The following is a 285,309-nucleotide window of genomic DNA, read 5'->3' as shown; positions in this document are numbered from 1 at the left end:
GGCTTGTTTGGAAAGTTTTGTAGAAAAAAAGCTGCCTCTGTCTAAAAATAAAATGTATTGCAAGCTGTAGGGTGCAAAGCCAATGGAACAGACCCACAAGACTTGTGGAATAATGTCCTTTGGACAGATGACAGATGTCCATAATGCACACTGCTATGTTTGGTGAAAACCAAACACAACATATCAGCACAAACACCTCCTACCTGTGGTGGAAGGGTGATGATTTATGCTCGTTTACAGGAACTGTGCACCTCACAGCCACTGAGTCACCCATAAAGTCTTCTTACCAAATTATTCTAGAGACAAATATGCAGTCATCTGCTTGACAGTTAAAGCTTGGCCTAAACTGGGTCATGCAGCAGGCCAGTGATCCCAAGTACAGCAGCAAATCTATAACAGAATGGCTGAAAAAGAAAAGAATCAAGGTGTTGCAATATCCAAGCCAAAGTCCAGACTTCAACCTGATTGAAATGCTGTGGTCAGACCTTAAAACAGCTGTGCATAAATGAATGGCTGCAAACCGCAGCGAAAACAAGCTAAAGTTTCTCCACAATAAGACTGATAATTATACAGAAAAGGATTATTTCAAGATCTTATCAATAAAGGTGGTTCTACAAGACTGAATCATAGGGGTTAGTTAGTTTTTCTCAAACTGCATATGGGTTATGTTTAATTCTTGGCTCCTGTGAGTCAGTCATTTCTCAACCTTTGAGAAAGTATTTAAACAGACAATTATTCTCATGCCAGGCCGTAAGGCTATGTTTTTGCACTGGCTGCAGCTATGGAGGTCACTGAGAGGTAACAGCTCCCTGTTTAGAGGACAACCGTCTGTGCTAGGAGTTTGGGGGAGTGGTGGCTAAATAAGTCAGAGGTTCATCACGCCATTGAGCTGTGTTTTGCATTTGGATTTGCTTTATCATTACTTAGGATTTCACTTGTTCATGAGGTTTAAGAAGAGGTTGTGATTTAGGGTTTTAAAAAAAACACCCTCAAAAATAAGGTGAGTCCCAGGTCTGTCTCAGGTCAGAACACAATATGTTAAGAGCTCAAGTGAGCCACACCAGCAGCCTTGACACAGCACCACTAACTGAAGTCCTTGGAATGACAATGGGATTTTTTTTCCCCGCTCAAAGTGAATTTTGGCTAAACTTTCCAGGTGGCTACCTGCTGAAAAAAAGGTTTAGCAGAAGAACAGTCTCGTGTGTACTTGCAGGTGAAATATGAGACAAATAGATTTTGACTGTCAAACCTGCATGTATAATTGATTTGGTTGCACTTTAAAAAAAAAAAAAAAAATTTGTAATTTTACACTGTGTGTGTGAGTGAGTGAGCGAGTATGGATCTCAGCACAACAACTACAAGATTAGCATCGGTTGCATTGCGTGCAGCTGCTTGTGCCAACACAAGGACCATCATCTACCCACTGCACCCGTGGTGTCACAGCTTTACAGTGAATCTGTGTTACCTTGTTTGAACAAGGTATTCAGCTCTGGTTAAAACCTCTTTGGGGCCCACCAACAGTTTCTCTACACAGTAAAAACCCCAATACCACTTATTATACTGTACTATTTCTTTGTAAAGGAAGTTTATTTAGGTCACAGGTGCTACAGAGCACCTGATATTGTTTGGTTGATGGGGACAACAGACAGGTTTTTATGTTCTCAAAGATTTAATGAGCAACTTAGAAAAATATTAAATTTTTAAACCTTTAAACTTTTATCAGTGAATCTTCCATCAAATAAAAAAGGATCAGAATGGAATATTTGAAAGTTTAATTTAAAAAAAGTGTCTGTAAATATATAGCTATTCTATCACAGATATTGGAACATATATTAGATATATATTAGACTTTTGCACTAAAATGAAAGGTCATTTTAAAATAAAATGTGATTCAGGACAATGATTGGAGGTAATGTCATCTATATTGGTGTGTGTCAAAAAATAAATTTTTTGTTCTGTATTTCTGTCTCTGTCACATGCAAATATCTGGCTATGACTGGTGTGAAAAAATAGTTGTAGATGATTGGCTCCAGCCTGATAACAACCTCTTACATGAGCAGTCAAGACGTCAGTCTTACTGGGGAAGCAGTAAGACACATTTGTTGTCAAATTAATAAATAATAATAAATACATTATCTTTTTAAAGAAGTGGTTCATGTGGCTGCTTGGGACTCGTAGATATGTTTTTCATGTGCTGTCTTAGCCATCCTTAGCAACCTGTTAACTGTTTGCCAAAGATGTAAGACACAGATGTTAAACATGACATGGGGCCAAAACTGGATGCCAAAAAGCTTCAGCATTAATAAATACATGTATTTCCAGGTCTTGAGAAGTTGTTTTAATCATAAATAATGCAAAGCAAAAATATTCATTTCTCTATGTGACAGTTTTATCTTTGTAGAGCTAGTATAAATTGTAATGCACATGTAAAACAGATACTGTTGCTATGTTTTGTTTTGTTTTAAACTCTGACGCAGTGCGTAAAAACAAACTAAAATAAGTTTGACACGTCAGAGCTAAGATATTTGGCAGCCAGCAGCCCTCAAAAACAACCACCGTTTAATGGTAAGTTCTAAACAAGCAAATTGGGTAAGACATGGGGTTTTGTGGTATTCTGACCTACAAAATTATCCGTGTTATTTAGGCTGACTTGCATATAAACATGCATCACGAGCAATAAATAGTGACACTTTTGACAGGTATGTATGATCACTTACAAGGAAACAAGCAAAACCCATAAAACTAACCCCCAACTCAAACTCATATTCTCAAAAATCAGAGAAAAAATACAGCTAAATACAGTAAAACAAACCCAATAACTGACCCATATCCATAGCTAAACTACTAGCATCAAAATGTCTTTCTTTGCTCTTATGATTAGTTTTTCTTTCAGTAATCAGTGACTTACTGAAAAATGTGATAAACACTTTTAATTGGTTCTTACACACAAACAACAACTCTTCTATTTTCTTATTCTGAATAAATTGATTAGTATGAGTTCTTCTATTTTCTTCTCTTCTTTATGTAATCACGTGGGAATTTCTTTTTCAGGAGCATCCCTAATGTGATTGGTTTTCCAGCAGAGGGCGACCTGACCCCAGTCCAAATATTGCTTGTATCCCATGTAGAATAGTGTCATCCTCCCTGAGCAGACAGAGCCCCTTCATGTTGCCAAGTAAACAACAACCCAATCTTTTTGCAAGGTCAGCGTAAATCTTAACCCTGTCCCTCCCAAATGTTGTGTTACTCATGCATATTCAGATTATTTGTCAATATATTCAAACCAAGATTGGTATCAGGGATCTCAAATCCATAATTGTTAAAGCAGCAGTACGCTGGTATGTTTGAAGGAGTATTGTATATAGCAGGAAAAAAATCATTTTACATTTTGAGAATATTGAGTTTAACAAAATATCCGAATGTTTTTTTTCCTTTGTCATTTTCATTTTATTTTAAATATTTTTTAAAATTGAGGAACCTGGAATGTTAGGCGTCGGTATTAAAAATTTCAGGCTCGGGCAGCAGTTTGAAGGAGGACCCAAGTTGCAGACAGCGGCGGTAATGCGAGTGAAATTTCTTTACAGTGTGGCAAGTGGCAAACAGGAAATGAGGAACAAGCTAGACATAAACTAAACTGGGAAAGCTAGTAACAAACAAAACCCAAAACCATAACTCACAGAATAAAACGCTGGGAAAAACATATGGAGGTAACACAGGGGATGAGGAGTAGAGACTGAAGACCAGAGAGACGGACTGTCACCAAGTTACACAGAATAACACAGAGGAACCGACGAGGAACACAGGCAGGCACACACTATAAATACACACAAGGTAATGAGGGAATCACACACCAGAGGGGAACACAGCTGAACCCAATTAAACACGACGAGACACAGACCTTCAAAGTAAAACAGGAAACTCACAAACAGTTTTACAAACAAACTCAGAGACACGAACAAAGCACAGAAGGGAGAACACTAAAACTCTAAGAACTAATACAAAATAAGAATCGGCATAAAACAGAAGATGTTACTAAAATGAAACACAAAACGCTGGGTCACCGGCCCAGTACCATGACAAAGTGATAAAGTCTAAAGTGGAAATTTTGAAGAAAAATTAAAATACTTTTCTTTGAGGGTAAAGCCAAAATTTTGGGAATAAAGTTTAAAATTGGAAAGTAAAGCTATAAGTTTGAAAGTCATGTCAAACTTGGGGCTTGACTGGTGATGCATTGGTGGAATCCTAAGTTTGTTTTAATGTGAAGGATATTTTCCTGTTTTTGCAGGTAAACAGTGTGATAATAAATATTAGTACTATCACTTTTCTCAACATGTTAACATTATGTCACGGTTCCCAGATTTAATCCTTGTTTTGTATTTCCTTCTTTGTGTTGTTTATGATTTGGATTTTTGGTTTTCATTCATTCCTGAGCATTATGAGGCTTTAGTACTTGTCATGTTTTACATTTGTGGCGTTATTAGTCTGTCTTTTCCCCTTCTGTTCAGTTCATCTATGCGTCGTGAATACTTGTTTCAGTGTGGTTGTTCTTCATTTCCTGCTTTATTTTAATAGTTGTCTTTTGTGCCTTGCATTTAGTTTTGCTTCCTTGTCTTGTCCTAATTAGTTTCAGCTGTGTCTTGTTTCCCTGGTGTTTTCTATCACTTCATGTGTATTTAAAGCTTTAGTGTTCCTTCAGTTTTTGTCAGTGTCTGTCTGTTCCTTGTCTGTTTAGAAACATATTCTAAAGTTTGGATGTTGTTTCACTTGGACTACTACACTTAATTAAAGGTTTGTTTTCGATTATTTGTTTGGCTGTCAGTCCTACATCTGGGCCATCCGTAGCACCTTAATGGAAAAAAAGAGCCTCTGACATTCTTTCTTAGGTAGTCTATATTTAACACTGAGTGCTAAAATAATTCAGCCATCAGTTGAGTAAATGTCTGTAACAGTGGAAAAGATGGTAAAGTTTCAAATTAAGTGGAAAAACTGAGATGGCTATTTTTGTTAACACCTCCACCTCTGGTCTCTGTCATTCTGATGTAACGCTACACGACCGAGCAGTTTTCATGTTGTCCCTCACCGAAACAAACACATTAAAAAAAAAAAAAAGCCCACAATGTGCACACTTTAATGAACAGAATTCACAATGAGGAGAACATCAAAACTACAGTATGCAGGGAGTAGCTCATCATTAAAACAAAACTCCTGAGATACAACAGGAAAACACATGTAAACAATAACCCAGTTATTAAACCTCAGTACATTAACAGATCTACAACCAAGTAACAACACAGCATATCAGATGGACTATATAATTTATTTACATAAGAAAAAAAAAGACAATAAAATAAAAAATAAAAAGGAACAGGACAAGAAAACTAAGTTTCCATTTGGTTAAAGCGACTTTCTCAGTTTACTTTACTTGAAGACGTTAACTTCATTAAACTATTCTGAGGCACCATAAAATCACTACAAGCACATTTTCTATTTAAACACACAGCCCATTAAGTAGGAGGCCTGTACTACCGAATAACTTCAGCTTACCGTATCTGTCTTCATTTACAATAACACTGCAATCGAAGGTAATTATAAACTGGATAAGCCCACTCAGGGTTTCCCAAGGTAGCTATTAGCATCTTCACAGGACAGCATATGACCAATGACACATGTGGACAGATCTACCACTTTGAAAAAGTTGAAAAGATCATTATACCAGCAGCAAAACTCCATTTATTTATTTTTTTACTCTTCCATTTATTAAGGAAGAATAAAATATACTGTTAGAAAAGTCTGGAGAGTTAAAGGCTCTACTTATTACTATTTACCCTGTTTCCGTTACCAACAATAGATGTATTAAAATGTTCCAATGTAATTAATTATGAAATAATTTGTGTGCAAAAAGATGTTAATCTTGCTGCTCTAGGTCTGTTGGCAAAACATCACCGTGCAGTAATTAAAAGTTGAAAATTACAATAAAATTAAGCCTATAATGTTTTTGTTTTGTTTTTTTAAACAAAACATATTTCCATACAACTTTCATCCTTACCATTTCAGGTTGGGGAAAAAAAAAACAAATATGAAAAATTGTAGGAGAAGATGATTCACGGTAGGACACATTTTTTAGATTTAAAAAAATCTCAATGGCACATAAATATCCGGCTGGACTTTGCAATCACTTGAAGGTTAATAAACCCAGTTTACTGGCCAACGGACTGAATTAATTAGGCCTCAGTCCGGCAGGCTTAGAGGTCAGTCAGCATCACCCACGGCAACCACAGGTCACTCGGTAAAAATGTATTCCCTGACCAGTTGGCGATGGTTTGCTGGAAGTTGCTGGCTGGTGAAAGTGGTTGCAATGAGGTACAGGGTGTTGCACTAAAAACCTTGTAATTACTGTTGCCAGTTAGCATAAAGGACACCAACTTGCCTACAAACTCTCTGAAAAGGGTGATATAAACAGTTCTGCTTCAAAGTAAAAGTTACACGTTTAAGGTGCAATGTCACTCATTGAGCATTTGGAGACAAGTTAGCATCTTCAGTGCAAACTACGGATGAACAAAGAACGAGAGGGAGATTTCTGATCCAACACCTTTGCAACCAAATTCACAAAGCAGCCCCTCCCCAGTTGGTTGGAGATTACATATTTTTCCCTCAGCGAGCTTTAGCTGCCGTTAAGTACAGGGATTTAGTGCGCTATTGCTTGCAGAAAAAAGCAGGAATGAAATTGTTCCTCAAGATCTGGTTTTCTTATTGATGCTCGTCGTGGAAAGACAAGAAATATGAGTAAAAATAATTAGTACGAGGGCTCTTCCAGAAATAGTGGTGCTTTTTTTCAGGAAGTGATGAGTCCCAAATGTAACATGCTCCGGAGCAGGTTAGGTTTGTACCATCTGGCTTTGGTAAGATGAGAACTGGCTTCCTGACTCCATATAAACTAGACTTAAGCCTGAAGTTACCTCGCTAAGTCCCAAATCTAGCTTCACAGTACATGCCTCGAGACATGGAAGATGTACACTTTCTCTCTTTCTTTCTTTCTTTTTTTTTTTTTGGAATATTTGCACATATTTGCACAAGTGTGCAATGTGTGAATAGTTTTATGACAGAATAAAACCAAACCAACTACATGCTGTTAGAATAACACTGTAAGAAAATGTATGCCTTTAGTCAACTAAACTCTAAAGTATCAAAGTTGACTACAGGTACATTTTAAAGGTATTTGTTTGAAAGTTAAAGATCCGGTCACAGTTTGGTTGTATCGGTTTATACCCCTTTAGTGGTTAGCATCATCATGTATGTGAGTTTTGCCACATTCGGGTTCTACAGTAGGTTCCAGTTACAGTCACTGCTGGTTGTGACTGAGCAGCCTGTTTGTAGATTGTAGCCATTTTTTGTCCGGTGGTCAGCGTGCTGCGATCCGAACCATGCCAGGATTAACGAAGGAGAAGTTTCTGAACATCGTCTGGTCTACGCTGTTGATAAGCGTGCGGTCGGCACACGATAGTCTGGGCTTCTCGTTGATAAACTCTTTGTCGAAATTACTGCAGTCGCTGGGTGAGGTCTGCGAGGATGAAGGGCAAATATTTAATTACATGCAATATTTCATACACCAGCGAGTAGATTAACAAGTAAATACTGCAGTACAGTATTTACTTGTTGTGCATTGTGTGCCGGGTGGCGGCCAGGAGCGGAGGCCCTGGAGGACTGACCCCCGGCTGCCAAGACTGGCAATAGGGACATGGAATGTCACCTCTCTGGTGGGGAAGGAGCCTGAGTTAGTGCGTGAGGTTGAGAGGTACCGGCTAGATATAGTCGGGCTCACCTCTACACATGGCTTGGGCTCTGGAACCAGTCTCCTGGAGAGGGGCTGGACTCTGTCTCAGTCTGGAGTTGCCTCTGGTGAGAGGCGGCGGGCTGGGGTGGGTATCCTAATATCCCCTCGGCTTGAAGGAATACTTCGAGGACCTCCTTAATCCCACTGACACGTCTTCCGAGGAGGAAGCAGAGTCTGGGGATGAGGGGAATGACCCGCCAATTTCCGGGGGCGAGGTCACTGAGGCAGTTAAACAACTCCTTGGTGGCAGAGCCCCTGGTGTTGATGAGGTCCGCCCCGAGTTCCTGAAGGCTCTGGACGTTGTAGGGCTGTCCTGGTTGACACGCCTCTGCAATGTTGCGTGGAGATCAGGGGCAGTACCTGTGGACTGGCAGACCGGGGTGGTGGTCCCCATCTTTAAGAAGGGGGACCGGAGGGTGTGTTCCAACTACAGGGGGATCACACTCCTCAGCCTCCCTGGGAAAGTCTATGCCAGGGTGCTGGAAAGGAGAGTTCGTCCGTTAGTCGAACCTTGGATACAGGAGGAACAATGCGGTTTTCGTCCTGGTCGCGGAACACTGGACCAGCTCTTTATCCTCTCCAGGATACTTGAGGGTTCATGGGAGTTTGCCCAACCAGTCTACATGTGTTTTGTGGACTTGGAGAAGGCATTCGACCGTGTCCCTCGGGGTGTCCTGTGGAAGGTGTTGCGGGAATATGGGGTGTCTGGCCCATTGCTACGGGCCATTCGATCCCTATACAACCGTTGCAAGAGCTTGGTTCGCATTGCCGGCAATAAGTCGGACTCGTTCCTGGTGGGTGATGGGCTCCGCCAGGGCTGCCCTTTGTCTCCGGTTCTGTTCATAATTTTTATGGACAGGATTTCTAGGCGCAGCCAAGTGGCGGAGGGCTTTCGCTTTGGTGGCCTCAGAATCTCATCTCTGATTTTTGCAGATGATGTGGTTCTGTTGGCTTCATCGGGTGAGAGCCTCCAGCTCGCACTGGAACGGTTCGCAGCCGAGTGTGAAGCAGCGGGAATGAGGATCAGCACCTCCAAATCTGAGGCCATGGTTCTCAGCCGGAAAAGGGTGGAGTGCCCACTCCGGGTCGGGGATGAGTTCCTGCCCCAAGTGGAGGAGTTCAAGTATCTCGGGGTCTTGTTTGCGAGTGATGGGAGAAGGGAGCCGGAGATCGACAGACGGATTGGGGCTGCAGCTGCAGTAATGCGGACGCTGCACCGGTCCATCGTGGCGAAGAGGGAGCTGAGTGTAAAAGCGAAGCTCTCAATTTACCGGTCGATCTACGTCCCTACCCTCACCTATGGCCACGAGCTGTGGGTAGTGACCGAAAGAACGAGATCGCGGATACAAGCGGCAGAAATGAGCTTCCTCCGAAGGGTGGCTGGCCTCTCCCTTAGAGATAGGGTGAGAAGTTCGGCCATCCGGGAGGGGCTCAGAGTAGAGCAGCTGCTGCTCCACATCGAAAGGAGCCAGCTGAGGTGGTTCGGGCATCTGACAAGGATGCCCCCTGGGCGCCTCCTGGGTGAGGTGTTCCAGGCATGTCCCACCGGGAGGAGGCCCCGGGGCAGACCCAGGACACGTTGGAGAGATTATATCTCTCGGCTGGCCTGGGAACGCCTTGGTATTCCCCCGGATAAGCTGGAGGAGGTGGCTGGGGAGAGGGAGGTCTGGGCCTCTTTGCTTAGGCTGCTGCCCCCGCGACCCGGCCCCGGACAAAGCGGATGAAGATGGATGGATGGATGGATGGATACTGCAGTACAGTGATTTTCAAAGGCTGGGCCGTGGTCCCCAAATGGGCTGCGAACAAACTTAAAGTAAGGACACTAAGGCTATCGATGCAGACTCCACTCTGCAAACACGCACAGCAGTCTGAAGTTTGAAAATAGCCACTATAGTCAATTACTGTGTAGACAACTTTCTAGATGATATTTACTTTCACCCGTCGGCCGTATCAGCCAAACAGCTTTTACTAGCTACCAGTTTTTAACTGAGAAAATTAGTGGATATGTTGAGTAAGTGGTTCCCTGTTGTACTTACTATAGTTGGTGTGAAGGGTGCCGGCACCTGCCGTTGCTCTAAGGCGTTCCAGTCTGTGCTGCTGAAGAAACTGTGATGTCTGATGTTGCCTTTGGTTCCCAGCCGCTCCTCAGGTTCCCTCACAAACAGCTGAGGCACAAACGCACAGAGGTTTAGCCATAGGGCCCTGAGAGCTATACGTATGCATTTAATGAACATACAGGAAACTACGGAGCCCTGCAGGTCTTAAAAAATTAAGACGGACTTTTGCGAGATCTCGCAAAACTATCTCGGGATCTCGCAAAAGTTTTGCGAGATCTCGCAAAACAAACTCGGGATCTCGCAAAACAAACTTGGGATCTCGCAAAACAAACTCGGGATCTCGCAAAACAAACTCGGGATCTCGCAAAACTTTTGCGCGATCTTGCAAATCAAACTCGGGATCTCGCAAAACTTTTGCGAGATCTCGCAAAAGTTTTAGCCGCATTCTCAACCTCCCGTTAGCTTCGAGCTAACGGGAGGTTGAGGCCCACTACAGCCGGGAGGAACACCGCTTTCCCGGCACATCGTGCCTCGAACTCCCGGTCGGCTTCAAGCCGGCATCCGAAGAATGCGGCTAAAAGTTTTGCGAGATCTCGCAAAACTTTTGTGAGATCCCGAGTTTGTTTTGTGAGATCTCGCAAAACTTTTGCGAGATCCCGAGTTAGTTTTGCGAGATCTCGCAAAAGTCCGTCTTAATTTTTTTTCTCCCATGTCCCCTGCGGGGCTCCGTAGGAAACAGTAAGAATCAGTTTCATCAATTTAAAGACCAGATCCTTGCTTGCTTTTCTTCCTGCTTGATCTTATTTAAACTGGCCACTGAAGCACTTGTCTGACCTTGATGAGTATGTCCTTTGCAGCTTTGCTGAGCCAGTTGGGATAAATGGGGGTGTCTGTCCGTATGGACTGAAACAGCTCCTCTTCATCGCGGCCGTGGAACGGAGACTGACCGATCAGCATCTCGTACAGCAGCACTCCGAATGACCACCAATCCACAGAGCTGTTGTACTTCTGACCCAGCAGGATCTGATACATAAAGATCACACAAACTGGTAAAATGAACAAGTTAAAGTGTGGGTTTTTCTTATTTTCTGTCATGCGCATACTGTTACAGTGGCAGATGTTCACATTTAAATGGCCAGAGTTTTAAAGAATGAGGTCAATAACGTTTGAAAATAAGTCCTTATCAGTCAGATCTTGGGTTTCAGATTGCTCTAGATGTCAAACTAATTTTACGTCCTTGGTCACAGACAGCCCACTGTGATCTTTAAGCGGGCTAGACCAAGGAAACTCCCCTTTTCTGTCTGTGTAAATAAGTCTAACCACACACTAATTGCCTTAGATATCTTTGTATATAAAAAAGAAGTGTAATTTTAGTATATCTCAGTTTTTTCTATATGACAGAGAAATGCTGCAGTATCTGTCAGCACGACTTTTTGGGACTGATTTGTAATTAAATAATGTGTAAAACTGCAGAAAAAGTAGCTCACTGCCCAGAATATCCTGTAATAATAATAATAATAATAATAAAAAAAATAATAATAAGATGATTGTGGTAAAAATGTTTTTTTTGTTGATCTATTGCTTTGTTACGCTGGAGTAGTGGGGGAGGTCTTTATCAGCAGGAAAATCTGTAAAACTTGCAAATACTGTTAAAAGTCCAAAATGCATGTGCTCATTCACATTTTCCGAAACTGTCTAGTGAGCTGGATTTAATCTTTTTGTGGCTGATTCTGGTCCCTGGGGCCATATGTTTGACACCTCTGTCCTAGATTATCAGCTTACAGTTTTTTTCTACTCTTTAATATTTTAAAATGTGGTTTAACTTGTTATTTTAAAGGGGCAGTTTAGAGGCTTATTTCACTCATTGGCTGCACAATAGCCTGTATAAGAAAAGCTACTCTAACAGAGTCCAAATATAAATGTACAGACCTAGCATCAAAAGCCCTCTTTGAGACGTCTCTAGAATTTAGACCTTTATGCGTATCACTTGGTGGCCAGCTGTTGTTGATTGATTCTTTTATTCAAAAGGATACCAGTTTATTACAACATTTACATTACTACAGCATGCAAAAGATGTCACCTCTGGGGCGATGTAGTCTGGGGTCCCGCAGAAGGTAGAGGTCCGTACGTCATCCTGCATGTTCTCCTTACACATGCCAAAGTCTGCTATCTTTATATGACCATCTAAGTCCAGCAGCACGTTGTCCAGTTTCAGATCTCTGCAGAGGTGGAAGAAAATGATTCCTCTTGGACTATATATTACATGTCATGAATTCCAGTCCTGTTTCTGGCTCTCACTGAGCGCCTACCTGTAAATAATTCCTTTAGAGTGCAGAAACTGGAGCCCACAGATGATCTCAGCTGCATAGAAGCTGTAAGGAGACACAGATGTATGTGAGAAGAGAGGATAAAATTCACAGGAGTGATCAGATTTAGGCCAAACTAGGTCAATCTAGTTGAAATTCTGAAATAGACAAACCAAAAAAATCAACAAACTTAAAAGACAATTATGTCACAGAAATAAGGATCACATGTCGACTGTATATAGAAATTAACATGAGCACCATAAAAATCCCCATAAGAGACTGTAAGTTTGAAGCCTGAGGGGGGCCTTAGCTTCTGGGGTAGTCATTTTTCCAGGACTGATAGCCATGCTTTACTAATGCAGATAGATTTAAAAAAAAAATAACCGGTGGCTTCCAGATTGTATATCTGTAAGCCCCTTTATTTGCTCTCTACACAGACTATTTACCCACGTGTAACTAAAGGATGCTAAAATGTAGAATTTGCACTAAAAATGAAAACCACTGGCAATCTATAGATAACTGCAGATAATATGTTTATAGAGATTAGATCTATTAAAACCTAATGTGACGAACAAGAAAACAAGACCAAGAAACCAAGGACAATGCACGGCCATTTGGTAGCGAATTCTCAATCCCAAGTGGTTACTTGTACTTCAGTGGTTAGACGCACTCTAACCACTGAAGTACACCAGATGTTTGTCTGACGCATGTCTCAGTCCTGCATCAAGTCACACCACAGGCATGTCAGAAGCAGAACATTTAGTCTGCATTGGGTATTTTATTTTGAAAATTGACCACATTCTCCATGCTGCTTTTATATCTGACTTCCTGCCCCCGTCGCCTACTCTGTGTAGCAGCTTCTGGGATGCTTACAAATGTGGCGTCGGGTGTATTCAGGGGTCAATCAACTCTTGCTTTGTTGTCTATTTTCCACTAAGTTGGACTGTAATTTCCTAAATGAGTGTCATTTTTCTATTAAATATGATGTGAAACTAGTGATGGAAACCAAAAACTCAATTAGAAAATAGTTTACTGAGGTATATGGATGTTTTTTTTGCCCCCATGCTGGTAATGATTAATCATGCAGGTTAAAGGCACATCTGCAGTGAAGGCACTTTTCAAACCTGGCGGTTACATCCAGACCCAAACAGTGCAAAACTACAGTTGTGTGTCACTGTGAGAGCTGCGTCTTTTGACTCACGTGGCTCTGTGCAAGTCAAACTTGTGGCAGTTTTGGATGTGGAACATAAGATCCCCTCCATTCAGATACTCCATGACGAAGAACAGGTTTTCCTGGATGCGAAAACACAGAGGTTAGGGCTATATTTGTTTCCAGAGAATTATTTTCAGTGGCTACCTACTTGCATGCAATGACTGTGCAAGTGTACATGGGTCATCACCTTAGTTTGGAAGGTGCAGTAAAGATGTGTAAGGAAGGGATTTTCCCAGGCTAGAGACAAAACCCTCCTCTCTACCATGGTGCACTCAACATCATCATCCATCAGCACCACGTCTTTCTTCAGAGCTTTTACTGCAAAAAATTCACCGCTCCTTTTCAGCTCTGCTAGAAACACCTGGAGAAGACGAAGGACAAATAAAAAGCTTTAAAAAACAGGTTTAGTTTGGACATATAGAGTTGTAGCCTGTTGCCCAGTCATTTACCATAGCTAGCTCTTTGTGTTGCAAGACTTTGAAGTAACAAGAAGTAGGTGGTTTTCAGTGGAAACTGGCTGCACAACACATTTGACCACAAGCCTCAGAGTGCTGTGTAAAGCCCTCCGTGCTGTGTGAAGCTGCTGGCAAGAATGACTAAAATATGATGCTTTGACACATTTGCAGAAAACGCCCCCCCCCCCACTGTGTTCTTATAGAAATTCCACTAAGAAAAGGGTAATAATTAGTTTTTGTTGCATGCAGTTTTTAAGGGAAGGGAGTGTGTAATCACTTCTGTTTGTTTGTCTCTTTGTTAGCAGTTAAGCATCCACAGTTTTCAAGATATCATGTTTAATTTTTTTGTGATGGTAGATACCAAAAACAGCTCGGGCACATTCAGTTTTGATGAAAAGGTCAAGATCACACCAAATGTGAATGTCAGTGAAAACTTTAAACCATGTCAAGTAATATATCATATGAAAGAACATGTGGAGAGCTGTAAAACAAATTTTACATTTTAATACGACGCCCTATGATGTCACAATAATGCCATAAAGTTCACAAATTCACACACTGCACCAAAATATCTTAAAACCTCACGCTTGTAGATGATTTCAGCAAATTCTGCTCCACTTATATGGGTAAAGATAATACACCATTTTAGTATGTAATACTCCAAGGTCATAGGTCAAAGATCAGACATCTGCATGTTGTAATAAAAGGTTTTTCTACAGCCATTGCCCTTCGGGGGAGTTGTGCAACTTTGAATGCTCTTGTTAATATGTTGATATATAAAGTAACATGACAAAGATGCCACATCTTCATGCATGCTCTGCTCCGTGCTTTACTTTTCCTCTTTTGAATCAGGTCGCCTCTGCTACCTTGCCAAAGCTGCCTTTCCCGAGCATCTTGTGCAGGGTGAAGTCGTCGATGGTAAATTTGGGTTGGTGATCTTTCCTCGGGACAGCGTACAGAGGCTCTTCTGGAAGCACCTCGCTGACCGACCTGCTGACATCTCCTGGTCCCTCCCATGAAACACCCTGATAATCTGCTACAAGAAGCAGGTTGAGAAACACAAATGACATAAAGTATGCAGTATGTATCCCTGCCTAACGGAAAGGAACATTTTAGAAGTTGCATACCTTTGCTTGCAGGTGTAGCTGTGGCTGGTAAACCCATAACTAGCCCGGATGGTGCTCGCACCACTCCCGGCTGGGCAACACTTACTGGACCTTCCCGACCAATAATGTCACTGTCTCTGGTACTTCTCGCCTTAAAGCAAAAGGTAGATCCAGTTTCAAAATGAAGTTTTCCACAGTAAAATATTCCTTAATTACTAGTATTAAAGGGGACAATTATGTTCTCTTATTTGCTTTACTTTTTCTTATGTTATCTAGTGTTACACAGTCTTATTTTAGATCTTCTCATTAAACAAAGTTTCATATAATGAAGTCTTCCTGTTAGAGGTGCATGATGTCACAGAGATGGAATATCTCGTGCTATTCAAGTCTTCTCTTTGCAAGGAGCAATCAGAAAGTTGGCTTAAAGGAGGAGAAGTTAAAACTTCTAATCAAGGATGAATTAAGGTGCATCACCAAAACTCAGTATCAGATCAATTGGGATTGGTAAAGGAGGAGCCAGGGATCGAACCATCGACCTTCCGATCAGTAGGGTAACCTGCTCTACCTCCTGAGCTACAGTCACCCCCAGATTATTTCATCAGATTATTTAATCATGCAAAGTTACTCAGCTGAAACTGAGGAGAACATGTCCCTTTTAAGAGGTGTTTAAGTCACTAAAAGCAGCATAAAAACGAGGAAACAATTGAACTGGTTGAAGGCATTTCTGAAAGACTGCACAGCTTCATGTACCGAAGGTTTGTTGGTCTCACCTGCTGCTTGCTCTCGATGACTGCCAGAGCTTCAGCCATCAGTTTCTGGTTGACCCCGCAGAGGTTAGCCACTTTCTTTTGGCATTTATGGTGGACGTTCATGCTGCATTCTGCACAACATCAAACACAATGTAAACTCAGTTGAACACATAAAGAACATTTAAAGCAGTGCAAGATGGCAATATTTACACTATTATTAGTTATGCAAAAGGTAATGTATCAGCTTTTACTTCAGAATGGGGCAATATTAAAATTTATAATGACAATGACAGAAAAAAGCACTTATATGTAAAAAATGTTGCTAAAGAGTCCAATTTCTTTTTCACTTGATACCTTTTTTTCATGTCACACGTTCTTTAATGTTTGCACATGTTCCTTATATAACTGTGCTGTTTCTTAGCAAACTCTCACACATCTACAATAATAATGTTTCCCATTCCTAACCCCTCAGTCAGCTGGCTTGTACTGGAAATATGATTAATTTCACAGGGAGAACTTTATACTTTGCACCTGCTGTGGCAGCTGCACTGTGTTTCTGTTCAACAGGCCAACACATGCAGCGCATATTTATGCTGGGAAAGGTTTGAACGCCCACTGTTGTCTCAGCTACTGGAAATATATTGAGTAATGCTGTGGATTAAATGATCATATCTATGTGGTGAAAACCATGTTTTATCAAATTTTGTCAAGTTGAATTTTTCAGATCAAGGTAAGGGAGCTCCATAGTTTGCTTGCTGCATGTGTTTCAGAGTGTGTTGATGGTGTTGTGAAGGAGTAATATAGCTGTGCCGAACCAAGAAACCCTTTCGTGGTAACCTGTGAAAGCCACTGCTGCAAAATTCTTTGACGAATGACTCTTTCTTCCTCGATGATTCGGGCCTTAAAAGTCCAAAATAAGGAAACATTTGCAATGCAGCGTAAGCCATTTAAAACCCACAGATATCTGCATAATGTTGTCTAGAACATTTAATCTTTTGGCAAAGGGGTTTCCCTGCTGCTCGGCGGTATCTGATCAACTGTGCTGAAAGGCAGCTCCCAGAAAAACGGGACTAATTTTAGAGTGAAGAATTAAAAGACTGAATACCACAGAGCTTGTAACTTCAGTCAAAACTGTGCCATTTTAATTTGCTTTTTGTCACTTAGTCTTCTGTCTGAAAACACAATTTTTGGTAAAGAAGTCAAAATACCTTCATCCAACTAATCCCACATAACCACTCCTCTGTCAAACACACTCAACTGTATAACGAAGCACAAGAAGTTTGGAGGAAATGACATCTGTAAGAATGCCATGACTGGGCCAACCTGACCGAGATCGTACCATTAGGATGCTGGAGCAGGGCGTTGCCGGAGCAATGAGTCCTCTAGACTCAGCTGAGCTATAGTGCTTTATTTTGAATGATCCATCCATGCAACCAAGTCCAGGCTGCCTTAAATTCTTCCAGGGGGAGACACTGACACATTCCCAAACCAGCCTGACCGTGTCCTGGACCGCTGCAGGGTCTCTTCCCAGTATAACATTCCTGAAACGCCTCACGTAGGAGGGGAACAGGAGGCACCCTGGCCAGACGCTTGAACCACCTCAACTGGCTCCTTTTGATGTGGAGGAGTAGAGGCTCTACTCTTAAACGACCATCAGTCTTAGTCTTTAACGGTACGCCAGCATCAGTTTTCCTTAACTCTTAAACCAGGACCTTTCAGTTCCTAAACTGAGCTAGAAATAAATTTAATGGCGTAGTGTTGCGTTATGAAAAATTTCTGTTATGACACTGTATGTGTGGCTTTATGTCTGTGGTGTCACTGCTGTGTTTTGTCTTACCCTGCAGACATTAAAAAAAAAGTATAAAATCACACAAAACAAACAAACCAAAACAAAAAACTCCCGCCTCTCACCCTCACATTTGAGCCCCTGCTTGGCGAGCCCCCACAGCAGAGTCCCGCAGTGCTCGCAGAAGGTGGGACTTTTGTAGTTGTAGACTTTAAACCTGTGAGGCATGTCGATCTTGAAGCGCTCCTTGTGGATCTAAAAACACATCGCACACAGATTGACACGGAAGGCGTCAGTAACCAAACACCTCTCATATGTAAACGGCGAGATTTATTTATTGGCGTTAAATTCTCTCATGCTTTCGTACACATGAACTCTCGCTGACATGGAGCTGAGGAGAAGTGAAACGAGGGGGAGAAGATGACATGAGACCGGAGCGCCTGGTGTGGTGATACCTTGGCACAAAGCAACTCTTTCATTAGTAAGCATCAGAACCATCAGCTCACACACTTCGCTCTGTGTCACCACTTGTGGAATTTCTGTCGGACTGGAAGAGATGTGCAGCGTCATGAAGCAAATCATGTGAAGCAGACACTCACCATTGTTTCCTTGCTGTTTATGGCTGAACCAGTGCATTTGGCGATAACTTTGTCTATGCATTTTTTGTGGATTGCTGCATTGCACTCTAAAAGACAGAGAATAACCACGTGAGGAAGAGTTACGAAGGCTAATTGGTAGATTACAGGACAATGAACCGACACTCACGTCTGCACTGGTAACCCTGCTTGTTAAGACCCCTGCAGTGGAAAGAAAGAGAGATGAAATGACTGATACGATTGGGAAAAAAACAAGACTAATGTGAAGATTTGTGACTTCTTGGTCTTTTGCATACCAAACAAACTCTTTGCATACAGAGCAGAAGGTTGGCTGAGGAAAGAACGTCGCGCTGAACTCGTGACACTTGACCACGTGAACTTTGGCCTGCTTTATGGCGCCGCGTCGCTGGTGGAGGGTGAACAGACCCTCTCTCTCACGCTCGGACTCCGGGTCTCCGTCTGTGTGACCCACAGCATCTGAAACACGTATTACAACTTTAATTTCAAAGAAGAAAAATAAAACAATGGAAAAAGGTACAGTTTTATTCGGCTTCTGTGGACAGAGTGGTGAGACGCCGCTAAGAACACAGGATTTCACAGCAAAGTTTCAATTTCTCACCTCCTGAGATGTGTTTCTTACTAACAGCAGATTTTATGTTGAAAATAAATCTTTCCTTTTCAGCATTAAAAGCCTAGATTTCTTTCATTAAAGCTTCTTTCACTTACACTCATGTTACAAGGGGTCACCACAGCAGACAGCCTCACCTATCTGAGTTGACATTAGCTTTGGTTGAAAATTAATTTCATGTTGAATTTTTTAAAATTTCACCTCAGTTGACTGATTATACAATTTGTGTTTATGAACAGCTGAGTAGGAACAGCTGTTTTAGTAGCTTGTGAATGCAGATTGTGGACGTTATGTGTACGGTTTACACCGGTTGTTGTTTGCAAACTAACTTTTGGGTTTGGGTCAGGAAAAGACTTGGTTTGGTTAGCTAGCAGCCTTCTGTGGTCACCTGAAGTTTGCGTGCAAGATGCTGACTTGCCGGCATGCACCTGACCACTACTCCACTAAATGCTAGTCAAGGTGTGAAAAGTGCAATGCAAGCTGGACCTTTCACCTACATTTGCATTTTTTGAAGCATGCTGGTCGCTGTGAGCGAAACACGTTCTGTTTCTGATTTGTGTCTTGTTCAAGTTTCACTGCTGCTCGGTGCTCAGTTTGTGAGTGTTTGTTTATTGTCCAGTTAATCTTTACTTTAGTTTTTATTAACAACATCGGAGAAGCGGGCTGGACATTGTTTCCAGGGAATACATTTCATGTTTAAGAATTCTTTTAAATCTTTTTAGCGATTACAAAAAAAAAAAGTGTTACAGAAAACATTCGTCGAGGGAAGAGTTACAAACGTCCTCCTCTGAGATGCGTTTCTCAGAGTAAATGGCTTCAAACTGTTGCTTATATTTAAAAAACTGGTTCTGGTGATCAGTCTGTGCACATGGACAGGACACTGTATTAACAGTCAATGAGTGAGCAAATTAGTTGCAAATAAAATTGTTGTTGGATTAAAAAAACAAAAAATGTGCATTAATTTCTTTGTTATCAATAAATCTGTTTTTTTTTTTGCTTTGTAATCGCTGATCTGTTGGGACCTCTGTTGTCTTTTCCACTCAGCTTGTGTTGCAGTTTCTACTGTCATCACCCATCATAGTGTTTGGTATTAGATCAAGCACAGTCATCATGTATGACTAAAAACTGACTGACCAAAGCTCAGTATGACTTTCATGTGTTCTAAGAGAGCAAACATGCAGAAAATGATCCTAAAATGTTGAATTATTCCTTTAAAACTGCTTTAAACACTGCATGTGACTTTGAATCAGCTCAAAATGTTAAATTTCTATCATTATCCTTCAGTTAGAGACAGGAAGACACCAGTATGTGTTTGCTCGTTGGAGGAAGTGTACCCATCACTATGCCACCTGTTGTTCCCTGCAGTGATTTCCTGTTTGCTTGGTCTATATTTACAGACACACGAGACAGCTTCTTACTTCTGAGTCTCAGTGCTTGGCATGGTGTTAATGTCAGGAAGGCACCAGTGAAAGCACAAAGCGCCCGCACAACCAGCTTACAGCCAGCAGGGGGCAGACGGTCAAAACTCTTATTTTTAGCTTAAGAAAATCTAATTATGATGAGACACTTACGGGTGCGCCTTCGACAATGAACATTCACAGTCACTTTTCTGTATTTTTACACCTACTTGATTATTAATAATCCTCTAGGACACAGTAGCTGGCTGCCAGCTACTTGTCTGGCCGCACAAAAGTGATGAGCACGCCACTTTCGGCATTTATACAGGAATCTCATTAATACTGAGAATAGAAAGGGAAAAACAGGGTAAGACAGAAGTTAAAACAACAAAACATAAAACAACTGGTTTCTGTATTTTTAACACACCTGCCTATTTACTCATAAAAACCTTCAAATAAATACTAATTTAGTGCATATTAAAGTTTAGCGGACCTATGTGCATAATTCTAGAAGTGAAGCTGATCAACTCTGAGGAGCACATAAAGAGGGACCAGGTGAGAATTTCACAATAATGCAAGAAGGCTCTCTGTGAATTCAGTATATTTTAAAATGATCATTCTCATTGTTTCTAATTTTATATTATCACGTCACTCTTACATTCAGACAAGCAAAGACTAAAAAGGTGAGTTTTTTCTGATATCAGGCTCCTTTTAGGTCTTTCATGATCAAACTTACCTGTCACTTTTTTTATACAAAAGTTGGTGCTCTGACACACACAACAGCCGGTAAACGGTAACTGTCCCTTTTTAGAGACCTACACAGCTGACAGAGGCGTAATTTACAGGTTTAATAGCCAGGAGACTTTGTCTCGTGTCCCACAGGCACCCTTTGTTTTCCACTTTCCTTGCTTTTTGTTGTGGTTAATTACAGAATAATGCTGACATAAATGGAAAAAATATGCAATTAACTTTTGGTTTTCAAAATAATAGATATTTTTCAGGGTAACAAGTTAAAATGATTTGATTTTGTTGTTATTCTTCCTCGTGGATCATAGAAGGAACGGTGTGAACAGGTTTTAGACTGGGATTTGGCAGGTGGGGGTACATTAACAGTCTGTACAGACTGTGATCAGCTGTTCTGTGATGCTACACCCAAGCTCAATGCTCTTTGTGGATATAACCAACTGAATTCAACAAGATATAAGCAGATGTTACAGAAGCTATATGGCTGATTTCCAGCCCGTAGAGACGAGTGAGCTCGTGCAGCAGTCTGGAGCCATCTTTCATTTTGTATATTTTGCTATGAAAACGGGAAATAGGTGTAGAGATTTACTGAAATGTGTGTAAACCTACACGGCAACACAGTGTAATAGGAAAACAGTTTTTAAAATGTTAACAAGCGTTAACAAGTTTTTTTTAATGCAGGTGTGTTTTTACTGCATTGGCAGTGTGTTAGGGACTATTGTCAAGCTGAAAAATGAAGCTGTTGCCAATCAGACACTTTCCAGGTGGTACTGCATGGTCAAGTTACAAGGATTGGACTGAAAAAGAGTGAAAAAGTAGCTAAAGACCAACTTTGGAAGACCTTCAGAAATACTACAGATCAATCACTCAAAACAATATAAAAAAATCACAAAAAAGTTTGGCTTGTTGGAAAAGATCAAGAAATGAAGGGTGGCTCAAAATTTTGCACAAGACTGTATAAACTGTAGAGTTCAGAGACTGAATCTAATCAGCTTAAATACAGCTTGACGTCTGCTACCCTTAATGTAACCAGTCCAACATAGTGCATCACTGCAAGCTTTACCACAATACCACAAACTAACATGTGTAGCGTGCGCTAAACAGTTTCCATGCAACCACTGAATAACAAAAAAATAGTAGAACTTCTTCTGCAAGAAACTTCTATTTTTTTAATGAAAACAAAATTCAGCAGCACATGATTAATACATCCAGTATCTCAGTATTTAAATCTGGTACGGTCTCCATCAATCATGCAGGATTTACATTTCCCATTTATAAACTTTCACTTGCTGAGCAGTCCTCATTTCTGAAAATAATCTTGTATCTTACTCTTCCTTCCTCTCTTTCTTATATGCTTTTCCTTCCTTCAGTGTTGCACATTAATTTTTTCTCTCTCTCTAGGAAGTAAAGCATCGCTGTCTTTAGCTTACAGACACATTGCTGTGTGGAAAACTGCACAAAAACAGTTTATCGGCTGATATTTGTTGAGCTGTTTGAAAAGTCGCAAGCTCCATTAATGCTCACGGCTCTGCTTCTTCTGCCACTAGTGAGATTCTTTGATACTGCGACTACAATCTTGCCTCTCCACTATGAAGGCATCACAGGGATAACACAAACCATGACCTTTACGTGTAAGCGGTCCTGAGATGCCATTAATTTCATGCACTAGGTTGCTTATTAGCTATAATTAACCATGATTTGAAGGGATTCCCATTTTAAACCCTGCATAATACAGATGTGGGCATCTATAAGCACTGAGCCTGTTAAGTCATTAGTTGGCACGCAGTTTGAACACACTGTCTCTGTAACGACAGACGACTGACTATGTAAAACCTTTTTTGCTTCCACTCACCTGTTAGATTCAGAAACTAAAAACTAGAGTCAGGAAAAGGTCACAATTTAAAATTGGTCTCTTCACACCCCGCTTACTGACAAAAGATGAGCTAGTAGTGACCATACTCACCACAACTGATATAATCCAGCGTGTCGGGGCAGACGCTTAAGGACAGGTTGTGTAAACAAACCACACTAGCGGTTTTGACAAACGGGCACTAATTGCCCCAGGGGTGAGGATGAGATGTTTCGCATCACTTATAGATTAGTCAGATTTTGAAATCCCTGGACTTTAAGGGCTGAAATGGTTTTTCTTCCCGTGTTTAAATCTTTCTACACAGTCGAACCACGTCACATGTAAATCTGAGTTTAAGCATTAAACCCACAGGCGACAATACTAGGCAACACTTCTAAAGCTCGTCCTTTGTGCTTCTGGTTTCTCTGTCCTGTCTTGTTAGTGCACAACACCAGAGGAGTTGCTGTTAGGCTGCTTCCTGAGACTACAGCACTGTGTGTGTGCCAGAGACTATTATGTAAACCACATAAGAACAAGTGGCTCTCACTGTAATTTTATCAGATTTTGTGAGGCAGTTCTTCTTATTTGGCTGCGAATTCAGTAAATAACTACCGAGGGGCAGCAAGCTGAGGTTTGAAGGTCTGATTCACTCACCACTTTTCTCCAGATAATATCTAGCCTCCATGAGCATGCGTCCCTGCGGCTTCAGCTCCAACTGAGAGAAAAAGAAACGAAGAACAAAGGGAGACAGAAACACACAAAAAGAGATATTTTAGGAAAGAAATTCATGAGAAAATGACAAAATGAAAAGGGAAGGATGTGAATTCAGGAGGATGATGCATATACGTCATGCAGTGACACATGCAGACAGTCTGGCAACAACACACACGCATAAAGAACAGGCTGAAGGAGCGTATTTGATTAGTTTGGTTTAAGAGATCATGCCGTGAAATGTTGTGTAGTGCCACTCACAACCGAGTCTGTCCAGGAAGTGATCTCTTGCTCTCTCTAACAAAAAAAAACTCAGCAGATTTCACCGAATGACCTGCATCTAATTAAAAGAACAGCTTAGCCCAAATCCATGGCCCCAAAACAATCAGCAAATCTTATGTTGGACAGTTTCTTGGAGGAACTATTTTCTTTCTAGTTAACTACAGAAGTACAAGACGTAGGGGCGCATCTACCCGTGAAAAAAAGCATCATGCTTGTGACAGCTGTGACGAGATGAAGACATTAATGAAGTCCTGCCTCGGCTGAGCTGTAATGTTAGTTCTTCACGCTTCCTTTGGTTGGCAGATGTAGTACTCAGCTAAACAAAAGAGTCTATTTGGATACAAGCCTGCGGGAAAATCAAGCAGCAACCTTGGGGAAAAAAGACACATGTATGTAAAAAGAACAAAAACAAAAAAAACCACCTAAGCGGTCCCTCTAATGGCCACTTGAGGCTCACTCCAAAAGTGAGCCAGTCTCCATATCATCTATTGATGGTTTCTTTCTTTATAAAAACTGCACAGATGGTGACTTCTTTTTTATAACTCAGTCATTTGGATGCTGTTAAATCTTAAACTTTGGGGTGCAGCATCTTTGAATGACAGGTGCGTGTCAACAGCATGGTGTTGCGTCCCAGGCCACACCTCAGCGAATTCAGGTTGATGCAATTGGGGAAATGAAATAAAACTATCTCACAAATAACATGGCTCCAGCAAGGTTTTGTTTGGTGAAAAATTATAATTCATATTAATCCCACTTAAGCGTCAATTACATGACCTCTCAGCAACCAAGTAGTGAAAAATTCAACCAGTTGTTGTGAGAGTTTGGCTGCTGTTGCTAGGTAAAATTGGTCACAGCAAGGTACATTTTGTGTTTATATTGGCCACTAGTAGATTGCAGCAGTGCCCAAAGTTTGGTGGCTTCTCTGTAAACTGTTGCTAAACTTTGAAGAGTGTGATGCAAACCAGAAACTGAGACCATTCACGTTCAAAGTAAAGCCTGCACCCCTTTGAACCATGTTGGTTTTTGCAATATGAAACAACTTTTACTTTGAAGGTGAACAGTCTTCATTTGGGTTTTTTTCAGGTTTCTCTACTACTCAGTGATTAGTTAGCAAGTGTTTGCAGACAAGTTGGTGTCGTCCATGCAGATTATGGATGACTGTGCCAGTCTGCTAGCAACTGAAACCCAAGGAGACTCTTTTCAACTGATTTCACCAAAAACATCAACTTCCAACAACCACATGCAAACTGGTCAGGAAACACACATTTTTTCCTAACAACTGGAGGCTGCCCCTGAGTAGGTTACTGAATTGTCTCTAGGCCTGTGTGGCCAAGGGATGGGCAAGTTTATGGATACAGTTTGCTAACCAAGCTAGCTGTGTTAGTTGATAATATAGCACTTTCTCCTCTTGGTCAAGTATAGATGCTTCTGGCTTAACCCCCCCCCCAAAAAAAAAAAACAAAACAAAAAAAACAACAACAAAAAACAACTCACCTATGACCCAAACACAAAGCTAACAAAAAGCAGCATTCAGGAACCAACGGATAATGTGATGGTGGATTATATCAGTCATATATCTATATATAGTCTACAGTAGAAACCTGTAAACATTTCCCAAGAGATTAAACCTGTTAATGTTTTCCATAAAAGAAGCTGGATTTTGCTGCATGATAAGGGTTTATTTCTTATAATGATACCATTGTGATGTAGCCTTCTTTTCTCATATTGAGAGCAGTTATGATGCCAATAATTATGTCACAATCATAATATGATCCAGAAAGGTTAATAAAAATGTAATAATATCTGTGGTAATTAGTTAAAAACACTGAAGTTGTGCTGGGTGTTGATTGTAAGACGATCTGTGTTTCATATCATAAGAAAATAACGGTTGTAATAAAACAGAAATAAAAGGATTTTCTTGTTTGGCTTTCTGTTTAGACATGATATAAAATAATCTAAATGAGTTACCATGAAAATATGGGACAACTTTGTTCTCAGTACGTTGAAACGGTCACAGCAGGAGAAGCACAGATGTTGCTTGTTGATGGTGTTGTGTGCACTGGCTCATTGACTTTGCTTACTAGGACGTGGATTAGAGCCATCATTAAAGTAATTAATTTAACCGAGGCTTCTTTTGCTATGATCTAAAAGCCGTTAGTGTTTTGGTTTCAGTGCATATGATGATGCTTATTACAAAAAAACCTCTTATTTTTTTAATAATTTAAAGGAGGATTACCCCTTTAAACGCATCTGCACATCTGGATTTCTTTTTGCTTGCGTAACTAAACAGCTGGTCTGTCACTTCAAACAAGCGCACGCATCAATCCATCCTGATGCACTAACCCAAATCTCCAGCTTGCCGTTCTCCTTTTTGCACCGTGTTGCCAGCGAGTCCAGAGCTACCGTGGCCTCAGACTTGAGCTCGGCTGTCCGGTCTTTTACCATCACATGCATGATGCGCCCGCGGTGGACGTGGGCATCGAATGTGGTGCTCCAGGGGGGATACATGGTGGGCTTCTTCTGCTTGTACACTTGACCCTTCTCTGTAACGAAAAAAAAAGAAATAAAGTCCACTTCTTTATAGGTAGGACATGAGATAAAATTGACTCTTATTTCATTGCACAGAAGTCTTTTTGACAGCAGAAATCACTTCATAGTCCACACCACAGAGCTCCAGTGTTGTCAAGAAACTATTAAAGAAACAGATACATGAAGCACACTTCTACACACACTCCTAAGGATATTTCGACTCTATCCTCCACGCACTGTCCTGCTTCCAGAAATACTGACTACATTTACTCTTGTTTGAGCAGATAAAAAGCAAACAGCGCTCAGCTGTTGGTGTATTGCTCAGCTTCATTTTCAAAATGAAAAATTAGTTATTTGTAGATTTTGCAAACACCTACATTTTCAATTGGAATAAGTGGCTGCATGTTTCTGAGAATGAGAATAAGAAAGGTGGAAAGCATTAGGTAGATGTCTGCCAGGTGACAGACTGTATTTTTATCCATTTGCTCATGATGTGACATTTGATCAACATTTACTTTTAAAATATTGTGTGGCATACAGTTTTCCAAAGTCTGGCTTTTATCCAAAAGAGTACCACAAGCATAACTCCTAAACATCCAGAACTGAGTTAGCATTATTTGCTATGAATTACTTACAACATCACAATGAATTTTTTTAATTTATTTTTTTAGCTAGAAGACTGAAATACAGTCTCTGGTTATTACATGTTTTACATGATTTGTTCTGCAGCCTCTTATGAAGTACCCCACTCATTATCTTTGAAGCTAGTTGGTGAAGTCCCACAAAATGTGGTTGCTAACAAGTGGCTAAATGGTTCTGATGAAGTTGTTGGGAAAATTTACTGTTACGTAGGTGAACATGGGAACTTTGCAGGGGTGGTGTTTTTGTTTACAGCCCACTGTTAGTGTTTTGCTTCTTGCAATTGCATTCATGCTTCAAAAAACATAAAAGAGACACCTGTTCATCGAGGCTATCTTGCTCAAATCTCATTAGCTTTTAGCCAAGGAAGTGGGGTGATGCTAACTTCCAGTTTGACCTACAAAATAAAAGTCATGCCTGCAGCACTTTAGAACATCTGCTGGGAATGATGACATTGCGTGTCAGGGACAGGTTAACCTGTCTTTTGCTACCTACACTTCGACCACTAGAGAAAATGTCATCACAAAATCACAAGCTCTGGAGATTTTGTCCCATAACAAATTTGAAAATACCACAAAGAAAAGAAAACACTGCTGTTTTTGACTGTTTTAACCATTACAGACACTGAAAAAGGAAATTAATAAGTTAATCTTAAGTGGTCTGGACAATTAAAACTCTTGTATTTGTCAGTGTAGAGAGATTTAACTACATATTTTATTCCCGAGAAATTTAATTATAAGAAAAAGTGCAATTTAAACATTACATCTCAGTTTACAAAAAGAGGTGCTTTGAGCTTGAATTGGAAAAAAATAAATGTCTAACATTACAGAAAAAAACTCATCAAAAGCTCATTGCACATTCTGCCCTTTAATTATAAAATGTAAAATTCTAGTTAATTGACAGAAATTCTTTTTTCAAAAACTTTGGGCCCACTGCGAAAAATCACAAGTTTCTACAGTAGACAGTGAAAAAACAAAAAATGTTATTTATTTGTTTATGTATCAAGCTGCTCTTTAAAGCCAGATTCATGACCGTCTTTGATCCCATGTGCTTGTTAGTGCTGTTAGACATTGCACTATGTTTGAATATTTGACCACCCAGCAAGCAGATTATATCATCATTCAGAGGGCCCGGTGGCGCCAGTGTCCGGCAGCCTCGCCTCTGTCAGTGCGCCCCAGGGCGGCTGTGGCTACACTGTAGCTTGCCATCACCAGTGTGTGAATGTGTGTGTGAATGGGTGGATGACTGAATGTAGTGTGAAGCGCTTTGGGGTCCTTAGGACCAAGTAAAGCGCTATACAAATACAGACCATCTACCATTCACTCTGAATGTTGACAGATTTTCAATTGCATCATATGGCTGGGAGGGAAAGAAAGCCTTTGTAATTCACATCTGCTGATTTTTCTCTGCAATAACATCTCATACATCCACTTACATAAGAGCCACATGCTATCCTGCTGCTTCAACAATAAAGCCCTCTAAGCTTTTTACTCCCAAAGTGAGCCGCTGCCTTCTCCATCTCATCGGCTCATTGCCTTTCTGTCCATCGCCTTTGCCAGCTGCTGTCAGAGCTGATTAAAGCACAAAGAGAGGAAAATGTGTGTTTGTCTCCCCAGACGCACAGGATTTATCAGACGGTGTCTTTTTTATTTTAAAGGTTTCCTTGCAGCATTAAGCAAAGAGCATGGTGATGTTTTGGCTCCATGCAGTTGTCAGTCTGTGTTCTTTGAAAAAGCACAAAGTGCTATTTAGAGTTTGTGCTCTCATGTCTTCGCTCTTTTGAAGGGGCTTACATTTCCCTCTCTGTATATACTGTCGGTAAAAACGCACAGAAACACTGAATGGGACAATGAGAAAGAAATCCATCCAATAAAGCAAATCTGTCTGCTGTGTTTGAGCTTCAGATCCCTGGCTCATCAGGTTTGCCTCATTTGAATAAAATTCTAAAGTGGAATTCACTAAAAATGATTCGCTGTTTGAACGACCTGTTGAGTTTTCATGAATACATGTCTCGCTGTCAGCGTAGTTTGTGAAAAGCAAAACCAACAATGAGCTGATTTAACTAACCAGTACTGTCTGTGCTTCCAAGAACTGATATCTATGCCACAGAGTCCTATTGCTGTCCAGGCCTTTTGAAAACACATCAGTGACATGAGAAATTCTCCTTGATTACCATAATCACAGACTGTATATAAAAAATGGACGTAGCCACTGCATCTTGCTTCCAGTGATCTTAGGACCTACCCTTGTCGTACCCTTGTTGTGTTCAGCAAGACTTAAAAGCAGCGATTGAGACCATACATAGTTCATATAAGAATTAAATAAGGGCTTAAATCAAGAGAGCCAAAGGATTTTTCTGATAGTCTTGTCCTGGCAACCACCTAATGATTAAGTTTTTTTTTTTTTTTTTAAATTGATGTGACTTAGCACTAATTAGCATGTATGCACATCTCTGCAGTATACTGATACAACTGTACAGTCTATATATGTGCCTTGTTAATTAGACTGGAGAGCATGGGACACCATCCTCCAATCTGAAAAGTTTGGTGAACCATGCTGGTTTTGGAGCAGAAGTAAGCGCAGTTCAAATGCTCTGCCAACCATCTTTCATATACAGTCTATGGTATTTACCGTTCTGCTTTGGTGCGGAGTGCGGAGAGACACATGACTGGATTTCTCATATTGTTTTTACATGTACAGAACATGCTGGCCTTATTTTGAAAGTAAGGATTTTACTTAGTGCAGATACACATTTTATATCTGTGTCTGTATAAATATAAATGCTACTGATAATATATTTTAACTTTTCCAGACTAAATTACACAAGAAATCTACAAGTGGAATCATTGGAAGCCTTATAAACGTCATTATACAGGAACAGACACGAGTTATTTGGCACAGCCATGCATACCATCATGCCAACGCTACTTTTGAAAAAACAGCACTGTAAGAACAGAAAATCATGCGGCTTTAAAGTGTTGCACTTGTGGACGACTTGCTGTGCTTGGCAGAGTCGAAAACGGAGAAACCTAAAGAGAGCCTGAACACACTCGACTAAAGGCGACTTCAGTCACTGTTATTTGAAGATGAAATAAGTCACAGTGAGCCAAAAGGGGCCTGATGGGAGCTATCTACTGTTTTTTTATTTTTTCTAATCAGCTCTTCATTTCACGCTGCCAGCGAGCATATGCTCCTCATAAACACTGGAACACTGTTTAACGTAATAAACGGCTTTTCCCTTTTTAAGGGTACTCTTTGTGATGAAGTAGTGGATGTCTTCACTTCATGTGAGTATTTCAGTTTAAGCACATCATAAGATCAATGACGCGTCCACTCTTTGCTTCTTCACAATGTTATGACTCATGCATTAAAAATATATACTTTTAATCCAAAGTAAAGTGAAACGAAACTAAATTACATTTAGTTCCCCGGTGAAAGTGTAAGTGAAACACACACACAGAGTGCCGCTCTGCTACCCTGTAGGACGAGCGTTGCGGTTACATTGAAGAGGAAAAGAAACATAAGGACCCTCCTCTTTCCTCTCAGTCACACACTGTGTTTAACTTTATCCTGCACTCATACTCAGCAGTGGTTAAACTTAGCCAGATGCAGAACTAAGATTTCTGCTGTGAGGCTATATCACGCTGGGAAGTTTCCCACAGTTGTGACACTGGATGTGAATCAACAACCCAAAAGAGAGCTTAAAGGGCATACTGGGCTTACAGTATAAGCCCATTAACATTTCTATTATTTAAAAATGTTGTTGAGTCCTTGAACATTCCTGCTATATGAGCCATCCAATACCTCAGATTCTGCAGACGTAGCCGGAAAGACTTGCTGGAACTGTATGTCAGCGTCCTTCAAAGTGAAAGTAAACATAGCTGATTCACTATGAAAACAGTTACAGATAATCAGTGAAGCGTTCTACGCTGTAACCTACTACCACAGTCACAGTCGACATTTTCTGTTCCCAACACACACTGTTGTTGCTTCACTGAAAACTTCCTGAGCATCACTTCCTGTGCTGCATGGAAAACCTTTCTTTCTTTCTTTTTTCTGGTAAAAACCCAGTGAGCATAGTGTGGGTTTTTATGGCAACCCTGTCTACAGAAGGGCTGCGATCCTGTGAAATATTAAATAATATTTAATAATAAACTTAGTGAGAATGAGTGATCTACAAGATGTTTCAATTCTAAAGGGGTCAGTCCATCGCAAATCAACGTGGGCCTTCAACATGACCGTCTCAGATTTGCATTTAAAAAAGTCTGCAGATGTTTAATGACTGCAAATATGTTGCACAACATATATTAAAAAGAAAAAGGTTTGTCAACCCACTTTTACCCCTTTGATTAACATGTGCGAACATGAATTTAAAAACAAACAAACAAATATTTTCCCTGATTTTTGTTCCCATCCAAATGAACCAAGATCTGTAATTTGGGACAGATATATTCAAAAATGTCAGTCTATGCTAATGTGAGATGGAATGACCCATATGTGAGCTAGAATAATACAAAGACGACATATAAAAAGAAATGTCATCCTTACGATTTGAATGTGAGCAACATACAGACCAGAAAAGTCACGTAACGCTTGACTTTCCTCATCAGGTTAGGATTTAGTTGCATATAAGCAGGCAATGTATTTATATAGCGCTTTCAGAACAACTCCCAGATGAACACACAGTGTTGTACACTTGACATGCCAGAAATGATACACTGAATAAGTTAAAAAAAATAAAATAAAGATAAAAAATTTTAAAAAATAAGATGATAATTAAAATGACATTTAAAATAATAAAATCAGCACAAATAGCAAAAAATAAAATAGTATAAAATGATCATTAGAATTACATGTAAAACAATAAAATGAGCACATTAGATTTAAAACAATAAAATCAGGGTCATACTGTGTCATATGTCAAGGAGTAAAAATGGATTTTAAGACTTGTTTTAAAAGTGGACAGTGAAGGGGCCTCTCTAATGCGCAGGGGCAGATTGTTCCAGAGATTAGGAGCAGCAATAGAGAAGGCCCTGTCCCCTCTGAGCTTTCTCTTGGACCTGGGTACCTCCAGGAGCAGCTTGTCAGCTGACCTGAGAGACCTGGGGGGTGAGTAAAGATGCAGAAGCTCAGAGAGGTAAGTTGGGGCAAGACCGTTTAAACATTTAAAAACAAACATGAGAATTTTAAAATGAACTCTAAGATATACAGGCAGCCAATGGAGTGAAGCGAGGATGGGAGTTGTGTGTTCTCTTTTACGAAAAAAGATACCAGAGAGGTATTTAAGAGTCTTTAAGAAGGAAAAAAGTGAATGTTTAAAAAAACTGAGAATTTCATTATATATGGTAAATATATAAACAGCATGACCATGTAGTGGAAATGACTGCTTGGGCTCAGGAGCTCTTTATTTTTAACTCTGCCACACAAACAAATTAAACTACAACAAGATCCTGAAATTCCAGATCACTTTCTCTGGACACGAGCTCGTTAAGGATGGACTGAGGCGACTGGAAAAACCTTTCTTGTCATCAGACTGATTAGAAATTTGAATTCATGAAAATCACAGATATCTGTTTCTTCAGAGCTGAAGGCTTGTTCAGTTAAAAAGTCCGTGTCAGTGAGGATAAAGAGGAGTATAGTTGCTTGAGGCATGGGTAACATTTAGTTCTTAACATTTGTGAAGGCAGCGCTAATGATGAACCATCAACACACGCTGCCATCGTGACACCATTTGTTTCCCGAGGAGATTCAGTAAGATGGTGCCAAATCACATTTTGCATCAGTCTGCACAGCAGCATGTAAAAGAGTCCCGGTGTAAGCTGGTGGGCCCGCAGCTCACACCTCAAAAACATTTCACCAGTTTTTGAAACTAAAAAAATAGCCAAAGCGAGGCTGCTGATCATCTTAAAACCTACACCAAGCTTATAACACTGTCGGCACTGCAACGACTGCTCTCCCTAGGCCTCAAACACTTACACTCAGAGTGTTGCTGTTAAAAGTGGTGAGCAACATTGCACAATGGTAACCAAGCCCATGTTCCCACGGTAGCTGAAGCAAAATGAGGATAGCTTTTTAATAAAATTAACATTTCTAGCTTTTGACAAGCTGTCTTTATGGTATTTCTGCAAAATTCAAAGTTAAAATGAGTTGAAAATAATTAGATTCTGTTCCAAACTTGTTTTTGTGGAAACATGCACAGAGATTATTACTGAAGTTGATTCCTATATATAAATATCTAATATTTCAAAAAGTTAAAAAAGAAAGGATTAAGTCAACCACATGTAAAGATAATGTCTTCAAACTGTTTGTTTGTTAGAAATCTAAAGCGAACAGTTTTACAATCATACGTGTCAAAGAAAAGAAACAAAGTCACATTTGTGAACATAAAAGCAGTCAATATTTGGTGTTTTTCTGGATCAATAGCTAAATTACTGAATCAATTCTGAGCTTGTGTGGCTACGAAATCCCCCCCAAACAAACAAAGATGATGCAATCGCCAAAACATAATTACACATGCCAAAATGTTCCACCTCACTGTGTAATTTAACCCTCTGAAGTTTAAGCTGTCATCGATGAGGACTTTAATCCTAACCGTAACCCTAAATCCAACCCTGTGCTATCAGATTATGTCATTTTTGTCCTTTTTTAAAGTTGCTCTTCCAATTTTGGCCATCAAGGGGCAGAAAAAGGGTTTGGGGTGGTCACCAGCGACCACTTAGACCTCAGTGGGTTACAGTCAGGGTCTTGTGGATCCACAATTCCAGTGTCTGTAACCACTGTTCAATTAAATGCTCAACTTTCACTTGATTGAATGGACTCAAATTAAAATGATTATTATTTATAGTCACTAACCTGTGTCAACGGCCTCCTTCATATAAACAGCACAGTATGGGTTCAGCACCTCCTCATGATAAGCCAGACCCGGATCAATCTCAAAGTGGGAAAATCCGATCCGCAGGAAAGGCGACATGTCTGCAGACTTTTACCGTCTGACCGCTGCTCAAATATCCAAACAGCCTCCACAGATGCGCTCCGGATGAAGTCCTCTTAGTTTGAATAGATGAGAAATAGATGAGATTTGTGAGCTTTGAGAGCTCGTGCACTGGTGTGAACCACCTCTCCTCCACTGCAGCATGCACCGACTGCCCCTCTTCCTCCACAGGAAAGATGGGCTAGCAGAGGGGAGGAGGCAGGGAGTTTTTTCTTTCCACCCCTGACACTTTAAAGAACCTGTAAAAAGGAAGAGAGAGAGACACAGACATTTCATCACCCGTGACGCCGTAACCACAAGCTCTTTCCCTGCAAACATGTAACTTTTATCTGCTCCAGCTGGCTGTTACAGCAAGTTTTAAAATCAAATCAACAACAGAACTTCTTCTCGTACACTCTCCCCCTGATAAAATGTCTCAAACCACACATTTAATGAGAGGACAGGAACGCATCTGCCATGCTTTGCAGAGTTTCACACATAAAGCACTGCGAGCAATGAAAAAAAAGCAGCCTGCTGAACCTAACTGCACCTAAAAAAACCCCAACCTCTCATAACTTTAGGGCTTGTAAACAAATAATCTCTTTGCTTTGTGCGATCAGCCATGCTAATAATCACAGTAACACACCTATAAATCACTTCCTCTGCGACCGCTGCAGTGTCTTCGACTCGGTCAAGGCCGATGTGACATTTGAGGCCTGCTGAAGAGCTCTGTGTGTGTGTTTGTGTGTGTGTGTTTGTGTGTCAATATCAGTCCCAGTGGTGGAGAGAAGACAGGGACTATTAATAGAGCTGAAATACTAAACGCAGATGTGGAATATATGACAGCATGCGCCTGAGTCTGCAATATTCATCATCATTCTTTACTGTAAAGCTTACTGTGCTTAAGTAGCGTCATGTGAACTTGTGTACACTGCGTCAGCGTAGTTCAACATCTTAACAAAGAGAATTTTTTAACTTTTTAGCTCCCAAAGTAAAGCACGAGGTGTTTCATGCAGAATTAGAATTTGAGTTGAACAAATTGAACTAGCTAACGGAAGCTTAGCCCGGTGGGCCAAAATCAGCCCGGTGATGACATTGGACAGATTTAGAAATGTGAACCAGTATAAATTTTGAACTTTTAATTGACATTTTCATACTTCACCCGAAAAGTTAACTGAGACATAAAAAATTAAATACCAGCATTAAAATAACAAAAACATTGTATTTTATAACAGTCTGTGAACAGTCATAACTTTTTCTGTAATTTAACAGGTTTATCATGCAGTTTCACAGGTCCGGTCACTGAAGATCAGAATAAATTCCTGCTATGTATGATGTAGGACAGTAATGACAACATGGAAGAGATGGCACATCCATTCCTGTTGGGTCCTTTTAACTCAACAAATCAAAAAAATGTTTGATTTCTAATCAACCGTGTATCATATAATTATCATTCAGCTCGACAGTAAGGCATTTTTGCATCTTTCAGCTTATCGCATTGTTTTAAGAGGCAACTTTTGTCCAATGTTTTGTACTTTGGTCACATCTGCTGATCGCTTTCAGCACAGTCCTTAAATACCACACTGGACTACAAACTTAACACCTGACCGGCATCATCAGGTGGAGGATTCAAAAACTGTACATAAAACCAGCTGAAAGCGTGAGGGCTTTCTCTGTTTGGTTGCTGTGTTTGACCCGCCCCTCCCCCAGTGTCAGCGGATAGCTGTAATGAATGCAGTTTTAGTTTTAAACCAAGGTGGGCATCCTTCACGTCTCTAGTGCTAGGCTATAAATAAAATAGACGTGAAAGTCAACACAAAAGAATGAAAGCTTTTTAATAGTGCATGTTTGAGGTATGTTTGATACAATGCTACTCTATGCGAACACAGTTTAATGGCATGCAGCTACCTTGGCTCATACCACATGCTAATCCAAGCCATGTTAACTTGCCTTTTGAGTAAGTGGCTGTTGTCGCAAATACACTCTTCCAAACTCCAGGTACTCCCAGTGTGAAGCCCCCTCCGTCAGTGCCCCCCATTGTGCATTTTTGTAAAAATACTCCCATTGCAAAATATTAAAAAAGCAGCCAGTTTCTGGGAAAATCTACACCCCCAAAGTCTGTGCATTATAAAAGTATAATGCTGAAGCTAAAGATATATATTCCCCAGACAGTTCGAACTAAAAGGAGAATAAACATTAGGCTTATCATCATGGAGGGAAACAAAAATATAAATTTGTTATGCACAAAATGTCAAACTATTTGGCAGCTCAGAAGCCACAATTACAGTATTTCATGAGCCATTTCTTAAAAAAAAACAAAACAACAACAAAAAACAAAACTGATTTACCAGGTACTAAAATACTGCACACTTTTAGTAAACCAGGTATAACTTTACTCTCGGAAATGTTGTGGCCTCTTTGAACTTGCTTGGTTTGTTCACATTACGTTAGTTTGAGTGGCTGTATAGATTCCATTACCAATACCATTAAATTTCCATTTAAACCACTGAACTAGTCAGCGTGGTATCACACAGGGTGAAGAAACCCAGCAGTTATTCCACATGTTAATCCCTGACAGCTTTCTCTATCACACATACAGCAGTTTCTGAATCATAGACCATTGGGTAGAAATGATCTAACCACTTACTTTTTTGAGCTGTTACTACATAAATTTCGATTTCTTTCATCCTTTTTGAGAATAATCTTCATTTTACTTGAAGTTGCCATTTTTTCCCGAACTCTTACATACTGAGAACTATAATACTGATAATGCTAAGCATGTGAAACTAGGACACAGTTATACTTGTGTTTTTAATACATTTATGAAAACTTTATAGACTCTCAATTTGAATAAGCCTGAAAGATGTGAAGGTTAGACTTCACTTTTTACTTTAATGTAGCATGTTTTGATAAGTAGTTACGTCCCTATACACACAGTAACATTCGGCGCTTCGTCTGTATATCCTTGGCCCTGATGTTAGTATCACAAGTGCATGCCAGCACTTACGTTCACACACTCCCACACAAGACTAACATCACAGATTCAAACTTTTGAAATATGCAGAGCAGCAGCCCTCCCTCGCAGTTTTTCGTGTAGGTTGAACCTGTTGTAAAAGGCTGCGTTCAAGCAGGAGGAGTTACACTTCCGGTGCTCTGTTACATCAGTGCAACCACACTTCCTGTTTCTGAGCGGTTTAATTTTTTGTTTTTGAAGCCTGACAGGTGGGGCTGTAGCAAATTTGAGATTGAAAAACAAAATCAGACCCAAAACCCTGCTGCTCTAAATTTTTCAAAAAGGCGGGAGGAGGATAGAGAAAGCGACGCGAAGCTGAAAGTTTTCTTTGCGATGGGTTTGGAAGATTTAGGTTAGAAACTATATGTAGATTATCATATAAATGTGAAATGTAAAGCTTTAACCTGACTGCATCAAAGCAAGCTGTACACTGATCTTGGAACATCTGCATTAAACCTACAGTTGCGAGAAGTTTTCTATTAGACCACATAAAATAAAATGTGGTCTGAGTACTGATCGTTATTGGTGTTGCAGTAACAGTCAAACACACAAACACATAATAACTGAATAATATGTGAACATAATGTAATAACTTTAGCTGGAAAAAGTACGTGAACGTCTGAATTTAGTAATGTCTAGAACCTTTTTTTTTTTACCAGAAACACCTTTAATCAGACGTTTCCTGTAGCTGATTATGAGGCTTAGGCAACAATGATGACACATTTCTGGACCACTCCCTTTTATGTGACTGGTTTAGTTCAGCAACACTAAACCTCTCCTGCCTACGACATTTTTTTTTAAATTCATTGCTCTCCTAATGATTGAAACCCATCCAGGCCCTGAGGTAGGAAAGCAGCTGAAACCATGTTGCTCCCTCCGCCTTGCTTCACAGTTGAGCTGAGGTTATGTTATGTGCCTGCAGAGTCCCTTTTACTTTCAGTTTTTTTCCTCCAGGGATTTTCTGTCCACAGAAAAGTGTCCTAGAAGTGTTGTGAAATATCCAGGTGGTCTTTTAAAACTATAGGATGTTATCTAGCCACAGAAATGTCTCCAGGTGTTGTGGTGCTACTCTTGTCTTTGTGATCCTTCTCTTCTGAGGTCCAGTGAAAGTTGTTGTGACTGAGGACTGGTTCGAACTCCTTTAAAGTGCAGACAGTCAGTAAATTACAGGGAGGGGCACCTGTATAACCTCCACTTTTTACTCCCACTGTTGTTTTTGTCAAGGTAATTAGCAGCAGAGGTTCACTTGGTTTTTCCAGGCACGACTGTGAAAGATTGCTGGATGGGTTTATCACTACCACTCATGGAGGTACAAAGAAGGTCAAAACTGTTTTGTTTTTTTTTACTATTGGGGTGGTCAGATTGAGTTTGTATATAACTGTAACTTCAATGAACATCGGATAATATTCCAGTTCCAGTTCCAAAGGTTTTATGATGTTGTCTCAGAACTGTACAAATGAAAAGCCTTTGTTGTAATGAGCTGATACTGTATGGTGGTGTCATGGCAATGCATCATTTAGAAAGCAGCTGTCATACAACAAAAGCACTCCCTTAACTTTTGAGAAATTACAGCCATTCGTATACAAGGTCACTTATTTCCAGGTGCTTAAATGTAAGTGAACAGATTAAAAATAAATAAAATCGCAATTTTTAATATTTGCCAATAACACTCTGCAGGGAATGGTGGCCTTTAGTCTATCACCACAGAACGAGTTTCCTCCTTTGTGGTGCTTTCTGGGTCTTCCTGTCTAATGGCCCAATTATGCTCTCCCTTTCGTGGGTTTTGCGTGCCAATTTTGGCGTGACATCATCTGTTGAAGGACACGGTCTTTGTGGCGTTGGTCGTGCACCTCTCGATTGAAGATGTGAGTGTACGCTCATGATGGTTTTTACTGTCATTTTAATTACACTCAACAAAAATATAAACGCAACACCTTTGTTACTGCTCCCATTCCCCATGGGATGGACGTAGAGACCTAAAATTCATTCCAGATACACAATATAACCATCCCTCCCAAACAGTGGTCACAAATCAGTCCAAATGTGTGGTAGTGGGCACATCTGCTATATTGAGATAATCCATCCCACCTCACAGGTGTGCCACATCAGGATGCTGATCTGACATCATGAGTAGTGCACAGGTGTACCTCAGACTGCCCACAACAAAAGGCCACCCTGGAATGTGCAGTTTTTTGCGCTATTGGGGTCTGGGGACCCAGAACCGGTCAGTATCTGGTGTGACCACCATTTGCCTCATGCAGTGCAACACATCGTCGCATGGAGTCTATCAGATTGTCAATTGTGGCCTGTGGAATGTTGGTCCACTCCACTTCAATGGCTGTGCGAGGTTGTTGGATATTCGTGGGAACTGGCACACACTGTCGTATACGCCGGTCAAGCACATCCCGAACATGCTCAATGGGTGACATGTCCGGTGAGTATGCTGGCCATGCAAGAACTGGGACATTCTCAGCTGCCATCTGCCCTGAACAATGTGAACCATGATTCATCCGTGAAGCGCACACCTCTCCAACGTGCCAGACGCCATCGAATGTGAGCATTTGCCCACACAAGTCTGTTACGGCGACGAGCTGGAGTCAGGTCAAGACCCTGATGAGGACGACGGGCATGCAGTTGAGCGTCCCTGAGACAGTTTCTGACAATTTTTGCAGAAATTGTTTGGTTGTGCAAACCAATTGTTCCAGCAGCTGTCTGGGTGGCTGGTCTCAGACGATCTTGGAGGTGAACCTGCTGGATGTGGAGGTCCTGGGCTGGTGTGGTTACACGAGGTCTGCGGTTGTGAGGCCGGTTGGATGTGCTGCCATATTCTCTGAAACGCCCGTGGAGACGGCTTATGGTTGAGAAATGAACATTCAATGCACGGGCGACAGATCTGGTTGACATTCCTGCTGTCAGCATGCCAATTGCACGCTCCCTCATTGCTTGTGGCATCTGTGGCATTTTGCTGTGAGACAAAACTGCACATTCCAGGGTGGCCTTTTGTTGTGGGCAGTCTGAGGTACACCTGTGCACTACTCATGATGTCAGATCAGCATCCTGATGTGGCACACCTGTGAGGTGGGATGGATTATCTCAATATAGCAGATGTGCCCACTATCACACATTTGGACTGATTTGTGACCACTGTTTGGGAGGGATGGTTATATTGTGTATCTGGAATGAATTTTAGGTCTCTACGTCCATCCCATGGGGAATGGGAGCAAAAACAAAGGTGTTGCGTTTATATTTTTGTTGAGTGTATGTCCCAGTACAGAAGCTCAGAGACATACAGGTATACAGAGGGAGGTGTTGGAACAGTTTGCAAACTTTAGAGTTTGTCCAAAAAACAAACTCAAAGTCTTGGCTTCCGGTTTTCACTTCTTCTCCTCCTACATCAGTGCTGATTGGGGATATTGTCTGAGTGGCGACATCTATCGTTGAGGACAATACTGGGGCGGCTTCCTGCGTGTAACGGCGGGTATAAATACAACTGTGAAACGCGGTTACTGGCCTTTAGCCTTGTCTTCAGTGAAATGCAGCCCAGCTGGGTTGAGAACAAATGACTGATATTGGCCTGAATCACACAGGTCTAGAAACCGGTTGGCAACCACTGGTTGCTAGGTAAACATGGCTATTACCCGACCAGTTGGCGAGGTGATGGCAGTCAATTTGAAATTGACTGTTAAATCCACAGTCGAGTAGGTCTAGAGAGTTGTCAGTGACTCCCTGCCAACCACAGGTTATTTTCTGAGTGGCTGCTGCAGGCTGCCAGCAAACTGGCTAGCTGAAATCGGTTTTCGTGAAGTTTACACAGCTGTACCAAAAACCTCGGTGCAATTACAAGAATGTTTTTGGTGCAGCGCACTCTTTGTGACCAATTTCACCAGCAACCACAATGGCAAAGGCATTTTTACCCAGCGACCAGGTGATTGTCAGGGGGTCACTGAGCAGTCTCCAGGCCCGTGTGAGTGGACACTGCAGAAAAGCTCCTGGGTTGGTTCGACACTAATTCAGCAGGCTGCTCCTGTCTCCTGTCATCATCAATAACACTTGTGACCAATGCCTTTGGAAGGTATGCGTGTTCATGCCATCACGCTCTTTCCGCTGTGCTTTCCAGAGGATATCGTTTCAGATCATAAAGTGTTGCTTCCAGCTAAATAAGAATGCCGTTCGGATAAAGATCGGGCTTATTCCAGAGTAGTGGTCGGCTCTTGTTTTCTTCCCTGTGGAAACGATCCTGAGATCATCCACCCTTGCTGTCTCTGTGGTCTTCTAGTCTTTATTTGTGTTGCCAAGCACAAAATATTTTTAAAAAAATCCCAATAAAATGTATTTTTAATTTTATCAAAAAAAAATTTTTCTACTTGTAAAGTTGAAGCTCCACCTCTGATGGTGGAAGTAGGGATGGTTTTGCTTTTGCAGCCTGTTTCACTTGCATTACCGGCTCCATTGACCCCATGTTATGGTGTAAATACAGGTCATATTTTACTTGCTTAATTTATAGAACCGATGAAAGTCCACACAGGCTGCTTTTAAATCAGATTTTTCTTTTACACATAAAAATAGGGGACTAAGTATAAAAATAACTGTAATTCATCAACAAAATGTATTATTTTTGTTAAAAGCTAAAGCCTGCTTTTAATAACACCTACCGTAAATAAGGTTTTTGCTAAGTTTTGTACTTCTTAACTTTATCTCTTGCTGGTTTTGATAGCTGTGAAAGTTATTTGTGAGGTGTTACTTCAGATTTGAAATGAGAGCCAAGTTGACTTGATCGGATTAAATTTACATATGCCACATTTCCAATTACTGGCCTGGTGATATGAGTCAGTCACCTACCAGCAAAATCTTCCAGGCAGTGCTGTACTGAAAATGCAAATTCAGGGTCGTATTAGACTGAAAAGAAGCATGTTAATAGGAAATGTAATTCTGCAACGGAATCACCCAGTAATCTATCTGTTTCTGCAACTGCAGGTGCAGCGAGCCAGTTGTTGTTGTTTTACTGATAAAAGAAGAGTGAAGGAACCCCCACCTGTAGTTTTTCTTTTTAAAGCACACTGATCTGCATGACGAGCGATAACAAGCAGCCGGGGAGCTCATTACAAACTTAAACCCATTCTTCAAACCAGAAGAGCAAACCTTGAACTCCAGTGCTGTGAAATTTATGGACAATGATGCAGAAATCATCGAATGTATTTCCTTTTGAGAAGAAAATTGCAGGAAAAAGTGGCAGCATTGAAAGAGTTGGAACGAACTGATGCTGTCGGTCAGTCAGAAAAAGGCTGATTTTAACAACCTCAAGGCTTCAAGCTTGAAGATGTTTGTGTTTCCTACACCTCTGTGGTGTGATGCTCATGAAACACTCACGTTATGGCTAAACCTAAGTGGATTTAAACAGGACTAACACAGGGGTCATTGTTGAAATAAGCTGCCCCAATCCCTTCGATTACTGCTTAGAACTATTTTCCCTCACATATAAGAACACAAACACACTTTTGTGTTTGTCTTCGAACAGAAGCCGTCAGATCTCTGTGATGCACTCGTGCAGCTTATGTTTATCTACTTCCAAACAACCAAAATACAGAATAAATAGACTTGACTTTATTGTGTTTTCTCATAGCGCACACTGCAATGTGTGCTGGCATCTGAGGTGCCACCACCCGTTGTTGCTCAAATGCCACCCCCCCCCCCCCCCCCCCCCCCTTTAGCCCCTGCCCATCCTCAAACCCACTCATGGAGGTACAAAGAAGGTCAAGTGCGAGTGATCTGGTGCTGGAGACCTTTCAGAAAGCTTTCATGAGAGGGGACAAAGTCTAACGAGCCTCCCACCTGACCCTCTGTACCCAGCAACATCAAAGCACAGCGTGTGTTTGCTTTCTGAAGCAGCTAAAAGAGGAGGCTGGAGAGCTTTGTTGTTACTGACAGGTGTCCGTGTGTGGCAAAGGCCTTTCACCATACAGTAGCTGCTGCTTCGACACTCAAAGCATCCCTGAAGCGGTCACTCATTTAAAGGCACACACAAAGAGTTGACCCTCAGCAGCTAACGTCAGCTGCTTAGTTTGACACTGGGACTACAGTTCAAAACCTTTAAAGGTCAACCTACACTAATGCCTTCATTAGAGGCTAAACCAGCTAGCATGCAGACACAATATTGCACAGTGCTGGCCCACATTACAGACCAATACCAGCCTATTACAGACATAGTGGTGCAGGAGGAACTCTGGGAACTTTCTGCATAATATCATGGAAAAAATTGTGGCACTGTGAACTCAGCGCTGACAAAACTAAACTATAACACCATAATTGTTTAATTTCAATGTAACTCTATCAGACTGCATGAATATTTCTATTAAAAAATGGGCAGCTGAATAAGTATAAAATTTTTCCCCCAGCTTCTCAGTTTCAGACCCTAAAATCCAGCAGTATTGATCAGGTTCTTATGATTTACTGTGTAAATTGGCTCAAATGAATTCGCACTCAATCAGCTCCAGACAGTAAAATGCTGTGAGTGTATTTACCTTTACTTTATCACCTTTACTTGTGAGTTTGTTATTTATAGAATGATTTTGTTAGTTTTATGTCTTGAAAGATACCTATAAATAAATTATGCCTTATATTGTTGTACAGTATTATGGCCCAAACTACCTAAATGCAGAAGTAGGTAACCCCAGACCAGCTTCCTGTTTACACAGTAGTAATAATAATAATAATAATAATAATAATAATAATAATAATAATAATAACAATACAGTAGTTAATCCACAAGTAAATGCCTACATGTAAGTATTTTTAGTTTAGTATTTTTTTGTGTATTTTTAGTGTATTTGTGTTCATACAAACGTATAGTTACTAAAGGTGTTAAGTGTGACTCACCCCCCCCCCCCTCCCCCCCACGCACACCCACACACTTACACAACTTTATAATACTCTAAATACAGATGTTTTCGTGTCAGTGAATAAATGTAGATTATTTTCACCCGTTCTGTGTTTCTAAAAATGACATCACCACCTAATGGCAAACACGCGTTTCGCAAATTGCAAAGCAGCCGCTTAAAACCTAAAAAGTAGGGAGAAATGCTTTTCTCTAGTTATTGACTAAAGTTCAGAAACCTCGGGCTGGAAACCAAAGGAAAGTGTACTGACCTTAGAGACACAGCAATGCCCGCTGAAGTTTAGAGCTTGCAGCTGAAGCTGCTCTCCATCCGAGCGTTTGTAGACCGGAGGGAGCACAGTGGGCGCATTTAAGCGTGATATCACGTGGCGTTCACGGACTGTAAGAATATTCACACTTCATGAAAGCGGTCTGAAGTGATCAATCAAATTTGATACAACAGCACAGATGACGTTTCAGTTTTTCTGTTTTACTGCCCATTTGAACTAATAAATAAATAGTTTTAAAGAGGTGGTCAAAATTAAAATACTATAACCAATTAAATGAAATGCATCATAACAAATACCTATCTAAGCACAACTCTGTCCTTCACTAGTTTTAGTCTCAGCTGATTTTCCAATTCGCTTAGAAATATTTATTTGCAGAAGTTACATTTCCGAGCAGACGGTGAATGCAACTACCCCAGCGCGCAGTACGAAGTGAAACTTATTGGTGAAACTACATAAAGAAAAACAACCTGACTTCAAGGCCACATTCAGAGATTTTTGATGGCAAAGTTTTATTTCTAATGTTTCCGAGGCAGCACTCAAATTAGCATATTTAATATCAAACCCAAATATCAGGGCTATTCGCCTGCTTTCCCTGTAAGTCAACAGAGAGACTACTCTAATACACATGTAGCTCATATGTTGTGGGTTTGTACAGCTGACTGCCTAATATACTGTGAAACCTTTATGAGTAAAGCTGGGCTGCTCGGTGAGTTGATAAAGGAGCGAACATCCTACAAAAACAGAAATGCTGTTGTTAGTAGTATTAATACCCAGATCACGTGGTTACCTGGTGCTACCTGGTGGATAAACAGGAAAAAGACAAATAGATTTATTCTGTGAAATGTATCAATGACTGGAAAACAAATTCAAGTGTATTTATTTTTTAAGTTGTGCTGTAGTCATTTTTTCATGTCTGTTTTCACCATTTCTCACTTTAAATTGTGGTAACGGTAAACATATATTAAAGCAAACCTCAGACTTTTGAGTTCTTTTTTTTTTTTTTCTTTTTTTTTTTTTTTTTAAATGACATCAGAAACAGCAGTATGCGACATTACGTGATGGCAGAGCTTCAGTTCATCCTTTGTCATTTTTTTTTTTTTAATAAATAGGACAGGGGGAATGAATGAGAGAAAGAGGGGGAGAGAGAGAAAGAAAACCAAAGGGGAGAAGAGACGGTGAGAAGGGGGGGGAAGAGAGAGAGAAAAAAAAAAAGAACTCCTGGGTCACCTGTATGGAGAAAAAAAACAAACAAACAAAAAAAACAAACAGAGGAGACAGCAAACAACAAAGAGTAACATAATAATAGAGAAAACAAAGCACCATCACAATAAACTAGCTAGTCATAGATATCAATATTTACTAAATAATAAACGATATTGTGCAGCACGCAAGATAGACAGCGCACAGTGTGCTTTGAGGCAGCAGCCAAGAAAGCTTTAGTCCGCGTCTGTGAATACCCATGTGTGCATACCTGTGTGGATCAGCATGCTTGCATTCCAAAGGTTTCTCCATGTAATGATCTGCTAGGGAGTGTGGGGGGGCCACAGCCCCGTCCTCCAGGGTGTGAAGCGGGTATGGAGGAGATCAAAACTCCAGACATCCAGAGGCCCCCAGAACACAAGAGACCATGGAAGACCAACAGAGGGGCAGCCGCGCCACTGTTCCAGTAAGAGCTGAGGAGAGTCCCAGATGAGGGCTCGCCCAGCAGCCGCGGAGCAGAAGCCAGGGGGAGTTGCAGTGACGCGCCCGTGAGCTCCGCCGGCCCCCAGCTGTGCCTGAGTGACCGAGCCCCAGGCCGAGAGGCCGGGGGCACCCCACCTCCAAAGGGGCCCGAGCGAGCCCCAGGCCCCAGGCCCCGACAAGCGGCCGCCAAGGAGTGAGCCGGTGTGTACCCGGACGCCCACCCCCAGACACAAAGAACCACCAACACACCGACACCTGAGGGAGTCCGCCACCGGCAGGGGAAGTGGTGGTGGGTGGAGATAGGCCTCCAAACCTTGGAGGGCCTGAGGTGTCCCCAGAGAGGTGGCGTCTGATACCCAACCTGACATATAGACACAGACATACAGGCACACACAGACACAAACATCCATTCCCACCCTCATGCTCTCATATGCACTCACTCCACACTCAACCAACGTGGAGACAGACATAAAGAGACGCTGTACACACAATCACACTCCCCAAGCGTACTCTACAAACCGGGTCTAGGTACCCTTGCCCCTGGAGGGGGGAATTGCACCCAGACCCAGGTGGTGTTACCCTTTTCCCTGCGGTGGGGAGAGGCAGACCACCCCGACTCCGCAGCAGCAGGGAGGCCCCACACCCCAGACCGCAGTCGGACGGCCAACTCCTCCTACTAGCCCTCCCGCTCCAGCAGGCCGCAGAGAATGGGGGTGGGAGAAGACTCCAAACCTCCCTCCACCCGCTCATTGTAGTGTTGATGCATATGTGTTCTAAGGTGCAATTAAAACCCAGGAGGGCATGGAGCTACCTGCCAAGGAGCAGCAGGTAAGCGCATAGTCCCTCCTGCTAGCCCTCAATGACTAAGTGTATTTAAAATTGAGAGGTGGGCAACGACGTCAGGGGTGAGGTATACACTTTTGAGTTCTTACAAGCGTAAAAGCTTCTTTATTTATAGGAAATGTAGTAATTAAGTCAGAAAAAGGGATATATTTGGAGTTTAAGTAGCGTGAATTTTATGTCTTCATAATTTCCACCATGCCACCATGGTTCATTTCTGCATTGAGTGATTCAGTAAAAGGAAATGATACCATTTGAGACTTTCAAGAAGACTAAATTTAAAATCTGGTGACCGGGCTCATTACTAAAGTGCCCAAGACCACTGGGTCAGAAAGGACCAGTGAGTGAAACTAGATCAGTACTTTATTAACACACAACACTTCTGATTGCAATTTTTTAATGTACTTAAAAGTATTTCTATGTGCAGTTGCTGTCTGATTGTGTCATTATATTTAGGATGCAAACACTGATCATCAGTACTCAACAATATTACTTTACATTAGTGGTGCAAGTCATATGTGTGTGTGTGTGTGTGTGTGTGTGTGTGTGTGTGTGTGTGTGTGTGTGTGTGTGTGTGTGTGTGTGTGTGTGTGTGTGTGTGTGCACAGCAAAATCTCCAGTGTTAAATTAACACTAACACTATTTCTAACATTTTGAGTTATTTTCCAGTGTTAGAAAATCAGCACTGCTCAGTGTTAGTCATTGTTAATCTTTAAAACTGACTAGGTTACTTTTAAACATATAACACTGTCAAAAGTGTTAATTTAACACTCAACAGTGTTGTATTTAACACTCAGAGGTGTGGACCCATATAGACACTCTCCAGTGTTAATTTAACACTGGAGATTTTGCTGTGTGTGCGTGACTTATGGAAACTGGAGGACATCCATCCTTCCTCCCTCCTCCACTCCCTCCCTCTTACCATTTCAGGGCCATGTGGTGACCCTAATGCAGCTGATGTTGGGTGAGGGGCAGGATACATCCTGGACAGGCTTCATGTTCTCCCTGTGTGGGTCCTCTCTGGGTGCTCCGGTGTTCTGACAAACCATCCTACTTTGGCAAAACGTCCTACTGTAGGTAGTTTCTGCATATTTCTGCTGTCACAGAGTAATTCCAGCACAAATTAAAGTAGGTATGACGGTTTTCCACTTAGCGTTGCCCATCAGAGTATGCTTGTAGCTTATATTCTTAAAGCCAGGATGGTTTGCCACTTCATTTTACCCGTTAAATTATGCTTACATTCACAAAGGTAGGATTGTTTGGCCCTTAATTTTACCTGTCAAAGTATTTTTCTAGCTAATGTTCACAAAGGGTAGGATAGTTTGTCAGGTAGGATGGATTCCCAGAAAACCTGCTCTTCCCACAGTTCAAAGACATGCATGTTACAGTAGCTTAACTTGTTAAGCGTGAGTGTGAATGATTGTTTGTATGTCTGTTTTAGAGCCTCTTAAAAACATGAAGAATGCAATTTTTATTAAAACATTTTTTTTAATTTTACTTTAGCACGGCATAACACTGTGACAACTCAAATCTGAAACGTGGATGTAATACTTTAGAAAGCAAAAACATCAATGTTTTTTTGTCAGACATATTCAGCATGCGATGAAACGCAAAACGTGTTTGACTTGGATCATGAGTCTTAAAATATGAAATGCAGTTTGTTTCATGCATACAGTCGACCAAACACAACGCCATCACATTTATTTAACAACCCCCCCCCCCCCCCCCCCCGCACCCCCCAAAAAAACAAACAAACCAAAGAAACAAAAACAAAAACAAAACTTCTCCCAAATATAATGTCACCCAAATTAGATTAATTAAGTTAAGGGTACATTATATTAGGTTAAGGTTATGTTGATGTGCTTTCTTATTAAAAATAATAATAATAAATATAATAAAATATGTATTAATGTAAAGGAGGAACACAGAAAAGGACATCAAATCCAAGCCAATAAATTATCACATCAGATTTTCACCACATCACAGGGCTCATGAAATCTACAGAAATTTAAAAAAATAATATGTCAGATTTCTGTTTTTCTCTTTTTCTTTTTCTTTTTTTGCCAAATAAAAACTCAAAATGAGACAAAGGTCCTGTTTCTGTTTTCTATAATGATGTACAGTGAAAATAAAAACAGGCAAATTGCTTTATTAAAGTCTAAAACCAACCTATGGATGACATTACATTTAAACAAGAAGATTTCTGCAGCAATATAAAAACGTCACGATTTGTAATTTCTCCACCAGGAGGTGCCAATGTTCATGCAATGACCTTGGCTGTCTGTAGGCAAATACATGGAAATTTTGGATGTCGTTAGAGAAAGCACAAATGATCACTCACTAGTGAAAAAAAGAAACCATATTAGTTTCATGTTAGATGCCAATATGTATAAAACTGAAGGTAAAGCATGTTACTCTTATGTTTATAGGTGGTTCATCACATGTTTGTGATCATACACATGAGACTGATTCAAGTCCACTTATAGTTTTCTCAGTATTTGACCATCCTTCTATATATCCCCCCATCTATCAATTCATTCCATCCCATTCAGAGTCACGAAGAGCCTCCACAGCCAATCACTGATCAGATTACACAGCCTAAGTGCAGATAACACCGCAGCACTACCTGGCTGCCAAAAACACGGACCCACTCCCCTTTTATTTAATTATTTATTTCACAAATCACATCCATCAAGCTTGCTGAAGCTCAAGTCTTCATGTTTAATCTCAAAGCAGAGCAGAGTTGGTCATTGTGTGTGTGTGTTTGTGTGTGCTAATTGTGTTGATGAGGTCACACTTCCTTCCTGTAACTTCAGAGCGTTTAGCACCTTAAAGTGTTTTTTTTCCCTTTCTGGTGACTGTAATAATTGTTCAGACAATCCTACACATGCACTCAGAAGAAACAGTTGTAATTACAGCTCTCACAGATAAAAAGGGTGCCACACTCAAACCCCCAGATGGCCACTTTTGTCTTCACGTGAAGATATTTATTGTGCATCCTTATCCACACTGAGCTTTACAGTCCTTGATCAAATTGTAGTGTGTTTTGGAACATTTCCACTGTCTTTCATTGTCTTCTAAAGACATTTTCTTCCTTCTTCAGCAATGATTTTCTTAATGAACTTTTACTTTATTTTCCATATTTTACTTCTGTCTACAGATGCATGCTTTCTTTTGCATCATCCATACTGAACTGCTGTGCTTTTCCTGCACTTTTCCATGTCGCATCTCCTGCACCTCTAGCACTCCTTTTCTTACCTTTTGCTACATCGGTTTCTAGCCCTTGTGCAGCTCGAGGTGTTGCAAGGTGAATCAGAATGATTGTGAAATGATTGTGAAAAGAAAAGGAAGACATTTCTTTCATCTACGCTCTTTTTCTTCAGTCTTTTATTTTCTCTCCTGTGTGTTAAGAAGAGATTAAAGAGGCAGAAGAGTTTTTACCACTGCAGGCCTCTAAATTTAAACCTCAGATGACCCAGTCTGAGAATAGCAAATGAGAAACAGCCTTGCACTCACAAAATGAATAAAAATGGTAATACAGGCACTACATGGCGTACGGATTTATTCATTTTCAGTTCTGCTAAATCTTCTTTTTTCTTTTTTTTTTTTGGATCCGGAACCCATGTGACTAAACACCCCAACACGTCCTCCACCATCCTGAATGTGTTACACTTTCTTCTACTGCTTCTACTGCTCTGTACCATCACGTTCAGCTGTCTACTGCACTTTCAACCCCCCCCTCCTTTGGGCCACTTAATGGCCTCCACTGCCTTTTAATTTCCTATCTTGAACCGTCCTCCACTGTATCAGTGGAGTAGTGCTTCATAGGAGCCATTTTTGAGTACGTGGTACAGAACAGTAGTTCTTTAAACAGCCAAATATTGTTCTTGGCCTGCAGCCCATAGTGCAGTAGATTTGGAAACTAAGCTCTGCGCTGCTTTAAATTCCATAACCTCAACTATGAGCTGAGAGAACACTGTGGGATTTAGCTGTGATGCTGGGCAACGCAACAAAACCTTTGAATTTACCCTTGTTTGTGGTTTAAGCTGCATGCAGATGTCACAGGAGCATGCTGTATATCATAATAATAAAAATAAACACAGTATAAAGGTTCTACCTGAAAAAAATCTACTGTGAGTATGAAATTTTCCTTAAACTACATTTTGCTAAAGCACAATAGTTGGATGTGCATTGCTTGCCAAACTTAAAAGAATTAACTTCCCAAAAATCTTATTAGCAGTCTGTTTCATGTTAATGCAGTGACGTGGCATTTCTCAACAATACCCAAAGGCATTTCTCTTGAATTCACTGTGTCTGCCTTGCCTTCTTTTGTATCATTTCACAGTGGACGACCGTGTCTTAACACCAGCGTTTTCTCAGTCTTTTTATCTTTCTAAATTCAACAGAACCTCCAGATTTTTTTTTAAATAATCACCAGCTGCGGCGTTTAAGTCATGTACATAGAAATGAATCAACGATCCCGATCCACTGATATAATCTCTGCAATTCTGCACTGTCGTTGCTTTTACTTTAGATACTCCGAGTTCTCCGGCTCAGTCCAAAGATTGCTTTGCTAATTGATGAATCTATACTGGTCCCAATAAAGTAAATGAGGGAAAACATGTTTGTGTGGGACAAAGTGGGACGCATCAGCATGTCGAAATTAAATATAAAAATAGAATAAATCTATTGCTGACACCATATTGCCATTTAGCAACAAATACAATAGTTAAAATGTAGCTTATGTTTGTTCTTTTGGTCTCAAGCAATAGTTTTATGTGCTCCCATATTCTCTTTTATTTCATTCTTCAGAGTGGAATAGTCCTGATGCTTTTCTTTCCTAGCTCCTTAGACTACGATGACCTGGATGACTGAGGACATAGACTGACATAACTTTTTGAGACACATCTGCAAGTTTTAGCAATTTTTATCCAATAACAACACATAGACCGTCTCACATCACACTATATTTTCCCTCTGTGTGAAATTTAAAAATAACTCTATATTGCTGCTTCAGTTTCCATCCTATGCAACCGCATCTTAGCATTTCGTGACTTGTGTGGCATGAGATTATAAAAAATTGCCTTCATATCACTGAATGAAACTGAGAGTTATTCCAGCACAACGAGATAAAATGTGGGATTTTGTAAAGAATAAAAATGCTCTACAGTTACACCTTACTGTAGACATGAGTGTGAATGTTGTGTCAGGTGTAGCCAAAAACACAAGGCAAGGCAAGGCAAGTTTATTTGTATAGCACAATTCAACAACAAGGTGATTCAAAGTGCTTTACAGAGACATTAGAAACAAGAACAAATAAAAAGCATGATTTAAAATTGATTAAAACAAGCAAATAAACTAACTAACTAATTAACAAACAAACAAACAAACAACAGTATATAAAATCAAAACAGATAAAATCAGAACAGTAGATAAAATCAGTAGTTAAATGTAAGTTTTGAAATTTAAGCTTAAAGTGTGGATTTGGTGCTTTATTCAAATGCAGCTGGGAATAGGTGAGTCTTCAACCTGGATTTAAATAAACTGAGTGTTTCAGCTGATCTGAGGCTTTCTGGGAGTTTGTTCCAGATATAAGGAGCATAAAAGCTGAATGCAGCTTCTCCGTGTCTGGTTCTGACTCTGGGAACTGATAAAAGACCGGATCCAGATGACCTGAGGGATCTGGATGGTTCATACTGGGTCAGGAGGTCATTGATGTATTTTGGTCCTAAACCATTCAGAGCTTTATAGGCCAGCATCAGAACTTTAAAGTCTATCCTCTGACGGACAGGCAGCCAGTGTAAGGACCTCAGAGCTGGACTGATGTGGTCCACTTTTTTGGTCTTAGTGAGGACTCGAGCAGCAGAGTTCTGAATGAGCTGTAGTTGTCTGACTGATTTTTTAGGTAGACCTGTAAAGATGCTGTTACAGTAATCAAGCCTACTAAAGATGAATGCATGGACTAGTTTTTCCAGGTCCTGTTGAGACATCAGATCTTTTATCCTTGATATATTCTTGAGGTGATAGTAAGCTGACTTTGTTATTGTCTTAATGTGTTTTTCTAAGTTTAGGTCTCCATCCATCACTACACCCAAATTTCTCGCCTGGTTTGTGGTTTTTAGATGTATAGATTGAAGTTCTCTGGTGACCTGTAATCGTTTTTCTTTGGCGCCAAAGACTATTACCTCAGTTTTGTTTTTGTTTAGCTGGAGAAAATTGTGGCACAACCAGTCATTGATTTCCTCAATGCATTTACCAAGAGCCTGTACAGGGCCTCGGTCTCCTGGTGACATTGTGATATATATTTGTGTGTCATCTGCATAGCTGTGATAGTTTATTTTGTTGTTGTTTATAATCTGTGCCAGTGGGAGCATGTAGATGTTAAACAGAAGGGGTCCCAAGATGGAACCTTGGGGAACTCCACATGTGATACTTGTCTGCTCAGATGTGAAGTTACCTATTGATACAAAGTATTTCCTGTTTTCTACGTATGTTTTGAACCAGTTTAGTACAGTTCCTGAAAGACCTGTCCAGTTCTCCAGTCGTTTGAGTAATATGTTGTGGTCAACTGTATCAAATGCTGCACTGAGATCCAGTAAAACTAGGACTGACATTTTTCCACTGTCTGTATTCAGACATATGTCATTAAACACTTTGGTCAGAGCGGTTTCAGTGCTGTGGTTCTGTCTAAAACCTGACTGGAAGGCATCGTAGCAATTATTCTGTTTTAAGAAGTAACTGAGCTGTTGAGAAACTGCTTTTTCAATGATCTTACTTAAAAACGGGAGATTTGAGATCGGCCTGTAGTTGTTCATTTGTGTCTTGTCAAGATTGTCCTTTTTCAGTATAGGTTTGATTACAGCAGTTTTTAGTGATTCTGGAAACACACCTGATAATAAAGAAAAGTTGACGATCTGTAACAGGTCTGACTCTAACGTCTTTGAGACCTTTTTGAAAAAACTTGTTGGCAGGACATCTAAACAGCAGGAGGAGTTGTTCAGTTGACCTAAGATGTCCTCCAGGTCTTTGCTGTTAATAGGTTGAAACTGTTTCATGGTGTTTAAACAGTTTTTTGGTGGACACAGTACATATCCTGGATCTGCTGTTGATGTACCAACTGCTTGTCTAATTTTTTGGATTTTTTCAGTGAAGAATTTGGCAAAGTCATTGCAGGCCATGGTCGAATGAAGTTCAGCTGCCACTGACACAGGAGGGTTTGTTAGTCTGTCAACTGTAGAAAATAAGACCCGAGCATTATGGCTGTTTTTAGTGATGATGTCAGAGAAGTAGGACCTCCTTGCATTTCTCAGTTGTAAATTATAATTGTGAAGTTTCTCTTTATAAATGTCATAATGAACCTGGAGGTTTGTTTTTCTCCATCTGCGCTCAGCTTTCCTACACTCTCTTTTTTCATTTTTCACCAGTGTGGAGTTTCTCCATGGAGACTTTTTCCTTCCAGAGATAACCTTCACCTTAATGGGAGCAATAGTGTCCATTACATTTAACATGTTAGCATTGAAGCTATTGACGAGCTCATTGACTGACCCTCTGGACAGGTCAGGTGTTAATGGGAAGACCTGGTTAAAAATTGCACTACTGTGTTCAGTTATACACCGTTTTGTGATCACTGTTGTTGATATATTTGTGTGGGCTGAGATTTTACTTTCAAAGAAAACACAGTAATGATCAGACAGGCCCACATCAGACACAAGGACAAATTTTTTTAAACTGACATGCTTCTCAATCCAACCAGTGGATCCAACCAGTGGATTGAGAAGCATTTTTTTCCAGTTTGGCTACTTGCAAAATTTAATGTTAGCCTTGATATTTTTGACAATATTGCCCATGTTACTTTGAATTTTACCACCCATTCACTGTGTTACCTAATCAAATTTCAAATTTCAAATTCTATTTGATTTTATAGCACCAAATCACAACATACAGTTGCCTCAAGACGCTTTTGTGAGAAGGACCACAACTGTCCGTGTTTATTTTTCTTTACTGCAGTGACACACTTCTGATAGTTTCTTTTTCGTTTTTGGCTCGGCACCCATGCGTGCAGTTTTCCAGCTGCACTCTGACACACACTCTCCACTCTTGGCTCCGGCTTCACTAAATCACAAAGGGAGAGAGAGCTCAATAACTAAACAGCACACACCTGTCCCACCAACCTCCCTGGCACTGCACCTTGAGTTCACTACACCACCCCTCCGCTGCAGCTGCCAGTGACCACACCTCCGCCACAGCTTTATATATATTGTAAAGGCAAAGATTCCACAATCAAATGAGCCACTTTGAGAAAGCACTTGGCAACAGTGGGAAGGAAAAACTGACTTTGAAAGGGAAGAAAACTTTGCCAGAAGAAAACTTTTCTAAATTGGTGTTCAATTAAACATGAAAACAATCTCCTTCTTTTTTGAGTAAACAAATCATTCCTCTTTTTGGATGCAGAAACTTACGAATGCACATTAAATGGAAGCCAATAAACTGGGGGCTGTCACAATATCAAGGTTTTATATATTCTTTATATATTCTTTCCACACACAGAAACTAAATAACTTCTTTATTTTGAAAACAGTGAAGCTGCACTTCTCAGAAACACATCAAGACATTTTTTGATGAATCCCGCAGCATCTCTGCTTCTTCTCCTTTCTCGTCATTTCTCCCTGTAAGTCCTGAACCTCCAGCTTTTTTGTTCTATTCCATAGATCAGCACACACAATTATCAGATTTCCTGCCAAACCTGCTTCGGTACAAGAATTGTTCAAGGCTGACTAATCTTTACAACAGTCTCATCCAGTTTACTCTCTTAGCTCTAAATCTTTATTCTGTTTCATACCTTTGTCTGTTGCTACACGTCAACCCTTTGCAGACACATTTTATCCTAGAAAATGGTTCAAACCCAATGAATTCATAATTCATTTTTAACACAGGCATCCACTAATGCTTTTGATTCCTGATCTTTTTAGTCAACAGGCGTGTTTTTGATGAGGTCTTTTCACAATAAAATAATTATTTCCACATTATCTGACAGAATCACACATGGTCATGTGGAAAACCAACCTTTTCCAGCAAACACTTGATCCTCTTTGAAACTGTGCCAACAGATGAACGACATGAAAGACTGACCTTCTTTAGTCTTTGTCAGGGTCGTTTTCTGAGTGTTTCTCTGAGCTGATTTTTAGCAGACTGATAAAAACAAACATTTAATACTCAATAACTGAGACCGCAGTGACAACCAGAATCAGTTTCCCTTTGCATCGCTGACAGTGACAGTATCACACCACTTCTTGGTTTTAATTATTTAATAAGAAATGGCAAAAGTGGAGCAGTGTCCCAAAAGATGAACTATAGTTTTTACTGAAAGTGCTGTGAGTGCAGTGGGAAAAGGACTATATACTCTGATTTATATGCAGGACTTCGTGTGCTCTCAGTGCTGAACACAAAAATTTTAGCAGGTGCAACCACTTTTATGTAAAACTATGACATGAAGTACATCGTCTATTACGGTCTAGAAATTGTTTGAAATTGCTGTAGGATTCAACCAACTGCCAGTTTGTTGTTGTTTGCGCAATAAAAAAACAATCACTAAAAATGCAACTTATTGTTTCATAAGGTATTTCTACATATAACATTTTAACAGATACCCCCCCCCAAAAACAAACAAACAAACAAACTAACTAACTAACTAACTAACTAACTAACTAACTAACTAACTAATAATTTTATTCACACGCTGAATTGTTTATTTATTTATAATTTATGGAAGTACCAATGAATTTCTGTTTAAAAAAAAAAGTCACAAAGTGTATTGACAGGAAACGACCAGGACACTTTCTGGGTTTTTTTTTTTTTACTTTCTGGACTTTTCTTTTTTCCACAGTGTATCCCAGCAAATTCAGCCCTATTAGCAGTTAGCTGCACTGTTAATTTTTTTTTCCTGAAACCCCCAGATTTTGTCACAGGATCTGCAGGGAACTTTTCCGTGATGTAAAAGGGAGCGTGTGTTTACAATGATTGCACAAATTTGGCCCGTTTAGGAAGGATGCCTTTCACTCTAACAAAACCATATACTATGTTTATGTTCATTGTAAAAACCAAGCATTTTGTAATATAATGTGATCTGGACAGATGACTGAAACACAGAGCAACAGTGTTTGATACAGAAGATGTAAACCAGTGTAGCATGGAGATGGCAATGATGTAGTTTTGGCAACTTGAGGTCAACTCTTCTATGAATCCTGAAGTTATGTGAGGTCATCCGTCTAAGGTTTCAAGCTGAACCAGGATAATAATCCCGATCACACTCACAAACCCATCGGGGACTGGCTCAAAAAGCAGAAATGAAGGGTTTAAGATTCTTGTCAAAGCAATTTGAATCCCACTGAAATGTTGTGGGAGGATATGAAACTGGCAGCACATGCAAGATGAGACTCAAACAAGGAAGGAATGTTGCAAGATGAGCGGTCAACTTCAGCAAGCTGATGTCAGGCTTGTGGGCAATAATGCAAAACACCTGCCAGAAGTTATTTCTGCTTCCATATTAGTTTTTTATACTCTCTGTCCACTTTTTTCATCTTTCTATATCTATATAAATATAAATATTTAACTTTCAAGTATATTACCTTCATCTGTAGGATTGAATATTAACTAGTCCAGCTAATAGACTTTAAATAAAAGATGGAAGTGGCAACCAGTGGGTTTAGAAGTCCTGTTTTGAAGCCATCTTTGGCTTTAGAAACCAAAATTCACAAGCAGGGGGATCGAACTGAAATACCAAAGGGCATCTTTGTATAATATGTTAGGAACTTGTCAGCTGGAAGGCAAACTTCCTTTTTGACTCTAACAGCGACAAGAAAAACCTGATAATCTGCTAAATGAAGCCTGAAATGGGAGACTGGGACCTTAAGCTCATTGGAAAAGTGTTTCCTGAGAGCACAGATCAAGTGAACAGTACTGCCATTTTTCCATAGACTTCCATATGAACAGACTTCTTTCTCCAAGTAAAGGATCTGCCCCCTGTTGGCCACTGACTTCACTGCTCAGATCTGGACGTTACATCCACATTTAATCTGTAAGATCTGCCTAGTATTACAATATCTTGCTTTTTTTTTTTTTAATGTCTTTAATCTTGTAAAATTATCTGTTTTTAACTTTTATATGCATAAACCAGAATTTCATGTCTCTTGCCAAAGGCTGAATGAATAAATCTTATTTCCTCTTGAATTGCATATTTTTCTTCATGATTTCAGCTTTTCTTTTGCTGTTTTTTGAAGGTTTTTATTTTAATTTGTTCCTTTTAAACAATTTAAAAGCTTATCAGAATGAAATGTTTTGTTATACGTGCATTAAAAGGTCAGTGAGTCTGAGCAGTATAATCACCTGCGTCAGCACGAATCATCCGGCATTTGTGTTTGTACACAGAGATAATATTACATTGCTGCAGGTCTGACGGGGACTCGATATCGTTTTCTCGGAGAGTCCCTTTAGTGGGTGGTTTTTGCAAGCAGAACCACAAGAGATATTTAGTGGGTTTTCCCATGCATTGTGCTAAATTAATCCTCCTGCAAGAGCTGAATCTGCAGTAAATCCACCAAAGGCCTTTCACCCCCATCTAATGAATTCTGCAGAGAATATGCATTTGGCTGAGGAGATTAGTTTGGAAATACTTACTCTTAGACTGGCCATGACTGTCCACAAATTGGCTATTAATGAAACCCATAATTTAAATGTGAGGAGTTTTATTTAAAGATATAGTTCAGATAAACCAGTGAAGAGAAAGGCAGAGTGGAGGGCATGTCACTGTAAAACGCTATTCTTTTGTACAGAGCATCGATACGGGACTGAGGGACAGAGGCTGTACTCTTTTTACACACATTGCCATGGAAACCAGCCCCTCAGCCAACCAGCTGCTGCCCCCCTCCCTTCTCCCACCCGTCCTTACACCACCCTCCCTCCCTCCATCCCCACCTTCCTTGCACATTTCCATTGCATACCAGCACATGGATTATGATAAGCCGACCACTCGGTATTTTTACAGTTTAAAGGGGGGAAAAAAGGGACAAAACCAACAAACACACGTATATTCACCTCCTACCTGACCACAACACACACACACATACACACCTTTGCAAACAATGCAATGCAGCGAGCTGGTGCATGGCTACTTGCAGCAGCAGATGAAGACGCAGAATAAAGAGACAACAGGAAATGAGTCAGCCATTTAAGAGCAAAAGATAACCACAACATTTACATGTCGGTAAAAGTGCAGAAACGGATTGAAGTGATGTTTTCCACTTTTAACAAAATTAGCTGATACGCACGTCTTCAAAGCATGATGACTGCAAACAGCTGAGCATCTGAGTACCCACTCAGTGTACAGAAACATCAACTTTATCACGGTCTGCAGCTAAATTAGGCAGAAAACAGTGTGTTAATGACATCACAATAAAGATTTTTATTGATATTGATGCACAGAGTCATGAACAGTGTTTAACATTGTTTCTAGTTAAAATTTAGCTTTTTATTGGACTTTGTTCATATCAGAAATTACAGCTGCACAAAAAATGCCTCTAACTGTGGTCATATGTTTAATCTGCTACGTGTAGCACCCACAGCTGCTGAATAAGTGTAATAATGTTAAAAGGTTTGAAATCTTGTGAAGTAGCAATATAAAGCAACACAATAAGCAAATGCTCAGATAAAACACTTGATTACAGTGTTGTTACGTTACTGCTGTCTAAACAGATGTGCTGTTGTGGATGATTATTAATTATTTCCTCTTGTACCAAAAAAACAACACGAAACCGAATTCATTTTAGAGATTTTGTTTTTTTTTTTTAATATTTAGCCACTGCAAAATTAATACAATGTAACACAATCGGCCACAATGGAGTAAAGTCCAGCCAAAATATTGGCACACCACAATTTACAAAATATTGTGTAACACAATTTTTTTTTTTTTTTTTAAAAAGGACCGACGAATGCCTACAGTGTGAAATAAATGCAGCATATATATGAAAAAAATTAAATATTTTTTAGTTTTTCTTATAAATGGAGCAGTTCTAGTTGTTCTGAAGCAATTAGCTTGAAAATAAATGGTCTGTTCATTTTATTATCAATTAGTCATGTAGTGGGCTGCTTTTATGCACCACAGATCTTCCCATGGAATGATGTGCCTTTGCTTTATTTTATTAGAAATGGTCTTCAATATCTTTTGTGTTATCCTGAAGGACTCCAACAGTTTAATTAACCCATGCTCTATTCTTAGAACGCTTATGTTTTTATTTTTATGGCATTTTGTAGAGTAAATAATGACTAAAATAATAAAAAAGAATGGAAATAATCAGTACTCACAATGTTTTGTTTTTATTTTAAATAATTTACCTATACCTATATATTATTATTATTGTTATTATTACAGCGGAGACCCGGTGGTCTAATTTCTAATACTGTAAAGAGGTTGCTTTGTTGCAAATGTGACTCTAGTTGGTGAGAATTGAATTTCCCTGACACAGTGAGGAAAAGGAGAGCTGTAACACATCGACCTGTCAGAGCATCACCACAGGTTTGGTCTCGTGTTACTGCCAGTACCTCAGAGACAAGGTCACCGGCACAGGGCACCAAGGAGATTTGAGGCATGTGATAATTTTGTTCTTTACAAACCAGCGAGCTGGCCGATGGCGTCACCTCATAGTTTGTATTGTTCCGCTGCTTTGGTGTTAAATGATTAAAAGAGAAGAAGGGTGAGCAGCAGTCACTGGACTTAAACATTTTTTATTTGAGAATTCCCTTTTTTTTTTTTGCACAGGAGGAGTGTGAGATTCCTAAAATATGCCTACTGTCGGTAAAAATCTTGACTCTCCGGCTTTTCAACACACAGTAGAAAGTAGTAATGTTAAAATGCTAATTTAACCAATGAGCCATCATAACATTCAACAAGATGATATAACATTGCTAACAGAAGATTGGCTGGTAATAGTTTGTATGTTCTGAATGTAACGGAGGCCTTTTACATGGTCATTAAAGGATCGGAGTATTTCTTGTATTCCTGCAGTGAACTGTAATCCTTCCTAAAAGGACAAAATATCAACAAACTGGTGGTTTCTGGTTTATGAATTAATATTTGCAAGATGCATTTCAACATGTCCAGCTAACTCTTACTGTGCTCCCTCTTTTATTTACAATACCTCTGACTTAAATATTCTTACCCAGGGATGAACGCCTCTCTGCTGGTTTGCATTACCTCTCTGACCCCTTCGATGAATAATTTCAGCTCAGTGAAGGCGGTGGCCGTCCTGTATCTGGAATCAATCAAGTGTTTGATTAAAATTCTGATGTCTGTCAGTCAATATTATTTGACATGATGGCTATGAGGCAGATGATTGATTGCATACATGCAACATGTTTCTTACAGTCATCAATCTTATATTAAGCTAACTCTTATGGTCGAGGCTGTTTTTGTTAGAAACAGTTCATCACAGTATGCTGCAGAGCTTTGGTGAGAGTTTGGATAAAGCAAATATATGCTGGTGTTTTTAACTGCAGCTTTAATGGCTTTCTGCGGTCCCTCATAAATGAAAAAAATCAAAAGCAGCAGGCAGCAAATGCATAAAAATGTGTTCCAGTCATCGCCATTACAGCCAGAAGAGGGTTGTCAGTTCCACCTTCACTAATTTATCTTTTGGGGGTTGTGGCTCTGTTCTGGGACCTCCCTTCCTGTGCACACATGGAAAGCCTAAGGCAGAGAGAGCAGCAGCAAAGATCTCCCCCAGGATGGAGCCAGGAGGCAAAAATGACAGCAGAGATGGCACTGGTTACACTGAGAGTCAATGAAAAGGAGGCGCCAGCTTTGCAGATGCTCAGCGACTGTTAACACATTTATAAAGGCAGGTTTACCAGGTTGACACGTGTATAAAAAGTGCGCCCCAATGGAGATGAACCAGTCGGGTCAGTCTTCATCCCACATACGAGAGTCTTGTCTTTTGGCGTTGGTGTGGAAAGCCAACAGTCCTGTTTTGAAGACTTTACATAAAGAAGCTGGAGGAGTGACAGTGGTCAGTCTGATGGTTAATCAGCCAGAAAGTAATGGTATTACATTTGGTTTCGCTGTTTTTCTCCACCTAATGTTAACTTTTTATTCCTGGTTTGTCAGCTTAGGCACAAAAAAACTATTTGGTTAGAGCTGGTTTCAATTCACTCGTCACACCAGTAGCCCACCGCACAGAAACATGACATGTTGGAAGTGACAACCCCGACTGACTAATGCCAAAACCCGGCATGTCACACAGCCGCTAAAGTACAGTCTGTGTGTAACTGCAGTGGTGGCACCTTTGGGAAATCTGCCCTATTTTGCACCCCAGAAAAGAGACCATCATGAACCTGAAGTAACACCATGCTCAGTTTAATGGCTTTAAATCTAGAAAATTTGTTGGTGATTGTGGCTACAATCCAGCAAGAAGCCAGAATACAGTGGGGCAAAAAAGTATTTAGTCAGCCACCGATTGTGCAAGTTCCCCCACCTAAAATGATGACAGAGGTCAGTAATTTGCACCAGAGGTACACTTCAACGAGGCGACCGTGGCCCAGGGGGTTGGGAAGCGTATCTGTAACCGGAAGGTCGCCGGTTTGATCCCCGGGCTCTCTGTCCTGGTCGTTGTGTCCTTGGGCAAGACACTTTACCTTACTTGCCTACTGGTGTTGGCCAGAGGGGCCGATGGCGCGATATGGCAGCCTCGCTTCTGTCAGTCTGCCCCAGGGCAGCTGTGGCTACAACCGTAGCTGCCTCCACCAGTGTGTGAATGTGAGAGTGAATGAATAGTGGTATTGTAAAGCGCTTTGGGTGCCTTGAAAAGCGCTATATAAATCCAATCCATTATTATTCAACTGTGAGAGACAGAATGTGAAAAAAAAATCCATGAATCCACATGGTAGGATTTGTAAAGAATTTATTCGTAAATCAGGGTGGAAAATAAGTATTTGGTCACCTCAAACAAGGAAAATCTCTGGCTCTCACAGACCTGTAACGTCTTCTGTAAGAAGCTTTTCTGTCCCACAGTTGAAGTGTACCTCTGGTGCAAATTACTGACCTCTGTCATCATTTTAAGTGGGGGAACTTGCACAATCGGTGGCTGACTAAATACTTTTTTGCCCCACTGTAGTCCAGCAATAGTCCTTGGTTATTTAGTGAATATATTTCAGTTTGGGTGTTTTTTATTTTACTGTTTGAGGTTTGGAGGAGCATAGAGAGGAGCAGGTTTTTGCAGAAACTTGATATTTTTACTCATAATTCACTTTAAAAAAAATATCTTGGCCTTTGATTTGAGTTGAGTTTGAGATTCATCAGTTTTGTGTGTTTTTGTTTTTATCTTGTGGCGTCTTTTTGATTTAATGTGTTTTTGGTCAGATTTATTATATTTGTTTTTAATGTTACTGCATTTGTTTTATTGATCTATAATTTAGTCTTATTTTAAACTACCCTGTAAAGCACTTTGATAAACCTTGTTCCTTTTAAATGCGCTAAAGAAATAAAACTGATGTTGTTTCCTGTGTGGCTTTCTTTTGGGCTTCTGTTTGGTGATCATGTGTTTTGGTTCATGTTTTTATTGTTATCTTTCTTTAGCTTTACTTCTATTCTATTATCTGATTCATTGAGTTGTGCACTCTTACTTTGTTTTTATTGTATTGCCAGGATCTTGAGAATTACTTTTTGGTTTTCAAGTTCTAGGTAAATGTTTATGGACTTTGAACATCTGTTTGGTTTTTGAACTTCATCTGTTCTTTTTTCTGCATCTTCTCTGTGTCTCCTGATCGTCCCGTGTCCTTATGTGCACATTTAGTTATTTGTCTTTGAAGTTGTCTCCTGCTTTCTCCTTTCTCCTCCTGCTTTCACTCTGGTGTCTTGCTTTGGTTGTCCTGATTGTCTGCTCCCCTGCTTTGCCTGATCTGCAATCATCCTTTTTATACTCTAGTCCTTCCTGCGTTCATGGTCATGGAGTCTGCTGAGCTGTGTGTTTCCTCTTTGCTCTTTGAGTTTCGATCTTTAGGTTATTTAGGTCCTTTGCAGTGCAATCAAAAACATTGATGTGAAAAAATATTTGCCTCCTTCCCAATTTCTTCATTTGTTGTTGCATATTTGTCAGACTTACTGTCACGGTGGGGAACGCAGATGTGTTTATGAAACAGACCCAAAATGCAGACACGGGAGAAATGAACTGGTGTGTAAACAAAAAGCGATACGAAAAACAGAAAAACAAGTCGAGGCGAAAAAAGGCTGAAACTAAACTGAAACCTAAACTGAGAAAAACTATGACTAACTTTAAAAATGAAGATATAGGACACGAACATGGAACTGAACAGGAACATGCAAACATAACGAGAAAAAGTCTAAACATGAACCTGAGCAGTAGAAAAAAACTCCGTGACCTGACGAGACTTGATATGAAGACAACAGAAGACCCGACAAAGAACAGAAGGGGACTTAAATACACAGAAGGGTAATGAGATAAGTGGAAACACCTGGGCACACCAGCTGACACAAACATGACGCCACAGGGAAAGCAAAACTAAACACACTGAACACGGAAATACGAGACTCTTCAAAATAAAACAGGAAAATGGGGCGATGTAGACATGACACATGAGCTTGACAACGTGGGCACAACACATACAGGAAACACATGACAAACTGGACAGGAAACATGACACAGAACCAACGGACATAGATGAAACAAAAACCAGAATAAAACTCAACTAAATCCTAACTAATAATAACACAAGAACTTATTATCACCAACTTAACATGAGAAAATCAAAAATACAAAACAATCTCAAAACGCTGGGTCACAGACCCAGCCCCTGACACTTGCTTCAATAGTAAGAACGAGTCTGGCCAATGATCTGGCCACCTTGATGATCCTTTTGGGGAAAATATTGCGTGGACTGTTGAGACAAAAGTTGCATTTTTTGGAAGGCTTGAGTCCTGTTACATCTAAAATAAAACTAGCACAGCATTTTATAAAAAGAACAGTCAAACATGGTGGTGGCAGTGTGATGGTTGGGGCTACTTTGATGCTTCAGGACGACTTGCTGTAAATGATAAAACAATCAGTTCTGCTCTCTGTACTCTTTGCCCTGAAGCTCAAAGTAGAGTCAAGTTATGCAGTAGAATGATGATCTGAAACACGTCCACTTTTAAATGGCTCAGAAACAACAAAATTAAGGTTTTGGAGTCTGGACTAGAATCCTTTAAACACACTTTGGCATCACCTTAAAAGCACCATTTATGCTTGAAAGTTCTTCAGTGGGGCTTAATTAAAATTCTTTGAAGAAGCGTGGTAATTATTTGGGTTAGGTGGTGGTAGGTAGGTTTGGATAACTTTTTCCCTTAACAAATGAAATCATCACTAAAACAGCATTTTGTTTTTACTCGATGGCCTTGATGACGTGAACCATGTAAATATGCAAAAAACGAAGAAATCGGGAAGGAGACAAATTCTTTTTCCAGCACTGTAAATAATCTGCTCCTCAAGTTTCAGAAATTATGTGAAAGAGTTAAAATGCTGAACCACTGATAAATAACAGCTTTTCCTGGAAACAGACTGTCCTCAGACTTGAACTTATCTCACATCAGGACAGGAGAAATTGCAACAGCAACAATTGAGCCCATGTTGTTATAAGTTTTCTGCAGCATTGGTGTCAGGATGATAGAAGTTAAATGCAGCTCTGGCTTCATTTCCACCTTACACTTTCTGAAATGTTACACAGGGTTTAGCTCCGAGTCACAGCCCCGTTTTCGTATCCTGCTGACTAACAAACAGAAGTCATGGTACAAAGCTTGTTAATTTATCAAACTTTGCAGTAACACTGAACCCCAATTACTGGATTTCCATGAATACATTACATCTGCAGAAGGTCGCAGAGGTCTATTTTAGTTCGATTAAAGCCCCCAAATCCTGCTTCTGCATGCAAACTCCTATAAGAGAGTTCATGAGTGGTAAAACTAATGTTGAAATAGCAAAATGAAAAGACTTTACCAAGTCTTTTTTTTTTTAGAGTTTCCTCTTTCAAATTATTCAGTGTGATTTTCCATGCAGGCAGACTTTTCGGCCAGCTCCTAATTATACATCTATCTTTTTAAAATTCCCTCCCACCCACAGCACTCCGAGACACTTCTTTCTTCCCACACGGTCCCGTTGTGTCCCACTACTGTGCTGTGTCTGTTCAAAGTGGCAATTCATTTCCATTTTTATCATTTCATCAGTTCCCTCAATGATAACATCAATGAATGCATTACCTTTTGAAAGAGAGATGAAGGGAGCAAAGAGAGATGAATTTATACCCCCCCGCTTCTCCTTCTCTCTCACCCTCTCTCTCAACATATCAGATGTATGCCTTGCTTGGTCGAGCCAAGCATATGGAAATGGAGCCTCAGCAGATGGGAAAGAGCCACAGAGGCAGTCCAGATGACATATGAATAATGAACAATAGAGAGGAAACTGCTCTGTCGTATAAACAGAGGTGTGATGTTCAAGATAGGCCGCAGTTCAGTCCTCGCTAAACATTAATCAATATTGAATAGTGTCTCTCCGTCTGATTCGCGGGTGCACGGCATCAATTTGCTTCCACTCAGGCATCTATTAGCTTATCAAAAGCTCAGGGAGCGCATAATTTATGAGACATGCCTTGCTGGATTCAGATTGCGATCTGTGGATGTAGGGGAGACGTGCATCTCTCAGGGCAATTCATTAGAAGAAAAGACAGATTACTCTCGCAGGCAGGAGAGAGTTTGGATTCTGTCTGCACGGCTTCTGCTGATCAGCTACGAAATTCTCCTAAAGTGTTTGGGGGTTTTTTTTCCACGTTTTTTTGGATTCTGAGTCCTATGCGCCTGCTGCAAAGCATAAAACACTGCTGGACCTGCTGGGAAGCTTTGGCTGTCATGCAGATGTTACTTTGCACCCAGCTAATCTCTGCTGCAGATAAACCAAGGTAAAGTCACTCCCCAATAGCAGCAGCCTCTACCTACAGGACAAATGCCCCTTTCTCATTGCTAAAACTACTCAGACTCCCCAAATCCCAATCCAAGTGAGTTTACATGAAGGCTTCCGGAAACACCCGAGCAAAAACTGTTTTGTTCTCTTCAAAACATTGAAAACATTGATTTTTTTTTATACAGCAGATTTTGAAGAGAAAACAAATGTCTGTTTGTGAAAAAAGCCCAAACATATGAAACGGCACTAGCTGAATAATCTCTTAGTGGAAGACTTGAAGTGAGAGTTCACGTGATGGCAACTAAACCACCTCTGTTTGAGAAAAAAGATGAAATGCAGATTAAAATCTAAAAAATGGCAGGATTTCTAAATTGATTAAAATACACATTTAAGTGAACAAAATATAAAGAAAACAAATTGAATAAAAAAGAGAATTTTTATTTTTATTTATTTATTTATTTTTTTAGATATTTACTCATTTTGAACTTTGGTGCCTGCAACAGGCTTAAAAAGAAACAAGACAACTTGAACATGAACATGCAGAGAAAAAATTATACAAACAAGGTCTAAAAATGACACCATGTTCTTTGGGCTCATACCTGATGCACTGAGGACTGACTCATAATAATCTAAAGGGTGTTGGCTGTTTGTGGTTGGGCTGTGATCTGGTGAAGTCTATAACATCTAATTCATATCATTTTCATATTCATATTAATACTTGTATTGATTTGCAGTGACCATTTCCCTCTAAGGGAATGAGAGAGCCAGCTAAATTAAAAAAATAAAAGTCATTTGTGCAGGATAAAAGAGCAACCTAATCCCCTCACTCTAGGGGTCAACGTTCAATACTTATACAAGATTATTTCATCTCAATCCAATTTAAACTGCATCTGTGTGTGTGTGTGTGTATTTTTAAAAATTGCAAATCAAAAGCTGAATCATCAGCATAAAAAAATGACTATATTTGAGCCCCCGACCTTAAGACGCAACTGCCTTTTTCACAGCTGGAAAAACTTGCTTGCACCTCTAACCCACAGCTCACTGCAACAAGTTCACACATTTTCTGTCTGGTGTTACAAGGAATCGAGTCCCACCTGACACGAGGTAGGTTGAGACACTGGCTACAACAGAGAGGGGGAAAAAAAACCCAAAACACAGCAGCTCATCAGACAAAAGAGCCTCTGAGAGCCTGCGAGTGCTGATGAAATCGAACAGTGTTGTTAGCGAGGGGGGGGGTTGGTGAGCAGTCTGAAGTAGCTCAGTGGTGAGCTGACAGATCGAGCCTCATCTTCATCACATCTGATTGTTCTCTTTTTGCCGTGCCTTTAAAAATACTCTGTGCGTGTGTGTGTTAACATGACCTAGATTTCAAGTGTGCACTGCGATGCACAGTGATGGTTTGTGTGTGAAAGAGACAAAGAGCTCAGTCTATGGTTAACCATACACCTCTCCTTCCCCCACATCCATGCATACCCACACTCACACACACACGCATAATGAAATTACCTTCCGACAGCAGTGGTTTGTGACACTCTCTGGGTGGAATTTATGTTTTGACATGTCCTCAATAGTTGTTTTTTTTTCCAAAGGTTGAATACATGCTCTCTTTTTTTTTTTTGCCACAACCATGTCTGTGTGTGTGTGTGTGTGTGTGTGTGTGTGTGTGTGTGTGTGTGTGTGTGTGTGTGTTCTATTATTTATAATAAATGTGATGATGATTGACAACTGATGATTTGAGGATTGATGGCAATAAAAAAAACAGTAGGTGCAAAACATTTTCAATATTTGGTATAAAATTAAGGAAAAAAACATAAAAAGTCAAATTAAACCTGTTTGTTGAAATCTGGATGTCTGCTACCAGGATTGTTATTATTCAATAATAACCTATAATAACTAAAATGTTTTTGATTTTTGATTTTTTTTAATTAACAAAAATGAAAGAAACAAGTAACCACTGACGTCCACCCAGACCTCCTCCCTCAGTGGTGTTTGTGCCTCTGTGGCACGTACAGGGGAAGTTTGTCTTTAAGGCTTTGTTGAAAGAGTCTGTTTTGACCCAAACCTGGATCTTTTTCTAAACCTAACCAAGCTGAAAACAGTATAAAAATAAAATGAACCTTTCTGCCAGTAAGCCTTTGTGGCACAAAACCCTGAAGGCAAACTGCTCTCAGTTGCAATAATGACCTCTCTTGGTCCTGACATGATTACTGAGGTCACCAGTACATACACAGTTATATTGAAGTAAGCTGCTTTCACATGTGACCAATGTTTTATTATTATTGTTTTCAGCAAGACAACCTCCCGCCTACTGATTTCTGTTTTGTTATGATATATCATTCACAAACTTTGGTAGTTTATCTGTACGAAATATGTGATTATTCATTAACTTTTGTCAACACCTTATCCTTTAGATACTGGCTCTAACTTGCTGCTGTACTGTTGTGGATAAAGATCATAAGAGCGACCTGCTGCTGTCATATAACATGCCTCTGGTTTTTGTGATATATGCCACACATTGGAGTATACTGTGTATTTCTGCAAAATGTCAAACAAACCACACTTTATTTTTAGGTTTGTTTTTTATTTATTTAACATTGACACAAACTCCTACACAATGTGGTGTATTATCATGCAAATAACAATAATCCAAGTAAATAAGTGGGCTAATAAATACTCAAATGCTCATCTGTGCATAAAAAGAGATCAAATATTAAATGATTAAAATCCACAACAGTAAAAAATACCCCTTGTAAAGACTGTATATAAGAGATGTAAAAGAGTGAACAGCCATCTGGTGTGACAGACGATCCAGCTGTGCAGCATGTCCTGATGGATTTTTTCTCTTCCCTCTTCATTCATCCTCCTGAGGAAGAGATGCGAGCAAGAGAAGCTTCTCACTGCGTCCCAACACACATTTACAATCACGGGAAAAAGAGACAAATCCCACAAAGACAGAGAGGGAGCGATGAGAAGGAGAGCCACCCTCGTAGTGCCAGTGGATCGACCTGACCCCGAATTCTGATGTTCAGTTCAGGTCAGCAGCTGCCATGACAGTGTTTCCTTCACTTCGTGCCTTTTTTTGATGCATTGTTGCAGCTGCATCTGACAATATTTCTTTTCACTCATTAACTTGCCATCAGGTTTTCAGTTCACTGTGTTTTGTCTCCAGGCAGGCCTTAGATGCTGGATGCAAACACGGAAAGTCAGAAAACGATTATTACTGAATATTGTTTCCTGTTTTAAAGAAAGCGTTGAAGGACTTTAATAACCCTGAACTAAAATGGCATTTGTGGCGCAGTGGTGCAGTGGTTTGCACCCTAAGCTCAAAGTGAAAAAAGGTTCCTGGTTTGGATGCTCTGGTTCTTTTCTGTGTGGAGTTTGCTCTCCCCCCGCACCTGCAGGGATTAGGGATGCAGTCATCTTTCAGAGTGCTTCGGCTCAGTTATGTTAACTGCTGATTCTAAAATTAGCCGTGGGTTAGAGACAGATAAAGTGCTTAAAGCGTAAAGCGCTGCATAAGTGTGTGGTTAAATGTGGCCAGCAGTCTAAAGTGCTTTGAATGGTCAGTAGGACCAAAAGAAAGCATTATATTAAATGCCTGTTCATGAAACAAAATCACTTTCAACTAAATAAAAAGGAAAATTGCAATTACCGGGCGACTCAAGTAAAAGATGAAAAAAGGGAGGGTCTGAGAAAACTGTCAGCTAAAAATGAACGTGTTCACTAACAGTGAAGTAACATTAAAAAAACCCAGCACAAAACCCAAACTAACAACCCCAAATGTCTCAATGTGCAGCTTTCCAGCCCTCCTGTAGTCCACGGAGAGCTCTGATTGGCTGAAGTGTCACAAAAAGGCAAAAATCTTAGGTCAGTGTCTTCAACTCAGTTTTTTAAAAGTCAACATGCATAAAACTACAAATATTAAACTTACTCTAAATTTGCAGTGACTTACAGGAAAAACCAGTAAACCTTCAGATTTGAGAAGTTGGCATGTTAATGGATGCAAATCATAACAATAATAACAACAAAACCAAAAACTATAATGATGTATTTTGATGTGTGTCAGTCTTACTTTAAGACACAGAGTCCACTGATGTAAAGCTCACAGGGTTAATACTCAGCATGGACGAGGTCAGAAGAGAAGTTTTCTCCAGGGTTGATATTCTTCATATATATTTGCAATCATCTTACCTTTCTGTGTCACCAGATTACAAGCTGCTGCATGTTGCCTTTTTTCCTGTTTTCACTCTTGTTATAAGTAAAAGTCAGCACTACACTGCTTTTATCCTGCACTTATGGGATAAAAGTAGACCCGTATTCTTCAATTAACACAAGTGTGTCTCTGGGTGATAATACTGTGTGAATCACATATATCCTGTTGCTGCGGTTATCCTTAGTTTAATATGACGTGCAAAGAGAGCTGATGAGGATGTTTGACGGCTCCTTGTATACCTGTTTCTCTGACAGTTTTCTGTGGCCACAGTTTAATTGTTTTCAGTGCATTTAGTGGTCATCAGAGCAGATAAGTGGTGATTATTATGTGGGGCTCTTCATCTTTGTACTCAGTGGGACGACTTTAGCGCACTTGTGTCTTAATCTTGATTAATATGCACCATCCATAACAAATGAAACGAACGCAAATGTGCCTTTCAGTTTGTTAGTGAGCTTTATGTTTGTCATTTTTTCACATTAAATAAGTCTGTGGCACATTTTTCATCTTGACTCTGATCTATGCCTCTTTGTGCACTGATTATTGGATAAAGGATAGTTGCATGATGTACAGAGTGTTTGATAATACTATGGAAAATTTACAAGGACCAAAAATGATCCAGAAACTGAAAGCTCAGATATTGGCGGTTGTGGTCAGGATTTTTTGTCATGTGTCTCACTGACAATTTCACTTTGAATTTTCTACTATTTTAAAACTAACTACTTCCTCCTGCAGGTACAACATGATGCTTATACTGACACTTATGTAATATATGTAATAATATAGAGTAACCTCATTTTATTAAATTTTAACCACATGTGGCAGCTAATTTCTATATTTTTGTCATTATTTTATACTTTTTTAATACAATAACAGATATAATGTTTTTACGTTTAAATACTGTAGAGAGGGCTTCCTAATGTGACTGAAAACATTTGCACTTGACTGTTTTGTGCAAAGCAGATATGTTTTCCAGAGTCAGGTTTAATTTTTTACACAAAAGCTCAGTCTCACGTTCGGCATCTACCTTCTGATACCAGTTCAAACATTTTCTGTATCGCTCTCCTTTCCAACCACCAGGCCTCGGCTTGCTCGTTTCCCCTCCCCCTCACTCGTCCTCCGGTGCACTCCTCTCCTTGAACCTCAGTCTTGCACCTTTTTCCTCTCAGAATCATCCACAGCAGAGTCCTTGAAGCTCTTCACAGAGCTGCTTCGGGATAATGACCCGCTGGCAGCTCTGCTATGCAGAAAGAAGAATCGCTTTCACCGAGTGATTGTGACTTTAAAAAACAGAAGAGGATTCCTGCAGAGACGGGCAGGAAAACGGGGAAAAGAAATCATTTCATTTTAAAGAATGTTTTCAACATGGTAAACACTGTGGCTCGGTGTGCTGGTGGTTATCTGTTGAGCAGCTCCACAATCATTTAGATATGATCTGTGATTTCCTACGTTACCCACAGAGAGAGAGGGGGCACACGCTTGTTCCATTCAGCTGTGGGTTTAATACGTGGGAGGAGTGAACCAGAGAAATACTTTTCCAGTAAAGACCAAAAACATCACGCACTACAGAGCAGGCTCCACGCGACGCTGCCTCCTGGTCATTCGGGTCTGCAAAACACTGAACTAGTCAATGTTTGAAGAATGTGAGTGAGAGTGTGCTGGCTTTGGTTAAAGGTGATAAAATAGCAACAAACACACAAGAAGTATTCATGTATTCACCAGGTCAAGAAACTTTACTTTTCAACTTTACTTACAAGGAAGGACAAATGTACTGTTAAAGCCTTAAAATCCTTTTTAAATGCAAGTTTCAAAACACACCTTCCCCTCTTGCTGTCATTCGTCTTAGAAATCTTATTCATATTCCAGACATTATTGATCTCTTATGTGAGTATAAAGGAAATAAGAAATATCTTATTTTAAAAAATGACAATCTTTTAAAAAATTATTTATTAAGTAATTTACAAATACGATACTAGCATTTTACTCTGCTAAAAAGCAGATGCCTGGAGTTTCTTCGGGACTTTAATTTCAGCCATTAAAACTGGAGCACAGACTTTTGGATGGTTTCTTAGTTAATTAACTGCACTTCAAGCCAGACTGACTGAGGTTTTATATTAAAAATGTTTAATAAGGCATAAACACTAAAGAGCTCTGGATCAGTGACACAGATTATGAGGTAAAGACGAGTGGACGCCTAGTGGAAGGTTCATAACCAGTGTTTAGGTATTAGTGAGGTCCAAAATCTTTCTTATGATGTGTCATATTTGTGGAATAAAACAATAATTAATTACTTTAATTTTAATTTTAAAATGACACCCGTGAAGAGCCTTCAGAAAATATGTGAAAATGGTAAAAGACTTCCTTCTGCTTTTGCAGGAGCAACTTACAGTAACTGTAACAAAACAGAATACTTCCTTCACTTCACTAAAACAGCACAAAGGTCACCTACACGATGCCTCTGGCCCAGTTCTTCCTCGGGCCTAAACCAATTATCATTCCTCATGAGTCACGTTTGCCTCACCTAACCGAAACACAACCCAGCGAGAGGCTCTGTAGGACAGCCATAACCTTATAGAAGTCTTTTCAAATGAAAAGCAATTAAGCAGCAGTTTTACTGTCAGAGTAGAACAGCTGGTTACAGCCAGGCTGGTGGTGCCTGTGACAGCACCTGTCAGTAAACACAGAGGGTGCTTGCCAACATTAACTGACGACCTATTATGCCATCCAAATATGGTCACACCAGCTAAAAAATAAACAAAAAAACAAAAATAGATTAAAAAAACTAACTGGAAAAAATGTAAGTAACTTAAAAGCCAAAGTTCTTCTGGCTTTTTGAAGTTCTTCCAGTGTTTTTCTTTGTACCCTGCCCATTCTTAAGGAAGGGGAATGGGATTATAGGCAGAGGTATGCCAAATCATACAAGACCTAGACTGAAAATTAAGGTAGAAAGATGAATACAAATGTGAACTTTTTAGTTCAACAGAGGTACAACAGTGACACTCTGGTATCTGTGAAGCACAGCATGACAGAAGCTGTGTCATGTTATGGGCTTGCATTTTAGCCAGTGGTGCTTTTCAAAATTCATAAAATTATGAACAATTTGATGACTACTTAATTTTTTCATCCTAAAAATGATACCAAACACACTAGTTGTAACTACAGGGGTTCAACAAAGAATGGCCACGCATCATACTGATGTCTCTCTCTTTCTCTCTCTCTCTCTTATTGTCTTCAGACACCATGAAAACTGAAGAAACACAAAGTTTACAACATAAATGTCTTTGATCTTATCAAAGTCTCTCTCATGTTAGTGTCCGTAAACAGTCTTGAGCAAGCAGAACAGAAAAAAAGCATAATAATGGATATTACTAAAAATGTCCTCTTATTACCAATGTGGAACATGTGTGCGCCTCTTGGACCACATGCAGAATAACATTAATGTTGTGGCTGTAGCTGCATCTGTAGCTCTGTCTCCATGCTAGTTCTGACTCACAATCCCATGGCTGTGCTCCCAGCCAAACTCTGGTCATGTGACCATTACAAACTCTACCTAATACAAACTTACAGCACTTTACATCTTTAACAAACCACATATTTTCTGCCCACATATTTTAGACGTTTTTTAATCAATGCTACACTTTTATCATTTATCCAATAAATTTGTAATTCTTTCCAACAAATAAATGAACTAAATTAAACATGAATCTATCACAGAAACATATCAAATAAAGAACTTTATTTTAACTGTCTCAGGGACAGTTACACTAGTGTAGTGAAAGCATATAGAAAAACACACAATGGAAACTATCAGTCATGGATTGGCCTCCCCAGACCCGGACCTCAGCTAAATGTGCTTGAAGAAGCCTGGAGAACTATTCCTGAAGACTACTTAAAGACTTCAGAGCTTAGCCTGGTTGGAAAATAAAAGTCATTCTAAATAATATTGATTTTTCTGGCTCATTATAACTGTAGGAACTGTTTTTGTCTTATGTACTCGCCACTCTTATTTTCCATTTTCCTGCCAACATATAAAGAAATGATGGGTGGCTCGAGGATTTTGTGGGCCACAAAAGCAGCATACTCATTTTTATGGCCCACCTCAAGCTGCTGGTAGGAAAACTGCAGTTTTTGCACTTTTTTTTAGGCTTTTATGAACTTCAATTCACATATATGATGTCTACATGGCTAGAATTTAACATAACATATATAACCATGTCTTAAAGTGTGGCAGACCTGGAAAATTGTGTTGACATTTTGAGATTACTATCAGCTAGCACTAGCAATTTTGCCAAATATAAATACATTTTCAGATATTTGAAGCACTTGATATTAAGTTGTCTAACTGAGCAGTTTCCTGCGTGAACAAAAGAAAATATTTTGAATTGTGTTTCATTGATAAACTGTCTCGTATCAAAGACTAACACGAGCTTTGATGAGTTAGTCAGGCAGCGTGACTGACAATTATTTGATCTCCTGTCAGCCCTGTTAAACCGTTACATGTGTCACCACCTCTAACTGAAACTATTAAAACCACAGCAGCTGAATGTGAAACATAAACTCCGTGTCTGCTCTTACTCAGGGCCTCCCTTTAACTCAAATGTCTGTTTACTCCTCTGCTGTCATGACTTAGTTTGTATTCATACACAACGGGGTGGAAAACCATGCAAAGCGGACGTTTGATATGAGGTTGCCAGGCAACAGAATATAAGGTAGCAGCTTTTTCAGAGTGACTCAATACAAAGTGTCAGAGTTGGGTGAGCGCTGTGTGTACTTGTGTGTGTGTGTGTGTGTGTGTGTGTGTGTGTGTGTGTGTGTGTGTGTGTGTGTGTGTGTGTGTGTGTGTGAGAGAGAGAGAGAGAGAGGAGGAGGAGAGAGAGAAAGCTATTAAATTAATTCAGTTGCAGCCATAGAGAGAGGCAGCGAGGCACGACACATCAGAATACACTCTGAATGTGAATCACTGCTTTTATGAATTTCTCTGTTTGACAGAGAGCGGTGTAAACTAATCAGCCCATCAGGTCATGTGCTGCATGCATGACTAACACAGCGTTACCTCCACTGATGTTGCTACATGAAACAGCCATCATCATCGCCACGCACAGGGTAATTGCCTTTATTTCGCCACCATGAACTGTTCTACCAATAAAACGTCTCTCCGTCGTTTTACATAGTGACTCGTTTGATAAACTGAAGCTAGCAGGTCATTTTCTATTATCATTTCTTATTGCGTCCACAACACACACACACACACACACACACACACACACACACACACACACACACACACACACACACACACACACACACACACACACACACACAGACGAATCACATGGACACACATGGATGAAATGTGGTGAAGCATGGAAGTGTAAGGCTTCAGTAATGCAAGACCTGCAAGGATGATTATGAATGTAGTGAACTAACAACTCAGTGAGAGTGAGAGGAAGCGATGCCCAGCGAGAGAGACAGAGTGGCGACCAAGTTCAATCCATTCCATGTCACCTCTCCAAGTCTGTGCTAAGAGTAAAGGCAGGAGAGCGGCTGTACCCTGAATTTCAGTTAAACGTATCTTCACTTATTTAGCATAACATCACAAGGAATCTCAGAATTTACAAGTGTAAGCTTCAGGTGCACAAAGTGCACAAAACAGCAGTTTCTCTAATGGCCACTGAAGGCTGGCTCACGATAAACGTCCTGCTTTATAACATCTCAGAGTGGCGTGTAATCTTTTATAACTCATCAATCTGAACACAGTGTGTGGGCGCACTGATTGGCAGGCATCCTGAGACAGGCAGCTCCAGCTGATGGGTGTCTGCTAGTCCTTACCTTCGATGAACTGAACCCCCTTTTGATCAAATGAAATTAAATAACTCGTGTGGTGCAACTCATTCAGGTCAAATTGCGCTATTTTAATCCGGCTGTATCTGTTTATCAGTTAGTTTATAGATGTAACTTGCTTGCCAAGCTTGATAGCATGAGCTAATAACTCTAACTACATCCTTAACCACAAATATGGTCAGTTTTGGCTCTAAAAAACCACCATGGTGATGCCAAAACACTAATGCTGAAGCTTCCAAAAGAGTCATAGCGGCAACACCCGTCAATACTATTCTGGGACTGTATACTGTGCTGTGACAAAGCGTTTGCCCTTGTCCTGATTTCTTAGATTTTTGCATATTTGCAACAATTAAATGTTTCAGTAAATACAAATTGCAGTTTTTAAATTGCGATTTCATTTATTAAACGAAGAAAAGCATCTCAACCTACCTGGCCCTGTGCGAAAAAGTCAGTCCCCCCTAAACCTAAAAACTGGTTGTGCCACCCTTGGCACCAAGAGCTGCAATAAAGTGTTTGTGATGATTGACGACAGTCTTTCACGTCAGTGTCGAGAAATTTTGGCCCTTGTAATTCAGCTACATTGGAGGGTTTTCAGCATGAACGGCCAGTTTAAGGTCATGACACAGCATCTCAATCTGATTCAAGTCCAGGGTGGCACAACCAGTTGTTAAGTTTAGAGACTAAGTACTTTTTCAAGCAAGGCCAGGTAGTTTTACATCACTTTTTTCCATTAATAAATTAAATCGTCATTTAAAAACAATCCCACGACAGAAATAAATATCTTGACCAAAGCAGTAATTTTGCTAGACCACTTCTGAGTTGATGAAGTCCAGGTGATCAGAAATAAAAACACGTAAATTTATTTTAAAGTGATGAACAGGTACAGGTGCGTACAGGTGTCACATTTAAACAGATTACCAAACAAAAGACACAAAAACAGTGTGATGTCACACCTTATAGCACCATTGGTGAACTGCCACACCCACCACTTAATATGTCTCCCAGTGCTAAAACAAATCACAATCTTAATGCACTTTGTGCTTTAAGATAAAGACATGACCGTATAGACAGAAACTCAACAAGCCCCTGTGAGCAAGCACTTGGCAACAGAAGCATCATTCTTTTAACAGGGAGAGACCTCTGAGCCATCAGTTTAAATCCAGCCGTGGTTTTAACAACGAGGTGATAAAGAAAAGCTAATATGGGAGGAATCTTTATAATCACTGTTATGGAAGAACCAAGACCTTTTCCCTGAACATTTAGGACCTCGTGATAATAAAACACAGCATAGAACTGGACTAGCTGGATGTTCCTGACCAGTCGGCCTGCTGAACAGATTTGGAAGTGGGTTTTGAATGAAGGATTGTAATTGTGTGTAATGAAGTGATCGCTGTCTGAGAGCTTGCATGGATACACTTTGTATAAAAACACATTATGTTTTAAAGAAAAGGGATAAATTGCCCGTTTTTACTTCTTCTTCTTCTCCTTTTTTTATTTTATTTTACATTGTTCAGTTTTAAATAACTTAGTGGCATTTTCCTTTGTTCAATTTTGAAAATGTTTTTTTATTGCCTGAGTAATTCCTTTGTAACTGATTTGTGTTTTGTGAAGTACATTAGTGTCTGTCTCTGCTTTTTTCTCATTGTTTTTATTTTTATAATAACCAGATCCACAGCAACCTATTTGTCTGAATACTACTGCTTTATTTTTTTCTATGTACATTATTTTTCATTTTCTTTATCACTGATCCATTACTTTCAGTTGTTTTAACCATTTATCCACAGTTTTTTCCCTCCACAATCAGCCTGTTTATCCCTTATACTTGGCTAATATTTCCAACCTCATGTTAGTTTTTGTTTTATTCTTTTTTTTATCTCCTATTGGTACCATGTTTGCACAATGCATCTTTTACTTTTTGCTTTATTTCATGAACAACGCTCTAAATCTGACTAAATACAACCCCAACCTTTGACACACAAGTAGCTTAAAATTGCACAGAGGAGCTTTAGTCCCATGATCATGATATCACTGTCCACTGCTTTTAGCTCACACTTTAAACCACGTGCACACCACTTTTCAGTACATCCCACTGATTTAGTTGTTTATACACCTCACATTTAGCTAAAGTTTTATACTTCCCACTAATATTAGCTTACATTTTTACGTTTTTACCTTATGTTTTGCATTTTCAAACTTTTTCTATTGCTACTACTTTACTTTCCAGCTATTTATACATTACTTTGAGCTAATCTGTTGTTGTTTTTAAAAATATTGTTATTTCTACTTTAATAGTATTTTAATATATCTCTTTTTCTTCTTCTTTTTACTGTGTCAAGCAACTGCAAAAGGATCCTGGCGTGTCAATTAGTGATATACTCCACCATTAACCTCATTAATTACTCATTAATACAACCACTCTTAGGAAGCACTAGTTTCACATTTTCTTAACTGCTGTGGCGTTTAATTAAAATTTCTTCACTCATTCTTATCAGTGGAAACATGACAAATAATTCATTTGTAATTTTATATGAAAGTAAAACCAGCAGCAGAGCGTTAAATGTTTCCCCAAAGCAGCAACGACAGAGTGCGGTTCCTCTTTAAACTGTGACCTGGAGTAGTGCTGATGTGTGTTTTGTTAACCACAGAGACGTCTGGCTTCCTATGTCTCACCATGCATCAGGGCCTATATGCTAACCCTTCACCTTCTACAAAACAGCTACAGATAGCTTCATATATGAAAAGCTCTAACTTAAATGTATATTTAATGGCTATGAATGAGTATTAGTGAAAACTAACAATAAAAAAATGAAACCAAGAGCTCATGTGTTGCTAAACTTGGTTAAACTGCTCACCAATAGTTAGATAAAGTGAATGATGACTGATTACATTAAGGTTGGACTTTGAAATGTCTTGCTAACACGCTGTGAGCTGATAACTACAAATACAAATACTGCACACAAATGTATTGTAAATTCATGATAGTTTAAGTCATCTTTAAAGAGGCTTCTCATAAAACTAGCAAGTGACCTTGAGTTACAATCTGGAAATTGTTTCTAAGCAGCTGAGCCGAGTGTGGTTTGGATATAGGCGGTCTTCAACCTCCCAGCTGCCTAGTGCAAAATCTGTATAAAGTCCAACTGTGCCCATGTGGGAAGTGGATAACCAACCATGTGTCCTGCCTCCTGTACTCCACTCAGACAGCACCTTGTAGTAACAAACATTTTACATGTAAACTATCATGTGTGAAAACTACTTCTTCTTTTTTTTTGTGTGTTTTTTTAAAGAGGCTATTGTGTTTATTTCCATCTCCATAGTTTCTATTCTTGGACTCTACTAGAGTCACTTTTGCGTCGCTTTATTTATTCAAAATTCAAAATAGTCCTCATTTATATTATACAGGGCTTTGTTGTAGCACCTTACGTTATCCTCTGAGACAGGAGGCTTTTCTCATTTCTGTGATTTGTGCCTCCTCGTCTCATTTGTCCTTCGGTCTATAACATGGAAATCAATCTCAGTGCACCATGCTGGAGGACGTCTCAGTTTGTTGAGGACAGCACGGAGGAGCTATAACCAAGGATGCCCAGGTGTGTCCTTCAGAAAAAAGTTTTGCACTCAGTGTGTAAAACAACTGGTTGTTCATCATTGTTTGTGGGTGTGTGATAAAAATATTTATTGTGTCATGTTGCACCAGGCTTTAAAAATAGCCCTGAATATAAAAATGCCATGACAACCGTTTCACCTGAGATCATGAAACACAGCTATAAACAAAACTATGTATATGATGTAGTTGTACCACACATCAGTATAATATGAGACGAGGAGTCCAGGATGTGTGATTCCAGAAAAAGCAGAGGGAGGAGATGTATTTCATTTCTACTCTGCATCCATTAAACTGACTTTCTTCTCACTGGCTGCCCCTCATAATGCTACAGGTTAGAGGAGTCAGGGATTGAACCACTGACCTTTCAGTTGGTAGACTGCTCCGCAACAAGTGCCCCACACATGAATGTGCCACCCGAGTTTCTTGCTCCCAGGGGTTATATGAATATATGCTCACTGCACTATTTTAAACTTTGGCTTTCTATTTTTTTATTGTAACAGTTTATATACTAACCCTTCCAGTGAGCTGCAGTTCTCTGGGTAAAAATGCCTTGTTGATGTCAGACTGCAAATAACCACTTTTTTACAACCAAAGTATGCAGAAGAGTATCTCTAAATGCACAACACAATGAACGTTGCAGCAGAAGACACACCAAGTGCTGCTCAGCCTAAAATGTTCACACACACTCACAAAAACAAGACCATCCAATAGCGACTTCTGATTTCTGCTGCTACATTCAGGCAGGTTCAGAATTTGACTGTCTATTTGTTTATTACCACAGTGTACTCGTGCACCATGTCACAAAGCTCAAATCATCTTAAACTGTTCTCCTGAACATGACAGTGAGTCCACTGTACTCTAATGCAGCGGTACCCAACCCCCGGGCCACGGACCGGTATCGGTCCGTGAGTCGTTTGGTACTGGGCCACGAGAGCTGACGCTCAGGTGTGAAATTTATGGATTTAAGGGTTTTTATCGTTTTTTAGACGTATTTTTTTTAATCGTTTTTATTGTTAACTTTGTTTCCCTGGGTCTTTTCCCGTGTGTTATGAATAAATCTTCTTTTTTTAGGTACCGGCACTGGTTTTATTTTGCTGTATTTATCCGCGACACCTTAAAGGCCGGTCCAGGAAAATATTGTCGGACATAAACCGGTCCGTGGCGCAAAAAAGCTTTGAGACCTCTGCTCTAATGGCCTCCACAGTCATCAGATCTCGAATAGAGCTCCTTAGGGATTTGGTGGGTCAGGAGAGTCCCATCATGGATGTGCAGCAGCTGGGTGATGCTATCATATCAACATGGACCAAAATCTCTGAGGAAAATTTCCAGCACCTCTGTGAATTTGTTCCATAAAAAATACAATTAAGTTCTAAAAGCAAAAGTGGAGTGAAATACATTTATACCAGGTGAATATGCCATGCTGTCAGGAACCTTCAGTTTATGTTTATTAGTGTTTGAACTGAAAAGCGAAGCACAAGAAAAACAGATAAAAATCAATAGAAATTTATTTTCTTACTTATCAAAAATATCTGCAACAGAATTGCATAGATGGACACAAAATAGCTTCCATGATTGATTCATGTGACTGTAACAATGAGAAGAGAGTAAGACTATTCCAGTGTGTTCTTCTCTCAAACACATGGGATGCTTATTTGAACTGAATAAATTCATACCATAGTTTCCCGTTTTCAATAAAGATTAGCTAATACGTACATTGTGATATACATCTCCAATTTTTTTCCTTAAAAATCCAAATGGATAATCACTCCTTATAAATAAGGGTAACAATAAATATTCCAAATATATTAATTCTTGGTTTGTTAAATACTTTCCGATTATATTTTCTGAACCGATTATGCCACACAGAAAAAAAGGGAAAACTCTTCATGATTATAATTTTTAAAGCTTAATTGCTATGATGCTCCTCTATGACAAATCAAATGGAAATGAAAAGTAAGAGAAAAAAAAAACAAGTCCTCAGCTTCTTCACAGATCAGTAGAGCACACAGATCAGCTCAGTGTGTTCGGTTCTGCCGGAGTCGACAGTAAGGAAGTTTTTTTGTTTTTCGTGGGTACTGCATATCATTTTCACACAGATAGTATCCCAGAAATTAATCCTTCAGCTTCTCATCTGGAAACATCCTCCTGCTGTCCCTCGGTGTGTGCTTATCCAAAGTAACCGACTGCCAAAATAATTTGGAAATCCACGTAATCCAACATTTCCAGGCTTGCTCCTGTCGCTGCTCCTCCATCAGTTGGCGTACTGTTTGTAGAAGGCAACTTTGACACGCTCGATCTGGTGACACAGCTTGATGGCAGGCCCGAGCTTCAAGTCCATACACTCCTGGACTGTGGGCAGAGTCAGCAGCAGCAGGGCCTGACCATCGATGTCCTGCACACAAGTTAAACAGAAATATTCAGGGTTTGAAGCTTTCAGCTTAAACTCCTGTAATGTACTTCACCTCAAAAAAAGCTGCTTGCAGAGGGCGTTTTTATACAAAATTAGAGCTTCAGTTTAGTTTCAAACAGTCTAAGGATGAGTTTTTTTTATTTTTAGTGTATTTATATAAAGTATTTGTCAGATTCTAAGTTGAAAAGTTCAAAACAAAGCTCTAATAAAATATGATAATGAAAGCACTCGACACATTTAATAACATTGCCATTCTAATCTCAACACACTGAGCAAAGCCTTCATTGGCTGGTTTTCTTGACAAATGTGACCAAATCACCAGACTAAACAAAACTCATTCTGTTTGTAAGTACACAATCTCATTTCACTTTAGACTATTTAGGCTAGGTTTTATTTCCATTTGAGTTAACTAAAACATGTTTAAATTACTATAATAACCTTACAAAAAGTCTCTAAGTAACAAAACAAGAAATGTTACTAATGGTTTTTTAAAAGGCTTAAATCTTGATTTCACACATTTTTGTATTATTAATTCTCTTTTTATTCTTTATTTTCTAAACCAATTAAAATGTGCAGTAATATGAAGTAAACAATTTTTTTTTTCCAAAAAAGCAGAAAATAATCGACCGCTCGAAGAAGATGTCATTTGTAGCTGGATAAATATCTGCCTGAGAAAAGCTGGTACCCACTGCACCTCACAGAAACAAATAAGGGGTTAAAAATATAATATCCACACATGTTATTTATCACGTCTGTGTTCAGTGTAATATGTGAGAGTCTCTGCTGGCTTTTACTGTCTTGGTTACACTGAGGTGTTTCTCTGTGTGTGTTTATCTACTCTGTGTGTAAAGACAGCCCCTCCCCTCCTTCTACACACACAGTCCAAGGAGAGACACACAAGCTGAAGTCAGTCGAGTTAATCACTCTAAAATAAACTAATAAAAAAAACCACATTGTTGCCACCTAAACCAATCAGTGAGGCAAACACTGTATCTAACCAAACACTGGGCCATCAAGAAAAATATATTAAAACAATTTATAGAAGAGTTTGTACACAGACAGTTGAAAACAGGGGCTCTGTCTAAAAATATCTATGATTTCTCTAATGCTACATTTTTGCTCAACCCCTGAAATTTAGTTACTTTATTCTGCACCTTCAGCCCCTATTTATCAAACAAGCAACACTTTTATTGACATGTATACCTAACAGTAATTGTGTTTTTGTTTTTTGTTTACCTGCTCCTGGAAAATGCCAGCCAGAGATGCGCAGTCGGTAGAGTTAATGAACTGGACGACTTCATCTACGCTCCACTCCAGAGGGTTTCTGTCCAAAACCAGCTGACCGTCCTCCTCCTCCACCTGAAGTTGCACATAAAAGGCACACTGTGAACTAGAGGGTAGCACACACTGCTCTGGGTTCTGTTAATCACTCAACTATTTCAGTGTGGATAGGATAAATCATGATGCAAAATCCTGATGTGATAAATCCCCCCATCGTTGATTTTTTTCTGGTGTAGAAGTTCGTGATGGAGCTGTTTTACTCTCCTCTCGACACTATTACTTTTACATATAATTAAGTGTACCAAAAATATGATGCATTAATATCAGTAAACTTGCTTGTCATAAAGAGTATGGGGAACCTGTTTTGTAGCCTCTCTGCTTTACCTGCATGTCTTGTCCTTTGGCGGGCTGGTACTTGCTGTTCTGGTTGTACGCAGACAGCGAGCGAGTTGACCTCCTGCGACCTGCGGGAGCCTCCGGGCTGAGTGCCGGGCCGAGTGCCGGGTTTCCCGCGCTGACGGCTCTGCGCAGCGCCGTGGCCCGGCGAGGACGGCTGCTGGTCACCTCCACCGATGAGGTGTCTGTGTGGTCCTCGCGAGGTTCCGAGCTGGTGCCCTCGCTGCCCGACTGCAACGCCCTCTCTTCGTCCTCCTCTCCCTCATCACTGTCCTGGAGAGGGGAGAAAGAAGGGAGTTAGAGAGGCGCTCAGTTGTTCACAGTTGTCCCAGAAATCATGCATATCATGCAGAAATGTTTGTCTCAATGTTTATTCACCAAGTTTAGCAATTTATTCAATTTACCAGTCAAATGAGAGTTGTGGAATAATTAAAAGCAAAAGAATTGTAAAAAAGCTGTGGATAAACAGTAAATACAGAAATTTTTAATTTGAACATCAGCACAAAAGCTGCTTACAAAAGCCGAACTTGAATGTTTATGCCTCCTAAATGTTCTCACAGCATTTTGTTGGGATCATTTTGGTAAAATGTTGTTAGAAAAGGCTGAAACGCACTGGTGTAACAGTAGAGGAAACATTTGAGCTGGACTGAAATCTGAAGTTTCTTTTAATGACATTAGCCAAAAGTTTCTTGTTTACACAGACAAAGCAGAGGCTTTTATGTTAACCAGAAGCTGCTACGTCAATTTAAATGTAGACAGAAATATCTATTAAATATTACGACTGTAGCTGACTGAGATAAAAACAGCTTTTCATGCAAAAAATTAGTTAATAGTATAAATGATTTGATAGATCTGCTAATCTGGTGACATGTAATTGGTTACATGTCAGTCTGCAGTGATATAACACAGAGAAAAGAAGCCACTCCTCACAGATGCCAGAGCACAGAAACGATCATTAACATGAGCGGGTTATCTATTCAATCACTTTGTGTTTCTCTTTAGGACTGAAACAATCTTCCAACCAGTCCGACCAGTAAAACTCCACAATGTTGCTGAACCACCTCACGCATAAACTATACTTTCAGCCTAACGATTCCCTCCCTCCCAGCAACCGCCATCCTTGTTGAGGCCACATGAATGTGTGTGTGTTTTTTTAATGTAATGAGGAAGGTAACTTGGTAAATTTAGGGTTTGGGTTATCATGCTTTCCTATAGACACAAGTACATAAAACAGGTAAGACTAGATTAACCTCAGCCAGCCACTGCAATAAAATGTTGCCACGTGAATTCTTTATTATTAGTAAACCAGAAATTTTGAATATTATGCAGGTATATTTACACTACTTTTATGTTGTTTGTTGACAAGCAATGCAGTGTTCCAAACTTCTGGTATAAACACTTGGAGTATTGTAGGAGTGCTGGAGGATACGATTTTGGGGTTAAAAAAGCTAAAAATTTGACTTTTTACTTCATAACTTGTGAGCAATGAAGCTCATTCTTTTTTTTTGTTGTTTCAGTTTTTTCAGGGTTATGCTTGTTGCCTGGTAATACACTGGTAATATTTTCTGAGGTTAGGTGCTCCAAATCCTGTTTGGGCCACATTTGAACCTAAGTAATTACCACAGTAGGTTTCATGTAATGTTAGTTGGATATGTTGAATTTATTGACTTTATTGCTAGAATACTCCCACTTATTCTGGATTATCTGTCCATCTGGGCTTTCTCTGATTTAAAGCAGACCTTAACTCCCTGCTAAACTGGCTTGTTGAGTTTCACTGTGGACTTTGAGTGATTTTAAGGAGGAATCTGCAACATTTAAAAAGTCTTCTTGTAATAAAGAGTGCTGAGGTCAATTGATCATAATACAGTCACATAGAAGATGCTACCTGCTCATTCACTGGTGTTAAAAACATATTCCTGTGGTTTAAAAGTGACACAGACAGCAATCTGGGAGACGTATTTATGATGCAAGAAATGGAAACTTCTCCTGCTGTTAGCTGAAGAACAGAAGAAACAGATTTCATTTTAGTTGCCGGTTCAAAGGCACAGTGGGGTACGCTTGCCACAAAATTTTATTGTGCGAACACCACAGCTACACTAATGCAGCTTTTTATTATCCAACATGCCAGGTTGTACTGCCCTCCTGCTAACAACTCAGCAACACTGCCCAAGTGCAGAGGACCAAAATTTAAGAATGCGATAATTTCCTGTAATCACTGTTAGTACAGAAGTCTGTTGTTACGTGTCTTGAAATGTATTTATGTTGTTGCACAAGTCTAATATTTTTCCAGACGAATCTATCTTTCAGCCTGACTTTCAGGTCAGTATTTATTTTATATTTAATTTTGTATCGTCATCAGAACTGTTAATGTTAAATCTGTTGTTTTTGGTCATCTTTAACAGTCATAATAATTTATTTATTATAATCTTATCAACTATTCTCCCCTTATTTAACCGGAAGATGAATGGTCAGATTTTGTCTTTTTATCCCTGTCATATAGCGGTCTGCAGCATATTCACACGTAGTATATGAATATAAATTAAGACACAAACTAAAATCTCTCAGGGCCTTCTTTTAACTTTTATGTTGCTTTTTTACTTTCTATTCTACAGTATGTGTTAATATTTTTAAGTGATCACTTTTAAAAATCTAATTATCTAAAATCTATTTATTCGTAATACCACCTCTTTATTCACCTGTAAATAACTCAACCTGCACAAAAAGGTGTAACACAAACAAAATGTGACTAAAAGTTTTCTGAAATGTTTGTTTTTGTTTTTTTTAACCACAGCAGCAGTGACAAGGACATCTCACCCTCATGAATTTTTATTATTATGTTATCCCCACTCTGCTTCATGTTTTCTAGCCACAGAGTGACAGTTTGTTTTTCATAAACAGAGCGGGAGCGCAAGAAGAGAGACAAGTGCACACTGAAATTAACAGATCCTTTTAAAATAATTACAGTTTATTCAAATCCTGACTTGCTTTCTATGGTGTGAAAGGTTCTGCGTGTCTTCTATTGTTTCATTCATCCAGACTGCACAGTGGGCGTATTAAAAGGTGGATTAAGTGCTTATATACACTTTTAATAAAAGTAGATTTTCCCATTTCTCTAAATATCAGCTGGACTGGCCTCTAATATGAGTGATAAACACTGATCATTTAATCATAAAACAAATATGGTGAGAAATGTGTCTTAAATCCTTTGTGACAAATGACAAAAGACATAATGAATAATAAAACTGTCTTTTGTTGACAGGACACAGGAATTTCTATTAATTCAGGACTCAAAGGCTGTCAGAATGCTGCTCCATTGCCGCCTGATCGATGCAAATCCAAAGGTTGTCTCTCTCTCTGCTGAGGTGCTGCATGCTTAGCATTGTTCTAGGCTGTGGCCTCCAGATAATCATATTTACATTTAAATGGCAACAGACATTACGTGAGGAGGAGGTATGGCACTCAAGGGATCCAGAATAGAAATCCATGCGAGTTTTCAGAAATGCTAAAGATCCTTGCCCCGAAAGAGCCCATTAAAACCCGAAACAGGAAGCATGTAAGCAAATACTCTTTCAGCTGTGTTGATGCTTACCCATAGCAGAGGTGCAGGAACCTTTCAGCTGTGCTGTGGACATTATATTTTACCTTTCCACTCATGATTGTAGTAAAAAAGTCATGCCAGTTTATACTCTTCCTGTACCGATAACATAAGATTACTATGGCATTTGTACAGTGGTCTGGATTAAGCACTTAATGAAGCCGTAACGCTCTGAAACTGTGAGCGTGTAGCATTGTGTTATACTTAATAACTTAGATTTGTGTAACGCCTTTCAAGAAACCCAAGGACGCTTTACAAAAGAGTATAAATAAACAAAAAAAGGCTAGAGGTCAAAGGCTTTGCTTAATACACGAGTTCTGAGAAGTTTCTTGAAGGACTCCAGTGACGGGAAGTTACGCCCCGGCCTACATGCAAAATGTTGTGAAGCTCATATAGGTGTCCACATAACCTCTGAAATTAAAGTTATGGCACTCTCTTTATTATAAGTGGCTTCAAAATAAGTGCTGTTCGTAGTGAATGTATATTTGTCAGACCTCCTTTCTTTGTTTACTCTAAATCTGTTTAACCAGGACAAAAAATGACCTAAATCAGCCATTTCATTCTGCTGTGACAAATGTAACGATGGTATTGTCTCACTTCATCATGCAAAAGCCATGAGGAGTAATATTCAATAGAAATGTCTCAGACAATTGTGAAAAGCTTTTAAAAACAGAAAAGTAGTTTTGCAAATTACTGATGTTATTGATAAATATATCACACAATATTGAGCATATCAGTCATCACATGTTTATTTAGTCCAATGTGATTGGCTGACCAGTATTTGTGCTCAACCCAACATTCAGGCTGAACGTAAAGCTGCTCTGGTGTCTCTGCTGGACGTGGTTGTTGATTGTTGTTGGATCAGGAGGACGTTGCTGGACAACGCCACCAGAAGGTCCTGGAGTGATTTCCTCATCTCTGCTTGCCTCGTCTTCTTCTTTGAGGAACAGCTGCGTGAGTTTTCTTACAGATTTTGTGATGACCAAACCCAAGATGAAACCCAGAGCGAGGACGGGCATGATGAGAGTCTGTTTAAGTCAGAGTTCTGCGAATCTTCATTTAATCCAGCAGGCACGAGTCTTGTTGAAACTGATGATGTTAGCAGTCTCAGGTGGAATGTTTCTTTTTGTGCTGGTTTTCTTTCATTGCTATGGTGACTCAAAAGCTCCTTGTTGCCATGGCGCCATGTTGTAGTACAACCAAAGCCTTTCTAGAAGCAAATCTCACCACTTTGCAGCCATCTTGAAAAAATTCAAGATGGCTTGAACCAAACCAAAACAAAAACCTGTAGCTCCTCTTATGGCCACTTGAGGCAGTCTAGCTAGCACTAGCATCCCCAGGCTTCTACCTTTCTACCTATAAAACCCGGAGAGCAGTCAAATGGTGGAAGTGGAAGCTAAACTGGCTAGTCATTCATATGTATATTAGGCTGTTAAGTAGGAATTCTGGAGGGAGGGGAGTGGGGGTGGGGGAGTGGAGTGTTTCAGTTTGCCATCTTGGGGAGAAATCAACACACATGGGTGTATGTCCTTTGTTGCTGACATTTATTGATAAAAACAGTACAAAAAACCAACCATTTGTACACATATTTACAAATAATTCAACATTGTCAGCAATCACTCACAATCCTGGCACTGCCATGGTACCTGTAGTCTGCATTTACCACATGTGTATCTTTTGCAGTGAACACATCGCACAGTGGCCTGATTTTTCTTGCATTTGTGTTTGACCTGACACGTGGCTCTTTTTCCAGGGCTAGGTGTGGAGGGTTCTGCCCGAAGCAACTGATCTTTTCTTGCCTTCTTCGCAGCTACATGAGAGTGAGCCAACTCTGTTGCAAGCGCCACCAGGAAGTCCACCCGTCTTTCCTTCGTCCCGGTGCATGCTTGATACAGCACATGTGCATTCAGTGCTGCCATGTCAATCATGTTATAAAACACGGCGACTGGCCAGCGCCGTGTTCCTTTGCGGACAGTGTACTCCCGAACCATCTGGTCCATCACATCCACGCCACACTTTGTTTTGTTGTAAAGGGTGACAGTGTTTGGCTTCCTTTTGGTGGTGTTATCAGTCTGAACCACGCTGTGCATGCTGCTAAGAATATAGACTGTCTTCTTCCGTTTGGCCATACTTTGCACAGTTTCATATAAAAATATTCCAGGAGGAGCCTAGACATCATGGTTCAGAGGTCCACTATAAAATGCACTGAATGCAACGCCTGTGTAGGCTGTTAAAACTAGAGAATGAACTCATGCCTGCTTTCACTGAAAACTGACCTTATCCCTGTGTTAATATGCTAAAGCTAACTGAGGCCTTAACCTGTGAGGTAGTCATATAATACGCTTTAAAACTCACACAAATGCAGACTTGATGCCTGAAGACGGTACTTCTGTGGCATCTGCATATTAAATGAACAACTTTAATGTGATTGACTGCAACCTTTCTGTGCCAGATGTGTGGCTATTTTTAGCTACAATAAATAACTCAGTGCCCAGCAGTGGATATATCTGCATAAGGCACCTGCATGAGAAGCTCCTCTTTTACCCCGCATTTTCTATATTCACATGTGATTTTGTTTATAATTTATACACTGTGCACTTTGTTGTGAGTGTACCTGCTGCTTGTCACATGAGCAGGAGTGCACAGGACACTTGTTATGCGAGACAAAATAAAGGACTGAGGAAGAAGTGAAGAAGTGAGGTGTTTTCTAACCTGCGGGGAGCCAGCGGGAGTGTAGTCCACAGCAGAGGAGCGTCTTTTCTTCTGCACAAAGATAGCTTTCCTCTTCTTCCTGCGGCGCGTCGGCTTGGCCAGCTCTCCCTCTGCTGTCTCCTCTCCTGCAGTGGGCTTGGATAGCTTCCTCTTCTTCCCATAGTAATAGGCTGTGGACGCAGAGCAGATGTTGAAAACAATGCACCCAAAACAAAACTTAGCCACTCATCCAGGGCAATTATACACTCTGCAGCATCACAAGCTTTGATTTGGGTCTCCTTCATAGCTGTGGTGCAGGAAGTGATGCGTATAATTACAGAGACTCACTGTATTTGGTTTTTGTTTGGACGGAGCAGTTCTCTGGGCACTTGTCAGTAACGAGGATGGGGCTGAAGAGGTTCGGGCAGCACTGTAGTTTCACACACACTTTACGGCAGAAATCTGGGATCTGGTCTGCTAGGCGGACAATCCGTATGGTGGAACGATACGTTTTTCCTTTATATCTGTGTGTGGGAGGAAGGAAAGGGAAGACAGAGGGACATTGTCAGTGAAGAATTACTTTTACTTATGAGGACAATGGCTAATTAAACCATCTGTGATCCATCAAAGCACTCATAGGTGAATGATGATTGCTTGCACAGCAAGGATGTGAAAAACGGGCAGTTTTACGACAGCCCGCATGACTTCAGACTGTTCGGTTGATTAGGCCGATTCAGGAGAACGGAGTGAGATGAAGGGTCAATTTGGCAATATCCCACATAATGGCTAAGGTCGGGCAAAGAGAGCGGAGCTGCTGGCAAGAAAAAAATATAATGACCTACAAACTAATGTTGGTCTGTGCTACTTTCTTTTTTTTGGAGGTTAATAGGTTAAAATCCAATAATAAATCATTAGTGAAACAGCAGTTTAGTTTGATTTTAAACCAAAACACATCAACAAAGTCACATTTCAATTAGTTGTATCGATAAATTTCTTTCAATACATTCTGTTGTGTAACATAAACGTGCTCACAGAAATCAGAAAAGGAATTTTTCATGTCATAGACTGAATGACTAATCATTTAATTTGCAACTGTTAAGGAAAATCAAAATCAAGTTAAAGCCCTAATAGAAAATAAAATAGTTAAATTAAGTCTTATACCCTTAGAAAATGCAATGCTGATATGTTAATTCTGACAGGACAGGATGACTTAAAGGTTTCTAAACATGCAGCAGAGTTTATCTGATCTCTTTGTTTAATCATTAATCATTAAATGAGACACATGCGTGTTTATCTGGTACTATAGCCCATTGTTGGCTCTGAGAGGAGGTTAGATGAGGGGAATTCCAGAGCAGTGCGTCTAACTCATAATAATTTTCATAGATACAATTTTCACTTACATGAGGCAGTCCTAATGAAAGGAGAACGCGGCTTGTGGTAGTCAAGGAGCAGAAGAAGCAAACAAAACGAAACAAAAACACACAAACAAAATACTGATTTTCTCTTTCTTCTGCTTTTAGAGGTCTCAAACTAACATAATGCACCAGCAGTCGGCAACTACGGTCAAATCAGTTAATACTAAGTCAGTCAATTCAATTTATTCAGTTACTTTTAATTATTAACTATGTTTGTCTTACTAATTTATTTTTATGGATCAGCATTAACTCTGCTCTTAGAACTTGTAGGAATGAACAGACTGCTGCCCACAAGGAACTATTTTCCACATTAACACCTTAAAATGTCTGATTTTTACTGATTATCAACTAAAAACTGAAAAATAAAAATAAAAACTATAAAAGATGCAAATCTGCAATAGCTTAAAAGCTGCAGATATTCTGCAACATTTGTGATATAAACTTTGCTTACCAATGTATTTTCTTATGTTTTAAACACTAATATAATCTATGAAATCATGCCAAGTTATTTAAAAAAGCCCTGTAATGACTATGACACGCCATGAGAGTTAATTCACACAGTGACCCTGAGATGTGCTCCATCAGGACCTCAATTTTAAGTAACAATCTGAAGAAAATTACAACCAAACAGGAACAAGATCCATTAATTAATGAGAAATATGTACTCTCTGTCAACTTGTTTTTGCTCTTGCTTAATTGAACTCAATTGTGTACTGAACCTTCTCCACTTTGGAGTCAGAAATAAATTGTCTCTCTGGGTGGTAGATGCCCCAGAAAATTAAAAGTAAATCCTCTGGCGAGTTGTCAAAACACTCGTGCGTGAATGTGATCACTGTGCTCTGCGGGCCAGCACAGGTGACTCACTCAGACTCATGACTGCCTGATTCTTTCTCGTTTCGGACGAAAAAAATGGGGCCGTTTTCGATTAGAAAACACCGAGCACGCAGCCTGAAGCTGTGGAATAATTTGGCTCTGTGCAGCCAGCAGTGGATGAAAATGCAGACCTTACACAAATACTGCAGCAACAAAAAACAACATAAAAAATTCAAAGAGGGGCAGGGAAAATGGCCTCGCAGGAAACGAGAGGAGGGGGAGGGACACAGGGCCCTTTTAGGAAAGATAGTGATGATTTATTATGAAATTCAATGGCCCATGACCAAAACAGGAGTGGAGCAAATGAAATGAGAAAAGAACATGTTCATTGTTGTTCCCCTGCCATTTTTTGTTTTGTATTTTCCTTTCCCCTCACTTGGCTTTGAGGGTCTCCTCTTGGCAGTCCCAGCTCTGATCCTCCAGCTCCTGCAGCTCCTTCAATACTCGTCCAGGCTTGTAGGCAGCGTTGATCAGCATGCTCAGCAGCTGGAAGCAAAAACAGAACAAAGAAAAAGACAAATAAACTCCTGCTTGATGTGAACAACTCAAGACAAAAGTGAACAAACACGAATGAGGATCCAAGCGAAAGTGAAAGAAAAGATACAGATCACAAAAAACTGTGGAGAAAGCTACATTCTCACACCTGCACAAAGTGCACGAGAGCACACAGTCTCTAGAGAAATTAAAAGGCTGTTTTCCCAAATGGTGGTGGCGGTGTATAACAGTAAACACTGCTGACTGACAGCTCCTCACATTAAAATGAAGGTGCTGCTGGGAAACGGCAGGTGGTTAACAAGACATCGCTGTCTCGGCCTCCGTCTCTTACCTCCTCCCTCTGTCAATTTCTGCTGGCCCACCTCTCTCTTTGAAAGTGTGCAACCCTTTGATTAAACCTGCTCCTCTATATAACCTCCCCCCCACCTGTTTTTGACATCAGCCCACCTCTTTGAGGACCAGTGTGCATTTTCCAGGTCCGACAGCCTGCGGCAGCTCTGCGATGCGTCCCTTGTTGAGGTAGGGTCCTGAGAAACAGCGGTGGTTGACAAAAATCTTGGAGCAGCAGTATCTTCCATTAGCTGAACCTAGGACAGAAGAAAAGAAGGAAAAATGGATGTTCACCACTATGGGAAATAAATATGCTACATGTAATACTGGCATAGTCCAAATAATATCTCTCTTACAAATTTTGAAACCATAAATAAAACATTGAAACAAATATTCTGGACAAAACTGAAACCAACATCGCATTTGGAAAATCAAAGAGAAACAGAAGAGAGTGCACAAGCGTACAAGGAAGCTTTCAGAGTAAACAGATTACACTTAGTTTTCGGATTTTTCTTTAAGTAGCCATGGGTCACAACATCTCATTATTCCTGGTGGAAAATGTCAGGTTGAAAGAAAATTATTCTCCAATAGGAACAAACGTTTCTCTGTATGTGTGGCCATGGTTGCAAATCAACTTGCAGAGTCAGCAGCAAGCCTAGGCGGACTAAAGCCACTTATATAATCGAGTTAAGTTAATTATATAACACATTTAAGCACAACAGATGTTGACCAAAGTGCTGCACAGCAATCAATAAAGAATTAGGAAAAAAATAGAACTATGGGACAGTAAGGGAGCACGATGGAAATTAAAATATAGCTGTAAAATAATGTAAACTAACCTACAATGTTCACGGAAAGGCAGACGTAAAAGGCTCAAGAGAAGAGGCGCTTTTTTTTGTTGACATACGAAAGACTGTTAAGTGAGGCTCTACTACCAGCTGGCAGACAGCTTGCTTAAAGCATTCTGCGTGGGGTATTAAACACTATAACATGTTAGATAATTGGGGGGGGGGGGGGGGGGGCAAGCCCATGCAAGCAGCTGCAATTGTACAAAAGGATTTTTAGATTAATCCTAAACTCTACAGTAACCAGTGCAATGACGCAAAGACAGAGGAAACATGTTCATGTCTCTGTTTGCCAGTTAGTACTGCAATCTTTACGATAAGTTGGTATGAAGTAGTACTTCCTCACCTGGATTATGGGCAAAACTCGACAGGCCAAACACAGCGGCTCATATTTGATACTTCCGTGAACCAATGTCTTCCCTGTCCACCAAACTGGAGTTTACAAACTTCCTTTCAAACCCATGTTTTGTTTCCTTAAAATACAAAACCTCATTTGATGTTTGACTGAATAATTGGTGTGTCACTTCCATGCAAGGGTGTTAGTCATACTAACGGCTTCAGTTTCTCTTTAAATGCAATTTTAGAAGCTAACATTGATGTCATGGTTTTTCCTGGCTCAATATGACGGGAATAGGCCCTTAAGCATGATTTGTCCACAGGTTTGTCAGTTCTGCATTTTCTTGTTATTTCTGACCATTTGATAGACAGAAAACCTCCCTTTAAACAAACTAGTTAAAATATTTTTAATGACAGACTTGGTGATTCTTCATTTTTTAGTGAAGGAATTTACCTGCATGTATGTTTGGATTATGTAAGTATTATAATAACAGATGATGTTTTTCAGTATTATAGTTGCATAATGAAACGACATTTAAACTAAATGTTGAACCTCTCTCAAAACACTTCCTTGTGGTTTGATTGAGCATTGGCAGTATAAGGAAATGACCCAACAACTTTTTACTGGTTTTGTTTCTCAATGCTTTTCTTCCACTCTGAACCAGAAAAAAGACAAAGGAAGAAAACAGAAAGCTCCTTTGTAAATGAAAGTAAATGAATGGTTGTGGTGCTCTTTACTTACTTACTACTTTCCAGTATATCATTAGTGTGTGACTAACCATTTCAGCACATAGGTGAGAGCAGAGTCAAACTGGGCCATGGGTACATCCTGTTCATGTGACCCCCCCCACTCCACCACCCTCCACCGCCTCCAAGAAACAAACTAAGAAGTCGTATGAACGATGCTGCACTCTGGCCTTACTGGAGCACCTGAAAACCGTCTGCACCTGGAGGTGCACTGCCAGGGGCGAATAGTAATTAGATATGGTGATGAATATGCATGAGCGAGTGGGCGGTTTTAAACCAGGGACCAAGGTTCTCCTCGAAACAATGCCCAGTTCAGCCCACCCCCACCCCTTTGCTCTTTTTGTGCTTGAACATACATGTTGCTTACAGACGTGTCTGCTCCCAAAGAAAACCAACCACACAATGAGGATGTGAGAGAAGGATGTGGTGTTTTGGTGAAATCTATTCTCAGATTTACTGATATGTCTGTTTATTTGGTTTCAGAAATGCACCCAGAAATACACCAAAGATTGCTAAGTGGCATTCTTAAAAAAAGCTACTTTACCTGACTGTTTTCTAAATTTTGGCTCCAATCCTGCTGGCCGTGGTGATATATTTTACATTTACTGAAATTTGGAAATGACGCAGCTTCATGGTGAATTTCCCTTAGGGCGCAATGGTGTTGAGGAAACCCCCAGTTCAGTTCAGTTATTTCAGACACTGAGGCAAGTGAAAACGAAAAATAACACACCCACATTTATTTGTCAATTGCACAGTAGATCTGAATTCACAAAAATTACCTGCTTTAAGTTTTTTAGAGATGTTGAACATGTGGCCGAAAATATCCGCCTATGCTTTAGTTTTCATTCCTAAATAAACAGTTTATCCTGAGCTTTGTTATGTGTTATGTTTAGTTATGTAAAGCTGATATATATCTTAACAGCACACTGTTCAGACTGCTCTAAATTGCTGTGATGTCATATAGAGATGATATCCCTAATATGGTCATCTCAGGTGCACAGGTGCAGTTTATGAGGGGCAGCCAATCAGGAAAAAAATACTTCAATGGAGAGAAAACAGCTTGTTTGAGACGGTGGATGAATGGAGGTATAAATAAGGATATTTAAAAGATTACTTAAAATCGCAGATACTCTTATTAAAGAACATAAAACTGGAATGAGCAGATTCCCTTTAAGTTAGGCAAAAGAAAACTAGAGTCACAGGACAATTTGTAAAAAGGAAAAGGTAATTTTTAAGGATTCGCTTTATAAGCACATTAAAGTTCATGTGGTCACAAAAGAATGCTGTGTTCTGGCTCTAAGATTTTGTTTGTGGGTGTAACCTTCTCGCTCCAGCTGATAAAAAGCCAAACATACACATAGTACTCCCAGGGCAGCTACAATAACAGCGGGTAGAACAGAAACGCTCCGGCTCTCTAATGCATTAGAGATAAATAGGGATTTCCTGTGTAAAAGCTTTCTTTACATGTGCATATCTAGAATATGGTTTTATAAGAGAGAGAGAAAAAAAGATGTTTACTGAGGAGGAAATGAAACTTAGTGACTGTAAAACATAGTTGCATCTTGTGCTGCTTTTTGCTTTCTCAAGTACAGTTAAACATTTCTTTAACATTACTGATTCAGTTAAAACCACAGCAGAAGAGGCTAAAAATGCATCTCTCTTTGTGGGATTACTGTAATTAATTTATCAAAGAGACAAACTGATTTACTTAATATGTAAAAACCGTATTAGTGTGAGAAGGAAGATCTTTTTATAAAAAATATTTTTTCCCCTTTTGACTTTGGGGAAAACGGAAGACAAACAATAAAAGGAAATCCGTGTAGCTCCAACCAACGATAACGACTAGGAGTAGTTGATAAAGTAAAAATGTGGCTCTCATACAGTAAATGAGAACAAATGAGCATATCGATGCCAATGCTTGTTAATCATTACCAGCTGATAATGGACAGTGGACATGGATGTAGCTGAGAACAAGCATGATGATTTATGGAGTACATGCATAATTTAGTGGTTACTTCAGGATGTATTTCTGTCATTGCTGACTGACGTCTCAAGTAGTTTACTGTTCCCAGTAACTCATTAACACCATGCATGTTAAAACACAGATTTTAACTAGAACCAAAAACATCGTCTGGATAAATTCCCTGCTTGTGTCCTCAGGGTTACTAGTTTTCCTGCGAACTGAGCTAGATTGAAAGCGCTCCTGCGGGGTGAATTTTCGACCCTGCTCGTTGGGTAGACGTGTTTCAAAATACATTGAAGCTCTGTTAAAAACAAAAACAAACTTATTAAATTATTTAAATTAAATAATCTATTTTTGTTTTAATCCTATAGAACAAATGCAGCATCACCAAGTTCAGCAGTGATGTCACCAACTCTGAGTATGGAACAGTTTTTATCATCCAACCGAGGAAAGAAAAAACACCTTAAAGAAGCATAATCTCAAGTTTCAAGGTGCTTTATATTGTAAGGTAAAGACCTACAATATTAGAGTACCAGACGATCCCCTGTGAGCAGCATTTGGTGACAGCTATAACTATTAGTAACTCTAGGAACCACAAGCAAGCCTGCAGTCTGAAAGCCAAGTGCTCTATTTGGTACTACAAGATGTTTAAGATATGAAGAAGCCTTATCACTCAGGACTTTTTATGTGATCGAGATTCTAAATTCAATTCTGTATTTATCAGGGAGCCGATGAAGACGAGCTAACATGGAAGAAATACGAGCCCTCTTTGTAGTTCCTGTCAGTACTCTCGCTGCGGCGTTTCAGTTCTTCTGAAGGCTTTTCAGGGAGCTTTTAGGTGATAATTAATTACAATATTCCTGCCTGAAAGTAACAAATGCGTGAACTGTTTTTTCAGCGTGATTCTGAGACAGGATGTTTCTATTAAGTAATACTGAAAGAAAGCAGTCAAACGCATTTGGTTAATGTGTGCACTGAAGGACATATCCTGGTTAAAAAAAGGCTCCTCACAGTGTTAGTGCAGGTCAGGTAATACCATCCAGAGTTGGTATCTGGTTAAACATTTTAGAAACAAATACAAATATAACCTCAGTTTTGTCTTATGAGATTCTCCTTCCTCTTCTTCTTCACTCTAAGTGTGACAACTTAAATTTAACTGTAATGCGTTTCACTGGAAAGCAGCCATGAAGGGACTCTCATAAGTCAAACTAGTGGGGAAATCCCTTACAGTGCCAACAGGTTGTAATATAATTTTGCTAGTTGGAGCCACTGATAGCTTTTAACATGAAATATATATAGAAGGTAGAACTGCTTAGATCAAACAGTCCATATTTAACTTTATGGCATGAAATATAGAGACGATGGAGAAAATTAATTCAACTTCCTTTAGTAACATCTCTGACTGAACCTGTGACAGGACACACATCTTCCATCACATTGTTTTCAAACTCAGCAACTTGTAAATAAAATTTACTAAAGTGTTGAAGTGGAGCTGAGTGAAACAGAGGAAAGCACATCAGAGTGCAGTAGGTATATCAGTGTGTAAATCCAGACTGACTTAAGAGTGGAGAAAGAGCGGGATTTCCTTTAATCCTCGCCACAGCGGCTCATTAGCATTAATCACCACAGATATATCATGTGTAACGTGGCTTTTGATTACCTGGATCCAAGGCGGCAGGCTGGTAGTGGTTGACAGGACTCGCCTCGACAGGCTGGGAACGAGCCAACCTGTGGAAAAACGCAATCAATCCAGTCAGGCTGATCAATAAAATTATCCAAGGGATCTAATCAAACGGCAAACAGTAGTCAATTCACTCAATCAATCGGCACAACAGCGACCGCTTTCAGCTTCAGAATTAGAAACAGGAGTGTTGGAAGGCGGGTGTATGTAGTGATACCGATGAAAGGATTCTCCTAAAGGTATGAAATGGGATTAGTGGTTAGATGAGAGAGCTGACAAAGTGCTGCTGAAGACCTCATATTTCTCCTGCTCTCTGACCGCCGCCCTCGCTCTTGCTCCCGCAAGTAAACAGTATAACATGCCATTCGTCTACAAAAATCAATCAGCGCCCCAGGAAAGCAATTTCTGCCCTAAAAAAAGCCACAGTTTCAATTAACAGGTTTGAGTGACACAGAGAAAGAAAAACCTTCAGGGTTTCTCTGAAGAAACATGTACTGATTTTTTTTTATTATCTTCTTTGGCTTTCAGGTAAAGGACAGAAACCAAAAACCCACAAATGATACCATTTTTCTGACCACACTGAAATTAAACCAATAACAGCGGTCTTCGGGTTACAGAGACATGCAGTCAGCGTTTCACTTTTAGCTGCAATTGAACTGTTTTCCAACACTTGAAAACCATGTTCAGGAGCAGGTTTAATGAGTGAGGAATAGGCATACAAGGAGAAAATGGAGGGCGCCAGATCAGTTTGATAAATGAGGCTAGGAAACCTTCATAGTTTCCTTTTGGAGCACTTTGAAATAAAGCAAAAGGTAACCAAGTCTTGTCTTTTTTTTTAAATATAGGTTGTGTATAATTCCTACAATAGACACTGTATCTATTAGTTAACTATTAGGGGGAAGGAGGACTCTCAGCCATCTGAATATTAGCATAAAATGTCCTCCAAAAATACTAGCACACGTCTTCAAAAACATAGACTGTATATCAAAGATGGGCACAGCTACTGATATCCATAGCAATTGATTGTCTAGTACCACCTTTTGAACCAGACAAAGCCCCCCCCTCCCCAAAAATAAATCACACCCTGCTTCACCATACTTCTGCACTCTAATCTGGACTAAAATATAAAAATGTAACTCCATGTGGTATTTCTATTTGAAAGTAGTCGTAGAGGGTGATACATCAACTAAGAAATAGGGTCATTTTCTTGGAAACTTCCATGCAAACAGATGAGTCACCCATTAAAAGAATGTAAAACACGGATACTGTGCCTGTCTTTGAGACAAAGTCTAAAGTCAGTTTTACTTTCAGTTTGTTTAATGTTGTGCTTCTTACTGTTTCTCTGGCTGGACCACTGCTATCTTCTTCTGCTTCTGGCCTGCAGAACGAATCAATGAGACTTTGTGTTAAGCTGTCACTGCATGGCAAATTTACATTTGTGTATATTTGTGTGTCTACGTACAGACAGGTTTGATTGGAGGGGTCAGAGGGTAAGCGTTGGCCTCGCACCAGCCGACAGGGAAGATGTCCATGGACTCGACATCCACGATGCACTCTGACAGAGGCTTCGGCACACCTGGAGATGGGCAGACAGCGGAAGGAAAGCAGGGGTGAGGGAACTGTCACACATATACAAACTGCTGTTTTTTTTCTCTACCCCATCTTCACTCTGGGACACAGCAGGAGTCCCTGACACTTAATCCTCACTGCACGCACACACTCACACACAAACGAATGTACCTTCCAGTCGGAGCCACAGCAGGCGTCCTCTGACCTGTGTGACCTGAGCCACACACACCTCAGCCGGTCGGTGAGGGTTCACTGCCTCCAGCCACATGTCCTTGGCAAAGTCTCTGCTCTGCCATGTCTGAACGCACACACACGAGGGGAAGAGAGAGGGCTTATTTTACATTCAGAGCAGGGATCTAACCTGAGGTAACCTGAAGCCAGGTTCAGATTACAAGACCTTCAAACTGATTTAACCCTTATTTTCCACTTGAAGGACTTCAAACAAGGTGCTGTAACAGGGATTTTGTAGGCTCATTGCATGTAACACAGTGTCAGATGGGTCTAATAAGTTCCTGTTTACAATATGTGTCTCACTGTAGAGTGTCAACTGTTATGTAAACCTGAAAAAGAATAAAACACTGATAAAACGTTCTTTGAGTGTTTCTGCTGTTTTCACAGTGTACTAACATAAATAAATATTTAAAAACAAGTTTTAAAAGTGATATAAATGGGAAAGAATTGAAAGTACAGAATGTTTTGCATGCATCATCCAAATGCAAATATCGTTTGCTTTTTTAACTTCACCAAAACAGAATAAAGTGGTAGACACTGCTCTCGATCATTTCATGCATTTTCTGCCTGGTGCTCATTGGTGCAAGCTTCTTCTGTTCCCAAACTGTGTGATTGGGACAGTGGGGCACAGTGGCGGTAAAGACAATTACAGCAGTGAAAGTGCAGGCAATGGCTTTGCACTTCAGATCGCAACTTACAAGATATGTTAAAAACCTCTGAGCTTGTTGGGACAGTGGGATTTAAAGCAGATGACACTTGAATAAAACCATAAAGCAGCACCAATTGTGTCTTCTGTCTCTGCTGCCACTATGCTATCCTGAAGTGTTGTGTTGTTTCGGTCTTCAATTTGGTTTTAAAATGTTTGCAGGAACCCTACTGAAAAGCAGCTTCCTCTGTACTAACAACGCTCCCATCAAAACATAGGCTGAACCATCAGGAGTGTCCCAGTTTACATCTCTTCACCCCATGCTTACATCAGGAAAGCAGGCGTCAGGAGCTGCTTCTGTCCCGCTCTGCTTCAGGTAGTCAGCCCAGTCAAAGTCCTGGCCCTCGTAGGCCCGAGGCCTCTCCAGACCCACCCCGTTCTTCATACACCACTGGACAGGCAGGATGCCAGGCGAGTTGGCATGACACACCACAAAGTGTGGCTTGGCTTCAGCAGAGAGGTCATCCAACATCACCTGGAAGTAGAACTCATTGTAGACCTGAAGAGTAAACAGAGGGAGAACATTTAATCTCTTCCTAACACAATGATTTCAACACACGTGTAAAAGAGATTATAGACGACAAATTTACTCTCCATCTTTTAAATGCTTAGACAGAGCAAATTAAAAGAAAAAAGATTTCAAGTATGAAGGCATCCTTGGTAATGTACAATTATTCTTGTGCCACACTAGTCTGCCAGTGTTTTAAGCCGCTGGATCTACCCTGTGAAACAATAAAGGCCAACTAATTATAAAATTTTAAATCATAACATTGAGCACAGTATGTACTATCTAAGCTGCTTTGCTTTCCCCCTGTACGATGCTTTTCTTTGTGTTTAGTAAATTAGGAAGAAATGTGTTCATCATGGAACAATTTAATAAAATACATTAAAAAAAACGGTATTATATAGTTAGAATAATGTGCAAATGATTGGTAGTTTTACTGCTCAAAAATCAATTAATATTTTTAATTAATGTGTAAAAAGGAAGAAAAAACCCAAATTCATGTCTAAGAAAGGTTCCAGTTGATTCCAGTGGTGCAGAGGAAGGCCTCGTCCATGGAAAAACATTTAAAAAATCCAATGCTTCACTAATAACAGAAGCTGACGAATGCTCTGTTTTGTTTTTTTTAGATAAGCCATTGTTCTCAGAGCCTTTCTGCGTGACTCACCTTTGTGACAGAAACAGGGCAGATCTGGAGCTGCTCCCATGGAGAAACCATCTCCAGCTTCATACCCATCTTGAAGGAGTGCTTGGGCAGGTCTACATGGTCCTGACACAGTAAAGTCAAGATTTTTAGACAAATGTGCTCCACTTTTGATCTCACACACACACACACACACACACACACACACACACACACACACACACACACACACACACACACACACACACACACACACACACACACTCCATGTAGGTCATTCAGACCCAGCTGGGTGGCCCTATAATGAATGAAGCATTCTGCGAGGCTTAATTCATGCTGCTGGCGATCATTGTGATGAATTAAATATAGTTTTTTGCCTCGCACATTGTTTTTCTAGCACCATGACACCTTTTTTACATTCAATTTGGTGTTGATAAGGTTGTGTTTCCTGTATCTCTTTGTTTTTTTTACCTTCTCTATTCCAACTGACTCAAAGTGTAATCAGTACATCCTGTATCACACGGTACTTTCTTGGTTTCACAAGAAAACACACTCAGATCTTCTTTGAAGGGTGTGTTTTCTGTTGTTTGTGATGACACACAATAAACTGTATTATGTAAGAAGGTTTTAGGTAATGCCGTGACTTTTTGCCTTTACTACGCTTATTCACTGAATGTAAGCAGGCTTCTATTTCTTCTATTCTCTTCTATTTATTCTAGCCTTTCCGGTTGGTAGGACCGTGTCATGTGGGCTGCTTTGGTAATTTAAATCTCTTATTTCTAAGATTTTTCTTTCACACTTTTACTCATCTGTTATGTCCGTATTGGATTCATTTCAGTTTCTGCACCCTCTTACTTGTGCAGAGCTCTATCAAAACCTAACATTAGCTGCAGGCATCTGTGTCTATGCAGCAGGTGCTCAAGCACAGCATTAGGAGGACGTCATCCAACACAAAATCATTCCAGCTACACTCATAAACAGAGGAATGCAATTAATAAATTACACTTCATTTTTGCATTGACTCATATTAAAAGCACAGTTTAACGCTAAAGTTCTTAACCTTGAATAAGTTGGATTGGTTTGATCATAATTTGTTCTGGCTCTTCATCTCTAAAGTAAATTATTCCTTAAATATTTTTGTGAATGGAGATGGAAAATATTCAAATGATGCGGTGGAAAGAAGAGAGTTCAGCTGCTGCAGTTCCAATTAATCCACCCGTCCTCCTACTAAATGCTTTATTCGGTGCAGGGGGGGGGGGGGGGGTCAGCTGAACATGAAAATGTTAAAGTTCCACAGATTTTTAATAACAGTTGAATAAATGGATGACTGAATACACAATTATTGAGATTTAATTGGCTTTCAAAGGCATTTCTTTTTTTCTGTAATTGGTACCAAGTAAGAAAACTTCCTGGAGATGTAAAATAAAGAGTTCCTATTCTTTCCTTATATCATAAATTAGCCATAGTTCACCTGGACCTGATCTTCCTGCAGGTCACTGAGCCTCACCTTGAACACCTCCAGAGGTAATGGATTCTTCTGTCCATCAAGCTGAGCATCCTCTAGAGCCTGCTGCCAGTCGGAGGTGCTCTTCGTAGACCTGAGCTCTGCGCGACAGATATGAGATTCTTTTTTTCTCAATTCAACAACTTTTTTCTTCAATTTAAAAACACAGACACACAAAGTCAACTGTTTGACAACAGTTATAGATCATAATTTGTCTGATGATTTAAATATTAAACCTTTAAGGATTAACTTGTCTCCTTATTTTCCGAGCAGGTGGTCGAACATTTAAACCCAGCATACCGCCTTGTCAGCATGAACCTTTACATCTTATGTTTTAAATGGCTTTAGGTAGTTCAAGCCCATTTTCTAAAGACATTTTATGAAGCAAAGTATTAACCAAGACAATAACAAGGACACACAGCATAGATAATATAATAATTTGTGATGAGAAGAAATGCCCAAAAACAAAAAACAAAACAAAAACAATGAGTATAATTAATTGGTATCTGGAAGTTATAATTTACTTGTAGATAAAAATGTAAAAGGTGAAAAAGTGCAAACTTATTAGACTCTCACCTGTTGGCGGTTCTAAGGTCAGGCAGTTTTCCTGGGCCCAGCCGAGGGGCCGGAGCCTGACGTCCAGATAGAACAGCCACGTGTCATGATCGTGGTACTCTTCAGAGAGGCCAGCATACCGCAGGCGGAGCCTCCCTCCAACGTTCTGGATGACTCGTACAGGCCAGTAAAGGTAAGGGTCTAAAAGGTCCTGAAGCTCCAACACCGATCCGTCGACAATCAGATCAACTGTGTTCTTGCCTCGTAGAGGCTAAAGGGGATGGACAGAGAAGAGTTTTTACTTATTAAATAAAATGAAAATAAAACACACTGGTCACAGAGATGCTATAAAGGCTAGCTTAATGATCGAATCAAACCTCAGTGGAAAGAGTTTGCGTGTTATCCTTAGATTAAGATGAGAAAAAGAGGTATCTAAACAGGATGTTGAGCTTGAAAACGAAACAGTTTTAGGTTTAGATGATCACACCGGCATCCAGACCTGCTAATTATCCTGCTCTCACAGATGTCAAGAAGTACAACAAGAACTTGTTATTGAGTGTTAATTAGGATACAAATCTCAAAACTTGCCAAAACACTTTAATTTACCTGCTTTGACAAAGTGTTAGAGAGGGTGCAAGTTTTTTTTAAGTGTTTCTATTGAATTGAATGGAATGAAATGCTTTGCTTTTATGTTGCTGGGAGGTGCATTCACTTTGCTTTCTTCAGCTCAAGACAATAATTTGAGATTTTGAGAAATCTATTTAGACCTCAGATAAAAATGATGTATGCTGATTAATGTGTCAGATCATGTCTTGGAAAACGTGGTCGGTGGGGAGGTTTTAGGTTTGTTTTTTTTTAAACAAATAAACACAATCAGCTAATTAAGAAGCCGACTTTCGATGATTTTAACTAAATGTCCGTGTACATGTGCACATAAAGAAAGAAAACCCTCACATGTAGAAAGAGCTTAAATTTTCTCTCGTCTGCAGTAATGCTGCCATCACTCCAGAAATACCTGCAAATTTTATCAAACATCTTGAATTATTAATGACTTCTCTCCAATCGTTTACACTTGCAAAGCTATCCAGCGGACCTGACTGGACCATCTGGAGTTTGGCTAGCAGGATCTGAACTTATGTTCTTATATTTGGCCTCTGCTTTATATCAGTCTTGCAGGTGCAGAATGCAAACATGCTCCACACTCTCACAGCTGATTTCTATTCTGTCACAAAACATAATCAAAAGAGGCCCGTTATTTTCATTTTAAACTTCATATTTTTACTCTTGGACTCCACCAGTTGCTTCTTATGATTCAGAGAGCAAAATAATTATTTAACTATCTCTGTATCTCTATTCTATCTCCAATCTCCACCTGCCTTTAAGCCTGTTCTTTCATCTGAGTTTGATTTTTAAACTAAAGATTTGAAATAACCACATTTTTTCTTAAATTTGGGAAAAAATATTAAAATTGTAGAAAGTATAGGGTTAGGGTTAGTGTGTCATTGTGCTTCTCTTGCTTGTCTGTGTAAACACACACTCACCCCTTCCAGCAGGTTGGCCGGTGCCGTTCTGGCACCCGTCAGGTCCTGAATAAGGAACTCTGTCCAGTCGCTGTGTTTCTCCTTGATGGCTGCAAAGAAACACAAACAAAAAGCCGACACTGAGGAAACATGCACACAACTGTGCAATGGAAAGTGAGCACAAGGTGTGTTCTTGTATAGTGTTTAATTATTAAATGTGTGCAGAGCACCGTTAGATGTAGCCACCAGAGAACAGCATGCAGAGGAAGTGCATGCATACACTTGCAAATGCAAATGTTTCTGCTAATTCAGGTGTTTCAAGGCATAAAGCAGATGTGCAATATGTCACTAGGATGTTTGTGTGTTTGACTGATTTCAATAGTTATGCAAAACGAGTGACAAGAATATGTTTTTCTGCCTGGAAATGTCTCAAAAACATCAATAGCCTCAATGTTTCTTAAGTCTGTCATGTGCAAAAGAGAAGTAAAGAAGACACCATATTTCATAGGCATTTGCAAAAATAAGCGCATAAAAATGAAAGACACTGACTAATGGCATACTAATGGTGTCGTTTCTGTAATAATGTGCAAAACAAGAGCTGCAAATCTGAGCAGAATAAATATAAATCTTTTAGTTCTGGCTCTTCATGGTGCTAAATGAGTATTTCTCTAGAGACAAATGGGAACAACCCCCCCCCAAAAAAAACCCCAAACTGGTTTTGTCCAAAATTTTACATACGACATTCACCAGGATGCTTGTAGCTTCCTCTGTGAGCAGCAGAATGATGCACGAAGTCAAAATGACTGTAATGACTGAGGTCCTGCTGCCACAAGTTTGTTTCAGGTTTAATACCACAAATAAAAGTGGGACAAATCAGACCTCTAAGCGCAAGATTCAGAGTGTCTTTGAAAAAAAAAAAAAAAAAAAAAAAGGAGCACAAATACACTAAAACCCTGGGAAAAAAACCAAAAAACCAAAAACAACAAAAATGTCAGTTGTAGCATTAATTAGCATTTAAAGTTCTGGTTTTGATGAGTCAAACTGAAATTAGACTTGAACCATCAAAATCAGATAGGGGAACTACATGTTACGTAAGTCAAAGTGGTGATGAATACAACTGTCATTAGTCTGTGTTATGCACATAACTAGCATGGCACAGTTTTGAACTGTCTGGGTGCAAAAATGTGGATGGTTTCCATTTAATCGTGGAAAAAAAAACTAAAGCAATCCAACACAAAACCTTGCAACAAAGACTATCTGGATATAGAAACTGATTTGGGAAGGTTTCGATTCTGCTTTCACATGATTATTTGTTTAAAATTGTGACATTAATTCAAGCTCAATATCACAACCTTTAACAAGGTTTTGGATGTAAAGCTAGGCTGCTGTGTTAGACTGAACTTTAACTGTATGCACCTAATAAATTGGCTAAGCATAGCAAGAGAATAATACAGTTAATGTCAGTCATAGACAGTCTTGAAAAGACTTTCATGGGTATGGCAAATCAAATCAAATGTCCCTACAGAGCAGATTTAAATCGTTGCCTTTTAAAAAAAACATGCAAGATTGATTATATAATTAAAACCATTTACTTAAAACAATAAAACTCTCAAATCCAAACAAAAAAATGTAAAAAAAAAAATGTTTTAAGGTAGTTCATAAATGTGTAGCTGGAATGAAAACACTGGTGAAAAAAGGTGTTTTTATTCCAGTGCTATGGAACAAAAGCCCCAATGCAGCTTACCTACTGACCTCAATTGAGGTACAGTATATGCTGTTGATTTCTAGGAAAACCTGTGTCACAGTAACAGAAGAGTAGTTCTGTACTGTACGCATTCAGAGGACAACCACTGCCTGGCTTCACAGACATAATAAAAAGTTCTTATAACCTTTTTCCCTGTTTTGCTTGCATCCATTAGTACCTTGCAGCAAATATACAAATGATTTCAGAAAACCTGAGTATAGTAAGTTGCAGTCATCTAGTCCAGAAGATTTTAATGCAGTAATACCAGCGTCTATACCCTCAGGAAAGAGGATGTACCGGGAAAAAGAAACAACCTTTTACCACTGAACTGATTTGTTTATCAAATGTCAGTTGAAATGACACTGGGCAGCATGTGTATGACTGTTGATTATTGACTGCCCTAAGCTGATAGTTATATTCAAGGTTGTTTGTCGTATTTAGTTCTCTGTAATTGAGTAATTAAAGGATTAATTTGCCTTCTGGGTCGCATTTCCTTTCTATCCATCTCCTTACTTTCTACTGGAATGATTATGTGTAACTATCCTCTCAAAAGATGACCCCATATCTGTGAACAACAGTTCTTTCTTGCCTTTTCCTAAAGAGAAAAAACTTTTCTTTCAAAAATGCAGAGGATCTAAATAGCAACTGAAAGATTAAATTAACTGTTTGGCTAATTAGAAGGAAAGGATGAGCCTGAAACATATAAAACACAAATGAGGTCAATTTCAAATATGGATGCCAGTTTTGTGTAATCATGTCCACCTTCAACCAAAGACTGACTTATGTCAGATCTAAGAGGAGACAATAAAGACTGTTTTCCTTCAATAAAATGTTCAAAAATATGTAACTAAATATTTATTTTGCAAGTTTTTATTAATGCAAAGTAGGTTGTGTTTAATTAGATACTATTCACTTGCATTTTTTGACATTAAAACTATTTGTCTTAATGTAAGTAATCCTCCCTAGAGGTTTCATGGTGGCATCCATTCAAAGACCGTTCAAAGATTTCCCTTTGTAACATTCTTTGACTCCAATCTCAACAAAATAACAATTTTAAACTGGGCTTTTTACAATGTTCTGATGTTTACTCTTGAAAAACATGCAAATTAATATATATTTAAATTGATTTTTGTTTATTATACACGCAAAATGGCTTATTTGTATTTTTTTTAAAAAACCTTGATGCACACTATGTTTACTCAAGTTATTAAAAAGCACAAGTTTGTTATTTTTGCACTGCCAGCTTAAGAACTGCTTCTTTAACGTCGACCTGAAAGTAGGTGTGCTTGCTTTAAAACAATGGTTAACACATTAGAGGTGAATCCCCACAACGTTTCCGCAATAAAAATAGATCTGTGCCTGCACAGCATGTCTTCTATCAGCACACACAAATGCATACACTGATAGATGAATACGCCACACTGACCAAAGCTTCAAAACCATGCTAACAAGCCAAGTTAAAATAAATTTGCATGGGAACTTGTGGCTTTCATATGCTTCCTGCTTCCCATAGTGGAACAGTGTTATATAATGCCTGCTTTGCTTTTCATTTGCTTTTGACTCTTGATTAAAAAAAAAAAAAAAACAACCTAAAAAAACCTTCCTTTTCCCAAAACACAGAGCTTCCATTCAAATGAATTTTATGGATACATTTTTAATGTTTTTCCCGTTAGTCACTTACAGAAATAAAAGAAAAAACGCAGACACTTGTTGGAGTTACTGAAACATACCAAATGAGTCATAGTTGCAGAATGACTGCAATGCGCTGTGAGAACTGACATTCCTTGCAGCACTGATTAGCATCAAGCTGAAGTGAAAGAAGAAAAAATTTCTCCATACACTGAAACATGCCACTGCGCATGAAGGAAAATGGGTTGTGAAGTTAGCTTCTGTGGCAGTTCAGTGAAAGCATTGTTGCTGAATCATTTTTGTTTCTGTTATATCCAGGTTTTGTATCACCTCTGTCTTGTTATTCCTAAGTCAACATCAGCAGGAGAGTTTTAGACACAGTAGTTAAAGTTTGTTGGGAGCTTTTTTCCAGCAAAGAAAAACTTGGAGTCATGGTAAAAATAAAGTACACTCTCTGTCAGGTCAAAGGTTTTACTTATTAGGACACAATAAAAACAAAAGCTGCGTCTTAAAATGAGGTAAATACAAGCTATGACCTGTAAGAATGAAACCAAACATGACATATTACAGTGCTGTTCTTTATTTCTCAAAAATAAAGCCAAAATGCAGAAGCAATGTGTGAAAACTCGCTCCACCCCATGATTTAGCAGTTTGTAGAGAGACTTTAAGCAGCAGTTACTTGAAGTAACTGCTTTCTGTATGACTCTCGCATCTTTGTTCAGGACTTTTGACCAACTCTTCTTTAAAACACTGTTTCAGGTTTGCAGGCATTTGTTTGTGCACAGCTCCCTTTTGATCTCGCCACTACATTTCAATCAGGTTGAGGTCTGGACTTTGATTTGGTCATTTCAGCACTCTGCTTCTTCTCATTTTCAGTCTTTCTGTTCTAAATTCACTGCTGTGCTGGGGATCATTGGATCAGTGATCAAGAAGTGCAAACACAAAATTACCATCAGAATCATGAAGCGTACACACTGCTCTATTTTATTTTCACCACTGTATCTATGCTAGTAAATCAGAGTCATTCTGAGACAACAGGCATGTGTGATCTGCATACCACCAACCCCCCAATTCTCTATACAATATAATTACCCCTGAGTCTTCAACAAAAAGAAGCAAACAGGTGGGGCACCTACACACATTTATTTAAAAGTAAAGATTTTCAGCATCTGTTGGATAGAAATTAGAGTTTAAGTGATGACCTCCAACAGTTTTATGTGCAATTTATAAATGAATCTTTTGTGATAAGGTGAGACGAGATAACAAACACTGGAATGTATTTAAATTAAAAGGGTAAAGTCTACATTTACATATTGTTTTATTTACTTGCAATTTGCTTCCGTCCATGTTATTATTGTTGATATTATTGTTGTTATTATTACTACTACTGCTCTTACTACTAATATTATTAACACTATTATGAGTAGCAGTAGTAGTGGTAGCATTCATTTTGGAAAAGTGTTTTCTAGCATAGCTAGCCCTTCCTTTATTTGTACATATAGCCAGAGGGACTTCTACATTTGTTTATAAAGTACGAATAAATTTACGTATGAAAATCACTGATTTGGATGCATGATTTAGGCTTGTGTTTCTAGAGAACCATCATCCTGCCGCACAACCCAATTCTGGTCAAGCTTTACCGGTCAGACAGGTGGTCTCTAATACTTTGCTAAACAGAGGTTTTCATGGTTGATTCAGTGACTGCGAGGTGCCAACGTCCTGTGGCTACACAACAAGCCAAAATCATCACCGTTCCACCACCGTGCTGACAGCTGCTATGAGGAGATTTCACTGATGTGCTATACTTTGTTTCCACCAAACGTAACCCTGAACATTTTACGTCTTTACTTTGGTCTCATCTGTTATGGTTTTGTCGAGCTCTAACTAGACTTCTTGTTTTGTTTTGTTTTAGAGAGAAGACACTTTCTCCTGACAGCCATACTTGTTCAGCATTTTTCTGAACTTTAACATTTAACATGATGGCGTAGGCCTTGAGATGTTGCTCTTAGGTTTATTAGTGTTTTCTCTGAGCATTGCACGGCCTGACCTTGGGGTGAATTTGCTGAGATGACCAGTCCTGGGAAGCTTGGGAACCCTCTTGAATGTTTTCCACTTGTGAATAATCTTTCTGACTGCAGAATGATGGAATTCAAATTGTTTAGAAATAGCCTTACATCTGTTCCCAGGCTGATGGGCAGTTGCTTCACTAAGATTATTGCTGCTGTCTTTCCTTCTTGGCGATATGTTAACACAAATCTGAAAGCTCCAGACCAGCAAAACTTCGGCTTTAATAGAGATGCTCACATCTGCTGATGATCCATTAATCAAGTCAATCAAGTTTGATTAGCAGAGCATAGCTGATTCCTACCGTCTTAATTTCAATGGAAGCAGTAAAGGTGGACTGAGTTTTTCACATACTGCTTCTGCATTTCAGTTAAATTTCTGTTAAATAAATAATTACACAGTGTAAAATATCATGTTTTGTAGTTCATCTAAGATTGTATCTACCTAGTTTTAAGACCTGTTAAGCACCTGGATGTTTGTATTATGTCCTGAAAGGTAAAGCCTAGAATTTAAACCATGACTGTATGTTCAAACTTTATGTTTCTGAAGGCACTTTAAGTAGGAACTAAACAGTTAGTTAATCCAGAAACATTACGAAAACAAAAACAGAGACATGCTACGCTCTTTTCCCCAAATAGCCAATCATTTCCTGCACACAGGTAAATCAGAAAAAAATGGGCCAATTACATCGTTTCACTGATTCACACAATTAAGATTCAAAACAGTTACAGCGATGTGGTGGTGGATATCGTAAACAGGTAGGTGAGTGTCCTTATTGTTTTTCTTCTACCACTCCATCCACTGCTTAACAGAGTGCTCCAGAGGGATGAGTCAGAGTTGCTGATCGTCACAGCAATTTCAACTAACAAGTAAGTGAAATCACAATACTGTAAAACGTTGTGCATGTTTAGTAGAGGTATAATTTGAGGATAAGCTTTCAGAGCGTATTCATCAGATTTGAGTGTTAACTCTTTATATACAGCGTTTGTGCTCAGGTGACCACAAAGTTATATTGTTTTCAAGTGTTCAGTGAGAAGGGCGCTACAAGTATTTCTAGATATCCAATTCAGACGGCTGCCCAGTGGTAATGTTTGCTTCTGCATGTAATTTAGTTAAACCGAGACTAAATTTTGCCACAGCAGTATTTGAAGATCAAGTGAAAAGAACGTGTTTGTATTTGTTCTGTCATGAGTTTGTTCAAGTAACTCAGTTTTTGTTTTTCTGTTTCAGACCCCATGTCTTCTTTTAAAGTCTCAACTTTCATCTTTTTCACACCTATTAGTTGAGTCAAATTCATGTGAGGATATCCCCCCCCCCAAGTATAAGTTTCTGGTCAGAAGCCTCTTATGAAGGATTAGAAATGGAGCAATTAAAATTTCTGATAGGAAGTTGATATGAGCACACGACTGCCATGTTCTTAGGAAATTAAATATACTAAGATTTGATCATTTTATTACATTTGCTAATCTTTAAGTCAATTATAAATTCTACCTCGGGTTCCCGGCAACCTTGTAAGTCTACTTAACTTTGGGCTGAGCAGCACACAGAGCATCTAGTGGGAACATTAAGGTACCATTATGTAAAAAAAAAAAGATCATTTGGGCAAACAAGATGTTCCTTATCTGAAGGACTCAATCTGCATCCTGACTGGGATCATTCATGCAGTCATGAATGATGTCCAGCTTCTGGACCTGTGGAGCGTCATTCTCTGAGTTTGTGCCTTCTAGTGTTTTTTCTGTCGTCATTTTGTGTTAAGTTCTGAGTCTTAAAATAACACATGCCTCCATTTTTAATGTTTGCTTGTTGAAAGCACTTCTGTAGTATTCTTTGGTATCTGATTAATCTCATCATGTCCCGTAGAGGGACAGGAGAGCGTTTCCTCTCTTTTTGTGTTTCACATGCAAAGATTTTATTAAAACAACTTGTTCACAGTTTAAAGAGCTAAAATTTCCCATAAACGAGTGAAACAGCAGAGAGTCTGTTTTCAGCTCTTGCAGGCCTGATATTCTCATATTTCTTCTTTTAATTTTTAATGTGTGCTTTTTTGTTTTTTTAGGTGCAGCTTTTCTTTTACCCCTCACTGTTTTGTATGGAAGCCCGTTTCCGCCACTAAAAAAAAAAAAAGGATCCATAACTCAAAATTTCGAGTTATTTTCTTGAAATTTCGAGTTAATATGTCAAAATTTCAAGAAAGTAACTCGAAATTTTGAGAAAAGCAACTCAAAATTTCGAGTTAGCACTGCCAATCAGTAATCTACGTGAATGGCGTCATTTCCTTCTTACCCGGAAGCTGAAGCCCTCAGCTACAAATGCTACAGCTAAGCTACCGGTATTACATCCAGTCGTGAATGCACAGATTGCTGAATGTTTTCAGCCTGGCTTCACAAATGATGAAATCCCTGTGTTATTTGCTGAATCACATGGTGTTACTATCAGCAAACGTACTCGCGAAAGCGCCAATTTGTTGGGATCCGTTTTTGAGTGCGCGTGCCTCTGCGCCATATGCTTCCGGGTGTATATTTTTGATTGGCAGAGCTAACTCGAAATTTTGAGAAAGGTAACTCAAAATTTTGAGTTATATTTCTCGAAATTTCGAGTTATTTTCTCGAAATTTCGAGTTATTTTCTCGAAATTTCGAGAAATATAACTCGAAATTTCGAGTTCTGGATACTAGCTTCTTTTTTTTATTTAGTGGCGGAAACGGGCTTCCATAGTTTTGCTCTGCAGATGTTTACTACAACGGTAGTGTTGTTGATGTAATCAACAGAGTGAGACGTTGTGGCTTTTAAGACAAGAAAAAAAAATGTTCACCCATTGCACACATAGATCGAAATGTTCCCACAGACCTCAATATGGGAGAGGACTGTCAATCTGTTATTAACTAAAGTCTAAATCTTTCTTCACTTTCCTCTCATTGAACATTGTGTAGTTCTTTAGGAAAAGCCCTCGTTCAGCCCTCGCTATTGTTTGGAAACGTGCTTCGAACAACAGAGGTTAGCTCCATGAGGGCTCTGAATTTTAAATAGATAATTGACTTGTGAGCCCAAGTCAATAAATCCTCTCCTGGTTTTGCACTCCAGAGGTCCGGCCTGAATCAAATCAACAACCCTGGAACTTTCTGGTAAATGAATCAATGGGTCAGCACAGGAGGAGCAGCTTCCCTGTGCGTGAACAGTGAACATGTGTGAGGCCCGACGCTCTCTCCTTACCTGCCTAATAATAGTGTTTTCTTCTCTTGCTGCTGCTGGAGGTTTGCAATGACAAACACACACACAGTGGCTGAATGCACTCCTCTGTTGATCTCAGGTGGTGCAGAAATAGATAAACTATTTTTACAGATCCTACTGAGATTAGTCATGAAGCCATTTAAAGCTCAGCCGGAGCTGCAGAAGCTGAAAGGTGCAAACTTCACCCTCCTTCGCCCTTAGTCCTCTCTCACCTCCCCCCTTCCACACCCAGCTTGCAGTTTCATTATACTCTAACGCTTTGTATACAAATAATTATTTATTTTTGCTTGCTTTCCATCCCAAAGGCAGCAGACACAGAGAGGTGAAAGCCCGAGTTTCACACAACAATAAGTGCATAATTAACCTTGCGGGAGGAGATCCTCAAAACACACCCCTCCTCCTCCCTCATGCCACTACATATCTCAGCACCAACCCCCTCCTACCCTCTCTCTTTCTCTCCCTTAGAGGCCTAGCTGGCTGAAGTCTCCAAGCAACTATCTAGCTTTAAAAAAAAAAAAAGAAGAAGCAAAAACAAATATGAATATGAAATGTGATATTTGCATCTGCTCATCTCTGTAAACAAACCAGCCTCTGTGCACAGGGCTCATTTAAAAGCTTTACTTTGGCTAATCAATGTTATATTTAAGGAAAAGAGACGGTTTCTGCATTTTCAGCTGCAATCGCAGCAGTGCAACAGATTCTAATCAGAGTTAATGGGAGCAAATTACACGCGATTCCCCCCTCCTGTCCTATCCACTCATTATGCACTGGCATGGAGATGTGCAGCCCTCAAAGCACACGACAATTCAACTTCCAGTGTAACCGACGGGCTCTCCAAACAGGCCATAATGACCACAGCGAACGGGCACACGTGAAGTGGCACGCAGCGTAATTTGAGTGTTTATCGAGAGACGTATTGCTGTCGTGCTTGGCCGGCCAGTTTCAGGCGCCATATTGTTAACATTTTTATTGACCTATTCATGGCAGTGGAGGGGATATTAAAGCAATTTGTGTAAATATGATTACCTTAGCGGTAAGCAGTAAGAGCCCCCCAGGAGCCGGACACATACAGTAAAGATATGTGCGTGCACGCGCGTGTGTTTGTAACTGTGTACTTCAGTTTTGCTGTAAACTGCTTTTAACACTGTGCTCTAATTCATGAAAAACCACCTAGTCTCAGAGTCCTTATGGAAATGCAGTCTAATCATGCAGAAAGCAAATAAACACAAATTAGCTTTTCTATAATCTATCAGAGAAACACACACAGACACACACACGCGCAACTGTTGTAAGTTTATGCAAATCTGGAGGTTACAGCAGGGAGCCGTGGTGAAGTATCTATCTGACTTCAGCCACCTTGTTTTACAGGAATTTTGCTCCTGCTGGATTTCAGTATAAGGTTGGAGTTTGTCAGACATCACAAGATTAGTCATTTATTTTGAGTTAATATGAACCGTGAGAGATGTTTTACTGGTGCGTTTTATAAATTCTTTCCAGTCGTACGACATCAAATGATGGCACTTTTTTTCCCCTGCCAAGCCCAGCCCGTTAAAAATCACTCCCTCCACATCCGTTTCAATGTGGGGAAAAAACAAAACAAAAAACAAACACTGTTTCGTCTTTTATTATCATTTCTATAACTGTAGGATAACCTGCAGAACTTCAAGCTGTTTTGAGTATTTGTGATTTAATGCACAGAATTTGTATTTGTTGCTTTTTGTCTGCTCCTCCTGCACTTTTCCTCCCTTCTGCTTCGCTTTTCATTTTCCTTTTTGATTGTTTAAGGGGAAAGCTTACATCAAATCACATCCGTATCTAGTGCACTTTGTACAGCTCTTCTAATCTCGTTTTTACCTAGCTGGATAAAAGAGTTAGTGGAAAGAAAAGCTCAGTAACTGTTTTCCTTGTGAATCTGTTCTTTAAAGTCAAAAAATAAATAAACAAAAATAAAAACATTCAGTTGTAAAATGTAAATTTTTAGGTGTTGAGCTCACAGTGAAGGAAAACAACCAATTGTAAACCATCATCTTCAACTTTCAGAAACTGAAATGTACTATTTGTTACCATTTTGTAAGGTTGTATAGACAAACTGATGATTCAAAAACTTAAAAAGGATCTGTTTTGTTAATCGGTACAATAAACTATTTTGGGATCTTTAATGAAAGCAAAGTATTTTTGAGTGGTAGCAAAGCAAAGCAAACCCAATCAATCAGCTGTCCTTTGCATTTTTCTCCCCACAATGCAATTGTAAGCCTGAATGCAGCCTCTTACAACACGACAATACAACTGACACAAAGACACACACACAGCAAGGAAAACAGGTCTATCTCAGAGCGTCATCTCCAGCCGGCTCAGGCAGGAAGCAATGTGGTGAATTCAATATGCAAATGATCTCCATCAGGATTTGTTCAGCGAGCAGCTACCTTCCCACATAACTAAACTTGTTATGTACAAGGCTTTTTATGTGAATGGATAAATGTATACTCACATAACACATGCGGACACACGAACACGCACATGCACTCACACAGAATTACATACATGCACATGAGACAATGAGTTCACAGGAGCAGCTCGACTGCCTGAACAGGCCTCGTTTTCTCACTCTGACCCCAAAGCTTCAAAAAGAGTGAAACTTTCACATGTGTCTATTGTGGTCTCAATTATACTCTCACTGTCTTCATGCACTAATTTGTCGGCTCACCTGCAGACGTGACAGAAAACAAGTTCTACATTTACCTGTCAAAACTTTGCTTCTTCAACTAGCATGAGCCTTTTAATTGGAGCAAAATTTCCAAATGAAATGTGTTTGTTTGTAATTTAGCACGACGCAGCTAATTATAAGCTGATTTTCCAACAGCGGGAGCGGAAATAGGACATTACAGGCGAAGTGGAAAGAAACAGTTCACCCCTCTTACACGGTCTTTGAGATGACTTTTTTATTTCTAGAAATAAGCAAATTATGGGAGAGAAGTGCTCGCAGTTCTTTCAAAAAAAAAAAAAAGAAGAAAAGAAGATGCTGATTAAAATAGGCGCTGATTTTAGGAGCACATTAGTTAGCAAAGCAGCATTTCAAGTGAAGGACTGTGTATGTGTGCAAGTTTCATGACTGAATAAGCAAGTTTGACAAGGGATTAAGGTGTGTTTGGTCGATGTGGTTTGTCCAAGCAAATCAAATATGTAAATGAACTGGTATTCAGGTTTTTCACAACCTGGAAACAAACTAAGGTGAAACGGTTTTCTGAGGGAGTCCTGAATTGTAGAAGTGAGCCTCATGTGAGAAATTTTACAAACGACTGTGCTCCTGCTTAATGTAGGCCAGCAGCACCAGTCAGGCAATCAGGAGGAGTCATTGTGAAACTCTGAAGAGAGCAGAGCAGAAAAAGGAAAATCACAGCCACATTTTAAATCTCATCTTAAAGCTTTTTACGTAAAAGCCTTTCCCTGTGCTTGAACTGTTCTCTGTAATAATGAAACCTTCAAAATGTGCAAATTTAACAGTCTCCTGAGATGCTGCGTTTCCTGGAGCTATCACTGGTTCAGAGATCTGAAGTAAAATTCCTGCTTCCGTAAGGACTGCTTCACCCAAACTATGCCAGATATCTGCCTGTGTCATACTATTCAGACATAACACAAGATCTGTGTTATAAAGGTTAATTGATAACATAAATGAGCCTTTACACACTCTTCATTCTAAATACAAGCATCATCCACATTTTATTTCTAGTTTTATTTATTTAAATGGACAAACTAACCCTTTAAGGCAGTGGGTTTCCAAATGAGGTCTGTAACACATAGCCAAGGGCAAATAAACCAAATAATCTGCAAATGTGCTGTGATATTAAAAGAGTCCATAACATACATATCTACCAGTGCCTGCAAACAAATTATTGTGTGCTTTACTCCCACCCACTTTATCTGTGTGCAAACAGAAGCTCTTATATGACTGTGACACATCATGTCACATGCGTATATAAGCTGAAAAGGTGTAAAATACGTACAGTTCCAGTGGCATCTACAAGTACACATAGTATGTAAGCATATGCTTAACCTGTGTCAGGATTATGAGGTGATTCCAGGAAAACCTGAAAAAAAATCCCCCCTGTATTTAAAGGGCAGCACTAAGCCACTACAGTGTTACTTAAGAAGAGCGTGCAAAACCATGAAAAGCTTCCAAACTACTATTACAGATCCTGCAGAGAGACCGTTCTGCTCCATGCTTCAATATGCACAGTTTTAAGAAGAATCATGAGTCTGAGTGCACGCTGAGCATTTGTTTGTCTTTTCAGAATGACATGAACACAAGCTTGCTGTTTCTAAATATAAAACCTGCAGATAACCTGAGAGGTTAATGCACAAGAAATGCATTACTCATTACTTAAACCACAGCCTGCAGCCTATCTGCATCGAAGAGCAAACACATTTAAAAAAAAAAAAACACACTTTGAAAACTGTAAAGAATAAAAATATTGCTTAAATTTTTTCAAAGAGCAGTCCTCCACTGAGCCCTAATTAATGTATGTGGCATAATAAGCCAACTGACTTCAAACTATCTGAACTATGACAGCAAACCAAAGTGAGCACCTTGCATCAGTGCAAGCAGTTTAGAAAATGGATAATACACACAACAAAATGCAATTCACAAGCAAGAGAGCAAAGATTAAAAGAAGATCAAAAGCCAAAAGTTACACCAAGGATAAATGATAAAAACAACTTGCTTATCAATTTGAAACAGAGCCATGCTAGACTCAACAATACAACACAGCATGACTCGACAGTTAAAAACAAAACAAAAAATACCCTAAAATTAAAAAAAGCTACACTTCACTGAGCAACCTAAGAGCTTTTTTCTCTCGAGGTCTACTGTCTTTATTTTAAAAACTAGTGTTCCTGGGTCAATATACACACACACACACACACGGCTTGATCCTTTTAGCAGCCAACCTGTAACATGTACAAATAAAGACCTGATGCATAAAAAGCACTTGATATATAAGACTTGACATATATTTTATAACAACTTCCAACCAAATCACAAGCAGAGAAAAAGGCTTCATCCTCACAGCTTTACTCTCGCCCACGCACTTGCATCCATAAAAAGAAAAAAGTAAACACTGAGAAAACAAAGAAAAAGGTGGGGAAGCAGTACTACACCACGCCTAAATCCAAGTTCTGAAATTATCCAGTGCATCTGATTATGTTTTTTTACGTTTTACTTCCAAGGCTATATGCATCCTATCTGGAAAGTCTCAACATGCAACGAGAGCAACTAAAGATACCTTTTAAACTGCATTGTGTTCTTTTTTGATCAAACTTGCTCATCAAGAAAAAAAAAAAAAACATAACATCAACACTTCAAACTATTGCCTCAAAAAGTTCCCATAGAACTGGTGACACATATTGATCATATCTGGCAGACACAGCAGTCCTTTAACCTCTGATCTCTCTTCAAACATGCACTAGTGACCTTCTTCTAAATCATTGTTTGTTTGTAGCTCGCTGGTGGAGACGGCCACTTTATCAAAGCATCACACTTCTCACTGAGCAGCTTCGTTTCTGCACTAGTTATCATAAGAGCACAGGCACAAACAGCAGTGTGTGTGTGTGTGTGCGCGTGTGTGTGTGTGACTGCTATCACTCTGCTAAGACACTCTCACTCAACATTCAGCTAGAAAGGAGTCACATGCAAGAAGAGGCAAGACATGACAACAGGGCTGTGAGGTCACGCCCTGTACAGAGGTGAAAAGAGGAAGAGGAGGAGGAAGGGGGGGGGGGCACACTGTACATGCAGCTCTGAGGCCTAAGCCTGACCCAGTGTTGATTTCATGTTAGCCACTAGTGAGCCAGGCAGGTGAGTTAGTCAGAGGCTCTGTTAGAGCTGCTTACCTTTTCTTAGGTAAATGTTATCTGAGAAATAAAAACAAACAAAAAAGGAAACAAATAAAACAGGTAACTGTAACACAGGTGAAAGCAGTCAAAAATACACACTTGGCTCTCATACTCCAGCTTACTAAGAATACATACACTTACTCACACACACGCACACACACAAAATGTGCATACTATGATGCAAATCCTTGAAATGAAGCGACAAAGAACTCGTAGGGGTCACACATTGACACTATGTTGCAGAAGATTCTTTGGGGAATATAACACTGACTCCATTACATGATATACGCCTCAGTTTGCATCATTTAACATGCAGTGGTGTCAGCCATCCATCATTAGTAGAATATATACACACACACACACACACACACACACATAATTATACATGTATAAGCTTTCTGACAGGCAGACAGAGAGCTAGTTAATATCAGTGGTTAGTTATATTATAATTGGAACCGACTTTTTAGTGCAAAACACATTTTTTTATTAACACCTGCAAATACTTTCATCAATTTATGATAAATTGATGAAAGTATGATGGATAGAATGGATAGAATGGATAGAATGGATGATGGATGATGGATAGAAATTGTGAAATTATTTTAAACCCACAGAATTTAAAAGGTAACCCTGCTCAGTTATAGATGTTTGCATGGCTCTCTTTCTTTCTTTCTTTCTTTGCTGATACTGACCTCACTTTTTTTGTGTCTCTTATGCATTTAAGGTCTGCCTCCAGCAAGGTGCTGGCTTTTGGGATGTGCATGTATCTCCCTCTGGAAATCTGTGCCACACGTGGTTATTCATAATAACCTGCCTGTGTATAGGAAGGATGTCCACAGCTAGCAGACTACACCATCAAACATTGCTGCCATTAGCTGAAATACCAGCTGGTTAAACAGGTTCATCTTCTTTTCGTCTTATTAATGCACTACTCCATTGATTAAGAAAATGAGCAGTTGAATTCTGGCTTTGTGTGACATATAATTACATGACCGAAGAATTGTGCAACTGCTAATTGTTAGCCACACCAAGCAAACTAATCTGATATTTTGTGTGTGTGACATGTGGCGCAAAGTTGGACACACTTCAGCGACATCTAAGAGGCGCGCACATTACTTGTATGAGCAGGATCTAATCTGAAATATGACACTGTGCTCAGTTTCGATTGTTTACCTACTTTTAGACTAGTCTGTTGCTCTAATCTTTTCATCCTGCTTTATGGATTATCTATCTATTTATTTATTTATGTATTCTGGAAGGAGGTCAGGGTGGATGGTTGGGAACACACAGATCAGACAATCTGATTTAGAGACCAGAGTTTGACATGGTTCCTTAAGCAAATGACACAATGATTATGAATTTAGCCAAAAAGTATTTAAAAACACAATATTTTTTCCTTTTGCCCAATGAATGCTGTAACAACAACAAAAAACAACAACCTGAAAGTAAAAAATGTTGCAAAACTGTTCAGTAAAACCATTTCTTTGACTTGTTCCTGCAGCTAATGCAAATATAAGTCGTGATTTTAAAACAATCATAAAATGGCACAACCATGGATCACAATTCCTTCAAATCATTTGCAATTAAAAAAAAAGGAAGCAAAAACTGTAAATTTACAACACGCACGCTTCACATCAGATTGAATTCTTCAGACTGAAAAGGTTTAACCGAATGACAGAAAAGTTTTTCCAAATCTTCTGATATTTTGCTTAATTTATTTTTCATTAAAAAATTCGTAATCTTTTATGTAAACTTTGGAAAAAAAAAATTATATTTATATGTCAGGTTGGATTTTGGGAACTCGTGATGGCTGTTTTGTTTTGTTTTTTAAACATTGCTGTCAAATACCTGGGGAAACCACGTCACTGATTGATAGCGGAACAATCAGTACTTGCAGATGCTTTCACCTGCATTTTCATCTGCATTTTGCAACTTGAACCACACAAAACGCAGATTTGATCTGTTTTCTTTTTGAATGATTATCCCCTGAGATGCGAATGTGAATCATCACCTTGTGGAAACAGATATTGTATAATCACTTTCCACAAGAACAGTTTCTGACTGAAAAGGACACATGGAGTCGATGTGAGGGCAAGGACACTAGAGTCAAGTGAAAATCCAGGTCATCTCCACAACGACTGCGGCGCATCTATCCATCAGGAGGGAAAGTGTCGAGAAAAATAAATGGTCTGAACAAGCCTGGGAGGATGAGTCATCTATCTGAGGGGGAGCTGCATGTGGAAAAATATCTCAGCTGTGAAAGCTTTGACAAAGTTGTGGTGAAAGGGACAAGATTTTCTAAGAAGTTAAGGATGTATTGTTTGGGTAAGGCTGAATGGAAGTGCAAAAGTGGAGACTAAAAAAAAAAAGCTCCTTTTGTACAACAGGTATCCTGCCTTCGTTTAACACCTGGCTGAGGTGAATGGGATGGATGTGATGGGTGTGATGCTTCGGTTGGATAAATGGCAGTTGAGCAGCCATTACAAAAAAAAAAAAAAATTCTTTCAGGAGACCTGACTTTCCACTCAGTTTACTTAAAGCATTCTTTGAAAAGTAAATATGGGAGGTGTTCATGTTAACCTGTGTGTGTGTGTGTCTGTGTGTGTGGGTGCATTAACGTCACAACTACAACTGTCAATTGTCACACCAAATATAGCATCCTCTTCTCAGGACAGAAAGAAAACAAACTCACTGCACTGAAGCAAAAGGTAATAATTTGAATAAAACTATTATTTTAAAAGAGCAAATTAGTTTACATTAACGTTGTATACGGTATATACAGATTTGACAACCAACATGTGGTTAACCCTTGTTTATAGTAATTATGTGTCTATTTTTACAAGCACTGCTCAGATTATTGTAAACTAAAGAAATCCTGAAGAGAGGAAAAGCAAATGAGCTGCAGTTAATAAGCCAAAGTACTTTTTGCTCGCCATTGTGTGTTACCCTGCAACACGGGCTATGTGGCACTGCCTGTTAGAGACAAGTGTATGAGCAGGTTTTCTTTGCTGGCATTTCAGTGATAGAAAGTTGTAGGCGCTCAGAGATTCCCAGATAACACAGAGGGACATCGTTTCAACGGTTGGAAAAGATGACACGTTCTGGAGAAAACTTTGAACCAAATTTCCATTTCCACTCCTATACCAGCGCTGATTTTGACACCTTTTGATCAGAAGAAGGTTTTTTGATCAGTTTCCATGAGCAATGACCAAAGCATCAACATTAATTTGTGGCTTATCTGCTCCTAGCTCACATCGCTCTGTCACTAATAGTTTCCCCCCAAAGTACCGGCTAGACAAACTGACTTCACAAGATAAAACTGCCTTTCTACTAGCTGCTGTTAGCTGACACTCAGTTTTATTCCTTATGCAGAGTTTGCTTTGGAGGGGAGGGTGCACAACGCACTGGATTTTTAATGGGAATGTGTTTTCAGTTTTTTAAAGGTTGAAACACTACAAATTTTTTAGACTACATTTGAGTTAGTTTTCAAAAGCTAGTTTTGAATTAGAAATGAACTGATTTTTATTCTTACAAAACAGCATAATCTGTCATGGTACCAGAGATGTAAGTATTACCAGCTGATTTTCTAACAGAAGTGAGTAAAACTTGTGTAAATTTCATAAATGCTGCGTATTTCAGTAACCTTTGACCAGGATTTTGTTTATCTTCACAGTGGTTCAAGAGGACCCTTTATGATACAGAGATCTAAATGTGTGCGTGGTGCACAGGTGCATCAAAGTAATCCTTCCTACCTTCAGGGGGCATGAGGGTCTTGTTGTTTTGTGCACACCAGCCAACTGGGTGCAGCTCAGCTGTCATGACATCACACCAGAAGTCAGCCTTGCGGTCCTCGCCGTAGCCACTGAAGCGCAGGAGCAGCAGCTGGCCACATGTAGTGATGATGGTGGCCACCCAATAAGTGTCTGGGTTGCTCTTATTGGCCACTTCGAGCTTCATGCCAGGCTGGAAGCTGCTCTGAAGGCTGATCTCCACCTATAGAGGAAAACAAAAGGACTTTCAAGTTATAATCTTTTTTTTTTGCTTGTTTTTTTTAAGACGTTTGTCTTACTGTTTTTCCTTAAAAATTGAAGTTAACACTGACATTTGGGAGACCAACAGGGCATGAACACAATCAGAGGATCAGAAGTCAATTTCCATTTATAAACTCTGGTTGTACATATAAACTGTGTCTGACAGCTGAAATATTACAGGTCAACCATGAACCACACTTCAGTGTGCAGGTTTGTGGCCCCTTTGGATACTTTGGCTTTAAAATAAGGGTGATAAGCATGAAGTTTGTTTACATCCTGCTTGACCTCCCTGATCTTTACACTGTAGGTTGGTACTACATCCATAATAAACTATAAAAAAAAAAAAGTATAAAAAGGAATAAACTAGGTAAATTTGACAAATGAACAAAAAAAAAAAAAAAAAGAGGAACAGTCTTTTTTTGTGGAACTAAAGTAGTGACAGTAGGGGTGTATGACATAACCAAAATAATATTAATAACACTGTGTGGGGGATGAGTTCAGGCGCTGTTTCAAAACTCAGTATTCACAGTAGCAAAACGAGCGTTAAAGGGAACTCCACTCATTTTACACACAAAGGTCAGCTTATGCGAAGTGCTTCACAGCCTGTGAAAACAGTTGCTTAGTGTCTTTCCTTGCTTTGCAGGAGGCCAAAGAAAACAACCCTTGAGAATTTCATTAGGACCGTCATGGCTCGAGCTTCAGACTAGACAAACTAATGAAAGAAAAGTGTTACAAACAGAAAGCATGAAGATTCAAAGACAAGAGCATGCAGGAAGTTGTAATGCAGGAATATTCGTTATGTGCAATCTGGTGTTTCTGGAATTGAACCTACATCAGATATTAAAGGTCAGGATATTTCCACCCATGCATTTTTTTAAAGATGCCATTTCCAGGCACTTTCTGTCTTGTAACTGGAATTTTTTTCAGTTTGTTGGCGGAGATGTCCTCATGCAAAATGATGATGGGAATTTTCTGACATTTGACTAAATAACCAACAATAACAGTGTGAGACTCCAGACTCCATATATCAGTGAGCTACTAAAACCATACATGACATCTAGATCTCTGGAGTCTACTGATCAATGCTGTACCTATATCCAGGCTAAAGACTAAAACAAAGACAAAAGGTGACTGGGCGCTTCTGTTGGACGTAAGATCTGTGGACACTGTTAATATCTTTAAAAAGAAACTTAGGACCCTTCTGTTCAGACTTCTATTTATAAATGTATACTATTTTAATTGTTGGATCTTATTCTGTATTGTTATTTTTTGAGAGCACTATATAAATAAACCTTACTTACTCCTGGGTTCATGTGAAAAAGTGACATTTTCTTGTCAATTCCACCCCATTTCAGCCTATTTCACTTTGCTATGTATTTGTTAAATTATGATCTGAATTTTTTGATCCACATCCAGATCTGGATTGACTCTAAAAGTTAATTATTTACGTTTAACTGAGCCTCACCTCTGGAAAACATTTAGAGCAAATCTATTCATGGCACTTTGAGTACTCCTGCTAACAAACCAATCACATCACCTCCTTAAAGGAAGTAATTGAACAACAGTGTGATATCTAATCTCACATGTATTTTATCAATAGTGTATCACCTGATATTACATATTTACTGACAGGATCAAGTGCTGAGAGTGCCTAAGAACTGCTTTACAGTGCTACTAACAGCATGTAAGACGGGTGTAGGTGAGATTTTAATATTCACCAAACCAAATTACTTTCAGAAAAAGACTAAAACAATCCCTCAGGTTAAATAAAAGCCTCTCAGTTTGTCCTTGTGCAGAAAAAGCGATATGCATTTCCACCATAGCCACAAGCTGCTGTACAATTCTAGAGAACATTACAAGCCCAGCAGGATGTTCACATTCAACACTAGAAAAAAAGAAAAACACCACACACACACACACACACACACACACACACACACACACACACACACACACACACACACACACACACACACACACACACACACACAGAAGTGAATGGAAAAGCCAACATCTTAGAAATAAACACAATACAAATGGCCCCGTGACTTCCTGCTACAACAATGCAAACGTGCTGTATCACTCTGGCTGGCTTATGTAAGAGAGCTACGGGCAGCCTCAGCAGCAAACACTGACTGTGTGTGTGTGTATGTGTGTGCGCGCGCAGGGATGTGTGTGCACAAGCCCAAGAGAAATCACTGTTTCAATTTGTCCAGGCAGAGAGAGAAATGAGGGCTGCACTTTACTGAATCACATTTTTCTGGGGAATTCATGGTCTGTTTCCCAGTGACTCAATCCACTTACCAACAGGGCAATTTAGGCTCCCAAGAAACCCCGTCCCCTCAAATCACCACAGACAGTTTGTCCAACATTGAGGCGCACTTGTAAAACTCACATATTTTAATCTTGGTTTTATTACACTCAACACTCAGTGACGTAAGAAAGTGAGACACTGACACACATATTTTACACCTCTGAAGCCCGTCCTCCCGGCAGCTGAGCGCGGTGAGTCTCATAAGAGCAGACAGCTGCTCCGCTGGACAAACACACGGTCATCTGAGGTGGATAAAGACTTCGCATCCAGGATCAGCTCTATTCGCCCATCTGGCCCTCTCCTGTGATGTAATGTATTAATGGAGGCAAAGCTGAGTAACTATTACTTATAGGGTGTCTTTTCTGGAGGACTGCTAGTAAAAAAAAAAATTAAATAAATTAAATAAATTAAATAAATTAAATAATTAAATAATTAAATAATTCGATAGATAGATAGATAGATAGATAGATAGATAGATAGATAGATAGATAGATAGTTATGTAAAACCACATGCGTTTTTTGTTCGTTATATGATTATTATTAACCCTGTAATTAATCAGTAGTGAAATTTAAGTCTGAAACTAACCCTCTGTTTAAGAAGAAAAACAAAGACTCCTTGATAAAATTATTAGTGCTACATTTTTGGATGCTGATCTAAAGTAACTAGGAAAGCTGTTAGAGCCAGCTATTGTAACTAGGATATGGGGTGTGGAGAGTGGGGGTGGTTTGTTACAATTTAATGTTGTCCTCTATTCATGTAGTGCCATCTGCAATAACACTAATCTCTAATTTGGGCAGCAGCACAGGCAGAGCAGTGGATCTGCGTGTGTGCTGCACACAGGAGGAGGGAGACCCGGGGGACTTTGTTCCCACTTACTGCATGATGAGAAAGTAAACTATGTACATACAGACACCAGCAGTAGAGCACTAATATGGGCTCAAAATGTGGTCATAAATATTTTGTACTTGTAAATCGGTTTTGTACTTGTAAATCAGGATTTGTATGTGTAAAAAAGATTTGTATGTGTAAAAAAAAATTTGTGTGTGCGTAAAAAAGATTTGTATGTGTAAAATAAATTTGTGTGTGGGTAAAAAAAAGATTTGTATGTGTAAAAAAGATTTGTGCGTGCGTAAAAAAGATTTGTGTGTGGACAAAAAAAACCCTGCAAGTTACAAGTATGAATTTTGACCCTATTTTTCTTCCTTTCATCTGATTGGTCAATGTCATGTCAATCACAAATGTAACAATCCAATCAGAGAACAGATGGGTTTGGCTGTCGAGGGGCGCTTTTTTTGAACTGCAGGTCCTTGAAGGGAATAAATGCCCTTTTACATGCCAACCCAGCGTTTTCCTTCATCACCATGAAGGAAAACAGTCTGTGGTTGTCCGAGTTTGGTGATTTTTGTGTCACAGGTCTACGTGTTTAATATAGGGAATTCCACAGCCTTTTCAACAGCGCTGCGGACTGCGGGGTAGGGGCGGGCAGTGTTTTGGAAATGACAGTCTTCATTACAAAGCTTTCTTCGTTATGAATTAGCATAGATGTTTTTATTGAACATTTGAAGAACTAGCAAAAAAACCCCAGAAACTCTTGTAGAGGACATAAAGTCAGAGATAGAAAAGACAAGGAGCAGGTGCATCTAGTACAGGCAGAGCTGCTGCAAAAACCCACAGAGCCCAGCAGCCAGCGCAACAAATTCTGGATCCTTTGCTTTTAGTTAGCAGTTAGCATTAGCAGCACATCCTGCGTCTGATGTGAAAGGACTTTTATGCTGCGCACTGTGACTCACAGCAATGGTCCTGGGTCAGCCCTGACTTTGTGTTAAACTAATCCTAAAGTAATAATGGTATTTCTAACCACTCATATACCACAACTTTACCTTTTCAACAGCTACTGAAAATTAGGGGACCTAGCTGCTACCCTTCAAGGACCTGCAGTTCAAAAAAGTGCCCCTCCGACAGCCAAACCCATCTGTTCTCTGATTGGATTGTTATATTTGTGATTGACATGACATTGACCAATCAGATGAAAGGAAGAAAAATAGGGTCAAAATTCGTACTTGTAACATGCAGGGGTTTTTTTTCTAAGTCCACACACAAATCTTTTTTTACACATACAAATCTTTTTTACGCACACACAAATCTTTTTTACACACACACAAATTTTTTTTACACATATAAATCCTGATTTACAAGTACAAAACCGATTTACAAGTACAAAATATTTATGACCACATTTTGAGCCCATACACTAACTTACAACTGAGATAAAGTACTGTGCAAAAATCCTGAGCCACCCCCACCTTTATATTTTGCTTTCAAGCAGCCAGACTTTTATTTGGACCTTTGCTACTTTTTCACAGATATTCAGTACAGTCCTTGTACCTGACCACTTTTGGAGAAATGCGTTTTTTGTTTGTTAAATCGCTGAGCACAGACCTGTGAATTATTGAAGCATAAAAAGCAACACCTAACTCTAAGAATAAACCAGTGGACCCATCTACACACAGGAAACTTATTTTAAATGATATCTTAAGGCACTTTGTTACTATAGCCTGTCACAAAAACACAAATTGTTTCAGTTTCTTTAACTAAATCCCAAAAAGCCAAATATGATACAGTCTGACAAGAATAAAATAGTAATTATCCACCACCAAGGTGCATCCTAAAGAGGAATACATTAAAAACCTGGCATATATTCCGTATGGTGTGTCCCTAAAACAAATTTGAGGAAACTGGACAAGTGGTGAACTAGTTGGTGACCCCTGAGCAACTTCCTTTGGGGTGGCTCACAGAATTAAATACTAAAATGCCATAAAAGACACCAAGCCAAACGGTTTAAATGTAAATTAAATAACATTAAACACAGTTTTCGGTTTCAGCGGCTTGAACATTCAGCTGGCCCACAAAGACAAACCACTTCCCTACTAGTCTTTCTTCTGTGGTTTCTGTGAGCAGACAGAAACAATTTCCACCTTCTAATAAACATATTTAAGCTACTTCAGCTGGAAGGAGAGCTGTGAGATGGACACTAAACATCAGCGACAGCAGGTGAATTCGACATGTTAAGCAGGCAACATAGTCGGTGATGGTCGACTCAAGGCCCGGTTTACCCCTCAGCTGGCCCTGACCAGGACAGCCCAAACCAACTTCAGCCTAGCAAATCAGAGCAAAGCAGAGCACAGTTGGCCTATAGACTCACTACCAAGAAAAGTACCTTTCTCTTTCACCTCTTAGCTCTCCAAAAATCTGTGGTCTGAGTAGCATCAGTGGTGATTATATAGATTTCACTTTTAAACAAGCTCTAGGCTGTGGTACATTGTTTTGATATCTGATAATGCAGCTTTCTAGAGAACTAAAACTGTAACCCAGTTCTAGTTCACACAAAGATAATGATCTGGGCATAGTGCAGCGCAGTCATATCTAGCATGCTCAGTATTTTGCCACTTTGCCACACAGCCTCTGGTGCGAGTTTTGCACAAAAAGTGCTGATTTTTAACATGCAGATGTTTTAGTGCCTACTCGAAACTGTTTTATTGTCTTCTGGCTAGCTGAGTAACTTGCTGCACCAACTGAGAGTTTACCCCATAAAATATAACACAGTGAAACCTGAGTCACTGAGCTTGAGCTTTATACTTTCAAGTTTCATGTTCTGATATTACTTTAACAACAGAATAACCTTGTTAATGTCACGCTGAAGATTTCACACAGACTGCACATGTCTATCTGAGTGTTTTGCTGCAAGTAGGAACGACTGGTCTGCCATACGTCATGCATCTCAAAAAGATGACATGTCTGGACACCACACAAAGCACAGGATTTGTGAGCAAACTCCATGCAAATACATAATCAATATACATATAAATTCCATGTTTGGAAATACTCTTTTATTTATTTATTCATTTATAAGTGCTACATGGCTCTGAAAGCTTATCCAAAAGTAGAGCATAAACAAGGTCGATAGTAAAAAAAAGGTGCTCTGTTTAGGATAAAATCATGTAATAAATTTATTCTTGCAGCAGTTCAGCAAGCATAATAGACCAAATTGACTCCAAGTCTTCATCAGGATCTGACAAATACAAATTTGTAAATTCCACAAAAAGGCCGAAAGCAACAATGAATTAAATCCTACTAAGACGCTATTGTGTGTGGCTCTGAAGTCTCATACTGTATATCCTAATCCTGCGATACAGAGCTCCACTTTTGTCCAAAAACTATCACAAAAACACAACAAAAAGCAACACTGTTGCACTGGTGGCACTGACTGGTATTCATTATGACAAACACAAACAGTGCTGTTTGTTTTGACTAAAAATCATGCTGTCTTGATTTGCCCAACAGAAAACAGTCCTCAAAAAATTCACTCGGCCAGAAATGTGGTAGTCCAAGACTATCAAGAAAGACATATGAACACATTGTTGAAAGGAGAAAAATGCTACACTGGTGATACTTAGATAATGTCCTAATATCATTATAATGACTGCTTTCATTTGCCACACCTACTTCAGGGCAAGAAAACAGGAAAGACTGGGTATGATGATAACATTCAAATATAGTCTCAGGAAAAGTGAATGAACAGCTGGTCCTTATTATGTTATTTATTTGCATCTATTGTCATGTTTTCTTTGGTACCTAATTAGGTACCTAAAATGGTATTTTAAAAAAAAGAAAAAGAAATGCCAAAGGTCGCCCAACAACGCGTGCGTCACAAGGAAACAAAGACACTGAATCCTCTGTTGAGGCTTGAACACAGCACTGCCCTGTTTTGGTTCTCTCCCATGTGTTGTTAAAGGATCTCTGCATATGGCACTTATCTATGAGGCTGTATTTAAAGGATTAACATGTCAGGTGAAGTTTGTAGACAGTCACTCACATGCTTGAAGTTGGTGTGAGGGGCAGCGTCGGCCCCATTCTCCTCCAGGTACTCCTCCCAGTTAAACTCCACCTCTTCCTCCATCGAATCTGCATCTAAATGAACAAAAGTCAACTGTACATTAACCAACAATAAGACAGATACTTAAAACAACAATTTAGCTCCCAGCTGATTTTTGTTTTTACTGTTACTTATTGCCTCATTCGTGCCCAGGAAACAAGGAAATATACCTAATAAGAACGGAGGCTTTCAGCTCTTCATCACACTCCCTTTGAATATTTAGACAGTTTAAAATTGTTGTTACACAACAAGAACATCAGGCACTGCCACTGGAAAATGTCATCTTATTTATTAACAGGCCTAAGCAGCTGTTGGCCCATATCTCAGTGCATCCCTAATGCAGGTAGCAATTAAACACAGAGCTGTAATTTCTTGTAAATGTAGCTAATTTTGCCTAAGCACAAAATCCACAGTAAACTATCTGGAGGCAGTTTGCGTGCACAGCGTGCTGCAGGTTGTCTTACATAATGTCATTAATGTTTCTCCTGAAGGTGACTGAAGCTGATGCAGTCGAGGCATGCGTCAGGGTTTTTTTCCCCATCAGTATGTTTCTGTGTGAGTGAAGTATGTGAAGGCTGTGTGTGTGTGTCTGTGTGTGTGTTTCAGTGTGTGCCGAATCTCTGGAGACTCCTCAGAGTGAAAACTGAGGGACTGAACCTGTTCTGTGTAATGAGAGGAGATGGTAGCGAGCTGCTATTTTGATGGAGTTTGTTTCTAATAGACTGAAGTGTCTGCTCTCATTTTTCCCATGAATGGACATACGTGGCTTCCTCCCCTTAGTGGTCATTTTTCACTTTGTATATTATTAAATTAGTACATGTTTTTTCTTGTTTCTGATCATCAGCCAAAATTCAGACAATTTCATATTACATAGAGACTGCCTGACAATGCAGAATAAACTGTTCTAGATTCACACTGCATAGTAAATTCATTCTGTACATATGAGATCTGTCATAATCCACCGCAGTGGTTTCCAAGCTGTGTCCTGTGGCCCAACAGAGCACCTCGAGGTTAGTCCAGGTGTACCTTGGGTATTTGTGTCAACTTAACATTATTAGTGCAAATTTAAATTCATGATATCAGTTTAAAGAGTCTGACAATAAGATGGGTGAGGTAAGAGAGATAACTTTCCTGTGTGCAACACACAACTGCTAACTGAAATGGTTATGCTATTAAAAGTGCCTGCATCTGAAAATACAATCAAAAGAGGAACTGACAACACTTCAGATGACAAACAGGCTATTTTCTGCAGATATGAACACATGTGCGCCTTGTACTGTGTTTTTTGGGACACCTTACACAAGAAACACAAAAATAAGCAATTTAACACCAACATTAAGTTACACGATATGTCAGTGCATGTTGCCTCAGCTTCTCTTACAGGGAGTGCAGAATTATTAGGCAAATGAGTATTTTGTCCACATCATCCTCTTCATGCATGTTGTCTTACTCCAAGCTGTATAGGCTCGAAAGCTTACTACCAATTAAGCATATTAGGTGATGTGCATCTCTGTAATGAGAAGGGGTGTGGTCTAATGACATCAACACCCTATATCAGGTGTGCATAATTATTAGGCAACTTCCTTTCCTTTGGCAAAATGGGTCAAAAGAAGGACTTGACAGGCTCAGAAAAGTCAAAAATAGTGAGATATCTTGCAGAGGGATGCAGCAGTCTCAAAATTGCAAAGCTTCTGAAGCGTGATCATCGAACAATCAAGCGTTTCATTCAAAATAGTCAACAGGGTCGCAAGAAGCGTGTGGAAAAACCAAGGCGCAAAATAACTGCCCATGAACTGAGAAAAGTCAAGCGTGCAGCTGCCAAGATGCCACTTGCCACCAGTTTGGCCATATTTCAGAGCTGCAACATCACTGGAGTGCCCAAAAGCACAAGGTGTGCAATACTCAGAGACATGGCCAAGGTAAGAAAGGCTGAAAGACGACCACCACTGAACAAGACACACAAGCTGAAACGTCAAGACTGGGCCAAGAAATATCTCAAGACTGGTTTTTCTAAGGTTTTATGGACTGATGAAATGAGAGTGAGTCTTGATGGGCCAGATGGATGGGCCCGTGGCTGGATTGGTAAAGGGCAGAGAGCTCCAGTCCGACTCAGACGCCAGCAAGGTGGAGGTGGAGTACTGGTTTGGGCTGGTATCTTCAAAGATGAGCTTGTGGGGCCTTTTCGGGTTGAGGATGGAGTCAAGCTCAACTCCCAGTCCTACTGCCAGTTTCTGGAAGACACCTTCTTCAAGCAGTGGTACAGGAAGAAGTCTGCATCCTTCAAGAAAAACATGATTTCCATGCAGGACAATGCTCCATCACACGCGTCCAAGTACTCCACAGCGTGGCTGGCAAGAAAGGGTATAAAAGAAGAAAAACTAATGACATGGCCTCCTTGTTCACCTGATCTGAACCCCATTGAGAACCTGTGGTCCATCATCAAATGTGAGATTTACAAGGAGGGAAAACAGTACACCTCTCTGAACAGTGTCTGGGAGGCTGTGGTTGCTGCTGCACGCAATGTTGATGGTGAACAGATCAAAACACTGACAGAATCCATGGATGGCAGGCTTTTGAGTGTCCTTGCAAAGAAAGGTGGCTATATTGGTCGCTGATTTGTTTTTGTTTTGTTTTTGAATGTCAGAAATGTATATTTGTGAATGTGGAGATGTTATATTGGTTTCACTGGTAAAAATAAATAATTGAAATGGGTATATATTTGTTTTTTGTTAAGTTGCCTAATAATTATGCACAGTAATAGTCACCTGCACACACAGATATCCCCCTAAAATAGCTAAAACTAAAAACAAACTAAAAACTACTTCCAAAAACATTCAGCTTTGATATTAATGAGTTTTTTGGGTTCATTGAGAACATGGTTGTTGTTCAATAATAAAATTATTCCTCAAAAATACAACTTGCCTAATAATTTTGCACTCCCTGTAGTTAAATGATAAATCAAAGTCATTTTACAACTTATACTCCACTGGTTCAGTTTCAGGTATAAGAAGTGTTAAAAATGTCCCATCATGAACAAAAACTTAAATTTGCACCTTCGCTCAGGATTGCAAACACATCAAACTGGCATTTAGCTCACATTTTATGTTTTCTTTAGAAAGAGAAAGTAGCACAACAACTGCAAGTCCAGAATGTGCCTCGGATACAGGCCAGTAACGTATCCTGACATGTTCATGTGCAATGACAAAACAGCCTGTAAAGTGGGCTTCCACGTAACGGTATGGGCATAGGTGTTACATAACAGCCATCTTTGAATACACAGGAAAAAATACATGCTTCTCGTGACTAAGCCATGAGGACAGGAGAATTCAGTTCAAGCAATAAACAGCCAGGGACATACCCTTACTGCTGACCTAAAGGAGAAATCTACAGAGAGAATTAGAGCATGTCTTTGTGACACAAGTGGCATTCTCTGTTTCCCATCTTGTTAGTGAGATTCCTCAGACGCATTTTCATCTGTGTCAACCGCACCAATCTGTTGATCTGATGAGGGCTGCAACATGAAACCACCCTGGCCACATTATGGTTAAAAAAAAAGCAGTGCAGGGTCTTACCTGTGTTCACCTCTTCTTCTTTCCCATTGGTGGGATAGTGTGGCTTCAATGTAGTGAGGGCCAGTGGCTGCTCCTGAGTGTGAGACTGCATGCTGCCCGTTTGACTTCCTGTTGAGCATTAACCTTTAAACCTGAGATCTTTCAATTCTTCTTCACAGCATCTCTCGCCTTCCTTGACAGCCCTGCACCAGAAAAGATAAATTCAATCAAAGCTCTAATTTAATCAGATAATGTTCAATCTGCCCTCTGTCCAGAATAGTCCAAGATCCTTCCAGGAAACAGATGATTTTACTGCTCTTCGCTTACAATAACACGAACGAATCGACACAGTTCACAAAACCTTGAGGTTTGCACACATAAACAGCCAGTATTTGATGAGAATTTCCTTGGAAATTGTGCACACTGTATTTCCATTTTCTTGAGAATAAACAAAAGAAGAAGTGGGTGGTTACCACAACCAGCAACAGCCAGTTTGTCTTAATGTGCTAAAAAGAAAAGAATGCCACCTTCAGAAACTTAACACAAGTCAGCTGATATTTTCAAAACAGTAAAAAGCACAGCAGTTTTCTGCATCATTAAAATCATCCTCTCCCTCCTCTGCCTGTGTGCTTTTCCAATATCTTGCATGCTGTGTTCATTTTCATACCACAGCAAAACTGCATCAGATAACCAGTCAGAGTCAAACAAAGTAGAAAAACTGGAATAACATGACTAAGCAAACAAGTCTGCAAATAAGTGTGACCAGAAAATATGCATCCAGGCACCTGAGGCAAGAGAATAATACAGAAGAGCAGAATCATGTCACTGTAACTAAATATGGAAGACTAAAGAGGAAATACTGTCTTACCGTAAATATGTATTTCTGGCACATACTGAAGGAAGCGTAACTGTGTAACGCTAACAACCATAAACACGTTTCTTTTGATCCTTTATATCATTAGCTAAGCTAATGTGTTAACTGAATATTGTTGGAAAGAACTGTAATAAAAAAATAATAAAAAAGAAAACAGGTAACCATGTCCTGATATTAAGTTTTAACCTTTTTCTTGTGGCTTTCTGTTATTATACAGAAATACCTGCAACTTACTCTACTTCTTTTGTCTTTTTGGTTTGTAATCCTGCTAATAACCTTCAACCTAATGCAAATCCTAACAGGTAAAACATGCTTCCAGGTGTTGATTAGCAAACCAGCTTCACCCTCCGGATCAAAGGTTAGTTTCTTCCCCTCCTCACAAAACTACAAAACTCAACTGTAAATGTGACTGGGTTGTTTGTTTTTACCTTTCCCAACCCGTTTTATGTGGTATTGTTTTTCTTTTTAATTCTGTTTCTCTGTATTTAGCTAATCAGTTCAACTATTTCACCATTTGCACATTGACTGATTAACTGTTTAGGCCAGGCGTGTCAAACATAAGGCCCGGGGACCAGAATCACCCTGGTGAAGACTCCAAACCGGCCAACTGAATAGCTTTGGAAAATGTGAAGGACAACATAAATTTTTGACTTTTAATTGTATTTTCACAATATTTACAGCTTTTCCTATAGATAAAGACCTCTGTCATAAAATTCCCAATACAAAGTAATTAATTTATACATTTCTATAATTTTACACATTTGCTTCTTACAATTTAAGCACAAAGAGTCATACTGACAGATTTCTTTCATTTACTACAGCGGCCCTTTATCATGTGCAAAAACTGAGACAAACTCCTTAAATTGCACCTTTTATCTTATATTTAGATATCACATTGACTACATGTGTAGTTACATTTCTTTACACATAGACAGAAATGGAAGTTTTAATGTAACATAAGGCTGTATATGACCTGCAATGCAAAATGAGTTTGACGTCCTTGGTTTAGGTTATAATTATTACTAAATCATGCAAAAATATAGTGAACATTTTCACTGAGTCCTCCCTCAACTCCTTAAATGTCTCATTAGTCCACAACCCTCACAGCAGGTCCCTTCTCTGAGCAGTTCTCCCATGTCTGCAATGATCTTCACAGCATCAAAAACATGACAAGTTAATTTTCCCATTAATGTGGCTTTAACCAAGGAACCTGTACACATCCGGAGCTGCTGCACAGCTGCTGCCTACTGCCGATCATAACTAAGATAGGTGAACTGCAGAGACTTATTTCCTACAGGAATCAATAAAGGATGTCTTACCCTCTAATACAAAGCGGAGAAAACAAGCAAATCCTCCAACCTAAAAAATACAATTCACTGATGATCACTCCTTGCAGTGCATCATTAAAGCTGTATAAATACACTTAAAAATGCCAAGACAGCACGTAGAAACCATGAGACTTGTGCAGTAAAAGGAATTTTAAGCAATAAAGTAAATCCTAAAGGAATAAAAACCAAAAGTCTATCCAACGCTGGCATTATTCCATGAATAAAACAAAGAAAAACAATCAAAACAATCATCAGTTCATTATATTCACAACAACAGGCTATGCTTGTCACTTGCCTGGTGGTTGTTCTTGGTCATGCAGTCACATCACCAATGAATCACTCACCGACTTACACCCATTTTCATCAACCTGGCAATTAGAGCTGAGGCATGTTGCTGTCACACAGCGATCCTCAATCAAGAAGAAAACAACTCCAAGCTCATGGGGTTGTTGCTCTCAACTATGAAAATCAATATCCAAAAGAGCAAAAAATACTCCGTGATTAAGTACCCAACCTGATGTGCACCCACATGGGAAAAAAGAAGAAGAAATAAAACAAAACTGTGATGCGCATCCAGCAATCCTCTGATGAAAACACATTGAAGTCCTGCTTCCAAAAAAGAGAACAAAAGAAAGAGCCTTAAAATCCACAGGAAAGGAAAACACTTCTCCTCGTCCTCGCACGCCTGTTGGAGCTGCGAGTGTATGTAGAACTGTGAGGCTGCAGCACAAAGGCTGTGACAGCCTCAACAACTAACTGTGTGTGTGTGTGCGCGCCATCCCCCACCACAGAACACACACCCCCTTGCGTCCCACAGTGGCTCCGGCGTGCATCCATTGCGTAAACAACACGCTGAGCTAATTTGGCTCACATGACGCTGCTGTTTGCTGCCCTTATCCCCCACTCTCTGCCTAAGTACACTACAATCTTCAGCACTGATACATCACTGTCGTCAGCAGCCTTCCACAGCACTCATTAAACTCATCAGAGTGCTCAAACACTGCTATCAAACAGTAGGAGGAGGATGAGCAGCTCGTTTCTTTTCCTTAAAATTCTCTTTAAAAACTTGCAGTTTCACATTCACTCTACATCTGCTTATTTCAACACCTCAGCAAAGCAATCTAGAGCCTGATTGACATCTTTTAACTACTTTTTATGGTTTGTTATTTTAAAAACAGAAACAACGATCCACAATTTGCAGCTTTTGTCGATTTTATATCATCGTACATTGGATAGCTCTAAGATTTTTGAGCTGATGTGAATTTTCAATGCATGACAATTGACTCCCAAAGTCATAACCTCCTGTTTGAACTTTAAAATATCAGATTTTTACCAGTTTTAGTTCTGCCTAATCCAGAATTTCAAACACACTTCTTCGCCTGTTCACCCATCATAAGAAACACATATGTGAAATGTTTTTTTTTCCTCTCCAGTCTTTACTTCCACCGAAAAATGAGAGGAAGAGAAGTTACAGCCATGAAACGATGAGTCAGTAACACTGGTGTTATTGAACTTGTTCTCAATACTCTCAGCTTCAACTCCATCTAATTTGTTTTAACAGAAATGAAGCACAACAAATCCTACATCCATCTGAGTCACTGTAGCACAAGGTTGCCTCAAACCTTTGAAAAATTGCACCATGTATGCACAGCCCTCAATAGGGCGAGGAACAATGCACCTTTCTGAGCTGTTTTGGTGCTACACTGTAGCCCGTTTTCTCTGAACTGAAAGAAAGAGAGTAAGCCCTGTGGTTAAAGTGACTTTGAGCTTTAATTTGAGGGCTTTAACAACCACACGAGATGAAAAGTGCAGCGACTGCAGCCCTATCATTGTCCACCTGCACTTCCCAGCAACTGGAGGCAGAATGTTTTTTTGTTTTTTTTTTTTAAACGCACCAACCATTCCCCACACTAATTAGCTCAATACATGATGAGAACACCCTCGAAACATTTAAGCTGAAGGTTTTATTTCCAGTATGCTGGAAATTAAATATTGCAATGAACCACTGGAAGTCGGCTTAAACAACAATGTTTTCTACACTGACTACTCCATACCAGCGCAAGCTGAGCTTTTCCTTAAATTGATCCCTCACTGGATAAACAAGTTTTCCAAACCCTGAGGGACGTTTGTTTGTTCTGACTCAGTGTTAACAGTTCCCCTCAGCGTTCATCCAAAAAACAAGCCAAATTTTTGAAGGAGTTTTTTTCTGGGAGTTTCGCGTTTGTACTTGATGAAGCCTGCTGACCTGCAGCCTCCTGGAGGAAACAGCCCAGATTGGTCACCAGGGGATTAAACTGCTCTGAGAGTGTTTAATCTCAGACGCAGGACATTTGTGCCCCAATTGTCTTGGATTGAGAAGAGTTTTTTTTTTTTTAAATTGATTAGCCCCTGATGGGGCGCTCGGGCATCCACGTGCTGTCTTCTTGCCTTTCTCTAAACCCATCCATGCCAAAGATTTAATAGGGGATTTAGGAGATTAACTACCACTGCATGGGCTTGGGTTTTATTGCATTACTCCGTATTAGGTTCTCTTCTTTTAGAGCTATCCAAGAGTTGTTTCCTCTTGGCAACAGGATGTTATCATATAACAATTTGTCCTCTGTTTCTAACTCTTAATTCCTGCTGTTTTTAACATAGATGTGCACACAACGCACCCAATGTGCTTTATTCCCCAATTAGAACTGCCTGTGATCCCTCACTGAAAACATAAGCATGAAATGACGTCGGGCAAACAAGCATCTGCCCCTCAGGACCACAAATAAATAAATAAATAAAAGAGAGAGGAAACAAGGGGTGAAACTCCCACATCCCAGAGCGTTCTTACAACTTCCACAAAACACACTTGCATAACATGGACAGCCTGCAAATCCAAGGCTTTTGGAAAGCAGGAGGAGAAGCTGATATTTGCCTACCTCCTCCCCTTATTCAAATAAGGGGGGAGAGTAAGTGTGATGCCAGCAGAAAGAAAGAAAGAAAGAAAGAAAGAAAGAAAGAAAGAAAGAAAGAAAGAAAGAAAGAAAGAAAGAAAGAAAGAAAGAAAGAAAGAAAGAAAGAAAGAAAGAACTGGACTCTTTCTATCTTTGCTTCTCTTATCTGTGCAGAATATGTGATTGCCTCTTTTCCTGAAACGCTCACCAGTGGATTAGCATACAATGCCTGATCAAAAAAAAAAAACAGCCGCGTGATAAATGGCTGTTGGATGACACTTTTAAAATAAATGAATAAATAAAAAGCCAAACCACCAAAAATGATAATCAGCTGGTCTCGTATTGGTCTTTCCCGTGGAGAAAATGGATTATGTATGTTTAACATTATGACCATCTTCGCATTTTCTCCTTTAAAAGTGCTCATTTTAGGCGTTTTCCCTTTATCCGCACGCCTGCGCTCACGCATTCCCACTCGCAGCGTCGTGGAAAAAATCTTTGGAGCCACAAGAAGTCTAAAAGCATGATTTATTCATGCCGAACCTCTATCTGGGGCTCCGTTACGCAGTCTTTATTGTTTCTGCTCATTATGGTGACGAATTTAATCAGGAGGTGGAATCCTCTGGAATATTGTAAAGCCACTAAAAAAGAAAGAAATTGATTTTTGCGAAGCACCTCGCAAAGAAAAAGAGAAATAATTAAATAAATACGCATGTGGTTTTACCCAATTATCTGCTTAATCACTCAGAAAAAAAAAAAAGAAATCCCCGCAGAGAAAACAACACAGCGAAAGAATTTTTTCTCGCCCGACTGTGCCAACGTCAACATATTAATCTAAGATTGCAGGGGGGATCAAAATCACCCTGTTGGTTTTATAAGGAAAACAGTATTAATCTGACACACGGCGATCTAGAAGCATCGAATGAGCCACAGCATTTTTGATAAAAGTGAAAGAGGAAACGTTAAGTGCACATAAGGAAGATGAGGCTGTGAGGGGTGTAGCCGACCAGCAGGCTGGCTGGCACTCCGGTCATGTACTTTGCACACTCAAAACTGCAGCGGAAAAAAACTCCCACGGAGTTGCCAAATGCACACTTTGAATTTAATTGATTAAACCTCGTCCATGTCCACCAAAAGAAACCGAACCGGACGCTTTATCTGCCGTCGTTTTATTTTTTCCTCGTTCAAAGATTTTAAGGCGCAGTTTTCCCCCTACGATCACCATAACCCGCCATGTTGAAAGTGGTTTGACATTTTGGCAGTGTCCGGTATTTTCCGAAGGCTTTTACGCATCTAAAGATGACGGGAAAAAATCCCACATGACTCATCTATATGAGAATGACGGCAATAAGTCATTTCTGGCGTTAATCTTTAAAATCAACTTCGTGCTCACGCCAAACAAAATTGCGTCGCGGCCATATAAAACACAGCATTAAAGAAACACATCAAATAACACACGAGCCGCCACTCACTCCTATTTTCCCCACGAATTGTTATAAATTGTGTTGTTTTCAAAGCAGTAAATGGCAGAACACATGCTAACAGGCAAAATAAATAAATAAAAAAAATAACAAGGCAATAAACGATATTACCGAGAGTGCCACGAGACAACGTCCTCTCCGCCGGTGAAAGCTGTTAATTACAGCGCGTGCGAGACACTTTGAGCAACTTGGGCTCGTGAACGAAAGCTCGCGACTATATTATCTCGTTTCTACAGAAACCGTCTCAGGAGCACTTCGCTGTTTCAAAGCGGAGGAGGAGGAAAAAAATAACTCTGCCTGTGTTTATTTCGCCGATAAAACCTCCCCCCCCCCGTCCCCCCTCAAACCCCGTCCCCCCATAAACCCCCCCCCCCCTGCTCAGGACCGCCGGAGCCGTCACCTGTCTTACCTGTCCAAGTTTTTTTTTGTTGCCTCTCCTTCTCGTGACCCCCCTCTGCCTTTTCTCTCTCTCTCTCTCTCTCGTTCCCGCGAGCTACGCAAGCGACGTCTTTCAGCTGCTGCTGCCCCCCCTCCTGTTCCAATATGGCATCCCCCATCTGCGCATGTCCAAAAAACATCTACAAATACTTTCAAGCCAACTCTTTCATTGACCTTTCAGCACAGTAGCAAAAACATATTTCTACAGGCTTTTGTAAATATGGAGCCGAGGTTAAGTGAGACACCCACAGCCCCCAAAACTGAAAGCTGTATTCTACTCAGCCGAGCAGATACAATGAAGACAACATCTAATGCCTAATTTATACCTGGTGTATGAAATAAAATGAAACTATTTTTTTGTGTGTGTGTAAAAACAGCCATTTCACCCACCCCCAGGACACATTTTTCTTTAACTGTATAGTTACAGTTTTATTATTAACAGGAAGATAAACTATGACCCCGTATAATCACACGTAAACAACAATAAACGTGGTGATCCTTTTAAGGACGTATATGTAAGAATAGTTAACTGTAACAGCAGCAGCAGTAGAGTATGTCTCATCATAAGCAGCTGCATATGTGCGTGAATAAAAAAGTGAAGTCAATAATTTATGGCTTCTTGGCACCATTTAGTCGTTGTTAGCTACTTTTCTCAGTTCAGACTTTTTTCTTCTTCTTCTTTGTTTTGGGAATGTCTACCGTAAGCAGAACCCTTGATATATATATATATATATATATATATATATATATATATATATATATATATATATATATATATATATATATATATATATATATATATATATATATATATATATATATCTTATCAAAGTCAACACTATCCTCTAGCGGTAGGAGTGTATTGCATCAGTTAACGAGGCGAGGCGCTCATGCGTAGACCTCAAAGGTTGGCATGTATTTTTAGAAAGATCTAGAAAGAGTCAGATATTAACAAACTGTGATGGTAAGTTAATCCCAGTGGAAGGCAGCGCATAGTGAAAGTTTTATGGGGTGGAAATAAACTGAACTTTCAGCCTGGCTTTTTGCCCGGAAAGTGAGCGCTACGCAGCTCTATACCGCCCCATATGACGTTTTTTTTTCGTCTTCTTCTTCTGTTTTTTTAAGGTGGGCAATTTCTAAAAGAAGTTTCAGTGAAATTAAAGCAGGTTCCTCTTTGAACCTGAAACTTCACTCCTGACCTTGTGCCCGAGTTCTGACTCTTTGATGATATTTTGGGGACTTACTCCAATCACACGATGAATAATAGGGTGACTGTGTGTCCCACTTTTTTCTTTTTTTTATCATTTGTCCTCCCCCCGATCTCACGAGACATGTCCCACGGTTTTATTAACTGGCATTTACGCATGTCAGCCACAAAAACATGTCCATGGATCCGTGGATGCAAAAAGTGATCGATCGTATTTAAAGTGTTGTAAATGGTTTGTTGGCCTTCAGTGTTTCAAACACATCTCAAACATGTCCTTCATTAATGATATCGAGTCACCTTGTCACAAGGTAGAAGATGCAATCGGTTTTTGACAAAGTCACTTGTATGTCTTTTATTTATAGGAGTAAAACGTCTCACAAATATTAAAATGTCTTTTCCAAGAGGAGATCTTTTCAGAAGGGCAGCAGAAATTGCCACAAATATAACAAAGCAGTTCTATAAAGATATTTTACATGTGATCAAAGAAACTGGACTGATTGTAACAGGACACAGAGTGGGAACAATAATGCATGCTATACTGGTCATTTCTTTAATTTTCTATGTAACCATTTCTCTCGCACATCCTGTCCACTACAGCCTATTTACCAGTGTAAGCAAAGATATTACGCATAAAAAACACAGAAACGTAAGCAATCACCTTTTTACTCAGATGGCAGCTACATAAAAACAAACGAGCTTCCGCTATGTTTAGAAAATTGCTTTTAAATTGAATAAAGTCAATTTTTACTTTGATATGATCGATGCCAAATCTTTACCGGCATATTGCGCGCTCGCGTGTGTGTGTTTAAGCTATCGCTCAGCTTTAGTAACGCGCAGTGCCTGACCAAACCAAACTCTTTGCTCAACATTTATTGTCTCTCGTTGAACTGATCATACTCATAAAAAGAAAATGGAATAAAGTTTTTCCATGAGCAAATGTCAAGTGCTCATGGACCTACTAGGTCAGCGCGACAGCAAATATAAATAGGTAATGTATTCATTCTTAGAATGAATAAATAAAAAGCTGTAAGTCGGTGACATGTTTGCCTTGATTGGCCTGACTAAACATGGAAACTATTTGAAGGATGAAAGAATCTAACATTTCTCAACGGAGATTAACAGAGTTAATAAAAACACCGAGACTGTTGACAAAGTATAGCTATCTTAAAAAGGGAAGTGCATGACTTCTGGAAAAGTTCATGTGTGCAATCATGTCTGCACAAATTGCAAGTATAACCTGTGTTTACACAGTTGTGTAGATGTCGTTTGATATGCACAAGAGAAACCAAAACCTTCTGTGTGCTCCCGGAAAAGCTGAAAATATGTATCACGACAGTTAAAACCTGTTAATCAGGGTATTTATGATCAAACCGATATGGGGCAAGGAATGGAAAGTTTGAAAAATATGCGCAGTTTCACACATTTATATTTAGGAATCAAATATTGTTTCATTCAGCAATGATCGTCGAAACGTGGAGTTGCTTCATTTTAAGGAGAAATCTGTAAAACCCGACGGTCTCACTGTACAAGCGAAAACGCGCTCGCTACGTAGATTGCTTTAATTAAGGGTTTTGTTTTGAAATGTGTAATGGGAAGTTTGGTGTTGTGTTTACGGTAGATCTGCCTCATGGAAGCACAAAGGAGTCCTGTAAAAGACAGGAGGAGAGGCGCTCGTGCTGGTGGGATGCCACTCGTGGAACAGATGGTTGAAGCGTGCGCCGTGCGCCATTAATCTGCCAGAGAAGAAGCTTTTCCAAGCGCTCGGGAGAAAGGATTATGGCTCCATTTACACGTACACACAAACATACACACACACGGATGGCACGTGCTACTGCTGCATCACGTACACGCGGTTTTGCTCGCCGCAGGGGCGTTTCCAGGACTTTTTAAAATGGGGTGTCACAGGTGGGACCGGGAACAAGGCGCACACCAGAGTGTTTATCATAAATCTAAACACACTCGGCCTCGTGGGTTTCTCTGCATCCTGTCAACGATTCATTAGATGTAAAGAAGTGCTGCACACACATTTAAACATAGATTACTTGGTGCTGGATAACTGTTGTGTAAAGTGGGAAATATATTTAAAAAGCAACATTTATTCAAGTAAACCTTCTAATCCTACTTAATTATCCTAACAGCACACATGTTTTATAATTAAATTATATTTAAAACATGTAAAGAAAAAACTTCCACATTCATTATGATGTAATATTTGAGTTCTAGTTAGGTCTGTGGAGTGTAGTACTTGAGTTTAGGTCTTGTGTCTCAGTCCTGGTTGTCTTATTGTTCTACTGTTTGGAATTAAAGTCTGTGAGTCCACTCAGAGTTTCCGTCTGTCACGATAGTTCTGGTTTCACGGTTTCAGCTATTATTTATTTTCTGCTTTGCTTTGGTGATCACATGTCTCTGGTGTTTTGTGTTTAAATTGATCTTTTCCTGTCTGTCATTAATATCTACACCTGGGTCTTTTTTTTATCCTTCTGTGCCCAATTCCTTGATTACCCTCGTGTGTATAAAAGTCCAGTCTTCATCGTAGTTGTTGTTTGATTGCCTTTCTTTCCTGATGCTGTGTTCATGTTATCTGCCTGCTTATAAACATCCATCCATTCATCCATCCACCCTCTTCTGCTTATCCTTATCAGGGTCGTGGATTCAGTTTGCGTCTATTTTTCATGGACTTTAGGATTTTGGATTCAGAAAATGGTCTAAATAAAGGTTTTCCTTACATCTCCCTGTCTGTAAGTCTGCATTCGATTTCCTTTACCTGCAACTTATGACACACACATTGCTGGGCCGCTTGATTTAGGGGGGTGGGTCAGGAAAGGCATTTGGGGTAAAAATCTGTCAAAGCAAATATATGGAGCTACACACTGTGAGCCCTTCGGGAGCAGTGAAAGTAGTCTATCAGCAAAATCATAAGAAACTCATATTTTAATATTAACAGTATGAAGTACAAAGTACAATGTTTGCATCCAAAATAGATAAAAAGCAGAAAGTAGCATACTGCAAAAAAAAAAAAAAAAAAAAAAAAAAAAAAAAAAAAAAGAAAAAAAAAAAGAAGAAGAAGAAGAAGAAGAAGAAGAAAAAAGGAAATTACCATAGTAACGGTAGTAAGTTACTTTCCATCCGGTGCTATCTGTGCTGTCATCTATCATTGCCACAATAGCAGTGCTATATTGTAGGGCGGGGCGGGAGCCAAGTTGTAGTTGCTTCCAATTAGCTACAACCTGATGGATAGAATAAAAAGTCTGTTATTGAAAGAAAATCAGAAGGAAGTTATTGTATTACTCTGCTAAAGGCTAAGGTCACTTTTACTCTTCTCTGTTTTTTATGCGTCTTTTCATCCCTGTGGAAACATTACAGTTTATATGGAACTCATGGGTTGAAATGTGACTGTTTGTACAATAATCTATGTAAGAATAGATCAGGGCTGTTACCAGGATGTTTTTTAACGGGTTGCCACGGGGGCTAACCAAATACAAGTAGAGGAACCCACAGGACCCACACCCTCTGCTCAAGTAAAACGTGCAGTTCTGAACTTATGTTACTGTACAGACTGTGCTTGTCATGAAAATATACTTAATTTAAATAACAGTAATGTTATGCAGAATGGCTCTTGTCGGAATTATATAGATGACTTTATCTGTATTCTTACTGGATTGTTTTCTGTATTTGAAAGTCTGCAAAATCATACAATATTGACAATATTTTTGTATCAGTGGAGTAAAATCAACAAAGCATAGAAAGTCTATCTATCTATCTATCTATCTATCTATCTATCTATCTATCTATCTATCTATCTATCTATCTGTGTGTGTGTGTGTGTGTGTGTGTGTGTGTGTGTGTGTGTGTGTGTGTGTGTGTGTGTGTGTGTGTGTGTGTGTGTGTGTGATGTAATAAAATTATATCATATAACATATAATATACTTACGTTTTTTGTTTTATTGGAAGCCAGCTGGAAAACCTAAAGATTTCCTTTGTTACATCATCACGTGAGCCAGCAATTTGCCTCGTGGGGCCCGTGCGCATCACCGACATACACACGCACACACACATATAGGATCACATTAACTAATTTCTGCTGCGAGAAAGCTGCGTCGATTCCACCCAAGAATAACAGGAAGTTAAACGAATTTATCTTCAAAATAAAAGGCCAGGAATCGTCTCAAGAGAAATAAACATGCTGAAAAAAAACAACAAAAAGCCAGTTGCAAATCAAAAGAAAAAAATCCTATTCGCATTAATAAGATAAAAAACACTATTACTTCTAAATAGCTTTTCATATAGGATCATTAAAAGGGTACAGTCGATAGTGGTTTCAGAAGAGCTATATTATTTCGTATATTGTAGAATAGAATAGAATAGAATAGAATAGAATAGAATAGAATAGAATTCAACTTTATTGTCATTGCACATGCACAGGTACAGGGCAACGAAATGCAGTTTGCATCCATCCAGAAGTGCTTTAGTGATATAGATATATTACAATATATATTAGCAATAATATAGATATGTAAGTATATTACAGAAATGGGTCTATTATGGTATGTTATAATGTACATGGTATGAAGTATGTTGTGAATATTCTATAACTATAAGTATGTACAGGCTGTAGTGAGTACAAGCTATGTACAGGATATGAACAGGATATAAATATGAAAAACTATACAGAATATGAAATAAATAACTTTACAGAAATCTGAGATATACAGTTATACAGAAATGGGAACTGTGCAAGTTGTAAACAGTTGTAGGGTTAAAAATTATCGTATGTACAGAATGATTATTTACAGAGCTATACAGTAGTGCAGTTAAGATAAGTGTGATATGTGGATAATTTCTACAGAGGCTATATAAAGTGCTAGTGGTTGTGAGCGGTGGTTCAGTCCATGTTATTATTGTGTGTTTATTGTGTGTTTGAGGGTACAGTTGTCCATTGTGGGTGTGTGCATGTTCAGTCCATGTGTTAACGTGGGTCATATTATACATACATATATGCATGTATATATGTATGTATATATATATATACAGACCTCTCTCTCACACACTCTCTCTCTCTCTCTCTCTCTCTCTCTCTCTCTCTCTCTCTCTCACACACACACACACACACACACACACACACACACACACACACACACACACACACACACACACACACACACACACCATATATATAGTTTTAAAACACAAAAAGGTGGATATTATTATTTATATTTTGTGCTCTGCCACTGTGGCTGGATTCAAGATGAGGTCAGGCACGAGCTTCCATGGATAATGTATGGTGATGAAACTGTGGTCTGTAGAGAGAGAAAGGAGCATGTGGAGGAGAGATAGAGTGGAGGCAGATGATCCACTGTGGTAAGCCCTAAAGGGAGCAGCCAGAAGAAGAGAAGCAAATGTTATGCTGATGCCTGTTTATGTAACTGGGTAACATATTTTAATGCAAAACAAGTTGGATTTTAAATAGGATAGTGAACTCATACAACTATAATGTTCAGTGTAATTTCAAAACATATGAAGTGAATTATATTTTAGTCCTTCATAACTTTCATGAACTTCTAATTGCCTATTTCACTAATACTTATTATTTTACACAATCTACACTCTGTGCAGACTAAGTAATTTGATTGCACTTCCTACTACAATATTTTTAAATATACATTTATTAAACCATTTTAGTCTACCTTTATTTGATTTAAGGAATTTATTGAGTTAGTTTAATTTTTAGAGCTAATTTATTGTTTGTTTTTACTCATTGAGTTCTTTTTTCTGTTTAAATTATTTTTGAGTAATTATCACAGAGGCAGCAGAGCTCATTCTCCCTTAGATTTATTCAGCCCCTCTATCGATCTATCCTGTTCTAAAGTTGTTCTGAAGAACAGCGGAAGGCTATTATTTTGTAATGGAACTACCGGAAGCGGGGCTCCCTGCGTTTGTCCGCTTCACAGTGCGTGTTTTCGTTGTCAAAACATGTACGCGACTCAGATAATCGATTTCCATATGTTTGTGTTAGCATCATGACAGGCAGCATCAGCCGCTGGAGACAGTGAAGGGAAACTCCACCGAGAGTTGTTCGCCGGAAGTTAAAAATCCGGTCGTTTGTTCTTACCGAGTAAGAGAAAAAAGGGTTAAAGACTTATTTTTCCCACCGAGGAAGCGCTCCTTTTGTCTCCTACGGCTGTGCCGTTTAGTTTTTTTTTCGGTGTCACCATGGACATGTACGGGTATAGCGGAGTCATGCTAGTGAAAAGATTCTTGGATAATGCCCCCTTTGAAGTGACAAACATGTCCGACATTAGTAAGGCGAATCCCCACGGCTGCGACAACGGAGCTCTGACGGACAGGTTCGGCGTCCTGATCCAGGGATTGCTGGCTATCGTGGCTTTCAGCACTCTAATGTGTGAGTATCGATTCCTTTACCATCGGGAGACACATCCCTGATAACTTGTTTTCTTTTTGTGCTAATTCAGTTGGAGAATTGAGGAAAAGCAAAATGCACGAAGTGTTTTTTTTAGAAAGCTGCACCAGTCCACGTGGCGTTTTGTTGACGTTTGTTTTCCAGCCCCAGTAGCTCCGCACCAAACTGTATTGATAAATATGCTAATTTGTTTTTCCCACGGGTTTCGGCAAGAATCTAAAGCGGACAGCAAGCTTCTAAAAACAGTACCTGACTAATAGCGTTTTGCCTTTCCTTTCGGCGTATATCAGATGTTGTAAACATAGCAGGTTTGAACGGAATTTTAGCTCTTTAACCAAGGGAGAGTTGGGCGAACCCTTATTTTCAAACTGTAATTAATCAAATGAGTTGTTCACGGTATAGGCACTTAATTAAATATGTAGGGCTTGTTATACCGCACTTATATATGTGCCCTTTGCCAAAGCAGCATAACTGAGGTGCTTTTAAGCAGAGCCAGTGTCACATAATAGCAGATTTTAGATCCAGGACCTCATTTTGTTTCTCTTAGAAATCAAAATTGACTTCCATCAGAATAGTTACTTAAAATCTTTGTGCATCCAGTGGAATTTAAGATGTATGCAGGATTTCCGTGTATTCTGCAGTGTTTTTTTTTATTATTTTTAACTTTAATTAAAAAAAAAAAGTTGGTGGTGCAGTGGCTGGCAAGCTGGCCTCACAACAAGGATGTCCCAGCTGGCTGGAGTTTAAATGTTCTTCACATGCCTTCCACATAATGTAGTTTCCTCCCCCTGTCCAAAGACAACTGGTAACAAGAATAAATTCGGATTAGGTTAAATGGTGATTCTAAATTGTCTGCTTCTCTGTGTTAGCCCTGCAGCATATCTGTGACCTCTCCATCTGTGGCTTCTTGTCCTGTGACAGCTGGGATAGAGAGAGATAGATGACAAAACCTACATGTTGCATCCATAAAATCAATAAAAGTGAATAAAACCATAATTTAAACCAAAACTAGAGCAGCAAAAATGGAAAAAATTGTAAATAAAACCAATTAACTGAAAGTAACTTACATAAAATGAAGTAATAGTCAAATCAATAAAACAATATAATGATAATTAAGAGTAGGAATTGGACTATTTAAAGCAGGGATGTCAAACTCATAAAACCCACTTTGATCTTAAGTGGGCTGGGCCAGTGAAACTCTCCTTTCTGTCACTGTAAAGATGTTTAACTACACATCTAATCCCTCTATTCCCTTAATATAAGAAAAAGAAGTGCAGTTTCAACCATGTATCTCCTTGTTTTTCTACATAATTGGATCACATCTTGGAGAAGCTCACTGCGGTCGTGAGTTCTCAGAATCGGCTCTTTGAGCACAAGAATGACAACATCACGGAGCGTAAGTTTGATAACATCATGGAGAAGCTCACGGCTCTCCAACGGGAGATTGAGAGACCAGTGTTGGACTGTTAGAACAGCTTTGAAATTCATATGAGTTGTTCGCACTAAAGTAAAAGCCACCATCACTTCATGCGGATACCCCTTCGGCGCCAGCCACGGTCTCAAGGCTGGAGCTGAACAACAACACCCTGATAACGACTGTGTTTAGACTGTTCTTCTCATTCTATGCAAGGCCACCTGGGTTGGCTGGAAGACTGTTTACTTAGCCTGGCAGGGCGAAGGACACTGTCTCAGCTGAACTCTGGACACATACACGCACACAGAAATATATATACACATGCAGATGTACACTCATCCCCCCTCCCCCTCCAAACGCCTTCGACGCTTATTCCCCTCCGATGCTGACGGTGGATCAAGGAGACCAGCGCTTATGCTGCAGGCCCGGATGCACTGTCTACATTGGCTGTCTCTCACCCTTTACCCACCCCTGTTGCTTGTCATGTGTTTCTTTGGTGCATTAAGAGTTTTTTCATGTGCTATGTGCAGAGGTGTTTTTTTTTATCTCTCAAACTGATCTCCCTGTTGGAGCTCAGTCTGGGGGGAGTTATTTTTTTTCTCCTTATCTTTCCTCATGTTGTGCTTTTTCCATGTTATACCCCTCTGACATGTCTTCCCCATGTGATGTTTGTGTAATGTATGTATGGTCGGAAGGGTAAGACGGCGCTGGCACGGCTGGCAGCCTTAACCCAATTTCCCTCAGGATGAATAAAGTATGATCGATCGGTCGGTCGGTCGGTCGGTCGGTCGGTCGGTCGGTCGGTCGGTCGGTCGATCGATCGATCGATCGATCGATCAATCAATAATTAAGGATTGTTGCCGCATTAAATTAAAGAAGTTGTCTGCACGACTCTGAGCTTATAAGCAAGGTTTTCAGACCGTGCCAAAATTTTAAAATCGCCTCTAAAACGAACAAAGCAAATGTTTGGCCTCAGTATAGTACGCTCAGTGTGCTATATGAAGCTAATTAAGCTGTTTTGTTCCCTTCAGTTTTCTTGTGTGTTCAGTTGTCCAGCACTTGTCCAGTTGTAAGCACAGTCGAGTCTTTCAGCTTCCTCTGGGGATAAAAAGTTGGGCACTTTTTATCCCCAGGGTTAAAAAGTGGTTAGGGTGATGATTAAAAACAATGCTGTTTTAACAGCTCAACAAGATGCTCCTTGTAAACTGGAGTGTTTACTTGCTCAACCCTAACAATGGCTGTTGACTTACTAAGAAACTTGTGATTCTGGGGCAGCTGACTTGGGGAATGCCAAGCATCTAACCACTTTTGGCACCCTTGGCTCTGTTTTTTATTTTTAATTATTATTTTTTTGGCAGCTCAAAGGTGCGACTGTTACAAGTAGCTGTAATAAAAGCTAAACTCGATGCCTCTCAGAAACCGTATATAGTTTGTGTTAATGTTTGATTACCTGTATGACTTTCTGGATCATATTTAATTTTCGGTTTTAATTTGTTCTCAGCTGTTTCCTTGGATTATAGTGACTTCAGTCAGCTGCCAGGGATATTGTTACACAACTGTCTGCACATATGTGTTCAGGGAAAACATTAGGACAGTTTCCTTTTTTTTTTTTTTTTCTTTGTTTTTTGTAAGTATTCCTAAATGCCACACAAAAAACAGAGTACATGGATGCTGATCCAGCGCAATATAAACTTATTTCTCTAGATTGCTGGCATATAATCTAATAATCAGTACTTTAAAAGGTCAGTGCAGTCATGGTGATTTCATCAACTAATTAGCATGCTGAAACCTGAGCAGTGAAGTTCAGCAGAATCAGGTCAGGCCTTAAGTGGGAGCGATCAATGAGCTCTAACCTCCACTTAGTTACTTATTAGCAAAAGAATCAATATCCCTCCTCTCGCTCTTATTCTCCCCCCTTTGGTTCTCTGAGTGTCATTCTTGGTCATTCGGGCCACATGTATGTGTTAATATTTACAAATTATTTGTGTGCAGTGAAGCATTATTAGCATCATTAGATCTTAGGTTATGGCCAGAGTTGCAGGCGGACCTGCACCGTACATCCCTCCGCTCATCTGTCTTCCTCAAAGCTATTTTTGGGAGTTTCCTTCCACTGACTCACTGTTCTGCCTGCACTCATGGAACTCAGATAAAGGCTGGAGATTGAGTACGTCAGTCTGCCCTGCCTTGTTGTTCCGTTGCTGTCATGAAAGTAAATCGACACCCTACTTTCATGCTTATTAATATTTATTTTCTGTCCAGGATCCTTTTAAGTTTTAAGTCAACAAGTATAGATTAGTGACAAAGCTGGGGTCATTCCATCTCAAATCAAACTTTCACAACATCACTATTATAAACATTATTATATTTTTCCATAAATTCCATGTCATTTGGCATTCCTATAGCAAATATAAATAAATGATGTAAATATGCCTTTACTCTTGTCACATCGCCAGCACATAGCCATAGCCATCGGATTACTCTGTAACACTTCCTGTATTGCTGAGATATTGATGGGCCTTTTCCAAAGGTTTCTTCTTGTCAGAAAACTGAGATGTTCAGTTTCGAGTTAAGCTGCTGATTGAGGAATCTAGACAATATCAATCATTGTGCCTTATGTACCAATATTTTTTTTCTCAATGTGATGGACCTTTGAGAAAGGCCCAGTTGGTCTGCATACAGTTTATATATAATACTTCACACATTACCCTGTGTGAAGTATGCGATTTCCATTTGAAGGAGACCTTGATTCTGTTTCCACATGCTCTCTCCCATTTTCGACCCTGGTGGATTTATAGGAACAGTCGGTGCCTGTTTACTGAGCCCACTGGGCTGCGTGAGATTAAGATGATTCATCTGTATTTTATCCTCAACCTTTCTCCCCTCTGGCTGCTCACAGATTGGTGAAAACAGTGGTAAGAAACTGTGCTTTATGTTGTTGTTTTGCAGGACAATCAATCAATTGATTTTCTTTGTTTGCAGTGAAGAGGTTCCGGGAGCCAGTAGGGATCAGACGACCATGGCGGATCTGGTCAGGCACTTTTCATTTTCTCTTTAGACATATCTACCCTGCCCTGTCCTATATCCTAACGTTTTCTATTCCAGCTACAAAATAATTCCTCTGGAATTATACAAAAAATCATAACATTAAAAAAAAAAAAAAAAATCTCACTTTTCAAGTCAGTCAGAACCAGAAAATAAAAACCGAGTCCATCGTGCCTTTTCCAGGTTTTTTGATACATCCAAACAAGCCATAGGTGCTCTCTTCATCCACTTTGCCAATGTCTTCCTGTCCACTCTCACCAAAGAGGACCCCTGCTCTCTGTAAGTTCTTTAGAAGCACATCAGTCATTCTAGGATGTGCCCTACAGGGATGTCGCTTCAATAATGTAATTTAATTTTTCACCAAAGTTATCTGATGAACTTTCTGCTGGATGCCACTCTGGGAATGTTGGTCATCTGGCTGGCTGTCAAGTTGGTGTCCAAGTTGGTGGAGTACAAGCAGTGGACTCTGCTCATATTTGGAGAATATGGTGAGTGAAACCGAATAATTTTCTTCTCTTTATGGTTTTTCATTTTCTTCTCATCTATTTACACACAAAATGAACACTGAGGCGCATTAATGAAGAAGGTGCAGTGCTAATATCTGCCAGCAGAGGGCGCTGTAGACCCACCAGAGGTACACCAGGAGCATAGCCAGCATCTCCAGCTGCAGCTGAAAACATTCCTATTGGCTTAATACAGTTACTGCAGCCCCCTCACTCTACCTCCTGTTGTTTTTTTCCTTTACGTCCGTCCTTGTGTGATGGAAAATTTTACTTAAACTTGCCCGATTAAATCCATCTTACTTCTGGGCTACAGTTGTGCTTTGGTCAAGGGCACAATTGTAGTTAATTCCCTGTTTTGTTTGACATGAGCGCTGACATTTCCAGATGGGTGTGTTTGTTTGCCCCCCCCGCGTCTGGCTTGTAGTCTTCCTTCTTCCTTCCTGCCTTAATGACAGACCTGTTCTCGTTTGTGTTTGCTGTGGTGAGGCACCTGTGTAACAGAGATTTTATTAAAAGGTTGAGACCAGGGGAAGAAATTCATCACCTTCAATATTATAATCAAATCCATAATTCTGTATAGTAACTGGTTCAAAGCAATGGTAGTCAAATGAAGCTTGACTATAGTTTCATGTTAAAATCCACCCGTAATGTGTTTCCTTATTTTCCGTCACATATGTGCTGTTACTGTTGGGTCTGTGTTTCCACAAGCCCCGCTAATTCTAGAGACTTATTCATCATGAAGAAAACAAGGCAGTCGATCGATCGATTATTTGCGCAAGGGAGGCCTCGTCTGTGTCCACCACGAAAATTACCTCCACGACAACCTCCCTTGCTGCCTTTTTATTGAGAGACAGTTCACACAAAAAAAACATCAGAACAAAGCCACGCCCACATGGTTCTAAGACAAGGCCTTGTATGTATATGTGTGAACTTCTGTAAGAGTGTGTGTGTGTGTGTGTGTGTGTGTGTGTGTGTGTGTGTGTGTGTCAGTCAGACCTCCTGCTGACCAAAGGGTCGTAAACGCAGGAAGCTTGCATCAAAAGAAGCAGACCTTCCAGATAGGATGTATCTGCAATAAAACATTACAGCCCCCACCTAGAACCTCGAGAATCTGGGGGGGAAGGACAGTGGAATTTCTTTCATCAGAGTTGGCAAGCATAGAAATGACAACATTTAACAGTTCACTCTAACAGTTACAGTGGTGGATGCTCATATGGAACATAGCCAGATTTTAGCAGTGAAGTAATCAGTGGTGAGCAAAGAGCTTAGGTTTCAGACTTTTCTAAACACCCTGTTTCTTACAGTTTTTTTCCCCCACTTTTGGCTCTGGATGATGTCATAAAGTGGTCATCTCAGGCACACATGCTGCCTTCCAGATACCACGAAAGTCGGATGTCGGAACTCAGGATGGACATTTATTAGGGTTCAGGAATAAAAACGTGGAACTTTAAGCCTGTGACGTTAACAGATGAAGTGCAAATGAAGTCTCATTAATTTTTTCCCCCTCCTTGTTCCTCCAGGTGACCCCCCCCAGGCAGCAGCATGGCTGGGCCAGTGTGGCGTCTACATGCTCATTATGGTGCTAGAGAAAGGTGTCATCAGCCTTGTGCTGCTTGTCCCCGGATGGTCCAAAGTAAGAAGATTTTACAGCTCATTGTGCGCTAATCCTTTGATATTATAAAACATTTAGGCAGAGGAAACGATTTCCACTTTTTACATCATGGCACAGCCAAGACTTCAGCGAGGTTTAGCCAGTCTTAGACTGTACTTAATCCAATACAATTGACCAAGCTGTGATCTCATCCTAGAAGAATCACAATTTAGTTTGAATCTGAACACCCTTTCGATCTTGTTTTCATGTACATCTGGCATTGTTTGGTTTGTCTTTGAGGCAAATATGGGAGAGAATATAAAAGTATTTATTTGCCAAAAGAAGTTTTTGAAACTTATGAAATCCTTGTGATTTTTTTTCCTTCACTGTTTCCTAGAAATATGCAATAAATAAATAAATAAAAAATCAGAAATGTAAAGTTCATGAGAAACAAACTTTGCCACTTAAGAACTTTTGACCAAGAAACATAAACAAGGAAGATGGTGAAAAAATGACTTCTCCTGATCCCAGTGTAAACATGAAGTCTGTTTCAAAGAGAGTTTGTTTTTGTAACATTGAGAATATTTGTGTTGTAAAATTAGCCTTCGTCATAGCAACAATTGTCGTTATTTGACGGTCTCAATTTATTTCAAACTCCTTCAACCATCCATTGTTATTATTAATCAGTTTTCAACTTCTGTTCCAGTTACAGGAGGTGTTGCTGAGCTACATAGCTAACCCTCAGCTGGAGCTGGCCCTCGTCATGCTTATCGTGCCCTTCATAGTCAATGTAAGTTCTGTTTTCATGATGAGAAAGTGAAACTAATCAGGACAGTTTTTGACTGCTTTGGACGTACCACCTTGTGGTGTCTCTGTCTCCCCCTGTAGTCAATCATGTTCTGGGTGGTGGACAGCTTGATGATGAGGAAGTATAAGACAATGAAGAGCCTGGACGACTCGTCCGACAGCTTGGTGAAGAAGCCCGAATCTCTGCCGTGGGTGGACAGTGAGGAGTCAAGGGTGAGAGTAACTGTTGCTGTGTAAAAACATCACATCACAATCAAACTGGATTTGTGCCCATTTAATTCAAGCTTAGACTGAACAACATTAAAACCCGACTGTAAGAATTTAAAGGCTAATGCTGCTGAAGCAGATAGACCATATATGTGTCTGCTGAAATAAGAATGCAGCATTTGCCTGTTGTCACTCGTAAACATTGTTTTATAGTTACACATGAGAACAGCAGTGGGCCTAGTATGGAACCCTGGGGCTCCCCTTTTCTTACAGACAGGTAGGAGGAGGAAGACCCAGCAGAGTGGACGTATTTGACAACGAAGTCAGAATTTCTGTGTCTGTCTGCCAAGCTGACAAACTAGTGCTTTAATAATATCACTTACCAGTTTAAAAGCAGCTGTTATTATTGTGATAAAATATCACTTCTGTAGGAAAAACAATTGAAAGTATTTCAATTGAACTGTAATTAGCAGAAGCACTTTTTTTTTTGTATTTTCTCCACTAGAGCCTTTGCCTTTTTGTCTTTTGTGAGTTGAGTCAATACTTGACGTACCGGTACTGTATTACCCACACAGTTATATTTGTGGGTTTATAGTTTGTAGCAGTGACAGTAAATTATCAGCGTTTTAGCTCCAGCTGATGAACGCCATCAAGATTTAAAAGGGGAAAAATACCAGAGTATCATTTGGTTACCATCATATGTTTACTATTACCATCTTTACTATTTGCAGTAATTTGTTTTTGGTTTTTTTGTGGTAAGACCTCATTGCAAATGTGTTTTAGAGTCTGCAGGCATTTCAGTTGCTGTATGTAATTGTAATTTTTAATATGAAGCCATTAGTTTTCTTTAGTGTTCATATAGAAGCCAAACAGTTATTTAAAAGTTAAAAAGAACACACAGATAATATCATATTGTTCAATATTACATTTTTTTTTTTTCCAAATTTTAGGGTTTGAATTTTGAATTTTTAGTCCATGCAGGGTTAAAATCTCAGTATTTTTATTCAGCCATCAGTTAAATTAAATCCCTGGAGGAATCTGACAGACTCGTGTGAGTTCTGGAAGTGACTCATTGATGTTTTTGTTTTTTTTGTTTGTTATTATTATAAATGTTTTGTTCCAAAAAGGAAATAACCCTGAAAAAACTTTGTTCCCCCCAAACACCCTCTGGGACTATTAACCAAGACAGATCCAACCATGCCATGTGAAAGCTGAATGCCTTTCCTTTTTGAAGAAAAATCTTTCATCGTGTGTCGAAATGAGCGTTAATGTACCAACACTGTCTCGCTGGGTGTGAGCTGCACCTGTTGTTTTTCTCTTTACGCTTGATCTAATGAGGATCCAAACCCATAAATTTAGTCCAAGAAACACTGAGTCAGACTTTTCTCTCGAGCTTTCGTCAGTGCTGTTGAATTAGGCGATTTTAGCTTGATTATAGTTGGTTGTCGAAGTTTCAGACTCCCGTAATGAAAATGTTTGCGCGTGGTTTTGCGTATAGAATTAAAACCTCAGCAGACATTTAAAAGGAGATATAGGATTATTGATATTTAAATGGGTTTCTCACCCTTTGTCTGTATTACACAGAAAAAATAAAGGGAAAAGGATAAAGGGTAATAACACGCAGAAAAAGCCTCTTATTGGATCCCACTTGATCAAGAGGAAGCCCACACAAGCAGGCTTTTCGTGTGTGCGTGGTTGGATGCTGGTTTGTCTAGTCTGACAAAGTTGGAAGAGGTTTCTTGTAGTAATTCATACCAGGCATAGAAGCTTCTGATATCCTTCTTTTCCTCTAAGGAAAGGCTGAACTCACAGACTTTAGGGCGAATGACTGCTGGGGTGCGTGACCCTTGTGTGCAATGTGATGAGAGTGTTTATCCCTCCCTCTTCTTTTCTTTTCCCTGGTCGTCTGCCAAGGAGGCATAAATCAAGTCTTCATACCAAGAATAAAAGTGACATTTATAATTTGTTTCATCATGCTGATGTTATGGAAAGCTGAGTGGAGGAGGACAGCAGAAAGACGGGCATTGATTTGGATGAGCTCTTAGTGGAGTTGGAGCCACAATGCTGTTGTTGTGGTTAGTTAGACTGACTGTTATAGAAGAAGTTTAACATGAGTTTAACATGAGTTTAACGAGAGTATAGCTGCAGCGCTACAAATAAAGAAGTTGGTATGGATGCTCAGTTTTAGTACTGTTACACAGCAAGAAGGTCCTGGGTTCAAATCCAGAGACACAAATCCTGTGTCTCTGTGCTTTTCTTCTGAGCGAGGTGCAGATGAGGTGCGCTTGACTGATTACCACGTGTTGGAAATCCTCGTCTTTCCTCATGTCGTGCATTTTCTATGGTTTCGGTTCAGGTCGCTGTTCGTGTGGTCGACTGGCCAGTGCTACCTAGCCTGACCTGTCTCCCCAATGTGATGTTTGTGTATTGTATGTATGGTCGGCAAGGTATCATCTATCTTAATTGCCCCTTGGGGATAAATAAAGTCTTTTTGACTTTGACTTAAATAAGATGTTTGTTAACCTTTGACAATATATCTGACAGTGGTTGCAGTCTATACAAGTTTGGAGACAGGCTGACAGGTCAAAGGCAACCTGTACAATCGCCTGTGTTCAAACGTGGTTGCACAGAGATAATGTGTGCAACAAACTCAATCTCTGTATGATCAGTACGTGGAATCGGCCATAAAAAGTCAAAAATATTCACTTCAAATTTCACCTAGTCACAAGGGCGTTTACAGTCTTATACTTACTCTTGTGTGAGTGAACCATTAGCAATAAATCAGTTCACAGGGCCTTAAAGGCACCTAAGAAGGCACATAGCATGTGTGAAAGCCTTGAAATCCCCACATTTACCAAAGCTTAAAGTCCTAACTTATGCTTAACCGACAGTGATTCAGTTACACCTGCTGCGTTGTACATTCTATTTAATCTGGGTTCCCAGTTTTCCACATTAGCTACAGGGATCAAAGCTCTGGTCAAACACAGCTGGAGGTTTAATGGCTTGAAATTGTCCCTTGGGGAACACCTGTTTGATTCATACTCACAAACGGATGAACATTTAAAAAGTTGATGTTAACTTTGGCTGTTTGCCCTTGTGTAGAATTTGGGACCGCTCTTGACTTTTGCAACAGTACAGTTGCAAAAGCACATTCTCATGGCAGTTTGAGCTCAGTGAGTATTTCACAATCTGTTTGTAGTTTAGATATTTCCCTCTTTTCCAGAAGTCCTTTATACTTAATGTTTTCTTTCACGCTTAATCTTCATTTTCTTTTGCTGTTTGGATAGATGGATAGGTTTAGGCACTGAAGCTACCTGGTTAGGGTTGGAAAGGATCAAACATGCACGCTCCTACTCCGATATTACTCTTTACTAATCTCTAAGCTCACCCTTTTAACAGATTTTCCACATGTCAAACCCTATTTTAAAGAAACATATGGAACTTTTTTAGTACTTTAAATGTCTAATAGTTGTGGAATTCTGCTCCTTAGAGAGTTGAATTCCTCCTGCTTCTGGAGAGTGTCTTCAAAGCTGCAAATAAACAGCGGTATTTTTCCACTGGGAATCCAGAGCTGAGCGATTTCCCAGCTTTTTGCCTAGGACGCAAAGTCTAAACACACACTACAGCTGAAAATGAGTCATCTGTTCTTTGTCTTTAGCTTATAGTTAGTGCTGCTCTACTGTAAGCTCTGGTGGCTAACAAAATCCCCCTCTCTCAGGTCCTGCTGTCGGCTGAGACAGACACCGAAGAGGCTTCAGAGGGGGAGGAGGAGCCGGCTGAGGTTGAACCGGTCCCCTATGTGCAGTACTCAGGTGGACCACTGAGACCAAGCTGGGTGGCAGTGTAAACCCAGGTGACGTGTCCTCGATTATCGACTGTCCCCACACATAACAGCATAAATAAGAAAAACAAACTTCCATCCACGTCTTCACAGACTGTCGTCAGTCTTAATATCAGCTTCTTTGCAAGCAAAGGCACAATTTAAGGTCGTATAACCTGTGAATGTGAATACCTTTAGCTGCCTTCTTCCGCATCGAAGGTTAGAACACTTAGAACTGGAGGTCGACTCAGTATATGCATGCACTGTGCATCACGTAGCGTTTTGGGAATTAGAAAGTCTTTATCCTCTCACCTTGCTGCCTTCGTTTACTGCAAGAGAACATCAGAGAAACCACAGCTGAACACGCCACGTGTGTGGGGAGAGATCATTAAGGAGCGCGGTGCCCACAGGGCAAAATCTACGGGTGGTAATGACAAAGACTAAAATTAATCTGTCTTCTCTCAACTCCAGGGACTTTTGGAAATGTTGTTTCTCTAAAGAGAGTCATTTATCGAGTGTCATATTCCAAAAGGAGAAAGAAAGTATACACTATATATATAAAAGTGCTCTCTAAGGTTATACTCAAATATAATCACTTTGAATCCACCTTTTTATTTGAGGTGTAATTATAGTCATTCCTGCACGTTCTCCCTCCGGCTGTTTACTTTAAGGTAAAAGGGCGATCAGTGGGATTTTTGTTTTTGTTTTTCTGTTGAACCGCACACATCAGTCCTTTGGCTGCTGCACTTTCAACACGTGGATAATGTGGCTGATGAAATACACCACCAACACATCTTAAGCTTGATTTATACTCCTGCGTTTAATCTATGGATGACCTTGCTCTGACATTGCACCACCGAAACAGCAGCTGTCATTGTGTTGCTTTCCTTCCATAGACTGTATATAAAAGATGTCTGTTTTACTCTAAATGAGGCCATCGTTTAAAAAAATGAACATTAAATAAAAGTATACCACTGTGAACTAGCGATTTAACATCAGAGCTAGCTGTTGCATCCTAATCCTAAACTACATAAAAGACAGATGTTTTAAAGCCTCATGTTTGGCCATTTTGAAACTGGTTTTGACCTGATTTGGATGAATACTCTTCAGATTATCTTTTACTACATTAAAGGCTACACACGTGATTTAGTAAAAGTATACATACACTTACACTTCCCCCTCTTTGTCTTTATATATAAAGAGAATGAATACCATGCTCTAGTGAAGCATGCTTTAAACTAGCAATTGAGACCCATTAGAAATATCTTTACAGAGTTCACAGGTCAAGTAAGTCACACAGGCTGGTGAATGCGCACTCCCTGACACTTTGGTGAGTGGTTACCGGAAGTTGCGGAAGTCTGTTTGATAAGAGATTGCTGCAGTCGCCTTTAGTTTGCATGGAAGACACTGTTTTGTCTACAAACACTTGCTAAGCACAGCCTTTTACAGTAAATTTGACTGAATCCAACATGTTTGAAAAAGATTAATTTTTAATTTGAAGGTAAATGTTCTGTGTTTCCGGTTTACTTTCACAACTCTTTACAAACGAGTTGACATCTTACACACAAACTTTAGGCAACCACAGCAATCTGCTAGTAATCAAAGCCATCACAAGGAGCTTTTCAGTGACGGCAAGCAGCTGCTCGTCAACCAATCGAGGAATCATACTTCCGTAGCCAGCAGCCTTCCAGCAACTATTAGTACCTGATCTAGGAGTACTTATTTTTCCCTGACAACTGGTGACTGCGAGCCAGGCTCCAGGTACTAAGCCAGTGTCTGTCAGGCTGAAGAAGTCTGGTCATTTTTCCTCAGACTTCTATACAACATGGCTCCTTTTGACTACTTAAACAGTAGCCTCCTGCTGGCCATTAGAAAGAATGCAGGCTCAAAGTGCTTCTGCATTGGCTTCACTTTTCACACCTGAAGGCTACACCCATCTTTTATAAACAGTCTGTTTTTTTGGGGGGGGGGTTGATTTACTTCAAACATTTGCAAAGAAGACAGACGGTACTATGCAGCAATTATTAAAGCTATGGAAATAAAAAAAAACGTATGTGGTGCATTGGTGGTGGTTTAGCATTGTGAGCAAGCCAGATAGAATAACAACTTATATTTCATATTTCACACGAGCATTATGTTTGCTCCAATATGTCATATTACTAACAAGCTGCTCAATCGAGTAGTTGCACTTCCGGAGAATTACATGGAGTAGGATAAATGTCTATGTCGTAGATTTAATGCAGAAGCATCAGTCAAGCTTAAAATTGAATTATCAGGTAGTTTTTAGGCACTTTTTTAACAATAACAATAGAACATTTTGTAACACTTCAGACTTTTTTTTGTCTCCTATAGGAGGCCTTTATGTTACACTACAGTGTGGTGATGCAGCAGCTGTGTGTTAAACTTTTGCAAAATTTTATTTATTCAGTTATGAAAACTGTAAATCTATATAGTGGTCCAATCTGTGGTAAATGCATTGAATAGGAAGCTTAGTGAAAAGGTGTGAGTTTTGAGTCTTCGCCAGATAAAGGTGGTAAACGGGTCAAATGATGGATGTGTGTTACTTTATCCTCAAAGTATTCCTGCCTACATGGTTTACATCTATAATTTCAAAGGTCTACAGTTTGATATGTACTGTCTGTAATATTGTATTTTGTATTTCTTTCTCTTTTTTTTTCTTAATAAACAAAGTTATAATCCTGTGGATGGCATGGTACAGCATGATCTGAGTTGTCATGCACAGGCCGTGAGCTGCCTCAGCACTTCTTACGAATGTATTTACTCTGTGTTATCATTAAAGATGATTGACACATGAACTCGTGTTCGGTGTTGAATTCCTGTGGCAGCCCGGGCGCTGCAGCACGATGACAGACAACCTGAGTGAGACCTGGCCAGAGCACACCTGTGTGGGTGTGGCCTGCAGCCCTGTGACCTCCACCTGGTGACAAGGTGCTGTATGTAAGGGTGTGTTAGGTTTACATGTATTCATCAGCAGTAGGACAAAGGGTTAGTTGGTGGGGTTGTTCTCAGTGGTAAACAGGTGTGATTTACAGCTTTAAGTTTACATGTGTGCAAAAGGTGATATCAGAAAGCAGCGTTAAAATTTTTCTAGTTTTCATTATTTTAGTTACATTTTTTATTATATAATTAATGTAAAAAATAAGAAATTGTATAATAAAACCTTTAACTTTCATCAGAAATAATAAAAATATATTCAGAAGGGACCTGAAAGTAGGAAAAAAACGTAATGTGTGGAGGCTTTTAGGTCTTTTTGGATGTGATAATTATCTTTAAAAGGAGTTTAGTCAGGTAATTAAATGCTGAAGCTATAGTTCTTTGTGCTCATCTCACACCCGGTTTGTCCCATGTGGCCAGTCTCCTGTATCAAACATGTGTGACATCAAATAGTCTTTGTACTCTCCGTCTATCAGCTTGGCTGCGTTATTCCTGGCGAACCAGCAGTCCACACTCTGTGTGCCGCTGTAGATCCTCCTACTTTTCTGAACAACGGGCACTGAGCGGTTCTTCACCTTCAGGACCAGTGAGGGCTTTGTATCTCCCTGTGCAGGAAGCTCTGCCAATCCTACTTCCTCATACAGGAACTGACCTGAAAGGAAATTTAAAAAAAGAAAAAGGGGGGGTTATTTTAAGCCTTTTTTAGGCCAGTCAGTTAATTTCCTGCTGATAATGGATCTTATTACAATATATTCTCTGACAAATCTGCATTTATTCACAATTTGCAACAATGTAGCTCCATATAACTCAGATAAAGCCAGGTTTTTTCAAATCTCTGAATCACTCTGCCAGATTAGCCCAGATTAAAGTGTAGCTATCTAAAGCTTAGTTTGTAATTAAATACTTAAATTAGACATACTTTTATCCTTTTCTCAAAATGTGACCTTTTTTACTTGCAACTTTGTATAGTGGCGCAAGTGCGGTGATCTAACCTGGCAAGTAGCTTCCAAGTGTGTAGCTTCTTAATGCAAAATCACTTCCAGTTTTAGTGAGAACATTTCTGGCTTTACCTGACTATGCTCAAAGGATAATTCCTCTTGATTTTGGTGACCCCTTGTCCATTATAATCCAGTGTTCTCCTGGGAAGCCTTGGGTCTCAGCATTCATACAAGGCTTTGACATGTACTACGCACCAAGCACACCCTGGACAGTAGCCCTACTACAAAAACCCCTAAGAATGACTCAGAACGTGGCCAAGAGCCCAAGGCATCGATTCAGTCTCTAAATCCTCCACATCCCCAGAGTTTGGTCAAACACACGCCTGTTGTCCAGAGGCCGCACCCCACTAACTCTAACATCCAAACTGACAACAAGCCGGTGGTGGACCTCAGTGACACCGATGGAGATCCCCTGTCCATGCTCCAACAGATTGGAGTTGTATTTTGCAACCCAAGAGAACCTACTCCATTTTAGACAGCGACTTTATAAAGTTGTTCCTGACTGATGAATGTAAAAATGCATGGATTTTGTGAATAATAAATAATCATTTCATATATAGTTACTTAACCAAATATTCATATATTCACTTAAGTCAGTGCTCCAGCCTCCAGAGGTTGAGAACAGTGCTTTAGTATTTATTGATTAGAGTTCTCAGAGCAACAGGATTTTACAGATGAATACTCCTTCAACACTCACCTAGCAGACCGTGGCAGTTGTGCGACAGCCCCTTGTTGTTTCCAATGTAGAACCCCAGATGGTCTCTCTGGTAGGGCGCCGGGTTTTTGTACTGATGCAGCAGGATTACGAAGCTGATGTTCCCACCGACCGTCACGGTCACATTCGAATTTCCCACAATGGCCACAGACAGCGCTCCACTGTCCACAGACACAGTAGAGTGGCAGGGCAGAACAATGCGGTCCCGTCCATCCAGAATAACCTTCTTAGGTGTCACTTCGATGTAGGCGCGTTGGGGTTTATCCACCACAATAGTGATAGTGCTGAAGTAAGTACGCTGCTGCTTGTGACTGCCCGGTGGTGCCGGGGCGCCGATGAGCTTACCGTTGACCGTCACACCTGAGAACACAGAACATGTTTTATTAAAGGCATAAATGATTTTTGGTGCCTTTACACCACATTCCAAATTATTATGCAATTTATGTTTAAGTATCATAAAGATTAAATAAGTAGTTTTTCAATTAAACCCATGGATGGAATTGTGTCTCAGGACTCTTTGTATCACGGAAATCAATCTCGGACATCTATGATCATTAGTTTGCCAGGTGAGCCCAATTAAAGGAAAAACTACTAAAGAAGGATGTTCCACATTATTAAGCAGACCAGCATTTTCAAGCAATATAGAAAGAAAAATGACCTTCTGTCGTTGAAAAGCGTGAAATAGTTAAATGCCTTGGACACGTAATGAAAACCATAGATATTTCACGAAAACTTAAGCATGATCACCATAATGTTAAGAGATTTGTGGCTGAGTCAGAGCACACATGGGCTTGTGCAGATAAAGGCACAATGAAGAAGGTTTCTGCCAGACAAATGCACCTCTATTAAGAGAGCAGCTGCTAAAAGGCCATTACAAAGCAGCAAACATATATTTGAAGCTGCTGGTGCCTCTGGAGCACTGCGAACATCAAGGTGTAGGATCCTCCAGAGACTTGTAGTTGTGCATAAACCTTCTATTCAGCCACCCCTAACCAGTGCTCACAAGCAGAAATGACTGCAGTGGGCCCAGAACTACATGAAGGCTAATTTTCAAACAGTCTTGTTCACTGATGAGTGCAGTGCAACCCTGGATGGTCCAGATGGATGCAGTGGTCGATGGTTGGTGGACGGCCGCCATGTCCCAACAAGGCTGTGTCGTCAGCAAGGAGGTGGTGGAGTCATGTTTTGAGCCTGAATCACGGGGAGAGAGCTGGTCGACCCCTTTAGGCTCCCTGAAGGTGTGAAAATGAGCTCTACAAAGTATGTGGAGTTTCTGACTGACCACTTTCTTCCATGGTAGAAAGAGAAGAACTGTGCCTTCTGCAACACAACCATCTTCATGCAAGACAATGCACCATCTCATGCTACAAGGAATACCTCTGCATCATTGGCTGCTATCGCATAAAAGGAGAGGAACTCATGGTGTGGCCCCCATTCTTCCCTGACCTCAATCCTATTGAGAACCTTTGGAGCATCCTCAAACAAAAAAATACGAGGATGGGAGGCAGTTCACATCCATACATCAGCTCTGGGAGGATATTCTGACATCCTGCAAAGACATTCAAGTAGAAACTTTCCAAAAACTCACAAGTTCCATGGATACAAGAATTGTAAAACTGCTATCAAATAAAGGGTCCTATGTTAATATGTAATTTGACCTGTTAAGAAGTTTTTGATTGAAATACCTTTTGATTTCAGTGAAATTGATCCACTAATGCTGCAAATTCAACAAATTACCATTTTCAGTTCTCTACAACCTATAAAATGTTTTGAAACTTTGTGTGCATAATAATTTGGAACTGTGCATTTTAAGTTTTATATTTTTGAAAAACACTGTTTTCATTGGCAGTTTTGTTGAGTAACATTTGAATTATACTCTAATGGTTGATGACTCGAAAATTATGCCGACTGTCATTTGAATCGACTATTTAGGAAAAACTGAGAAAAATATCATTTGCATAATAATTTGGAACATGGTGTATAGGGTTTAGTCACAAGTCTTACCAGAGTATTTGTGGTCGGAGACCAGGCCAAGGATGTGTCCAGGCTCGCCATTGATGTTAAAGCACACAGTCAGTTTACTCAGGGGGAACTCAACAACAAAATGGGGGTCACCATCCGCTGTGAGAGGGTTTAACGGGGGAAAAACACAATTAAATGCAATTCACTCATGCAAGAATTATTGGTTCATAAATCTGTTAGGGCAATAAAAAATATTTAGCATTTTCAACACAATTAGATACTGGAGATATGCTGGTAGACTGATAAAATGTACAGAAAAGTTACATAGTTTGTTGTCTGTGAGGGAATGGTCTAAAAGAAGAAAAGGTATCCAGTGACCAGCAGGTCTGTGTGAAAAGGTCAGAGGGGAATGGCCTTGAGGTCAAGGTAACTAAGATTTGAACTTGTCCGAGATTTTTAGTAGATGCACCTATTGTATGAATTTAAAAATTCTGTGTTGCAGTATTCTTCACTTATCACATTCACAAACTTGGGTGTCGACACCAACCGGCCATCCAGGGGGATGACGACAGTAACCAATCAGCCTTTCATGGGTTTTTAATTGAAGAGGTGCTTTAAGAAAATTTTTTTTATTGTGCAACAATGGGTAGCTATGAAATAAGAAGGGGGTAGGACTGTGGCTCAAATGAGAAAATAAGTCATGTTGTGTTAATATTACAGCTGCAGCAAGTTTTGACCATCAGGACTCAAACGTAAATCCTGTATTATTACCGAACCCATCTCAGCTGCACACTTGTAAAGGCTTTTTGACAGCTTGTTGCAGAGTTCTGGTGATATTGTGCTGACAACATCTGTCGACATGCACACAGTGACGTACCAAAGTACTCAAAACTACCTTTAGGGTGCTTCCTGCAGCAAGTGTCTCAAGGACGAAAATTTTGTAATGAGGTGAAAACAAAACAAGCTAAATTATTGCTGCTGGTAAAATGAAAATAAATAATAAAGCTGTAAATTAAAGTATGGTATCTATCAGCATTAAATGACTCTGGGATAAGAAAACCTGTGAAAATAAACAGCAAACTGATGGATGATTTTCTTACATGCGTTTACATCCGTGTGTCTGTCTGTGTATTACTCCTAGGTTAGAGTTTATTTGTTCAACTGGAGTCACCGACAGTTTGCTGAGAACCAACCAAGATGAAGAGGGGAGCAGTGAGATGACAGAGCAACACTAATGACAGGGCTATTAGCCCTCACTAACTGCTTCTGATGAACTTCCCTCTCTTTAATGTAACACATCCACAAACATCCTCTTTCAGACTCCATTAGCACACAGCACTTAAGGTTTAAAATGCCACGTAGTGCCTGTGTTGGCATTTCAATTAGACCCTGTACGTTCTTTCCTCTCTTCAGGTCAGGTTCAGAGGAATCTGTGAACCTCTCGCTGTCTGTGTAATCACTGCCGACATCCAAATTACAGGCTGCCCACACAGAGTGTAGAGCGAGTCTACTATACATTCCCCTTCTTCTATCTTTTAAGTTGGTGCCATGTCATCACTGCATATATGCTTCCAGTGCCCCCAAAAAAGAAGGGGAAAAGCACAGAAATTCTGGAGTTACCCGATGTCTTGGAGAGGGTGATGAATTTCTTTGTTGGTCTTCTCACAACTTTGCCTAGAAGGAAGAGAAAATTCAGTCTTAGTAACAAACCTGAGAAACTGCTTAATGCCAATTCTTAACAATAACTATGTTTGGATTAACTGTTAGTGTAATGCGGGTTGACAGAAAAGAGACAGTCTGCATGTTCTTACATGAGATAATGGTTTTAATTCCTTTCAAATTTCATCTTCTTTTTGTTTGCTAGTGTAACCTTATTTGCTTCATTTTCTGTTTCATAAATAGCCACAACATGAAACCACCTGCCCAATACTGTGTAACTCCCCATACTGATAAAACAGCTTTCATGAGTTGGGACAAGGATTCAAGCTCCACAGGGGGATGTCCTGTAGTGTTTGGCATTTGGACATTTGCAGTCTTTGGAGTTGCGAGTTGTAGGGTAGGGTTTGTGTGGATGGGGTTGATCCTTGATCAGATCTGAGGTATGGAGAGTTTGGGGGCTAGTTCAATGTCTTGATCATTTTGTTATGGCCCTCCGGCTCCTCCTGAGTAGATTTTGCTTACAGTTTTTAACTAAGAAAATACTCATGAACTCATTAGGCAGACTTTACAGACACCCTGCACCCCCAAACCTGGGAGCCACTACCTTACCGATTGTGTTGCTCTGCGATAAAGCCTGGCTGTTGAGGTCCCTGTCAGGTGTCTGTGGCTCTCTGTCATCTGTGTCTCCTGGCAGGTCATTGGCAGGTGAGGTAGCCTCACCGGCTCCTGGCGTAATGGTGGGCGCTGGGGCCATGGTGCCATCAGTCAGGACTTCAGGCTTCTCCACCGCAATGTTAGTGAGAGGAGTGAGGAAGTGATAGGTCATGGACAGGTTGGTGGCCTGCTGAGTGTGGCCTTCCCTGTCCTTGCTGGTTTGGCTGCGCAGTCGTGAACGCAGCCCCTCTTTGATGCTTAGGAAACCCCACACACGTTCCACGAAGTCTTCTGCTACCGAACCCAAAGCGACTCCTAATTTCTGTGTCGCGTCAGTTCCCAGGGCTCTGACGCCCGTCGCCATTGCAGAAGTGGCTAACTTCACATGCTTCTCTGTATCTATCTGCCGGTTTCGCAGTGGTACGTCTGTCTCGAGTATGATGCTCTTATCGTTGTTACTGGCAGTGACCTGCACGTGGAGAGATTCTGCGCTTTCGTTTGTGAGCTTGCCGGCAACGACGATCTCAGAGCCATTGAAGTAGTTGGTGAAAAGATTCTGAGTGACGTACTGGACGGAGTTCTCCGTGTAGTTGATTCTTATGTCAGACAGCAGAGGAGTTCCGATTTCATTATAGAACCTAGAAAGAAACACAAATATATGAAGAGTTTCAGTTGAATGAAAGAAAAGCTGAAAGGAGATCAATCAAATTAGCTCAGTCAGGCATTAGTTGGACAAACAACTAAATGTGCAGTGTTCTTTTTGGCAACTTTAACATTATATAAAAGTTATAAAGTATAAAAGTTTTAATATTATAGATTATTAATTGGTGAACATCTGATAAGCAGTAAAGCTGGGTTTTGCTTGCCCAGCAGAGCCCAGTAGTAATACTAACACATTAACACAGTTCTAACATTAAAAATTCTATCAAGCATGTTTTTCACTATATAATTTTACACATTGTGCATAGAGTTTCCAAACCTGCATTTGCTTGTTCAGTGTCACCACGAGAGAGGTGATCAGTGTCAGAAAAAGAAGGGTCTTATAGTATACTTCCTCATCTTGTTTATTCAAATAAGCCACCTTCCGGCCATAAACTCCCTTGTCTAACCCCTTAAGCTGTTGCCACCCCACTTCAGAGTTCCTGCGGCCTGTCATTGTCGTCACGTCACAGCAAACCTCCTCACCTCCTGATGAATATGTTTGTTCAAGCAGATCAGGGGCTATTATCTTTGGAGTCTGTCTGTTAACCCCTCGTACATACTCAGACGCAGGTTTCACAACACACAAACACACACATTCCTGCTCAACTGAACAAACACCTCGTGTGTCTGAGTGCGGAAGAGAGAGGGAGAAGAGGACCATGCGTCAAGGATAGGAAAAAAAAGAGCTCAGAGAGAGAGTTGATTAAAGACGTCTTTTGTCAGCACCGTCACATTTGCGGTCGTGGTTCCCTCATAGGTCGATGAGAGACGCACGGGCATATCAGAGCGGGAGAAGGGAGGAATTAAGGACAGCTAATTGCTTAATAAGAATGAGATTATAAATTTATGAAGGTGAAGGGCACTGGGTAGTAATCGTTTATTGAAAGTAAGAATTACTTAATCATACATCTCAATGTTCGTCTTGAATTTTTTGTGTTGTTTTGTGATAAAATGCCCATGTCATTCAGGTCAGGGTTGTCTAAGGAGCTTGGATAGAAAGAGACTAATTCTCAACAGTTAATCTTATAGATGGATTACAGTCATAAAAAGGCTTCAGACCTGCTTTTTAAACCAGTTTAAGGTCAGTTAAATTCCAGCAAAGACTGGTTAAAAATTAGTTTTCCTTTGTTTCCTTGGTTTGAAAACGAGTCAGTGTTAGTTGACTTTTAGACCAGTTTTAGATCAGTGTAAGGCTGACAGCCATCAGACTGTCAAGTAAAAACCAGACTAAAGCCAAGTACCAGACCTTCAGAGTTTAGACCTTCTCCCCAAATTTAATGTTGAACCTTTTGGACCAATTTTAGACTAAAAGAAGACCAGGCTAATTGTGGTATAGTTTCAATTTAACAACAAGACAGACTTCAGACTAGCCTCACACCTAATTTAGATCTCATCCAGACTACATGTTCAAACCAGTTTCCGACCAGTTACTTACCCCCTAACACTAAGCCATGTCAGAGTCCTTTTGCAGCGGTTTTAGATCATAGTGTCAAATAATCTTAAGCGAATTTTAGACACATTAAAATAAGCTTCCTTAAATTCTCTCATCTTCATTAGCAAAATGGGGCTCATTGCCCCGTAAATATCAACTGTAGCCTATAAGGTGTCATGTCAAAGCCATACCCTTTGAGCATGGCGCTTGCGTCAGCCTCCTCATTGATGCGTCTCATCATCCCGCAATTTTCCAGAGCCATACGCTCCAGCAGTCGGTAGTCCACATCATTACCAATCCCAATTGTGAAGATGCAGAATTTTTCCTGCACAGCTGAGCGAGTGTTCCCCAGGATCGCCACGGACTGGATCTCTCCGACAGTGGGCCGCCCGTCTGTCAGGAAAATAATGAGCGAGACGCTGTTCGGGCTGCTGTCAGGGCCCAAGAGGTAGTCTCGAAGCAGAGACGAGCCGGTCCGGATGGCGCCATCGATGTTGGTGCCTACAGTGAAGGGACATCACTAGGTTTACATCTCAGGTTATGGAAACACAGTGACTGAGCTAAACTTTAATATGTTTACTGTCCTTATTAAACACTCACTTTTCCCACTTTAAGTCTACAACAACATCTATTTATCAGCAAAGAAGGTCACTGCTGTTATTAAAGGCAGTTTTACTTCAAGTCTTCAAAAGGACAAGACAAAGACGAACCGTCTCACCTCCAGTGGGCGCCAGCATGTAAATAAACTTCTTGGCGTCCCTGATATTGAGGGGGGTCACTGGCACGAGACGATTTGGCTGCCAAACTTTGATCTTATTGGAGAAGCTGATAAAGTTAAAGTTATCGCCGGGCCGCAGGTCCCTCAGGATGGTGAAGAGGGCATCTTTAGTCTGGGAGACGGGAAATAAAAAATCACAAGACAGTAAACATCTTCGATGTTTGAGTGTCTCTGTTTTGTCAAAGATTCACGAATTCATGCAGAATAAAGACCCTCAAAATAAATAATTTACTGCAGCGCTCAGACTGTTTAAATGAAACTTTTTGCTTTTCCTGTCTTTAGGTATTAATGTTTGTAATTTTGGCAGATTTTCCTTGATATCTTTGCCCTTCCTGGCTTTTCCATTTCATATTTAGTGGCAATCAAAATATTATCAGTTTCTTTCAGCATTCTCTTTTTATGGATTTAAAATTAAATAAAACTTCAGTTTTTAATTTATATTTTCTGATCGTGAGCCAGCATAATATTGAGTTACATATTCAAACCCACATCTTTTCTGTGTTTTTCTACTGAATATTTTTTTTATCCTTATTACAGTGACGAATTTCAGATTGAATTTGCAGGTGGAACTCGTGGTGAAACAGTCATGTTCACAGTAATTCTGTGCTATTTTCGAGCCTGTGTCAGTATTTGCTTTAGGTTATCTTAGGTTAAGTTGAACCTGCATTCCTGCTCATTGTATTGTAAAGTGCAAGGGTTGGAAGCAAACACTCAAAACATCTATCAGCACCAACCCCATCCCAACAATCACTGTGAAGCGTTTCTTTTCATCATCCCTTGAAAGAAAACAAGGTTTGTTTGTTACCTGATTTCTTTATTTGCTTTAATTGCCAAAATAAAATTCTGTCATTGTTTCCACTGTGGTATGTTTCTTTACGGATAAAAACACTACACGTGTATACATACAATAGCTTTGGACATTTCTGGATTTACAGACAGAACATTTTCCAGTGGTGACATGTAGTTCATGTGTAAAGTGCTATTTGCTAGGTCTTGAACTCGAATGTTTGGAGCTCTTTCTTCTAAGTAATTAGCATTTTATCCCGCAGTGGTAATGTTTTCTGTCTTATCTACTCAAAATTTGACCGACAGAGCATAAAAGTTGATGAATACATAAACTTCAGATACTTGCTGTTGATGTGAAACCATTGAATTTAAATGTACCATAAAACTTGATACCATATTCTGTCAGATCTTTACAGAACATGCTACTTCTTCATATTTAAGTACAGGGGAAATAAGAAATAAGAGTTATTTGGAGACAAAACTTCCTGCTTTTCCGTGTTGAATCCTCATCTTCAGATCTGCAAAAATGAGCAGATGAGAGATATATGATTTGCTGCTGAGGAGCTTCTTAGATGTCTATATGGGGTGTATACTGCAGGGGTCAGAACCACAGATTGACCTTCACTGAAAAACCTCTATTGTGCAGCCACATCAAAACACACTCGTTGTTCTGTTCCTGCAGCCCACTTGGGGCTGCTGTTGGTGGGGGAGAGGGATCAGAGGGTCGAGGGTACTGTTGTCCAGAAAGTTCCATTACCCCATAGACTCTGACCTTCCTCCCTCACAGTTTCCACTTTTCTCTCTCAGTGAAAATCTGTTTTTCACTTTCTCTCCTCTTTTCTGTTTCATGGCAGCTGCAAAGATCAGCTCTGGCTGAGGGGATTATCGTGCTACAGCAGATGGAGGAAAAGGTCTGATATTGATATTCCAGTGTGGGCGTGAGGAGGTGGGGGTGTCACATTTCCTATCCAGTGCAGCTTTTAAAATTCAACTTTAAAACAGGGAAAGAGCCTCATAAAGGAAGAGAGGTGGTCAGAAAATGTAGATTTCCTCAGATTCCTTTAGGAGAAGGGTTCGTGTCCAGGACCTCTGCTCCAGGGTGGAACTTTTGGGTAACACTCTAATGTGAAAATACACCAAGCTTATGAGCCTAGTGTAAATGTAAGCTGTCCAAATCCAAACTCACAATGTGTAGCAGGAAAAGCCTGCTCACTGGTAACAGGAAAATTCAAGAGCGAACCCTTCAGTTAACAAACGAAGCACATTAAAGTTGGAAAACAGGCAGGTGCTAAGCTGTAAACACACTAACACTGGAAAAAAAATTTCCCTGCTTACACACTCTGGACCTCTAGTCTTTACTTATTTATTTAACTCCAAAACCCACACACAAAATATGCTTGCTGTGTTTTTATTTTTTGTGTGGTCCAGTCAATCACTGCAAGGGTGATTGAGGTCTTGAAGGTGGAGCACTGTAGAAAATAGGGCTGAATTTTACATACGTACATATAGATCCTGTGGGACTGCCAGATACAGATGGACAAAAAGGTGGTGACTAACCAACCAGACATAGTGGTGGTAGACAAACAGAAGAAGACGGCCGTAGTGATAGCTGTAGCGGTTCTGAATGACAGCAACATCAGGAACGAGGAACACGAGAAACCTGAGAAATCACCAAGGGCTCAGAGAAGAGCTTCAGAAGATGTGGAGGGTGAAGGTAACAGTGGTCGCCGTGGTAATCGGAGCACTAGGTGCAGTGAGTCCCAAGCTAGGCGAGTGGCTCCAGCAGATCCCAGGAGTAACATCGGAGATCTGTCCAGAAGAGCGCAGTCCGAGGAACAGCCAAGATACTGCGCAGGGCCCTCAAGCTCCCAGCCTCTGGTAGAGGACCCGAGCTTGCAGGGTAGACCGCACGCATGGGCGAGAGGGGAAATTCTTATACCGCCCCTCGCTTGTCATGGATAACGTCATGGTGGCTATTGACAAATACATAGAAACTGATGGGCAGCAGTGTGGAAAATAAGGCAAAATAAATTAGGACTTGGTACTTGACTAGATGTTGCTTGACATGTTTCTACCATCCCTACTAAATTCAGCACCCTTAGAAACACCAACAGGAAGTGACTAATCAAAATGGAAAGAACCACTCCCATGATTTTGTCATCCCCTTTTCTTTCCCTAGCCATACTACCATTTTTTCCCCCTTTTTAATTTTGGAAGGAAGAAATTTGCTCAGATTAGGCAGAAAGGTACCATAAAGTACCACTCCGTTTACCATCCATTTCCCAACTCAAGATCTCAGTTTCATCATGATCTTTGTCAGTGTCGCATCGTTTGCTCAGAAACCCATCTACTGGTACAAAAGACATTTGACAGCCTTAAAGTAAATTGAATTACATTTTTGTTCCTGCACAGTTTATTTTCCTTCTGTTGTTGATTATCCTAACATTAATCACGGAACACGCTGCAGATTCATTTTAATGGTAGTTTTACAGCTGCCATAAATTAAGGAAAAAATGCATTAGTATTCTGCTGTTTGATGCAATAGTTTTCTTTCGGGTATATTGCAATACCTGTCTTATCTTAGTCCCCAACATGGAGGCGCTGGTGTCGATCACAAACACCACGTTCTTAGGCACAGCAGGAAGGTCTTTGGGGGCAAAGTAGTGGACGAAATGGCCGTTCAAAACCTGAGAAACAAAGACAGACGTGCAGCAGCCAGTGAGATCGGTTGCAGTTGTAGTTCTGCTCCGAAGACAGACAGGAGTTTGGCAGTGACATGAGGCTGGTGGCAGGAGGCCAGAGAAAAGAATGACTAACAGGTGGGTGGATAAACGTTGCTGGATGGGAAATCTGCAAGCATGCATGTAGTATATAACAATTATTGTCGCTGAGTTGTTTTTTTCATGAAAACTTTTGGCCCTGTCTGTGTTTATTAAGCACATTTGAGATGTTCTTTCACCTGAATGTCTCCGATCCCCATGTCTCTTTGAACATCATAGCGGATCACGAAGTCTCCCAGGATGCCACTGGTGGTGATCTTTGCCTGTTGGATGATGTTGGGGCTGAAGGTGATCTTGCAGACGTTCTTTTCGTTTTTGATCACAGTGGTGATGGGAAGCTCAGGTTTGGCTGGAGCACAAAGACAGGAAATGCTTTAACAGGGATCAAGAACCGGAGATTTTATAACAGTAAATCTAAACTGGTGACCTCTCCACATTTTATGGACTACAAAGACCAGCCCTACTTGATTTTTTTCTACTATTTATCGAGAGTTCTTTATGCCATTAAGCTTTATTAGTTTGATTTTTGTTTTGTGTTGTCTATATGCTGTTGGAACTTAAATAACAGTCTTAACTTTTAACTTCCCAAAGATTTTGCACAGTACTCAATATCTATGAACCTGGTATGTTTGGTGGCTTAGGAGCAGTTGCAGTGTTGGCGGCGGCGTTGCTCTTGCCGTTCCGGAGCGGCAGCACCTCCAGGTCCGTGATGGGGGAATGGTCAACGATGGTGACGTCTAGGCTGAGGCGGCTGACCAGCTGCATGGGCCGGAGGCTGGTCACGTGTTCGTAGCGTCCTAGCCGGCGCTGTAGAAGTTCCTCGTATGTCAGAAGGAAGACCGCCCGGTTTCGACCAGGTATTTTAGCCGCCATTCTGAACACCTCCACTTCTGGCTCTGGACTGGAGAGGAGAGGAGGCAGTCAAAGAAAGTAAGAGGATGAAGTGGAATAAACTGCAAAATTACAGTTACTTACCTGTTAAATTAAAGCACAGTAATGACAGCTAGACGTGCAGCAATAAACAGTTATTTTACAGTCTGCTTACTGTAATCTACAACAGCAGCTCAATGTAAAAAAAAAAATAAATAAAGTACTGTGATGCATAGAATCTAAGTTTTACAGTATAATATGGATAATTGCCCCATTGCCACACAGTTTAGTGATTCAATTGTGCTCTATCAGCAGTCAATGGTCCTGAACTATGACAATATATCAGCTTTTGTGCATTTCCTCTACTTCCACCATTATATAGTATTAAAAAATACTACTCCCGGTCATGGTGGCTCAGTTAGTGATCTGAAGATGCTATGCAGAGTTTGCAGGTCTGCAGCTGTGGAGCAGTGCGTGGGTGCAGTATCAAAATTATATGGAACAACTAATAATGTGGGCTGGTCTTGTTTATGTTTGTGCTGTTGGTCCCTTAGCTTAGCTCCTGATGCAAGGCAGATATTACTCATGCCAGACAACAAGCTTCTTTGTAAAGTGTTAAAACCAATGAAAACTCTCGACTAGATATTCTTGTGTGGGCTTTTTGATCTTTGACATTTGTTTTAACATGTCTTCCTGCTTGTGCTGAACGCTGTTGTTCCACTTCCTTCTTAGTCACCATCAAATAAAGCCATCGCTGTTGAGCCATGCACTGTCAGCTTTTTGGAGAATGACATGCAAGTGCATCCCTGCATCCTCTACGTCAGTTAACTCTGCACAATCCCTCTCTGTGTAGCCAGAAACAAATGTGGGGACCATAAATTCAACCAACCAATTTCCACAGTGAGAAATTCATCAGAGATACACAACCATTAACCTAAAAACCCAGAATAACAACAACTTAAACCTTTACATTCACAGAACACTGTATAATGCTATAATACCAAAGTTTCCTGTAATCATGAAAAACAGTACATTACATTACATGATATTGGAAGAAAGTCAAGAATAAACATGGCATGTGAAAAAAAAAGAGATAAAGCTGTAGTGTGCTTTGGGGGAAATAACTTGTTTATGGTTTATGTTTGGAGCTTTGCACAAGCTAAATGATTTATTATATTTGGAGTTTGCAATCTCTGAAATGAATTTGCTAAATGGAGCTAATTTAAAGTTTATGAGGTTTTGAAATCTTGCAGATTTTCAATTTTTTGGAGTTCTTGTACTTGGTATTTAGAAATTGTCTAATTGTCTAAATTTTATTGAAACTGCCTGCAGTTATATTTGCTTTTAGCCTTTTTTTTTATGTTGCACATTAACTGCCATGCATCTCAAATGAATGGGAAGATTAAGTTTTCTTGACCATGCCCCTATGTATTGAAATAATAACTGAGCAGCTTTAGATAGATGAGGGAAGGAGCATTACAGCAGTTAATGAAGGTGGATGATTTTTTTGAAAGAGGTGGAGCAGCAAAGCAAACAGTCCAAGTGGTGATATCACTAAATTGGACTCACTGCTTCCAAATAATCTCACATTTTTCCTTCAGCCCCGTCCTTCTTTGCCTGCTTAATCTATTTACAGTAGAGTCTGTGACTCACAGAATGACATTTAATGAAATGTCACTTTTCTGCATGGCAGTTCTAAATGGTATGATGTCACTTCTCCCATGTGTCACTTCTTGGGGCACAATTTATGCCTGAGGAGAGACGATCATTACAGCCTTTGTGCCCGCACACACTAACACATGTTCACCCTTTGTGCTTGTAGGGGTAGAAGGATTTTTAGATGGGATGCTATCAATCTGTAATTCGGAGGACGCGGCCACACAGTTAAGTTCAAACTGGCGCACAGACACCTGTTCATCCTCTCTTACCTTGCATCACCTGGCTCCTTCGTCCCAGATTTTCCTCTCTCCTGTTTGACCCTCTTCTCCTTCGGCTTGACCTCGCTCTGGTAGACACGCCCCCCAATGATCCTGGTGTGTTGGGGTCAAAGGTTGAGAATTAGTGGTGCTCACGTTCACGAGCACCTATTGTTACAGTTTAACTAGGATTTTCTTGGACAAAGGACAGAATTTGTTTGCAGAAATCATGTTTTCAGCTGTTTACGGAGTCCAGTGCTGAAAATAAGTGAGCTAATCTGTGTGTGTGTGTGTGTGCATTTATGAGTGTGTGTGCATTAAAGCTCACCCTTTCCTGTCAACATATGCAAAGAAATGGAAAGATCATAAAACCTTCCAGCCCTGAAATCCTTTTGGAAACATAAAATATCTTCCACAACATCCAAAAACTGCTTCAGTCAAACAAATAAATGAATGCATATAAAAATCTAATTTTAACTGAGTTCTGTTACTTGCTAACAGTTATACATGTGATCATTAGTGATATCTATTGGAATCTGATTCACCATGTCAATTCAGTAATTAAAATAGTGACGTGAGTGCAGATAACACTGAATATTTGCTCCAAATGCCTTCCACTTCTGCCACATTTGGTCTTGACTGATAACCTTAACTCAGGTTGATTCTGGATGCTTTATTTCAGCCACAGGTGGACTTCACATAGGCCAAATGCCTAGTGTGTCAAGACATTTTAACCACATCTCACAGCCCATGAAACTTCTGCCAACTGAGACTTAAGCACCAAATTTAGACTTTCACAAGTCCAACTATGTTTGCTATCTATAGAACCAATCAATGTCATTCTAAAAGAACAATGTGAAAGACAGCAAGATGATTAAAAGGATAAAAGAAAGAATATGTCTTTTTAAAATCGCCAAAAAATCCCAGAACGCAGAATCACTCACAATAAGCTGGGGGAGAGTTATGTGGCTTCAAGAGAAAATATAGATTTAAAGATGTGTAGAATCGAGATTTAAAAATCTAAATCACCAGCTTTATTCCCTTTATCAGTCTATTAAGTCATTAACTAATAATTCTGTCCACCATCCTATTAAGATGACCTGTGTGGCTCTTACATGGTGAAGTTGGAGATGTAGGCATTAGCGGGGATTTGAAACTGAAAGACGCCCTCACTAGCGGCGGGGTAGCGGTTGAGCAAGGAGCAGTACACCGCGGTGAAAGCGTAGCGGGAGATGATCGTGGTCTTGATGGAGAGTTCCTGGATGTGAGGTTTGGTCTCCTACAAAGTAAAAGTAAAAAAAAAAGAAAGAAAAAGAAAGAAGAAGAAGTAATAACGACAACACTAAAACATGCACCGGTGGCGCTTTGGCTAAATTTGGCAAGATTTTACGGAGAGCTGCTGTGATCACCGATAGTTATTCATCACTTCAGTTTTCATCCCAACGAAAGCTAGAACTCCAAATTTACACTGACTCAATACTGAGAGGAATTCGTGCTCGTGAGCTAAGATCCAGGCCATGACATATACTTTGGCACGTCTGCGCGCTTGGCAGTCCTATGCGTTCCGCCCAACGTGCAGAGGTTCAGAGTGACAAAATCAACTTCTAAATAACTAAAAGTAGGTCATGCATTCTATTACAGTGTTTGTTACAAAATCCTCAACTCTCAGGTAAAGTGACAAATGAACAGATTTAAGACAGAACGATAAGATAAAGTATTTCTTCTCATATTTGATCATTTTGAAATAAAGAATTTAAATTATAATTTAAATCCACACGAGGCTGCTCTTCATCCCACCCACCCCCTCCAATCCTCCAAAATAATACATTAAAAAAATGCATAAACACGCAATATCTCAGTAACTGAAACAGCTGTTTTACCTTGGTTATTATAGTTTTCACCTGGCGAGGGACCCTGCGCGGTGCCTGGAGACAAAAACATCATCAGAAGACGAAATATTGACAACCAAAAGCTCAAACACGTCTCCTTTAACAATCTTACAATGTCTAAACCAAAGTCCGCCAAATCAACATCATCTTCAAGTTCAGAGTCCTCCAGTTGTCCCAGTAAAGTCCCGCTGAAGCTCAGCAGCAGCGTCAGCAGCGTCACCAGCATCTTGCAGTTCCTCTACTTCAAAACTCGTTAAAAAGATGAATGAGGCATCATCTCCCGCTGCGGAGCGTGCCCGAGTCCCAGTCCAGACCCGAATGACCGGACAGAGGAGCGACACGGTGCGAAGAAAACACGCCCACCCACCGGAGGAGAGAGACGCAGTGTTTTCGGGAGGGAGCGCTTCATCTTCTAAATCTAAATCACTGCTGCAAATTCAGTTTGCAGGCATGTACATTGAGACTGGATGTGTACAAAAGTGTGAGTTAAATGTCTTCAGTAGTTTTGTTTGTATTGTAATATTCGCGTTGAACCTTGTAAAATACCTAAAATAATAAAATGTCAACTAAAACTATACATTTTTAAAACTAACCAGAAGCGACCAAAACCACTGTGAAATGAACTGAAAAGAAAAGTTTAGAGAATGTGTTCAAAGGTTCTGTGTGTGCGCTCATATTTCAGTGTTTTAAAGACACCGTTTCGAATTAGCGCTGGCAGATATAAAATATATTCTTCACCACTAGGTGGCAGAATTTTACTAGCAGTTGCTGTTGTTTATTAACTTTTCATCCAATCACGGTACAGAAGAATGTTCTTACAGCGACTACAGCTTTAAATAGTAATTACTGTGTACACAAAAGTACAGCACACCCTTTAACTACAGTCACCTCTTTAACTCAACACTTTATAAATCTTTTTATTCTGTTGATGGGTTTACTTTATTTTTTTAAGGTTTGAAACTATTTTAAACACAGGAATTTTTGGTAAAAGGAACATTTAAGGTAGAAAACACAAAACAGCACATCTGTCTTGACATGTTGAATAATTATCTGTGAAGCCGACAGATGCATTTTACATGCTTTATCACTTAGCATGACATTCCTTCACATTCCTTATAATTTAAAATACTTTATCACAATTACAGGACTAATCTCTGGCTTAAAAAAAATTACAGTGCTTACACATTTATTTGACCCCCTGTCAGAAAACCAAGAGAACACAAATATTTTAGAAATCTGTCAAAAAATGTGCTATAAATTAAAAAAAAAATTGTTTATTAGATACATAACAAACTGAATTCATGTATTTATACTTGTATCGAGCTGGCTGGACTTAAATGTCAATTTCTTCTGTTCAAGAATGAAACAAATGTAAAAACTGTAATTTGGTATCTTAATAAAATGTTTTAAAGAAGTAATTTACTACTTTTTTTTAAATAAATTTGAAAATTAATGGAAAACATTCATTATATGTAATCATTTAAAACATTGTGATTAAAGCGCTTACACATACTGGTTACATTACAGAAACATTAAAATAAAGATTTTGGTAATTACCAGTGCTGCATGTGTGGCATGAACCTTACATGGTGGTTTAATAAATTCGTTAAGTGCAGCACATTTTTACATAGTCTACTCACAGTATTTCCCTAAATGCTTAGTATGAGTGTATTAAGGAGGTCAAAAGTTTATCATGAAGCTGTCAGCAGTTGGGTTTACTTTGGGGCCATCTCGTGGCCAAGCCGAGACACTATTTGCCCTATTTGATTCAAGTCCTGAAAATGCTCATTTTGCAAAGCTGGCTTTCCAACAGAAACACATTAGAATGGTTCCTGGTTAGTTGTGCACCCTGATGTTCAGCTCTGAAGCGCCCTCTTTAACCTGTGAATGACTCAGACCTGTCCTTTTTATCCTGCTCATACTGCAGGCCGAGTTTCAAAGTTTCCTTCTGCAGTGTGGGTTACATGAAACACAACAAATATTGACTGGGGCTGATCACTTCAGTGGATTTTAACCTTCGGTCTTCAGCTCTGCTCCCCTGCAGGACTCTCTCTCTCTCTCTCTCCCACTGCTTTGTTTTGTATTGTGTGTTTTCCGTGTGAGGATATGTGCACACGAGCCCACAGACCTAGAAACATGAGGCATCTTCAGGTGTTACTTCTGGGGCTCCTGCTCCTTCATCAGGGCTGCTGCTTTGAGTTTGTGATAGACGGGGAATGGGAGGACGAGATGGTGAGTTGGGAGGTGTTAAAATAAACATTTACATATATATTCAAGCTTAAGCTTAAGTAAAACTGTGTTAGTAGTCTTGGCCTCATATTGAAGACACAATTTTTTACGCCTGTAATTTTAAGTGAATTTTATGCTTTTCATTGATGTTACAAGAGAGCCACTTGTGTTCCATGTAACAGCCAGTCTGCATAAAATATGTAAGATTAAATCTAAATCACTGTCTTGAAATTTGACCTGCAACAGGTCCAAATACAACAAATTACAAGCAGCTATTCCCTGAAATTCGTGCTTATTGTTATACTATCAAGAAAGATTCTTACATGTTTATATTTATTGTGGCTAAAATGAAAACAAACTAAAAGAAATCTTAAAATTAGAGGCAAATCAGAGTTTTTTGACCTCTGAAATGAGTCTAAATGACGTTAAATGACTGGAAAACATTTCCAAAGATCTTTTATTTACTTTCATTTTCTTTGTTCTGCTAGTCACAGATGCAGGATCATCGGGAGAGACATAAGGTGAGAGCATCTTTTCAAAAGTCGGACTTTTATTTTACCTGCACACTGCATAAAGAGTCTTGAAATGTGGGTTTGTCTTTCTCACTGATGTTGCAATGCTTGTATTCGGCAATCCATGGAATTCACATATTGATTCTTCAAAAATAAACAAAAGCTCAGCAAACAAAGCCACTCTGATCCAGTTTTAAATTCTACATCTGCTCAAATTTAATAACAGTTACTGATGCATGATCTCACCTCAGAGAGCACATTAAGATAGTCTGATCACTTCTGTGTGTATTTCAGAGAGCGATTTTGACCAGTGAGGAGCAGGAAGACTTTGAGGTATGACCCCTCGCTTGTTGTTCAAGCAGTCTCTACTGTGACAGAGTTTAACCTTATCTGATAATCAATACGCTGTTTGAAGAGATCCTCGTGACTGACAGGTTATTGACTTTGTTCACTGTAAATCCTGCTCTGCTTCCCTTTGCTGTCCCTGTTTCTCTGCTTTAGAAGCTAAATTAGCGGAAACGTTTTGTGAAGTCTGACTTTTCTTTCTGGATTTTCTTTTTTCTTATACCTTAAACAGCAGCAAAATACGTTAACAGGGAATAATTGATGTTAATGTCTCTCTACATGGGTGTTTCCAGGATTTGTGAGGCCATGGGGGCCGGGGTTTGGGAGGGGGACAATAATAGTCATGTGGGCTCGTGGGAAATCATGTATTACATTAAACAAAAATACACTGTGAAAAACTAGCTTCATTTAATAATCCGAGCCATTATCTAGTATTTGGGAGTTTTCAGACCCTTTCGTTAATTAAAACTGTAATACTGCAATACTTTCAAAACAATATGCATCATATTAATGAATGATGTAGCTTTGTACAATAATCACAGAAATGTTTAAAGGGGCTTCTTTATTTATCATATATACATGATGGAAGACAGTTTTTAGGGTGTTTTTAGGGTGCCGACACCCCATGGGTTAGACACATCCCTGCCTTTGAGCAAGTAATTTAAAAACAGAAAAAAAGCATTAAGATCAAATCCATGAACATTTAGCAAATATCTGATACTTTTGGGTCTTAAAGTAGAGACACTTAGGGATCAAATCTTACCCAAATATCTTTTATTAATAAAGAGAACTTTATTAAAGGCACTGTACTTGATTTATGTTGCTACAGAATGCAATGAGTTTGTGGTTTAAAGTATATAATATTAGAGAAAGACCTCTTATGAAAACTTGACTGTAGGAAAACTTGGTGAACAAAAGAAAACAAAGTTAAAAACGATCCTGATCAGAAAAGCTAAACATCTCTATGAAACGTGCGGGAAATTTCAAAATCTCGTTCAGATATTGCTTAATTCTCTGCACAGGCCATCCGTGGAGATGACATCACCGTCAGGAGCTACAAAGTGGAAAGCCGCATCACTTCACGGTTTTCCCACACCATCGTCAGGAGCTCTATGGTCAATTCAGGCTCCACTCCCCAGAGCATTGCCTTCAACGTCCAGATCCCAAAACGAGCTTTCATCACCAACTTCACAATGTGAGCCCAGATTCACTCAGTGCAAGCAATCCAGTGAAAGGGGCAGATATAATTGAACCGTATATTCCCTTCAGGAATGTGAATGGGATAACGTTTGTGGGCTCAGTGAAGGAGAAGGCGGTGGCCAGGAACCTGTACGCTCAGGCCAGAGCGAGAAACAAGGCAGCCGGCATCATCAGGTGCAGGAGCAAAACAGCCTCTCGGTTTCATCTCCTTTGTGCAGCTTGTCAGTTAAACTCTTTTGTTTTTTTCTGCTTCACAGGACTAATTCCCAGGACATGGAGACCTTTAAAACAGAGGTCCATGTGCCCTCAGGCAGCAATATTGAATTTGAGCTGCACTACCAGGAGATGATGCACAGGAAGCTGAATCTTTACGAGCATACACTGCACCTGCAGCCAGGGAGGCTGGTGCCACAGCTCCAGGTGAGAAGGTCACAAATAATGTGGACGTGCACTTCACCTGGCGATCCTTTCTAATGCAGTGACATTTCAGGTGGACGTGTACATCTTTGAGCCACAAGGAATTGCAACAGTAAAGGCATCAAACACCTTTGGAGCACAATTTGCAGATCTAATTAAAGTAACGTCCACCAAAGACAAGGTAACACCAGAAATATGTGTATATGTGTAAAATATAAACCTTTACAATATAATAAGATTAGCTGTTTTGTTGTTATTATAACATTATTTTGTCTTCCTATTGTAATTATCAGTTTCTTAGTATCTTAATTTCTTCCTCTTTTTTGAATTTAAATAAATATCCATGAGATCGAAGTAACCCATGAGTACAGTGCCATAAAGCTGAAAATGTTTGTTTTACTTTTAATATATTAATTTATCTTTGATCTCATGGCAAACTTTTACGGAACCGTTTTTGTTAGAAAGCTATAAAACTAATTCTGAAAAAAATAAATACATTAAAAATAAATATATATAATTTATTTTAAATATCATTTTAACTGATAAATGTGATCCTGACTTAATTAAAAAATAAACTTTAGTAATATATATATATACAGACCTCCACTTACTAAGTAATAAACACTGAAAAAAATATTTTCCCCTTTTTTTCTTCTTGTCCTCAGGCTCACATTGTCTTCAAGCCCACCGTACAGCAACAGAAGCAGTGTGAAAACTGCACAGAAAGCGCTGTAGAAGGTGTCATTACTGTTTTATATGATGTGAACAGAGACAGCAATGCTGGGGAACTGCAGGTATCACACACTGAGCCTACAAGTATCATGTAAAAGACGATTTTATTGATACAGTCTTTTAGAAATGACAATCTCTTCATATTCCCGCAGGTCTCAGATGGCCACTTTGTTTACTTCTTTGCTCCGTCCAACCTCTCCCCTCTTCCAAAAAACATTGTGTTCGTCATTGATGTCAGCGGGTCCATGTGGGGGGTCAAAATGAAGCAAGTGAGCAACAGTTGTTTACTCTTTGGTCAACATTTGGTGCACTTTGGCTCCTTCTGCTCCATCTTCATACCTCTTCCATCTTTTGTAAAACACTGCAGCCCAGTGGCGGTTTTTCAGAATACATTTAAACCCAAGCTTCTCTCACAGACGGTGCAGGCCATGAAAGCTATTTTGGACGACCTGACCATCGATGACTACTTCAGCATCGTAGACTTTAACCATAATGTGCGCTGCTGGAGTGAGGGGCTTGTACCTGGCTCCTCCATTCAGATTGCAGATGCCAAGAGATACATTGAGAACATTAAACCCAATGGGGGTATGACACAATAATTATTATACTATTATCAAAAGGAGTGCTCGAATGACCATTCCCATGTTAATGTTTGGATTTTACTGACTGCAGGCACCAACATCAACGAGGCCCTACTGAGAGCTGTTCAGATGTTGGTGAGAGCGTCCAATCACAGGGTCATTGACCCTCGCTCCGTCTCCATGATCATTCTTGTGTCTGATGGAGACCCCACTGTTGGTAAGACTGCCTGATTCAGATAATTCCCATTAGCCATCTTGGACTTTTGGAGCCAGAAATGACCACACTTGGACAAAAGAATGCATCACTTTCAGCTAACCCTAGCAAGATGAGTTAGCAAGCTATTAGTGCTAATAAGATTTTTAAAAAAGCATCAGAAGATTTTCAAACCCCAAATTTGAAAGACAGATCTCTAGGATGATCTGTTGGTACAGTTAGCCACACAACAAACCATTTTACTGCACAGCAGCAACACAATAACAGTTAAAAGGCTCAGGCTAGTTGAGGTGAAGCTTTGCAGGCAGGTAGTAGCCTGTTTTGACTCCTAGTTGTCACTCAAAGAGGTCATGCCACAAATGGAGCCACCCCCAAATGGCTATTTAAAGAACTGCAGGTTTTGAAAATTCTGCATTGGCTTCATTTTTCAGCCCTTAATCTGACCAAAGACATATAAACTAGTCAGCCCTACTGCAGACAAGTTTGCATTTTCTTATCCAGTATATGATATGTGGTTAAGAAGGCGTCATAGAAATACTGGTATAGTCTTTTAATACCAGGATTTTAGGTGTTGGTGATTCTAAAGCCTTTAATGTGGAGTAGAAGAAGTAGTTTTAGATGGAAACAGCTGATTCAAATTTTCTGCAGGTGAGATCAAGCTCAGTGCAATCCAGAAGAATGTAAAGCGAGTGATGAGGGAGGAGTTTTCGCTCTTCTCACTCGGCATCGGTTTCGACGTGGACTATGATTTCCTGGAACGTATTGCCATGGAGAACAGGGGCATGGCTCAGAGGATCTACGCCAACCACGACGCAGCAGAGCAGCTACGGGTACGGCAAGGAAACACAACAAAAAAACCCCATCCAACTCTGCATCACTTACATTCTTCCTCCAAATTTCCAATTTCCTAAAGTCCAAAGCATTCCTTTACTTCAAGCATCTAATCTTTAGGCATCATACTCCCACTTACTGGTAAACTATTTTCTGGGACTCAGTTTGGTAATGAAAAGGTGTGCCAATCACAGTACAAATAAAGAACAGATTTTTCCTGTAAGATAAAATCTACCTTTTTTGTTGGATGCAGAAAATGATGGCCCGTTTAACCATCAAAACTGTCGGTTATCACCTCCTTTTCTTCTCTCTCCACAGGCGTTTTATAGCCAGGTTTCCTCTCCCCTGTTGAGGAAAATCACTGTTCAATTCCAAGCGGACTCAGTTGCAGAAGTCACTCAGAATCACTTTGATAAATTTTTCAGCGGCTCTGAGCTGGTGGTGGCTGGGAAGGTGCTGCCGTCTGAGAGCAACACGCTGACCAGCCTCACCACGGGGTCTGCTGTAAGTGCAACACACCCAGTCATACACCTAACATGCTTACTTAAAAAATAGCCCGAGTAGTAAGGACATGAAGGAATGAAGCCTTACTACCAGTATCCCGTGGTACATTTCGTCCTGCAGGCACGTCTGGACATTATTTTGGAGACGGACGCCGACACCACAGAGCTGGACGCAGAGCTGGCCAAGCAGCAGCACTCTTTCACTGGCTTTGCCCGCCAGATGTGGGCTTACCTTACCATTAAACAGCTGATCAGTGAAAGGTGACGGCTGACCAGTTGCTTCATTTCTTTATACATAGGAGACATTTCTGGTTGATCATTATTGCCAAATCTCAGCTTGACATGGAAATATCATTTGGAATATAACACCAAGTAATGTCAGTGGCCCTCTAATAAGGGCAGAGTCAAACCCCTGAAAGAAAACATGATTTCTATATAAATATCCTTGAAGACAACGGCAAATTTGTGGAATTGTCAGTATTTAACAGCTGCGGTGTGGCTCCCCTCCAGGTCTCTGGCTACAACAGCTGTCAAAAAGAGGAAGATCACCCAGCGGATTATGACTCTGGCTGTGGAGCATCAGTTTGTCACTCCGTTCACCGCTCTGCTAGTGGAGAGCGGGGACGCCACGGAGAGGTTGCTGGCTGACTCTCCAAAGGACCCCAAACATGGCTGCTGCTCAGGTGCATGGCAAACGGCAGCATGACACTAAACAAAACAGGTGCTACATGGCTGAGGAAGATGAGGAAGGGAAAGGATCCTAAAGCATTTAAAGCACATGTAGAATAAAAGGGCACAAAATGGGATCATACATATATGAATGAAATGCTGTACATGCAAAATATAATACTTTATTCTCTCACATGTTTACAGGAGGAGGATCAAGTGGTCCACCTCCTGTGGAAGTTCTTGTGTACCAGCCTCCACCCTGGGTCATGCCAACCCCAGCACTCTCAATGGGTGAGGTTTTGGAGGGTCCAAAAGAGGAGATCACTCTGCCAGAACGGGTTAACCTTGGTAATACAGGCTGTACACACTCTTACTAAGCATCATGAGTACCTTTCCAGCTGCAGTGTTCCCTGTGAACACGACATAGTGAGTAACCAGCTCAGTGCATCTCTTCCAGTGGATAACGACCCTCACTTCATCATCCATCTGCCCAGAAGTAACATGGACATCTGCTTCAACATTGACTCCAAACCCGGTCATATTCTTAACCTGCTTTCTGACAGTGGAACAGGTAGTAAATGTTCAAAGAAATATGTTTTGGTGTTTTGTTAATCATGACTATATCTACAGTTTACTACTGTAAACAACCATGACGACTTCTCTAAGTAATTTGCAGATCATAAGCTGTATAGAAAAGATTGAAGGAGCCAAAATGATATTGGTGGTTGGTTGGACTTCCATTTTTATGTCAGAATGGTAGCATTTTAGCAGTCACCATCTTGGTTTTCTGAAACTAGACAACACATGTGAGGACCCAGAGAACCAGAGGACGCTAACCACTCTCTAGTAGCCATTATAATTCACAAACAACAGCATACCGCAATAGGCTAAATAAGATAAATCCCTAGACTCATTAGGAAAATGCTTTCTGAGGAATTAAAAGGAAGAGGAAAGGTAATTTTGTCAGAGGCTTCCTCACAATCTGACTTATTTTTGTAACCAGAAAAGTCACCCCCTGCTGGTCAGTAGAAAAAAAATAAAGCACTCCATCTTTTATGTACAGTTTATGTTGCAGACCTGAAGTGAATTTTAATTTATTCAATCTTTAGTCTATTAAATTCCAAATTTAACTGAATATTATGCGGCACAATAGTTCATAGATTAACCTCCCTCTCCTGTCCTTAAGGTGTAACTGTGAATGGTCAGTTAATTGGCTCTAAGAAAGTGAACAAACGCACCTACTTTGGCACCATCGGCATCTACTACCAGCCGGACGGAATCAGTGTGATTGTCAGTACTGATGGGATCACCATGACTGATGGCAGAAACAACCACTCCTTCACCTGGGGGTCTACAGCTGAAATAAGACAGGATGGGTAGCTGACTTACCTTTAATTGCTGTTTCTACCTTGCTGTCAGATCCTTTGGGCTAAAGTTGTTTTGTTTCTATTTCAGGATAAGGATTTCCATTGTAAAGAATTCTAATGTCATCATCACAATAAATAATAGTACCCAGGTGATGGTGTTGCTTCACCGTGTGTGGAAGAAACACCCTGTTAATGTTGACTTTCTTGGGATTTACATTCCCAATGAGAACCAGTATTCACCTCTAGTCCACGGACTCATAGGTAGGTCTAGGTGGAGTGAAACACACAGTATCCTCACAGTAATCAAACATTAATGTTGTCAAAATTGTTACGTTTAATAGAGAAGTAAAGCATGGCAGTGTTATAAGATACTAATCAAGGAGCTAGCAATGGCCCAGAGGTAAGATAATAAAAACAGCATGGGCCGCATGATCGAGCCTTGAGGAACCCCATGCAAATGTGGAACAGAAGAAGATGTAATTATTGATATAAATATTGAAGTGTTTGCCATACAATACAAAGTACAAAGAAGACCACTGAAGTTCAGTAAGCACAATTAAGACTGCTCAATTAAAAATCAGAGTCATGACTCTTTTGGTCAAAAGTGACATCCCAGTTATTTAACTACTTTTAAAACATCATGTTTTTGTTTGTTCAAAGTATTATTTGTGGTTGTTAGACTCAAACCAGGCAATTTTTTTCTAGTATTCAATCGTGGTGAGCTTGTATAAATTATAGCTTTAATATCCTGTACTTAGCTGACAGGAGTTTTAACCATTGTGGTTTTCTCCTGGTGTGGTCTATCTGCTTCAAGATTCAAGATGCTTCTCTGTACACGCTGGTTGTAACAAATGGTTATTTTATTTATCGTTGCCTTTTTAGCTTGAAGCAGTCTGGCCATTCTCCTCTAACTCAATGAATTTTTCTCCCAGAGAACTGGGTGACCATTCTCTGTAAACCTTAGAAATAGCTCTCTGGGAAAATCCCATCAGATTAGCAGTTTCTGAAATACTTAGACCAACCCATCTGGCACCAACCGCAACACTTAATCACATAAGGCCAGTCTCGTAAGGCCAATAATCTTGGCCTTGCGAGATGCAATAGTGCAAATGCATTTGAAGCAGAACTTTTCTTGCTCTCATATTGTCTTTTTGTGTTAATTCAGCTCATGTTTGAGCTTACAATATACTAAATATCAAAGATAGAGTTTAAGCTAAAAATGTGGTCCCACAGGGCAGTTTTCCATTGAGCCTGAGGTCATCTTATACGACATCCACAAAGGAGCTGACCCCCTAAAGAAGGAGGCCACTATGGAAGTGAAGGGCAACAAGCTGCTTGTCACCAGGTATGTCTTGAGCCACAAAAAAAAGACAAAAACAAAAACAACAATAAAAAAAATGTTAATAAGAAACCTTCTTGTTAAAACTTTACATTCTTGTTTTTGTGTGTGTCAGGGGGTGGCAGAAGGACTACAGGCGTGATAAGAAGCGTGGCTCCAACGTCTACTGCTGGTTCATTCACAACAGTGGGAAGGGCTTCATTGACGGCCACTACTCACAATACATTGTCCCAAATCTAAGCAGCTTCCTCCACATGCCCTGAGAAGCCAGATCCACACTAAATTACCCTGTCCTGCTATTAATCCCCAGGGGTCAGTAGAGAAAATTAGAACCATATGAGTGAAGGGGAATGTCTTTTTTTCCATTGATGTGCAACTAAATTTATTAATCTTATTTTCCAGAGGACACCAGGAGTAACTTTTGTCAAATTTATTTTGAGAAAATATACATCTGAAATGTCAAAACTGACTCAAATACTAAATAAAAACAAACAAAAACAAACTGCTCAAAGTTCTTCTGGTTTGTTCAAGCAGGTGAAGTATGGGACATACACAAGAGATTCCCGGGGAATAAACTCTGACACAGTAGAGTCCTTCAGCTAAAAAGCTACCTGAGGTTTAAACAGGAAGTATGCTTATTCAGGCCAGTTTTGAGAAATCCTCGTAGGCAATGTCCACTCTCTTTCCTTTCTGAGGTCCCTGAGGATGAAGAAGAAAAGACATTTGAATGGCTACAGCAGAACAGAACTTTGACAATACCTAAAACAAACCCAAAATATTAATCCTGAAAACAGGGAGCAATAATTTGGTCATAGTCGGACCTATTACAGCCTGACTAAATGTTTTTCCTTTCAATATATAATGAATACTGTGAAATTAGATTATTCCTAAACTGTTTGACACACCTTAAATCATTTAGCTGATCTTTTTTTATATTCGTGCATGTGCAGACTTTTTGATGGGCGGGGCTATGTAATTATGCACGGACTGATTTGCGCATTTACAACACAGAAGAAGTCCAAACATGGACGAACTAGTTTCCCCCCCCCCCAAAAACAAACAAACAAACAAACAAACAAAAAAAAAACACCGTTAGCGTTAATGCGGCTTAAACATGGTCATCACGATTAAAATTTTTTAATGCTCTCAACCCATCTGGAGCGCAGAATGAACAAAATTTGGACAAACTGCCGAAATGCGTTGACAGAGACATTTCAGGGATTTAGACTCAGTCTGCGCTCCAGATGGGTTAATTGTTAATCGCGTTAGTCGTGATGACGGCGCGTTAACGCTGACAGCACTAAAAAAATATATAAAGTCGCCAATTTAGGATTTCTTTGGCTTTAACCCCGATGAAAGAGGTAAACCTAAGGATGTAACCAAAGCGGTGTGCCACTTGTGCAGACGTATAGTGCGAGAAAAGTACTCAAACACGGCTAACTTGCATGAGCATATACGTGTCCACCATCGGGCTGAGTAAGTTAGGCTATCACCAGCTTCTGCAGCTCCATCAACAAGCATTTGGGTGCACTCTGAAGAGGGTGCATTTGCTCACAGATGATGAGGGTGCTGTTAAAACAGCGCTAATATTTTGTTTCTGTTGACTGCTTCTATTAGCTCCATCATTATTAGCAAACTTACTAATTTTAATGGTTTAAACACTGTTTAATTCAGTGCCATCAGAAATGATTGCTTAAGAGAATTCTGCATTAAAAAATAAATTAAGCAATTTGTTATTCACAAAAGCTCTTTTTTTCTTTATAAACATAAGGACTCATATGTAATATTGATTGAACAAACAAAGCAATGTGAAGACTTTTGACTACAGAAGTACATTAACTTTTACAGACAAAACTATGTTTTAACATCACAGGGACTTCCTTTGGATGATTAAAAGCGGAAAGGTCAAAATACTTACAGAGTCAAGAGTGAGTGCAGCGCTGAAATGTTTTTCATCAATGCCCTCTAGCAGAGCCTCCATATCTCTGTAAGGACCGTTCAGGATCAAAACTCGTTTACCTGCAGCAAGTTTGAGAACAGGTTTACTACCAGAACAATTAACATTTCAAGAACGGTTTTTCTGTGATTTATAGAGCTGTGATTTATACCTGGGGCAGGTATAACTGTCTCTAAGTGATTCTGGTCCAGTTTCAGTTTGTCTCCAGAGTCGATCATTTTTACCACTGCGGTGTATTTGTCTCGTACCTCCTATGAATGAAAAGGATCCGCAGATGTAAGCACCACAGACCTTTAAAGTTTACACACTGCAACCCAAATTTAAATCTAAAGAAAATACTTTACCATGATGACAGCCTTCTTTTTGTGGTATTTCTCCCCCAGTCTTTTGGTGATTACTTTTACTATAATATTGGGCTGCAGCCAGTCATCAGTTCTCACCGGCTGCTGCTGCTGTTGTTTTTTCTTCTCCATCTGTGCAAAAAGGAATCACATACCTGATCAATGAACCTGGCTGCAGTTAACCGAAGACAATGCAAACAAAACAAGAATCACAACCTCTATGATCTCCTCCAAAGCTGATTTCTTCTTCTTTTCCCCTCCTCTGAAGTCTGAGCTGGAGTCTTTCCTTTTTACTGAGGTCGAAGACGAAGATGATGCTGCTTTAAGCGCACTAGCACCCAGAACCGAACTAAAGGAGGACAGGAGCACTCAGTTAGAGGCTGAAGTATTTTACATTAATGTATCTTACACAGAGACCTCTGTACCTTGATTTGGAGGGGCCAGCGACAGAAGAACAGGCACCCAAGTTGAAAGCAACTGTAAGACAGAAATAAGTAAGGGTGAGGGGGAAAAAAAACAACTTTCTAGCAAATGTATTAAGAAAATAAGAAAAAACACAAACCTTTTTCTTCCTCACTCTCCCGTTTGAGCTCTGTGTAGACTGGAGTTTCCTGTAGAATAAAACCACCTTGATTATAAAGAGCTGAACCAGCAAATACAGTACGAGGCTTGGGTCTGCCCTGTTGGTACTCACATCAGTGCCTTTGCCTTCACGGCCTTTGCGGACCTGCTCCTCGATCATTCTGGCACTCCTCTCCTCGTCGTCAAGCTCCTGTTTCTTCTTTCTCGCCTGCTCCTCTTGGCGTCGGATGGTCTCTGGGTCGCGGTCGATGTACTGGATGTACCAGCCTTTGGGGGTTTCATCAACTTTGCAAAAACCTGTTGACGATTTCAAACAAGGTTAAAGTACCATTATATTCCTTTGCATTAACTGCAAAAAGGTTACATCTAGATGAGAGACCTGTCAATTTACCAGTCAGTGATTTGTAATGCCTCATCAATCTACATATACATAATGGACATCAATTTCCAATTCAATTTAATTGTGTATCTAAATAGCACCAAATCACAACAGCAGTTTTCTCAAGGTGCTTTATATTGTAAAGACCCTACAATAATACAAAGAAAAGAGTTTTTCAGGTTTTTCACTCCTTAAAAATTGTCAATTTTTTTTGCCCAAGCTGTGGAAGCAGGTGGTTTGATGAAAGGTAAAAATACTGACTCTAAGTGAAAACTACTCATTACTGATTTCACCTAGTTTTCACCACAGCTGAATCTTCTTCCTCTCCCTTTAAGGGTTGCCACAGCAGATCATCTGCCTCCGTGTCACCTTATCCCTAGCATCCTCCTCTGCATGTCTTCCTTGATTATTTTTTTTCCTCTTGCTTGTCAGCTCCATCTCTAACATCCTTTGTCTAGTACATCCACTGCCCCTCCTGTGCACATGTCCAAACCATCCCAGCATTGCCTCTCTAACTTTGCCCCCAAACTGCTCAACCTGAGCCGTTCCTCTGATAAACTCAGTTATAATCCTGTCCCTCATGGTCACTCAGAATTAAAATCTTAACATCTTCAATTCTGCCGCCTCCAGCTCTCTAGCAGGCCTCACTCCATTTGGTAAACCTTCTCTTTCACTTGCTGTGTTCCTTCTATCACAAATCATCTCTGACACTCATCTGCAGCCACTCCACCCTGCCTACGATGTCTTTTTCACCTTACCCGTGCTCTGTCTGTAGCTGTGGATTTCAACTCATCTATCTTTGCTACTTCTGCAACTTCCCCTTGTTACCAGCATTTCAGTTAAAAGAAACACCATCAGTAGCCCGTAGCTGTCCAATCAACAAGCCCAACACACTATTTTGTTAACTGGTCATTTAAATGTGTTCTTTTAGAATAAAACATTGCATAAATGATTGATTAGATGTGGTTTGTAGTTGAAAGCGAAGCTGCTCAATATATAAACACCCACCTAATTTCACCCTGCTGAAAACTACTCACAAAAACACTTAGGCTGTGATCAAAACACTTTTACTACAGAAGAAAAACACAAGAGTGCATTTCCACAGACCATATTTATTCTTTTCGTAGGTTTCAGACCACCCTGTAGTTCAGTGTTTCACACCAGCTTACCCTCTCTGCCCAGCCACTTGGTGAAGTCGGTCAGAGTCTCCCACTGCGTGGAGTTCATATGGATGTGCTCCCGGTGACTGATGTACTCATTGTAGACGATGTTGTTGTGTACTCGCTTGGTCCCTGTGGATGAGAAAGGAGCAACAAACATTCTTATAACTGACTACAGACAGCTGCTGCTGCAGAAACATCTGGATGACTAGCAAACCCCATCTCACCAAATCGTCTCCTGAGCAGCTCCAGGAAGTCACTTTTGAATTCACTGGGAGAAAAGCAACAAGAATAAAGGCTTATGATCTTTTTCATTAAATCACAAACGTGACGGAAGAAGAAACATGACGTAACTCACTCTGAGAAGTAGTCCATGAACTTGGTGGGGTTCTCAGAGGCCAGCAGTAGCTGCCTCTGGTGGGACTCGGACATGCAGTGACACTTAAATCCGTTCTGTCACCAACAAAAACACAGTTTAGAGTTTAAAATCCTTTAGAAGTACAACGAATACACCTAAAAAAAAGACCCATTTAATGAACATCTTACCTCGTCCCTGCATTGTTTCTGACACATCTGGCAATACCATCTCAACTTCTGTAGACCTTTGGCTTTTATTCGGTTACTTATCGCTTTGGGTGAAAGAAAATCCGCTTTTCCCATTATGACTAGTTAACTTTAACACGAAACACTTTAGAAAATGATTTTAAAAAACGTGTTTTTCCTCGAAAAGCTGCTCAAACGAGCGCTCGCTGCTAGGGTAAACAGTTTCCGCGTGTGCTTCTACGTCATACCCTCGCGAATAAACGAAAAAACTCGCGATACTCTTGCTGCGCGTTTGTGCTCCTCATAAAGATTGTGTTTTCTGGAATTTTCTTGTACATAACGTTCCGGAAAACACATTCACAAAATGTTTTAACTGTTTTAACATTTAACTAATGTTTCTGCGTTTCATTTAATTGTCCTACAAGAAAAAACGAGTAAAAGATTATTTAAAAGTCTTTTCTTTTGCTAAATAAGAAGAAAAACTCGAAACAAACCAACAAAAAAAAGAAAAAAGAAAAAAGATGTTTCTAGCTAATATAATAAAATCTTAATTATAGCCCAAGCAAATATTTTGTGGAATTCAATATTTTTCAGTAATTTATTTTTATTTAAACTACATGTAAAAGATAAACTACAAAAGGAAGATGTATGTATGGTTGTGTATGCTACATGGGAACAGATGACTCTTCAGGAGTACTTCATTAACGGTAAGAATTTTGACAGTAAGTCGAGAATTTTCTTTAATTTGTTTTTCCTGGGAAAAAGAGCAGAAGTCTTTTCAGCTGGTAAAAGGGGACATTTACATTTCGTGAGAGACTGTATTGTAAAAAAAAAGACGTTAAATAGCGTAAACACATGCTGGATAAATTACTGCGATAATGTACAATAATTGATTTAACTTTTGGAAAATTGTCGAAGGATGGAACAGATTAGCTTTATCTTGACGCGTGTCCGTGAAGGCATCAATTCGTCCATTTTGCTTTTGACTTGCGCCTGCGCAGTCCTGCGTGTCTGACCTTCATAGGACTAACCATGTTCGCCAGGAGCAGCGCTTTGGTGTTCTCCCCACAATGGTAAAGTGAATAATTTTCTTATACTTTCTCCGCTGCCTTAAATGCAGTATTTTATAAGTTTACTTCAAGTAGATATGCAGCGGGAGTAAGTGTGTGACGTGTAGACTGCACCGTTTGCAGTTATTGAATACAAGGGCGCGCTGTCTTGCAGGCCGCGGCTAATGAATGACAGCGCTGCCAATGGACACGTTCAGCCGGCTAGCCGTTAATGCTAACTGAGCTGACGTTTTTCAATATGAGGGGAAAGGGGAAATATTATCAGTGCCCCTGGATGATTTATCTTACTGCATTATCTAACACAGCACAAGAACAGCTAGAGTGAACTGTCACAGCTTTCTCCGTGTAGTTAGCCACCAAGCTAAAGGATGAGGGCTCTCCTTCAGGATTAGCAAACAGCTAAATCTATATCAAAGGTTCATTTAACATGAGTCTGTGCTGTAAAGTGGTGTTTTTGCTGTTTAGGATGTATTTGGATATTGATGAAGCTTGTCGGTTAAGCTCACATACACCCTTTCTGTTCACAGGGGGCAGGTCAGGAACATGGCTACCTTGAAGGACAGTAAGTACTTTGTATACTACTCTGATAGAAACATAACACATCTCGGATACAAAATCTGAATGGTCTCACACAAAATCTTTAATATTCCCTTTAATAAAGCTGCAAACATTTACTGGGTGTCACTTGATACCAGAACAAAGCATAATATATATTCTTTTTTTTATTAAGCTAATGCAAAGGCTAGCAGGCAGTCTCGGGTTATCTCAGTCCATCTATTTCAGCCCTGATATCTTAGCATTTGGTTAACTGCTGATATGAAGTACCCGTGACACGAGTGTTAAATTCATTAGCAGTATATATTATGTGTAATCAGTGTTTTGTTTTGTTTTTTAATTTTCCATAGCAAAATGGAAAAAGGAATAGACAAGTTAAATTTAATTAATATTAGCTCTTTAATTTGATTAATATCCTCATGAACATCAGTTCATGAGGATATTGCATAAATTCTAATTCAAGCTGAATATGAGTCTCTAATGGAGACATTTAACAACTGTTAAACCTAATTTGAACTTGTACTTGCATAGTACCTTTCTACCCTGAGCCATAGGTGCTGTGATGAGAACATCAGAAAGTAGTGAATAATGAAAGAGGAAAAAGGGAAATTTAAAAAAAAAAGACTAACAGCTGCTAAAGTGAATTACAATTATTTTGCTGAATTTTAGTTTTGTGAATAATAGAATTAAAGTGTTTTTGCAGGTTCGCCAATAATAAAGGGATGGATACCTCTTTTCTTAGTGTGTGAAATTGCATTCAGTTGTCATTTCTTTTCTCCCTCTAGTTACCATTCGGTTGAAATCCATCAAAAACATCCAGAAAATCACAAAGTCCATGAAAATGGTCGCCGCTGCCAAGTATGCTCGTGCTGAGAGGCAGCTGAAACCAGCACGTGTCTATGGCACCGGTTCTCTGGGTATGTACATCTCACTGTCACGTTGACTGAAGCTTAATATTGATTCCAATTCAGTTGATGATTGAAGGTTTTACTGCTTTCTTCAGCCCTGTATGAGAAGGCTGACATCAAAGCCCCGGAGGAGAAAGCCGCCAAGCACGTGATCATTGGTGTGACTTCCGACCGTGGGCTCTGTGGCGCCATCCACTCCGGTGTGGCAAAGACCATCAAGAGTGAGATCGCCAACCTAACCGGCGCTGGCAAGGAGGTGATGGTGATCAATGTGGGAGACAAGCTCAAGGCTCTGCTGCACAGGTGTGTTCAAGGTTTTCATCATTATATCATTTTATCAGTGTAATGATCATCATCTTCATCATCTCACTATGAAAGGATGTGAATGTAGTCTAGTGTTTGGCTTCACTCAGCAGGTATTTAGGGATATTTAGCTTTTTTCTTTTCTTTTTTTTTCTGTCCTTTATGCTATGTGAATATTGGTTATTTTATTCCATGGAAGGTGTATTAAAGTAATATTTAGGCTACCTCAATGTTTTGTTTTTAATTCCTTTTTTGGGGGGTTGAGGGTATAATTTTATCTCGCACAGGAGCTGTTTGTCTGCTGTTACTTTACTGGGTTGATTTGTATTATTGTGTGACCTTGATATTTTAATGTGTTAATTCATGCATTAAAACTCAAAGGTCACAGAAACAGAACTGCAGCTCCAGTTTTCTGTGAAATGTAATTCTGTTTTTTGCAGTGGAGTCTGGCTTTAAGAAGGCTGCTTCTTTCCTCTGAGCTTTGACTCTTGTCACATGCACAGTTATGACACAAAGTTAACGTAAACCTTCAAACTCTGGATTGGAGGCGTGTCTCCTTCCATCCATACTGTAGGACAGCTTTGATGGCAAGCTCAAGCTGAGGACTGAGGATCTAGTCTAAGACTGATTACTGAGCTCTGATCACGACGACTCTTGTTCTGCCTTAGAACTCATGGAAAACACATCATGTTGAACTGCAAGGAGATTGGCCGCAAGCCCCCCACCTTTGGTGACGCTTCAGTCATTGCCGCTGAGCTCCTCAACTCCGGATATGAGTTTGACCAGGGTTCAGTCATCTTCAATAGATTCAGGTACAAACAGGCTTTGAGGTTTCACTGTTTTCCTTCTGTTTTATTATCCAGATCAAAGCTAACCGACCCTCCCTGTCATGCAGGTCTGTTATCTCCTACAAGACGGACCAGAAGCCCATTTATTCCATAGACACAGTTGCTAACTCAGGTAGCACCAGTTGTTTTGTTAAATCCGTTTAACACGGAGCCATCAGAGATGTTGATCATCTCTCTTCTCCCTCAACAGAGAGCATGGGCATCTATGATGACATTGATGCTGATGTGTTAAGGAACTACCAGGAGTTCACTCTGGTCAACATCATCTACCTGGCCCTGAGAGAGTCGTCCACCAGCGAGCAGAGCGCCAGGATGACTGCTATGGACAGCGCCAGCAACAACGCCTGTAAGAATCTGAACTTCCTGCCAAACGTGCAGTCTTTTATTGTTTTCTTCTAGAAGTCAGAGTGCTGCTGATACTATTTCTCATTTTAAAAGATGCACTGATGTTAGAATATTTCTTTAACAGTTATCATCCAACAGCTATGTCGCCTTTGGAAACAACATCTAAATATATAAGCAGTAGCTAGCATAGCAGCTAATATGAGATGTTTCATAACACTGTCATGAGAAAGCTTAAGTGTTTAAAGACCGATAAGGTGGTCATAGCAGTTTATGGAAAGTTACTTATAGCATAAGTGCTGAGTATTTCTGGGTTTAGCATTTCAAATGGGTTTAATTCAAATTAACTTAAAATTATTGGGAAATAGCCTTCATTTACAGTATAACACCAGCATTATCTATAGATGCAAGTAATTAAAGATGCATAACAAAAAGGAACCCAAATAAAATGACAAATTGCATAAGAGGTTCGAAGGGAAATTAAAAATGGTTCATCCATGGTTCATCCAAGCTCAAGCAGGCTTGAGGGACTTCCTTGGTTGCTCTTCCAGTTTCAGCCTGCTAACAAGGGCACTTTTAGGTCTTTAGATTCATGTCATTGCTAAAGGAGTTGTTTTTGTCAAATCAATTAAGTTGACACCTCTTGGATCTTGGTAGACATTGAAATGGGGCATGTTATAGACAAATGTAAGCAGATTTGGTATGTTAATAATTATTAATGGTAACAGAATCCAAAGTCATGACTGGGTTTTTATCCCTCAGTTGTAAAAGGCTGATGGGGTATTATCGCAACCCTGCCGGGTGGGTGGGTGGATGGTATAGACACGAATGTTTGTGAATACGATGACTCAAGAAGGAAGTCGCCTTAGATTTTAAAATTCTTGCATCTACATCAACTAAGGGGTGATGGCTTTTCAAATTGATACCATAGGTGCATCTAATAGGAGGCTGACGGGCAGCAGTGGTGGCTGCCAGTGTTTCTTCTTTAAAATGCTCTTAAAGGCTTCAAACAATGACGAATAGAAAACAAGCTGAGAGGAGTTGGAGGCGATGGGTTTCTATAACTGTAACGTGTTATGATTTAGTTTGTGCTGAGTCATGCTTTTAATCCTTCCACCATAAAGATTTAAATTTGACCGTGACTGATTTTTCTCTCCCTTCGCTTCAGCTGAGATGATTGACAAGCTGACCCTCACCTTCAACCGTACCAGACAGGCCGTCATTACCAAGGAGCTCATTGAGATCATCTCTGGAGCCGCTGCTTTGTAAGTTTTAACCACGTCTTCAATTTTCTCTCCCACTTTTCTATCTTCCTCCATCCATTTACAATTTTTCCTGTGACTCATCCCTTCATTATGATCCTCATTCACTCTAACTTCCCTTCACTCTTAACTTTCTGACCTCGGAAACCCCCCCCCCCCCCCCTTTTTTTTTTCTCCTCCCAAAAGATTCCCACTTAGCTATGCATGTCTTTAAATTCCCAAAAGCTGTCAGATTCTTTCATGACTAATTCTCCTCTCCGACCTAATCTACTCCTCCTCAACCTCTGCTGAACTCAGGAACTGAGGCTGGTCTTAACAGAGGAGGTAACAGTGGTAGACTGTAATGTAAAGAGCCCCACTGGGCTAGTGTAATGAAAACTAGCTGTGGAAGGGTCCTAAGTTCTAGTAAAGTAGACTAGAAATTTGACCGAGTAGTTTTCAGAGTTGTGGATTTCATTTTTAAATGTTTGAAACTTGTTCCTAACCTTTGCTTTTCTTTTTGCAGATAAACTGGTGGGATCTTCATTTCCATTATCTCTTCAAAGTACTTCAGACATGTTATTGTCCAGAGTCTAATGAACATTTGCGCTTGTATTTGTAAAATATATGGAGAAAATAAAGCTCTTACACAGAACGTCACCCTTTCATCACTTCCTGTATCTGTTTTTCCTCCAAATAAACTCTGATAGATGAGATGAATGTCGACGTGATACTCCAGTGAGATTTATTAAGTGGTTTTATAATGGCTTTGCTGTTTTCATGGAAATGCATTTGCTCAGTGGCTCCAGCTTGGCGTGCTTGTAATTCTTGAGATATTTCTGTACGAATATGCATTTGACCTCAATGCTTCTCTTATTATACCTTATCTTTATCAGCCATGATACGCTATATTGCCAAAAATCACTTGCATGGAAACTGGTGTATAAAAGGCAAGCAGCTAGACATGCAGACTACCACTAAATATTCCACAGTCAATTGTTAGTGAAAAGTGGAAGCAACTTGGCCATGAAGTGGTAGGACCCATAAAGCAGGGTCAGCAGATGCCAAGGCACATGGTGAACTCTGTGCACTAACTTTCTGCAGAAGCAATCGCTGCAGGCCTCCAGACTTCATGTGGCAATCACATTAGCTCAGAAGAACAGAGCTTCATGGAATGGGTTTCCATGACCAAGTAGCTGCATCCAAGCCTTGCATCACTAAGCGCAATGAAATCTGTTTGATGCCGCCTCTGGACATGTTCTCTTAATGTTTTAGCATGCTAAGACATTTTGGACATTTTCATGCTCCTAACTTTGTGGGAACAGTTTGAGGTTGGACCCTTTCTGTTCCAACGTAACTGCAACAGTGCACAAAGCAGGTCCCTAAAGAAATGTATGGGTGAGTTTAGTGTCGAAGAGCTTGACTGGTCTGCACAGAGTCCCGACTTTAACTCGATAGAACACCTTTTGGCTGAATTGTAGTGGAGACTGTGACCTCGGACTTCTCATCCAACATCACCGTCTGACCTCACAAATGTGTTTCTGGAAGAATGGTCAGAAATTCCCATAAACACTCCTAAACCTTCTGAAATGCCTTCCCAGAAGAGTTGAAGCTGTTATAACTTTAAATCGTGGGCAGACATTAAACCCTATCGATTAAGAATGGGATGTCAGTCATGTTCATAAGTGTGTGTGAAGGCAGATGAGCGAGTTAGTGTCTGAAAGAGTGTTTGAGGTGTTGAGTGGATTCATTCATTCCTCACTCCACTTCACAGTTTGGTGCTTTATGGGAACTAGGCTACGTTTAAAAAGTTGTTGCAACTGAGCTTTAATGAAACAAAGTAAATGTTAAAGGTATATTTCAGCTCTCAAAGCTGTCAGTCTGTCAGTGCCTTTAATTTTGCAGTTGATCAGTGAACATTACAGTTTTTTTTCTTCTTCGTACATGGTCAATAGTGCAAACTTTGCACTAACCAATAAAGTGTACTTATTTCACACAGTGATTTTGTTTGGTGGGCACTCTCATTTAAAAAAATCTCAACAAACTAACAAAAGTATAAATGACAAACAAATGCCCCGACCTTATCATATGCATAGGTTATTGCTTAGATGGTCCTCAGCCTGTGGATAATCACAGTGTAAATTGGTCGCTTGCTGTTCCTTTAGAGACCACCAGGTGTTGCTCTGTGATCAGAAATGTGAGGTCTTCGAGCCCAACGCAACAACCTGCATTTACTTGTAAAGTGGTGCTTTTGTATGTGTAACAGCAAAATGACATGTAACACCTCCGGTTAGTTCTGCTTAATTAATCCACTGCATTCAGATTTAACCTGTGATGTGAGTCCAGCTGTGTAGGCTAGGTCTTCTGGTTTCTCATGTTAATGTGGGCTAAAGTTAGAGGGCAATAGCTTCTTCCAAATATAGACAGAAAACAGAAGACTCTTGTGGTTTACATTTATTGTTTATGGTTCTGTGGATGCCTGTGTGTGTGTGTGTGTGTGTGTGTGCTTATATGTCCTGCAGACCTTGTTTGTCTATTGTATTTGTGCTTGTTATTGTTTACTCCTGAGGGTAGCAGGGAGCGATTGCATCTGAACACTGAAATTACAGCGATGCCAGACTCTGATAATCGCAGTCAGAGAGCAGCAGCCTTCTCATCTCCCCCCTCACCGCTGAGGCCCAGTACTCCAACATTACATGGACGTGAGTGACGGTGGGTAAGGGGAACACTGGGAAGTGGGGTTTTTTTTGTGATTTTTTTTTTTTTTTTTTGCTGGGAAATGTGAGAGTTTTGGATAAATGCTCGATAGTGAAAACAGAGCAGACTGTGTGTGTCTTGTAAAAAAGTAAAAAAATAAATAAAAATTGTGTAGTTGAAAAGTCACTGCAGAAATAGGACGTCCACTATAAAGGGCTTACTGACAGAGATAGTGCACTGAGGTTTGTTTTCCTTTCTGGCAGCAAAGTGTGAAGCCTGAGAAGTTATCTCTGCAGAAATAATTTTCTTTTCTGTCTTGATGATTGCAAGGAAGAGAGTACATCTACCATAATGCAAGCCAAACACTGCGAGGTATTCGACATATCAGTCGTTGGAAGGCTTTAGTCAAAGTAAAAAGTAGGATGTCTTTAAGGTCTCAGTGCTGAGAATTCAAATGATGGAGAAAATGTGTGAAAGAATATTAACTTTAAATATATTACCTTATATGGACGACATGTCAAGCTGAAAAAAAGTATTTTTTTTCCTCATGTTTTAAAGAGTTTTTTTCCCTTTCACACTATAAGTGTGAATGGCCTATGAATAGCCGTCTATACTTGTGTTAATTTCTGGCACTCACTATCTCATTGTTGTCAAAAGAAAGCTAATGATTTAATTAAAATCTGACACGGTTCCTGTTTTTGATTTTAATTTTTTTTCTTGCCTGCCAAATCGTCATTTATGCATTTTTTCATTTAATAAGATGATAACAATTGTAAGGCTTCTGTTACTTGAGCTCTGAGAATGTGGCCAAGCGTCGGGCTGTGGTGGCAGCGGCCATGTGTGGCCACTTGTTGGCTCAGTCCCTGTATTCAGTCTGTCATCTCCTACTTAGCTGGCTAATCTGTGTCTGATTTGTTCCCATTACTGCTGCGACAAGGTAACACGAGTAGACAGCAAAAATTCAGAATTTCCTAACTTGAAAATGTAGCAGTGCCTCGGTTTTTGGTCCCTCCTTGACACGAGCCAGGCGGGATTTAGTTAAGTTCAGGGTATTCTGATGAAAATCCCTCACTGCCACAGACTGTATATAAAAGATGACCATTAAACATTAGTTTATGAAGTCATGTTCTGGATCCTCGAGCTCAGCTTTTTGGCTTTGAAGCTCTGTTTAGTGACCGAAAGAATGATGTTGCAGATACAACAGGTAGTAATAGGTTTCCTTTGGAGCATGGCTGGGCTCTCCCTTGGAGATAGGGTGAGGAGCTTGGCCATTTGAGGGGCACTCAGAGTAAAGCTGCTCCTCCTTCATATCAACCTGTTCATATCAACCAGTTCAGATTCAGGCATCTGACTAGGACGCCTCCTGGAGGCCTCCTAGGTAAGGTTTTTCTGTCATGTCCTGCCGGGAGGAGGATGGGGCAGACCCCAGAAAGATTTTATCTCTCAGCTAGCTTTGGAATGACTGGATTTTTCCCTGGATGGGAATGGCAAGAGGGAAATCTGGGCTTCTCTGCTCAGGCAGTTGCCAAATAAGAGAAGGAGAATGGATGGATGGATGGATGGTGTGTTGTATTAAATAAGATTTGAAAGTAGTGTTTGCACATTCTAAAAGTCTTCCTCAACATTCTTCTCACTTGATTTATTTTTTAAATGATTTTCTACTGACTTTATGAGCTCGTTTTTTTTTTTTTTTGGGGGGGGGGGGGGGGGGTGTCTTTTTTTTGCAAACAGATCAGTCGCTGCCTGCTGGACTTCAGAAAGAAGGCAAGAATCTATTCTTTCTAGATCTGGAGGATATGTCCATTGTCTACTTATTGCACAGGAAAACTAGGTGGACGTGGCTATGGTAAGTACACCCAGTCAACACTGAATCACGTTTTTGTGTTTATTTTATAGCTCAGGTCTTTGACAGGAATGACATATTTACAGTTCACATGTGCGGAAAAGGTGATGCCCAAAACAGCAAAAGTAAGACCCAAGCTACGGCAAATTTTGACACAAAAAATGCTGCCAATCACTAATAAACTCTAATGCTGGAGAACTTCTATCAAAGTACAAAACAACTTCCTGCACTTTCATTCTTCAGTTATTATTTTGCTTAATGAGGGAACTGGCAAAGTGAGTTAATAGGAGGCTGATTCGAGGCTGACGCCATAATGAAGAGGCTCAAGCATCAGTGAAGAAAAAAGAAAATGTGCGTGTCAGCACCTGCATGTATTTCAGCATTAAGGAGTGTGTAAAGGTGTGCGTGTGGAAATGAGTGAAGACATTTGAACATTGTGTTCAGGGGCCTTGCCGCGGCTCTGTATTAGCTTCACCTCGTTATCGTTATCGCCCTCCTCCATTGTGGCATGAGGGGCGGAAAATGATTAGAGGAACAGGTGACAATGGAAGCAGAGATTTCTGCCTTTACCCGGGGCAGTGCCACTGTCAGGTACAGCAGCATTACACTCAAAAGAAAAGAAGAGGGGCGCCGCACAAAAGAGCTCCTTTCTTAGTTTAAAACACTCATGTCTTCTTCAAGAGTGCAGAATGGCTGTTCTGTGGGAGCCAATTGACTTCCTCCATCCCTCCATCCTTCTCACAGGTAAGAGGGATGAGAGCTTTGAAAAGGAAAGACTTTCCACTCCTCCTCCTTTCTTCTTCACTCTCAACTTCTCTTATTATGATCGGAAAGGAAAAGTAAGAGAGATGAAGACAGGAAGCGAGGCTGTTTCCCACGACGTGTGTGTGTGTGTGAGCGACAGATTCTGATGTAGTAACGCCAGGGCATTATCTCATTCACCCCCCTTCTTATCTCAGTATGTTTTCCTCCTTCTTTTTCCCCCCTCTCCCCCCCAGCCTTACACAAAGCTATCTGCTCTGTGGACTTTTCTGACTATTTATGTCGGACAAGGTCAGGATCGTTTAAACCGCTCTGCCTCTCTCAGCCCCTGCAGATGAGATAGCGCAGGAAGGGAGGGAGAAGCGATCGATTCCCGCCGCCACGCAGATTTATTCCCTGTTCCTCCTCCTTCTACTCTCCCCATTCTCCCAATGTGATTCTGTACCAAAAGCCAGGAGGGAGGGTCACCACTGCTGCTTCTCCCGTCCCCAGCCTCATCAGTCTCTTTAACACCAGTGGCATTTAAAATACAGTAGCAGCCGTTAAACTGGCCACTTTTCTCCAGGTCCAAATGAGAGCCTTCCACCCATCAATCTGACTGGATCCGATTTCTGAGGGGGTGTGAATGGTGAGGGCTGTTGGGAGAGAGAGAGAAAGGAAGAGATTTAGACAGGGGAAGTGTCTGTGTGTATCATTCACAGGGGTGTTTTACAAATGAAATGGGGCACTTAGTCCTGTGTGGACGAGGAAACTGGATGCAAATAGTCAGAGGAGTTAGTGTGTGCTCGGGAATGCCGCTGAACATTTAGTTTTAATCAAGGGGTGGATTGCTGTAATTCCAAGCTGGCACATGTCAATCAAATAAGATGTTAAAGTTTCACTCCTAGACCTCAGACTTTAAATATCTCGGGATTCAATACATTTTTGGCATTGATGCAATTTTTTCTCTGTTTTAGTACAACATATTAATTTTGATTGTTTTGATGGTGAGTTACCCAGTTATCAGCAGTTGAAATGTCTGTTTTTTCTTAGATATAATGGAACTAAGTTGAAGCTACAGTAAATGGTGCTCAGTGAAAGAAACAGAGTCACAGTGGAAGATTATACACAGTAGAAAAGATGGATGTGGGTTCTGCATCTGAAAAGTAAAACTAATGCAAGGCTGCCTTAAACCTGCATTCTTTTTAATAACCTGTGTTGACAAAAAAGACTTCCAGTCTTTGGAGAAACCTCCCTCTGCCCTCTCCTCAGTAAACACTTTCCTGATGAGTTTATGATCCACATTTATAATGAAAATATTGAGTGCATTTTGTAAATTTTAGTCATTATAAGAGTCAGAAGGTGGGTTATCTGCCGATTACTGGTGTGAATGTCTGAAAAAAACAATAAGAAACAGACTTCATGAGGGTGGCCCTGTGCCCGCTGACCAGCACTGTGGAGCCTGATTTACATTTACCATAGAATACCAGAATTGGCAGGTCCACCACTGGTGCCCTGTGCCTTTCACAGATGAGAGCAGGTTGACCCTGAGCACATATGATAGATGTGAAAGGGTCTGGAGAAGTCGTGGAGAATGTTATGCTTCCTCTAATATCATTCAGCATGACCGGTTTAGTGTTGGGTCAGTGATGGTCTGGGGAGGCACAAACCTCTACAGGCTGACTGCCATGAGGCGTTGGGATAAAATCCTTAGACCGCTTATCAGTTCCTACGCTGGTGAAGGTCCTGGGTTCCTCCTGGTGCTCGACATCGCCTGGCCTCTTGCAGGAATATGTGAAATATGCAGGCAGTGTCTGTATGATGAAAGAATTGACACTACTGATTGGCTAACCTGAACTAAATCTAATAAATCACTGCTGGGACATTATGTTTAGATCCCCTAGGAAACCATTCATTGTCTCATTAGGAACACAGTCCAACATCACCCAAGCCCATGGGGGCTGTACAAACTGTTGAGTACCATTCTGAGTTGCTGCAATGAAATTTTAGCAAAATGGACTAGCTTGGCGCATAACTTTTTCACTTTAGTTTCAACTTTACTGGCTTTAGCCAATAGGTTACCTTTCCACCCTTTTGTCTACAAATGGTTAATTCTGGCTCCAAAGAAGCCACCTTGGCACAGGCGAAATGCTAACTTTGAGGCTCAAAATGTGCCACCCCCAAAAAGTCGATGTCATTGTGGGTTTTATATCCAGTCTATGGTGTTGATCACTCTTTTTTTCTTTCACTAAACTAGAGAAGCAGGCTAACATTATAGCTCAACGAAGAGGGTAAGTTACATCCTGCCATGGGTACACAAATGTTTTATTCTGCAGTTTATTTGGGTAGGTAGGTGGAATTTTACTAGACAGAAAAGTTCTAACATTAAAAAGATGCTGGCTTAGATTAATGGGCGATCTGGCCTTTAAAAAAACAACAACAATGAAGAGATTAAATGGTTTAGCTCTAATTCATTCAAACATTTTGCAGAAACGTTAAAAGTTTTCATGCAAATGTTGAAAAAATTCCAATAATTGCAAGGATTACGTTTTCTTTTTATCTTGTTTGAGCAGAAACTGTCATAATCACTTACACCGCAGGACACAAAACTCTCCTTTGAAAGCCAGGATGACACCGATATCTAACAGTAAAACCTATTCACGAAACTGATCATATCATCTCATTAGATTCAGTTCATGTTGAGGTTTTCTCAAAGACAGCCAGCGTAGCGTGAAGCTATGTGTCGTCGGCTTTGTCTGAGCGAGCGTTTTGTTTGTGAGAACACTTACATATGTCTTCTACATTGTGGGTGTGTATGCGTGTGTGTGTCTGCCACTCATGTCTTGGGTTACTGTGTTTCTGGCTGTATGATAGATGGCTCAGCCCAGCCTCAGAGCCCCCAGCCTGAGCTGCCGGACAGCATGTCACTGCCAGTTTCCGCCAACTGTGTGTGCGTGCATGTGTGTTTGAATATGATGATGTCTACGATTCTGCGTGTGTGTCTGGCCAGTTCCGACCCCCTACTGCAACAGGATAGGTGGGTAAGGATGCCCTGGCAGTGTGTTTGAATCGGTGTGTGTGTAGTGTGAAATGCCCGAGGTCCACATCCTGCTGAGCGTGGCGGCCCCAGCCCTTTCCTGTCCAGACCACACGTCTAACCAAAACCCAATGTGTCCTTATGTGTATCTCAGTGTGTACCAGTCTGTGTGTGTGAGTGTGTTCAGTAAGCTCTTTATTTAGGGTCACAACTACAAAGGATTTCCTTATGACATAAATATTTAATCTGTGAATATGTGACGAATGTGTGACGAATGTGTGACGAATGTGTGAAAAAGACATTTTCTTAAGCAAAACTACAACCAACAGTTCAAAACGCCCAATATATCCATTGACTATTTTATGAGGATGATTTAAAAATAAACATAGCTGGGTTAAATATTTGGACATAGACAATTTCTTTTATAACACTGGATAAGCACATTGTCATGATAGATGAATTCTTAAGTGTACAGATACTTTATACTCAGATTCAGCTAAAAGGAGCAAAGGTGGCTCAACAGGATTTAAAGGTAAATAAGTGAAATATTCTGTCTGCAGCGTTTGAGCTGGATTTCATTTGATGAAGACAAAAATATGAAAGGAAGATTCCTATAAAGTTGTCCCCCATATTGAATGTTATACAATAAATGGTCATGACTGGTTGGTATCTGGTTCCTGGAGGCTCAGAACAAACTAACATTATTAGACAATAAAGCCAAAAATATATATTTAACAATGTAATCATGATGTAAATAATCTTTAATATGGGTCAATGTGATTGGATAGTTTTTTCCTTCTTTTTTTATGTATCCTTTAAGTTTTCTGAACCCTGTTGCTTTTATTTTGAAAGGGGGAAAGTGGTAGGTTAAAAGAAGAGGAAAGACAACAAGGTGAAAAAGTATCTTCTTAGATTTGGTCTCATTAGCACATGTGGCCTTATGTGGGTTGTGTATGTTTAGTGTAAGTGTGTAACCTGGCAAACCTGCTAGCACAGCACATGGTGCATTCCGGTGGTTGTGTTAATCTCATACTTGTGAAGGAAAGCAGTACTGTTAAAGTGTGTTTTGCAGGAAATGAAGCATATATAAGTTCAGTCATGCTTAAATTCAGTGAGTTAAAACTACATTTCACATGTGATTATATCCTGATTATTTTGCTATAAGAGCAACTGTGTGTACCCTCTTGATAATGTAAACTCTCATAGCAGAATTGCCATCTGGTCAGGATGTTAATGTGTGGTAATTTGTTGGTTTTGTTTACTTTCATTGGTGTTATCGTTTGATCAGATCATGTTATCGTTTGATCAGTGTGTTAAGCTTATTTTGTTGAACTATGATTAGAAATTGCACCATCACTCTGCTTCTCTAGCTTTTCATAACTGGCTTACTTCCCAGTGATGTAAATTAAAAAAATGCCCATGTTTGAGTCACTATTATAACTTTTACATTTAGCAAATACAAACAAAGGAATTCATCCTATGTTATATAGTAGGAACATTTAGTTTTGCATTGTTGAAGCCTGATTCCTGGTTATTACAAATATAATATCACACATTTAATAAACTACCACACATTTCCAGGTAATCATGGCACTTCTTCGAGTTTACTTTTATATGTTATTCATATGGAATTAGATAGAAACAACATACTATTTACACTGTTTCCTTCAAACAAAAACCGCTGGGGGCATAAGCTATGATTAAGTCCAGCAAAAAATGGTAAGAGTATCCTAATATTTATGATATTAATATTATATTATAGTTAGGCGATTGCTTCCACATGTAAGTATATGAACATATTACCTTGTTATTGCTAGCAGGTTATCATATTGTTACCAAAATATACTGTTAGTAGTTGTTTTGCATTAACACATTGGTTCATTTCTGTATTATTACCCCCATTTTTTTATCTCTTATTATCCAGTTACATAAGGTTTAGTGTAATATTGCTCAGCTATAACCACTGTTGATACAGAAACACAAAGCATTTACACGGCACTGCTTTCTGAACACAGACAGAAAAATCACTTAGATGTTACCATGTGCCGCATAACCATAACTGCTCAACCATTTTTGGCGCGACAGTGAACCTGAAAGATAAGAATGATTTTGTACTGGGCGTCCAGTCTTCCTATATGATACTTTTTTTTTTTTTAGCTTGCTGCTTTATGTTTTTATCTGGTGTATGTGTTAGCAGTGTTAGCTAACAGTTTCAACCACTTGCTAAACTTTCAGCTAATAATGCACAACTTGTCTTCTTAACTTTTTTCTAGTATATTTATTTAACAATTTAATTTGTTTATCTAACTTGTGAGGTAATTTTTAAAGGCTAATGGATACTTTTGGCAAACATTTTTGCTACTATTAATTATTAATTATTAACTGTTAGATTAGGCCTAGCTTGGTGAGCTTCCGCAGCATTGTAGTTATGATTATGGTCATTTGTACAGTCTCTATGTATAAAAATGTCGCTGCCTTCTCAATTTTTGACTCAAACCCTTGAATTCAAGCTGAAAGTCTATAATAGAAGTGCATCTCAGCTGATTCAGTTTAAATGTATTGTAGCTAATGCTAAACAAAGACAGAAAAAAGATGTCCAAAGATTTCTGGACCTATATGCAAATCAGCATTTACCATTTCAGCTGGATAACCTCTGTTATTAACAGATCATCAGATTTGTAGTAGAATTATTTTGTGACTTGAATAGTGAAATGTTCCTTGTCCTTTTTCACACTTGCATTAATTCTCAAATGTTTTTTAGGACACTGGAAGAACCAGTTAATGAATGATATGTGTTTATCATTCCAGAATTACATTGTGTGATTGTCTAAAGCTCCAGAACAAGGATTAATGAACTTTGTAGTGATATTTTTTATATTTAAATTCCAGTTCCCAGCTGTAATATTTATGAATCATTGAGAAGTTTCTTTCTTTTAAAGTAATTCCGCAAGACAAGAATAGCTTCTTCCAGGTCTTCTTCTATTTTTGCGCTCCAATGTCTCTTCCTAGTTGTTGATTTCTTTCTTAGAATAGGTTCAGAGATTTCCGCCGATAGCACACAAACAAACGGCACCTAGAGGAGAAGGAAAAACATGTAGTCAAATCCTGCCCCCCTCCTCTTCTCTCCTCTTCTTCCCTATTCTTCCTTCCTCTCTCCAGTGCTGCCAGCAGACAGTGTGTTTCTCAGCGTAGTGGAGATTATAGCTGGGAATGACAAGCACGCTGTCTGATACCATATCCGCTCTGAATTACAGATCAGCCCTTTTTAAATGATAGTTTAAATACTTGCTGCAGGCTGCGAGTTTTCACAGGGTCTTATTTCATTGTTATTATACTAGTACCATATTTTTGTTAGAAAATCAGTGTTGGCGCTTATTTAAATGAGGGAAAGTGGAAGCCGATATACACTCCAGTGTGTTATTTTACTGTGCCACTTTGGAAAATCCCTGCCTATACCCACCCCACTACCCCCCCCCCCCCCCCCCCCCTCATACTTCTCAGATACACTCGCCACCCTCCCTATTTTATGTGTTCTTGGTGGGAATTAAAAGGGAGCACAGTGAAAAGGACAAAAGAGAAAGGACAAATTGTAATTAGTTTGATTTTTGTGTGTGCGTTTGTGCTTGGCTTGGAGGTTTGTGGAGCCCATTAAGGGTTAGATTGTTAGACTGTTGCTTTGATTAGCTTTCATATAGCGTTAAATGCCAGTGTGTGTGTGTGTGTGTGTGTGTGTGTGTGTGTGTGTGTCGGGGATGCAGGTTGAATTGTTTCACTGTCTTTCATTTTGATCACTGAATTAATGTGTAATAGTGAAAAACTGTCCCCTTATTTTCTTTTTTTTTAATGGAGACAGGCAGGTCAGACTGTAGAGGGAGAGGAGGTGCAGTACTCCTCATGGTGTGCTGGGTGGCGCTCTTGCCCCAGTGTTGCTCCCGCTTCTGGATAAAAGGTCCCTTGGTTTCAGTCGCAGGCTCTGAGCTCTTTGTGCTTTGGCGTTTCATGATGGGATTCTCTGGAGAGCAAAGGATGGAGAACGACACTCCTTCCCCCTCTAACCCTCTCTCTCTCTCCCTCTCTCTCTGTTGGAATACACCCCAACCTTGACATATTGAGAATGAAAACGACGGTTCCACATCCCATGCTCGCTTGTTGACAGCGTTAACGCTCTTTTCATGTGTGTTTTGATAGCTGAAAATGTACCATATTAGAGTGTTAGGAAAAATTATGTTTAGTATGCGTGTTTGTATGTGTTTACCAGGATGTGCGTTGCCTTCACATAACAATTTTTATTTTTAAAACAGAAAAATCTTTTGTTTTGGTGGGCTTCCATGCACTACACTCCCACAAACACACTAATTGAGCTCCTTGTTTGTTTATGGGGTCTGAGAGAAAAGTATGTTAAATAGGCCCAGGGGATAGAAATATAGCCAGTGGGGCTAAAGCAACAACTGTAGCCCTTCCAACCCTTTTCTCACCACTGTAACTGTTCTAACTAGTGCACCAGTTGTCTTTCCTTTTAGCCTCTCGTTCGTGTAAACCTGCAGCCCCTGTGCACGTACACCCTCTGACACTGATTTTGCATTTCAGTCTCATGGTCAGAGTTGTTAAACACATCTGGATTGCCTGATCTGGGTCTGTGAGAGCTAATATAATAAAAATTGTACATGATTAATTTTGGGACCTTTGTACCAAATAAATAAAACAAATGTTATCCAGTGTATCCATTGTAAAAAGAATACAGTGTATTTTACCCTCACACAGTGATACCAAATGAGCTGCAGTTATCAGAGAAATATTTTAGATACTTGTGGGATCCCACGCGCTTGATGTAATGCTTTCACTTTCACTAAGCCAAGAAACTTCAGTTTGTTGTACACGTCCTTAAACTTAGCAAAATAAGTTGTTGTGGCAAAGTAGTTGGACCAACATAATCTAATCTACATTTTAACCCTTAACCTAAATCTTAGCTGCTGCAGCTGCAGCTCAAACCCACCAGTAAAACCACAAAGCTTGCACTGGTCTCTAGTCTTTAGTCACTCAAAACATAAAAAAATAAAAGTATAATCAGCCCACACAAGCTAACACATGAGAATAGCCTCATATTTTTGCTAACATCCTAAAACAAGCGGATATTAATAGCAACAATGCTAATGGATATAGTAACAATGCAGCCATTGAAGCACTATTGCGTGCATTAAAGAGAATAATTACTATGATAACAACGTGCGGTATGCTAACGTGTATAATTGAAAGCATAACATTAACATACATAATTTTAATGAAAACTGCATTATGTAAAGCTTGCACTGGCTGCAAAAACAATTTATATTAGAATGAGTCTTTCACATGGCATCTTTCACTGCATTGTCACATAATATCTGAGGGGTTCGACTCTGACTCAACCAAGTCTGTTTTGAAACCCCTCAGTCTGAGTAGCACAGTGAGCAAGTACCAACAGTGGAAACAAACCCTAACCCTGGCTCCAGCGAAGTCCTGCTCTAATGATGCTCACTTCCCCCTTATTTGTGTGTGTTTGTTTAAATGTTGCTCTGTGCGTTTTCCCAGCACTGTTTATACCATAATTGAAGCTGTGGCTCCTTCCTCCCCTTATGAGAGCGATTACACAGTGTTTGCAAAGGTATTGGAAAATATTTTTTGAGTATCTTCGCTGTATACTTCTGCATGTGTTGACCTAGATTCGTTCAGAGCTAATAATGCGTCATGTGGTCAATGCTTCATTTGTTGAGTGGTTTAATGGTTTCAAAACTGTGGCATGCCTCTTCAAAATGGAATGAGTTCATGAAATTTTCTCAAAGTGCAAGACAGAGTTGAGTGTTGTTTTTTTCCGTGGTAGTAGGCTGCCTGTGTGGGTGAATATATGTGCAGTATGTTAATTTTTGAGTAAAAATGTGCTGATATCTTTACAGTTCAGCCCAAACAAGACAAGGTGGTAAAGTTAAATAGGTGGAAAAACATCAAACGGGTCAAAATTAGTGACCAATATGTGATATTTAACGCCCTTATATGAGTGTGTGTGTACAGCAGTGACTCATCCATTGATTCCATAATACTATGTGACTTGACTTGTGTGAATGCTGAACATCAGCAAACACATTATGGCATCAAATAAGGCAGACTAGCCTTTCCCCTCCGTCTCCTCTCAATCTCATCACACCATTTCAATTTTCCCTTTCCTCCTTCCTGCTCCTCTTATACTCCATCTATCTGCCGCCGTCCTCTCACCTCTCCCTCAACTCCTGCTCTGAGGTTTCATTTCCTTCTCCTAGACTTCATTTTCTCTCCTGTTTCCCTATTTTCCTTTTTTTCTTCCCCCCACCTCTTACACAGATAACAGACGACCCCACATCCACATGCACAAAACACACGCATGCATGAAAATGATTAAAAGCGAGATGTATACAGTACATGAAATCGATACTTGGTTTGAACCAGCACATACATGCTGTATTTTTCTGCTGAAGTATGGATCGCCTCGGGGCCTGAAATGAAAACCCATTAAATCGGACATTTTTCACTTTCCCTTGCATATTGTCACAGCTTGGTGAGAGCCTTGAATTTTCTAAAAAAATGTTGTGTTTTTAAGCCCTTTAAGGCAAAAACCCCAAAAACAACCTGTTTTAAGATTTAATAAAATGTTGTTGTTTTTTTCTTTTTTCGGGTTAATCCCATGCTGAGAAACACAGAAGATCTGTGATCCCTGGCTCCTATAAATGGCTTTGGATAAGACACAGTTGCTGTGCAGATTATGCTTTCCGTGTGTTTTTACCAACTAACTTTAAATAGGTGCTGTAGCTTGAAAATAACCATAAAGATTGAATTCATGTGGTCACAAATGGAAAATAAAAACATACAGAACATAGTATTACCTTTTAGGAGTTTGGCTACCCTCCCAAGGAATATAGGAAAAAAATAAAAGTTTATTTTGAAAGGGCAACAGGAGGAAAAGGACAACGATTTTTTGCTGGTAGCATCGAGCTAAGGCTAACAATGTGCGTTCATTGGCTAGTTGGTCCACACAGACAGTTAAATGGAGGGATGTCCCCGAATATTTCCAGACACCTGTGGTCACTGACGGATGAAACCAACTTCCTTTGATTGTCTACCACTTGAGGTTTTGTGTGAAATGTCAGACATCTCTCATTTCCTGGGCATCAAATACTGCTGTTTTTTTTTTTTTTTTGTTTTTTTTACCAAAACACCTGATGTCTAGAGATGCATGCAAGGAGGTCTTTGTGGTGTTAAACTGAGTGTGAGAATATTGGGCAAATGCCACCTTTTCAAAGTGTGAAGGAGGCAGGAAGGAAATTAAACACCAGACATTCAAACAGTAGTCTTCTGTTTGTGCACCAATTTAGAGTTTTGCATTTTTACTCAGTGTTGGGTTGGTTACGATTAGCCTTGGCTGTGAGAGCCACGAATGCCAAAAGGCACCTCGAGCGCCTCTCCAGGATGCCCGCAGCTGCATCAAAGTGGCAGTGCCGCATTGTGTCGTAACAGGAACAGGTCAAGGATGGCCATAAAATTAGACTTTCGCATCTTCTTTGTCAGCTTCAGGGAGACACTTTGCTGTCTGTGTAGTTTCTGTAGAGAGGTTACTCATTTCAGTTTTTATGATTTATTTAAATTAAATTTCAGTTTTAGTTACCATTCATAAATTGTAGGTGTATACGTCTGGTTCAAGATGTAAAACCTTTAGAGTGGGAAACAGTCATGTGTCCCCGGTCTCAATGAAAGTGAAACACTTTTACTCTTTTAATTTATTTGATTTATTTACTAATTCATTCTAGTTTTATTTCCCTGGGAGATCTCATTTACAAGAGAGGCCTGGCAATTTTAACAACCTTAAAATGCACTGAATACAACACAAAATCATGTAGAAATACTCAAAACACAACATCTAGGCTAATAAAATCAAAAGCAGTTGTATGTTGACTGTTGTAGATTTCCCACATATGCACTGTTACGATTCGGTGTTGTCAGTGTTTTGTTTTAGGCGTGACGGTTGTGTTTCCTGCTTTACTTTGAAAGTCTGTCTTATCTCAGTGTGTTCAGTTTACGCTTCCTTGTCTCGTCAGTTCTGATGTGCCCCAGCTGTGTTTCCCTCCTGTTGTCCATTCCCTGATTGCTCCCTCTATGTATTTAAGCCCTGTGTTTCAGTTTGTCAGGTTCGCGATCTTCCCCCGGTTGTAAATAGTTTGGTGTTTTGATGTAAATAAATGTCTTATTTTGCTTTGATGTAAATGGTTGTCGATCCTTTCGTTTTGGGATTTTTTTTGTGGAGACCCGTAGTAGTTTTTTTTGTTTTGTTTTGTTTTTCCCTTATTTTTATTTTTTCTGTGTTGCACGCCGGTTGCCTAGGCCGTGGTGTAACATAATGGGGGCTCGTCCGGGATCCGCTGGAGGGTCCGAGGGACCGCTCCAGCCTTCGTCTACCTTCGCTGGAGGGTCCGAGGGACCGCTCCAGCCTTCGTCTGCCTTCGCTGGGGGGTCCGAGGGACCGCTCGAGCCTTCGTCTGTCTTCGCTGGAGGGTCCGAGGACCGCTTCAGCCGTCCGTCTGTCTTCGCTGGAGGGTCCGAGGACCGCTCCAGCCTCCGTCTGTCTTCGCTGGAGGGTCCGAGGGACCGCTCCAGCCTTCGTCCGCCTTCGCTGGAGGGTCCGAGGGACCGCTCCAGCCTTCCGTTTCCACTGGAGGATCCAAGGGGCCCGTCCAGCCATCAGCGTCGCCTGCAGAACAGCAGCTGGTGCTGTATGCGCTGGTCATGAATCAAACATTTTCTTTGGGGTTACATGTTTTAAATGTTTGATTTTTGGGTGGGGGGAACTGTTACGATTCGGTGTTGTCAGTGTTTTGTTTTAGGCGTGACGGTTGTGTTTCCTGCTTTACTTTGAAAGTCTGTCTTATCTCAGTGTGTTCAGTTTACGCTTCCTTGTCTCGTCAGTTCTGATTTGCCCCAGCTGTGTTTCCCTCCTGTTGTCCATTCCCTGATTGCTCCCTCTATGTATTTAAGCCCTGTGTTTCAGTTTGTCAGGTTCGCGATCTTCCCCCCGGTTGTAAATAGTTTGGTGTTTTGATGTAAATAAATGTCTTAATTTGCTTTGATGTAAATAGTTGTCGATCCTTTCGTTTTGGGATTTTTTTTTTGTGGAGACCCGTAGTAGTTTTTTTTGTTGTTTTTTTTCCCCTTATTTTTATTTTTTCTGTGTTGCACGCCGGTTGCCTAGGCCGTGGTGTAACAGCACACTGTTGTATTAATCAGATAAACATCACACAAAATGACACAAAATCACTGTTTTTGTCTCATTTGTAAGAACACAAGCCTGTATTTTAGCTCCGCAGAACTTCTAGGAAGGTGAATATTCAGAGTGCGTGGCTGCTGATTCCCACACTCATTCACCTTTTCCCACCACCTCCGTGTGTGAAGCCCAAATGAAACAGAGATATTCATGGCTCCTCTCCACGAGCATAAAGACCTGGACCTCCTGCCCTGGTCATTCAATTAGCCACAGTGGCCAGTGTGAGTGTGATTCTGTGTGTGTGTGTGTGAGAGTGCAAACTATTGCCCTGTCTGAGCAGCCAACCTCAACTAAGGGCCAGGCTCAAACACTGGCTTAAAGCTAACCAGGTCACAGCTGATGGTGTGAGAATCAGGGCTGTGCACAGTTTACTGTGTGTGTGTGTGTGTGTGTGTGTGTGTGTGTGTGTGTGTGTGTGTGTGTGTGTGAAGGAGAGAATGAGCTGAAATCACCTTTCTATATGTCGGTGAGCATGCAGGTGTGCTTTCTGAAAACAAAACCTGCTACCTGACAGTTTTCCCATGATGTCACTGACAGTTTGCAAGGTGTTAAATGTGTAGTACAACTGGAGAGTGTGTGTGTTTAGTTTATTTTTAATCCGGTTTTATTTTTTCACCTTTTGCTGCGAGCGTACGTGCTGACCCTGCCGACACCATCATGTCTGTCAGCGGTGTGCGCGTCTGTTTTCAGAGGCCGTCAGGCTACGCTGACTCTCTGCTGTATGGTGGTTGAGTAATGAAAGCCCAATAATGTTGTATCACTCTCTCCTAAGGCTGCAACATAAAGGCAAGTTATGACTGTTTAAGCTTCAGCTGCATGGCAGTGTTAATAAGGCATTCACAGGTAGAGTGGAAGTTTGTTTTTCTGTCGCAATACCTGCTAAGCCCTCGCCGTGATGGCTGTTTGTTTTAGTTCAGCACCAGCCTCTTCGTTGGCATTAGAGTGTAATTTACAGGAAATGTAGGTGTAAGAGGAGGCTGAAATGTGGTGACAAGTCGCTGAACTGCAGTTCCCAAACATTAGACTGGTTTCAAATAGGTCAATAATGAAACAGCTGAATGTGATTTGCCTAATTAAATGCATTATTAATTACTAAATTATCATTAAGGGTTAATTTATGGTAGGATTTTCATCATTACCTAAAAATACCAACAATTTTCCCATTAAAACCTGTAATCAAGAGCCTTTTGTCTTTTTATTATCCAAATTACTTTACTCTGCCAACTTTAATCCTTTAAATTTGTTTCTTTAATGCGCAAAGTTTCCAAGCACCCTTCAGAGACACTTCAGAATGTTACTGTACCCCTGCAACCACACTCAGTTACACTTTGCTTTAACTGGCTGGTAGAAATAACACCTCAGCCCTAAGCTGTGTACGAAATGTTGCACTCAGGTACGTCTCTCATGCCACGTGGATGTTTTAGCACTTTAGAACTCTGCTCATGAACATTTACAAAATTTACAGTGCTCACAGGCTCCATAAGATAGAGACACTGATTCTAACACACAGTAATTGCACCTCAGGCACGTCCCTCGTGAACTGCCACAGTTTCAGCACAACGCACGTTGTGGTGATTATGAAACGTTGGATCACACACAATATAAACCCTATTACACCCAGCCAAGAAATAGTACCAGAAATGTTTTTCTGACTCTAGTAGATTTTTTCAATTATTGTGAATTTTTAGAGGTGTAGTGATCATCTACAATAGCACAATCACACATTATCACATCATTGGTTTTTTTTTTTGGTAATTTAAACAGAAATATGAGTAAAAATGCTGACAGGTGGCTTTTCTGACATTTCGACAGAGCCCAGCTGGTATTTCCTCTTGTCTTTACACTAAGCTGAGCTAGCTAAACGGCTGCTGGTAGTGACTTTTTGTACTACAGATATGAGAGTGGTGTGAATTTTCTTATGCAGCACTAATTTTCATAGCGAAACCGCAAATGTTGAACTGTTTAATGATCACTTTTTTTCTTGTGTGATTACTAGTATTTTTCCATTCTTCACATGATTACTTCTGCTGCTTCCTGTGGCTGAGTTAACAGCATGAATGTGAATTAACTATATTATAAAATTAATTATTAATTATGAAACTATGGCCTTGTGTGGAATCCACCTGCCAGAATATAAGTTGGTACATCCAACTTATATTCTAACAACTTAAAATATCGTTAATTACTGTTACTTACTGTTACTTACTGTCTTAGAGCAACTGTGACCACATCATTTTCTGTAGGATTAATAAATTATTCTGATTCTTACTCTGATTCAGCATCATTTTAAGTGAGAACAATTTTTGTCTGTAACAAACAATTTGCACGTTTATCAAGTGCTCTTTTTTTTTAAATCCCCGTATAGCCAGAATATCCCAAAGTGGAGGTCACAGATCCATGGTGGACAGCAAAGTTACTGCTGGTTAAATAAGTTGATGGGATTGTTGCAAAGCAAACAAACCCTGCTTTTTAAAAATTTTAAAAACGTTATAATTAAATAGTCACATCTTGCATTTAATTCTTCGTTATCTGAGCTGGAACCTCTATGTAGCAATGCAGAGGCAAAGGTTAAAGGCAGCAGTGGCAAAAGGAAAGCTGTTAATGAAGGATCGACATTAGGTGCGAATGGAAAAACAAAAAACGAGTACTTCATCATGGCCTGCAAAAGATTTCAGAATTGAAACCATAGTATACTTTAATTTGGAAGTCACTATTTCAGATAACTAAATAAAAACGTGATTTAGAGTTTGGAAATTAATTGCACTTGAGTGGCGAAAACTTTGTCAAATGATAACACTTTTATTCATTTTGTATGATATTGTGGTATAAAATTTAAATAATCTAAAGAGTACTTTTAACTACTTTAGCAGGGGAAATACTCTAGTTTAAATTAGGAAAGTATGACTCCCTAATGAAGATGAAGGTACTTTCTCAATATCAGTAAGATTTAAAAATACGTCAAACAAAAGCATGACTCAGTGCCAATCTGTGGTGACATGCTCTGCTGTGCTTCTGGGCTTCATTTCCCAGACAATATCAAAGAATGTGCCATCGCGTTCATTGGAATTCCTGTTCCTGATGTTTGAGTTTGTCTTTTCACTGTCATCACCCTCATGTTTTTCAGTATATTCCAGAGAAACTGAAAGAAAAATCATAGCTTCATGTGTGGTTTTCCACGTAAAGGGCCCTGTAGAAACACATTATTTCAGTATGAATCTCAACATGTTACAGAGAACTTTGATAAAGAGCATGTATTCATAGTGAAAATTACACCACCCTGTTACTTTTAATGCCCTGATCGAAGTTGTGCGAACTTGAACCCACAAAACCAGCTTCCTCTTCCTCAGTGACAGGCATTTCCTACCATCAGAGACCATATAGTGTGTGTTTCTATAGTTTGCCATTTCCAAAGTTGGCGGAGTGTGAAGACATATAATTGCTTCATGAAACCTAACTAGGTGATATGAATAATCTGTCAGTGGAGGAGGCGACCGAGCCTCCATGCCAATCACTGAGGTGTCCCGGAGTAGCGGAGCGTGGCCAAAACCATACCTGTCCATCCGGAAAAAAAATATCTGTCCTTCAGCTTCCTCCTTTTCCCCCAAACCCGTTGTTATCAGACCAAAGGGCTGAGTGAGTGTGAATTCATTGGAGACCCTCTATATGCCACCATGATCAACTCCATATCAGATAGAGGACTAGCCACTGATTGGTGTGTGTTTGTGTGTGTGTTTTCATCACTCTGATACAGAATACAAAATTTTTCACATGACAGCAAAAGGAGAGACAAAACGAGAAGAGGAAGCTGAGAGGAAACAGTTTTGATAAATGCACTGATAAAACACACACTCTCTAAGTGGTGTAACTTGTGGGCAGTTGCTGGGAGAAGAGTAGTGTGGATTTCGGACCAGAAGACTGAAATAAAATGAGAAGTAAAAAGCTATATTTAAATATTATCTGCTAAATAAATAATGCAATCTATTGCAGGCTGGTGGTGGTGCTTTTCTACAATAAATACTTCACTTTGTGTGATGTTTATCTGATTAGTACAACAGTGCGTATACGTGGGAAATCTACAGCAGTCAACACACAATTGCTTTTCATGGCTGTTCAGTTCCTCTAGTAAAGTCGTGAAAAACAAATTTCAAGCTTGTAGAACCACCTCAGCAGGAATAACGTGAAGCAATCATTTCTGAATGACTTTATCACTCTTTCACACCGTTGTAGATTAAGTTTTGTTTAACTCTTCTTTACAAATTAATTCATGCACACCTCTCTTAAGGTCCTGTTGTGTGACCCAGCCTCGCATCTGACTCCAGAAAGTGTGGAATACAGAGGAATTCATGGTCTACTCAGTGACTGCACAGTGCCCAGGTCCTGTGGCTGCAAAACAAGTCAAAATCATTACCCCTCCACCACCGTGCTTGACAGCTGATATGGGGCGCTCGTGCTAATAAGCTGTGCCTGGTTTTGACCAAACATGGCACTATGAGTTGCAGAGAAACACCTCCACTTTGGTCTCGTCTGTCCTAATGACATTGTTCCAGGAGTCTTGTGGTTTGTTCAGATGCTATTGTGCATTAAAGACACACTTTGCTGACCTTCAGACATATATGTAAATATAGCAATTGTGAAATTGCTCACTATTTAGCCAACCTCATTGTGAAACTGGATGCCATATTGTTTTTCAGAGGTGAACATGTCTGAAAACCAAGAACATTGTTCAGTCATATGGTAGTAAGTTATTAGTTACAAGGTAGACCTGTTGTAAAGCATAGTCTGCTGTATTGTAAGTTTTTCTTAGCAGGACTTAAAACTAGAGATTGAGAGCATAAATTCAGTAGGAATGTATTTGTAGAAGTCGCAGATCAACATAGCTGAATACAGGTTTAGACACTTGCATGCTGGCTTCAGCTTTCGTAACTGTGGAAGCTGCGTCTGTCAGTCTCTGTGTTAACCAAACTAATTAGCCAGCTCCTGTATTAGCTTAGTGCCAAACCCTAACTCCAATCTCAGGCAAACCAATTTTTTCTTTTTTTCTTTTTTTTAAAAGTTAAACCGCTCTCCCAAGTCTTTGCACTCAGGAACAAAGAAAACATTGTACCACCTATGATCCCTGTGGAGGGTTATATCAGTTTTCCCTGAGTATGCTATCTGCTAGGGGCTATCAGCTAATGTTAAAGCTAGCTAGTGGCCTAAAACCAGCCATTTTTTCTCAGTTGAACATATGAAATGGAATATCCAGCATAAAAAAGGTAATTTTTAGATGTCAGTCAAATCTGTAAGGTGTTTATGGCTTATTCCAGCATATTTGTTTATCTTGGGAGAAATTGAGATCTCTAGGGTCCAGTAATGTTGAAAACAAAGTATTTAGCTATTATTTTTCCAACTAGCTGTGTTTGTTTTACTCTGAGTTTCTTGGTATCACACTGATTATCTAAACAGCAACATGTTAAGACACCTATGTCTTGATAGGAGATGCTGATATTTTTTGTTGACTTTCAGTTGAATCTGGGCATTAAAAATTTAAATTGTGGCCATATCAAGGTGTGAAAGTTTCTTAAATATAATACTATGCAGAGGTTTTGAGACACCCTTCATTTATCACATTTTGCTTCCAAGGAGCAAAAGTTCTTGTCACTTTTTAAAGAGAGTTCTAGAGTAATTGTTCTCCAAACCTTTCCTTAGACATTGCCTGCTTTTTCACTCATTTTTCAGTCAAAGTCTTTAGACGCTTTGTCACTAGCAGACTGTCACAAAAGCATGCAGTTTGTTCTCATTTCTTTAAAGCTAGTTGTAGCTTTACCCGAAGCTCTGTAGCTTCGGGTAAAGCTACAACTAGCTTTACCTGAAGCCAGTTGTAGGCTGAGGTATGCCAAATTACACAATAACTGGAGGAGGTCCGGAGAGAGGTATAATAGTGAGTGCCTACATCGCTTTAAAAACACGGTGAAGCCTTAGTCATGGTTAGGGATTACACTTCAGCTTGTGGTTTGGACGATGTTATCAAAATTTATGCAAATGCAAAAAACCCCCAATACCATCAGATGATTTTGATGCACCATGCAATACCATATGGAAAGCATCTGACTTGCAACAGCTTAATTTTTTCACCATGACAATGATCCCAAACACACTGTCAGTGCAGTAAAAGCATACCTGAATAGAAAAACACACAATGGAGCACTATCAGTCATGGATTGGTCTCCCCAGAGCCTGGACCTCAACATAATTGAAGGAATGTTGGATCATCTAAAGGCAGCCAGCATCCAAAGAAGAGCTTTGAATGTCATTCAAGAAGTCCAGAGAACTATTTCTGAACACTACTTAAAAGATTACAAGAAAGCTTGTACAAGAGAGGCCGTGTGGCTCAAGACTTTTCCACATTACTGAGTAGTTTGAACTCAAAATAACAAATATTATGCAGAAATAAATGATCAAAACACAATATTGCTCTGTGCATTAGCAAACACAGATATTTTAATATAAGATATGTTGTATAATATGTATAATATGTTGTGGAATATTGAAGCTTTATACACCACATTTTGTGGTGGACCTTCGGCAGCAGCAAACCTCCATGTCTTTCCCCCTCCGCCCACCACATAAACCCCAGTCCATCTCCATGATATTATCAGGTCTATTTCATTTACTAGGCCGAACTGGCCACCATGTTTCATTACACACACACAGACACACACGTTTGCTCACATATTCTCACATCCACATGCAGAATTACATGCATAAAATCACAAATACAGGAGTAAATTTGCTTTTCTGTCCACAGTGAATAAGTGTGCCATTTGCTCCACAGCTTGTGCACACTTATCTGTTGAAATAAATGTATGCCTCCTGTGTGTAGACATGTATTGAGATGTGTATGTGATTCTGCCCATGTGTGCGAGTGTAGATCCAGTATATAGCGTGTTTGTTTTATCAGAGATCTTTAAGCTGGGTCATGTGTTGTTGCTTCACATTTCATCATCCTGCTCTCTTATCTGCTGTTTTCATACACAACTGCTGTAATACTGTTATAACACACACGCACACAATATACCAGACTCCCACCATATAGCGGTAAGCCGGTATAGTTTGTAGGTGGGAGAATGACGGAGTAACGAAGAAAACGGAGGCAAAGGCAAAGGGAGGGAAGCTTGGAGGGAGGGATAAGAAGGAAGAGAGAGGCAGCTTCTCTCTAACGTCGTTGTTGTTGTTGTTTTCGTTGTTGTTGATGCTGGCGACTGATGTGGAGACAGACAGAGGCTGGAACCCGTCAACGATGTGAGGAATGAAGTCCTTGCGATCATTTCTGCAGATTAGTTTGTGCTCGGACACATACATATTTCATCCTGCACGCTCCACATAGTGTTGTTTTGTCTGTAGTGTCGTATAAATATGAAGGTTTAAATGGCTTTGTGTCTCAGCGCTCACTCGAAGGGTTATTGCTGGGTCACAACGGCTGATGTTTATCCGGATACATGAAGTTTGATGGTGATAGTTAGATATTTTCGAGCAATTTCTGTCTTTGAGGCTGAAATCTAGCAATTATGAGGTAATTACAAAATTATGAAATTATTCTTGAACTGCAACAATGATGGATGAACATCCACAACTGCTTTAGTGATGCTGTGTCATGTATGGCTGGATTACTAGCTGAACAAAGCAGGCAACTGCACCTAACCCCCTCAGGGGCCCCAAGATCAGTTATGTCTATTTAATTTAATCTACTGCAAATAAGTTTGTTAATAACCAGCACTACAGCGCGGGGCTTTTAGCATAGCATCAACTTACCCTTGCCTAATTTTAAGGCTCTCCTACAGGCCAACCATATATTTATATATATATTCAGCACTTTTAATATTTCAGTTGATAGCATTATAGCTTATATGTCTGCGTTTGTTTGTATTTGCTTGGATGAAAACATTATCCAGTTCTTGCACTTTGATTTGAATGATTGTAACTGCCGCCACAGTTTGATTAATCTGACTTTACAAGGAGTGACACAGGTTTACTGCTTCTTTTAATGGTAAATGTAGCTTCTTAGTTAGCTTGTCTAATTAAAAATAATTTAGCATTGATTCTGATCATTTCCATGTCCACAAACTAACAGCTATCAACACTTTCCCGTACTTTCAGTACTATTTGCAGGTGTATCTTTACAGGTGGAAAAGTATGTAGGTGTTATCCTGAGGTGAGTGTTGTTTCTGGCATAAGGAGAATTTCTGTATGGTGTCTTTTATTTTGAAAATCGATCGTGTTTTCAATGGCAACGCAATGTCTGTGGTGCTTCGTAATGCTCTGGTAAAAGTAGACCTAATGCTGGTTTTAGTAATGCGTAGCCAAGAGCCGCTGAATTTTGCAGAATTGCAAGCGTGTGCATCATCAACTGTGACATCACAGAAACCTAATAAGTATTAAGCAAATGTAATATTTCATATCTATAACATACAAAAACCACAGTGTGGGATTGGCATCAAAATGGCTTGTGATGCTCTTTAATCTGAGCTCTTGTTGTGTTAATACAGAGGAAGACAATTCTACACCTCCTTGGGATTTCTAGTGAGACTTGCCCCACAGGAAATATCCTTTTTCTTAAACTTCCTGTCTGAGCATCTCAGACCCCACGAGTAGTTTCTCTGTCCGTTACTGTCCAGCTGCCCCAGCTTGACTCATGGGAGCCTTTCCCGTTTGCAACGTGCAGCTCAGAAGCTGATTGGGTGATGACCCTAATTGTCGTCGTTGGAGGGGAGGGGAAGCAGAATGTGGGGGCGCATAATGGCTTCCGATTTTGGGGAGGAAACGAGATGTAAATGAGGCAATTATGTGTCTTAACGAGGGCAAACAGCGTTGACATTCTAGCCCTGGAAACTAGCATATTTATAGCCCATAATAACCTTAAGTGGGACTGGCTGGAAGGCTGTCAAGGGAATTAGAGCCGTCTGAACAGCGCTGCTTTTGTTTTTATTAGGCTTGTGTGTTTGAAACAGCAAGGTTTGACTTGGACTCCTCCATCAAACTGGAAAGAATGATATTGACAGGCGTAGCTCTAAGTTTGATAGTTTTGATAGAGAAAGAGCAGGATGAAACTTTACCTCCCCTGTGGAGAAAGCTGGAGAGGTCTTCCATCCCAGGGGGCCTTTTATGCAAAGCATATATGATCAGGCAAAAATATTTTCCCTCCAAAATTGTAATATTTGTCTAACTAGTTAGTGCATAAAAAGTGTTTAAGAATCAGATGTGAGTCAATGAAAACAAAGAGTGTTCCATAACCAGATTGAGTTTCAGTGATTTTTGGCTCCTTTAACACATCTCCCCCCTGCCTCCTCGCTCAGATTGAACTTGGCCAGTTATGGTTCCTTTGTTTTTAAAACACGACACACAAAGGTTTCGATTTAAAAATGAATGAAGTGGAGTGGAACCTGGTTGGGAGAGGCCAGCAGGCCTGTGGGTAAATGTTTTGGCATTGGGATTGTGCCGAGCACAGCAAAATGTATTTCTGACGGAGTAAGCACAGGGGCTTTGGAGTTCACCCCATTTTCATATTCTCTCGTACATCCATTTCCCCCTTTCTGCAGATTAAAATGAGAATTTAGACAGCATTTCTGCACTGGCATTACACTGAAGGATTATCATGTGCCACTGAAGGCTTGTTCCAATGTAGAAACGTGGAGAATTTACTTCAGCGTGCTGGTTGTTTAATTGTAGATGATCAAAGATTTTTGTTTGTGTCTGAGAGCGGTATTTACAGGAAGTCTCTCTTTCGGGGGAATTTATTTGTGACTGAATAAACTTTGCCTGTGCTCAGTGACTAACAGGCATTTAACATGGCAGTCAGGCTGAGTCACACTCTTTCAAATATTTCACTGCCCTGCTGGCGAGGACAAAACAGCGTCACCCGCCTCACCTGTAAACCTGACTGCCACGGTACACACATTTAGCAACCCCCACCCTCTCCTCCCATTGGTCTCTCTTTCCAATTGCACTCAGCCGTTACGTTCTCAAGGGAAGGGCAGACTCCTGGCGCCGCACTGTTTGGGCTCTCGCTGTATCTCGATACACACATGAGAACAGACAGACACACACACACACATCCGCAGGTACACAGGTATTCACGCAGCAAATTAAGTGGATTGTTGCGTTGCCTCCAACGTAGATGGGTTAAAAAGTCACTCTGGGCTTTTGTTCTTGCACCACATGAGGGTTCATGCCATTCAGAGTTTTCTCTTTGTACAGAGCTGGAGGTTTCGACAAGTTCACCCATGTAGTTGAACTGATGCTGGAGTTACATTGTAACTCTGTTACAGCGCTATTATATAATTATTAACTTTCTATACCTAAGTTAATGTTTGCCGACATGTAACACTAGAAATGTGAGCAACACCTTTTAGTATTTCTCAGTCTAACATTTCTTATGTTATTGTGTAATTTCTGTAAGTTCTATAATATAATCGTAACACTGCTTTTTAAATCTAAATATCTAAATGAGAGGACAGGTCTTTTTAACGATTTAATCATAAACTCTAATGGTAGAAAGGAGCTTTAAATACATTCTTAAGAAAAGCTTTGATATTTTTGCAATTAATTTTAAATTCTTTATTTAATCGTTTTCAATTGAATTTTTCTATTTTTTTTTAATTCCTTTTTTAATTATTTTATGGTTACTTACAGTTAATTTGCATTCTTTTATTTTCTGCATTTTTACTAAGTATCTGAGACATTTTTTTTAATCCAATCACTTGAGCCTTTAAAGTTTTGCTATCAAATTAAAAATAAAATAAATGTTGCAGTGTAACAAGAGAAGAATTTTCCTAAATCAGTGTTTTCTCTATTCTGTTGCAGCAGCGGCACCTTATTTTTTTCTTTTTAGATGAAAAAAACATTTTCACAGAATGCTTTAATAACCATATAAAGTCTATGTGATCAGCAATCCACACATGTATTGTCCAAAGGTCTGGTTATGTTACGGCTTAAACAAAAGTATTTTTTAATTAGTTGCTGTGCACTCACAGTGCTGTTGGCAAATAAAAAGTGAAATTAAAATGATCGGTTTGACTGAACCCCAGCACTGTTACCAATACTATGTTGCTGTTGTACGTTTGATCATCCATTACAGAAATAACTGAATTACCTGCATCACTTTTCGTTTGAACATTCAGCTAATGAAAAATTGATCAGCCGCTGACACAGGTAAATTTAATCTTACTTGTCAGTCAACAAGGCCAGTATTGACTATCAACAACACTGCTATCAATCATTTTATCATTGGCAAATACACAATACATTGTGTAATGCATCTTTAGTAATCCTTTAAGACTTTGTCTCTGCTTTTGCTTATAATCAGGTGTTTTGTGTTATTAAGTCCAAGATCTTTTGTTTTTAACTGTTCAGTGAAATGACATATAAAAACATTGTTGAAGCACCTTTCCTCACATCACATACAAAAATAGAAAAGCACTTATTTTTAACTGAGCCATAAGATGTGCTTCGGGGGCTCTGTGGGTTCATGCAGTCCAAATCATCAAACCCACATAAAAATACAAAAATAAGTTTAATATTCTGCCCAGCTAGTCTGCCCGTGAGCTTTATTTTCATTGAGAGCATAAGATCAAATCAGTGTTTATGAATTGGACACTTGTCTGCTCCTCTGTGTGTAAGTGATTTAGCAGAGGGAACGAGAGAGAGAAAATAGAAAAGTGGTTTGAAAGGAGAAAATATTCACGACACTCGGAGTGACCTTCATGTGAATCACAGCCTTCCTGGTCCGAGAGTGTTTTTGTGGTTTGTAAAGCTTATTTGACTTTGGACAATAAGTTTAAAGTATGATGTTTGGTTGAGGTAACGCAGGATTATTTTTCCAGCCTAATTTGAAGCAGTAGGCTCTCTCTTCCTCAATTTTCTCCCTGTCTCACTTTCTCTCCTCTTCTTATGGTAATCTGCAGCCATCTTGATCAGAGGCAGACACAGAAAATTAAACAAATAAACTCTGATGCTTCGGATAACATTCCCCTCTGACTGACCTGACCCCCTGACCTCTGAGACACTCTGGCTGGGGTCGTGACCCCCATCGTGGCGTTGGCTCTCAGCATCACAAGAGCCTCAGTGTATTGGGTTGGACTCCGTGTCCTGACCTGCAGAAAAATTCAGCTATGCAGAAACGATCATCCAGTTCACGTTAGGCAACGTTACCCTGACGTGCAAAACACACGTAGAAAAAGAAAAAATAATATTTTGTAAAACAAAAAAACCCCAAAAACTGAAAACCTGAAGCTTTTGTTTTTTTGTTTTTTTACACAGATTTATTTTGTGTTAACTGTTGTTTTGTTCTTGTGCGCTGAGAAATGTTATTTACACCATGTCACCCTGAAACATTTCAAATATTTTTGTATTCAAATGAGACTTTGCTAAAAAAAATTGTTAATAATAAAAATAGTTTTATTATTATTATTGATTTTAGGTACCTTTTAAAATATTGAAAGTCACCTTACATGGGAGAGTGAAAAACAATAATAAACAATAATACAATAAACCAAAAATATATATTAATCAAATTAATAAAACTAATTTGCAGAATATGAAATGATCAAGAACAGAGGATGGGTGCGACAGATGTATGACGACCAGTTTAATGAGGTGCGTTCTGATGCGTTATGCATGTGTGGTTTGATTTGATATGTTTATCCACACAAAGTTGTGCGTATTCAGCCAGATGTCCCTTTAGCTACTAAAATTTTACCTTTAAATTAATGCAATATTAAAACACAACAGTTCTATTTTTAATAAACACAAAATGCACTGTTCTTATTACCTCTTGATGACATCGTGGATACATTTTGTGAGCATTTTAGTTAGTTTGTACATAGAAACATTTGAATAAATCTATGTATGAAGAGAACATTAACAAATCACCATGTTAGCAAAAACACAGACATAAGAAACATTTATTTATTTATTTGAAATTTACATTTATGTATTCTTTATTGATAAACTGGCTGATTGTTTCAAAGATTAATATGCTTAAAAGTCGGGAAATCCTAGGAGGAAATACGTGGTGTGAAGATATGTAGCATGCTGGCTATACTACACTATCAACTAACTGACAGTATCTGTTGGAATAAGTCCATCCAGGAAGTTTAAGTGAAATTGACTATGTCTAAAGTGCAAACGCAGGTGTTTCAGGGAACTTTGCATTGCGAGGGAAACTCCTTACACACCAAAAACCCCAGTGATTCCTCTATGAAAAAGCATTATGGGGCTTTTGTGACAGTTGGGGGGGTTCTGCTTTTACAGTAAACACCAGCAGTCTGACCAGTTGTATTTCAGGAATTAGGATGTCTCTTGTGATACCGGACAGGTACAGGTCATGACCTGGATGGAGATAAAGCACTAGATGTGAACCTCTGATAATGCTCCTATGATGCATGAAGAAAAACTGACAGGAATGAAAACGCATGCATGTTCCTGCCTTGGTGTCTGCACAGATAATGAAAACCATTATCTTGACACATCACTCCCTTTGTCTGACACACAACTGCTTATTCAGCAATTACAGAGCGTTATTTGTTGCTAAATACTTTGCTATGTGCTAATTATATGAAAGAGTTTGTTCTGGGAATGCTTCTTCATTGTAAGGTACTGATTTAGTCATTTGCAGGTGTGAGGCTGTTTCAGTATCAACATTAAAATAGGGTTAACTGTAGATTAAAAATGTAATTCATTTGCAGACATTATACACCAACAGTTTATACTGTATTTGAATCACTGGTTCCTAATGTAGGGGTTGTGGTTTCTCAATGGTGTCCTGAGAAAATCTGAGGATTTATAAAAAGACAAAAGTATTTTCATACAAAAGAGGAAATTTTACTAACAACAGAATGTAATAATAATCAAAGAAGTATCAGATTTTATTTATTTAAAAATAGTTTTGGGCAATAGAGTAGACAAGAAATTATTTAATGTTAAAAAACACCTAGTGTAAAATCTCACAGCCTCTGACGAGTTATAGTGAGCTCATAGTTGATCATTTTATGACAGTTGATGGGCTGCACCACAGACGGTGTGGAGGCAACATCAGGGTCTGAAGTTGCATCTGAGAGCACAGAAAAGACTTCTGGCTGTATAGAAAGAGCCCTGGGTTTCCTTTTTCTGTGACCTCAGTGTACACTTTACTGATGGGTTCATGGATTCAGCTGCTAATTGTAGATAACGCTGAATAGAAAACTCAATTTTTGAAAATTACAATCAGCTAACGAAACTTCACAATCCACTGGGTAACATCGTAGTGGCCATATCAATTTTTACTCCTGTAGCTTCATGAAGCTCTTAAAGGCAAGCAACTTGCCACATTTACTTTGTCAGTATCTCTTTAGCTTGTTGCTGGCTAAGAAGAGATTCTACATGTTTGCCTATGTGACACAGCTGTTTGGCATGAAAATGCAGAAGTTGCAGGCTAAAACAGGAGCATCATCTTAATAGTTAGGACCTGCCTGACATTTTTCCATCTTAACAAAACTACAAACTTAAGTTTGAACCCAATAGCCAAGACAACTGTGGATTTCTGCATTGTGTCTTTATGATTTCATTCTGAATGTGGTTACATTTAAGGCAGTATGTATAACATTCCCAGTATCAGTGATTTTACTTGGTATTTTATGCCTGCTGTCAGCTTTTGAAAACACATACAGGCTGATATATCCTGTTACTGTTGTGGTCATCTTGTTGTTTTCTGTTTCCTTGGCTGTAGACCAACACCATGCGGTGTATCCGTAACAGAGGAATCAAGGACATTAGCTGTCCAAAAAAACCTGCTTCAGAGTCACTTATCCCTCCAAGAACAAAGCGGAGGTTGGATGCGATAGGCGGCACGCATACGTGTTCTCCCGCTTATCTTGTTTATGTGATGGAGTTTTTCAAACGCAAACATTTTCTTTAGATGGCACAGTGGACCTCTGCTCTGAGATAAGTATCGAATGCAGACTTAATTGCCTGAGATAGAAGCTTATTATTCCCATTAAAACAGGCGTTCGAGGCCTCGCTCCCCGGGTCTCTCCACCGCCAGACTCCCTCTCTCTCTCCCTCCCCGTCTTTCATCCCTCCTCCTCCTTTTCTTTCAGCTTGTCTCTGTTGTCCGTTTGATGTGGAGATGAAGGGGAAAAAGGGCAAACAAGAACAGTTTGGTGCTGAAAAGTTGGAAAATCTGGTAACAATTGAAATGTAATAGAAGTGTTTGGAGGTCTTGTCTCCTGATGTGCTTAGCTAATGATTTTGCCGCCCTGAGTGCACCCCACCTCATAAAACCTTCATTTCATTTGACTTTTTTTTTCTTTAAGTTTTATTTTATATCTCAATCTTTCTCTTCATCCCTTTGGCTTCCTGGTTGTCTTAAAACTTTGTGTAGCTTCTTTTTAAACTTTGTGATATGCAGGTACGAGCTGCCCAACTCTTTCTTTTTCTGTCTTTCTTGCCTTTCCTGCTTCTCCACCCTCAGGTTTCTGCAGTGCCTGCACGGCCGTTGCCTTTCTGGGATTTGTGCGTCTCTGGCGGCGCTTTCCCCCGTCGTTCGGCACTGAGCCGGCATTCCTTCACGGGTTCACTGGCAATGCTCAAGTGGCTCCCTCTTAACAGCCCCCCTAATCACTCAGGGACATAATCACAGGCCACTTTGAAGTAATAGTCAATTTGCTACGAGTCCACCGTTTAACAGAACTGCTTCGACACAGGCTGGGGCTGCGAGCTGGCCATGGAAGATGTAAAGATAGGAAGGCCGAGACAGTGGAAAGGACGCTTTTTTAACACTAGATTCAACAAAAGGTAGCATATGCATGCTTGTTAAAAGGACTCAGGTCGCGCAGACAAAGGGCAGGTGAAGTCGATAAGCCGCGGCAAAGCAAAACTTAGCCGAGGCCACCTGTGTGTGTGCATGTGTTTGGTTGATGACAAGTTCACAGGAAGTGCATGAACTTATAGCTGTCAGTCAGTCTGCACGCTCTGACTCTGAATGCAATTGTTCACAATGAGACACTGTACCTGTGATGATGTGTGCGTGTTCCCCTGGAGTGAATCAGCTAGAGAAAAACGTGGAGGACGGCCTCGCGTTGGCCCGTGTTTATTGTTTACGGTACTCCGGGTGGCGCCAGGTCCTGAAAAAAACAGAAGCTGAAAAACACTTTGTTTTGGTGGGGAGGCTGCTCCTGTGGTTTTGTAATCACCATCACTATCAGAGGCCCCGATCGCTTTACAGAGAGGGAGGGAATGATGGTGGGAGGGGGTAAAAGGTATGTTATTCCACACGGTACACAAAAGGGAGTAGAGAGAAAGAGATGTGGGTGCCTGGCAGTGTGTCTGTCTGCCCTCTTTCCTGCCTCCTCATCCAGGCAGCTGACTCAGGCCAGGAGTCACTGAGACCGTCTGAGTGGTCACGCAGGGTGGTCGACCTTCTGCCAGGGGCGAGATAATATTGTGTGACCAATAGGAACCTTTTGTTAAAATATTTGCTATCATATGGGTAATGTTGCATGAGTCATATATAATAGACCTTTAGAGAGTTTTTCCCCCCCTGTCTTTACTCTTTTCATTTTAGCTTCTTGAGCTCTCAGCTTTCTGCTCCTTTGTGGCCTTTCCCCTGGACAGTTTGGACTACTCAGAAGTGCAATTGGTTGCCAATAAATGTTATTTTGTAGTAGTTTTATTTTTTTTCAGACAGTTATGCTCAAAGTAACACAACTCCAGGAATGTGCTTCTCGATGCTAGTGCAGGTTTTCTCTGTTGCCTATCTTGGTCCGAGGATCTCTAACAAAACAGTTTCACTTCCTGGTTAAAAGAATAGTTGGATAAAATGCTTGTTTTGTCTTCTGTCTCTAGTGAGAGGAGATTATTAATAGTGTCGTCCTCCACTCACCATCCAAGCTGCCATTGTAAAGTTTTTCTTGTTGATGCAGTAGTTTGGTATCGGCCCGCATCTTCTCCCTCATCTTCCCTGCTGGCTTTGTAGTAGTAGTTTTCACTGTCAGATAGCAAATTGAAATGTTTGTGATAATATTTCTTCCATTTTCTGTTCCCAAAATGACATTGAAACAACTTCAGATGTGGAAACTCCTGAAAATAAAGTACAGCGACTCAGGAGGGACATGTGAATATGGCGCGTGCTGGACTTCCTCTTCTTTTCTCGTTCCACGTAAATGTCGAAGAAATGTGATGCCAAGGATTCGTCTTGAAATTGTTTCTCATGACCTAAAGTCATAAATGTGTTACACACCAATAAACTGCATGTGGTTGATGTTTCTTTGATTGGCTTGATTGAAATGTCTGCAATGCTGCATTTGTGTGCAGTTTTAGTAGCTCAGAAAAGTGACCACGAACCTCAGTGTGTGATGCAAGATTTCAATAATCTTAGGCATGCCAATCACCAGATTCACACAACAATAGACTGTACTTCCTACAGACACTACAGTATATCTAACAAAATCAAATTGATGTTAGGATTGGTAATGTGGAAATCTAGTGTCACTGTGTCATTGTGAAAATAATGTTATATTGAAAAAATGTTAAAGTTTGAAAGAGCTCAAACAAAGGAAGCGCTTTTGTTCCCCACTGACTTATACTCCTTTAAGAGATTATCCAATGGGAACTGCAGCTTTTTCCTAATTTGTATGACTCTGACTTTGACTTTGACCTTGACTCTTTGGCCAGCAGCTTCACTGAAGGCCTTGAAGCGTTACATGCTCATACCCATATGATTGGTGCAGTATTGGTTGAAATCTTTGGTTTTTAGAAGCTGTAAAAACCTGACATTTTATGACATTTTTCTGTATGGCGTCATTGTCAAATTATAGGGCATCATATTGAAAAAATGAAAATTGTCTCTCCATGCCTTTTCATACGACATATTACTTAATATGGTTTCTTTAATTTTTTTTCAAAGTCGACTCTGACTTTGATCACGAACGAAGGTCGTGGTCAAATGGTTAGCTAGCATAAGTACTCATGTCCCTGGAGGCATTGTTCAAAATAAACTGTGGGAAATGTAACGTTTTTACTGATTTTCACATTTAGTGTGACCTTGACCTTGACCAGATTTTCATCAAAAACAAATCAGCTCGAGTCGTTATTGGTATCCACCGTCACAAAAACTTTGAAAATGATAACTTGAAAACCATGGACGCCAGACTGTTAACGAATAAACAGACAAACAAATGGAACGATTACATTCTCCTTTCTTTTGACAGAGAAACGAAGGAGAAAACAAGTCTCATTTTACAGCATGATGAGTCAGTGACTTCTCCCTTTGAATGTTGCAATGCTGTTTTCTACTTAGTAGTCTTCTTTGGAAAAAATTAAGTCAAATTTTGGGAAAGTAAAGTAATAATGGTATTGAATGGCATAACACTAAAACAAAACTTAATGACACATCATCACATCTTGATGAATGAAGTATTAAAGATGAAAAACCTTACTGACAGACATTCTGTAATTTGTTGAGAACAAAATGATGTACCAGCAAAACCAAACTCATGAGCCACCAGAGGTCTAGAATCACATGTTTTTTTGTTTTTTGGTATACATTAATTGCAAAAATAACAAAAGAAGAGGGTTTGAGGAAGGTGGAAACTAAAGCATGAGAGCTCTCGTTTTTTTTTTTTTTTTTTTTTTTTTTACCAGAGTGGTCAAAGTGCCACTCCAGTCTTGAGACTTCTAATTAAAAGAACTTTGAAAGTCTACATAAAGACTGATTTCAATATCATATTTCATATTTCTGCTTATGTATTTAGTTATGTAGAGGCAACTGATCAGTGTTTTAACTCATTTGAGAAGATGATCTCATGTTGTGACCCGTAAGTGGAGCTGCTAAAGGTTTGTCATCCAAGGCTTGTCTCATTGTGGGCACTAGGGAACATAAATGCATGCGCTGTGACTTTAGCTGGAGTAGCCAGAGTTTCTCAGACTTTTTGGGGTGAAGGATCCCTCAGAGGGAAGAAAATTTCCCAAGGGCTGCAGCAAAATCTGAACGCAGATTTGGCTGGTTTTGTCTTGGGTGCAACTTAATGATGTATACTGACTCAAATATATCTCCTTGCTGGGCAACGAGCTAGCTGGCTAATATGCTCGTTGTTAAATTTGTCCTGTGTAGGAAAGGCTAATGTGGTGTGTCACATGGTAGGGCCAATATTAATTCCTACTGACAAAAAGTATTGGACACAATGATTGAAATAGTACATGACAACCTGCTAAATATTTAAGTCTTGGGCTATGAATTCTAAATTATGTGCACAGCTAAATACCTCTGAGTTTAGCATGAAAACATACTATCTCATTCTTGTGCGCACTCTTTAGCCAGCAGCTTCACTGAAGGCCAAGCAAAGAGGAATGACTCACTGAAAGTTCAGGCCTCTGACTTTCACGGGAAGCGATGCGCCGATACAGATGTCATGAGCAATACTCGGAGAAAAGCGTCACACTTCGCAGCTCGTCTGCTTTACCTGTCCATGAACAAAGAGCACATCGAGGCGAGGAGAGCTGCGCTCAGCCTATTTTCAGAACCATTAGCGCGAGGAGTGTGTAATTCAGAGGGCACGAGCTGTCTTTATCCATGTAACGACATTAGGACGTAATGAATCATGAAGAAGGCGTATTGTTCCATGCTACTCTCCCTAACACTTCTCACTTAGAGCACACACACACACACACACTCGCAGGTGTAGAACATCATTATCGCCCAGTTCCAATTGATGAAGAGTATTATACTGCCAAATTGATTTTCTTTACTCTGCGATCACGATGGCACAAGAAAGGAGAAGACGAAGAAAAGACACAATCATCAACAACTTTATATTCCAATCAGCATATCTGTGTAGGACGAATAAAAAAAGAATTGCAGAGAAAAATGGAGCCGGGGCTCAAATCGCTTTAAATTGCTTTGCTTTTTTTTTTCTATCTAGAAATGTTACCGATTATCATGAAACGCGTAAATTGAATTCTTTTTTTTTCCTTTTTTTTCATTTAAGTAATAATTGATTTGACATTTCCAAGCACTTCAAAGGCTGTTTGGCCTGAAGGCTCTGCAGTAAATTACAGTATAAAGCTGAGGATTTACCATTAGCTGAGTGTCAAGTGTACGCTCGGCTTCCCCCGACTCCCCCACTTCCTCTACTTCCCCCTTTTCTCTCTATCGTCCCCTTCCCCACCGCCCAACCAAAAAAAAAAGAAAATAAAAGCTTCTGAAATTCTAGTCAAACTTTATACAACTTGTCTTCACCGCCCTGTTTGTGTGCGTTTGTGTGCCTGTGTCCTGGTGTGCCATTTTATTGTAACACTATAAAGGCCCAGTGTGTTTATCAGTAAACGGAGCTCCACACAGTTTGCCTGCCTTCATTATAACTCTTTTCACTTCCTTGTTTAGTTTATATTTTTTTCCCCCGAAGAAATTCCCGTCTTTTCTGTCTGCGTCTTCCATGCGGGGAGCAACAACAGGCGGGAGGGTGTTTGATATGTAAATAGTCTTTTCAACAAAGGCCAGGTGCTATCTGTGGTTACAGAGGCTGATACTTCGGCAGCCGATGGCTTCTGAAACACGCAGAAACACAACTGCACACAAAGACCGAGATTCAACCAGCATGTCCGGCTGACATATATTTGTTTTTTTTTTTAAATCAAAAATCTGATTCTCATCTGGCCAGTATCACCATTCTCTTATACAAACTGAAGAGTGCACATAGCTTATAACTGGTTATCTATGACATATTAAGCTAACTGATACGCCTTAAATAAACAGTCCCTGACCAAACCACCATGTTTAGCTTGTAGGGATCAGTGAAAGGAAACATGTTCGGTCATGTCCTATTTTAAATGTAACTTATCCACATTAAGATTTTTATTATAACAAACTCAGTTTTATTTTTGTTGTTATTCTATGAATAAACTGCTGTATTCACTGAAGCGCTGAACTTAACTTTAGTTTTGACATCCTCTACAGTTTTTCACTAAACTACATTTATTTTATAGTTACTAGGAAGATTTGGTTTTATAAAGAAATATCATCGGCTTATAAAATGTTGTATTTTTTACAAGTTATCAAGTACAAAGCTACAGATATTATAATCTTTAAAATGCTTTTATTTTTGCATCATTAAGAACATGTTGTAACTTTTGTGTACTATCAGTAATGACTACTTTTACTTTACGGGAAGATTTTATGATTTGTGTCGGGTCATGGAGTAATCTTCAAAACACACTTAAAACCAAATTTTTAATAACTGTAGTAAATAAGTTTGTATTATGTTCCTGTTTATTTAAAAGTGTCTCTTAATCTGATTTTGCAATGCTTCATCTTTTTCATTTTTGCTTAAAATGTGAATGTAAAGCCTTTTCCTAAAGAAAAAGGAACTTTTGATCATTTAGTACTATGTCGTTTCCTGATAATTTCGCTTTAAACTGCTACTTAGTGGTATAATGAATGCAAAATTGTGATATAAACCTTCAAATTTGGCATTAACACTTGTGTTTGAGTGATGAACCTCAGTTGTTCTTGATTATTTTTAAAGTTATCATGTATGTGAAAATCTTTCCCACATTGCTAAAGTAAACACTTACCTTTGGCATCAATTTAAAGAAAGTGAACTTCCATCATGGCAGCAAAACTGTAAACCCTCACTACGATCGTCTTAAAGCAATAGCCACAGTTTTTGATCATTTTTAGAAATTCTTAAAAACAGTTTGGTTACATTTATAGATGTGTTATGTCCTTCATTTCTAATCATTTTATTTAAATGAAAGCAATGATTGACTATTTTTTTTTATTGCTTTTGGATAACGACATGCACGGTGACATTTAGGCATAAAATTACACATATGGCCAGTTCCATCATGAAAAAGCATGCATAGACAAATAGTTTTAGGATTTTTACTTAGTCAAACCTCAACTTACGTGCATGTGCGGGACCTTAGACACACATTACACAAGCCTACGCACACACACGCTTACCTACTGATTGTCACCTGAATCCCAAGTTAGCTGGAGGTGACAAGTATTGTCTTTTGGCCTTGAATTAATGTGCCTGTAAATACGTTTTTTTTCTTTCCCACCCTCATTCCTATTTGTTAAGTTATTCATAGAACTGCTGATTGCAGGCAGCCATCGTCAGAGCTAAATGAGGGCCTTTGTTATTGTTGAGTAATTAGGACAGCCATCATCGTGCTCCGAGATGACAGGGTCAGTTAAATAGTTTCTCTCTCTCAGTAGTCCGGGCTGATTATGGGAGCAGGCAGGCAGGCAGGCCAGGGAGCTGGAGTTGGGGAGGGTTGGGAGGCGGGCGGGGGTAGTACAGATGGAGAGGAGTGGGGAGGAAAGCAGACCTTATCTCAAGCAATTAATCAGAGACACTCATATTGCAGGACAATTATTCAAAGCTCACTCCTGCATAACTCAGCCCAAGGTTCCAGTGGGCTCGCTGTCTCTTTCCATCCCCCCTGGACTGGAAGGTCAGGAAAGTGAGAGGAAGGTGGAGTTGAGAGAAAGAGAGGGACGCTGTTGAGTGTGTGTGTGAGTGTGTGCCGGAGTCAGCTGAGGCTACGTAGGGTCAAAGTCACTCAAAGTCTCGTCTTCTCTGGAGGCTTTTTTTTGTTCTTCATCGAGTTTATTCCCCATCATGTTTACATGTATTAAGTTTTTTGCCGCTGGTGGAATAACATGGGCGTTCACTGTTACTGTCTGTGTGTAGTGATGTGTATAAATGTGTGTGCGTGCGTGCATTTAGTGCCCAGGGCAAGCATTATCAACATTCCTCGGTGGCAGCAGGGTGTCTCGCCTGGCACCACACAAACAGGAAAAGGAAATAGCTTGACTTCACTATAGTTATCTCCCAAAGAGCCCTCACAGTGTGCGTGAGTGTGTGTGTGAGAGAACATGATAGCCTGTTTAAGTATGGAACAGTAGAAGACTCGATTATATTGAGGCTCCTTGTTAATATTGAGACCATGTTAATGATATTTAAAGGGAATTTAAAGGGTGTAGTTCAACCCTTTTCACCTGATGCACCTGCACCATCCTGTCCGAAGGACTCATGAACCCCGTTGACAACAACACGTCTTAAACTGGATCACCTCCTACTGGTTTTATTCAGATTACCTGTATTAGCTAAGGTTAACAAACTTTCTCAACCATTCACGACTGTTTCCTGCTGAAAGCGCTATTCTTGACGTAAAATACTAAATCACATTTTATTTGATATTTTCATCACTTTTTCTCTGGTGTCAACTCTTAACATGACTTGTTCCTAAACATCACTGGCTGACAGTCGTTGTTAGAAAATAGTTCACGGATATGACCTTAATTTTGGCTCGAGGTACCTCTTGAACGTCGCCTGGATGTCCCTGTTAGACCTTCTAGCTAAACAAAGGTTATGTTGATGAACTGAGAAGAAAAAAAATGCACTTCAGGAGTCACTCAAAATCCTATGTTTTTTAGCACTTTTTGAGCCCTGGAAATGTCTTGAAAGTGTTGCTGATTATTTTTAAAAAACATGCAGTAGTAATTAGGGAGCACATGTGGAAAAGACGTTCTGCGGCTCTCTGTTTAAGTGCTAACGAAAAACACAAAGACAGATGCATTTAATTTCATTCTGTCTCTGAAGACAGAGCAACCCTGTTGGTCTGTTTAGGAACTTGTGAGCAGATCAGAAAATATGTTGTGTGAATGCTTGTTTGCTCAGTTTACATAATCACATAAATAATGCAGTGAAAACAATGCAGAAAAAGCTAAGATAGGACCATCGGACCAACAGATACTAAAAAACATGACATGCGAATCATTTTGACTTCAACGTTCAAGTGGAACAAAGTTTATCTACATAAACAATAACGTGTTAAACCTGATCTGTTAACTTTCATTTGCTTGGTTCAGCGCTGACCTGTCACACCTATGAAGACAGCCTGTTCTCACTCTCGAGGCATAACATCCTGACGATTTCTCACGTCCCGTGGCGTTCCTGAGGAACGCGAAAGGCGACCTTCCGCGTTCTTATGCTATGCGGGTTATGGCTGAAATTCAGTAGAATGACGGTCCCACTGCAATACACGCTCCAGGCATGTATTCCAGCCCTAACCCTAACCTAACCAGCACTTTGATGATGTTAAATCATGTTTTCCAAAGCGATTTAAGTAAAGCGTAATATGTTGACGAATCATCACCTGGTGTAAAATATTACTCTTTGTGAGTGAGAACATTTCGCTGAAGATGTTCATTTTTCATAACCATCAACAAGCAAACCAAACCAGTCATTTTTATTTTGCTCAGCCAAATAAGAGGATTAGAGTGTGCGTCTGCTGCTGGGTTTGTTTAATGTGTCTATTTATTTTTAATAGTCCATGCAGGACTTTTGAACTGAATGTCAACAACAAATCACTTTCAGCAAACTTCAAACACACAAAAACATTGGAAAAAAAAGTGTGAATGCAGGACTACCTGTGAAAGAAACTTCATACTTGCTGAATATTCCTCCTAGAACAAATACTTAATTTATCGCAGATTTGGGGAAAAAGAATGGATGTTGTATATTTTCTGTAATTCTAGTTGTGCCATCCTTCTCTGCTCTTTGGTAGAGTGAGGGTGGCTTCAGTCTTGTGTGTCAAAAGAAAGAAGAACAAGGTTTAAATGTTACTCTGGGGAGATGGTGATAGACAAAAGCTGGTACCTTTATTAAGGATTAGCACTAACTAGCCTGCTGTTAAACATGGAGTTTAGTGTATTTATTCCTGGGATCTTTTGTAAGAGATTTAAATTGTGACTGCTACACGTTTACAAAACAACCAATAGGAATTCAATATTTAATATAATATAACACTTCAATATTAGAACCATTAAAACTTAAGCAAATTAAATCAGACATGCAGCCAAGATGATGGTCTGCTCCAGCTATGGCAGCAGAAACTTTGGTATTAATATAACGTCCACCTGTTATCCTCACTGCACCAACCAGCGTGGAGAAGGATGTAGCATTGGAAAAAAAACTGTGGAAGAACAGATAAGTGGTTTCAGTAGGTATTATCAGTATTACCATCTATATACATGAAACTTCTTCTGCAAGCCTATTAAATCCTGTCACATAGTACGGCATAGTACGGAAATATCACGGTGTGAAGGCCGTCCATTCTGCCTGATGTAAGAAGGCGGAAGAGATGGCTCCATCCTGTTTTGTCTCTACTGGAAGGAGGTTGACGGTGAGATAGAAACAGTCTTTGGAATTCACTTTACTGACGTTTCAATGAATAGAGCATAGAGCTATTGCACATAATTCTCTAAAAATTAGCTCATTTGGAGCTACAGCTCTGATCTTGTACATTAAAAACTCACCAAACTCCACCCAAACCTTCCTCCCCACATCAAGTAATCATTGGCATCCTAATATCTAGTTATCAGTATAATCTTGAAGAAAATATCGATACCGTTAGGATAAGAGAAACCTCGTTCTGCATTGTTATATAAATCAACCAACGTTGCTATTTTTAGTTCACTTGGTTGGCCCGGACACTTGCTAGAGCAAAATAACAGCATCCTGATAAAACAAGTAAACTTTGGCCGCCATTCAGCAGCATTCACCGCCTTTTCCCTTTCCTTTGCTCTCGTTCCAGCCCCAACCTGATCCACAAATGTCACCTCCACTCTATGTATAAAAGGAGAGGAAGACATCGAGGAGGAGGGAAGAGAGATAGATCAGCGTGAGGGAGAGAGAACGAGAGAGGGAGAAAGAGGAAGAGTGTGTCATAAAATGCAAATGCAGCCTGCGTCCGCTTTTACAAATTAAATGTCAGGACATAAAATATTGTCAGTTTCATTTTGCAGCCAGAAGGATGACAAATCCATATTCTCCTTTAAATAAAACTCTTATTGCGGTGGAGGGGTAATCATGGCAGAACAAAGCGCTGTGATTAACGATAGCAATTTATTGTATCTGGCGGCTGGCGAGGCACCGGCTAGGGAGAGGAACAGAGAGACATCATGGTTATCATAATTCATATCGTAAATAACAGGGCCCAGCCAATCACAAGGAGCCGCCGATGTCATCCCAAATAACCTTTGATAACAATTACCATAGAAGGCAGTACAAACCTTGAAGTCACAATGTTATCTTATCCCTATTCTCTGCTTGTAGAATACAACACTATTACCATATAGATTAGACTATTTATAATGGTGCGTGTCATTCTAGGTGCAGCTTTAAGTCGTCACCGTGTATGTGTGTAGGTGTAGCACGGTGAGGACACGGTGAGGCTGTGTGTTCGTGGAGGTGTGTGTATGTGGACCGGGTAGGTGGACCTGTCTTTGGGAGGAGATTATAGCCTGGTCTTTATGAGGAGCTGAATTGCCCTCTCTCAGTATCACACAGGAGCACATTGCCAGGGCGGCCGGCTCTCACAATGGCGTGGTGGGAGAGGAGTCGGGCGACGTGTGTGAGCGCGCGCGCGTCAAAGTGTGTGTTCGGGGAGGGGTCGTGTGGGTGGGGACTCAGTGGAGTGGAGGTGGGGAGTAACACAGGGAAAACTGGAGGAGGCGATATTAGTGGGGGGAACGCTGATAAGTGTGGGAGATTAGCGAAGGCGTATCTTGTCCGAGGTGTTGTTCCTTCTTGTTTTATCTGCTGATAGAAAATTTTCTGATGGGAAGCAGTGATATGTGGATACACGGCTTCCCACCTTCACCCATGCCGCCCACCCACCATCATAGCCACCCGCCCATGAGACGCACAGTGTCTTTCTTTGTGTTACTACCATAAAACTTTAACACGGCAAAGAAAATCAGCAACTATCGATCACAGCAATTAACCCACTGACAGGTGACGTGAATAACACTGATTATCTCATTACGGTGCAATGCTCTACTGGGAAACCTTAGCTCCTGGCACTCATGTGGATGTTATTTTGACATGTACCACCCATATTCACATTATGGCCCACTAAGCACATCCTGTGCTAAAAGCACTCCCCAATGGCAGTGGTCTCCCCCAGCAGGAGAATGTGCCCTGTCACCCTGCAAAAACTGTCATGGTTTTGGCTCAAGGGCACAATAAAGAACTGATGGTGTTGCCCTGGCCTCCATACTCCAAATTTCAATCTGATCCAGCATCTGTGGGATGTGCCTTAACAATCCCTGGAGGATCAAAGGATCCACTGACAATGTCCTAATGCCAGACATCACAGGACATTCCCAGAGGTATAATGTCCAAGTCAGAGGTAGTTGGCAGCATGTGGATGACCTACAATATATCAGACAGGTAGATATAATGCTGTGATTGACTAGTGTGTACTTGACTGTATGCATGCACTGCATGTAAAATAGTATCAGGTCACACCACTTTATCTTTGAATTAGTCATGGTCACAGGTTCACACAGTTCTTCTCTTCTAGATCACCTCCACAATACACAATCAACTCTAAGTGGTATTACAGCAAAGAGGAAGCCTCTAGGAATCACAGCAACGCAGCCATGAAGTGGAAGACCATGTAAAGTTACAGAGCGGGGAATAGTGGGTAAAAGTCGGCAACACTCATATGACTCAGTAACTACAGCTTTATGAGCTTCATGACATGGTTTTCATGGCTTCACATTTTTATTTATGTAGCGTTTAAGTTTGGACATAGATTTGGTTTCAACCTGTGGATAATCTGACCTCTTGCAGTGGGTAGGAAACAATAATTTAATGAGCAGGTTCCAGTTTTTCTTGCATCTTATTCCAAATGTTTTGCATGTATTTTTGGGGAAAACACATAATAAAGTTTAAATAATATTTCTTTTATATATATACGCCTTTTTTTTTTTTTTTTACTGTTTCAATGACTGTAGCAGAAGACGTGCTGCTTGTGACCAGCCAGCCACTTGGCAACAGCTGACAAGCTTTAAGTACAGAAGTGGAAAAAACAATAGGTTTGCAATGACTGTAGGAGAGCGCTGATCTCCCTAAGAGGAACCACCTGACTCCTTTCACTCCTGTTGCAAGTGGTAAGTGTGACTCTTTCAAACCCAATGAAAACAATGAAACCCAGTCAGTGAAAATTAAGGGAAACTATCTGTCTGGAAGTGAGAAAAATGGATAAGGAGAGCAAAAAGCTTGAGGAATAATAAATATTATAATAAATAAATATTATAATGATAAATATTAAATATAATGTCAAATAGGATTTTTAGTAGCATACTGAGGGTTCAAAATATAATTAGAAAAACACTTTATAATTTCCAGTGCTTTCCTATAAAACTTGCATTCTGATTCTGTGTGATAAAATGCTCTGTTAGATTTTAAGCTTAAGTAGCTATAAATATGATAAATTTTTACTCCCTGAATGAAAACATGCGAACTGCATATGAAATTCGTACAGGTTAATGAACAGCAAGCAAGAGCACTGGAATGGCAGATAATCAGTTTAATGATCATGTAAAGAATAGCGCACATATGGAACATACATCTACAAAAATAGATTTTGCATGTATTTGTCGCCTCCAAAGTGAGAAGAAAAAAAGCAAAATAGCTTCAAAGGATACTCGATTCTTTAGTTGAAGGAGGAAGATGAGGGGAGAGGACAAGCACAAGGACAAGATAAAGCAGAGCAGGGAGTGAGAGGGAACCGAAGGGACCAAAGTGAGGACGAGGTGAAGGAGAAAGAAAATGTCGCATTTTTATGCTTAACTTCAGAGAGGAGAAATTCTCCTCTCTTGAGCAATCCAATCCCGGACTCCAGATCAAGAAACATGCACTGGGAAGACAGCCTACAAGCTTGAGGTAGATTAGGAGCAGATAGAAAAAAAAAAGCAGAGAAAGTAACATTTAAAAAAGTCATGCTCAAGAGCAGGACAGAGAGGAAGACCTCAGAGGAAATGATGTAGAAGCGCTAGGCAGTGGTATATCTGTAGTTTCTGGCATGATGTCCCTGTGTGGGCTTGTGAACAGTTAATCTCTCTTGACAGGATCTTTATTTAAATAAAGATCCTGTCAGTGCTGTGTGCTTTCGGTTGCTTAAGAGGAGGACCTACAGTAGCTCCTGCAAGACTCCAAATTGCTTTGACAAATCATGGCTGATGAGAGAAAGAGCCTTCCTACCTGCGCATAGCTAAACATGCCTGATGGAAACACCTCAGCAGAACTTTAACAAATCTGAAGGCATCTAAGGAGAACGAGGCGAGGCATGTTCTCAGATATCAGAGCAGCTTAAAAATAAGATTATGCATTTAATAAAAATGCAGACTGTCCTTGTTATTTTTACATCTCGCGCACTTGAGCTGTTCGTCAGTGAAATCCTATTTCTGCAAACTGTTCTTAACCACAAACTGTATAAAACAGATGGACAGAGCCAACATGATGCAACACATTGATTAATGAATCCACAAGCCAGACTCACAAGAGGGCGGAGGGCTAAGCTATCCACTGAGGCACAGACAGTGTGGGCACATTGCAGAGCATACCTGCTAATTCATTAATAACAAATAAGATGCTCAAGTCCTGGGCAGTTATCCACTGTAAGTTATAGTATTTATTAGAAAACTGGATAAAAATGCAAATGGTTAGAGTGTCCAAAGTAATACATAGCTTTAATTGTTAATAAAATTTAATAAGGTCATTTTAAAAAATAAAATCACCACTTTACAGGGGTTGGAAGGAGTGAAGTGGCTAGAGCGGACAAAACCCTTTGTTTACATGTTGTAAAGTTGACAGAGGTCTACAGGGATTGACTCACCAGCCTCAAGTGGCCATTAGACAAACTGCAGGTACGTTTATACTTAAATGTTTCATTCTTCAGACCTTTTAATCTACCAAAAGACAAAAAAGGAGATAAATAGAATCCAAAAAAAAAAGAATCACAGGGCCAGTGGTGAATTTACAACGCTAAAATCAATCAGCTGTGTATGGCCTGTGTTGCTCCATAATAGTACATGATGCAGAAGCTGATTTACTCCAAGTTCAAAAATCCCACTGCCTCTCTTTTCTCTGCCACTCTCCCTTCTTCCCCCAACGTTTCTCATCTCCTCTCGTAGATGGAATTCACAAAGTGATTTTCTCCTCGTCCTTCTAAATCTCTTGATCACTTTAATTTTTTGCTAGGCTGCTTCATCGGTGTCCTGGGAAAGAAAAAAAGAGGAGGAAGAGAAAAAAGCCAAGGGGCGAGAGACTGCAAACGATGCTGGGCGAGTAGTGAGGGAGTGAGAGAAAAAGAGGGAGAGTAGTATAGAGTTAAAGCTTTATCAGTGAGTGCCCTGAGGTATGTGGGGACGCTGCTGAATCCAGAGAGATTAGGGGAAAAATGCAGCACATGGCAGTAAGGGGCTTACGCCACAGCTTGTATTAGTTCAGGTGAAAAGAGTATTGCTTTTACATAAAACTGGACAAATCCAGCCACAATGCATTTCCCGTTGGACCACAATGGGGTCCTCTATCTGCGGACCTCACCTCCTGTCCCCTGGGTTCCCCCAAAGCTCCTCTATCTAAACAGGAGACTGAACGAAGGAGGAGAAAACACAGATGGACATGGGCGGGAGGAGGAGATATGGCACCACACCAGACTTCATTTTCAGAGTTTACCAGAGAGGAGGTTGTCAAGAGATGGCAAGGACGTACTTCAGGGACAGGGGGTTGTGTCCATCTCAGTTATTCTTTAGCTGATTAGCTCACAGACTACAAAATGTTTTGATTACTGTTCTGATGCCACATCAAGATAATTAAAGCTCACAAGCAATAACAGTTCTCACAGAAATGATAAAATGCAAAGTTAAGCAGGTTGCTGATGTACCATGATGCTCACACAGCAAATCTGATGCATTTCAGCAACACTGATTCCTTTGATGCAGAAATCTTTCCACATTAGTATGACTTTCAATCTACTGTCAATAAAAGTAGGTATCTCTGCAGCTGTTTCACACTTCAAATGACTCAGCGCTAAGTAAAGTGTGTCCTTGGAGCCAGATGCTTTTAATGTGAAACGCATGCACGAGTCGTTGGGTTTTCTTGAAGCTTAAAAAAGCCCAAACAGGAAGCAAATGATACTAACAAGAATTAATACTGTGAGGCCTAAGTCATCATCAGTGATGACCCCAAACCTACCCCCAACCGTAACCCTATGATTTACAGCAAAGTAAAAAAAAAACGGGTGGGGGGGGTGGGGGGGGGGTTGGTGTGACAGAGTAGGACATTCAAGATGGGGTGAGGTGGAGGCAGATGAGCCACTGTGGTGACACATAAAGTTATATTGTTGGTCATGCTACACCTCAGCCTCCTAGTGGATGCACCTATGTTACAAATTTGAAAATCCTAGCTGACTTCCTTTTTGAGTTTTTGCAATCATTTTGAAGAACATGACCTTTGATCTTGACCTTGAGGTCAAGGTCACTGAAATTTAAAATTGTATGAGAGTTCTAGTAGCTGCACCTAAGGTCTTAATTTGAAGATCCTACATCTCGAGTTACCATGTTCACAAAGTGTCCTTGCTGCCCGGCCAGGTGATAAAAATACCCCATCAACCTTTTATGGCCGAGAAAGAAAATTGACTCACCATGACTGAAACACAGACCTCTTGGACATTTTTGCACCACACAGCAAGAGCAGCAACTGTTTGAGCATTAAAAATGCTCCAAAAGCCACCAACAGTGCAAACCTGGTGGAGAGGTTGATGTCAGTGACTCTAAATAGAGTAGGTGAGGCCTAACAGACAGTAGCTGGGTAAAGCTGTTATGAAAGTTACTGTAATTTGACCGGATTTTATCAAGGCTATAACTACACTATAAATCTGGACATTTTAACATTGAAGTCTTTGGAAGTTGACTCATTTTTGAGCCAGCCTCAAGTGGCCATTTGAGGAACTTTTGACCACAGAGGTAGCTGCTTAGTTAAAAACAACAAACTGGTTAAAAGTAAGCAGATGGATTTGTCTGTTTGATCAGAAATCAGATTCCTGAGCCCATCACTGCTCTGGAAAAGTCAGTAAATCACTTAAATAACTTCTGTTTTTTCTTTAAATGAAGATTTAATTGTATCCCCCCTCACACAGTTCTGATCCCACACTGCACTGGCAGATATAGTGAGGAAGTTTCACGGGAAATAAGTTTTACTGAAATCATCAGAGGGAGGGTGAGATGAATATAAATCAGTTTGAAAAAGACTGAAAGCCTGTGTAGAGCAAGAGGAAAGATTCGAGATGAACGCACTAAGTGATTGAGCAAAAAGGTCTCATCCTTCTCTTTTGGTGGCGCGTAAATGCTTCACTGAGACACTGAAGTCTCCCATTAGTTTCGCAGAGACTTTTATCTAAATCTTCTGTTCCTGAGGTGCATTTATCAGCCAGGTTTTTCATCTTGAAATATAGGTTGAGAGGAGCTTGGCCTGCACACTTCTTTATCTTTCACCTGTCATGTACAGTAAGCCCAGGTAACAATGGCGCCTTACATTAAATTACACACTCGCTCTGTATTCACGCCATCGAGCCAGACATCGGAAGCGGCTCCGACAACCCCTCCCATCCTCGCCATTATTGGCAGAACAATACCCTCAAAAAGCCAAGTTTGTCAAAAAAAAAGAGAGAAGGACCGTATCTGCGACAGCGCTTAACATCAATTTGTGACACGATTAATCAATTTGGACCGTTTCTCTCTCTCTCTGTGCCTTGTCACTGTCGTCACTCGTTAAATAAAGAGAGGCGGCTGTTTGAATGAGCTGGGGCTCATCACGATATGGCGCAGGTTAAGTAGGAGGCGCATGTTTTAGGATAGCGCCCTGCCGCTCCCTCTCGTCCTGAAACACTTAGCTGGTGATTAGCATAAGCTGATAGCGCTATCAGGAGCGTGCCATTGTGGTGACCCTGAAGCCCCTCTCCTTCTCCACCATCACCACCCATTCTACCCCCCTCCACCACCTCCTCTTTTCTCCCTCTGAGAAGGTCTTATCTGGGATGTACAGGGCCTCTGGAGCCTCCTGGGGAGATGATGGAAGGAGGAGGCAGAGGTGGAAACCGTAGAGAAAGGATGGGATGGTTGGGTGAGAAGAGGGAGGGCAAGGGGGTGGGGTTGATCCCATTGTTAAACACTCAGTTTCTTTGCATGTGTCCTCTAAAGTTTTAAATGATTGGATAAGAAACTTCAGGGACTCTTTTCAGATTGCGGTTAGAAAACGTTTTACATGCAAATTTAAACAAAATATCAAAAGAAGAAAAATACATACATATTTCATCTAATTTTGGACAGGAAAATAATAAAATGTGATCCACTGAATTATATGATGTCATATTTATCAGTTCAGAAGCTTTTGTTTGTTTATGACCATATATACGAGTAGGAGCGTGCACAACTAACAAACTAGATGTTTAAATGTTTGCTCGGTCTATTTATACTTCTTTTATTAATATAAAACAACAGATAACTGCTGGGTCTAAGATGTTATTCTATGTTATGTTTCAAGTTGACTGGAAGGGACTGACTCAGAGAGAGAAACCTCTTCACCGACTAGTGCTTTGGCAGAGGAATTGTGGAGCATGCCAAACATAAATATAAATACTAACAGTGGCGTCAGGGCGCCGGGGTTGCCGCCCGTGTAAAAATATTGCGAGGAAAGAATCCATCATGAAAAATGAATTACAAAAAAATATAACAAAGAAATGTACCATAAAGTACATTTTGCTCATAAAATGTGTGTGTTTGCATGCACGTGCCTTCCAGAATCCATTTTGAGGTCAAAATTGAACATTATTTATATACACGTCCCTATGGGAGTATAGATAAATAGCAAGCTAAAGACAAACCTAATGGTTTTCAGTTACGAGGGTCTGAGGCTAAGTTTCGAATGTGTGCTATATGCTATATAAATAAGATTGAATTGTAATGAAAAATATTGAATTGATTGGACCATCCTACATCCTTTTACACATTCACACATCGTCACAGCACAGGCACTGTTGTCTTGAAGAAGAACAGGAACTCACTTGTTAGCTATCTCTCGACGATGGTGGCTTCAAGTGCCGCTGAAACAGTGAAGTTAAATTCCTTACAACAACATCCATGGTTTTCCAGAATTAAATGTTCAGCAGCAGTCCTCGGATTGTGGGAGAGGATATACACAGACCTTTGCTAGCACGCTATATGAGAAACAGCGCTGGCTAACCGGATGTGGGGTGAGCAAAGTCATGCTTTCCGTCTGACCCAATTGTGTCATTCCTGTTACACTTCTTTGAGGTCAACTTGAAGTCAGCTTGAAGTTGCTTGCATAGTTGGTGCATTATAATGTACATTTAAACTCTCAAGATCTCTCTTTTTGCAGCATTACCCTTGCACGACTGACCTAGGGGGTCATGTTCGAGTCTTTATTTTGTTTGTTGGTTTGTTGGACGGCCCGTCACGGGTTTCTTTGTAGATTTACAGCCATAAATGTTGTTACAAACCAAGTGCAATTCTCTAAAATCAAATTTATAAATGTCTTTTGAAAATATTTCAAGGCAGAAGTATCTGGTAGGACCTGCGTCTTAAAATTCAGGGTCAAGCATAAGAGTCCTGAAGACAAAAGTAGTATTTTTTACCTTAAGAGAGTATTCACGGTATCAGTTAATCTCTCTGTCTGTTTTCCGTGCTAAAGGTTTCAGTGTTTATTTGACACTTGAAAGTAACAAACCTAGAATGAAAAGCTGATTCATATTCATGCTGCTAATTTGAGAAAGCAGTAATACCTCAGTGAGACTTTTCTGTGTGTGTGTCGTGAGGAAAAAGTATGATGAAACCGCAAAACAATACCCGCACATAAACACGAAAGTGGCGACACATTTCTTGAAGGTAAGCAATTTTCATGCACGTTAAGAGCTTAGCATCGGCGCTATTCATATCAGTTTACCATTATGATGCAAATGATAACAGTGGTGCCTGGCTTCCTCTTCTCCCTTTTCTTATGCACTTTTACTATGAGCAACATGGCACACCATAGTATAGATGCACACCTACATTACAGTGAACACACAGACGTGCGCACACACACACACACGATAAAATTCACCCAGCTCCATTGCTTATCCCCTTTGTTTGAGCTGATTGGATCTGTGGCGATCACATGTTTACCCAGAGCTCTATCTCTTTGAGAAACCTCCGTCACGGGTAGCGGAGAGTAACGTTTGCCTCTTTTTGTGTTTTCCTTTTATTTTGGAGACGGGCACGCACACACGGTCTTTATGTATATATGCTAATAGGCTGGCTAACACCGTTTCACACTGTTTGTTTCTGAAAATGATGCAACTTGCCAGACATCCATTTTTTGCTGATGTTCACATTTTCTTTTTTTTTCTTGCCTTTCTCAGGGCGGGCATTTTGGAGAGAGAAAATCAGAGAGAGAGAGAGAGACAGAGAGAGAGGAAAAGGAAGAAAAAGAAGAGAGTGGTGGAGGGTGAGAGGAGGAGGAGGAGGAGAAGAGGCGAAAGAGGCTCGTGTTCAAAATCCACAAAGGTTTTGTAATAAATGCATCGACGACAATAAAAACAAAAACATTAAAGGGAGAAAAGACGTGTTTCTGTGTTAAACAATTAGTGCTGCAGCATTAGAGCCGATCAGGAAGAGACAAAAGCTCGGCAGCAGCAGGGGTTTACCCCAGACACAAAGACACAAAGACAGATGCTCTGCAGCCCAGCCAAGCTACAGTACCATACTAGCTTTCTCTGGAGCTGCACAGAACCACGTCCACAATCCAACTGTCTGTGGGTCTGTCAGCGAGACAAAGAGTGCCGCAATTTAAATAGAATTTCTACGTAACCTGCCCCTAAAGGTGTGATGTTATCTGTAATTTCAACTTACAGTGTATGTGCTTTTTTTCCCTTTTTGCAGGCAATGAATCATATCTGTTTCCAGCACTGGATGTGCAAGCCGCTACATATGTGGTAAATGATTGACAGGTGCTTTCCCTCCCCTACAGCCTCCTACAGCCTCACAAACAGTACCTGACTGGGCTGATCTTTTTGCCTGATTTCAAAATGAAACCAACATGGCTGCCCGTTTGCAAACTTTCTTCTAAGTTCTAATAACAGCCCAGCGTGACATGTTTCTGGAAACGTGAGGCAAGACATAAGGCCTGCAGGTGCTGCATCAATCTTCATTTTAGCTCAACAACGGCCGCTTTCGAAGTTTTTCAACGTTTCGACGTTTCTAGAGGTTTCACACCAAGGAGGTTGTGCAAATGAGGAGTGAGTGACATGTTCCCCCATTCCACGAAACACAACGGCACGCTACCAGAATGCACTGTAAGGCTGGATACATGGACAATGAAAGGTAAGGTAAGTCCAGACAAATAAATTAACGATAATCCTCAAAGCCAGCTCAAATTTAAGACTACTACTATTAGCGTTACACCAGTATACAGGCTACACCAGCGTTTCAGTTTCTTTGTATATGCCAGCATTATTGTACCAAACAGCAAAACACCAAACAGACTATTAAAATATAGAGAAACAAGAAGCACTCCAAGAACACAAACCTCTGCCAAGGCAGCCCACTCTGTTATTTTTTTAATTGTATTTTATTTATGTGGATATAATAAATTTGTAGCATTTATTTAAATATTTAGTTATAAATATCAAGTGAAAAAAGGTTTTTGATGACAATTTCATTTTGTTTTCCAAAATAATAACAAAACCTGTTCAGGGACATTGTCCATGTTTTCAAATTGTAAAATAATGTGATATTTAGAACCCCCATACATCATCACCAATCGTTACACTGTACTTTCTATATGTTGATAACACACATCACAGTAAGAATCATATTTTCTAAAGTTCTAAAGCATTTTGTCTATTTTCAACCAATAAATCATTACGCTGACATTGAAGACATTTCAGATTTTAATGGATTGTTAACACTGTTAAGCCCACTCTACACTCGACAAAATTTTATCAGAATTCATTCAAAACTTTTTCAGCTATGTCTGTGCTGCTTTCTTCTACGCTACACTGTTAACTTTGATCCTTTTAAGATCTTTATTTATAGAGCACTTTTCTAAACCCACAATCCAAAAATGTTTCATGCAGGACAAGAATGTAATAAACCTGTTAAAATAAAAACAACACATTATTTGTAGCAGTAATTTATATGCTCTGTTTCTTTGCGTGTCACTTTAAAGGATTTTTTCCTTCCTTTATTAAAGATAGTCCAGTGTATGGTTTGCTAAAGGACATGAGAAGGGGAACAATGAAGGACTTTTCCTTTCCTTTTAATCAATAATTGAACCAGCTGCCACTCTGACGCTTGATTTGATTTCACTCAGCCTAAACCTAACCAAACGCTGACTGAAAACAAAAGAAATCAGCAAATGGAAAAACAACTGCGTGAACAGGAAATTGCTAGCAAAGAAAGTGTAAAAGGAAAACACTGATGCTACGTCAATACTATAACATTTCATCAACTACCTTCAGAGACAGTGGCAGGTGTTGCCGTTGTGCACGTACATGAACAACGTACATCAACGTGAGTCAGTAGAAACCTGTTTACTGGTTTTTCCTTGGATAGTAGCATCTGCCTGCATGAGTAGATATTTACCATACACACTGTGTAATATGATAAGATCTTGACACATCTGAGATTTCTGCATGGATAGATACAGCTAAACGTAAATAAAAACAATGTTTGTTTTATCATTTAGGGGAGGTAACCTGCTTCTCACTGGAGAATTCACCATTGTTCTAATTACTCCAGTGCAGTGTGTACAATAGCTCCAAATTACGCAGAAATCAAAGGATGTCGGTCATAAATCTCCTGCAGCCTGTGTGGTCACTCTCTCCTTTCAGCTCCCGTTTTATCATGCGTGTGTGTAAGAGTGTCTGCGTGTTTGTGCGTGTGTGTGAGACAGAAGGAGAGTGAGAGAGAGAGGAACCCCCTCCAGTGGCGTCTACTCTGTACATTCGACTCAATGGCTCCAGTGTTCGTGTGTGTGTGTCTGCATTTGGGTGTATGACTATGGCACTTAACCCTGTGACCGGTTGTGGAATGAGCTTCACAGAAATCACCGCTGAGCCGGCCACCCCCTCCCGCATCACCATGGTGTGTGTTACCACCCCAAGAGAGGCCAACAAGCTAGCGCACACACCCCCTTGCACACATGCAGACACAAGCTTCCTCTGTCTCCTCCAAGTCAGAGGTGGTGATGGTGTAAAGCCTCGTGTTTAGACTCTGCGTCTTTGTTCCTCCCTGATGGTGCCTCCTCTACCTGCATATGAGGGAGGAAGTCTCCGCTGTTTCCACTTTAAAGCCAGGAAGTGTTTGATTCCCTCAGTTTCCTCGACTACTAAAAGCTCATTTCATCTTTTTTTCTGCAAACCACGGAGTGACACAACACTATTATCCCCTCAGTCTACACCCTCTTATGCTCTTTGATTCCGCTGGCCGCCGTTTGAGTTTAGCCTCACGGTCACACACTTGCTGCACGTATACAACAGAAACACCTGCTGCAGCGTCGTCATGTGTAACAAATGAAGTCAAATAGGGGCGGCATGTGCATAAATGGTTGCGCAGGTGTAGGGCAATATTTTAAAGGATGCATGCAAGCCCACTGCTGTTTTCTTCAAACATTTTCTCAAATGGTAATGACTTGTTTTTCATTCAAATACTTAGTGTATCCTAAAAATGTATTATCATCAGGTTACCAAGAAGGCCATTTGCCTTTAGGTCTGATGTTTTGCAGAAAAAAAAAGGCATTATATGATCAGTAAAATGCTACATAATTGTGTAAAGTTGTTGGGTATTTGTTGACAATGCAAATTAACAGCTCACTACTCAGAACACCGAGTTCCCTTCTGGTATCAGCCAGCAGGAACCCAGACTGACCAAAGATACACACATGGGTGACAAATTAAGGCGTCTTATGCGTCCGTCACACATGCCTGGAGTCCAGTTGATGGTCCTCCGAAGAAATGCTTAGTTGCTTACAAGTTGCTGCAGTCCAACATAATTACATAGAAGATACTGATATGTCTGCAAACACTTGTTAATCGCTGGTTCCTGGTAGTGAAACTTGAGAGTTCAATGAATGCTGGAAATGGAGACCTCAAAGTAAAAGTGTTGCCTTTTCAAACATGTTGGTTGCAGCGGTAGAGCGCAACATTTACTCTGAATGGTCGTGCTTTTCATAGTTTCACTATTGCTTAGTGAGTAGGTGGTGAGATTTCACAGACAAACTGGTATTTCCCTGCAAACTATGGGTGGCTGCAGAAACCTGTTGATTACCAAAGTAATCTCAGAAGAAGCTTTTTAGTGGAATATTAACATCTTTGCAATACAGCAACCCTAAGTCACCTGGTTGTGGAATACATATTTTACTCTAGCAACTAAAGGTTATGATGAAATCACTGACCGGTCTCTAAGCCTGTGTGACCAGGGCCTTACTAAGGTGTTGGGCCACCGTATGTTGACAGCACAGCTTCAACGCATTGCTTCTACCAAACTGTGACACATTCTTCAAAGAGATATGGTTTCATTTGCTGTAATGATGGTAGTGGAAGGCCCTCTGTGAAGGGGCATACACACAGGAAGAGACTGGCAGCGATGTGTGTTGGCAAAGCAAAATGGCTGGCTTCCAGATTAAACAAATGTTATCTTTGAGGCGAATCAATGAAGCAACTATAAATGGAATCAAAGAATACAACACATGATATACAAGAAGGTCACATACACAACCAGAGACTGGAATGTCAAAATATTTTCAGCACAGAGTGTCAAATATTGCTGTTCTGTCAAATACCACTGATGTTGCAGAGACACGCACAAGGTTTCCTGTGATGTTGATACCTTGATGCACTGGTTGCACCAGTATTAGATGCTAACAGATAGCAGGCCTCTTTCACAAAGAGACCAAGTCCAGACTTGGAGGGTGAAGGGCTGGCAGTAAAGCAAGTGACACAAGGTTTGGACCTTTGTGTTCAGCATTTTAGTTTCATCTGCACTGCCTTTTCTTTCCACTTTCTCTTACTGGCTAAAAATTAGACCTCAAAACTACTTTGGATTTAGACACCAAAAACAACTTGGATAGGCTTTGGAAAAGAAAATATATCCTTTCTCCAACAGGTGTTCATTTTAATTGAGTTGTAGTGACTGTGAACACCGTATAACATGAGTCAGAGTATTTTGATAATCATTCAGTGACCCTTCTGCCCATTGAACGGGGGCATACTCGCTCTACAAGATGAAGTGGTTCAGATTTCTCTTTTAATTTGTCACCTGTGTAGATTCCTGCCTCTGTAAAGGTGAGGTAAGTGGGTATCGGGCTTCCTGACACTTTAAAACAGCACTCCACTGATGCAATATTAACAGGGAGCAGCTGAGGGAGACCCGGTGTTAACCCCACCATCTAACCTACAGCTTCATGAGGTCAGCGGCTCAGCACCGTGCTAGGCAGACTCCACACTTCTTCTCTGAAGATGGGTGCTTATGTGCCTGAGTGGGTCAAAGAGCTGCCAAACGCATTAAGCTGAGTTTAAGTGAGAGTTCTACTTATGTATGTGTGTAAATTGATATAGGTGTTTGTGAAAAAGGACAAAAAAGAAAAGAAAAGAAAAAAGAGTCAGCCATCTGAGACCAGTCAGTGAGAGGAGGGGTCATGTAGGGTCAGTGCTAAAGCAACAGTGGCAGTCTGCCACATATTCGGTCCATGTTTTGACTGCTATAGTCTGTATATAAGAATGATTTAACTTTTGGATAACGGTTAATGCTGATGTTTAATAATGGGCCTGTAACAATCAGCTATTCTTGATCTTTTTCAGGAGTACTGTGTGGTTTTCATTTGACTTGACTGCAAACATCTGTTACGCAGGAAGTTTCCAAGATGTGTTTTCAAGATCTCTCAGTGGAGAAGTCCTGGGCCTTTAATTAGCAACATAACACTGATGCTGTAACCCCCTCAGCCTCACAAATAATAGAGTCAAGTTATTTTTAATGAGGGAAAGGGCTTTTAGGAATTCTTACACCTCAGTAGTCAGATCACAAACTTGTTTGACTCCTCAGTAATGAAATCAAATAATATTACCTGATTTAAATTTGGCTGATATCCCTTCAACATCACCCCCTCGTGCACCTCTGCAGTTCTTCCATATAGTTAGAGCACTTGGTTGAAGCCTCATTCACCATGAAGTTGATATACCGTGTTTGCAGACAGCAAATAACTTCAATATCACAAAACGGCAGGTTTCAGTGGAAGCGACCAATGTGTCCAAACCTAACGGCGGTGCATTTGGTCAGGAGAATGACAAGAAGCATGCTCACTAGTTTTTTTGGCATTCACAGAATCCTGAACCATAAATTCATGCCCCAGGGTCAGCCTATCAATGCCAAGTTCTACTGTAACATCCTAAAAGCAACTTGTCCTCTCCTAAGAGCCACAATTTTGCCCACTGAAGGATGCAGCACACATTGCAAATGCATGAGGGCGAGTGGTTGAAATGGGTCTTCCAGGAAAGATCTAAAAATAGCATCACCACTTGAGCTGCCTAAGAGCGCGAAGATAAAGATAGGGTAGATTAACCAAACTAAAATCAGGTGTTTTTTCTTTCTTTTCCTTTTTATGGTGGGAACTTTATGACAGCACTTAGATTAAATTCTGGAAGTAGCAGCAAACAATCACAACATCTGAATAATAGTTTCTTTATCTTAGAGATGCAATGCACAGGAAACAGCTATTATCCCTCCACTACTAATTACAAGGTGAAGCACACCATCCCTAATACTGCCCTTACTATATCATATTCTACTACATTAAGGGGCTGGGTATATGCTCTACACTTAGGACCTAACTTGCAGCACTCACCATAAACACTGTAACTGTGTGTGTGTCTCTTCAACCTAAGTTTTTAACCATAAATTAGGCTCACTTTGATCTTTTAAGTAGATTTTAACACACTTCATAATGATTTGAGATCATCTCCTCAGATTTTTCGGGCTACTCCTCCTCCTGGTCTGTGAACCGTGGATCGTTTGCATCTTTTTTCCCATGTATGGCCATTATATTACTTTGTTACTGGATTCTGCATGAGTGGATTTGTTTTAGTCTTGTGTGTGATATTTCTGATTGACCAGGGCAGCTGCAGAGTGCAACCATCAAGCCAAATTCCGCTGTATCTCTTGTTTATTACTGTTTTCCTAGAAGCTTGGAGACATTTTGCCATTCGTGCGGATGAATTTCCTCTTCCAGTTTGTCCAGAAATATTATTAAGATCCTCTGAACTTGCTGTGCGCAGATGACACTATTATTGCGCTGATATTACTCAGCCTAATGAAATCTGCTCTGCCTCGCACCGATGGAACACTGTTAACTTTGATCTCACAATTAAGTCTCCATGAACAGCTAATAAAGCATAATCTGCTCTGTATCTGCTTGTCTGCGCCAGAAGCACAGAAAACCTTTTAGCATATCTTCACTGCAGTTTCTGACTGACACTTTGTTGCTCTCGGCTGAAACACTGACTTATTTTATCACGCCCGAGATAATACAATCAAGTATTAAGGAGTTAAAAATCACACTGGATCTGCATCGGTTGAGTGGCAGATGAGTGGCAGATGCCTGCGGGGGCTTCTAGTCATTCCGGTCTCCTTTTCCCATCCCTCTGCCTCGACTTAGAAGTAGATGTGTTGACATCCCTGAAAACAGAAAAGGCAGTGGTTGTTCCCTTATTGTTGCTGGGGCTTTTTGGATATATCTGTTCCCAATCTTTTATTCATTAAATGCATGACGTCACTTCTTCTTTTGATAGCTCTCATAACCTTTTCATACATTTGCCTGTAATATCCCTGTACTCTGATCAGACTTAATAACAGGCCAAACAGGTTGAGATTTCTGCTCTATGATAAGGGCAATCAAAGGAAAATTGCAGCCTTTTATTTTTGGGATCTGCTCCTTTTTCTTCCTCGGAAAAGACAGACGGTAGCAGTTTGGCGATGGATGTCGGACAATCGATAAGGAATGTTTTCCACATGACTTAAGGACTGATTGGAGCAGTATTTTCCTCTCATCTTATGCTCACATTTGTTGTGTGGGCATAAGCCAGATCTGTTAAACATATACATTTGTGAGCTGATGTATAAGTTTGATACACACGACTGTTTGGTTCACACACAGTTTACGCTCGAGTTCTTAAATGTGCTTCCTTTTTTCTTTTCAGATCATCAAACAGTTTTGAAAAGGCATCCCTTGTTAGAGAGAAAGAGACAGACAGACAATCTACCAGGTTTTACCACACGAACGCCACAGAGTCTCGCTGATGAGGTTAAAAGGTAACACTTCAATCGAGCTCTTAATGTACACTTCAGCCACAGAAACAACACCACTTTCTCTGCCGTGGCACCTCACACTTTTCATCTCCCACCTGTTGTTTTCATTGGAGGAAACCCTTTAAGATCAGAGCGACCCAACAAAAACATCATCTGTTTTCATGGATAACAGTTAGCGCTGGTTTTGAAAGAAGCAGATAAGATTATAGTGTCTAATGAGCAATGGCCTGAGTACATCTACCGGGATATACGTGTTAGAAGAAGCAGTTCGTCTTCGTGATTTTGTGTTGGATCTCTTCCACGAGATCCTATTATATCCTATTATTAATTTTCTATAATCACAGTGGCTCCTGACCGCTATGTATAATGTCTTAATGTGTTTTACTTGGCTTCGTGTTTTCAAGTATCATTGTTTTAACACTATCTTTGATTATGAATAATCTTCTGATGGGTTTGTGATGGAAAATGCGCCATAAGAAACATTGGGAAATTGTACTTTGAAAGCCATTTAATACCTAGTTATGTATTTTAAATAAAAAACAGTATTAAAAATAAGTACTGTTCCTGTGTATTGTTTTGGTCTAATTTCCTTTTGAATTACATCCACATTGGATGATTAAGATGGAGTGCTGGTTTTTTTTTTTCAGTAATCTTATTATTTTTCTAACAGTAGCAGCACTGACTTAAACAATATAACGAAACTGTCAGTGATGGATTGAATACACTGTTTTGCAGAATCATGAAGGAGTGTTCTCTTATTTCCCAGTCTTTCAGTTAAAAAAGAGATTTAAAGCACAAAACTCTTATTCGTGGTCTCTATCGCCATACCTTGGTAATTTGCTAAGCCTAAAGATGAATCTGGGACCCCATCAGCCATTATCTGAGTCTAAAGTCATTCACTACAGTGAACTACATGGTAAAATTGCCTCTTTGTACCCCTTTTTAGTGGAACCAGAGTATCCCATAGTACTTCAGTAGAGTAGGCAGTTACTAGGCGGGAATTGTGTATCATCATGCATTGCCAAAGAAAAAAAAATAGTTAAGATGAGAAGTATTTATTTATCCTAAAGTTTGACTTTTTTTTGCTACAGCATTTAAAATTAAGTTAAATTAATTAGGATGAATAAGGAAAAGGATGAAAAAAGAAATGCACACATTTTAATCTTCCTAGTTGATATTTAAAAAAAACATGTTTGTGGGTTTTAGAGTCTAGTTTAGAGTCTTTTGTGTCTACAGAGTGAGTGTCCTTCCTTAACAGGTACCTGAGTGATTTCTGACACAGCCTCTGAGGCCATGGCCAGTATTACATATAATACATCAGGAACAAGACTTCCTGTTCTGTACACTGCCTTAAAAATTCTAATAACAAGCAAACTTCTTGCTAGACAACAGAAGATAGTTTCAAGCCTACATTTTTTACCAGTGCATCAGTGCCAAATCTTTTGCACTCAGCCCTCACTGGTCAATCTGACTCAGATTCAAAACAGGAACGAGGCTTCCACAGGTACCACAGATTCTGTCCATTTATTCACATCATGGCTGCTCTGTTTCTGGTTTCTGTATTTACATATTTAAGACATATAATAAGTGTGTGTGTATTCTTGCTAAGTTTCAAAAGGTCAAAGAGAGCTGATCCCCTTCAAAGTTTCAACTCCTTAAAAGACACGTTTTCCTTACAGAATCTGTATTCTCACTTTTATTCTTCTTATCCCTGAAACAATATTCTGACCTTTCATCAGATGTGTTGACTGCGTCAGAAAGTGTTTAGCCTGAAAGCAGCTCTTCTATCTCCTCTGCCTGTGGATCTTCGCTCTCCTTTATCAATTCTTTTTTGAAAATCAGCTTTTCAAAAGCTGTTAGGGATGTGATGTGAAAAGAGGACAGTTTGAATATTCGGAAAGGTTTTTTTTTTTTTTTTTTTAAGACAGGCCTAAAGCATCATCTCCAATTACACTACTCAAACGTGTTTGCATATTCAGTATATTGAAAAAATAGACCTGCTGGATGTGGCTTAATATAAGCAGCCTCATAGGCGACATGCAAACTCTTTAACAATGTGCTGGAGAGAGATACCTTATTAGCCTTTTTATCATTATTCCTCCTGATCAGTCTCCTCTACCAGATTGTTGTCCTTCACCTAACTTTCCTCTTTATCATGTAGACACAGACCGAACACACTCTGCAGATGCCTGTGGCTCTCCGCTTAGAAAGAAAGTTGGTCGGTTGTGAAAATAAAATTGAGACCACTGATGCCAGGACTGACTGAGAGAGTGGGCTATGTTCTGACAGATGTGGTGTCATGTCAACCGAAAGGCAAAGATGTGTTGAATTAATGAGGCCAGGTGATGGAGAAAAGGAGCAGAGCTGGAGCCAACAACTCTTGCCTGCAGTTTACTGGAGACCTGGTGTGCTTATTTAAATAACTGCCTTGATCTCACTGATCACTAGGCTAAAGGCTACTTAATTAAAACTAACAAGCAGTGCATTAACACCCTGTCGGCACGCTGACACTGTCAACCTGGCTGTACGCAAGCAGCACCCCCGGGGAGAAGTGTGCACTATTCCAGATCCAGGTGAAGCAGACATTTGATTTAAAATGCCACAAAGTAAGATGGCAGGTTGGCTTTTTTTTCCTTTTTTTTTTTTTTTGCAACCTGATTGAAAGGAAAGGCATTTTTCACTGTCAGGGTGGGTTAGGAAAGAGCGTACGTGTGTGTCTGCGATGTGTATGTGTGCAGAATAAAAGCGACATACCCACCGAGGAAGGCCAGCCTTGAGCTTTATAGACGGGTGCTTTGATCAGAAAGGCTGGCTCACCTTCATCTCCTCATGGACGTCGTCACTGGATGCTGATGATGCTGAGCGCCCGTTTCTCTGAGGAGGCTGAATGGAAGAAGGAAAAGGTTCAGGGAAAAGTGGAATAGGAAGCATGTGTGTGTGTGTGTGTGTGTGTGTGTGTGTGTGTGTGTGTGTGTGTGTGTGTGTGTGTGTGTGTGTGTGTGTGTGTGTGTGTGTGTTACTTTTTGGGTTTCCCCCTTCTAATTTTTTTTCCTCAAAGAGAGAGAGATGTGCTGATACACAATTTTTTTGATAGTGAGACACATTCCCTTTGATTTTTTTAAAATAACAAACACTTTTGAATGACAAAAATTGGGGTGTAAAATTTCACCATGATAAATATAATGGTAAAATGCTAGCTTCAGTTGTTACCTCAGCTATATTATTTTTTGGCCAACTTATACTTTCCCCCCAAAACCGCCTCATAAAATCATTTGGGCATTTTCCTCAATCTATGTATAATATGTAAAAAATAAAACTGTTGATGTAGATGTAGAAATTTATGGGGTATAAGACAGTAAAAGGATCACTTCCAGCTTTTTAAATTTTTAATCTTATTGGTAAAGTTAGCAAAGTTCTCAAGTTTTTCTTTTCCTTTTCTTTAAAGCTGACTGGTAGGTCTACACCTGCACTTTTTATTTCACTCTAACCACTGAAATTGAAAGTCACTGAAAGTCAGTTTATTCAGTGCTTCAAAAATAAGTCCCCAAATAAGTGCCCCAGTGCGTTTCAAGTTGCAAGACCTCGTCCCCGGAGGCTTTTACCCATGTCTCTGTTATTTCCTCTAAAGTAACAAATGTCCCTGCATAATGAGCAAAACAGTCCTGCGGAGCAGGCAATGAGTAGCCTGTCCGCTTCCGGTTAACGGTCCTCTCCGCTGTTTGTGAATGACTTTGTGACGACCTCTGAGGCAAACGCGCCCCACACCACCCAACCTTCTCTCTCGTTCGCAGGAAATGGAAATGGCTTAGGACTATCGGCGTTGCCCCGGCAACCATCTGAGTCCCCCATCTCGCGGTGGAGAAATGAGTTCTGAACAGGCTCGAGAGAGGCAGGGATTAAACATGATCCCGCGGACGGACTGTCAATCACAGCCCTCCAGCAGCCTTCCCGTGTTCACTCAAACATCTACGCTCAAACATAAAAAAGGTGCATTTAAAAAAAAACCAAAACATGTATACATATATTATTATTTATCGATAACCACAAGTTCATAAATAAAATGAACTGACAATGAATTCGGCCTGTGCTGTGTTCTTTTTTGTTGTAAGCTATTAAAAGCAAGAAACTCTTTTCTATTAAAAAAAAAACCAAATTCGTTATCCAGCAGCGGATTTAGTGGTGGTCGTTATATTCCAGTGCCAAGAGGCGATGGATTAATTTAATTAGCCTGGCGAAGATTAATGACGATGCATAGGCCTTTTGTAGATAAGGCTATACACTGTTAAAGAGGGTGTGTTGTTTTCAAACACCACTGTGTGTCCAATTTGGGGAACTTTGGAGTGTGGCTGAAGGTAATCAGAAAAGGGGGGGAAAAGTATAGCCCTAAAGATTTTGAAGGCTTCAGCTGGGGTTTATCTTTGCAGGCTCAGATAAATCTGAGTGTATAATAGCTTCACACACATTGTATTATTTTAATTATTTATTTAGTCTTTGAAGCCATAAAGATGCTTATTTTGTGTGGGTGATTTCTATAAACCGTTGGCACACTGTAAACCAGCGAAGAATGGGGTAGGCCTACTGGAGATGTTTGCTGTGATTAACGCACATTGTGACACCTTTCCAGGTGTCTTTATAATTCCCTTTCGTGCTGCATTGTGAGTGCGCGTGGCGAAAATGCGTGGCACTACTATAAAAGCAGCTTTGTATTAAATGTGCGTGCTCTTCCTTTAACAGTACAGCAGGTATAATAGATCCTTACTGTTCCTGGCTTCTGCCCACTTAACACAAAAGTTTTACTTTTCTTTCCATGTTAATTTATTTGGCGTCTAGAGTGACAAATCATCTATTAACTCCCAATCAAAATAAAGAAATAAATAATATGTCCTGCACAAACGTGCTCATATTAATTGCATGTATAATTCTGATGTGATTCTGAACTATTCCAGTTACCCGCATACGGAGGCAAAGTGTCCAAGTGATTTCTATCCCCATGCTTTAATAAAACTGTCAGAAAAAACAGGCTAACTGGTGTGCATGTAAAAAATAATACACTTTCTTTCTCAGAGCTCTATTCATGATGGCGTTACTGTCCTTTTTAGAAGTCTCAACACGTGGCTGCCATCTTGAAACGTCTTTGGGCACACATTTGGACAGTTGTTTTAAAGGATTTCCTAACCTCAGTGGCCACAGGGACATATAACTGCACGTATAGAATCACAAGTCAAATCTGATCATAAAAACGCTTAAAATGTTTACCGACTTTGCCCCAAAATAAAGTTTTAGTCACCACTAAAACAGGAAATAACACTAGAATAAACACATCAGGTCACGTCCTATTAATGCAATAATTTGTACTTTAATATTTCTAAAGTTTGACCAGATGAATTAAGTTTACTCTTTGTATTTATTTTACTACCTTATCACTTTCTTTACACATGTAAAAGTGAACAATTCCTTGAACTTTTTCGATGTATCAGTAAATGACCAGATAAAGATCATTTCGAGAAAACACCTTCAAAAGTGTTTGTATTTCCTACTAAATCTCTCGATTAATAAATGTCTGATTTATTTGTTATTTTATTCCAGTCATGGTGACACAAACTACATTTACACACAGCGGCAAATAAAGAATGAATTCCCTGGAAATCCCTGCCTGCTCCTGGAGAAGTAGCTAATCACGTTACAGTAACGCATTATTGGTGCCAGGCTGGCAGGGAAGGCTGGGAGAGCGAGAGAGGGCGGGGAGAGTGAGACCCCGTGCAATTCGATATTTGCCTCTTTTGACAGTCATTTAAAGGGGATCTGGAGAACCCGATAGCCCGGGACTTACACCCCTCCAAAGGCTTTCGGGACACTTTAGCCCGACTCGGCTCGGCCCCGCAGCGCCAGTGAGTCGCCAGGCAGGGTGTAAACGTTAAATGTTAGCTATTTGTTCCGTGGATTGCGAGGAAAATCAAGCCAGTCTTTCATTCACCCCCCCCCCCCCCCCCCTCTCTCACACACACACAGAACTCCGCTCCCCCCCATCTCCCCTCCCAAGCTTTCTTTCTTTTCCAGACTCCACAAACAGTCATTGACTAAAGAGGCTTAGAGAGACTCCTAATAATGCTTTAACGAATTAAAAGCAACGGAGAAGTTTTAGGAGGAAAAAAAGAGGGGGAGGGAGGGAAATGTTTAGTAATTGCTGAGACTGTACAGACAAAGAGTCCTGACGCAGTGGCACTGGAGGTTATCTGCCATCGTAGTGGTTCCTTATCAGCGGATAAATATTTGTATATCATGGCCAAACTGGAGGGGAAGGAGGAGGGTGGGGTGGGGGTCTGCAAAGCCCCCTTGTGATTGTTGCAGCTCAGGTAAGCTAGATGGATATAATCACTGTATCCACCGCTGCATCCTCTGCAGTGGAGCAGAGCTGCTGCAGTGTGGGGGGTCGAGCCGCTCCAGAAAAGCCTCTTTTTTTCAATTATGGGGTTAAAAGAGTGAGAGAGTGTTTAATAAACGACTGCTCATTAAAGCGAGAGAGAAAGCGAGAGCGAGGGAGTGCATTCCCTTGCAGATAACGGGCAGGTCGCATTGTGCAGATGTCTCCTGGGAAGACTCCTGCACTGGATGTTTGCCCCCAACCCCACCCACAGCCTTGCATCTCATTAAGCTCATCTCCACATCTCTATCTGCAGTATATCTGGGGCGCACCATCAGCCTCCCATCAGTGCGGATGTGGCCCTTTTCTGCACGGACAAAAAGAGTAAGATTTCAGGGGAGGTGAATTAAATCGAGCTCTTTTTATTTATTTTATATTTGGAGAACCCTTTAATCAGCAACCATTAATAATGATCTCCTTGCTTTCTCCCACCCCCTTACCCCGTTTCATATGAAACCGTCACTGGACTACCAGTGGCCACCCAGTACAGGATTATGCACAGCCAGGAAAAGAGGAGGAGGAGGTGGTGGTAGGGGAGAGAGGGAGAGAGGAAGGGAGGGGGCTTGCCTGGATACCCAACCGCCTGCAAGTGTCCATCCTCGGTCTGTTTGACATGGCAGCGTCCCTGGGTATAAAAGCGATAAACATCTGGTGGCGCTGCCAGGACATTGGAAAATGAGGGATTGGGGAGAGGCGGTGAAAGAGGCGGCGAAAATACAAAATCATAATGAGAAGAAAGATGGGCAGAGAGGGAGTGAGAGAGGGGGGCAGAGAGATGCTGATCAGCTAATTACAGCTGCAAATAAAATGCAAATTTATCCTGGCACAGTGAGCATGCCCAAGTTTAGCGCCATCCAAAAAATCCAGAGCTGCGCTGGCGCTGCGCCAGTGACGACTTCCAAACAAAGGCTGATTATCCAATAATAATAAATTATTATTATTACTATTAGTATTAACCTTATAAGGAGGTGCATCTTCGTTCGGTGTTACACCAGGGTACACCCGCCATCCCTTTGAATAAAAGAATAATCGTTTCCCAACAACAGTGACACCACCATTCAGTCTACCAGTTACACACACTGTGTGTAACTGTGTAACCCCCCCCCCCCCCCCCCCCCCCCCCATCTCGTGTAGTGATTAATGATACATCGCCACCCAAAGATTAATCATGGGAAATTAAAAAATAAAAATAAAATAAAAGTGCTGGAGGTAACTGCAGCTGGATCAGGTGGGCTCGGGATGGCGGTGGAGGGTGGAGGAGGTGAAAGCCAATGAGCTCCATCGAATCTTTTTAGATGCAAATATTTTGTTATCTCTACTTTGCTGCACTGTGTGTTTTCCTTCTCCCGTGTTTATGATTAATTATCTCTTCTTGGTGAAAAATAAATCATGCGAAATTAGGATCTAGCTGACTCCACCGGCGTAAGCAGAGATGGCAGGTCGATGTTGTTAATTTCAGGTTGAAATTGACACACTAATTATAGTGCAGAGTGCTGCTGGAACACTAGCAGGCAAGATTATACCTCTGTGCTTCTATTTTTTCTTTCTTTCTCTCTCTCTTTTTTTTTTATCAGATCCCCACCCCCCTTATATTTTACCAATTAAAAATCGTAAAGGCATTTCATTGCCCCGGGATAAAAAAAAGACAGCCTCTCTCCTAACATGGCCATCACTTTCCCCCATCAGATTCATTGTGATGTATTAGATGCAATAAATTATCCCATGTAACAAAACATGGCGAGCTGAAAGGCTGATAATCTGCAGAGGGGAGATAAGGATTCATTATTCCAAATCATTATGAATCCAGCGTTGGCTGTGACTTCTTTCTTAATCAGCTTCTGTGATCCTGGATACGTGAAGGGAGCAGATAAGAGCAGAGTCGTTTATAATTCTCCCCACCTCGGCCTAATATTTTAAAATAAAATCGCAGGGAGAAGCCGCCGTAAAAACACACACACACACACACACACACACACACACACACACACACACACACACACACACACACACACACACACACACACACACACACACACACACTGGCTTAACGTTTGGAGGGTGAACAGGACGAGAATAATAAAACACATTGAGGAAATAAATAAGTAAATAGATAATACGTGGCCCATACATTTTTGGCGCTGTTTTGTCTCAAATTAAGGTCATCTTATTCGACATTTACAGCGAAGAATCATGTAGGCAGAGAAAGAAAGAGAGCGAGAGAGAGAAAGAGGGAGAAGGGGGGTGGGAAAAAAGGAGGAGATATATACTGCACCGTTTATTTCACATTTGGAGTGGGAAGGGGCTAATAAAATTTAGGCTACACCGGGAGTCTATAAAAGCGGGTGACCGTAAATGATTTACTCCATTTATGCACTAACAGGGGCTGAAAAAGCGCCACGGTACACGGGAGGGGGGGGGGGGGGGGGGGGGAGGGTTCGCTACTGCTGCTGCAACCTCAATCTGCAAAATTAAGAAACTAGGAAAAGAGGGGTGATTTAATCCGGATGTAATGGTGAGATGATGACACCTCATCCAAACTGCTGTGTGTCAATAAATATCAGATGGCTGTGAGACTAATAATAATAATAATAATAATAATAATAATAATAATAATAATAATAATAATAATAATAATAATAATAAAAGGCTGGTGTGCACAGACTCTTGCTTTTTATTACGACCAGTGTACCAATAGAGTGAAGGGGGGTGGGGGGTGCTTAGCTGTTGTCAGCTGTCACGCGGGAGCTCGCGTCAAATTCTACATTAATCACGCGATTTCACGGCAGGAAAAAAAAAAGAAGAAGAAGAGCAGGAGGAAGAAGAAGAGAGGCGAGTGACTTTGGACTCGGGCTCCAGGCCGCATGCGCTCTCGTTAAATCCCTGTTAGAGGAAGTGCAAAACACTACACAGCCTCATACCTCTAATGTGACACTGTGGGGCCTGTACTAAACTCTAAACCCGTTTACAGTCTCTATTTAAAATTAATTAAGACTCGATTCCACCCCCCCCCCCCCCCTCAAAAAAAAATGCATTCCCCCTCTTTAAAAACAAAACTGCTTTTCACATCCGCCGCCTAAAATTAAACGTTATTTCCCGCCTTTATTTAATTGTACCCACAGTGAACAGGACCGAATTGATTCTGGTTATTTTCCTCGTAATTAATCTTTTTATTACACCTATAATGTGCTTTAATCGCGAGCGCGCATGAATGCCGCTTTAATCATCGTTTCTCATCAGCGCGCTCATTTATCGCATCCGCATATTAACTTCATCTTTACATTGAAATCAAATAATTCCCCTGATCAAAAATAAAATAGAACATAATTTTAAAAACACTTTATTTACCTCAAAAGCAGATTAATAAATCATTAAAATTTGACGCTGTCGTTATTCTGTAATTCTATTTAGACACTGGGTGGGATTCCATAAATGAAAAGCTCGGCTCGTCCCTGTGTGGAAGAAGGCTGCTGAATAATTCATTGATTTTTTAAAAAAAGACGCATTTGGCTGTAGTCGCGTTCGTAAGTTTATACAACGAGGTTTGCGCCAATTATCTTTAATTTATTACCTTAATTGAATTTCTCCCCCAAAGATAGATTTGGGCGTGATCAGTTTACATTCTCCTTCAAAGAGTCAATGCGCATCATGAGAGATACCAAGCCTCCAGCATCCTCTCCTCTCCTCGCCTCTCCTCTCCTCGCCTCTCCTCTCCTCTCCTCTCCTCTCCTCTCCTCTCCTCTCCTCTCCTCTCCTCTCTTTTTCCTCGGTGCATTTCACAGAGAGAAGGATCGGATTTGCTTGGTGCTCCTTTCAATCAACCATGGTGTCAATAAGCAGGCTGGCCGGCCTCTATATGCTCAGTGTGTGTCTCTGTGTGTGTATTGGTGTGAAGCTTTTGCTGTTCGTAGCCTCGATCAGATTTTCAGATTTATTGCCTACATATGTATATTTTTCTCTCCTCTTTCTGAAATGTTTTTCTGTAATTGCTGAGTAGTTTGTGAATCTTTTTTTTGGGGTGTTGATTAGACACCGAGCAGCTATGGCTTCATCTGTCCTTTGTGGCAGGGGAGAGAAAGGGGCTCCTCTCCTAACACAAAGGGACGTGCAACGTGTTTCTGCCACTGTGAGGGCTTGTGTTCTGCGGTGAAATATCTGCAGAGCACAAGCCCTCACAGTGACAGAAACTGTACAGGCACCACATAAAAGCCTATATAGATAATAGCCAGTTACAGTTACACAATATACAGTTGTGCATTGCTCAATCAGAAAAAAATCACGTGCAAATGCCCACAATCGCCTTTTTCTTACATATAATATAATATAATCTTACTTTCGTTCGGCTTGTGTGCCAATATTGGGCGTCTCCTGAATTAACATGATCACCTGGATACAACAAAATGGGGTTAAACACAAAAATAGTATTTTTTAAAAATAAGAAATCTCATTTTAAATCGCATCGAAATCATAATAAATGACTGTCTATTATAGATCACTTCTATTTTAACCCTACAATAGATTCCCATTGGTTTCTACTGCCGTTCTATTCCCATAACTTGCTGTGCTTTCAGACCCGGAAGAGCTGGCGTGTTCTGTACAGTAAGTACGGTAAAGAGGCCGCCTTTGGTTGGCCCGTGTGCTCGTGCAGCCTGCCCGGTACAGCCTATGTGCGCGCGTGTTTCCTCCTCGCGTTGAGTTGTGACGCTGTGACTCCGGGACCGAGGGCGCGCGCGCACCATCACCGCCGCCGCCACCACTACTCCTAGCGCTGTGCTGAGAGTGTGTGTGTGAGTGTTTGTGTGTGTGTGTCTGCGTGTGTGTTTTTCCCCTCCCCGTCCACAGCTCCTCGCCCTCTCGTTCTTTTTTCCTCTGCCTCTCTCTAAATGCCATCGGCGCCTCCATCTCTATGTCACTCTTCCTTCACGTCTGCGGAAAAAAAAGCCTCCACCCGTCCAGCGTCCACTGCAGGTCAGTAAATATTTAGATTTGCTCTGAAGCCGCCGCATCCTAAATGCCCCATCCAATGAGCTGCCGCTTCCCTCGGTGGCTTTGTAGCCTGTCTGTGAGCTCACTGACGGTCTGAGAATGATGGGAAACTTTTGTGAATGTGCTTTTTTTTGGGTGCTAGATTAAATGACTATAAACGAAAATTATGAGTAAAGCGGTAACATTCTTTTAATCTTTTTTTTTTTGACTGGACTTCAGTGAAGCCGGAGATGAAGCTACCCGTTACACCTTCATCTCTCCCCCTCAACATCGCTCTGTGTGCACTTGGTGGAATTAAAAAAAAAAAAGAAAAAAAAGGGGGGGGGGGGGGGGGTATTGTTGACAATACTGGCTACAACATCCATAACGAGCGCCATTGTTGCGTTTAATGCTAACTGCTTTCTCTATCCTTTTATTTATTAGCAGCGCAAGCGAAATTTGCTTTGGTTGGCCGGGCTGATAATTAAGCTAGCATTTCTTTTTCTTTGGCTCGCCTGAGTCAACGGATTGATATGTAAAAAGGCTAAACGACAGCCGGTTTCACTTCTTAGATTATTTAACCTACACCTAAAATAGCACAGATGAGTGTTTTTAGCGACCCATTACCTCTCGCATTACCTGGTGGTGCAGGCGAGAATCCCATACAAGCCGTGAAATTGATCTGATTACCTTTGCCGGCGGGTCATAAGAAGGAGCTGGGCTTGCTGAGGCTGCTTTGCACCCCCACACGCACACACACACCCAGCCCGTTATTAGTTTCCTCCATCTCGTCTTTGGTCCTTGTGTCTCGAGATGGCGGTGTGTTTGTGTGAGTGCGAGAGAGGGAGAGAGCCGCTGTTTAGAATGAATAGGAAGCTAAATCAGGGGCATCACACGCGCACAGTCACGGGCCAAAAAGCTCCAACGGTTATTTGCACGCGGGGAGCAGAACACGAGAGAAACCCTCGGACACCTTGATGTTTTTTTTCTTCCCTTCATTTTTTCGCTTCTTAGAAAAGAGGATAGGATTCGATAGGATAAAAAAAGGATAAAAGGATAAAAAATACGGTGTTATTATTAAAATAATATAAACTCGGATTAAAAACGTAGAAGAAGAGCAGCGGACCGCTCGAGCGGATAGCACTTTCACTCCAATTTCCCGTCACAATCGAAATTTCGTTATTGCATGAGGTGTCAGAGAGGCTGCTAGCACTCCGAGCTCCACTTTAAACGCATTTAAATCACAAAGATTAATAACATAAATAAAATAAAATAAAAAAAATCAGCCAAACAATTTAGTGCCTGAATGATGAATGACTTCTGTTTGGAGATGCACAAGACAAGAGGTGAAAAGGCCCTGCACCTCAAATGAAAGATTACATCAGTGCGTCTGGCGAGACGTGATATAAAGATAAGAATCACAACTCAGTCAATTGGCAGCCCCCTTTTTTTTCTTTGCTCTTTTTTTTCTTCTTCGTTGGGAAGAATGACACAAAATCTGATGTGCTAGTTTTCTTTTCTTTTTCTTTTTAAACACACTCGAAGAAAATGTGATCAATCCTTCAGCTCTTGCTCATTTAAATCGTTCTAGGAAAGCCAGTTCTGTTTTTAAGTTTCACGCGCCCAACAAGCAGAATTTTACGCCCTAGTTTTGTTCTAAGAACCAGACTTGGTTCCCATGCTGACAGAAAAGCAGCCCCACTTTTTTCTTGAAAAGACTAGAAAGGTGACAAATGACTCACTGAGTAAGAAACAAATAGGTTACCTGCGGTAATATACGGGTTTCAAAATGTATAAATGAGCGCTTAACCAGTAAAAAAATATCACAATTTACAGCATGACTATAGCCCGTAGCATTTTTAATCACTGGCTGGGCATCTCTTTTTTTTCTTCCACAGAAGCTCTTTGGATTATGTTCTTATATCGTGTGTTTTCTTGCGCCAAAGTGCTTTTTGATTTAAAAAAATATTTAAAAAATTTATATTTCACAAAAATTAAGCCTAATTCTGGCTGGGTATCTTAGCTCTGTGCGTGCCAGAATAAATAAAGATACGTGACACATTACGACCCAAGATAACAGGCCGTAAATGCGCACACACGCATGCGCACAGGCGATTTCTTTTCAATATTATTTTACAATAGAGCTTCTTGCTTCTTCGTGGCTCTAAATGTACCTCACACGAGCTGCTACTCATATCATTTGAATTTCTTTTCCTTTTCAAAAAAGTATTGATATTACTGTAGTGGTAGCAGTGGGTGAACACTCACTGGTGGTGGCATAACTGTTACACCATGTATTAATATAGTATGATTTTTATCTCGCTGACCTTTGATTAATCAGCTGGCGGAAGGAAACTTTTATTTATGAGGGAAAACAATGATTGTAATTTTGTGAACACGGGACGCTGAGGAACAAAGTAAACACACACACACACACGCACAGACACAGACACACACACGCACGCACATGCACGCAAGCATTAGACGTTATCTAAAACATTTGATCCCCCTAAACACACACACAAACACACACACAGGCAATGGAATAATCCGTTCTTGTGTTAACTGCAGTGAAGAGAACAAAAAAAAAGTGGCTCGATTTTAATCAAAGCTGGCTAACATAATCTCGCAGAAATTATCTAAGCCATCAAGAAAAGGACTGGACCCTCGCCCGCGTTTATGAATAAACCTTTAACAAATCTTTGCGCACAGCATCGGTGCTAGTTGTAGGCCATTAACTACAAAAATAGACTAATGTGGGCTCGTTTTAGCCCCTCTCGCTTTTTCGTCCTCACACACACACAGAGAGAAAAAAGAGCCAAAGCCACCATTTCTCCCTTCGTGACGACAGTTTAGGATTAAAAATGACTTCCCCCCCCCCTTTTTTTTTAAGAAAGGGAGAGGCAGTCTTATATCCCGCGCTGAATAAGCCCCGGCGTTATTGACACCGAGGCTTGGGGACTCAAGTGATGGGATGGCTTCCATGTCCCATTCTCTAAGCTTCGATGCATCCAGTCAAGAAACAAAAACACATAATCGGGATTTTAGGCCACATTTTACCGTCGTGTGTTGCCTTCGAGCACCTATAACGGCTACTTTGTGGATAACGCTCCGCGATACTTTTTTCAAGAGGATAATTACACGAGTCGGCTGACAGCCTGACAATGGCAGCTACAGCAGTTTGCGTCCAAGTTCAGTTTCGGGCTTTGCCTGTGTGAGAAACGCTCGCTCTCCCTCTCCCTCTCCCCAGGTAGGGCTATCCTGGAGAGAGGGAAAAATAGCACGCTTTGCCAAGTCCTCCTCTGCCCGTGCTCCCAAGCGCTCGGTTAAGAGCAAGCTTAATAATTTTAGACGGGATTGAATGAATGAGCCATCACCTGTGCGCATGCAACTGAGGACTCACCTGCTAAATAATCTGTCTGATGGCGTCTTCATTGATCACCTTAATGCTTTTATTTATTTATTTATTTGGTACCAACCCCCCACTCTAAGGAAGTGACCCCCACCTATTATTACACCCACAGCAAATTCATGCCAATACCTACGTGGTGCGAGGGCGTGCGCGCTCCCGCAGCCGCCGAGAGAGGATTCATTTCCTGACTGTTTACACCGCGGTGACGTCACTTCCAGTGGCTGCCCCCAACACACACACACTGCTACTATTACACACCGCCAGTCTGACAGTATACGCAGATCAAACCGGGATTTAGACATAAAAAACCTCCCCCCTCCCACACACACCTGCCCACGGGGAGGGATACAGGGGGACTGTTTCTCAGGTGGAAGACGTAGGGCATCATGGCCGTGTCACGGCGCACACATCCTTTTAAATTCCAGTTTGTTTATTTAAAAAGAAAAACTGGTCAAAGCGAGGCGGGCTACGGTCACTCGCAGTGCGAGTTATCAATGCGCGTTATTCACTGTTGTGAATAAATCTTGACATCGCTCGTTGTTGCTCGTCTGTCTGAGCTGCAGTGAACAGGTTGCAGCTACCGCACAGATACCGACTGAGTTAAGTAACAGCCAGTAATAGCTTACATTATAACTATTTTTTTTAACTTTTCTTTTTTTTTTTTAAACTGGAGGCTTAGTCACCCAGGCGTCCCTTCGCGGTGAGGAAATCGGCTCAGTTTGGATCTGCCATTAGAATAATGTGGCTGTCACCGCGAGAGGACGCACTGTCACAATTTTAAGAGCATAAATGTCCCGCAACATGCCGTTGGCCCAGAGCAACAGGCTCTGCAGCGGCTTCTGCTCTTCTCTTCTTGCAAACTGTAGCAGGAAAAAGCGCAGACTTTAGTGGCTGTTGTAATAAAAGTTTTTTTTTCTTAGAAAAGGAGTTTAAAACTTTTATTTTTGGTTATCATTTTTATACTTGTCAACTTTAATGACGCTGAAGGTGAATTTATAAGTTTTCCCTTTTAAGTTTATAAACGTAGGTATCATATTTTATAGATTAATTCAAAATAAAATAACTTCCTACAACACGAGTTTTGCACACCTAGCACGCTTGCATGCATAAGACAGCTGTTAAGTGTATAAGGCCTTACTACAGTACAATTTTCATATTTAAAACAAATATACCTCTTTTGATGAGTTCAGAGAAAAAAAACAAACAAACAAACATTAAAAAGGTAATAAATTCTTGCAGCTCTTCTATATCTTCCTTGGCCAAATGTTGTATTCAATTAGAGCAGGCCCCTCCCCTTAACTGATGACACTGACAGACCCTCCTTAAGTTGCGTCGCGCCACAGCTGTCTGCAAGCATTGAGCTGCCTGGCGCCATCCTGAAAGAATGCCTTCACTGTAAAAAAAAAAAAAAAAAAAAAAAAAAAAAAAAAAGAGAGAGAGAGAGAGAGAGAGAGAGAGAGAGAGAGAGAGAAAAGGAAAAAAGAAGGGGGACTGGAAGGAGCAAGAGAGAAAGAGAGAGAGAGCGAGAGAGGTAGGGCAAGGGTGAGTAAGCAAGAGACTCACAGACCTAGAGGGAAAGAGAGAGAGAGGAGCGGAGTTAATGGAGAGGGCTTCAACTGCGCACAAACAGAGATTTGATCAGTGAGTCTAACTTGCTGGTGCTGGTCAGTGCGCAGTGAGGCCATCCACTGCAAACAAGCCCTGCCTGCGCCCCGTGCGAGCCTCCGCTACTTGTTGAGCTGAAACACTGACTTTTTTTTTTCTCGCTGTTTGTTTGCTAAGAGGAAGAAGTTCAGGAGCTCTGCGTGGGACCGGATTCCATTTTGGACGTATTTCTGTGACAGCACCTCAGTTGCATTTGTAATGTTGGGTATGTTCCCTGTTTAATTTCTGTCTTTGTTAAAAAAATTTTTTTAAAAAAAAATCGCGTGTGAATTTGCTTAAGCGTGAGCGTCCTGCCAAGTTTTAGAAGCGTTGCATGTAAACAAATGTTAGAACGTAAGACAATAAATTCTCCCCTCTGTCTCCAGGTGATCGGAAGCAAGCGCGGAACCTGTGGATTTAACAAACACGCGGATTTGGGACAGTTTATTTCTTATCTTTTGACTTGTACCAGTTTGCTTCAGCGTGCATGAACATTTGCTAAAGCAACGAAAAAATATATCTAAAGAAATCAAGCGATGGAAGTAAGTGCGGACCAGCCACGATGGATAAGCCATCATCCCGCGGTGATGAACGAACAGCATCCTGGCTCACATCACCCGGGCCTCGGCCACTCATACATGGACCCTTCGCAGTATCCCCTCGCTGAAGATGTGGATGTACTCTTTAATATCGATGGACAGGGGAACCACGTCTCTCCATACTATGGAAACTCTGTCCGAGCCGTCCAGAGGTACCCTCCTCCTCCACACAGTAAGTAAACGGCCTGTTAAGGCCTTTTATTTAATCATTTGCTCCCTTTATTTGTTTGGATGCCCGTGCGTAATTGCAGGCAGGCTCCATTACAGCTCGGAATTATTTTCTCACTGTGACCCAGACAAAAGAAAAAAAGGAAAAAAAGAAAAAAAAGAAACGAGTTTCGATTTTAGCCCGGGTTGATTCGACTTATAAAACTCAAGTGTTGTGAAACCACGGCGTGAATATGTGTAGTTTACGCGTATGGTTTCTGAGTATGGCTCGTACTGAAGTCAATTCCCGTTTAAAGTTCACAAACATGAGCTGACTCATATGCTGGTGAAGTTTTTTTTCCTTTTTTAAAAGCTCGTGCCCAATTTGTTTTCTGGATCGATCGAGTGTTTAGTTACGGATTTAAACAAATAGACGTGTTGGCACAGAAACCAGAGATACACCTGGAACACTTTGGTATTTATGTTTTTTGGCTTCTGCTCTCACACTCCAACTGTCTATTTTCTAATGTGCCAGTCACTGACGCGTAGTCATTTATGAAGTTTCCTATGATGTAGGCTTTAACTTCCTCAACAGTCGAGTTACTTTTGAATTACATGCATTCATATGTTGCATTTAGGCCCGCTCAATAGGAAGGTTAAAGGGTAAATTTACGCACGTGCGTGGCCACATGAAACTCTCAGATTTCTACACACTAGAGGGGTTCAAATAATTTCTACGTGTAAACAAACTGTCAGGATTTTTTAAATGTAGAACTGGATGTTGGTCACAGTGAATGATTGCTTCTGTGTGTGGAATAATTAAAAATAATAATAATAAAAAAGAAATAAAGAAATGTCACCTGATTTGTTTGCTTAATTTGTGTGTAAAGCTTAAATCCTGCTTTTTCAGGCCTGAAGCCCGACAACTCTAAATGGCAATGTGTATTTGTTTTTACTGCAGAGTGAAGTCAGGTTGTGATCTTTTCTGTTGTTTTTCTGTGCTGCCTCAGGTAGCCAGGTGTGCCGTCCCTCATTACTGCACGGCTCTCTGCCCTGGCTGGAGGGGAGCAAAGGAATCCCCCCGCACCACAGCACTTCTCCCTGGAACCTGAGCCCCTTTCCCAAGAACCTGCACCATGGCTCCCCGGCCAGCCTGTCCGTCTACCCCCCAGCCTCATCCTCCTCCTCCCTGTCTACCGGTCACTCCAGTCCACACCTCTTCACGTTTCCCCCGACCCCTCCCAAAGACGTATCCCCGGATCCGGGCATATCTACCCCCGGCTCCAGCAGCTCCGGGCGGCAGGAGGATAAAGAGTGCATAAAGTACCAAGTGACCCTGGCCGAGAGTATGAAACTGGAGTCAGCTCACAGCCGGAGCGTGGCATCAATCGGAGCAGGGTCATCCTCTGCCCACCACCCCATCGCCACATACCCACCCTATGTCCCTGAATACGGCCCAGGCCTCTTCCCACCAAGTAGCCTGATAGGTGGGTCATCTTCTAGTTATGGTTCCAAAACAAGACCAAAAACAAGGTCCACTTCAGGTAGGCGTGCGCTTTATTACATTCCCTTTTGATCTAACAGCATTCCCCAGAATTGCAGCCTTTAATGATCAGCCGTGTTTAATATCACATAGATTTCTAAAATAAATGCCCATAATCAGCACGTTCATCCCTCACATGGAGGTTTAAGGCCGCAGGAGTCAGTTTAACCCAGACAGTCGCAAAAATACCTCACAGATTTCCCTTAATGGTCTGATTTTAAAAAAAAAAATTAATAATAATATGAAATATAATATAACACCAATAAAACAAATATAAAATACGTTATATTTATTTTTAAAAATAAATTAAAAATAAAAAATGGGGGAAAAAGATTAACACCATTGACAACTGAAATAAAAAAAAAATGAATTTAACTTTTTTTATATTGAGGTAAAAAGGAAAAAATCATGACGCAAATGATTTCCGAGTTGAACCATAAATAAGGTCATTTTTTCATCTTCCTCTGCACTAACAGAGAGTGGGAGAGAGACAGAGGGGAAGCCAACTCTCTGGGCTGTGTCGCCCCGTTTATATGTTTAAGATAATCCCATTATTGTCGGACCAGTGCACGCCACAGTTGCATTGTTTACCCAGCGGTAGAGCACCGGATACTGCTCGTTCATTCACAGGGAAAAAGCGGCTGAACCGTCGCCGTGGCAGAGTGCACGAACCACCGAGGGGAGGGAAAAAAGAAGACAGACAGACAGAGAGGAGGGAGATATTTACAAATTGTGAAGAGGGTGGGTAATTATTTTAAAGGTTATTTCAGCGCCGCTGAAAACCAGTTTTCTGTAATGAGATTAATATCAGCGTCTTTGATGGGGTGTATAGAAAACAGAGGATTAGTTGATGCATATCATCGGGATTATTCAGCAGTATACACTGGGCCATTAATGCAAATAAAGATGTGAATTCCGGGATCATGTGAGATAATGTGCAGTTAAAGATATTTGGCGATCTGAAGAGTTTCATTTGGATGTTTTAATCGGGTCTTCAGTGCGGCAGTGTAAACTCAGCGCAGCGCTGAAAGCTTTTCTCCCGGAGCACCAAGCACACTGTGCAAAACGGTGCATTGCAGAGGCCTGCTTTTCTTAAGTCACATGCATTGGATCAGTTCCTGCTTGATTTCTGCAACATATTATCAAGCCAAAAAAAAAGAAGAAAAAAAAAAACAGAGAGAGAAATAGCAACACACACTTTCCCAGGTGCTTGCATGTCTGTCACATCTAAACGACGCGGCACGACCCGGACCGACGCATCTCTTTTAGTCTTTGTGAAGAAGTCGAGCTGTGTGTGTGTGCGTGTGTGTTTGCAGCTCGAAAAAAGGGGAAGTGTGGCTGCATGCCTGAGAATGCAAAAGGCTCTCGGCGTTGCACAAAAGCCCTGTGTGAGTGAGTCTCTGCTTTCAAATAATCTGACTATGTGTGCAGCGAGCTCCCTTGTTTCAGTTTCAGGCCCCCGTATACCATAATCCAACTGTTAGTGCGCGTCTCACCTGTCGGTGTCACTAGAGAAGTGCCAGTCAAACCTGCCCCCCCCCCCCCCCCATTTCAAAATAAAAGATTATTATTATTATTATTATTATTATTATTATTATTATTATTATTATTATTATATAAATTTTCAATAAAGGGAAATTTAATGGCTCGGACGAAGGCGGATTTGATTAGATTTATTTTAAAAAATTGTCACGCTCCAAAGTGGATTTTGCTCAGTCTGAAAATCCTGCTCAGAGACTCGCAGTGTGAAAAGTTTTGTGGTTTACTGAAATAATTTATGCTTTATGGACCTTAACACAACTGCTGTATTCGACACCAACACTAACCACATGTGTTTAATGTGTGCGTGCGTGGTGTGTGTGTGTGACAAATAAATCTACTACAAACCTTTCTACTTTCTAGTTATTGTTATCAATATCATTATTGTTAATTACTGGTACTAGTTTGTCTAGTTATTATTATTAGTCGATGTCATTATTAATCGTTCTGTGCTTTACAGATATATATATATATATATATATATATATATATATATATATATATATATATATATATATATATATATATATATATATATACTTTTCTCTAACCTCTTTTTATTCTCAGCATTGATTGCATGAACCAGTTATTGCTGGTTATTTTAAGGACCAACTGACCTGGACACTCTCTCCATCTTCTGTTTGTGTCTGTGTGTGTGTGTGTGTGTGTGTGTGTCCGTGTCCGTGTGCGCGTTGGCTCTTGCAGAAGGTAGAGAGTGTGTGAACTGCGGGGCCACGTCGACTCCGCTGTGGAGGCGGGACGGTACGGGTCACTATCTGTGTAACGCCTGCGGACTCTATCACAAGATGAACGGGCAGAATCGCCCTCTCATCAAACCCAAGCGACGGCTGGTACGTTTCCACCATGTTTCTCTGTTGATGACATTTCCGTCTCTCTCTCTGTTTTTCCCCTATCCAGGAAGAAGTAGGCCTATTAGCTGCAGGAAATTGACTCGACAAGTGCAGGTCTCTGCTTTAAGATATTACCACAGAAAAAAAGT

The 285,309-nt window shown here is 40.1% G+C and overlaps 8 protein-coding genes across 21 annotated transcripts in view; 4 read left to right on the top strand and 4 right to left on the bottom strand.

Annotated features, from left to right (window-relative positions):
* Positions 1-5,126: 5,126 nt before the first annotated feature.
* On the bottom strand, positions 5,127-44,076 carry prkcq (protein kinase C, theta). Its single transcript, XM_085386400.1, has 18 exons — positions 44,005-44,076; positions 33,731-34,108; positions 26,054-26,253; positions 23,372-23,432; positions 18,396-18,576; positions 18,269-18,300; positions 18,103-18,188; positions 17,629-17,758; positions 15,739-15,848; positions 14,990-15,119; positions 14,729-14,898; positions 13,595-13,768; positions 13,396-13,487; positions 12,198-12,260; positions 11,969-12,107; positions 10,723-10,911; positions 9,868-9,996; positions 5,127-7,558 (listed from the first exon to the last, which is right to left on the bottom strand). Exons 2-18 carry the CDS (start codon positions 33,846-33,848, stop codon positions 7,400-7,402), a joined length of 2,163 nt encoding a protein of 720 aa, XP_085242526.1. The 5' UTR covers positions 33,849-34,108; positions 44,005-44,076; the 3' UTR covers positions 5,127-7,399.
* Positions 44,077-81,644: 37,568 nt separating this feature from the next.
* sfmbt2 (Scm like with four mbt domains 2) lies at positions 81,645-142,957 on the bottom strand. 6 transcript variants are annotated; one of them, XM_085386251.1, is made up of 21 exons: positions 142,876-142,957; positions 135,881-136,062; positions 132,249-132,343; positions 124,782-125,022; positions 121,027-121,047; positions 106,498-106,586; positions 104,978-105,227; positions 104,405-104,502; positions 102,922-103,023; positions 102,021-102,251; positions 100,987-101,113; positions 100,709-100,822; positions 100,582-100,624; positions 99,226-99,293; positions 93,792-93,931; positions 93,226-93,335; positions 90,910-91,085; positions 90,583-90,752; positions 84,264-84,548; positions 83,835-83,957; positions 81,645-82,580 (listed from the first exon to the last, which is right to left on the bottom strand). In XM_085386251.1, exons 2-21 carry the CDS (start codon positions 135,969-135,971, stop codon positions 82,440-82,442), a joined length of 2,715 nt encoding a protein of 904 aa, XP_085242377.1. In that variant the 5' UTR covers positions 135,972-136,062; positions 142,876-142,957; the 3' UTR covers positions 81,645-82,439. The 6 variants fall into 6 exon arrangements, with proteins under 6 accessions (XP_085242377.1, XP_085242378.1, XP_085242375.1 ...); XM_085386252.1 differs by lacking the exon at positions 142,876-142,957 and adding an exon at positions 142,578-142,759; XM_085386249.1 differs by lacking the exon at positions 142,876-142,957 and adding an exon at positions 138,357-138,834.
* Positions 142,958-150,042: 7,085 nt separating this feature from the next.
* On the top strand, positions 150,043-164,776 carry tmem110l (transmembrane protein 110, like). The gene is made up of 8 exons (XM_085385957.1): positions 150,043-150,511; positions 154,923-154,971; positions 155,169-155,264; positions 155,352-155,473; positions 157,009-157,121; positions 157,786-157,869; positions 157,968-158,099; positions 161,812-164,776. The coding sequence occupies exons 1-8, from the start codon at positions 150,322-150,324 to the stop codon at positions 161,938-161,940; spliced, it is 915 nt and encodes a 304-aa protein (XP_085242083.1). The 5' UTR covers positions 150,043-150,321; the 3' UTR covers positions 161,941-164,776.
* A 334-nt stretch (positions 164,777-165,110) lies between these two features.
* Positions 165,111-182,414, bottom strand: itih5 (inter-alpha-trypsin inhibitor heavy chain 5). Its single transcript, XM_085385956.1, has 14 exons — positions 182,122-182,414; positions 182,001-182,045; positions 181,236-181,399; positions 180,133-180,234; positions 177,955-178,235; positions 177,514-177,683; positions 177,125-177,241; positions 173,709-173,880; positions 173,182-173,491; positions 170,812-171,494; positions 170,164-170,217; positions 168,586-168,702; positions 166,564-166,941; positions 165,111-165,520 (listed from the first exon to the last, which is right to left on the bottom strand). Exons 1-14 carry the CDS (start codon positions 182,233-182,235, stop codon positions 165,261-165,263), a joined length of 2,967 nt encoding a protein of 988 aa, XP_085242082.1. The 5' UTR covers positions 182,236-182,414; the 3' UTR covers positions 165,111-165,260.
* Positions 182,415-184,045: 1,631 nt separating this feature from the next.
* Positions 184,046-193,446, top strand: itih2 (inter-alpha-trypsin inhibitor heavy chain 2). Of its 2 annotated transcripts, none has more exons than XM_085386524.1 (21): positions 184,046-184,241; positions 184,727-184,759; positions 185,045-185,083; positions 186,118-186,290; positions 186,365-186,469; positions 186,553-186,715; positions 186,786-186,893; positions 187,378-187,506; positions 187,597-187,713; positions 187,861-188,029; positions 188,117-188,242; positions 188,888-189,069; positions 189,389-189,574; positions 189,695-189,834; positions 190,084-190,256; positions 190,450-190,590; positions 190,700-190,813; positions 191,429-191,618; positions 191,698-191,870; positions 192,843-192,954; positions 193,064-193,446. In XM_085386524.1, the coding sequence occupies exons 1-21, from the start codon at positions 184,116-184,118 to the stop codon at positions 193,209-193,211; spliced, it is 2,847 nt and encodes a 948-aa protein (XP_085242650.1). In that variant the 5' UTR covers positions 184,046-184,115; the 3' UTR covers positions 193,212-193,446. The 2 variants fall into 2 exon arrangements, with proteins under 2 accessions (XP_085242650.1, XP_085242651.1); XM_085386525.1 differs by having other exon boundaries at positions 184,062-184,241; positions 190,447-190,590.
* Positions 193,447-193,454: 8 nt separating this feature from the next.
* On the bottom strand, positions 193,455-198,157 carry kin (Kin17 DNA and RNA binding protein). The gene is made up of 12 exons (XM_085386526.1): positions 197,914-198,157; positions 197,726-197,820; positions 197,595-197,638; positions 197,377-197,499; positions 195,941-196,125; positions 195,809-195,857; positions 195,672-195,723; positions 195,463-195,595; positions 195,250-195,378; positions 195,057-195,156; positions 194,867-194,967; positions 193,455-193,647 (listed from the first exon to the last, which is right to left on the bottom strand). Exons 1-12 carry the CDS (start codon positions 198,025-198,027, stop codon positions 193,588-193,590), a joined length of 1,185 nt encoding a protein of 394 aa, XP_085242652.1. The 5' UTR covers positions 198,028-198,157; the 3' UTR covers positions 193,455-193,587.
* Positions 198,158-198,860: 703 nt separating this feature from the next.
* Positions 198,861-203,837, top strand: atp5f1c (ATP synthase F1 subunit gamma). Of its 2 annotated transcripts, XM_085387091.1 has the most exons (9): positions 198,861-198,983; positions 199,508-199,542; positions 200,321-200,452; positions 200,539-200,746; positions 201,415-201,558; positions 201,642-201,706; positions 201,785-201,940; positions 203,105-203,201; positions 203,704-203,837. In XM_085387091.1, exons 1-9 carry the CDS (start codon positions 198,943-198,945, stop codon positions 203,705-203,707), a joined length of 882 nt encoding a protein of 293 aa, XP_085243217.1. In that variant the 5' UTR covers positions 198,861-198,942; the 3' UTR covers positions 203,708-203,837. The 2 variants fall into 2 exon arrangements, with proteins under 2 accessions (XP_085243217.1, XP_085243218.1); XM_085387092.1 differs by lacking the exon at positions 203,704-203,837 and having other exon boundaries at positions 203,105-203,205.
* A 76,379-nt stretch (positions 203,838-280,216) lies between these two features.
* gata3 (GATA binding protein 3) overlaps positions 280,217-285,309 on the top strand; it is an 11,345-nt gene continuing 6,252 nt past the window's right edge. Inside the window, exons 1-5 of one of the 7 annotated variants that reach the window (XM_085386398.1) lie at positions 280,220-280,707; positions 280,868-281,252; positions 282,238-282,714; positions 285,015-285,071; positions 285,228-285,274. In XM_085386398.1, coding sequence (XP_085242524.1) covers positions 281,018-281,252; positions 282,238-282,714; positions 285,015-285,071; positions 285,228-285,274 — 816 coding nt within the window. In that variant the 5' untranslated portion in view covers positions 280,220-280,707; positions 280,868-281,017. Of the gene's footprint in view, positions 280,708-280,867; positions 281,253-282,237; positions 282,772-285,014; positions 285,275-285,309 lie in introns of all 7 variants that reach the window. The other 6 variants (XM_085386395.1, XM_085386393.1, XM_085386399.1 and 3 more) reach the window with 6 other exon arrangements.

The sequence above is a fragment of the Rhamphochromis longiceps genome, linkage group LG17, assembly GCF_057381845.1.
Source record: "Rhamphochromis longiceps isolate RC_006_pf linkage group LG17, R_longiceps_female_GT1.1, whole genome shotgun sequence".
NCBI classification, from domain to species: domain Eukaryota; kingdom Metazoa; phylum Chordata; class Actinopteri; order Cichliformes; family Cichlidae; genus Rhamphochromis; species Rhamphochromis longiceps.
The sequence above is the reverse complement of the archived record's forward strand: the minus strand, read 5'-3'. Positions and strand labels throughout refer to the sequence as shown.

Bases quoted from the DNA above. Each gene is read 5' to 3' on its own strand.
- prkcq (XM_085386400.1), bottom strand. From the start codon at position 33,848: ATGTCGCCTTTCCTGCGGATCGGATTTTCCCACTTTGAGATTGATCCG. The intron at 18,577-23,371 runs GTGAGTGAATCA...TACGTGTTTCAG, and splicing joins ATATTATCTGGAGAAAAGTG to ATGCTGTGGGTCACACAGAC. The intron at 7,559-9,867 runs GTAAGTACAACA...TCATCCTCGCAG, and splicing joins CACCCTTCACACCAACTATA to ACCTCACCCAGCGACTGCAG.
- sfmbt2 (XM_085386251.1), bottom strand. From the start codon at position 135,971: ATGCAGTCTCACACTCAGGAGCAGCCACTGGCCCTCACTACATTGAAG. The intron at 100,823-100,986 runs GTACATTCGTTT...GCCCATCTCCAG, and splicing joins GCTGTGGCTCCGACTGGAAG to GTGTGCCGAAGCCTCTGTCA. The intron at 100,625-100,708 runs GTACGTAGACAC...TTCGTTCTGCAG, and splicing joins CCCTCCAATCAAACCTGTCT to GCCAGAAGCAGAAGAAGATA.
- tmem110l (XM_085385957.1), top strand. From the start codon at position 150,322: ATGGACATGTACGGGTATAGCGGAGTCATGCTAGTGAAAAGATTCTTG. The intron at 154,972-155,168 runs GTCAGGCACTTT...TGCCTTTTCCAG, and splicing joins AGACGACCATGGCGGATCTG to GTTTTTTGATACATCCAAAC. The intron at 158,100-161,811 runs GTGAGAGTAACT...CCCCTCTCTCAG, and splicing joins TGGACAGTGAGGAGTCAAGG to GTCCTGCTGTCGGCTGAGAC.
- itih5 (XM_085385956.1), bottom strand. From the start codon at position 182,235: ATGCTGGTGACGCTGCTGACGCTGCTGCTGAGCTTCAGCGGGACTTTA. The intron at 182,046-182,121 runs GTAAGATTGTTA...TTTTGTCTCCAG, and splicing joins CGGACTTTGGTTTAGACATT to GCACCGCGCAGGGTCCCTCG. The intron at 180,235-181,235 runs GTAAGAGCCACA...CCAACACACCAG, and splicing joins TACATCTCCAACTTCACCAT to GATCATTGGGGGGCGTGTCT.
- itih2 (XM_085386525.1), top strand. From the start codon at position 184,116: ATGTGCACACGAGCCCACAGACCTAGAAACATGAGGCATCTTCAGGTG. The intron at 185,084-186,117 runs GTATGACCCCTC...TTCTCTGCACAG, and splicing joins AGGAGCAGGAAGACTTTGAG to GCCATCCGTGGAGATGACAT. The intron at 187,714-187,860 runs GTGAGCAACAGT...CTTCTCTCACAG, and splicing joins GGGGGGTCAAAATGAAGCAA to ACGGTGCAGGCCATGAAAGC.
- kin (XM_085386526.1), bottom strand. From the start codon at position 198,027: ATGGGAAAAGCGGATTTTCTTTCACCCAAAGCGATAAGTAACCGAATA. The intron at 196,126-197,376 runs GTAAGCTGGTGT...AATCGTCAACAG, and splicing joins CAAGTGGCTGGGCAGAGAGG to GTTTTTGCAAAGTTGATGAA. The intron at 195,724-195,808 runs GTTTGTGTTTTT...TCTGTCTTACAG, and splicing joins GGAGAGTGAGGAAGAAAAAG to TTGCTTTCAACTTGGGTGCC.
- atp5f1c (XM_085387091.1), top strand. From the start codon at position 198,943: ATGTTCGCCAGGAGCAGCGCTTTGGTGTTCTCCCCACAATG. The intron at 198,984-199,507 runs GTAAAGTGAATA...TTCTGTTCACAG, and splicing joins TTGGTGTTCTCCCCACAATG to GGGGCAGGTCAGGAACATGG. The intron at 200,453-200,538 runs GTATGTACATCT...TGCTTTCTTCAG, and splicing joins CTATGGCACCGGTTCTCTGG to CCCTGTATGAGAAGGCTGAC.